This window comes from Engraulis encrasicolus, chromosome 4, assembly GCF_034702125.1.
Source record: "Engraulis encrasicolus isolate BLACKSEA-1 chromosome 4, IST_EnEncr_1.0, whole genome shotgun sequence".
Taxonomy (NCBI): Eukaryota; Metazoa; Chordata; class Actinopteri; order Clupeiformes; family Engraulidae; genus Engraulis; species Engraulis encrasicolus.
Window position 1 is genome coordinate 56,735,292 of NC_085860.1, and position 260,184 is coordinate 56,995,475.

At 40.7% G+C, this 260,184-nt stretch overlaps 11 protein-coding genes across 12 annotated transcripts; 6 read left to right on the plus strand and 5 right to left on the minus strand.

Annotated features, from left to right (window-relative positions):
- Positions 1-10,922: 10,922 nt before the first annotated feature.
- Positions 10,923-57,275, plus strand: kitlga (kit ligand a). Of its 2 annotated transcripts, none has more exons than XM_063197765.1 (11): positions 10,923-11,283; positions 38,675-38,782; positions 46,322-46,378; positions 47,889-47,927; positions 49,722-49,880; positions 49,988-50,183; positions 50,777-50,821; positions 51,606-51,703; positions 51,848-51,963; positions 54,974-55,040; positions 55,159-57,275. In XM_063197765.1, exons 1-10 carry the CDS (start codon positions 11,269-11,271, stop codon positions 55,011-55,013), a joined length of 873 nt encoding a protein of 290 aa, XP_063053835.1. In that variant the 5' UTR covers positions 10,923-11,268; the 3' UTR covers positions 55,014-55,040; positions 55,159-57,275. The 2 variants fall into 2 exon arrangements, with proteins under 2 accessions (XP_063053835.1, XP_063053834.1); XM_063197764.1 differs by having other exon boundaries at positions 10,954-11,283; positions 50,774-50,821.
- Positions 57,276-69,165: 11,890 nt separating this feature from the next.
- tmtc3 (transmembrane O-mannosyltransferase targeting cadherins 3) lies at positions 69,166-89,279 on the minus strand. Its single transcript, XM_063197766.1, has 14 exons — positions 89,154-89,279; positions 85,632-85,845; positions 84,967-85,185; positions 84,411-84,510; positions 83,139-83,254; positions 81,966-82,138; positions 79,627-79,879; positions 76,999-77,147; positions 76,749-76,869; positions 73,979-74,090; positions 73,646-73,749; positions 72,694-72,863; positions 72,128-72,354; positions 69,166-70,967 (listed from the first exon to the last, which is right to left on the minus strand). The coding sequence occupies exons 2-14, from the start codon at positions 85,818-85,820 to the stop codon at positions 70,093-70,095; spliced, it is 2,808 nt and encodes a 935-aa protein (XP_063053836.1). The 5' UTR covers positions 85,821-85,845; positions 89,154-89,279; the 3' UTR covers positions 69,166-70,092.
- A 15,156-nt stretch (positions 89,280-104,435) lies between these two features.
- LOC134448009 (caveolin-1) lies at positions 104,436-110,880 on the plus strand. Its single transcript, XM_063197768.1, has 3 exons — positions 104,436-104,574; positions 105,084-105,251; positions 109,765-110,880. Exons 1-3 carry the CDS (start codon positions 104,539-104,541, stop codon positions 110,104-110,106), a joined length of 546 nt encoding a protein of 181 aa, XP_063053838.1. The 5' UTR covers positions 104,436-104,538; the 3' UTR covers positions 110,107-110,880.
- Positions 110,881-112,791: 1,911 nt separating this feature from the next.
- On the minus strand, positions 112,792-133,226 carry snupn (snurportin 1). The gene is made up of 9 exons (XM_063197767.1): positions 133,061-133,226; positions 131,479-131,643; positions 126,884-127,058; positions 126,567-126,671; positions 126,222-126,318; positions 123,792-123,889; positions 123,031-123,108; positions 122,607-122,687; positions 112,792-113,700 (listed from the first exon to the last, which is right to left on the minus strand). The coding sequence occupies exons 2-9, from the start codon at positions 131,634-131,636 to the stop codon at positions 113,395-113,397; spliced, it is 1,098 nt and encodes a 365-aa protein (XP_063053837.1). The 5' UTR covers positions 131,637-131,643; positions 133,061-133,226; the 3' UTR covers positions 112,792-113,394.
- A 3,558-nt stretch (positions 133,227-136,784) lies between these two features.
- On the plus strand, positions 136,785-147,027 carry tes (testis derived transcript (3 LIM domains)). The gene is made up of 8 exons (XM_063197769.1): positions 136,785-136,898; positions 138,251-138,336; positions 142,211-142,796; positions 143,465-143,866; positions 144,126-144,190; positions 144,501-144,651; positions 144,989-145,147; positions 146,045-147,027. The coding sequence occupies exons 1-8, from the start codon at positions 136,872-136,874 to the stop codon at positions 146,231-146,233; spliced, it is 1,665 nt and encodes a 554-aa protein (XP_063053839.1). The 5' UTR covers positions 136,785-136,871; the 3' UTR covers positions 146,234-147,027.
- Positions 147,028-147,118: 91 nt separating this feature from the next.
- cpa5 (carboxypeptidase A5) lies at positions 147,119-155,116 on the minus strand. Its single transcript, XM_063197770.1, has 11 exons — positions 154,904-155,116; positions 152,522-152,603; positions 151,974-152,108; positions 151,212-151,313; positions 150,426-150,527; positions 150,234-150,335; positions 149,635-149,745; positions 148,998-149,088; positions 147,911-148,110; positions 147,669-147,753; positions 147,119-147,363 (listed from the first exon to the last, which is right to left on the minus strand). The coding sequence occupies exons 1-11, from the start codon at positions 154,969-154,971 to the stop codon at positions 147,176-147,178; spliced, it is 1,266 nt and encodes a 421-aa protein (XP_063053840.1). The 5' UTR covers positions 154,972-155,116; the 3' UTR covers positions 147,119-147,175.
- A 3,319-nt stretch (positions 155,117-158,435) lies between these two features.
- LOC134448013 (uncharacterized) lies at positions 158,436-177,961 on the plus strand. Its single transcript, XM_063197772.1, has 15 exons — positions 158,436-158,899; positions 165,990-167,982; positions 168,471-168,589; positions 168,725-168,791; positions 168,945-168,988; positions 169,870-170,011; positions 170,868-170,946; positions 172,977-173,052; positions 173,288-173,401; positions 173,570-173,663; positions 173,823-174,028; positions 174,933-175,076; positions 175,587-175,667; positions 175,767-175,838; positions 176,889-177,961. Exons 1-15 carry the CDS (start codon positions 158,795-158,797, stop codon positions 176,937-176,939), a joined length of 3,387 nt encoding a protein of 1,128 aa, XP_063053842.1. The 5' UTR covers positions 158,436-158,794; the 3' UTR covers positions 176,940-177,961.
- A 131-nt stretch (positions 177,962-178,092) lies between these two features.
- On the plus strand, positions 178,093-183,456 carry mphosph6 (M-phase phosphoprotein 6). The gene is made up of 5 exons (XM_063197773.1): positions 178,093-178,237; positions 180,131-180,243; positions 181,170-181,260; positions 182,117-182,217; positions 182,406-183,456. The coding sequence occupies exons 1-5, from the start codon at positions 178,187-178,189 to the stop codon at positions 182,530-182,532; spliced, it is 483 nt and encodes a 160-aa protein (XP_063053843.1). The 5' UTR covers positions 178,093-178,186; the 3' UTR covers positions 182,533-183,456.
- A 3,308-nt stretch (positions 183,457-186,764) lies between these two features.
- Positions 186,765-197,843, minus strand: zmp:0000001267 (b(0,+)-type amino acid transporter 1). Its single transcript, XM_063197913.1, has 6 exons — positions 197,142-197,843; positions 190,700-190,833; positions 189,794-189,923; positions 189,395-189,519; positions 188,401-188,488; positions 186,765-188,170 (listed from the first exon to the last, which is right to left on the minus strand). Exons 1-6 carry the CDS (start codon positions 197,841-197,843, stop codon positions 187,940-187,942), a joined length of 1,410 nt encoding a protein of 469 aa, XP_063053983.1. The 3' UTR covers positions 186,765-187,939.
- Positions 197,844-200,725: 2,882 nt separating this feature from the next.
- si:ch211-284k5.2 (uncharacterized protein CFAP97D2) lies at positions 200,726-203,343 on the minus strand. Its single transcript, XM_063196300.1, has 4 exons — positions 203,251-203,343; positions 202,967-203,047; positions 201,886-202,004; positions 200,726-201,062 (listed from the first exon to the last, which is right to left on the minus strand). Exons 1-4 carry the CDS (start codon positions 203,341-203,343, stop codon positions 200,870-200,872), a joined length of 486 nt encoding a protein of 161 aa, XP_063052370.1. The 3' UTR covers positions 200,726-200,869.
- A 1,482-nt stretch (positions 203,344-204,825) lies between these two features.
- Positions 204,826-243,271, plus strand: LOC134447015 (AP-3 complex subunit beta-2). Its single transcript, XM_063196301.1, has 28 exons — positions 204,826-204,988; positions 216,739-216,814; positions 220,538-220,612; positions 220,726-220,821; positions 221,269-221,429; positions 221,725-221,791; positions 221,973-222,155; positions 222,673-222,852; positions 222,988-223,085; positions 223,820-223,874; positions 224,212-224,283; positions 224,371-224,433; positions 224,527-224,659; positions 225,966-226,075; positions 226,532-226,708; positions 226,975-227,161; positions 228,606-228,736; positions 231,153-231,191; positions 232,244-232,358; positions 234,116-234,308; positions 235,173-235,338; positions 235,961-236,063; positions 236,157-236,278; positions 236,822-237,050; positions 237,325-237,409; positions 238,023-238,120; positions 240,789-240,927; positions 242,806-243,271. The coding sequence occupies exons 1-28, from the start codon at positions 204,876-204,878 to the stop codon at positions 242,954-242,956; spliced, it is 3,417 nt and encodes a 1,138-aa protein (XP_063052371.1). The 5' UTR covers positions 204,826-204,875; the 3' UTR covers positions 242,957-243,271.
- Positions 243,272-260,184: the final 16,913 nt, after the last annotated feature.

The window sequence follows — 260,184 nt, forward strand, 5'->3', positions numbered from 1 at the left end:
CTAAGTCCTGTTTTATTATTATTATTAAGCGGGCTTGCGGAGCAAGGACCATGCAGAGCATGGCCCTTGCAGAGCAAGGCCCGATTCTAGTAATCTCTAAGTCCTGTTTCTTATTATTATAGCTTGGTCTTGTGCAGGGCAGCAGTAAAAATAGAAAATGGATCTCCTCCTAGGCCTTTCGAGATAGAGACACCGTTCAAACACTAAAACGACCGGCTCGGCTTGGAGATCGCGTATACTAATAGGCTTTTCCGTGTCTCTTGTCGTTTTCCCGTTTTTGGCGATTTTGTGAAAGCCTGGGTCCCCATTGAAAATAGTGGTGGAACCTCCATGAACCACAGTTCCGCCACTCTAGAGATTAGAGTTTAGGAGGCTTTTTCGGTCATAAAACATCAACACTTTCACCTAGAAGTTTAGTTGACGCGTTGTTAGCGAGCTCTATGGGATGTCTCCAAATTGTCAAAGTTTCATCTCCCAACTCCCAATACTTTTTAAATGGCAGGTTTGTAAAAAAAACAGACCTGGCTCTATGGAGAATCCCAGTCTTTGGAAAAGTGCATTTTTCAAGAGATCAGCGCATGTCCCACACGGAGGTCCATTTGTGCCTGAAAAATTTAACCTATAAACTTCATTCAAAGACTGTTAGAGAGATCACAAGCATGACTCCGATCTGTGAAAAGGACACGTGCCAACTCCTTTTAGTTTTTTTACAACGATGTTGTAAAGACAAAAAACTCATTCTCATTTTCTCCCCTATTAAAGGCTCAATACTAACTGTCTTTCAGTCAATCACAACAGGTGCAGCCAGTGAAGGATTCCATTTCAACTGTCACTGTCTCAAGATTCCATTCTTAACGAGCAGGTGCGAGCAAGCATTCTAGAAGTCCATTGTTCAGCTCTGCAATGCAATGTAATATAGTCTTGCTGGACTATGCATGACAATTAGCTGCTTGGCTTAGTGGTAATGCATGCTGCTGCATTAGAGATATGGAGGTTGAGGGTTCGAAACCCACATGAAGCAATGTTGATTTTCTAAATTATATCATATGCAGCGTTCCTTGGCCGACTTAAAATGCCATACATGTATATCATTTAGTATGGATGGCAAATGTGCTGAATTACAGATATTGAGGTTGGGGGTTCGAAACCCAGTCAAAGCCATGTTGATTTTCAAAATTACATCATATGCAGTGTTCCTTGGCCAACTTAAAGTGCCATGTATGTCATTTAGTATGCATGGCAAATGTGCTGGATTACAGATATGGAGGTTGGGGTTTCGAATCCCAGTCAAAGCCATGTTGATTTTCAAAAGTATATCATATGCAGTGTTCCTTGGCCAACTTAAAATGCCATGTATGTCATTTAGTATGAATGGCAAATGTGCTGAATTAGGGATATGGGGGTTGGAGGTTCGAACCCCAGTCGAAGCCATGTTGATTTTCAAAATGATATCATATGCAGTGTTCCTTAGCCAACTTCAAATATCATGTATTGTATGTCATTTAATATCAATGGCAAAGGGGTTGGATTACAGATATGGAGGTTGTGAGTTCTAATCCCGCTCGAAGCCATGTTGATTTTCAAAATTATATCATATGCAGTGTTCCTTAGCCAACTTAAAATACCATCTATGTCATTTAGTATATCCCCAAAACGCAGAGCTACAACACTTTCAAGATGGCTGAATCCAAGATGGCTGAATTGTTTGGCCCATAACTTCTGACTGGGTGGATGGAGTTTTTTCCAAGATTTCTTTTAGCTTTGTTTTCTCAATAGTACTTTGTTTCATCTCTGCCCCAAAAGGCAAGCCCGCTTCCAGCATTTTCTGTGAGAATGCATTTCTAGTTTATTATTATCGTTCTTGTGCAGGGGCAGCAAAAATAGAAAATGGAAATCCTCCTAGGCCTTTCGAGATAGAGACACCGTTCAAACACTAAAACGACCGGCTCGGCTTGGAGATCGCGTATATTAATAGGCTTTTCCGTGTCTCTTGTCGTTTTCCCGTTTTTGGCGATTTTGTGAAAGCCTGGGTCCCCATTGAAAAACATGGTGGAACCTTCATGAACCAAGGTTCCGCCACTCTAGAGATTAGAGTGTAGGAGGCTTTTTCGGTCATAAAACATCAACACTTTCACCTAGAAGTTTAGTTGACGCGTTGTTAGCGAGCTCTATGGGATGTCTCCAAATTGTCAAAGTTTCATCTCCCAACTCCCAATACTTTTTAAATGGCAGGTTTGTAAAAAAAACAGGCCTGGCTCTATGGAGAATCCCAGTCTTTCGAAAAGGGCATTTTTCAAGAGATCAGCGCATGTCCCACACGGAGGTCCATTTGTGCCTGAACCCTTTCACCTATAAACTTCATTCAAAGACTGTTAGAGAGATCACAAGCATGACTCCGATCTGTGAAAAGGACATGTGCCAACTCCTTTTAGTTTTTTTACAACGATGTTGTAAAGACAAAAAACTCATTCTCATTTTCTCCCCTGTTAAAGGCTCAATACTAACTGTCAGTTAGTATCAGAACAGGTGCTCCCAATGAAGGATTCCATCTTAACTGCCACTGTCTCAAGATTCTATTCTTAACGAGCAGGTGCGAGCAGCCATTCTAGAAGGCTATTGTTCAGCTCTTCCATGCAATCTAATATAGTCTTGCTGGACTGTGTATGACAGTTAGCTGCTTGGCTTAGTGGTAATGCATGCCGCTGCATTAGAGATATGGAGGTTGAGGGTTCGAATCCCATCCGAAGCCATGTTGATTTTCTAAATTATATCATATGCAGCGTTCCTTGGCCGACTTAAAATGCCATGTATATCATTTAGTATGGATGGCAAATGTGCTGAATTACAGATATTGAGGTTGGGGGTTCGAAACCCAGTCAAAGCCATGTTGATTTTCAAAATTATATCATATGCAGCGTTCCTTGGCCAACTTAAAATGCCATGTATATCATTTAGTATGGATGGCAAATGTGCTGAATTACAGATATTGAGGTTGGGGGTTCGAAACCCAGTCAAAGCCATGTTGATTTTCAAAATTATATCATATGCAGTGTTCCTTGGCCAACTTAAAATGCCATGTATGTCATTTAGTATGCATGGCAAATGTGCTGGATTACAGATATGGAGGTTGGGGGTTCGAATCCCAGTCAAAGCCATGTTGATTTTCTAAATTATATCATATGCAGCGTTCCTTGGCCGACTTAAAATGCCATGTATATCATTTAGTATGCATGGCAAATGTGCTGGATTACAGATATGGAGGTTGGGGGTTCGAATCCCAGTCAAAGCCATGTTGATTTTCTAAATTATATCATATGCAGCGTTCCTTGGTCGACTTAAAATGCCATGTATATCATTTAGTATGGATGGCAAATGTGCTGAATTACAGATATTGAGGTTGGGGGTTCGAAACCCAGTCAAAGCCATGTTGATTTTCAAAATTATATCATATGCAGTGTTCCTTGGCCAACTTAAAATGCCATGTATGTCATTTAGTATGCATGGCAAATGTGCTGGATTACAGATATGGAGGTTGGGGGTTCGAATCCCAGTCAAAGCCATGTTGATTTTCAAAATGATATCATATGCAGTGTTCCTTGGCCAACTTAAAATGCCATGTATGTCATTTAGTATGAATGGCAAATGTGCTGAATTAGGGATATGGGGGTTGGAGGTTCGAACCCCAGTCGAAGCCATGTTGATTTTCAAAATGATATCATATGCAGTGTTCCTTAGCCAACTTCAAATATCATGTATTGTATGTCATTTAATATCAATGGCAAAGGGGTTGGATTACAGATATGGAGGTTGTGAGTTCGAATCCCGCTCAAAGCCATGTTGATTTTCAAAATTATATCATATGCAGTGTTCCTTAGCCAACTTAAAATACCATGTATGTCATTTAGTATATCCCCAAAACGCAGAGCTACAACACTTTCAAGATGGCTGAATCCAAGATGGCTGAATTGTTTGGCCCATGACTTCTGACTGGGTGGATGGAGTTTTTCCAAGATTTCTTTTAGCTTTGTTTTCTCAATAGTACTTTGTTTCATCTCTGCCCCCAAAGGCAAGCCCGCTTCCAGCATTTTCTGTGAGAATGCATTTCTAGTTATGGTTTGAGGGTGTTTGTCTGGCCAAGGCACAGGACAACTTCACATCGTCAACGAATGGATGGAGGGAGACATGTAATGTGCAATCCTGAGTGCAAATGTCCTTCCCTCCACCACTACACTGAATGGTGGACCATTTTTGGATCTCTCAACATGACAATATACAACATACAGTCAAAGCAACGAAGGAGTGACTGAATAAGAAGCATATTAAAGTCGTGAAGTGGCCTAGACAGTCTCCAAATATTAACCCTATAGTAATTCTATGGAGAGAAGTGAATCTCTCATTTGCCAAGCTACAGTCACAAACTATTAATGTTTTAGAGATAATCTGCAAAGAAAAATGGGCAAAAATAATTTCTACTATATGCACAAACATTCTCATCAACTAAAAGAAGCATCTGACCTCAGTGCTAGACAACTAGGGCTTTGCCACAAAGCACTTTATCTTCTTTAGCTAGAGGGGTCAAATACTTATTTGCCTAAATTAAATACAAATAAATTAAAATATATTATTTTAAGTTATTTTCTGGAATTTCTTTTTGATATTCTGTCTCTCCATGTTTGAATACATATTATCATAAATTTATAGACTTATCATGTCTTTATTAGTGGGCAAACCGGCAAAATCAGGAAGGGATCAAATACATATTGGACTCACTGTATATCCTCATTTAGTTTTAGGAAGTTAGTGCTCATCCGTTCAGTGATGGCAGACATGCAGGGGCGGATTAAGAAATTATGCCCCCCTGGGCCAGGCACTGTCTTGGCCCCCCATACCCCCCAAAAAACACACCTTGACTCTGGTAATCGGACATGTTAAGAGAAGTACACACAGTGCTCACAGCTAGCAGATAATTGGACACTGCGATACACACCAGCACCCCCCCCCCCCATGCTATAGAGTGGCGCAGAACTATATACATACGTGCAGAGGCACGGCAACACATATTTGGCAGGGGGTGCTGTTGGTGGGTGGACAATTTGTGTAGGGGGCTGTGGGGGCCATACCCCAGACATTTTTGTATTTTTCAGATGCAATTTCCTGCATTCTAATCAATTTTAGGGCAAGGAATGTCAAATCTCATCTGACTCACTCCCTCAGATTTGAGATGATGAGATGACAAAATTAATGTAACATGGCCACACATGTGATGCTATATTGAGATTACTATGCTCACTGAAAGCCCAAAAGCGTAATTTTGAATGCAGAATCCACCAAACAGTTGGTAGGCCTACACACAAGTCACACAATCAACTCATGAACTCAAATAATTGGAAAGATAATTACAACAAAGGTGGTTTCGAAGGCTGGTTTGGCTTGTGTCCATGGGGCCAAGTTGGCCTGGCCCCTTGGGGACTTGGCCCTTTGGCCCAATTGGGCCCCCCACCCTCGGACCTGGCCTGTGGGACTATACCAGTTCATTGTATATTTGCTGGCACATGAAGCACCTTGGAAAGATTATTATAGCGAAGGCGGTTTTGAAGGCCGGTTTGAGTCACGGCTGAGGGGCCATGTTGGCCTGGCGCTTTGGCCCCCTTGGGCCCCTGGACCTGGCTTGGTCTAGGGCAGGGGTGTCAAACTCAAATTGACTGAGGGCCAAAATCAAAATCTGGAACGAAGTCGAGTGCCGAACTCAACATTTATTTTTAAATATGGACTAAAATTGTGTGTACATGCACTTCATATTCATAGTTAAATTTCACACACACTCTTTCCCATCATATTTGTTAGTTCAAATGTGTCTGCACATCCCGTGACACAGCAAATGTTATGTTCAAGTCATGTTACGCTATACATTAAGGTGTATGTGGGCCAACTGTAATAGATATTTGAAATGATCTCGCGGGCCGAATAAAATGGCTTCGCGGGCCACATTTGGCCCCCGGGCTGAGTTTGACATCCCTAGTCTAGGGACTAAACCAGGACATTGTATATATAGATAGATATTGGCTGGCACATGAAGCAACTTGGAAAGATTATTATTGCAAAGGTGGTCTGGGTCGGTGTTCACGGGGCCAAGTTGGCCTGGCCCCTTGGGGCCTCTGGCCCCCTGGGCCTAGGCCCGGTAGGCCCATTCATTAATCCACCCCTGCAGATTTGCAGTTGGTTAAGGCATGAATGGCAGTGGTTTGGCTAGGCTCAATAGAGATGGATAGTTGTGTATCATCAGCATTGAAAATCAACATTGTGCTCACTGATGATGGAGCCCAGAGGCAGCATATAAAGAGAGAAGAGGAGAGGGCCCAGGCAGCTACCCTGAGCAACTCCAACAATCACATCATACTTGTTGGAGACGTGTTCCCCAATGGTAGCAAAAAAATGCCTTCCTATTTTGAACACTGATATCATCCATAATGTTGTGTACATTACAATATTTTGAGCAAAACTGTGCTCTTACCCTGCTAATTGAACCTTCACACTCTGCTCTTACTGGTGCAATGTGCAATTAATAAAGATAGGCCTCCAGGCTGATACAATTTAGCCATGGAACCTCCCACACTAAAATGACATGTGTTTCAGTTTCATTGTCCAACCCCTGTGTGTGTGTGTGTATGAAAACATTACCTGTGTGAATATGACATGAAAATAATGCAGTGGCTGTGGCCTGTATGCATGTCGTACTGTATTGAAGTAATTTCTACAGAAGTAATGTTGTATTCTCTTTGACCATCTGGTGACAGCAGCTGGCTCCCAGGTATGAACAAGTGGGGAAGTCCAAGAGGAGCTCAACTTGGCAGGCAGCATGGTTGACACGACACACGATTGTTGGCAGAGTCAGGAGGGTCGACCAGGACTGAGGGAAGGCAAGACTCTCCTCTTCTGGTCAAAGGCCTTGAAAGAACGGCAGATATCCATGCTGGCAGAAAGACAGAGGGAGCAAGATCATCTTTATGTGAAGGCTGTGTTGCAGAGAAATTAGTTGTCATGGGATATTGGGCTGTGTTTTGCATCGCCGTGATCAGCAAGTGGCGTGAAGATGCTGTTTTGTCACAAGGCAAGTTCAGCGCATTTCACCCATTACATTACATTACACTTAACTGACTTACAGTTATTTACAGGGTATTGTTTACAGTCCCTGGAGCAGCGTGGGGATAGGTGCCTTGCTCAATGGCACTTTAGCCATAGAGGGAGGAAAGCATTTGATAAGGGTGGGATTCGAACCAGCAACCCTCTGACCCTCTGACCAACTCCCTGTCCATTAGGCCATGGCTGCCCCATAGGGCCCCGGAGTGTCTTCCTCCCCCATGGATCGGGGACAACTGTCTAAGCTGTGTCTATGTCTTCACAGGGAACTGCACCTTATCTCCGAGTCTGCACAGCTACGGACAAGTAAGAATCATCTAGGCTACTTTTCTGTTAACCCTCAAGCGCCCGGGATGTTTTTGCGACTAATATGACCGAGCGTGGTCATTTATAACCCCAAGGAGTTCATATATAGACATACCACTACATAAATTATTTTTGGGGGGTCATTCAAACTTGTTTATATCTTGGACATACTTGTCCCTCATCTAAAGCAAAAAAAAAATGTAAATTTGAACATTTTATTGTTTTGCTAAAATTTATTCAAATTTACATATGCATATTGCTAAATAGAGTATGTAATTTACATAGACAAAACCACGTCTCAAACATATAAGCTAATGCACACTCAAAATTTCTCTGAAACTTTTTCTGGACATTGTAGCTGTAAAAAGGTGTCTTCCATATGTATTAGAGCAAAGAGATGATTCAAGTGATGCTTGAGCCTTTGTACAACCATAATATGGAAATGTCTAAAAATGGCATTGATTTCTACATTTCAAACTTGCTTCCTCCATTTTTGATCAACAGGATGACTTCCATTTCACTTTCTTATCTTGTGTCTAGGACCACTGTGCCAAGATATCAACAATATATGAAGCAATAATAGAGGAAATTCTACTTGGATGCCCTCACAATGTGCTTGATTGACTATCGCAGGGGTGCCCTATTTATTTATATAATTACGTTTTAATATTATAAATTTTTATATTATAAATATTGTAGGTCTGCTGACCATGACCTGCCCCAAGACACAAAATATAAAAAGTAGAGTTTGAAAATTACATCAGAAATGGAAATTATAATGTTGAGTATCTCATGGATCCTCTCGGGGTCATAAATGACCCCACAGATGTTTTGATTATAATTCCCATAGATGGGCTAATCCTCACAACATTCATTCACAACATGCAGGCACAACATATGTATTGACAAACTCCTAGCAGGACAAGTTTTCTGATGAAAATTGCAGGAATGATGTACAAAAATATGTGCCCGGTCGCTTTAGGGTTAAAGATGCGTAATTGAATTATGTAATTACATTATGTAATTAAATACGACAAAAACTCCACCAATGGTTAAGTGCAAAAGAAACCTTGTCACTTTGCAATACCATCAATGCAATCCTCATTCAGCACAACAAAATCGCCCTCTGCCTCTAAACACAATGTTGTAAATTTGCCTCTCTTCTCCATCAGGTGATTAAGAGTGTTCCAATTTGCCTTACTATCTGTAGGCCTACAAATACTGTTTATCTTTTAAAGTTAATACATTCTCTCTTCTTACTTTTGTCTATGTTTACCATACTCCATTTTTGTTCGTCACCAGATTTTACTGCTTATGCTTTGGGCTCTCCCTCACTTTCATCTGTGCTTTAAGTTTTTGATCTAACCTCTACTCTCTATATACGCATGACTGTGTGGCTATACACAACAACAACACCATCATCAAGTTTGCAGATGATACCACTGTTATCGGTTTAATCTCAAACAATGATGAAACAGCCTACAGGGAAGAAATAAACAACCTCATGGAGTGGTGTAGAGGAAACAACTTGTCTCTGAATGTGTCCAAGACAAAAGAATTAATAGTTGACTTCAGGAGGAAAGAACACCAGTTTGAAACCATTAACATCAACGGTGAGACAGTGGAGAGGGTGAGAGACTTTAAATTCCTTGGCGTTACCATCTCAGAGGACCTCACCTGGGACAGTCACACACAGCGCATTGTTAAAAAAAAGCCAGCAACGTCTGTACCACCTCAGACGATTGAGGAAGTTTGGGATGAGACCCAAGATCCTGAGGTCGTTTTACAGAGGCACCATCGAGAGCATTCTGACGGGGACCATTACTGCATGGTATGGGAACTGCTCTCAAGCCAACAGGAGAGCTCTACAGAGGGTTGTGCGTACAGCTCAGAATATATGTGGCTGTGACTTACCCTCCATACTGGAGCTATTTGAGGGAAGGAGCATCAGGAAGGCAAAGAAAATCTTGGCTGATCCTAGTCACCCCAACCATGGACTGTTTACTATGTTACCATCTGGGAAACGGTACAGAAGCCTGAAATCTCATACTACCAGACTCCAAAGTAGTTTCTTCCACCAAGCAATAAGATTACTGAATTCATGCTGAAGACAACAAGGCACTTTCTTTGCACTTTTTTCTTTCCCCCCCCCCCCCCCCTTTTTTTATTTTTATTTTTAAAATCTTTTTGAGGACACAAGAAAAACACAACAATTTTTACTCTTTATAGGCTTCAAACCTATAATAAGACGTAATAAACTAATCTTGAATCTTGAATCTTGAATCTTGAATCTTGACATCATTTTGTTGTTCCTTTCTCAACAGGAGCATAGCCTACTTATAGCCTACTGACTATTGGGAGTAGTAAACAATCAATCACACCCAAAGTACTAACCAATCAACACCTCCTATTTCATTACAATAACTATATATTCATTCAAATGTTAAAAGCTTCATTTGAAAATCATTGTCTTACCCCTTTTGTGTTTTTTTTTGTCTTTTGGCTGTACGGTTGTGATCACCACCACCCACAGGGATGGAAATTGTCGTTGACCTCAGACACATTTGTCAATATTAAATCAATAGCCTGCATGTGGAAGATTTGACTCCATCTTCATATCCTGTAGGGGCCTACCTGCCAACTACAGGTTGTCTGGCTGACATTTCCAAAAACAGTTGCAATTGCAATTGCAACTTTTTTTTGTACACAACCCCGAGGCAAAATTCTAAGGAAGCTTTGCAATTTTGCTATTTGCAGCTTTTTACATTCCGTCCACAGGGGGCGTACTGTCATCCAGATAAAAAGATAACAATGCCATTTTTCTTCTGGAAATATTGTCTGGGTCATACACATAGCATATACATGTCTATGTTCTGGATTTACATTAATCAATGCCTTTGGGGACAAGGGCAGTCGGAGAGGGGTGAAAGAGAGAGAGCTTCCCTCCCTAGTCAGTCTCATAGGCTGTAGCAGACTGCAGTCTGCGGGTGCGCGCACCAAGTCGTTACAGTACACGTTACCACTGGTGTAGAGGGTTTATATATCGAGGCTATTGCAATAGCATACTGTAAATTCCGTGTGTTTTATGTCAACATACAAGGAATGGGCCATGGTCCTATGCGGACTGCATGAACAGAACTTTCTCTTGGCATGCCAGTCATATTTCTTTTCAACTCCTCCCAAGTTATCGACCCTTTGGCCTAGCCTATCAGATATTCAGATGCTGTCACTGCAAACCCACGTTTCCAGACATGGCCTGTAGGCTACATCCAAATACTCGCATGTTCTTCTCGAGAAATAGCTTACAGAGTCAGCATACAGGTGACATTATTTCAGAATTATTGTCCTTACTGTTTAAAGTGCAATTCTTTTTTTGTAATTTTGTCGCGGCGTGTAGAGACCTATTAATACCCTCTGTGTGCGTTGGCTTTCCGCTTAGACTGCGGACCAGACAAAAACATAGCCAATCCTTCTTATTAACAAGGAAGTAGCCCAAGCGATATCGCAGGAACAGTCAGATGCCGTTGTGGGCGCAGCGTAGCGCCAAAGTGTGGGCGGGCGCTCCATGCAGCACGGATAAAAAGGATAGTGCGTTAACTTAGCTACGTAGCAAGGGTTGCAATCGGAACAGTGTTGACTATGTTATCTCTGACTGGATGCTTGCCGTCACTGCATTTGGCAATAGCATTTTCGCTTGCTTTGTGTCATTCTTTGCAGACGAGGACTTCGAATATGCGCAAACGGGATGAAGAAACGATCTTTTTCTACCCGAAGTGAAAACAGAGCAGGGATTTTCAAATATTGGAATTACTTCCCCTTTTCCCTATGAAGAAGTCAAAAGTAAGTGAACTGCTGCATAGTTCTCTCTATTCTAGTGGCTAGTTGGTGTTATTCTATTAAACTAGGCAGGCCTATTCTGCATGGAATGTGGCCTGAAGGAAGTGCGTAAAGTTTTTACTGCCGTATAGTATTTTAAAGAGAACATAGCCTGCTGGGGTTGACAGCATAAGCTGCGATGTGCAATGCAAACTATTTGAAAGGACATAGCTGTAAATGACAATGCATTGCTTGTCCTATGCTCGTCTTCTAGTAGTGTAATATCAAAAGGAAATCTAAAAGCTCTCCAAACCTGGTCACTGAAAATATAAACGCAGGCTGCCCTAGTGTTGCACAGTTTGTCTTAGACATAGGTGTTGTCTTCAGATGGTGATTAAGGAAGCAGGGTAGGTGGGGAGAGCGGCTATGTCAAGTAAGCTATTTGGCCCCCACATTGGCATATGCCAGCTTGACAGCGCGCAGTCTGTGTGGGTGTGGGAATGCCGGCCGACACGTTGTTGAGTCGGTTGTTGATTAGGCTGCTTGCCACAATTTGCTCCCTTGAAAACACTGCACGACGACGGCGACAATATGAGGACCCTCTGCCTCGCACGTCTGTGCATGCTTATGTTTGTATAAGTGGTGGGGGATTCTGCCCCAAACATTTTCATTTAATCCACGTGATGTAGTCCATCCAACTCATGACTTTGCTGAATTAATTGAGACAAATACTTAAAGCATACCTAGACCAAGTAGCCTACAATTTGTTTCAAGGGCTTGCTTGATCAAGGCAAAACGTCTGGAAATTCAACGTTGAAGATGGTTTTCACCCAGGTCGAAATGTGAAGTATGGTAACATTTATTAATAATTTATTAAGCGTTTATAATAGGCTATCTGGTAGTAATACCTGGTCACTACTGGTCAAGTTTAGGGTCCCACCAAACATTTTTGCACAATTCAGCATATTCTATTTCAACTTCAATTCTAGTGTAGTATCAATTTACTGTGTTATATTGCTCTCTGAAATTAATGCATAGAACAAATAAGCAATGCATAGAATAGCTCAAAATGTGTTTTAAACGTTTCCATGAAGGTGTAGGCACCCTGGACATTAATAAAAGCCCAGTTGTGGTTGTACACTAATTTACTCCCTGGGTGAGACTCTTTCCAGAACTTTTGAACGATGTTCTAAATGGGGTCAGCTCTATGTTCCCATAGCCCGTTGGTCCCATAGCTTTCTCCTGCTGCTCCATGTTCCCACATTTTAAATAAATTATTCAAATATAGGCAAATATGTTCCAAAACTCCATGTCCCCACATTTCCTAGTAAACCAAGAGAACACACCTTTCTCCTTGCCATGGAACATAGGCCTTAAATTTAAATAAATTCTTAGAAATATGGGAACATGGGCCAGCGGATATAAGCTGTGGGACCAATGGGCCTAAAAAAATATGTTAAAAGTCTTAGTGATGTGGGACCAATGGGCTGTGGGACCAATGGCCTGTGGGAACATAGACACGCTCCCGTGTAAATTGCCCATATTTACCTCAGCAAAACATCAAGGAAACCAAAAAAACAGGTGTTGAATGAGGAATTCCACTTAGTCACTCAGCCTTCTACAGAAAAGCATTTCCTCATGGCTTCATAGACTTGGCCAATACCTGAGTGGTGACTGGTTTCCCACACATTTTGCAAGTGTGCAAGTGTGTTCTGAGCTGTGTGTCATCTCTCAATTGGTATGAAGTTACCTGAAGTACCGGTAATAACACATTAAAAGAGTCTCAAAATGCGTAGGCTACCCAACCAGTCTCTCCAATCTCTATTCAACTAAAACGTTTATTTTGAGGTACTTTTTTTTGGCAATACTGAAGTGATTTTTACAGCTCTGTCGACATCATCAATAGTGCATTGAACACTTGTAAGCTTTTTTTGGGAACAATCCACATGCCCATGTCACTGTTTTCACGTTCCTTAGTTAGGACAAAGCAAACCACAGCAGGCTTCAACAGGCGGTTTAAAACCTATTATGTGGAGTAGGGAGAATACACCTATTTTCCCCCAAGGAGTAGGACGTTGGATGGTAATTTTAAGAGTTGCTCATCTCTAAAAGAGTTCATATTGTCCGTGTGATCAACACATGTCACGCTTCACAATCACTAATTAACGTATAATATGAAGAGTTCAGATGCAAAACCCCCTAAGTGCCTTTTCAGAAAATAATCTTAATTCATTTTTATTTAATACAAAGCTATCAAAATTTCATATTTTATCATTTTATTTATGTAATATAACTATTTATATGTATTATCAAGTACATGAATGTAAGCCAAACCAACAACGGGGTTCTCTAAAAATATAGAAGTGCAGGTCTTCAGAAATGGAGTTAGGGGGTTTTGCTTCTGAACTCTTCATATGTACCTTGCATTCCTCACAGCTCCTTTCTTAGAGCGGAGGTAGGTGTTTTCTGAGGCTGACCTTTGGAACAAGTTAACTTAACAAGTTAACGTTGTCAACTAGAATGTTTCTATTCCCCATATGAGTTTACCAACCAAATTTGATCACAATGTAAACATTAATGACAGAGTTATTAACCAAATCAATTGGGCTGACAATCATGTAGACAGACAGCTAGTCAGTCAGTCAGTCAGTCAGTCAGACAGTCAGTCAGTCAGTCAGTCAGTCAGACAGTCAGTCAGTCAGACAGACATTCCAAATATCTGGCCAAATGCCTGAGTCTTGTCCCAATCCTACCCCTCCCCCACCCATGCCCTCCATTTCCTGAGTCCATCATTACTGTGCTCTCCCAATTAAGGATGAATTACTCCAGAAGATAGATAGATAGATAGATAGATAGATAGATAGATAGATAGATAGATAGATAGATAGATAGATAGATAGATAGATAGATAGATAGATAGATAGATAGATAGATAGATAGATAGAACTTTGAACTACAGGCCCCGCCAGCCAGTGTGTCAGGAGGTTATAGCCAGGCTCATGGCTCATCAACGAGCCGACCTGGCCCAGCTGGCAGGTAATGTGCAGTTCCCTAGGTGCTGTGTGTGTGTGTGTGTGTGTGTGTGTGTGTGTGTGTGTGTGTGTGTGTGTGTGTGTGTGTGTGTGTGTGTGTGTGTGTGTGTGTGTGTGTGTGTGTGTGTGTGTGTGTGGCAACAACAAGAGTGTTTGTATGTTGTGTTGGATATTGCCCAAGCAGTTTTTGTGGAGTAATAACTACTGAAAATAACATTAATTTGTGTGATTAACTGATTAAAATAAATTACTGAGATAAAGTAATATCACCAATAAACATATAGTGCAGACATACTCAACTGGCGGACCTGGGTCCGGATCCTGATCCAAACTCATTGCCGTCTGGACCGAGACAAAATCCCTCTGTAGCCTATATAATGCATTTATTAATTATTATTATTTTTTCTTTTTGTGTCAATTGAGATTTTGCTGCCATGCTATTTCTAGGTGTAGCCTATGTCCACAAAGCCCATCTCATGACAAATTAAAAAAATCAATTAGGGCCTATGACCATTGTGATAACTCAGTGAGCGAACAGGAGGAGCACAGAGCCAACAACCGCAAATGAGCTCTCGTCCGTCGTCAGTGGAAGCATGAGCGGCATCATGAAACAAACCACGGGCACTTCAAACGTGACAAACCACAAACTGTGGTACGAGCCAGCGTTGTAAAGCAAATATCATATCGAGCATCACAAACGTAATCACACCATAAAAGCCTAACAGGACCAGAAAGAGCAGCTGGTTCATTTTGTAATACACTCAGAATATGAACAAAACCAGAACTGAGTCCGTTTGCTGTGGGTTCACTTTTTGGTCCACTTGAAGAGGACTGAGTTCGGTTCACTTAAAGGGGACTAAGTGAGAAAATACCCTAAAAGAAGTTGGTTTTAACCAACATAGTTTGAACCACAATGTCTCTCGATGTGTTTGGAGGTTCTTGTTTATTGACATATTGCCATGAATACTGTATAGAAACACGCAGACACACACACGCAAAGGAGCCAACTTCTGCTCAGCATCAGGGGGTCAGAATGTTGTGGTGACTGAAGACAGAAGACTACAATCTACTGTACATTTCCGTTATTATTGGGGGTGTTTTTGCCCCTCCACCTTTGTCTTTGCCCCCCCAAATTCGGCGCCTATGCACACAAGCACACATACACACACACATGCGTTTTTGTTGTGCTAAATTATTTCACAATGGAACAAAGGAACAAGAAGGGAGGGGTCACTTCAGCGACGATAACAAGGAGGAGTAGGATGTGTGATTATAAGGTTCCGGAAGATAAACACAGGAAGAGATGAAGGGCAGTGTAGGTAGTGTTTCCTTTAGTAGTATGTAGGCTACACATTAAGAGCATACTTTACCTTGGGGGCTGCAGTGTCCCACAACATAGATCATCCTTATTGTATACATGGGGGATCCGTTTTTGGTTCCAACCAGGGTTATTTCCCAGCCTTACACCATCTTTCTCCTCCACTACTTTCCTGTGATGTCATGGGGGCAGTCATGGCCTTATGGCTAAGGACATGGACTTACGATCAGAGCGTTGCTGGACTGTAACCAATACCGTGTAAATAACTGCAAGTCGCTTTGGATAAAAGTGTCAGCTAAGCGTAATGTAGTGTAATGTAATACGCTATAATATCTTCCCTGTCCATTTTTAGACTGTGGAAATATATAATTAATGGTCAAACCTATAGCCTACTGTTTATTTTGAAAGCTGATGATTCTATCAGTCAGACCTTCATCTGTGTGAGATATCTTCACTAAAGCCTTCTAAAGGCGTTAAAAGAAAATACAGCATACTGTACCTTTACTGCTTTTACTGACCTAACTACTTTAGTGGCTGTAGATTAGTGTCTTTATCCTCTCAGATGGTAAATAAATTAGCATAATGAACCCCAATTTGATCTCATCCACTTGATGAAGTGAAATGAAGTTCCGGTAACAACACATTTATTGGTATTATTTATTTATTATTAGCAATTATTTTTAAAGCTCCTGTATAAACAACTCACGATTCAGCATGACAGTTTTAAACTGTTATCAACTTTTGCTACCATTCTCTCCCCTCCCTCCCATTTAAATATATGAGCACACAGGCAGATCACATACGCTATTACTGTATACTCTGTTGCCTATCAGGAAAGACATTGATGATAGAAATGATTTATAGAATATAGAAATGTTATATATATATATATATATATGTTTTATATAGATATGTTTTTATTTGTTATTGTAACAAGTACAACGAAATTGAGCATTCCTTGTTCATTGTAGCAATAAATCATTAAAATAAAAAGTCAGGGAAGTACTGAAAGATCTGACGCACATCACCATGTAGTCCAATCACAAACACCCACTAACCCAAGTGCTTCACAAATATCACACACCCACCCACACATATCACAGCCATACACATCCACATTAATGCTGTAGAAAAAAACCCTATGTTTTGGTAACATAGTTTAGTGCAGTAAGGGCCGCTGGGTAAAAGTTGTTTTTCAGTCTATTTGTCCTGGTTCTTCATGGACTTGTATCCGCTGCCAGGTGGCAGCAGTTCAAAAAGGTTGTGGCCTGGCCTGGGTGTGATGTGTCTCTTGGAACTGGAGTGGAATGGAATTGGCCTTTTTTAGGCAGCGGGTGCTGTGTAGAACCTTCAGAGAGGGAAGAGGGCAGCCGATGGTGTTCTCTGCTGCCCTTATGACCCCCTGGAGCTCTCTTATACCATGAAAAGAAGTGCAATCAGAGGTAACAACTTGATCGAGGTCAACACTGCAGGTGTGTGTGTGTGTGTATTTTCCCAAGAGCTTGTATATGACTCATGTGAGTGGGTGTGTGTGTGATGTGTGGGTCTGTGTTTATGACCCTGCAGATGGCACACGCACACACACACACACACACACACACACACACACACACACACACACACACACACACACACACACACACACACACACACACACACACACACTGTGGTTGAACAGACAGACAGACAGGGCCATTGTAATACTTGGCCAAACTCCCTTCAGGGGATCAGTTAATTAGCCATTTTGAACCAAAATATTTTCGTTCACACCATCAGCAAATCCGCATAAATGTGCTGCTGAGAGCTGTCATGAATGCATTAAGCCTGTGTGCGGTAGGGAGAATGCCATTCGTTGCCCTGTTTATGTTTTCAGAGGAAAAATCTATTTGTGTGTAAACGAAAAGCACAAAAACGAAGGGAAAGGTTTTAATTTATCAAAATTCTCAGGGTATGTATAAAAGGCCCCTCAGAATCACCTGCATGTATCGCAACCAAATTTAGTCAAATTATGTGAGACCCCTTCCCAATGTGACCTGCCGAAAATGTTTTAATATGGCCACTAGGGGTGCGCTACAGTTGGTTAAAAAATGGGTTCTGTCATTTCTCCGATGTTGAGCTAGCCTGGTATGACCCTCACATAATACTTCTCCTCATTCGTATTCATGGTCTGGAGGTTCTTTGAACTGACATGATTAGAAGGGTGGGAGGATTGCACTTAGTTCTGGTTTGAAACGATTGGACAGCTCTTATCCAATAGTTCACTTATTCACCTGGTAGCCGACTAAACCCTCCCCAGAAAAGGTGTGTGTCTGTGTGTGTTGCAACTGTAAGTTTATGTGTCAGCACTACGCATGCATGAAAATGCTGGATTATGCTTGCCATTCATGCATGTGGAATGCTGACACATACACTTTCAGTTAAAACAGTCCTGCCTAGATAAAGCAGAATAAACTAGATTGCTTATTTTGCTATATCTAGGCTACTTTACTGCCTAGTTTTATGTTCTAGCACAGCAGTCCTGCCTGATGTGATAGATCTGAACGATATCTATAGAAATCATGGCTTTTTGAAGAGCAAAGGCCACCTTTGCATTTACTTTTACACGTGAGGAAGCACTTGTTGGGGCCAAAAATATAATAAACTTTAAATGCACTCAGAGAGTGCAGACCTCCGCCAAGGAAGCTGTTTGATAGAACACTTGACTTCTTTCTGACTTCTTTTTTAGTTAGAAACTGAAAATTAAAAATGTGCACTATCCCACAATTGTGAAAAAACAATCTTGGATCCAGATCGTGACCCGTATCACCACCAACATTTAAATACATGTTCCTTTTGTCATTTCCAACAACTCCACAAACAATTTCACCCAAATCAGAACAGACAAACAGACAGACAGACAGACAGACAGACAAAGGAACAGACAGACAAACCAACGCAACCGAAAATATAACCTCTTTGGCGGAGGTAATAATTGAGAGATGTACCCACGACAAGAATTTCTTAGAGAATTAATTTTAATATGCAAATGAGCTATACAACAATGGAGTATGATCTAATGCTCTATGCCCAGAATTGAGCTCATTTTCAAAATACATGTTTTATGAGAAGCCTATGACACAAAGATGTATACTTTCACTGTGATGTTTGTTTGATAGTAGTACTGTATGAGTGAAGGGAAACATTAATCCTGTGTGTTTCCAGGTGTGTGTAGGCCAACTCTATAGGCAAGACTACTTCAACTGATTATACATAATGAGTAGTAGTAGATGTACAATAACACTAAACACACTGCAATCACATAACCTCTAGCATTGAAAATGCAGAAACACTCGAATTGTGTTTTTAGATTTAGTTTTTCTTTGCTAGACTATTTGAAAATCACATGCTCCCTCCACCTCTGTGAAATGTAATGGAATGTAATGTAATGTAAATCCATTTTAGCCCAGAAACACATGAGAAGATTCTGAATTAAATGTGTATTGAAAGCTATGAATTTCACTTCGCGGTTGGGCTCTGTTCGGAGAAGTCCCCTGATTTTCATGAGTACCTTGAAAAAGCAGAGAGTCAGGGGTCAGCAACAGTCTTAGGGAATTCCCACCCCAGCAGTACAGGGAGAGATAAGTATTCCCACCTTGAACAAAAAAGCAGGTGACATGACAACAGAACAGGCCATGTCATACACGACAGGGTGAAGCAGGGGAGGAAATGATTAGCAAAAAGGAAGCAACATGTTGAGGGGAACAGGGTAGAATATGAAAGGCCTGCAGAAGGTACATGGCCAATCGCTAGCGAAGAAAGATGATAAGCTGAGGGAACACACCTAAACGAATTAGTTAATGTACTGTAGTTGAGAGGTGAGGGGAAAGTGGCCAGAACTGACGTTGACACTTGATTCATGTAAACAGTGAATGGTGTGATGGGCATTGTCAGAATTACATTTTAGTCTATGATAATTATGAATAAACCACTGCCTGAACCGCCACTGAGGTTGATGGAATTAGCTGAACTCTTAATTCTATGGCTCTGAGCTACCCAGCTAGAGAATATGAAAGTCCTCAGTCGGCCCTACTAACTCTATATAAAACCTTATTTGAACCTCACCTCAACTACTGCAATGTTATATGGGGCAACACTTTCTCTAGTCAGATCTGGAACAAACTTGATGAAGCTTTGAAGATGATGCCCTCTATCAAAAAACATGTAATCAGACATGACATTAGTCATCTAGTACAAACCTATTGCTAAAATCTCACCTTCCATGGTTCGCTGGATTGTGTGTGTGTGTGTGTGTGTGTGTGTGTGTGTGTGTGTGTGTGTGTGTGTGTGTGTGTGTGTGTGTGTGTGTGCGCGCGCGCGCGCGTGCATGCACGCGTCTGTGTGCGTGTGGCTGTGCACCCTAACGCCTGTGTCATTGTTGTGTGTGTTTATGTGTTGTATGCAAATGTATATGTCTGTGAGTGTGGAATTGATGGTTTCTGTCCGTCATAACTACAAATTGTCTTACAAAACCATGAAGTAATGCAGGTTGTTATAACTGCTTTGCATATTGTATGCCTGACTCTTTTTCCTTTATCTTTGCTGCAATACCTATTTACCTAATGTACCATTCGGCCCCGGCTTATAAGCTTATATTTCGCTTCACTTGGGGACCCTTCTCTCCATACTGTTATACCTTTTCATGACATGTAACTGAAAGTCCAAATGATGGAGTGAAGATAAATAAATAATTTATTCAAATCATTAATGTAGTGCACCAGCATGAAATAAAACACTCATACAAGGAAAATATCGCAAGTATGCTTGCACCAATATGAGTATTGCCTGCAAGGGGCCTCAGATCTGGAACAAAGTTGATGAAGCTTTGAAGATGATGCCCTCTATCTCCAACTTCAAAAAACATCTATTTAGTCATTAGCTGGATTGTGTGTGTGTGTGTGTGTGTGTGTGTGTGTGTGTGTGTGTGTGTGTGTGTGTGTGTGTGTGTGTGTGTGTGTGTGTGCGTGCGTGCGTGCGTGCGTGCGTGCGTGCGTGCGTGCGCATGCCTGTGTGTGTGCGTGCGTGTGCGTCCGTGTGCGTGCGTGTGTCTGTGTACCCTAGCGCCTGTGTGGTTGTTAGTGTGTTTATGTGTTGTATGCAAATTTGTGTGTCTGTGAATATTTGAGTGTGTGATTGGTGGTTTCTGTCCGTCATCACCACAACATTTCTTGTAATGCAGGTTGTTATAACTGCAGGTTGTTATAACTGAAAATCATTCATTCAAATCATTCATGTGTGTACTATATAGTGCACATTATATTTAAATGGTGAATGTGGTGGCTGGCACATAATGCTACCCTATTGGCATGGAGACGACTTTCTTCAAGAAAGTAAAACGTGAAAGCCCACCTAGGAAATTCCCATTATTATTGACATACTATTTCTGACCGCATGCTCAGGGTACCTCAGTCATGGAGGAGGATGGGGGAGAGCACTGATTAATTACTCCCCCCACCAACCTTGTGAGTCGGGAGTCGAACCGTCAACCTTTGAGCTACAAGTCTGACAAGCTAACAGCTTTCCCATGACTGCCATGCAGCATGCAGGAAGTGAATATCTACAGTATTAAGTGATTGTGGAGCTTCCCGCTGTATTCACAGAAAGTACTGGGGAGAAGGGCCACTTGGAGGTGTCATTTTTCCTGCTCCACTCTTTTAAAGATTGCACATTAGAAGGTAATCTGTAGCAATGATGCTTTACATTCATTATCGCAGAGAGGGTAAAGCCATTTCCTTCATGTGGTAATTCAGTTATTCAGAGCTCTCTTAGTGTGGCTGGTTGGAAACTGATAGCTTAGTGCAATTTGCAGTACCAAACTCAATTTAAGCTTGTGTAGTCAATTTTGATATAATTTCCTTTTTCCTGGCCCTTTGAACCTCCTCACTGTGAGTATTCTCATTCATCCAGGTCATACTGGTCATAACAGTCATAAGCACTCAGTTATAAGCAACATAGTTTTGGAATTCGGAGATGGTAATGAAGTATTGGGGCGAATGATTAAAGGCCTCATGTGTGTATGCTTGACTACCTGCAGAAGCACTAGTGGGTACTTCTTGTACAAACGGTCAGATATTCTAAGACTGACTTGATGTGAGAAAGTGCGGCCGTCCACACAAACTCCATAGCTGGCACATGCACAAGTCAAATACATTTAGTCAGTTGCCAACACATATTGCAGGGAGTGCAGTACAATAGCAGTAGGCATACTCCTTGACCACAAGTCTAGGCACAGTATTGCAACATGTGAGTCAAAACAGATTTCAGCATGGGGATGAGTAATTTTATGTGAAACTTCAAGCATGTTGTGTAGTGTAGATGATGTATATGATGTGACACTTGGTTAAACAAATCCCTAAAACTAAGGGACGCACTTTATTAATAAACTTAACACATTATCGGGACCATGTCATTTTACAACATGTGCACAATTTTTGACTGCAGTATTCATTACTGTAGTTGATGTTGCAGGACATCATTTCTGTCCATTGCAGTGAAACACAATACATGAAATTCTGACTGCAATGTCTTCATTATAACTTCACCAGGAGGTTATCAACGCTGCCTGTTTTTTTTATCGCACTGGTTTGTTCATCCAATAGCCTACATAACTCACCAAAGCATGAATGTGTTGTTATGAAACAGTATGTAGGCCTATGAAGTAGAGCTTGAGCTGATTCAATCGTGGTGATGATCTGAATGTCTTTGAAAAAACATTCTTTTTTTAGCTACCACTCATTGTTTTGAGCAGCGTAGGTCAGCCACTCTGATATCTGGTATGTAGGCTACTGCATGCGCATGACTGACAGAGAGTCAGTGAAGTTGCCATGACACTCTCAGACACGCAGACGTTATTGAAGACTCAGTGATGAAAAGGGTTGGTAAATGTCGGACTGGGTTTGTGGTCAATGTTAGTGGACTTGAGAGCGGACATGAGATTGTGCGACATTATCGGAATTGCTTTGAAACCCTTTTGTTCTTTGTTAGAGCTCGGTTCTATAAATATCTGTGAACAGCAGGGTGTTAACAACCGAAATGTCTGATACCAGAAAACTATTGAAACAATAAAGGAAATGCTTGGGAGATTGTGTTCATATTGCATTTGTGACTGCTACTGAAAATTAATTTTAATGTTCAGAAGAAGGTGTAGCCTGCCTTATGTTAAGTAAGTGAGTATGTTTTATTTATAAAGCACATTTGAAAACAGTGCAAAACTGACCTAAGTGCTGACCCTAGAGTTCCAGAGTTGTGGGGCTGACTGGGGAACATTGAGGAGGCCTTTGTTCATGGATCTGAAGGACCTGGGTGCTGCAGCATCTCTAAAATGGGGCCTGACCATATAAAGACGTAAGAACTAAGAGTCAAGTCAAGTCGGTTTTATTGTCAATTTTCTTTACATGCACTGGTCATACAAACAATTGAAATTATGTTTCTTACTTTCCCATGCAGACATAGACATAGACTTTAGGGGACAGGAGTGATGTGGTTATGCAAGATAACTTAGTGCCATTCACCAGTTTGCTCGCTGCCAGAATTCTCACCATTTCAGTCTGGTAACTAAAAAAATGTTAGTGGATGAAACAAGTAACTGAATAGCTACTGTGTAACCCAAGCTATTTTTCATGTGTAGTCACTGAGGAAAATAAATAGGTTACTTTATGTATTACAATTTTGTCAGTGTAACGAACAAAGGGAAGTAGATTACTGTCTGGACTGCCAAAGTTGTGCACGATGCACCAGACGATGTGTAAAATTTACCCACATGGCCCCTCCCACCTCCTCTTTGCTGAAGGTCTGTGAAAAGGATCTTATATTTGGGTAATAATAATAATAATAATATTAATGAATTTTATTATTGTTGTTACTATTATTATGAAAAAGATATTTTAATTGGGTGTATATATGCAGCAGTGGGCACCTACAGTAGTTTTGGCAAATCGCATTACAACACAATCATCACTGAAATCCTGTCACTGTGTTATGACCAGTCAAGCCGACATAAACCATGAAATAGCATGGGCTGTGTAACACTTAGCTAAATAAGATGATGTCTAAGCACACAAATGCAAACATCATGCCGGCACATACAGGCGTGCTCTCTCCCTTTCTCTGTTAATCCGTTAACGGTATTTCAGTGATTACAATTAAGAGATTGGCTTAACGCAGCGGTTCCCAAACTTTCCCCCCCACGCACCCCCTTTTACATTTCAATGTGGTTCGCGTACCTCGTAAGCAAATGTTGCACAGCCACACATTTTGGGCAATCCTCATTTCCAATAGACCTGACATTTTTTCCATCACAATTCATTACAATGGAACTTGTTGCATGACAAGTCTAGGAGTTCTAAATTACACTTCAGATGGATCCTTCCAGCATACAATTCACCAAAAAATGTAAAACTATGTAATGTTCATGAATGCTGTATAAAAACACACATATCAGCCATTGCTCTATTCAGCTCACGCACCCCCTTGTGGCAGGCTGCGCGCCGCCAGGGGTGCATGCACCACAGTTTGGGAAACCCTGGCTTAAACAAAATCTAACACAACATATCATGCCAATTAGAACATGGTTCAGAAGTTGCAGGCTGTCATTGTGGCGCACACTTGTAGTGAAATTTCCATCACATGAATGAAATGTTTACCTCTTCACAACAATTGCCAACTGACACACATTTTAAACAGAGTCAGTTGATAATTAGGTCAAATTCTCTCTCTCCCCCCCCAGATGTAACACAAGAACAATAAAGAGCCATTTAAATAAAATACAAATACCATCATTAAGTGAATCTGAAAAGGAGTGGGATGAAGTCTTGCTTATTAACTCCCACCCCAATACAATCAAAAACTCCCACCCCAATACAATTAAAAAAAACAACAACTTTATAGTAGACAGTTGTGAAATGTGGACCGGTCCGGAAAAAAGGACCCTGCTGCAGATTTTTTAAAGGGTGAAAGGAAACAGTACGTAAAAAACACTAACATACTGATACTTGTACAGTAACCACACACACACACACACACACACACACCAGCAGAAGTACAACCAGTGGTGCAGGTCAAGTGAGGCAGTGTAGATGCTGTATGGAAAGTGCCAGAGTAAAGTGCCAGTGGTGAAAGAAATGTTCATGGCATGTCCTCCCATGACCGTGTGTTTGTGTGTTTTTTTCAGTGTATTTATGAGTCTGATGGCTTGTGGAAAGAAGCTGTTATGCTTGTGGGGCACCGCATGTTGCGATAACGCTTCCCTGATGCTAGTAGGGAGAACAGTCTGTGCTGGATGAGTGGTGTCTTTGATGATGTTCATTGCCCTCTTGGAACAGTGTGAAGTGTACAGGTCCTGAATGGCTGGTAGGGGTGATGATCTGATTATCTTTTCTGCCATCCTCACCACCCCCTGTAGTACCTTCTTGTCTGCAGCAAGACAGCTGCAATCAAAGAAAGTGGATCTAAGAAGAAGCGTCATTTTGTTTCTTTTCCGGTATCCACTTTATGTCGGGTGAACGCCCCCTTAGGAGACCTTCGGTTAGGAGACCTTCGGAGTCCTGAGGTTGAGAATAAATCAAGCCCCCTTAGCGCTGTAGATGGCGGTAGCGCACGTCTTGAGCAAACACCTCAAAAATAGAAGAAGAAGGAGGGGACAACGCCCCCTTAGGAGACCCAACTTGAGCCCACGCTTTTGCATTGAGTGGGCGTGGTTTGCGTTATCTTCCTCTTATCCAGTATTTTTGGCTGCAATGCCAGACAGAGAGGCTGCTCTCTGGTCAGGATGCTCTCAATGGCACCTCTGTAGAGGGTGGTGAGTGCAGAGGGGAGGTCAGCTCTTCAAGTTTTTGCAAAGGACGCGCTCAACTTCTTGGAAAAAAACGAAAGTCTTTGGTTGCGCGATAAAAGGTATCAACTTAAGGAAGAAAAATCTGCACTCACAAACTGCGTCTCATTATTTATTTATTTTACCACCATGTCCAAAAGCAAACGCGTTTCGGCTATCAAGCCTTCATCAGTGCGTGAGAGGTCAGCTCTTCTCATCCTTCGCAGGATGTGGAGTCGTGTCTGTGCCTTTTTGACCAGGGTGGTGGTGTTGGTAGTCCATGTGAGGTCACGTGTGATGTGCACTCCCAGGAACTTCGTGCTTTTCACAGATTCCACAGCACTGCCGTTGACGAGTGGGATGTGATGTGGCTAAAATATGCAGACACTGCATAGCCTACCTTTTGAAGAGCAAGAAATGTCACAAGATGATGTATGTCCACGAGTGCTATCCTCAGTAGCTGCCTTGCCCTTTGATGTCATTGATAAAAAAAATATGGTGTAATAATTTAGTTATGGTAAAATTGCAAACTTTTCACATTCACATTTGGATTCAGCCCTTCGTGCGCATTTCGTTTCTGACCAATATCTGATCGAGCTAATTAGGCGCATGGCTTTGTTGACAGATTTTGGTTCACTTACTAAGATGCAAGGATTTTTAAAATCCGTCTTGGCATATTGCACCTTGTTGTTTTGGACAAGTTCAATCAAGAACCAATTGAGTAAAATTAAGAAAATAAAAACATTACACCTTAATCCTCATATTGAGGAACTTCATACTGAAGAACCACATACTTCAGACTTGCTTCATTTAAGATTTGAATAAAATGCTACAACAGTTTAAAGGATTACAAATAATTATACAGTCCCTGTTGCTCCGGCTCCCTAATCCCACGTTCCATTTTTAAACAAAGATGACAGCTCATGGAGCCTTTGACACACAGATCACTAGGCGATATGACGATACATATCGTGGTGACGATAGAAAAGTGTCTATCATGCCATTTCTCTTCTAACGTTTCTATCGTGATAGGCCTATGTAATTTTAAAGCAATTAAAACAATTGAAGCAATTTCACAATGTTCACACGTGTATTCAGCTTTTTTCCAACGCAAGTCTGTGCATAATTCCACTGGTCTACTCCCAAATCTAACCCTAGATTTATTTGAATTTGTGTGAATCACGTCACCAAACAATTGCCTGTACCCCGGTTGTCACAACTCTGAATTCCATGGCTCTGCACCATGCAATGTCGTCTCACCTAATGTGCCTCATCCACCGACAAGAGTAAACCACCACTCATCGCACAGCTGTCTACTTCCAATGACACCGCCTGGGCCTTCGATGGTCGATATGCTCAACTAGGGACAGAAGTCTACACCTTCACGCTTTAATTACAGCATTTTCTGCACGTTATACAGAGTTAGCCAGACTCGTTTCAATACAAACTGGAACGTAGGACAACTGTAACGTTGTATGATAGAATTAATCCACTCTACTGTACAAGGGCGGTCCTAGGGGCGGGATGGCTGGATGATTGCCACACCCCATCTCAAAACCCTGCCCCCAAATGACATCGCGAAAATCGCTATAAACATGTTTAAGTAGTTATGAACATGATCCGGGGTCGGGGCTGTCTTGGAAGGGGCGGGGAATTGAAGGGGGCGTTGCCCAGGGCACAATCCTAGGACTGCCACTACTACTATAGAACTTCTTGGTTGCATAACTGCTTCTGATGTTGAATCAAAGAGGTGATAATATTCTGGGAAGTGGGGGTGTAAGAATGGGATGTGTAAAAGGTCAGGAATGTGTGACATTTTGCGCAGACATAATTACTGCTATTTGGAAAAGGTTTCAATAACAATTCCAAAGCCAACTATTCTCCTCCGCATCAGAACACTAGTCTGAGTGTGCAACCCCAAACATGCATGGATAGAAAATCAGAACCAAGCAATATGAAGTCAAGTTGGATGTGTCAGCTGAGCTTTCATTAAGTATACTGTGCAGTCAAACATCTGTTCTTTCACTTAAGCTATTTACTTTTTAAGTCGTTGTCAATACAAGTTAGTAATTGAACATGCTATAGAGTAGCCTCATAATGTGTGCTGTGGAACAGTGGAACTCTGTAGGCTATATAATACCATAGCCTAGTAGTACACTACTATGACATTATAAATAGTCTTTTGTGTTAGTGTTTGTTCATTGCTATTCTGATTATATGTAGTATATTGAATAACAGTGGCATTTTCAAAACCTCTGTAATGAGATGGAGCATTATGGAAAGACAACATATCCAGTCAAGCAAATTATTGTTTTGAGGTAAATATGTGCTCATGTAAAATCTTACCCATGTAATCTCAAAAAAGTTGGAACAGGGCCAATAAAATGCCTTTAAAGGCAAGACGAAGGAGGACACTTAATAATAATTGTATTTGTATAGCACTGTGTCATACAAGGCATGTAACTCAAAGTGCTTAACAAATGGGAAAAAAAACATTGTTAGAGATGGATTTAAAAGGAGAGGTATAGAGGAGAGGCAGAAATAGCAGGAAGGCAGAGGAAGAAGAGATAGACAGAGATTGTTGAGTCATAAGGTCAACGTAGGTTAGGACCAGGATTCTTAGATGCGTAAGGTCCATACTGGCTGGGCCTGTCATAAGTCATAGATAGTCACACAGAGATTGGGCGCTCAGGTGCGGCCCCTGGTGGCATCAGGGGTGAGGAAAAACTCCCTTTCGCTTGAATCATAGTTTGTAGGGGGGGAAAAAAGCTCAGTGAGGTCTGAGAAAAAACCCCCTATAGTCAGGAAGAAACCTCAGGCAGAGACCAGCGGCCACCTAGGGGAGCCCCCTGCCAGGGCTGGTTGTGAGTAGTTAATAGTTCATTATAATATAATAGTTATATAATATAATATAATAGTTCATTATAATATAATATAATAGTTCATTATAAACGGATTGCCTGATTGTATACAAAAACTGTTATTTTTGGTGCCAGACATGATTTTAGCAGTGTTTTCCTTTTTGTTATGTTTAATATGTGACACATCCTGACTGCAGGCTCTGCATTTTATCATCTAGCTACTCTTATAATGGAGGCAAACTGTTCAAAGTAGAGAATGCAGTTTTTCATCACTGTATGGCAATATGGTATAAATGCCGCCTATAATGCCTTAGCTGTGTATGCTGCTCAAAACCTGTGTATTTCATACATCATTTATTTTAACTCTCCACATGAGTAAGACCAGACACTACTGCACCCCATACCATACAGTATATGCTATCTTTCAAACCAACTAAATCAAGTTGATTCATCTTTTGGGTAGCCGAAAGGGTGTAAGACTGCTGAGTGGTCTACAATGCAATTATTTCCAAAATTCATGCTACCCATTGTCCCAGTCGGCTCCTCTGGCATGCCCATAAAACTGCATTGTTTCCCTCTCCGAATGCTCCACCCATGGTCGTGCGGTGCCAATCACTGCCAGTAATTTGGCATATTGATTAGCCACTACATACAGCAGATGGAGCCAACCAGAGCCATCTAATATCAGAGTTACGCCACTCCCATAGACCTCTATGGACCAATCTTTCCACAGCAATGGCGGCTCTCATGGAGCCTCACGGAGCGTTAACATGGAAATCCCCATTGACTTTAGTTCTATTAGAAGTTACTTAGTTCCAGGAGGTGGCCGTAGAACACAGAAAATGTGGTAAAGGTAATGTAATTTGTTTGTACTTAATCTTTGTTTGGTATGTGATGGTTCTGTGTTAGTTTCCAACGAACAGAAGTTTACTGTTAAGAAACATTTTAATCTACGCGAATCACATCACCAACCGACTTCCTGGTCCCCGGTTTGCGCAACTCTGTTATTAGATGGCTCTGGAGCAAACGTGGGGGAAAACAAGCAATTTCATGGGAGGGCCTAGAGTTGCCGACCGGGTCAATTACTAGTTTCCTTTTTCACGAATACTTACTACCATCATCAGATTCTAAGAGTTCATTATGACAAAATTTCACTTTTCATAAGTGATAAGGTGGATCTTTGCCATATCCGTCATTTTGAATTTCCAAAAATAATTTTTTTTTAGCCGCAAAACATACTGTACTTTGGTCATAGTAAATATTAGTTTATTATATTTATGAAAAGATCAAATTTGGCAATAGGCACCTTGGGGCACCATTGAGGGCTGCCCCCTTGCACGGGTGAGGCATAAATGCAATTTCGTTGTGTGCAGTGTTCACTTGTGTGCTGTGGAGTGCTGTGTCACAATGACAATGGGAGAGTTGAGTTTCCCAGTTGGGCTTTCACTTCACTTCACTTAGTTTCAATGAGCAGCGTAGTTGCAATACTTACTGTGGCCCCCATCCTACACAGTGCACCTTTAAACCCAGCAATGCAGCGTAGGCAAGACCTTAAAGGGGTATGCCACTATTATAAGAGAAAGTGTTGCCCCATATAACATTGCAGTAGTTGAGGTGAGGTTCAAATAAGGTTTCATATAGAGTTAGTAGGGCCGACTGAGGACTTTCATATTCTCTAGCTGGGTAGCTCAGAGCCATAGAATTAAGAGTTCAGCTAATTCCATCACCCTCAGTGGCGTTTCAGGCAGTGGTTTATTCATAATTATCATAGACTAAAATGTAATTCTGACAATGCCCATCACACCATTCACTGTTTCCATGAATCAAGTGTCAATGTCAGTTCTGGCCACTTTCCCCTCACCTCTCAACTACAGTACATTAACTAATTCGTTCACGTGTGTTCCCTCAGCTTATCATCTTTCTTCGCTAGCGATTGGCCATGTACCTTCATTGCTACACGGATACATTGACTTTCACTAGCTTAGCGACATATTCCCTCTTTTAACTTGTCTTAAAGCAAGACAACGCTTAACATGAAAAATAAGACACTTTACCACCTTTATAAACCCCAGCCAACGATTTTAACTGTATTAAGCCCCAAAATAGTGGCATACCCCTTTAATACATATCCTTAAAAATCTAAAATACTTTCTTCCTCATTCTACCTGAGACTTTAATCTTACTTACTGTGCAAGGTATTTGGTTACATTGTCTCACCTTTCCAGATGTCTTTTTCCGTCTGTGCTATCTTAGCTGTGCATTTTTGTCTACATTTCTTCCTCTTCCTTGTGCATCATAGAAGTTCCCAGGAAGCAGACAGTAGTTCTTTGTGTACTGGACTTAAAAACACCCTCTAACGAACATACAGAACAAGAAGATAGTGTTTTTTAAACATTTGATTGCAATTGTGTTAATATCCCCAACCCTTGTATTGGTCATATTGCATAACCTTCGACAAAATACAATGTGTAATTTGGTTCTATGTGAAGACCACACTTATTCTACCAAAAATGTACTGATGTGCTTTGTTTTATCTCACATATTTTTCACAAGGAAGAGCGCGATACTGCTTCTTCACGGTTCACCACTTTTTATTTTTCTTGGTGGAAAAAATGTCAGCACCAAGAAAAATAAAAACTGGTGAACCATGAAGAATCAGTGTCACGCTCTTCCTTGTGAAAACTGATGACTGAAGTACCCTGAAAAGCTGCACCTGCTGAAAAAGAAGCCTTCGAGGTATGCGGGCTCTCACAATTTTTTTATCTCACATATAACATTCCTTTATTAATTCCTTATCAATACAGTACACAACAAAAAGAAAGGGCTTTGATTGTAAACAGATGTATTCATGTCAAATCAACGCGACCGAAAACATAACCTCGTTGGCGGAGGTAATAAACAACAAACCAGTTAGCGACTTAGTAGGTTGCCAATGGGAAATTGCATTGCAACCAAGTAAGTTGCTAACTTAGTTAGTAACAACGCTTTCAAGAAACACACTCCAGCACCAAAGACCACAACATCAGATGGCGCATTCAGGCCGACTGAGAACCGTGCCGGTGCGCGTTCCCGCACCTAATCGCGAACCGGCCATCGTGTTCACGCCACAGATATTTGCGTTCGCGAAGTGGCCGTCAGCAGGTCCATCCGGGTAACACAGTCACGTGATGAAAAAGTTCAAAGCCCGGTATGAACACGGGCGGTTCGCAGACAAACCCTTTAGTGCCGAACGTAACTGGTGTGAGCACCGACACTGGCTCCGTTCTGGTCGGCCAGAAAGCCATATCAAAGACACAGAGAAAAGGTACACACGGCTTGAGGAAGAGGCTTTAGTAAGGCAAGGCAATGCAAGGCAAGTTTATTTATATAGCGCATTTCATACACAGGTGCAACTCAATGTGCTTGACAAAGTTAACTTAATGTAAATGAAAGGAAACAGGGAAGAAAGAAGGAAATAAATTAGAGTCAAAAACATTTAAACATTAAGATAAAACATAAGGTAAAAATAATAATGAAATAATATAAAACAAATTAAATAAACATTAAAATAAAAATAATAATAATACATTTAAGCTAGGGGAAAGCATCTGAGAACAGCTTTGTCTTGAGTCTAGATTTAAAGCTATCAATAGTGGGTGCATTTTTTTACGTAATCTGGAAGCTGGTTCCAAAGCTTTGAAGCATAGAAGCTAAAGGCTGCCTCTCCACACCTTGTTTTGACTTTTGGAATCACCAGCAAATTCTTCTCCGTTGACCTTAGTGACCTGGTTGGTGCATACAGCTGAAACATATCCAGTAGATATGTGGGTTGCATTTGAATTAATGATTTAAACACAAGTAGCATTGCCTTAAAATCAATTCTGTAGCTTACTGGGAGCCAATGGAGCGATCTTAAAATTGGAGTAATGTGGTCGAACTTCCTTGCTTTTGTAAGAACCCTTTCTGCTGCATTTTTTACAAGTTGAAGATGTTTAATGGTTAGTAACTAACCACTTACCGGTAGGCAAGTCTCAGACTTCAACCTTCCCAGCTATGAGGAAGAAGCGCTGTGATGAGTCCTTGCCGGACGGATCCAAAACAGACACGGCTTATCTACAGTATCATATCTCCAGGTTGAGGAAGGCTTACTACTAAATGAGTGTATATTAGTTTTCATCTAAACCAGTGTTTCTCAACCTTTTTTTAGGCGAGGCACCTTTTCAATTCATGAAAAATTTCAAGGCACCCCAAACCAACAAGCCTTAACATGGCATCGCATCCGATACTACACAAGCTTAGAAAAGTAACACATTTTTAGACGTCACACAACCTACATTCAAAGTTGCAGCTAACTGGGGTGACCTAGGGTACCATATGTAAAAGTAAAATCTTGCCTGACATGTTTCGGCAGTGAGACTTCTGTCTTCATCAGAGGGTCTAACATATTGAAGTATGACGTGCTTTAAAAACAGCTGATGATGTGGAGGTGTGACCTTCCTGTCAATATTGACAGATTGGTCACACCTCTTGCTGTTAGAGTTGTGGCCTCAGGATGGTGTTGCAGTTGTGAGACAGCAGGTATGCTCCCTCATCCCTGTTCATGGTGGTTGGGCTGCGCTTTCTGATCTCTATTGACTCCTTAATCCAACGATGATAGGTCAAAATCAGCTGTTTTTAAGCATGCCACACTTCAACATCCATGTGACCACATCCAAGTCTCACCGTCAAAAGATGTCAGGTAAAAGATAAAACGTTTACATGTGTGAAACAAAGGAAACTTTGAGAATTGATTTAACTGTTAGACATAATGAACATCATTACGTCACTTCCTCCGGTACACAAGTACTTGCAGAAACTAAACAGAATAAGCAAGCAGGCAAGCAAGCTAATCGTCATCCCTCAGAAACAGTTGAAGGATCTGTACATCCAGGCAGTGGGATGGAAGACAAATACATGCCCTTGGATACCTCTCTCCCGACCCATCCTTGTTTTGAGCTGCTTCCTTCTAGAAGATTCAGAGTGCCTTTGGCCAAAAAAGTAATTGATAAGAATTCCTTCACCCCAACACACACACACACACACACACATACCCACAGCCCCCCCCTCGCCACACACACATACACAAACAAGACATTTTTCTAGCATCGCGACATGTTAGACAATAAAGCTTTTTTATTTGAAGACTTAAAAACCACTTCAATCATTTGGAGCTATTTGAATTTCCTGATGACGACATCTGACAAACACATGTTACAAACTTAGGATAGTCACAACTGACAGCCATTAACTTTATTGCTTGTTTAAAGGTGCACTGTGTAGGATGTGGCCAGTGTAGGTATTGCAACTACCCTGCTCATTGAAACGGTGCTGTTTACTGCCAAATATGATCTTTTCATGAATATTTACGAAGTAATAAACCAATATTTACCAGTATGGCCAAAGTACAGAAATGTTCACATTTCTTGAAATTTCACATTTCACATTTCTCAGACCATGGAGAAGATTCCCCCTTTTCATGTATAAAAAGTGCAATTTTCACAGTCATAATGAATACTTAAAATTTGATGGTGGTGGTAAGTGTTTGTGAAAAAGCAACACTTGTGAATGGGCAGCATGAATTCTGGAAATTAACTACTAAAAATATTACACAGTGCACCTTCAAAGACCTTCAAAAATTAGCATTAGCAGAAAACAAGCTTACGTCATGCAAGGTTAAGCACCTATTTTTCATTCTAGCATTGAGTTTTTCAAGTGACAAATCTCAAAGCAGCACTGCAACTTGACTGCAGTAGACTTGAAGGAAATGCACACTGCAGAGATAACTTTGAGAGCATGATATAGGCTACTGTACCTACTGTACAGGTAATGTCATGACAAACTGGACTACTTCTAATCAACTAAAAGCAGTGATGTCCGGAGCACTCAGCATACTTATAGAAGTTGTTAAGGACTTGGGGGAATATGAGACTTGTACTTGACTTGCCTTGGTTATGACTTGGATTTGGACTTGAATTGGTCAAATGTGAATTGTGACTGGACTCGGACTTGATTGGAAGGACTTGAGACTTATGGCGGGCATACACTGTGCAATATTTTCAGTAGGGGGTGTTACGCTCCTGCTTACACTGCATGAGGGAATTTCACGATTCAAAAGTTCACATCTCACGACTCATATCCTCACACTATACGAGGCGACGGTCGGATGCGAGCAGAATGCTCACACTGTGTGGCACGACAGGCTTGTTTAGGGACTACAGATGACAAAAACGAGGAGGGAACATGCGCACCTGAGGTGGAGATGAGGAATCGCTTAAGAGGGAATTGCGCTGCCCTGTCAATTTGTACATGTGTAGTGTCAAATTGGGTCATAGCACTGCTTTAACTGTGTGATTTACTCACAAGGGACGACCAGGATTTCAAACAGTTTTGATTTTCTTGCGACCCTGAGGGGAAATCGCTTGTCGTTACCTTTTGTACACTACCCGATGCGAGACTCACGATTGACCTGCGATTGAGCAAGAAATCGGCCTGACTCCCAGAGAGTCGCGCGAGTGACAAATTGCAGCAAAATTGGGCAAAAAATCATACAGTGCAAACCCAGCTTTACTTGTGACTTGCAAATTAGTGACTGGTTTAAGGCCTTAAATAGAATGGCACCCAACTACATACTGACATGTACCCAACTACATGTTTCACTTGTATACCCTAATTAGACCTCTAAGGTCAATGCAAAATATCTGCTGATCTTTCCAATAGTTAAAACAAAGTGTGATGAAGTATCTCTTCGCTGTTATGCCGCGAAGCTCTGAAATGTCTAAGAGCTACATACAGGAACAGAGCGTTACTTCTCTGAAGAGTGATAGTTACAGAGAGACATTTTGTGTTGCCTACATTGGGTATATGCATGGAGCATGACTATATCCAAATGCCTTGTAAAGAGTGCTCCCCGCCTCACAACCACGGTTAGCGTTACAGCCTTTGTTCTATAAATGCAACACCATATCCTCCTTTGTAAGATCAGATATATACTGATATCTAACTAAAGGGTTAACCACTTAACTGCAAACGCAATTTTACAATTCACATGGAATCATAAAAAAACTATACCGGAAAATTGAACAATAAAAAAATAAACCCTGGGCCAAGACAACAAAACCATCAACATAAAATGATAAACATCAGCAATGGCAAGGCAAGGCAATTTTATTTTTATAGTGCATTTCATACAACATGTGCACCTGAATGTGCTTCACAAGAAAGAGATAAATGACAGCAATAAAATGCACAGATGAAAAGCACACAATCATGGCAAAGGCCAAAAAGAAGACATACAAAGAGAATAAAAGCAGAAATAAACATCATTAAATAAATAGGTCCAGGAGATATCTAGAGAGGCAGCTATTACTTCTCATCCGAATTTACACACAGCGCAGCAGCAGGTCAGCCTTAAGCGGCAGACAGGCTTCAGACTTCCTCCAGACCCAGCGAGATAGCATACAGCTAACGGCTGTTTGCACACATAACTCACTCAATATCACAACACAGTGTCTATAACGTTAAGTGTGTTTTGGTTCTAGATGTGGCTGTCTGGTTCCGTAAAAATGCTAACCATTATCTTACCCGGCTAGCTTAAAACATGTGATCAAATGGTAATGTGGAGTGAACTATGTGTGTCAAAAAAGTTCATGGTGCATTTTACATCAATCCATGGTAGCCACAATCACATTGACTCCCAGTCCCAAGTAAAAACACATTTTTACTACCCATGCGTTAGCTCCCAAATCGTAAAAACACATTTTTACAGGTTTTTTGTTTCATAACTATGCACTGAAATGCTTATTATTTTGGGAGGTCTGCATAAGTAGAACAGACATAGATGGCTGACTTTCTCCTGTTGTTGTGAATGTTACGTATGTTATGAAGTTTGATGGCATTATGACATCACACAATACCTAAGGACAACGTAAATAAGTGATGTGTTAACAAAACTTTTCGATTAGTGCGAATTCTTTTGAAAAATCCTTTGTCTCTCAAGTAACTGTCTTGTTCTCACTTACTGTGTATAACAAGCCCAGAAAACAAACATTATTTAGTTGCAGTCATTTCCCTAGATCTCAGTATGAGTCTGAGCATTCCTAACATTCATTGCTGATTTGATAACAGCTGGGCCTTTTGTATGTTGCATGTTTATGTGTACCAAGAAAGTAATGGGTAATTCCTGCTTGAGAAGCTTGGGGCAGTCATGGGTAAGCGGTTAGGGCGTCAGACTTGTAGCCCAAAGGTTGCCGGTTCGACTCCCGACCCGCCAGGTTGGTGGGGGAAGTAGTTAACCAGTGCTCTCCTCCATCCTCCTCCATGACTGAGGTACCCTGAGCATGGTACTGTCCCACCGCACTGCTCCCTTGGGGCACCATTGAGGGCTGCCCCTTTGCATGGGCGAGGCATAAATGCAATTTCGTTCTGTGCAGTGTGCACTTGAGTGCTGTGTCACAATGACAATGGGAGTTGGAGTTTCCCAGTTGGGCTTTCACTTCACTTCACTTGTAGCGCTGCAGATTAACCCAGAAATGATGCACCTCTGTGATGGAACCATGATATTTCTAAAACAGACCATGATGCTTATTTAAGATGTGGAGGTAAGTTGGCTATGACCTCTGCTGACCTCTACTGAGAGGTCAAAGGTCATCAATGACACCGTTTGCTATTACCATTGAATATTCAAAATGAATACAGTGAGGGAAAGGCTACATATAGCAATATATTGACTTAAGGGCCATTTATTATTATCTTAAAGGAACAAGTAATGTCTACAGTTCAGAGTAAAGGATTAAAACAAATTTTATTAAGGTCAGTGAACTAAAATGGATGACATTGTTAAACTGTGTAGTATCTGCAAAGCTTTCAGTAAAGACATGTTATAAGCTTATCTGCAAATAGACCTTTAAAGGCCAACTTCCCATAAAACACAGTTTTACTCACTCCTTTTGAAGATCGGACGGTCACCCCAAGTTAAACTCACTTGCAAGGCTCTCATAGCGGTGCGTCACCTCGCCTGGCTGTGTTTCCCGGTGTTTCCCAATTGACATAAATAATGCAGAGAAACGAGCGAATCACGAAAGCCTTTCTGTGTTTCGTCACGTCGAAAGAAGGCGTTGCCCACAAAGGTTTATGTCGACCCATTTTTCTAAAAACATGTCGAGTAATTTTTTTCTGCTTGTTTTCAATACAAGCAACGTCTGGTGGCCCGAAATCTATCTTAGCTTAGCTATCAGCTGGTTGCTACTCTCAGGTACACACACAGCACAAAGCCTCATCCATACAGCAAGCCCACTCTGGTTGCTCCGTGCCTGCAGCTCGCCTAGGGGTCGCTGTCGAAAGAGCACAGCCCTGAATGGAGCATGCACGCCTCCGTTGGCGCCCCTATAGTGCAGTACCACCCGGGGAAGTGGCGACTCTGTTTTCCATTACATTCTCTCCAAGAACAGGAGGACTGAGCCAATCAGAGACTCATTTCCACGAGAGCAGGAAAAGTGAGCCAATCAGAGACGCATTTCCACGAGAAACACGGAACACCCTCTCGTTTCTCCACAAGCCACCTTGCTGGCTTGCAAAAACGGCTTGAAACAAAGCAACCAGAACGTTTTTTAAAACAGGACCAACGCGTAACACATTCAATAACAATGGGGAACACAGCAATATTAATGAAATGACGTTGAGAGGCCATCTTTAACCACCTGCTAAATATGTAAAAAAAATTGTGTTCACACTAATCAGTCAGATAGATTAATAGACAAAACAGCAGGAGTTCATTGGAATTGTTAACTTCCTGTAGGCATAAAATCTTAATACAACATGATAACAGCATGCCTTTTTCAGGGATTGTTCCTGACAGTATTACGTAGAATTTAAAAAGCTGTTTACATGTATATGAATATTTTTGAAAAAATATAGGTTTCAGCCTCTCGTGTACAAATAGAAAGGGTTTTTAGAAATCTACTTTTAAAACTGTCCTTTTCAAAAAGTTGCAAAAAATAACCCGTAGAGGCCTATTTTTCCACATACCGTGTTTATAAGCGGTTCCACATACCGTGTTTATATATAAACGGACAAAAAACACACAACGTAGAAGGTCATATCCAACTTAGCTCCACATCTTGAAATAAGCGCCATGGTATATACTAAATAGGGTGGAAATGTCATGTTTTCGTCACAAAGTGTACGATTCTTCATCTATGGCTGCGTAACAGCCATATTGGTTTGCATCTTCAGCAGTGCAGTGGCTGATCTTACTGCAACATGTCTAATTGTATACAGTTGTATTGATGTGCCTGTCAACACCCTGATTAATAAAAAAACATATCTGTTCTGTTTTTTTTTTCAGCTTTGGATAAACACCTATTTTTATTTATTGATGTTCGTTGCGATTGCTGCCCATTCAAGCGAAATTGGAAACCCAATAACAGACGATATTGAGAAAATATCTATATTGGTAAGTAATCTGATTTTTAAATAGTATTGTTTTAGGTCAAGTTTGACATGGTGATTTCACAGATATCTTTTGAAATTTGGAATGTATACCAGAACAAAACTGGACAGTACAACAAATGTTGTATGTTGACCAAAACTGCATTGTGACCATGCCGAAAAATACATGTATTTCAATTAAGCAATATAACACGAGTGGGAGGAAGGGTGTTGAACTGACATCCTCTCGGGTGTGGTTCGGCCAAAGGCACGAAGCCGAAGTCTGAGTCAGTCAGTTCAACACCCTCCTGTCCACGAGAGTCATATTGCTTTTATACAATACCTAGTTCCATTGCCAACAAAAACACAAGAGTACATTTTCGAACAAATGTTTATCGGTTACCTTCATCATTATTTGTTCAGCCTGTCACGGTTTCTCCGCAGTAGAATAGAATGTTGTCGAGTTCAAAATAAGCACCCCTGGTAACACTCTATCTATGGCGGAGTGATTACTAGGTGTGAGGAGTCTCGGGGAGGATATCGGTCTAGACATCCTCCCGCTTACCGACGCGTAGAATGCCAATAAAACTTGTCTCGTCCAATCAGATATCACAAAATATATTGAGCGCATATAACTATTGTAAATGTTATTTTTCATGTCATATGCAGCTTTTTTGACACATTTTCCTCATGTCACATTGAAAGTACATTTCAAAGCCATGAACGCATCACACATTCAGTATATTAGTTTTCCTGTACTGTGGGTTCATGTATGTGTGTGTGTGGGCAGGGGTGAGTATGTCATGGGTCTGTGAGAGAGCATGGGCTGTGTGTTGGGGTGTTGTGTGGGAAAAATGGGGGAACATTGGCTGTGTGTGTGAAATAATAGTGTTTAACAGGTTGGGAGGTCGAGGGCTGTGAGTGAGGTGAGGACTGTAAGCAAAGAGCTTTGATAGTACTGTAATAGGGCTCACTTTAGTCATACATGTATACCACTGGTGCCACGCTGGTGGTATATTTAAAGGACCAGTTCAGTCCATTTCAACATGCAGTTGTAATGCTCACACTACCCTGGACTTGTCAGTACCTGAGGTTTTTTCTTGTTCTTCTTCAGCCTTTTCCGAGATCTTGGTCATTGTAATGGGAGCAGCGCTTTTTTTTTTTTTTTAAATTATTCCCAAAAACATCCAAAAGGTTATACAACATCAGCAGACAACTAGCAAACAGCGGTAGGCCTACCTTTTGGGAAAATATTTCGAGTAGGCCTATGTTGATTTTTAAAAAAAATTCTAATGCCCCCATTAGAATAGCTCATATCTCGGAAAGGGCTTAGCCGAAAAATGTGGCATCACTAAATACTGACAAGTCAAGGGTATAGCGTGAGCAATACAACAGCATATTGAAATTGACTGAACTGGTCCTTTAAGGATGGGATTTAATGCGCCAGCTGTTATTTAGAGCAGTGTTTCTCAACTTTTTTAAGGCGAGGCACCCTTTCAATTCATGACAAATTTCAAGGCACCCCAAACCAACAAGCTGTAACATGGCATGGCATCCGATACCAAGAACGCATTTGGAAACGTCACACGAGCTACGTTTGAAGTTGCAGCTGACTGTGGCGACCTATATTTACTTTATTGTGCTTAAATGGCAGATGAAAGATCTGACTAGCATTAACTTATCAATTTAGACAAATATGTATTATATTACATCATTTATCTATCAGCCACGTTTCCGCGGCACTCCTGCGGGGGGCCTGTGGCACACCAGGGTACCCCGGCACCCCTGTTGAGAAACACTGATTTAGACCACCTAAACTTTACGCTGATTGCGTTCTTCTTTTTCTCTTGGTTTCATTGGCATTTCACAGATGGTGTCTATTACCACCATCTACCGGCCTGAGGTGTGATCTACTAGCCACAGCTATCTGTCACAATAAACCCACCAACATGGCACCTATGGAACAGTACTTACTATCAAGGCTCTTTGTGCTATAAATGAATGTGTACGTACGTACCTGTATGTGATGTGAGTGTGCATAATTTAGTTGGGGTTTATGTGTTTTTTGTTGGAAGGAGGCCGCAGACTTAATGTGAGGGGCAGCTGAGGCAGTGAGTGTGGGAGAATTTGCAATTACCACTGCACCTCTGTTATTTTGTGGCGCATTCAGACAGGATAAGATAAACTCTGTGATTTTCTCAATTTACAGACCTAATGACCGGATTTGTCAGACATCGTGACCAAACATTTTCTGTAATTTCGCAACTTCCTGTTTCATCTTGTCACATTCATTGTGTGCGTGGCCGTGATTTTATGGTTTTCTGACAAACAATTGGAATGTTTATACCCTGAAATGCCCCAGGTTGACAAGCCAAGGGTGCACTTCTTGAAACCATAGTTGCTAATTATGATAGCTTCTTTGTTGGTTACTATGAGATTTGTCATCGGCAACTACCCACGTTGCTAACTGGGTAACAACTGCGCTTCCGACAAACACAAATGAAACCTGTCAATATCACGTTGAACGCAAATAAAGTTTCTAGTGTGGGCCTATATATACGTACAGTTGTAATACTCACTGCCAGGGCTCTAAATGAACTATATTCATCACCAGCCAAAATGGCTAGTAGATGTTAATTTTACAAGCCAAACATACACTCACTAATGGGTCAAACTTAAAGTGACTAGCAAGTTGGTGTTTTCTACTAGCCAAGCTGAAAATTCACCAGCATTTGGCCGGTTGACTGGTGCTAATTTAGAGCCCTGCTCACTGCTCTACTGCAGCATTCAGAGCTGCATCAAAGCCAGCTCACTGTAGCTCCAATCCTGATCACTGATAAAACACTGGGCCTATACTCTCTTCACTTAACAACTCAATCATGATATTACAGAAATGTGGTGCATCAGGCGATTTATAGGTCTAGGTTTGTTGTTGGACCGCCGCTGCAGATATCTTGTGTTAAAGGCATAACTTCTAAGAGGGTGGACGGATTTGCACCAGACCTTGGGTGGGAACACTATATAATAATTTGTTCATGGACTGATTAGATTTGGGAGGCCAGGGCTTTTTAAGAATTGGACGACTTTCAACATGTCAAACTTTTGTTTGGCCCATAAATTATGAACAGGCTTACGGATTTGCTCCATTTTTTGTGGTAGCAGTCTATAAAAGGTACATGGACTGATTTGATACTGGAGGCCAAGAATAAACATGACAGACTTTGTTTGGCCCTCGACTTTTCAACAGGTAAATAGATCTGCAACAAATCTTGTGTGGTAACACTCTACAGTTAGGGCTGCCATGGTTGGTGGTTAAGGAGATTGGCTTTACTGTAGATCAAAGGGTTGCAGGTTCGAATCCCACGCCTCAACGCTCTATCTCTCTCCATGGCTGAGGTGCCCTTGAGCAAGGCACTGAACCCCCCACTGCTCCATGGACTGTGAAAGTGAAAGACCACCTGGGAAACTCCAACTCCCAATGGAGTCAGTGGTACCCTGAGCATGGTGTAACCATGAGGATAATACAATGTCTTGAAGCTATTTTAAATGAGCAAATGAGCTTTCAGGACTACGTATGGCCTGCCGCTTTCGATGATGTCATTAATAGTTCTTGAGCCAAATGCTGTGAAGTACGCATGTGAAGTCTGCCAGGCTTTAGACATTACTATTTTCAAAAAGTACGCAGTCGCAGGCCACTCGAAATTCAAGATGGCTGCCCATTTTCCAAGATGGCCACCATACAGATAAGAATTGGCAACTGAAACAACTATTCAAATGGCGATGCGAGCCCCAAAATTGTCATAGATACTCTTAAGCACACTTGTTTTGGAAAAAACATGAAGGCCACTTGAAATCCAAGATGACCACCCATTTTCCTAGGTGGCCACCATACATACTTGTATGTGTAAATGGTGACTAAAACATTTGTTGAAATAGTGACACAAGCATCGAACTTTGTACAAATACTCCTCAAACATGACCAAAGGATGTGGGTAAATTTGAAATACAAGATGGCTACTAATTTCCGAAATGGCCACCACAAGCATGTGTAGAAATACTGCAGGAAATACAGGCAATAATACAAGCGCCAAACTTTGTCAAATGAATTGTTGACATGAGTTCTTTGAAAAAGTATACAGTCCACTTGAAATTCAAGATGGCGACCTTTTCCCAAGATGGATACTTTACAGACCAGTAATGGATCTGGCTATAACTGAAACAATCGTTCATGTGATAAATGCATCCAACATGGCTCTTTAGACATTACACTTTTGAAAAGTACTTGGATTTCAGTATGATCAGCATGTGTACTTAATAATAGCGACATGTTCACACATCTCACCACTTTGATGAAACTGAATCATCGTACATAATCGATAGGCAGTAAAACAAAAGCCTTTCATTTTTCAAAGCCATTTACATTTTCACTTTCCATGGCATTTTGAAACCCCTGTCAACTAGATGAACCCGTCTGGCGGCAAAAGATTTTTGGTTGGTGCAAGCCTCAACCGTTGTGGTATTGCCAAAACATGCTCCAGGCTCAAACCCACCAATGAAAACACAAGGAACTGTTGGGGTGTGTGCCTTGGCATACCAATGGAGACCGCAGAATGCCAAGTGGTAGCAAATATCGTTTGGACAAGGCAATGCTAAAGCAATATGAACTACTAGCAACAATGGTTAGGTCCCAACCACAGTGTTCTGGTAACGGATATGAGCAAGCCCAGACTTAAGTTTTCACAGTTTGCCCCGCAAGGCTAATTGGCTGTTGGAAATACCTCTGCAATGGATGGAAGAGTTCAGAAGACTGTACAGTACATCTCCACTCTTTGCCAAACCCCAGTCAGCAGGACTCTGTGTCTCTGTTTGGCACTGTATTGTCTGACTCTATATGCCTGCTTTGATAGGTATTCCCTTGTGTTTCCCAAGCTTGATCAGCACCGACCAACAGTACTTGATAATGATCTTGATGTCTTCGAGAGGTTTGAGATGTCAGGTCCATTTCAGTTGCATGTGTAGCAGACAGCCTTAAGCCGGGCATACACTGAGCGTTATTTTCGCTCATGGGTATTAAGCTCCTGCTCACACTGCATGATGGAATTTCACTATTTAAAAGTTCACATCTCACAACTCATGTCCTCACACTATACGAGCCGACAGTCGATGCGAGCCAAATGCTTCCACTGCGCGACTCGACAGACATGTTTCCCCGGTCAGCAGAGGAGGGAACATGCGCACCTGAGGTGGAGATGAGGTCGCGCTCAACAGCGAATCGCACGGCCCTATTCATTTGTGCATGTGAAGTGTCAAATGGGGTCATAGGACTGCTTTAACTGTGCGATTTACGCACGAGCTACGACCAGGATTTCAAACCGTTTTGATTTTCTTGCGACCCTGCGATTGCACAATCGTGAGGCGAATTCGCTTGTCGTTACCCCATGTACACTGCACAATGCAAGACTCACGAGTGAGCAAGAAATCGGCCCAACTCCCAAAAAGTCGCGCGAGTGCCAAATCGGGGTAAAATCGGGGCAAAAGTCGCCGAGCTTTACAAAGCCATTTCTCCAAGTCTTACATTACAAAGGGGGCGTGGTTGTCAGCATCAGGTACAGTAATTGCACCCATAATTGGAACTGGTTGTGAGAAGGCGGATTGGAAGCGATACACAGGTGTGCTAAAATGACATCAACCTGTGCTTTAAATTAAGCCTAATTTTGACTGAGCAAAGGGCTATGCATAACGCCATGGATGCTTTGTCCAGTTATATACAGTCTATGGTATGAACAAAGTGGAGAAATACTGTACAGTCTTCTGTACAGGCCCTCCACCCATTGCACATTTACCATTTATGATCATTTCTCAAATACCCTCAAATCAGAGATTATGAAAATGCAGTCATCAATGGTAGCCATCTTGGATAATAGGTGGCGATCTTGTGTTTAAAGTAAGCAAATTTTCCAAAAGGTCTAAGAAGTGTATGTACCATGTTTGATGCTTGTATCACAATTTGAATATTTTTTTCAAGTATGTAACTGCTGCAGTAGTCCTACAGCTGCTATCATCGGGAATGGGCGTCTTATTGTTCTGTGTACAGTATTTCCTGTGCACTTCTGCACACTCCTGTACACTTTCTTGTTTTAAGAAAACTGTGTAATTCGTTCGATAACGAGACAACGGATATTAGATCAGGGCTTCAATAACTATCATAATATTGCAAACACAAAATACATTTCCTCTACCCATATCCCACACATATACATGCAAAATACATAGACTACTTCAGAAACCCATATTCATCAATACACACCAACATATTCTCCCTTCTCAGTCAATTGGAAAGTACTGAAGCGATGCTGGAAAACAAAGAATGGTGTAACGTTGTAGCTGGTGTTAATTTTTTGGAGTTGATAAACATACAAGCTCTTACTGGACATAAAATGTTCAACCATGAATGTGTGTGTGTGTGTGTGTGTGTGTGTGTGTGTGTGTGTGTGTGTGTGTGTGTGTGTGTGTGTGTGTGTGTGTTTGTGTGTCCTGTTGTCCTCATCACGGTGCACAGAATGTTCTTATTACAAGTGTCTATAATTAATCATACCCCCTTGCTTAGAGTATCTTAAAACTAAGGCTGCAACGATTAGTCGACTAATCGTGACTAATCGACTATAAACATTTCTCGACAAGAATTTTCATTGTCGACTTATCATTTCCTTTAATTCAATGCTTTTTTACTTACTTCACTAATGCTTTATTACTTTATCGAAGCCTAAAATTGCCTAGCATGAATGAATTGGACGTTGTATCTTGGAATAAATAAGCTACCATCCTGATTTAAAGATCATTGTAAGCTGTAAGAATTTTTTCACTTCCCTGCGCAAGAGGCCGGAGGTTGGAGCAAGTCTTTTTTTTCACGACTAATCGTGACTAGATCTATCGATTAGTCGACTATTAAAATAATTGTTAGTTGCAGCCCTACTTAAAACCATAAACCTGTGAGAAGCGGGAGACTCCAGTGGGTCTTGGATGGTGTTGTAATTTCTTTCCTGCAAGTGACATTTTTCGTAGCAGAAGTCACAACCACAGCTAATGCCACAATTGTATGGAATAAATTGATAGTATTTTGGATTATATGAACATTCACATAAATGAAACATGTTGTGCAATCAATGAATTACCAACTTACCCACACAATAGTTACATTACCTGTGGTTGCCCCACGCAGACGTCTGCCTCTAACAACGTATGTGACCCATATGTGTTAATTCTTTATAAGTGACATGTCTGTAAGTGACAAGTGACATGCAACTATAGATTTTTTTTGTCAGAAACATGTATATCTTCCATAAAATAACTCTGCTTGAAGTTGACATAGTTGAAAGGAAGAGTTGCTCAAAGGGATATAGTTTAGAGTGGTGGTAGTAGTAGATTTTGAAATGCGGTGTTCAGAACAACTGCATGCGCTTCAGAGGAAGAAGCAAAGTTGAATTTAAACAATTATGTTTTGTTAGTTTCATGTAAGATTCTAGTAAAAGTACCACTTATATGTTATGTTTCTTCATTTCAATAGAAACAAAATATTCCTAAGGATTACAAGATCACTGTAAAATTCATTCCGATGGAAGAGGTGAGTAATTGTTTATGTTTGTTTATAAGTTGTTTATAAATGTAAAACAACACATTTCCAAAAAAGTTCCTTTACATAGGTATCTGAAGTTGAGAACAAGATTGGAAATGGTTACATTTTTTGTTTTGAAAAGTAACACCGCTTTTAAAATTAAAATAAACAAATTGATGGGGAATGTTTGCGTTGATGGTGACAAAGTTATTCCTTTTTTGTGATCAAATGTTTGTTGAACAGTAAATTCAGAGCAAGATGGGAGGGATAGGGGAGATGTGACACAATAGACACACAAACAAACAAAAAAACACAACTAGAAATGCTCTCAGAGAGACCTCTGCCAATGAAGCTGTTTGATAGAACATTTGACGATGTTACGTGCCCTTTTTTTCCCCAAGTCTTTCTGCCTTGTTTTTGTGGAGTTAGAAACTGGAATTTAAAAAATGCACAACAGTATCCTGCAATAGTGAAGAAACCTTTAAAAAACAACTGAAAATTTCAGCCAAATCCGTTCATAACTTTTTGAATTATCTTGCTGACAGACAAACAAACAAACCAACACTACCGAAAAGCATAACCTCCTTGGCGGAGGTAACTGTCAAGCTGCTGACACAAAGCACGGGTCAATATGCCACTATTTTGGGGCTTAATACAGTTAAAATCGTTGGCTGGGGTTTATAAAGACAAGACAAGAGGGAATATGTTGCTAAGCTGTGTACAGATCCATTGACTTTCACTAGCTTAGCGACATGCTCCCTCTTTTAACTTGTCTTAAAGCAAGGCAACAGCTTACATGAAAAATAAGGCACTTTACCACCTTTATAAACCCCAGCCAACGATTTTAACTGTATTAAGTCCCAAAATACTGGCCTAACCCTTTAAACAAAATCACAGGTGTAGGACTCCATCATATCGCTCAGCGAGTCAGGAAGTTGCAGCCAAGAATCCAGAGCTTCGCCCCACTTATAATACAACCTTGCTGTAAATCGACATAAAAATCTTGTATGAACCTGTAGTATAAACTGCAGTACTATGCAAACTTCTCCATCATAAACCAAGTTTCTGTGACATCAGCATTTGCCAAAATAAGAACAGCATTTATTGTTCAGATAAAACATGAAACTACTAAATAGATGTAGTTAGTATGAGCTTTAGGGTAATCACACAATCTTCAATATACACTATGTATGCATGATGCATGGGAGAGGAAAGGGAGAGAGTGAGTGCTTGTAACAATTACTTAATATATCGACTAGACTAGACTAGATGAGATGCACAGTGATACTAGTAGTCAAAATATCCAATTAACAATTGTTGGTCGGATGACACTAATGAAAAGATAAATGTACAGAAATTATTAAACAGATTTTGACTAATTTATTCATTCAAAAATATGGTATGTCACAACTGAAATAAACATCATCTGCCGCCCCCAAGATATGCTGGTAGAAAGAATAACCCAAAAATGCAAGTGTATTGCATTATTATAACAAACATGTATATTTTCTGATTTAAGGTGTCAAAAGGAATTGATAGACACGGAGAACGCAATAAGGTAAGGCATACTTTATGTCAAATGCAGTGGGGTGCCTGCTTACCTGGGTGCCCGGGAGCAGTCTAGGGTTAGGTGCCTTCTCAGTGACACTTCAGCCATGCTCCACTTTGCAACACACTTTGCATCAAACCATAAGGCCTGTCAGCTCCAATAATATAAAAGTATATAGTTTACAGTATTCTAACAAAGTTGTTCCTAGTGCTCAAAGCACTTTTGCACATCTTTTTTTTTTTAAAAGTGACTTGTACAACCCGACTCCCGTCATTCAGGGAGATTTGATTATTAGACTGAGATGCCTTGAGCATGGCATCATCCCAGAGCACTGCTCCCCAGGCACCATTGTTATGGCTTCCCCCCATTTCATGTACAGAATGTGATGGGTGACATGCAGAAGGTACATTTTATTTCATGCCCTGTGAAATGCTGTGCATGATGTAAGCACAGTGACCCTCAGTTATCAAATGAGCGCAAAGGAAACGGACAGAAATTGAGAGTCATGTTCATATCTCCACAAATTACGTGTGTATTATTTACTGCACCAATTTGATTGTGAGTGCAGACTAAGATAAATAGTAGATCTGAGATTGTGCATGTGTTTTTATGACACCAGAGATTTTGACATGTGGTGACTTGGTTGTAGATCTTGGTTGTAGTTCTAAAAGAGCTGTAGTTCTTAAATAATTGGCTGGCAGCTATTTTCAAAGCAGAGCAACCCACATTGCCAGAATATATTCAGCATTTCAGTTTTTTGCTGACATATTTGCTCAATCTCCTCTCTTATCCTCTCTCCTCCTTAAGCTCACCATATTTCAGATCAGCATAAAATCTGTTTCAATAGTGGCCCTTTGCACATTTACAGTAAACTGCAGACCGAAATAAGCACACTCAATGGAGTCAAAATTGTTAAATGTAAGCATTGTTTGGTATAAAATATACAACATTATACAGTATAATGTATATACAGTATAAAGTGACACTTTGTTTAAGGCTTACATACAGTATAATAATAGTAGTGCACTCAGAGAGTGCAGACCTCTGCCAAGGAAGCTGTTTGATAGAACATTTGACTATGTTACATCTTAATTTTTATTCAAGTCTTTCTGTATTGTTTTTGTGGAGTTAGAAACTGGAATGTTAAAATTCGCCTGATTCACTTATTCCCTTTGTCATTTCCAGTAACTCCACAAAATGTAATCAAAATCCTGCTAACAGACAAACAAACCAACGCGACCGAAAACATAATCTCCTTGACGGCGGTTATAATGCAATAGCCTACAATACATTTTAACATAGTGTGTAGACGTACTGCAGTGGGGTTGTGGAGAGAAGGGACTGCCAGCATTAAACCTTCAACATACTTTCATATTATGTAACCATTCCATAAATTGTTAGGTAAACGTATTCACTTGCATGGTTAGTAAATATACATTTTTCATGTGATTTTTCACATTTTAAAATGTAGCAGCCACTGATGGTCACACTTAAACATTCTTACCCTGCCTGCCTCCCAATCACTTGATGTGCCTGTTTTCACTCGCTGAAGACATTTCAGGAGACTCGAGCACTGGGATTGTGTGATGAAACTTGAATGCACGGTACAATTAGGCCTGTTGCCCGATCATTGTCAGGTCATTCATATTCTTGAGAGCTTCAGAAAGGTTCTATTGCAGCGACTTGATGGGCCCAAATAGAACAAAATGTATGTTGTTTACACTACAAATGAAAAAAAATGTCTATATGATGATTTATTTGTGTAACTTAACTCATTATTTGTTTTTGTTTTTTTTTGCACAGAGTGGCTCGTGCTGGGTGAAGCTAAATGTATTTAACTTGGAGGAAAGTCTAAGAGCCTTGGCTCGTAAATTTGGAAACATTTCCTCAAATAGAGATCATATTAACACATTCATACAGATCCTACGAGAGATGCGGTATCACATTGGTCATGCTGTGTTGGTAAGTTCTGCAAACTACATTAAAAAAGTCCTTTCACCCTCAACCAGTGGGGGCCCTGACGTTAAGTACAAATTCATTAAAATGCTATCCATTGTATCTATCTAAAGGATGACGCAATGCTGGAGTTTCAGTGCCACTACAGGGAGGAGAAATGGCCGACCCTAGAGTATTTCGAATTTGTTGAATATTTCTTTAAAATAGCAAATTCTTCAAGAGAAGAAGAGGAAGATTGTGAATCCCCACCCTGTCCCACAGTAGAGGTTACCACATCTTCTACATCTACATCGTCTTTTATCCCAAAAGGTACCTAAATATCACAATGTATCGCTACTTTCTCCATTACTAGTGATGGCAGAAAAACTTTTTTTTTTAACATACACTATGCCACTATGGTATTATTCCCCTTCAACAACATGTATTTTACAGTATAAAGCACAATATCACAATCATACAATTGACTCAAAGTGCTTTTAAATGAACATACACACACACACACACACACACACACACACACACACACACACACACACACACACACACACACACACACACACACACACACACACACATACACATTCACACACCTACTCTGGAGGGCTGCTGTATGCCGCCAATTGTCCGGGTAGTGAGTGCTGCCCAGAAATAACTCACATGCTAATCAAAATGATTTCAAACGGTTCACCTTGCCTTTGATTTTGACTTAAGCTCACAAAATGGGTTGACAAATTGCACATCTTTTCAAAACAGGTTCATAGCACTGTTTGCATAGTGTAAGAAACTCAGCATATTGAACAATTCCTGTTTTGTGTCAGTATTTAAAGTATATGTATGGTTCATGTCCAATATCTTGTAGGAGTGAGTGATTTCAAAATACTGTTTTGATTTTGTTTTAGCAGTATCTGCTAATCTGCCTCCTTCCGGAGCAGGAAGACTAAACAAAGGTATGAAACCACAGTCTCATTTCACAGCATAAGGTATATATACCATAGTTTAAAAGTTATATTTTAACAATCAAACAGTGAAACAACTCCATAAACAATTATCAAAGTATAAATGACACACAAACAAACAAAACGAGCTGAAATCTTTGACTCAATTTAACAATAACAGTATAGAGTGCACAACAGATTCAGAACAACTTTCATAAATCTCACAAGGCTCTCATGGCTGTTACAAGACATGAGTCAACATTGAGCATTCCATAAATTTGAAAGGCCAAATGACAAAACCCTATGTCTCACTGGAGCAGATTTGTTTTCTGATTGGTTGCTAGATATGCAGTAAAATGGTTTCTGCCAGGTCCACTTGTCTGAAGAAATCTGAAATCAGCTTTTTATTTACCAAACACTGTTTTATTGGTAAACACGCATCATCTTCTCTGTTACACTGTGTAGCTATCAGTTGATTTCATGTCAATAGCCGCATTTACATGGGCACCTTTAACCCGACTTGATGTATAAACCGATTGAAGTATGCATCATGTAAAAAGTAAAAGCAAATCAAATCTTTAAATCTAAAATGTTTCAGTATATTAGGTGGTTTAGAATGTTTATAGAACAGCATAACAATGAACCTACCCATGTAAGCTGTTTGATTAAGCCAGTGGTTGTCATCCTTTTTTGAACAAACACTCACTTGTCCTCATCATAAACCTACCAACTTGACCTCATCATATGCTCAAAAGTCTGATGCAATAGCTTCTCACCATGTACCTTGTTTCTGCAGACAAAACAGAGTGGGTTTCTCCAGAACATGTAAAGATGAGCCTTTTATCACTTCTACTTATCCCAGTCATTGCCATTATGCTTCTCTTTGCATGGAAGGTAAGTTTCACAAAATGCTCTGTAGAACAACTGGGCATTTTTGTTGTTGGCCTATTGCATCAAATGTCAACGTTTTATTATTCAGTTATTAATGAAATGTTATTTCTTTGTCTGTTTTTTTTATTTTTGTTTGTTTTTTAACAGATGAAATCTAGAAGGCAGTCCACGCCGCCGAGCAAAGATGAAATAGATGAAATAGATGCTATCAAAGAAGTAGATGACAGCTCACCACATTTACAAAAGGATGTTTGTGAAGAAAAGTAATGTATTTCTATATTATAACTTTTGTGACATAAAGTTTATTTTATGTGTAGCACAGTATAATACAAGTAAATGGTAGACAAACACATTGGTCACAAGTTTGTAGTGTGCCATTTGGCAATAGTTTTAATTATTTAATAGAACCCTGGTGAATGAGATATTGAAATAGATTGACATACACTCACTAACCACTTCATTAGGTACACCTTGCTAGTACTGGGTTGGACCCCCTTTCGCCTTTTGAACTGACTTAACTGCCTGCAACAATACTCAGGCTGTGGCATTGCAATGATGCTCAATTGGTACTAAGGGGCCCAAAAGTGTGCAAAGAAAATATCCACCACACTGTTGTACCACCAGCATGAACCGCTGATACAAGACGGGATGGATTCATGTTTTCATCTTGTTGACTCCAAATTATGACCCTACCATCCAAGTGTCGCAGCAGAAATTGAGATTAATCGACCTGGCAACATTTTCCAATCTTCTATTGTTCAACTTTGGTGAGCCTGCGCGAGTTGCTTGCTCAGTTTCCTGTTCTTAGCTGATAAGAGAGGCACCCGGTGTGGTCTTCTGCTGCTGTAGACCATCTGCCTCGAGGGTTGAGATGCTGTGCATTCAGAAATAATCTTCTGCATTCCCCGGTTGTAACGAAAGGTTTTTTGAGCTACTGTTGCCTTATCAGCTCAAACAAGTCTGTCCATTCTCGTCTGACCTATGGCATCAACAAGGTATTTTCAAAAATATTCAAATATGACAGAAGTCCTTTGAAATGTAGAAATTATAACGGCTATAAGCTACCGTACAGCCCTTGCCATACGTTTTGTCGCCTATCCATGTTCTTGGATCAACAGCTAACAATCTGACTTTCCGTTAATCAATTGGCTTCAGAAGTCGCTCATATGAAAGCGAACACCCTCCCAAATTAAGTTTTATGTACAAAAATAAATCTGTTGCACTGAAGAAAGATGAATAATTTAATGATGATTTGAAAGGCAGATTTTGTTACAGGTTTTCGGCCTGTCATGTAATGTCGGAAGCTTCAGCAAACAACATCAATGTTAACTACATTACAGACTCATTATTGCATCAGGTTTTAACCGGCTGTAAAGCCACAGTTCATTTACATTGGTTAGAAGAAAGACTTAGACCAGCCATTTGGGCTAACAGGCAGAGATGGGGAGAGAGAGAGGGCTTGCATGTCAGTGGTGTAGTCTACGTAGAACGCAGGTATACGCAGTATACCCACTTCAAAATTTAAGGGGTTTCAGTATACCCACTTAAAATTGATTGATCCATTATTAAGAATAGCACAATACATACAGTATACCCACTTCAAAAAATGCTCAAATACACAGTATACCCACCACAAAAAAGTAGACTACACTACTGTTGCATGTGTTTTTGTATGCGTCTCAGAGACGCTCCTTATGCTAATCTGCACTTGCGCTTGAACTGTCATCAGCTGATGCGCGCTGTGTCAGTGTTCCAAATGTCTCCTTTCAGTTTGTTGATAGAATCAGACTTAACACACAAACAATACCCTACGTATGTTTTTATAGGCTTTTGAAAATAGTATAATTTTAATTGTGTCATCATCCTCGGTGGTCAAACGTGATCATTTTAATAGATGTTATTTGTGGACACCGTGTGGTTTTCACTGTGACACGTGAAACGCATGACTCTTTTTTCCTGGGTTTTTTTGTTGTTGCATGAATCGTGCCAAGCCTACTTGTTACACTGTTATTGGTCCTGTGTCTTGCACTTTGTTATAATGTCAGTCCTATGTATATCTATGACTTTTAGTGGGATAGAAAGGAACACAATTTCAGTTTCCTTGTATGACCTGTGCATATGAAGAAACTGACAATTTGGCTTGACTTGACTGGCTGACTGTTGTTCAAAGTCACTAAATCGTCTTTCTCTCCCATTTTGATACTCTGTTTGAACTGCAGCAGTTCGTCTTGACCCTGGCTATTTCTTAATGTGAAGGATCCTGGCCTTGTTAGGACGAGTAACGTGCATTTTCATGTCATCGCGACTCGCCAAGTACTGTTCCAAAGTGAAGCATGCTTCAAAATCTACGTAGTACCACGCACTTGATTCATAGCATTTCCAAGGCTACACTTGGTGCATTCTTGCCGTGACAAAATACCCAGAATCCTTCAAGCCTCCAAGCTCGCGCTAGACTTCTTTCTATTACAGATGTGGGAAAGCCATGTATGGTAATAAGCACCATATGGTATGTTGTTGTTTCTAAGATGTGAATAGCTTCCAATAACTCAACACAACTTGGAAATTCTTTCTGCCCATTGTGTTTGTGTTGCGTTTCACAGCTTTTGTCTACAGACAATTAATGCACTGTTATGAATTGATATCAACATTCTCGTAGTTTTGTAGTCAAGTCAAGTCAAGTCAAGTGTACTTTATTGTCAAAAATCTATGTAAGGGTAAGCACAGAAGTTTGAAATTGCGTTTGACCAGTCTCCAATGTGCAGTTAAACTAAACATATCAGACATTGACAAAAATCACCTACACACGCGCACGCACGCGCACACACACACACACACACACACACACACACACACACACACACACACACACACACACACACACACACACACACACACACACACACACACACACACGCTGCGCAGTACATGAATTTACATTCTTTCTCTGACACATTCACTCATAACACAAACGTAACCAACCACCCGAATGAATTGAGTTACTACCATGTGATTGGTTGATAATGTGCGTCAATGAGCAGTTGGACAGGTGTGTCTAATGAAGTGGCCCTTGAGTGTACATGTTGTTTGTAGATATTGGAAACTTCTTGTTGTTTTTGCTCACCCTTTTGTTTTTAGTCACAAAAATGTAGTACTGGCTTACAAAATGCAACTTATTTCTGTTGGTGTACGTATAGTACAGTACCTAGGACCTTAATGGCCATAGGCAGAGATGGTATGGTATGCGTTGAAGTAACACATTGTGTTCTTTCACAGTGAATGTTTGAATGTCGTTGAAGTGATTGAGACGGTATGATTCAGTTACAGAATCACGATCTTAATGGTAAGACCTAACAACTACATCAGAATGTGCTGCACATGTGTTGTACAGTATATAATGGTTTGTTATTTGTTTTGTTAAGTCCCCTTGAATTTATTTGGCAACTCTCACTTTATTGCAGCTTGTTTTGACAAACTTCAAAGGCAGATGGGCAGGTGAAGTTTTGAAAGGATGTCACTCTGTGCTCATGCCTGCTTCATAACCACTGCAGCTACAACTCTGTGCGAACATCTCTGGTCCAATGGAGTGTGTATTTGTTTTGTCCGCTGAAGATGCCTCAATCCATTGCACATATCTGATCGTGGCATAATCACTTAGTAACCAAGCTTTTTCTGGCGGAAGATTTTTTTTTTTTTTCTGAGGACTTTGTATTCTAAAAGACACTGACAAGTCTATGAAAAGCAGACACTTCCATGCTGCTCCAAGCATTCTTTTTTTTTTTCAAAGACCACTGAAGAAAAGACACTAGAAGGGCTACAATTCATTTTTAAAGGAGTAAGTATAATGACTACCTCCACATGCACTGGTCTTAAACTCTATTGTTGTAACACTTGCTGTTTAATTGGATAACATGTTAATAACAATGAAAACGCTAGATATTTAGATATGTATCTGTTCTGTGTCTTAAAAAAGAATTAATTGTGAATTTTATTTATTTGTTTGTGTTACCAGATAAGATATACATTTTATGGCATGAAAGGGGTATTTGAAATAATAAACTGCAAATGTGTGCCATGAACATTTTCTTATATGTCATCAACATCTCTTTTATTACAATTTTCTCAAAATGTTCACAAAGGTATGCCTGCATTCCTTAGTATGGTCTATTCAAGTGACCAGGTGTTTATCATCTCTTTTTATTTTAATGACCAAACACCACAAATGTGCAGTGTTCAAATTGTAGTAACATTAGTTGGCTACTGTTTGAATACAATGTCATGTAGACTCCTCTGGAAAAACATAGTTGTAGTTACATTGGAAACATTGCAATGTAAATAAAATAATTCACATAGTCATTAGCCATCTTACAAAACAAATTATGGTTCTGGCGAACAATTGTAATAACAATACATACTGAAAGATATCCTAGGACAGTTTGGAAATAGAGTACAAACAAAATAAATAAAATCAAGTTAAGACTGGAACTTTTTTCTATACAGTATAGGCCTATATACAGTATAGGCCAACACTTTGGACACACCTTCTCATTAAATGCATTCGTTTTAGTTTCGTGGCTATATACAGTGCATTGTACATTTTCGCGGTGGGCGTCAAAACTGTGCATGAACAGATTTTCTATCCACCTGACGTCAACACGGCACAACTGATGGCCAACAAGCTTATTTTTCGTCTATTTTCGAGTGAATCCATCATGTTAGTTGTAGTAACAGCATGAATATAAAGCTTCTTGATATGCTGATTCATATAAAATGTGGAGGCATCGCGAAAAATGCTTAATTTTCAAGATGGCCGCCAAATTCAATATGGCCAATCCATATTATTGAAACTACATGGCACTTTATGGTAAAAGCATGAAAATTGGCACACAGTTACTTCTTTACGGGTATATTCTGGTATTGACATTAAAAAATGAGGCATTGTGAAAAAGAAAAAAAATCTGAATTTTCAAGATGACGGCTCTTTTTAGGAGGAGAATGCAATCAGCACACATACATGGTGTGCAGAATTATTTGGCAAACACGTTTTTCTGACCATATCATCCATTTACATCCCATATGCATATTTTCAAACACCAAACTGTATGATCATGAAATCCTATTGGATGTAAGCATTCCAAATCATGCACATTTGTATAAAAAGGTGTGATCTAAGGAGACGTAAACACCCTATATCAGGTGTGCATATTAAGCAACTTTGTTTTCTTCTAGGAAAATGTTGATCTAACCAACTCTGAAAAGTCTATAAACAATTTTGAAGGCTTCCAGAGGGATGCGGCAGGATCCCCCGCACACTGGCACCGATGTCCGCGGACATCGGCTAGTGATTAGAGACAAGTTCTATTTTGTCGGAGCCGCCCATTGACTATCCATGCTATGTTCGTGTGAAATTGGGTTTGGCGGTCGGAATTGTGTCGAAAGCGAAAGTGCTCCGCAGTGCTGTCGGAATCAATGTGCGGAGGCCCTAACTCTTGCATTGGAACTTTACATGGCATCTACATGATCTCTATGGCCCCTGTCAAAAAAGCTAATAAGCTTAACTCATTGATTGTATCTTCCATTGGCTAAACTAAATTAAAATATTAAAAAGGGGGGGGGGGAGAGCAGATGCACTCTGAGATTTGAGTAAGATATTTAAAATATTTAAAATGTGCTCTGTGTAATATTTTATCAGTTTATTTTCAGAATGTATCATTAACATTCACAGAGTTTACCTTTTTCACAAATACTTCCACCACCATCAAATTTTAAGTATTCGTAACTGGAAAAAAATGCACTTTTCATATATGTGAAGGTGGATCTTCCTCCACCATTTTGAATGTCCAGAAATAGACATTTGCAAAATTTGTAGTACTTTGGTCATACTAGTAAATATTACTTTATTATTTAGTATATATCTATGAAAAGGACACATTTGGCAATAGGCAGCACAGTTTCAATGAGCAGCATAGCTGCTATAGTTAATCTTGCACCATCCTACACAGTGCACCATTAATATAACAAGGCAAATCTGTTTGAAAACACATGCTACGTGTAGCGGCCATATTGTCCTTCATCAGGGTATAGACAAGTAGGTCAAAGGTTAAAATGGTACCCAAAGGTGTCAAAGGGGTTGGAGTCTTCCTATCTTTTCACACCATGTAACTAGTAAACAAAAAATGTCTAATCAGTCCAAACAGTCACTTTTAGGCAACTTAAATGTTATGTTAAGTTAAGCCAACTTAAATGTTATGTTAACTGCTTCAATAAATAGGACGCTCGCACACTTTTGTGTTAATCACTCAAGAACTTTTTCCATATAAAAGTAGCCTTAGTATTTGAACAGGGTAAATGGACATAATTGTGGTTGAATGAGTAGAGTAGGTGCTCACTTGCTGCCATGGTTTAAAGATGCCTTTTTATTATTTGTTTGTGAGGATAAAAAGGTTGTGGTGAGTACATCCAAAACACAGGTGCTGGACAAAAGAGGTCTACTAACTATACAAATAAAATGTAATTTTCACAATAGCACACTCACCTTTTTTATTTCCTAATGAATGTTTCAGAGCTGTTCGCTCTTTGTCTCCCAAAATGATCAGATACAGCAGAGCAAAATATATTGAACTTGCACAAATATTTCCTAAAAGAAAACATTTAAACACACTTTTATTTCAAGGTTTCTAAGCCGATTTGTTTAAGTGTGGTCGATGTCCTGAATTGGAGAGGAGATGATGCGGCCACAGTTGGCCAGTGTCTCACTAACTGCTTTTCTTGTGAATGTGCATATGTGGACAAAAGTCTTTGTAATTTAAACTTTTTGTTAAGGGAATCAGCGTAGCACTTTGGTCCCAGCAGGTCATGTGGTTTCATGTTACTAATACCAAGTGCCTTGTGTGCACATTTTGGCCTTCACAAAGCCAGGCCTCTGCAGAAGCCAGAGAAAGCTTTCAGCTCCACCTTACCCTCCTGCATGCACCCCACCCCCTAGCTGGGGCGCGGAGGCAGTCTAGGGCCTTCCCCAGAGGCGGTAACCGGAGGCATATCAGACCCTTAGGGCTGTGCACCAATACTCCTGTGAAAGACTCTTTCAACCATCTCCCAATATCCATTTTTCGGGACTGGACAGAGAAAATGGATAATGGATGTGCCCCCCCCCCCACCTTACACCGGAACAGTCTCAGGAGTGGTCAAGTCTTTAAACACACAGACAAGAAAAAGATGTGGGAGTCATCAGCAACACCTGGGAATGATGACACTGATTATAATGTGTGAACACAACATTAAACAGGCAGTCTGGCTGGAAGGGAACACAAAGCTTCTGGGTCTCCCTGTGGATCCCTGCTGGGCATGTCACTCAGCAGGCCATACGTGGTTGGAGTACACCTGCAATTTGAATAACACCACCAGCCCTATGGGCCGTGGCAATGATTGAAAGTTCCAGCGTGTCATGTTAGTTGTTTATTTTCAAAATATATACTGGCCATTCACCAATGTGATATTTTCATCAATATTTACCATTACTTAGGAAAAATGTAAAATGTTTTAATGGGCATCATACATTCTGTAAATAACCTACTAAAAAGACATACAAGTAATGATGTAGGCTATTCCTTTTTTCCCCTTTTCCTTTTATAAAAGATATGAGCCACATTTTGAAAACATGTACAGTATCTATTACACACATGCATTCCATATATTTAATACTAGGTTCATGTAGGCTTGGCCTATGTGTTGAGTAAAAAGCTCACTGAGTCAATATTTCTTTAACATCTGTAGGGGTTTCATATACAGTGCACAGCAATAATGAGCACACCCCTCTTGAAAACTAACATCTTGAACAATATGTCAATAAACACAAAATATATCTCCACATTATGAATAGACTATGTTTAACAATATCTGTAGAACATAACATACAAGTAAGTTTTATACAACCGTAATATGGCTTGTACTACATATTTTTCAGATTAGGGCAAATTATGGTGGTGGCAGCTAAAACGAGTACAACTCAATGAAAGTCTCAGAGGAAAGCTACATTTTAGTAATTGAGCAAGCATTCAAACAGTCTCCCAAGGACTCGTTACACAGTTTTCTATTAAAAAGTTGGCTATAGAACAGTATTTCGCAGAGCAAACCCCTTCCCATTTCCTGCTGTAAGCAATGACACCCAGGGGCGCTGCAAACATTTTTTGGCCCCATGAAAGATTCAAATTTTGGGCCCCCAAAATGACAAATTATGTCATCAGCATTCTTCCAGGGCCCCTGTCGGGCCCTTAGAATCTGTAACACCTCCCCCCCCCCCCCCCTCGCAGCACCCATGATGACACCACATGGAAGAGAAAGGACAAAAGGCCTGATGTAAAAAAAAGTTATACACTAAAAAGGTTGATGAGTGTAGCTGGTTTTCATTGATTGAATCATAAATATATAAATATATATATTATAAATATAATAAACGATGTATTGCTCTACGAATATCATTATGCATTGTCCTTCATTATTGGTCATAGTGTTCTTTTACAACTTGGCAATGACTCTAAACATAGACCTACGCCCAATGCTGATTTTCTGAAGACATGAGAGTTTTTCAAGTGTTAAACCCAGAGCCATCTAATAACAGAGTTGCGCAAACCGGGGACCAGGAAGTCGGTTGGTGATGTGATTCGCGTAGATTAAAATGTTTCTTAACAGTAAACTTCTGTTCGTTGGAAACTAACACAGAACCATCACATACCAAACAAAGATTAAGTACAAACATATTACATTACCTTTACCACATTTTCTGTGTTCTACGGCCACCTCCTGGAACTAAGTAACTTCTAATAGAACTAAAGTCAATGGGGATTTCCATGTTAACGCTCCGTGAGGCTCCTTGAGAGCCGCCATTGCTGTGGAAAGATTGGTCCATAGAGGTCTATGGGAGTGGCGTAACTCTGTTATTAGATGGCTCTGGTTAAACCTGATCCGAATTCATTCAAACTGGGCATCAGTCTGGGGTGTACTCACTTTTGCGCCACCATAATGGGTGGGTGTCTACATAACATATTCTTTTCATATTACAGTTTCACAAACACTAGATGTCGACCTTGGCCTATGAACCTGACAACTGACAAGACCTTGGCCTATGAACCGCATAAATAAAAAAATGTACATACATTTGGGTAGTAAATAATGGCGTTTACTTGGGCATTAGAATACTTTGTAGTTATCAATCCACAGGTTACGCCTGTTAAGAAATTCAGAATAGCTCGCTAACTGAAAACAAGTGATGATGACGAATTGCTGTATTCATTTCACAATGTAAACTACAGTAGCTAGCAGGTATCAATCATTACCATTTTAATCACATGCATGCAACACTTGTGAACACAGTCTGAACTGTGTATTTGGAGCTTAAGATACAAAGTTTGTTGAACCAAGCAGTATTGCCAGACAAGAGTATCAACATGTATACACGTGCTATAAAATAAACATTGTCTTACCTACAAGCAATGTGTGAGCTTCATCACTTGTAGGTGCGCGCAGACTTTTGTGGTTACTACATTACTAAGTTAGCCTACTACAGATGCCTGTTTCCCATTTGGGTGGGGCAACTCTACTTTCATACAGGACTGTGGACGGAGTGTGTGGGAGAAAATGGACTGTGTGTGGGGTGGGGAGGAGGAGGGGTGCGTGTGAGTGGGTTGAGGGCTAAGTGCATGCATGTGTTTGTGTGTGTGATATTCTGCTGATGTATGATTCATTTAGGATAATCCAGGTAATAGAGAAGTATAAAATCTACAGTTTTCCTGAGCTGACTCAAAAAGACCCTAAAGGCTGAGTGCTGTAATAAAAAAAGGAGCCAAAGGAGCTGCAACAAAGTTTTAAACTGAGGATGTGCTTATGTATGCCGGTAACTACAGGTAAACAGTTAATATAACTCTATAATTGCTAGTAACAATAGCCTACTCATTTATAAGGTCGTTACGTTTTTACTGTTCCTGTGAATATGACGGACAGATAATGTTTGGCATGTGGAATGGGGGATGTGGGAATGGGGAATGTGGAATAGCTTGTTCTCACGTAGACTCATTACTGGTGTATTAAACGTTGATTATGTTAACTGGAAAGTTATCTATCACTCTGCTGTATGGATCTGCTGATGTTGAGTTACATAACCTGAATATTATTATTGAGGTAAAAATGGCAGTAGGGCACTTCAGGTCAGTTGGTGCCTCAATGTCTGTAGATTAAGACACATGAGGTTTCTAATATAAAGTTATTTATATAAATCTGTTTGATTTACCACTGGCTGACAACCAAGAACATTCACATGGAGTCACGGGCCACTCTTTGGTTAATTTATATAAATTCAATTTGGGTATTTGCACAAACACAGTCACTGTATTGATGCACAAGAAATCTGCCTGAATTGGAATGACATTTATTCATGATTTCCTCTGCTTTTGGAGGTACATTTGGAGGTGCTTTTGGAGAATGACCTTGCACACATTTTAAGGCTGATAAATTATTTAGTATTTTTAACCTTTCATCTCTTTATCAACATCAGAGTCTTGATATGCGTCATAAGCCTGCTATTTGTGTGTATGATTAATTTGATTTCAGATGTTATAAGAGAAATCAACAGCCTCCAAGTCAACAAAGCAAAATAATATCAATAGGAGAAAAAACCCACCTCACAAACCTGAAAAGGAGTGGGAAGAATTAGGGGTGTAAATCAGAGCTTTTGTGTCGATTCGATGCAATTCCGATTTCTTAGGCCAAAAAATTTATTATTTTTCGATACTTAAAGGAGAAATCTGGTGTAAAAAGTCTTAATTAGTGTTAAAACATGTTGCTCACATCCATATGTGGCCTGCATTCAGAATTCCACGGCTAGTTAGCTGATGCTAAAATTGGGCTTCTGCTGTGAGTGGGTTGGCACCAAACTAGCCATCGTAATACATCTCTACTTTCCACCCATTTACGAGGCTCAAAGTTACTCAATAGCCTACTTTATTCCGTAGAGTCGCAGGGTTGTTGACATGCAAAACCAGGCATAGAGAACTTTCTCATTGACATTGTTAAAAAAAGGAAAAATAGCATAGATCTAAAATTGTATACTATCAAACTCAGAGACCAATAGGTAGTATAGTCTAATCCAATTGTATAGCACTTTACTGTCTTGTCTTGTCTGTGAAAAACACTGTATAAATAAACTTAACTTACTTACTTAGGAGGTAAACTAATAATGTACATTTTGGTAACTGTACAGGGTATGACAGCTACATGGCATTAGCCTGGTATACCATTCCTTCCGAACTAATTTAATCTGTATAAGGGGTCTGAAACGGCCAATTTTAAATGATTAGCCAGCTGGTAGGTGAAATCTTGCCTGATTACCATGACTCTCAAATCTCTTTGAGACTTGGTTTGACCAAGAGCATAACAACTAACATTCGTAAACGGCATGGTTGACCCACCTCCGTTGGTTTGCTACTGGTCAAGGGGAGAACAGGCTGAGCCAAAGTTTTAACCAAACATTTCTTAGTCCCAATAGAACGTATCCGCTTAAACAATGACACTGCCTTGAACACGCCTCTACCCAGGATGGTTGGAAATGCTCATAGTTGATTAGTTCCCGACAAAGTGGGTGGAGTTCCCGCTGTGGAGGGAACCCGAATGTACGTGAACAGGCAGTTTGCCTGAGTGAGTGTAGCTAAGCCAAAGGTGTTGCGTCACTGTGAGGGTGGAGCCTGGGTAGGAGAAATCAACACTACTGAAGTTTTAAATGTAACATTTGATTGTGGCATCTGCTCGTTGCTCGTTCTGTACCAGAGCCATATAGAAGGAGAGTCGGGCAATCTCCACTGTGTGCTAGGGCCCACTTCCTCATTAGCAAAATTAGCTGTTTAGCGTCTCAGAACTGCTCAGCGTTGCGAATGTTAGTTCCTAGAAGTGGGCGTAGCACACAGCAAATGCAATGCAATGTAATGCAGGGAATATGACAAGACTTGCTGTTCGTAGTAATAACTTCAGATAAACATCACAGATGGTAAAACTGTTGTGATTTTTATTACCGAGACAATTGATAGTTTACATAGGTGTGGTGATTACCCTGCAGTATAGTTTGTTAGTCCTTAATTTTGGCTTTTTATGTGGTGGTTCTATGTTAAGTGTATGGAAAGACAGCCGCTATAGGCACGACCTTGATCTCGTTGAAAGGCGGGGCTGCAATTTATTTCCTGGTCCTCAATTTGCGCAACTCTCCTTCTACAAACCCCAACTCCGGTGAAGTTGGGACGTTTGGTAAACAGTGAATAAAATCAAAATGCTATCATTTTCAAAACATTCAATCTATTCATTAGATGGAGAATAGTGAAAAGACAACATATTAAGTGTTAAAACCGAGAAAAAATATTGTTTTGGGGGACATATGTATTCATTTCTAATTTGATAAATCCAACACGTCTCAAAAGAGTTGGTACGGGGATCAGTGAAATTTAGTAAACATCCAAATAAGATAAAACAACAAAGAAGAACATTTCAAAATGAATTGTACTGACGGACAATATAGGTGTCCAGGTATAAGATCATCACAGAGAGGCTGAGTCACTCAGAATTAAAGATGCAAAGGGAATAATTACCATAGTTATTACATATATTTTTGAATTCCCTTTGATTTACCACGATTGAGTGTATATAAGACATATTTTTGTTATTAAAATCATTGTATAGGTTCATGACATCATGAAATATATATTGGTTGTAGTCTCACTGTAGCACTCCAGGAATTAGAGCTATTGAAAATTGACCAAATTAAGAATGCTTAATGCGTGCAAATGATACAGGGGTGTAACATTTTTCTAAGCACTTGAGCTCACTTGAAATAGATCCAGAAGACATGGGAAACTGTCCTTTGCTTACAGAAGTCAGCAGAAGTTGTAGAAGTCCATTCTTTTTGACAATAATAGAGCATTGCACATCCTGTGCTACAGTGAAAATGGACCATCCAACTTGTGTTAGTGCTAGCTTCAAAAGTCAGCCTCAATGATGACATGCGGGTGCAGTAGCGCATTGGTTAAGATGTTCTCACTCATCTGTAGAGTTAAATACAGTGCTGAATGGTATAAATGGGTTTTAAACAGCAAGGGAGGTCTTCGATTACTGCCACATAGTTAGGTCAAATTGCATTCTCTACTATGTTTTAACAGTTTGGCTCCATCATAAGGACCAGCAGGTGATAAAATGGTGGGCTTTTGGTCAAGACCTGTAAGCACTACAAAAAGGAAAACATTGCAAAACATGACAAGGAATACACCCACCATTTAAGCTGGTGAATTCATGTCCAAGATAGGAATTAACACTGTTTTTTATATAAAATCATCTCATCGGTTAATGTATTTAACTGTTAAGTGTTGTCTTTTGTTTTGTTTTTAGTCTTCCTCGACATTTGCTGCCATTTATTGTCCCCGTCCCAACTCTTTTGAGACGTGTTGGATTTATCAAATTAGAAATGAGTACATATGTCCCCCAAAACAATATTTTTTCTCGATTTAACACTTAATATGTTGTCTTTGCACTATTCTCCATCTAATGAATAGATTGAATGTTTTGAAAATGATAGCATTTTGATTTTATTCACTGTTTACCAAACGTCCCAACTTCATCGGAGTTGGGGTTTGTATATGGCTCTGTTCTGTACTGTACAGCTCCAGGCCTTTTTATTAGAATACCATGAAAAAGTTGATTTATTTCCATAATTCCATCAATAATGCTAAACTGTCATGGATTGTAGATTCATGGCCCAGTTTTTTAACTATTCCAATCATTATTTTTTTTTTATATATACGTTGGCCCTCCAGCTCAAAAAACCCATGAATTGGGGAATTCGCATTATTAGAATATTGTTATAAAATCAAATTTTTCTTCATCAAAATTCGGGTCACATTAAATCAGTTGAAATTTGGTACTTCCTACATAACATGCAATGGTCAATACTTGGTTAGGACATTCTCTGTCTTCATAATGGCCATGATGCGTTTAACATTGAAGTCAATGGCAAAACAGTGCATGGGAGTTATGGAAGCCCAGATATCCTTGATGCTTTGCTGTCAGCTGTTCTTGTTTGTTGACCTGGTGCCCCACACTTCACACTTCAATATACCCTGTAGATTTCCATGCCACGTTTTGGTGTTAACTCACCAGTTTAATTCTAACTCAACAGAAATAAAACCCCATTCATTGTCAATGGGGTTTAATTTCTGGCTATTTAGAATTAAACTGGTGAGTTAGCGCCAAAACGTGGCATGGAAATCTACAGGGTATATTGAAGAGTGAAGTGTGGGACACCAGGTCAGCTATACAAAAACAGCTGACGGCAAAGCATCAAGGATATCTGGCCTTCCATTACTCCCATGCACTGTTTCTGCCATTGACTTCAATGTTAAACGCATCATGGCCGTTATTATTAATAATATTAAGACAGAGAGAGTCCTAACCAAGTATTGAACATTGCATGTTGTGTAGAAAGTACCAAAGTTCAACTGATTTGATGTGCACTGATGTGAAACAAATTTTGATGAAGATAATTGTGATTTTATTACAATATTCTAATGATGCGAATTCCCCAATTCATGGTTTTTTTGAGCTGGAAGACCAAAATGTGTAAACATAAACAATTTAATGATTGGAATAATTAAAAAACTGGGCCATGAATCTACAATCCATGACAGTTTAGCATTATTAATGGAATTATGGAAATAAATCAACTTTTTCATGGTATTCTAATAAAAAGGCCTGGAGCTGTATTTCAACAGTCTGGCACAACACCATTGATGAAACTGCATACAAAGTGATATATACCGGTTTCTTATTTGTTTGTTTTACTGCACACAGTAGGCCACCATGTTGTTACCATGCCTTCTCAAAGATTCACAAAGATTCAAACAGATAAAAACAGATGTGCTTTGATGGAAGGACATATTTTGTACTCTTTTGGAATTTCCCCTGTGGTGTGGCCCTAGACCACCCCTGGTCAAACTCAAGTTCTCTGAAAATTAAAATTAAAATCTGGAATGGTGTTGCGGGCCGAACTAAAGTTGTTTATGCACACACTTAATACTTTAAGTCACGAGACCCAATCATACTCCAGTGACACACCCAATTTCATGTTCAAGTCATGTTATTGGCTAGTAATGGTATATATGAGCGATCTGTAATACACATTAAAAATGATCTTTCGGGCCAAATAAAATTACCCAATGTTAAACATCTCTGTGCTAGACCAACACCCCATATTCAACACCCCAACACCTGCAAATTCAGCATTAAACGCCAATTTGACTTGGTTGGTGCTATGAAGACAGTATTTTTTGGTTTGCTTCCATGGGAACCAGAAGCTTGTTGCCTACCGTACTAGAGCTAAATAGACACAAACGGCCATGACCCCTGTGGTGTTCTGTTTGGCATGTGATGAATTTGTCATAGATTCCAGAATTCTGAACTTCTGAAGCCGCAGCAATGACAGTTTCTGACAGTCACTTCTGACAGAAAATGTACAGGGCAGTTCACATTGCATTCTAGTGGACCACGAGTGTAATGCAGTGGTCATAAACACATACCACCCAAGCGTGGTTTGGTGACCACTGCATGAAACACTTAAACAGGTCTGGGCTTGAAATGTATAACGGCTATCCTTTTATGATCTTCTGCTTTAGTTTTGGTGGCAATTGTCCTCCCTGTCAAATGGCTATTGTGGTAACCAGACCTTCCTGTTTAACATTTTAAGTTTCCTTCCTCTGCATAGTCCTCTGATATGATACAATATTGACAGACTGCATATACCTTTTATTTTTCCAACGGTTCATTAAAATGTGTGTGAGGATAGAACCCTTCACTGGGGATTTATTTAGACCAACTTGTGAAGGATTCCCATCCCTCTCTATTCTTTATATGTGTAGATTGGCCTGCGAAAAATATCCTATAGTTCAATCATACCATCTCGTCGAATTTTGAAGGACTATTATATCATGTACTATACTGACCTATACTCCTGTATATAACCCATTTCTTTGATAGAATTGGTCAATAACCGTTGAGTTATATCACCACACACTGCTTTGCAGATGGTTTCCCTGAAGACGGAGCGTAGAGTCCAGTCACTCGGGGAAGGGGAAATTCCCACAATTGTTGAAGGTCTTGCATGTTTACAGGACACAGAAATTACCATGGGGCTAAATATAACTATTCTCTTATGAAGGTCATACTACTGGGTTGACCCTCTCCCCAGTGACCACAGGAAAGAGGCATATTTAAAGATCCAAAAATACATTCTGATCTCACTGTGATTTTGTCTCCCCTGGAGCCTCCCCACAAAATAAACAAATAAATAAAAATAACATTGACTGCCAAGCAGAGGTCTCCAGTAGATGTCTACCTCCAGGTTTGAGTAAGTTACTGTAGAGTTAATACAAGAGCCATTTCAGGTGAACAATATTTGGATTGCGTGTAGGCCTATAGTGGATGACAGCTAGCAGAACGTCAGTAAATCTCATACCTCAACCTCATACTGATACAGTAGGATCCAATATGCCGCACTGAGCCAACGGCACAGCTTTCAGATCACTTGGTGCCACGGCTGCCTCCCATAGGAGAAGTAGCGACTTCGGACTTTGGGAGGCAGCCGTGGCACCAAGTGCGACAGTCTGGACTTTGCCGGATGGTCTAGGCCTAGGGCAGGTGTCACCAACATGGTGCCCGCGGGCGCCAGGTAGCCCTCCAGGAGCTTCCGAGGTGCCCTCCAAGGATATTAGTAAATAGTGACGACAATAAGATTTTAGTCACAGTTAGTGTTTTTCTTCATTTAAATATGATATTATTTCTTTATAACCTATAAGCAAATCATCATTCAATCATAGTGTGATTTGGGAATGATGTCAAGATATCAGTGGAGGATTTTGAACAAAAGTAGCCCTCGGGTAGCCCTTGGTAGCCCTCAGACCCAGAAAGGTTGGGGACCCCTGGCCTAGGGTTATGGAAGTGCTGTAAGTGTTTGGATGTGTCTCCATGAGGTCCATGAAAATGCAGCATGACAATTTTAAAGCGCCTTGTGAAGATAATTTATTTGAACTTAACAAGGGTGAAGTGCTAGCCTGGGGAGGCAAAACCAATTTGGGGCGTCTAGATTTATAGGCTAGTGAAGTGCTCCTTCATCTGCACATTTGATATCTTAAAAAACCATGACATAAAAAATGCTATTAACCCCTTTGCGCAGAGCCTGTTATAACCTTACTGTCCCCAAAATTGTAATGGCCATCTCTTAATCTGTTACCTAAGGCTCCCTGTACTGTCATACCAATGTTATTATGTAGTTGAGTATTTTCAGCAAATAGTGAATAGGCCCGCCGGCGACCCCATCTGCAGTAAGAGGCTACATTATAAGGGGATAACCATATCCATATATAAATACATTTAAAATAGACATGACGGGACATTGTTGGAGAGGCTTTATTAGTGGAAGTGCAAATATTAAGAGACATGATTTAAAATTGATGACATGAAAACTGATCAATATTCTGCTGATACTCATGACAATTTTGTTATCAACAAACATAAAGACAGATTCCTTGATAGAAATACATTTTCACAGTCGTATCTAATGTTCAAGTTAGACTTCTTGATGTTCATGTTCAGACATTCTGCTAAAATGGAAAGGAAATGCCAAAAAGTAAAAAAAAAAAAAAGAAAAAAAAAAGATAAAGCTGCAGTACCGTTTTTTGGGGGAATACTGAGGCTTGGATTGTAATGTAGTGGACAGTGACCAAATTGGTAACATAGTTATAACAGAAGAAAAACAAGAGTCAAGCAAATGCTGTAGCAGTTTAGCAAGATTAGAGTACAAGGGTCCCCCCCTCCCCCAAGAAAGCCTACACACACACACACACACACACACACACACACACACACACACACACACACACACACACACACACACACACACACACACACACACACACACACACACACACACACACACACACACACCTAAATCATCAGTACTGCATCGTACCTCCAAGAACTCCCCTATCCATTACAAGAAAGTTAATAGGCTTTGGGTCAAGATTAGACCAGTGGGTAAAAAAAAATCCAGTGATAAAACAAATTTGTACTCATAAATTAACATGAATTCAAAGCAGGACTACAGTAGGATCGTCTTAGTGAACGACGTGAGCTTTTGCAGTCAACAAATCGACTGTACCCTTGCTTCCACATTATTGACCTGTAGCTGGGAAGAAAATGTGTAAGTGTAGTTAATCAGATACACAAAGCCAAACAAGGACTTGTCTTGAAAATGGACTGGCCTTTGATCTTTAAACTGTTCTATTAAAAGTATCCTGTGACACCAGACAAAAACAAGGTTAATCGCTGCTTAATATGCGCTCAATCTCTTCCAGTCTTTTCAACGCAGCCGCCCTTTTTTTTTCAATGTCTTTAATCTCTTTTGTGGATTTGTTCCTAGTCCGCTTGTCGGGCTGGCTCCGCACCAGCTCCTCTGATTGGCTGCCCCTCTGGCCGTCGTCGGACCTTTCTACAGGGGAGGAGGATTTCTGCACATTCTTGCTGCTCCCCTCCCCCCCCTGCTGCTCAGAACCCTCCTGGCCCTCAAGCTGCTTTTCTTCCCGCGCGCTCTGGGCGCCCAGCGTCCCTGAGGAACTAGCGCCCTCTGTTGTCGCCGGTGGCGAAATAATTTTTCCCGAGGCAGCTATGGCTGCCATCTTACTGCGCACAATATTCAGGTGCCTGCGGACGTACTCCTCGTGAGGTGCCATGGCCAGAGTCTCCTCCAGGCACTGCTCTGCCTTAAACAGGTCCCGCTCCTCAAAGTAGACCACGCAGAGGTTGTGCTTGCCCTGCACATTTTTGGGGTCCATGCTCAAGATGCGCTGGAAGCAGGCCTTGGCTCCCTGCGTGTCTTTCTTGTGGTTCATGAGAATGTCCCCCTTCAAAATGAGACCTTTGATGTGCTCTGGGTAGTACTGCAACAGCTCTTCCAGCACGGGAAGGGCATCGAGTTCCCGCTGTGTCTGGGAGTAGAGCAGGGCCAGGTTAAACAGAGCGCTTCTGAAGTTGGCTTGCAGGCGTATGGCTTTGTGCATCCAGCGCTCCGCCGCTTCATTCTCGTTGGCGTCCATGGCCAGCATGCCCAGGTTGAAGTAGCCGTTGGCGTCACTGGGCTCTTCCTCTATGTACGTGAGGAAACGGCGGTTGGCCTCTGGGCGTAGTCTTGCATCACCTGTTGGTCAGATGTCATAAAGAAAAGATAAAAGAAGGAGCCTAATGCCGTGTACAGACCAAGAGCGAACGGAGCGAACGAAGCGACGGAAGTCATTATTTCTCTATGGAGGGCACGCGACCTGCGCTACCAAAGAGAATTCGCCAGGAGCGAAGCTTCTTGCGCTACCAGAGCGAATTTTGAAGATTAAACTAAATCTAATCGCAGGCGAATTCGCTCTGACGCTGTTCGGCGGCAACCAATCGGAACGTTCATATCTCCGAATGTCCCAGGCTGTCAAGCCAGAGCCGTTATGTGATTAGCTGCATCAAACATGTCAATGCTGCGTCTCGAGCGAATACAGCGTATTCGAAACTTCTTCTGCTACCCACGCTACCAGGCAGCGTAGTTCGCTCTTGGTCTGGACACGGCATAACACAATATAGATATTTTTACACAAACATATGATTTGATAGAACCATGACCCCATTCACTTAACCCATTGATGCCTAAAGCACCTGCAAAAAAACGCCTGCTGTATGCCTAAGCCCTTGTTGGGAAAGTTGCCCTCAGCCTATAAAAACCTGAATATCTTCGCCTCTTATGCACATACAAAACATGAAACATGATTGCATTTGAACCCTAAGACCCTCATCTTACTTTCGAATGTATTCATTCAACTGCAACATACCCACATTTTCATTTAAAACACTAAAATCTCAAGAGCCTTAATGCAGCGTATATGTGTCTCAAGGCACCAATGGTTAAACAACATGTACGAGTCATCAGGCTAAAATGGGTTAAAGGGACACTGTGCAGGAAATGGTCAAAAAAGGTACTGCAACTATGCTGCTCATTGAAACTGGGCTGCCTATTGCCAAATTTGATCTTTACATGAAAGTTTACTGAGTAATAAACAAATATTTTCTAGTATGGTTCAAGTACAGTAATTTTTGCAGCTAAAAATGGCTATTTTTGGAAATTCAAAATGGCGGACCATGGAGAAGATCTCCCTTTTCATGTATGAAAAGTGCAATTTTTCCAGTCATAATGAATACTTAGAATTTGATGCTGGTGGTAAGTATTCATGAAAAAGATAACATTAGTGAATGGGCAGCATGAATTCTGGAAATAAACAACTAAAAATCTCACACAGTTTCCCTTTAAGAGCCAAACCTTACCAGACTCCTGCATGAGTAGAGCTGAATTGAAGAGAGCCAGCTTGTGCTTGGGGTTGAGCTGAAGAGCCTGGTTGAAGCTCCTGAGGGCCTCCGAGTGCTGCTTCATCTCGATGTGGACGATGGCCAAGTTGTACCAGAGGTCTGCGTTGCCGTGGTCCAACTCCAGGGCCCGAAGATAGGCATCCTTTGCCTCTTCAGGTTTGTTCATCTTCAATAAAAGCTCACCCCTGAAAATGTGAAAAAAAACGCACATTCAATAACCTTATACTGTATGTTTTATACTAGTATGCAAGAGCAATGTTAATAGCGTTTTGTGCTCTTTGAAAATCTTTTGGTCATATGAATGATCTGACTTCACCAAGTAAACACACATGAACAAATGGGGAAATCCATGCGCACATCAAATGAGGAGACGCTGGAGACCTAAAATAAAATTTCATGAAAAGGCAAGAAGGCGTCACATATCATCAGATTAAAACACCTTGTTGTCAAATACTCAGAGTGTGTGGACAAATACTCAGTGTATGTAACAAACAAGGCAGTTGCATTTTTTTTTAAAAACGTACCTGCTTATATAAGCTTGCTTGAAATCTGGTCTCATACTAATGGCTTGCCGATAGAGCTGGTCAGCCTCCTCCAGCCGTGATTCGTTTGTCCGAATTAAGTTAGCAAGGTTTATATAGACATTCAGGTGGTTGGGTGCAACGCGGGTAGCATATTTCTTCCCTGGAATGATCTAAAAAGAAAATTTCCACAGTAATTTGTCAAAACAATTTGGCAAAAATGGTGTGCGGAAATAGGAAAATAATTAATATTCCTTAGAACACATCAAAATGGGAAATTCCACCCTGCCATGGGGAAACTTGCAATGTGCCAACTCACATGTTTAAGTAAGGTTAACATACTTTTTATGAGGTTGGTTAAGTTTTATAGGCATTCCTATGTCCAATAAAGCAGATATAATCATTACATTTCAATGTGAACATTTTTCACCTTTGATGCATGCAAATGAAGACCTTAAAGTGATACTGTCCCATTTTTGGAAATCAGCTTATTTTACATCTCCCCTTGAGTTAAATAGGGTTTTACCGTTCTCCTGTACTTTCAACCGTCCTCTGGATATGGCTTTGCAAATTTTACCTCCAAGCTAGCCACCACCTGGCGGCTAACTGGTCTCATAGGACTCAATGTTAACTGCTAGGTTGGAGGTGAAATTTGCACTGCCATACCCAGAGAACGGTTGAAAGTATAGGAGAATGGTAAAACCTTTTTATTTAACTGAAGGGGAGGTGTAAAATAAGCTTATTTCAAAAAATGGGACAGTATCACTTTAAGACTCCTGGACTCGCTTCTGTTTCTAAAATTGTTTTGAGAAGGACTATTCTCCCCTCTCATCCCACTAGGCCTATCGGTAACCATCGACTAGTCAACCACAAGATAATCCTTTTACTCTGGATAAGGGTAACCATGGTATTTTGCACTGTATAATAATAATAGCACTGTTCAAACCATCCATACCTGTGGCATCAGAGATTTGGCAACCATGTATGAGTCTTCAGCTTCCTTGGAGAGGTTTAGGTTTTTGTAAGTTCTCCCCACATTCATGTGGGCACCGATGTCATCTACACATGAATAATAAAAAAAAAAACATCACATGAAACTCAATGCTAAAGCATAGTAAAAAACAATGGCATTAAGAAATGTGACAATACACATACTTAATATCATGCCTATCTATAGCTTGCATAAAAGCTTTCAAAAGGTTCTGGTGCATGCCATTGAGGTGACATTTTCAGGAGTGTTGTGTGTTGATACATATCGATGCTTTACACTATTGATAGTCTGTCTTACCTGGCTGTACTCGAGTAGCCTGAAGGAAGTATCTTAGAGCTTTTTCATATCTGTTCTGATTTTCCAAAGCATGTCCCACATTGTTCCAAAGCTTGGCATTGTTCTTGTTCACCTACAGAAAAAAATAATGATATATCATCTCCACTGATAAAATACTAGTAAAACACAGGATTGTTGTGTTTGGTAGGGGTGGCCTGGTACACAAAGCCACATTTCGGGACATGCATTGGTTCACAGTCAACACCCTATGGTTTGTCACATTTTCAGTACAGTGGGTGTTGATGTTCAAAACATGATGTTCAAAAGCTCTTTTTAAGGACCAGTTCAGTCAATTTCAACATGCAGTTGTAATGCTCACACTACCCTGGACTTGTCAGTACCTGAGTTTTTCTTCTTCTTCAGCCTTTTCCGAGATCTTGGTCATTGTAATGCGGGCAGCGCTTTGTTTACATTTCAAAAAACATTTTTATTTATTCCCAAAAACATCCAAAAGGTTAGACAACATCAGCAGACAACTAGCAAACAGCGGTACCTTTTGGGAAAATATTTGGAGTAGGCCTATGTTAATTTTTAGAAAAATGTAAACAAATGCTGCCCCCATTAGAATAGCTCATATCTTGGAAAGGGCTGAGCCGAAAAATGTGGCATCACCATGTACTGACAAGTCAAGGGTAGCGTGAGCAATACAACTGCATATTGCAATTGACTGGACTGGTCAACTTAAACACTTAGTGGTTTCTTTTGCCTTAAGACATGTAAAAGTTTTTATCTTTTACCTGACATGTTTCGACGGTGTTACTTCCGTCTTCATCAGAGGGTCACTGTGATGTTGATGAGTGACGTGCTTTAAAAACAGCTGATGTTGTTGTGGAGGTGTGACCTCCCTGTCAATAATGACAGGTTGGTCACACCTCCTGCTGTTAGAGTTGTCCTCTTAGGATGGTGGTCCAGGTGTGTGAGAGCATGTATGCCCCCTCATCCCTGTTCATGGTACTTGGGCTACGCTTTCTGATCTCCATAGACTCCTTAATCCAGCGGTGGTATCTGTTGTTCTCTTGCTGTATGACTTTTGCCTTGTCCCAGTCCATGATATGATTTTCCCTCCTACAGTGGTCAGTTATGGCTGATTTGAGGTTCTCCTGTGTGGCTCGCTCCTTTATTGCTCTTGTATGTCTTTGTTCTGTTTCCTTTTCACGTTTGCCACGTTATGGCGGAGGTATGTGGACGACATTTTAGAGAAAATAAAAATTGGACGAACGCAACAACTAACTGATCACCTCAACTCCATAGACCAAACTGGCAACATACAATTCACACATGAGGAGGAGAAGGACAAATCAATAGCATTCCTGGACATTAAAATTCACCACACAGACGAGGGAGACATCAGAATAACCATCTACAGAAAACCAACACACACGGACCAATATTTACTCTGGACGTCCGAACACCCCATTGCGCACAAACTATCCGTTGTCAGAACCCTCTACGAACGCGCATCCATCATTACCGATCCCGACGAACGCGCAGCTGAAGAAAAACACATCCGACAGGCACTTGCAGCTTGCCAATACCCACCATGGGCCATTCAAAAAGGCGCCCTACAGGTAAAAACGAAGGAGGAAACACAAGGGAAGAAAAAGAAAAAGCAGTCCACACAAAAACCGGAAAACAAAGGAATGGTGATCCTGCCCTACATCAAAGGGATCACCGAACGCATACAGCGAGCCATGAAGAAACACAAAGATACAAACGCCAGTAAAGCCACACACCAAACTACGACAGCTGCTAGTACACCCCAAGGACAAAATAGACCAACATAACAAATGCAATGTCATATATGAGATTCCGTGCCGGTCATGCAACAAGTCATATATTGGGGAGACAGGGAGGACATTCAACACAAGAAAAAATGAGCATAAAAAAGAATGTGAAAAGGAAACAGAACAAAGACATACAAGAGCAATAAAGGAGCGAGCCACACAGGAGAACCTCAAATCAGCCATAACTGACCACTGTAGGAGGGAAAATCATATCATGGACTGGGACAAGGCAAAAGTCATACAGCAAGAGAACAACAGATACCACCGCTGGATTAAGGAGTCTATGGAGATCAGAAAGCGTAGCCCAAGTACCATGAACAGGGATGAGGGGGCATACATGCTCTCACACACCTGGACCACCATCCTAAGAGGACAACTCTAACAGCAGGAGGTGTGACCAACCTGTCATTATTGACAGGGAGGTCACACCTCCACAACAACATCAGCTGTTTTTAAAGCACGTCACTCATCAACATCACAGTGACCCTCTGATGAAGACGGAAGTAACACCGTCGAAACATGTCAGGTAAAAGATAAAAACTTTTACATGTCTTAAGGCAAAAGAAACCACTAAGTGTTTAAGTTAAACAGTTAGACATAATGAACTTAATTCATATGACTGGACTGGTCCTTTAATTGTTCAAATATCTACCGGATGAATTAGCTACAGCTTCCTGTGGTGAAACAACAAGTGACTACACCATTTAGAGTTTGGAGAAGCAAATGTTCAAGATCAACCCTTATATTTCATACAGAGTACGCTATGAACATGCACATGATCCATGTACAGTGACAGTCCAATACAGATACATACTTTGCCACCCCTAAGTTTAGTTCTAGTATTGTAGAAGGTGAATACTCTTCATGGCAGAAATGTGTTCAGCATTTTCCACACACGGTTAAGTGTAAAAGAAAAGTTTGGTATGTATATTTTATCCATGTCATACCTTCAATGCAGATGTAAATAACGTGTACTCTGATTCCCAGTCCCAGTTCCTGTTGAATGTCTTCATGGCATGTGTTAAAAGGAGCAGGCCCATCAAGAACCAAGATATTTTCTTGAATCCCCTATTACAAAAGAATGGAGGAAAGTATTAGTCATAGCTTTTCTGGACTGAGTGTATTTTTGCTTTCATAGATGAATTTTGCAATTGTATTGGGTTTTTTTCCCTAAATGAAAGCTTTTAATGGACTTGCCTTTGACTTGAGACCGTTTTGAATCCATGTGCAACTAAGATGCAAAATCCCATGCTGGGCACGTACAGCACCCTCTCGGCAACGACAAATCCCACAGGAAAGAAGAGGTTGGATGCTGGGATGAAAGGGAGGACGATCATGGACAAAGCCTAAAAATGAGAAATTATAATACAATAATACAATAGAATAGACTTTGTCATGCCACCATGAAATTTTGCCTCACTGTATAAAAACATATGTGGACATACCAATTCATGCCATTGCACAAAACAGTTTACCAATAGTTTATAATAATGGTTTATTGCCATTTCATGGCTTGTGCCAAGAACAATAGTTTGTGGAACGCTAATGTCTCAAAATGGTACCAAGCAACAGTTACTTTCTAAGTTGTTACAGCCTCGTTGTGTTTGAAACTGATCGAAGTCTTGGTGACTGCAGCGTTAACTTAACTGAGAGGATCAGGTTCATTTCTGCCTTATAGGTGACCGGAGTATTTTATAGGCAACCCCTGCACTGCTTTGCCCCGACCGTCATTATCGGTCCAGCTACAGGCCACAGCAGCACAAGTTGGTTGGCTGGAGTACACACGCTGAAGTGATGTTGGTCATCATATGTCTAAGGAAATTGACCCCCGAACTCCTCCCTTGAGTCAACCAGATACATTTACGATGGAGAATGTTTGGTCTCATTTCAGTATACATGAAAAATAAAAGGCTAATAAAAGATGTAATGACTGCGGTGGACAGTGACAGTTGCTTTGTTGAAACTGCAACAATAACTGGGCATCTGGGTTGCATGACTCACAAAAAATATCCTCTGTGCTGACATGGGCCTATGGTCTCTATGGAAAAACTGTAGAGATCCACGGCTAAGGTAGGGGGACTCTGTAGATGGGACAACTGTCAGTTGTGTACTGTTCAAATGTGGAAACGTCAAGAAGAAAGGCAATTACAACAGAACGCCATAAAAGATCCAGCCATATGAGGGCCATTTGTATTCTCTTGTATGTCCAAATGGTGTGGGTCAATTATAAGGGCAACCAGAAGATAAAATGGTCAGATTGCGGTTCAGATCTGTAACACTATAAGCATAACAGAAATGAAAAAAAAAGACGAAATGTACTCCTACCAGATGCTGAAATCATGTCTAGGACAAGAATGAAAACTTTGAAAAAATATACAGTACAGTGTCAAAGTTTGGACTCACCTTCTCATTTAATTAATTATCTTTATTTTTGTGGCCATTTACAGAACAGAGTTCATTTTCAGGGAGGGCATCAAAACTGTGCATGAACACATATAATTATGTGCTTAACAAAAAAATGAAAAACTAAAACAATTACTAAAAAATATATTTTTTAAAAATGGCAAACAGTGACGTCAAGCAAAACTGAGGGCCCTACACGTTTCAACAAGCTTATTTTTCAGTCTATTTTCAATTAACAAAACCTGAAGTAAAATTTCATTGTCTAAGTTTGCAGACTCACTGACAACCAAAAAGGGCAGGGGGTGGTCATAAACAAATTAACAACAAAACAGTCCCACACGTCTCATGGAAATCACAGATGTTAGGTGACACTGTGACAAATCTTAGTTTTATGACCCACGGCAAGGAACAACAACAAAGGTTCTCACTCAATTTCCCAGTGGGAGGGGAACACCTACAGAGGGAGTTCATCTCTGACATGTCAGAGTTTGTATGGTGGGAATACTGTATGTATCTTAACAACAATCTCCCCGGTACCGTTATTAGAAATCTGCAGTGCTTATCAATTGAGTTGCTTGTCGCCGTTTTTTTTGTAATGTCTTACTACACACCCTGTCAGTCAAGTCAATCTTAATTGATACAAGCAATACAAGAAAGATTTTCTAGATCTGATAATGGCACTTGGTAAAACATAGCTGGTTATCTAGGTGAAACAGTGGTACAACAAGTATAAGTAAAAGTGCAAAACCCTGCCACAGATTCTCTCCAACACAGGTTTGACCTCTTCAAGTAACTGGCTGTGACTCAATATCAGATCAAGAAAATGTCTAAAATGCTTGTATTGGCAAGTGTTTAAAACAAGGTTTTAGGTCTCAAAATTCTAGTTCTACAATTCTAGTGAGATATTGGATGATTTTAACGTTGAATTAAGATTGACATGACTGACTGGGCATTTTTACTTGAAAATAGACAAAAAAATAAGCTTATTGAAATGCGTGGGGCCATCAGTTGTGCCGTGTTGACGTCAGGGGGATAGACAGCTGACATTGCTGTTGGACAACAATGATAATGATAATTATATTTTTTGGTAAACACATAATTCTACATGTGTTCATGCACAGTTTTGATGCCCTCCATGAAAATGCACACTGAAAGTCCACGAAAATAAAAAGAATGCATAAATGAAAAGTTGAGTCCAAACTTATGGCCTGTCCTGTATAAAATCACCTAATCTGTTAAGTAACTATGAAGCGTCCTCCTTACCTTGCCTTGTCTTATTCAATTCATTTGCTGCAGTTTATTGACCGTGTCCCAACTTTGAGACATGCTGCATTCATCAAATCTTAAATGTTCCCAAATACAATAGCATTGATTTAAAAAGGTGTGGTGCTAGGACTAATGCAAAATATAGCAAAAACTTACCATTATAACAGTTTTTGTGGAGCTGTGAGAATGTCTGAGGCACTGGTAGACAAGCATAGCCAAAAGAGAGTAGAAAACTACTGTTGCCAAATTGCGAACATCAAGCGGTGTCTCAACCAGGGGAATAGTGCCCATGGTCCAATCACAGCAGAGCTCAGATGGATTAAGCAGAAGCCAGGCATTGACTGGTAGAAGATAGTTGAAGGTCAGCTGTCTGGCTGGTGTAGGGCTGACAGCAGCTGGGTTATCAAACCTGAGGATGAGCAGAATGTGAAATTTAGCAACTTTAGCATCGCATGGCTCAAGGGTTAATGGCAAAACCGATCGCAGTGTGGCGTTACATTTAGTACACGGGGAGCAAGACTGTAGTCCGAACAAGCTAATTTACTTTTAAAACATCAGAGCGTCAGTGTTTTTAATTAAAAAAAAAAAAAAAAATTCACCTTAACAACCAGAACTTCATCTAGCTAGAAAAACTAGTTCATTGAATTCTCTAAAAACCTTGAAACTCACAACATTGCAGGTTGAATAAATGTGAACACAACTTTATATCATTCTTCATCTTCATATTTTGATTGATTATAGTTTCAATGTAGAAGCAAGTGATGAAATTAATTAAAAATATAGCTGCAAACAGCAACGCGGGGCCAAGCAGTAAACTTGCCAAAGTCGCCACGGCAACAGAAGGAAATGCAGCGCCCCCTTTGGCCCAAATCTCGCCAATGTTGGTGTGCATTCCTTGGAGGGGAGTGTGATCACGTGAACCAAGCTTAGTTTGAATCCGTGCCGAGATAGAAGCTCACTTCCTGTTACCTGTTGGTGGTGCTAGAAAGTTTGAGCTGGGGATCTGGATTTTTTTTGTGAGAGGTCATGGGATTGAGAATGTGTGCAAAAAATCCACACAGAATCTGACAAACGGTTGCTGAGGTATGACCTCCTGTTTTGCCACTTTTAGGACAATTTTGATTGGCCGTCACCCTAAAACGATAAGAGGTATCAAAATTTCTTTGAATACCCTAATGCCTATCAGTCTGAAGATGATGTGTACCTTTTTGGAGGTCATTCTGACAAAAATTGTGGGACAAGTAGCATTTTATTGAATTTTACAAAATTCAAAATGGTGGAATTTCTCTTCCGAGTTGACATGACGTCATATAGTGCGTTGGATTCGGCTTGGCCCAAGGATTCTAGTGATAGTAATATATTTTACGTCGAGCATATGGTTTAAAAGCTACAGGCAAAAATGTCGCTAAACTTTTGAACTGTTGGTGGCGCTACAGAGTTTAAGCTGGGGATCTATTTTTTTTTTGTGGGAGGTCATGGGATAAACTACTATGTGTGCAAAAAATCCTTGCCGAACCCAACAAACGATTGCTGAGATATGACCTCACTTTCTATTTTGCCACTTTTACGACAATTTTGATTGGCCGTCACGGCTGAATGATAAAAGATATCCAATATTCAAATATATATACACGAGACCCCATATGTAGCTCAGTCCAGAGATGCTATATACCGAGTTTCAGAACAATTGGTCAAAAACTGTGGGAGAAGTAGCATTTTTATTGAATTTCACAAAATTCAAAATGGCGGGAAAACTATACTGCATGAAACTATAATGCATTTGATTCGTCTTGATTCAAGGATTCCAGGGATACCAAGTTTTTGAAAATTGGACCAGCGGTTCAAAAGTTACAAGCAGAAATGTACCTGTAACTTTGACCTGCTGGTGGCGCTAGAGCGTTGGAGTTGGGGACCTATAAATTGCTGTGGGTAATGCTGAGCCAGGCCCAAATGTGTGCTCCGATTTAAGGTAAGCGTACCCATTAAGCCCACCAAAATCTAAATTTCTTTATTTTTCAGTCATCTTCACATAATTTTTTTGTGAAATGATTTGTTAAATAGTAAGATTTACCTCTCTTCTCAATGTTTATCACTGAGTTGATTAATATTTTAAAGTACAACATGGAGATTTTTTTAGTAGAAAAGTGAAAAGTCTGAGTACCCTTTAAGCCCACTTGTGTTCCAAATAAGCTCATATAGTTATTTCTCTATCAAAATACCTGGTGAGGTTTGTGAGTTGAGTTTAAACAGTGTAGCCTACATGGCTAAATGGTTTCAGACCAAAATGTTCTTCCAAAATGTAAGATTTGCTAAAAAAAATAATGCCTAAAACCTAATTAAATATTACGGCATCTCTTACTTCATATACTTCATAAAATACATAATAAAAACAGAGAAATTTAATTTAATAATAGATAAGAAAAACCTAGAAACATTTAAGGGGCCTTCGCCAGCTTCGCTGCTTGGTCCCTAATAAACATACTGAATTGAATTACCTGGTGAAAACGGGCAGCTGCGACTGAATGACCTGAACCCTGACGATGACCAGCAGCAGGGTGCTGATGACCAGGACGATGAGTTTGAGCAGAGTCTGCAGCATGCCGTATGGCAACATCTGTTTGCCTCGTAGTATCTGAAGAGCTGTGTCCATCAGGGCAGGCAAGGTGTACTGTTGGTGAACGGGGAAAATGGATAGGTATATTAGGAACAAAATCATAATAACGTTTTGGAAGTTGCGGTGCGCACATCCACAAAAGCAGTGATCCAGGTGTGCCAGACAACTGTAGTAGATGCATTCATGAGAGAGTGGTCTGCAAACTGGGTACAAGCTTCACATATGTACTTTTATTGTTCAGCAACCAGCTATGTTCTGATCCACTAGTGAGATCCTCACAGTCCCTCAAACAAAATGAGAAGACACAAATAACAATACTAAATGTGAAAAAGCAAGTATTATGAAAACTCAACATTTTGGAGGAAAATTGACCATTCACCTAAACAACACAAAATGGACCACATCAAATACAAACACCAATGTGTACGGTACATCTACACTACCGGTCAAAAGTTTAAGAACCCCTGGACTGCATCTCGTCCAGGTAGGAAATCAGTGTAAAACTAGTCGTTGAGAATGATACAGCTAAGAGGGGGCGGTGCTTAGGGCCATTGGGGGGCATTAGTCCAGTTTATTTTTTAAAATATTGGCAGGCTTATGACTATGTCAAGGGAGCATTGGGAGGCTTATGAGGTTCAGGGGGCATTTATTAAAAAAAGGCTGAGAACCACTGCCTGAATCACATCTCGTACCCCTACCACAGTCTAGAAATTCATTCCCCAGTTACTTGTTCCAACATCAACACCAACATTTCTTATGTAATCATTTCAGAGAGCAACGACACAAAATTAATTTAAACTAGAACTTAAATTGAAACAGAATAAGCTGAATTCTCAGTAATATGTATGGTGTGTGGTGTTCTAAAACATTTGACTGATCTATGTATATACACCACCACACACCTATGAATCCTTGGAGCAATATCACATTTAGGATGAAACCATTACTGCATCCTACATGTTTCTGCAGGTAAGCTTATTCAGTAATGGCAGATATCAGATATGTGAACTCAGTAAAATTGACAAGTAAACTAAGATATTATTATTTGTTTTACCCCTTGTGCGACGAAGACCTCATAAACACAGCAGATCCCAACGACCGTGATCCCCTGTTCTTTGCAAAGGGTAGCAGCAGCTACCAAGACAATCGTGACCACAATAGGGAACCACACTGTAAGAAAGCAAACAAGTTTTTCACAATTTAGAACCAAAAGACAATTTCTTGGATAGCAGCCTACTGCATAGACATGTTATATTTTGAGTCAACACTAGATACTATGCACCTGAGAAGAGTATCTTAGGTAAGGGGAGATTGAGGTCTGGCCATCTGACTCATCTGACTGGAATTCAGAGTTGCGACAAACAGGGTACAGAAAGTCGGTTGGTGACATGATTCACATAGATTCAAATAATTCTAGGCGTGTTCACGCCGCAATTCTGAGCGTGCAGGAACCAGAAAGCAGGACCCAGAAAGCAGGAACCAGAAATACTTGGTTTGCAATAAGCATGAAAGACAAAGGCAACCAACAGTCTGCTAGCCAGCCCTTTTAGCTGTACCTGCTGAAGGGAGATAGAAAGAGTAGTATAACATCTCATATAAACCGCAGCTTACATGGGGTTGGGCCAATAAACAGGTTTGGTTTTCCTAAAGTTGTGTGACAGATCATGTGTACTGTATTGGTCTGAATATAAGGCAGTCAATGCCGCAGCACTGGATAATAGAGGTCTACTGATGGGCTGGTCCACATCAAATTTGTAGAGTCTACCATTGTTATGTCACTGAATGCTAATCAGGCGTCTATCAGTTGTCAATGTGAGCTGGGTGGATGGACAGCACGATGGAGAAAAACAAACAAAAACCCTGCAACTTTCAAAACACAAAGAGCCCATGTTGAGTACCAATACATGCACGTTGTCTGGAGGCCTTAACAGAGCACAGACTTACTGTGATGAAATGTTGATCAACTTTAAGGGACGTCTGTTATGAATATCTAGAGCAAACATCTGGATATCTAAACATGAAGATTTTGCTTAAGACTACAACTATTCATGTACCACCATGCCAAATGTAAGCATTTTGCATTGTACAGCTCTTACGCTTTTGCATTCAGAACTTTGCAGAAACAAAATCTACACCCCCCAGGTTTACTGGACAATGTCCCCATAGTGTATTTGTTGTCGATATTGGTCTTTTTCATTGAGAAAATCAAGACGTGATGTTGAATTACATAAGGGGGGCTAATCACTTTAATTTAATCCTCAACTGTAACTCACATGGAGGTGTAAAAAGAGCGTATTAATATGATTGTCTTCATGAAATGACTTACCAATGGAATTATCAGTGCTGTTAGATTTAGTGTAGGCTAAAAATGCTGCCAGTAGAAATATAGAAGACAACAGCTCAGCTCGACCCACCACACCAGTGACCTAAAAGACAACAACAAACCACATCACACCAGAGATTAATTACTCCAATGAAGTGCATACATGTTTGTGCAAACAAAAATAACAGTTACTGTTTATACCTCATACCCCCATACGTACAGTACAACATTCAAGCAGACCCTTAAATGAATTGAATATGGGGGGGGGGGGGGGGGGGGGTCAAATCCATTTAGACAGGACGGTGAATAGTGGGACAGGAAACAAGAGAGACAGGGGAGGATCGGGAAATGACCCAGGATGGGAATCGAACCCAGGTCGCCCGCATAGCAGTCCAGTGCCCAGCCGACTAAGACACGGCTGGGCCAACTTTGAATATTTCCTCACCCGTTTCTCAGACACCTTTCTGAAAAATCCCACTGTGCGTTGTTAAAATGTATAGCAATGAAATCTGGCAAAATGTCTAAGATGTTGTGAGCAAACGTTTGCCTTAGTACTTACAGCTTCTGTGTGGATGGGATGAACCGCAAACATCAATGCTGCACCCAGACTTGAGGTGCGATCCAGGAAGAGACTGCAGACCCGTCTGAAGAGAACACACACCACTGCATGGAGCACCACGTTCAATAGGTGATAATATGCTGCGTTTAATTCGCTGAACACGTAGTTCAGTCGAAATGTCAAAACAGTGAGTGGTCTGTAGGATTTATGACTCCTCTCCTGAAAAACACAAAGCGATACACCAAATACAATCATATTCAATCCTATGAACATTTTCATTCAGCTTATTCAGCTAGTGAACAAAGACGGCACTATATTAGGCATTTTTGTATGCAATATTGGTTCGTTGCACTACATCAGTCTAGACGTCTGAATGTGTGAATCAATTTGTTGTCCCTTTTTGATTTTTATGTTGTTTGGTTGTTATGTACGCTGTCATGGTTATATCACATTCTATTTACAGAAACAAACATGATGAAATCAAAAAAATAAAATTGGGCATGACGGAAGATAAATTAACACCATGAGAGTGTGTGCAAGCAATCCAGTAGATTGTGGGAGGAGTGACGAATACAATAGACAGAGGAGGAAAACCCCATGAAAATCATAATATGGATATCTCAAAACATCACTAATAGGTCCCTGCACCACTGGAATGGTATTACCTCTGACATGGGTGTCCCCCAGAAGTCATTTCGAAAGAGGTTCTGTAGAGGTGTTGATGGTCGCAGGTCTTTGTTATCCAAAATGGCAGAAACGTCATCAAAAACAAAACCACAAAACCAACTGTTCCAATAACAAACCATCACCAGCCCAGTAAGCAGAGAGATCTCCTTCCATGATGAGGCAGACATGGTTGACACCGGCCTTCCCCACACCCTGCAAGTATATAGGGAAAAGAGATACAGTCTCAATAATGATATTATGCCATTACATCTGGAGCGACTCAGATATGACTTGTCAAACAAACTCAAACATTGCATAGGATCTGGCAGCCCAACTTACACCCCCTTACCCAGGATGACAGTGATTGCAGTCAAGACTTAAGTGTACCGCTTAGCTCTTTTTTGTGTGTGAATATTTTGATACTTGTGATGCACACCTGTACTGTTACTTTTCATACTCACCCATCGCTGTTTTGTTTTGTTAGGTTTTTTTTGTTCTCTCGGTGTGTGTATTACTGCTTTTTTCTTTTGTACCGTTTGATCTTCAGCAAAAATCTGAATAAATATATAATTGAAAAATAATAATAATAACAACGTTATGCAACCATGCTTTTTAGAGATCACATGCTGGTGCTGTTGCACTCTAATTATAGTCATGCTTGGATGTTACCATAACAAGTAAAGATATGCTATGCAAGTTTTCCATAGTCATGAAATCGATTGGAAATCAAGGTTTTGCTTGACGCAGCTGAGTCGAACGTTCTAAGCAACACCCCCCATCCGTCCAGCTGATCCAATGTAGCATATGAAAAAGTGGCCCAATCTCAATGCCCAGTGTTCTAGCCTTGCTAGGACATGAAACACCCAAGTGATTGGATTGGATTTGGTGAACTCCGTGGAGTATCCAATCACTGAGCGTTGTAACAGGTGCATTTTAGCCCCCTAAATTGGATATTTTTAAAGCCGGATTTTTCATATGTGGATATTGGGTCATTTCACGTGAAATCAGAGACTTTGGGACCCGACCGACTCAGGTTTCAATCATACTTGGTGTGCCTTTTTAGTAGCAAGGTAGCACCCTAGAACTGCATTTGTGTGAATCTGACACGAATATTAAGGGAGAAACAGACTAGCAAAGGTTTACATATGAGGGTAGGACACCATACATTCAGCCTTGATTATATCAGTCAGTGTAAGTCACAAAAAGTTGTCTGTGGTGTTGTTTGAAAGCTCTTTTCTGGCTCAACAAATTACACAAACAGCATGGAACAGCAGTTCTTGAAAGTTCATACCCCCCTCTCTACCACATGGGTTTTCACGTATGTAAACAATCCTTGGCTGCACGACCCTGGCTGCGCACTGTTCAACCTCTGATTGCTGGAAACCGCTGTCGGTCAAAAAAATGATCTCACGTTAGGGCTGCACAATTATTCGAAAAATAATCAAAATCGTGATAAGATAGTGAAATCGAACTTGTGATTTTAATCGTGGCAATAGTGACCTACTTTTGAGAGCGTCCTTGAAGCCAGAACATACTGACAGGCTGGTGTTTCTGGCCAGAAATCTGTCCACTTAAGTTTCATGCTATTGCCTTTACATAATTATTACAATTCATTATATTTTGCTCATCCCGTATGTAATTCATTCTTGGTTATATTTCATCTTGTTATAATTTTCAAAAAAATCTGCAAAAATCAATAATCGTGATTAATGATCGTGATTATGATTTTGACCAAAATAATCGTGATTATGATTTTTTCCATAATCGTGCAGCCCTATCTCACATGGTTGGCTGCCAGTATCTTGCCCCTCCTCACAACAATGCTTGTAAACCAAAAAAACGATGTATTACAGAACACATGGCTGTTAGCCCACCTGAAATCCATTATAAGGCAGTGGTGACAAACTCAAATTCACAGCGGGCCAAAATGAAAAGCAAGGATGAAGTCGCGGGCCAAATTCAATATATATTCAAAAATGCACTGAAGATGTGCGTACAGTACACAAGCTCAATACTTGAAGCTAGGCAAATAACACATTACCATCATACTAACAGTATACTATCATATATTTCTGTTGTTACACTTTAGTCTGGACACACTCATGACTGTTGTGATATAATTTTGCCCTCAAGTCATATTTTCTTTTTTTAAGTATTTTTGGGGGGCTTTCTGACCTTTATTACTACAGGACAGTATGAGAGTAGACAGGAAATGATTGGGAGAGAGAGATGGGGCAGGGCTGGGAAATGACCCCGGCCGGACTCGAACCGGGGTCCCCGTGGGCAATGTAAGCCCAAATGTGGGGGGCTTAGCGCGCTGCGTCACAGCGTCCCCCACAAGTCATATTTTCTATATTATCAATGGTGTATGTGGGCCAATTGTAATAAACACTTGAAACGATCTTTGAAACGATCAAATTTGGCCCCTGGTCCTGAGTTTGACATCCCCGGTTTAAGATCTGACTGAGTGCCGTTCAACTTTTTGAATACATTATACAATTCCCAAATATTATGGAAAATCAGATGACATAGGCTATTTGGAAATTGCATAATGTACACTTTCCATCTGTATCTCTAGCACAAAAATACCTCTGTCACACTTTTCACACATCCAGATAGGGCAGGGTCAGACAGAGGGCACATAGCCATTGTAAGGTCTGCCCCTGTCTTCAAACTAAAGCTGTTAGACCCCTGTTCCAATCTGCTTGTGATACAATTCCTGGGCTCATGAAGTTGGCATGGGTCTACACTTTGGAGCAGGTCTTCATCTCAAACTGTACTCAAAGTAGGATGCGAAAACTTGGGATTCTTTCAGTTGCCATCGAAAGGTACCTGTTGGCTATATGAAAAATAGGGCAAATAGAAGATGATCAGCTGAGGAGATATGGAATCGTGTCGATTGACATGGACTGATTCGTATTCCTTTCAAACCGTATGTTCATCGTTATTTATTGATCTTGAAGCTATCAAAACAGTTCATTTTGTTTGGTATTGGTGAACTGGCCACTTTAAACCTATGCACACACGTCTGCTTCCAGGTCCCTGACATTTGATTTACGTCGCGGCTGCGAAGATTTTTCGTCAATGTATAACCTAGGCTGGGCCTTGCTTGGTTAAATACTCTTAACATCGGTTTATTTTCCATGCAATGTAGTTATTGTAGAGCCTACCACACGAGTGAACCATTTGTCGAAAATTACCTAGGCGGTAGCACAAAACCAGACTAAAAACAGGCAACAACAATGTGCCATTTCGGTGCGTAGCCACACACATTCCACGCTTCTGACCGCGGACATGCATGTACATGTCTGTGCTTTGTACTGCCTGTCATTCCAATGAAAATACGCTTCGTGGGGAAAAAACTGTTTTAGGAAATATATAACTACTTGCGTTGCTAAAACACCATGATAAGGATGGAACCATGAGTCTATTGTTGCTAGCAGCAAGCAGCCACAGCAACACCCATATGTCCCCTTTAACACAAACAATGCCAACAACAATAAAACCAGCACCAAACTTACCTTAATATTTAGCTAAAAATGAGAGATCATCGGGGTGGGTCATTCAAAAACATCTGCAGCTTGGCACTGTCCATTCACTAATAGCGTTTTCCCGAAGTTATCCGGTATTTTGCAAATTCAATTGAAGAAGGAATTGCTTCCTTCCTACTTCCCTACAGTCACCACATCGCGTCCATCGCTTCAAAATAAAAGAGCTGCATGCGAGCCTGCAAAAAAAAAAACATTTGATATCCTGGATAAACACAAACATGTCAGTAGGCTATGAGCTACATATGCAACCTATAATAATCCACGCCAGTCGTCATTCTGTACTTTTCACTTTTGAACAGTAACTGTAATCTGTTACATTTTAATGGTGATGGTTAAAAGTATTACACAGCTTCACCAGAAGAGGGAACTCTTCCCCGTTTTTAAGCCAATGCGTGCTGTAGAGCGTAGTCAAAGTTCCTCCTAAAAAAATCTCTGGCGCAGTGGCCTACAAGCTTTGATATTAGTGAGGAGGAGGATGGCGAGGAAGGACACTTTAATAAGACCAGCAGCAATACGCTTATTAGAAGTAAACTAAAGGCACTAGTTTACAAATTTGAGTGTCCTTTAAAGCAGCTTGGTTTTCTATTAGGCCTGTCTGCCTACATTATATTTTTAATAGGCCTGCTCTGTTGTGTGCACCTTGAAGGAAGGCCCATTTCAACATGGTCACACAACTATTTATTTGTCAGTAGGCCTACCCAAAGACACCATCATTTTTTAAGCCATTTCCGAGATCGTCAGCTTATGGGGGCATGCGTTTGTGTCATATTGTATGAAACGTCTTAATATGAGCCAGACCACATACCGTACCATTAAAAAAAAACAAAAAAAAAAACCATCATTCCAATCAATAGACACCTTACAACAGCAGTAGGCCTAATTTTGGGATGGTAAGTGGGATGTCAAACAATGGCCTCTTTTAGGGCTACATGAGACATTTAATTCAGAATTAACTCAATTTATTCGTAATTAAATGGAAGTGCAATGTAAACTCAACTGAGCTATTTAATTCTGGATTATGAAGTCGAAATTAAAAACATCATTTACTAAATGTGGCCAATGTTTAAACAAACCAATGTCCCCATTAGCTGGCCAGGATCCCGGAAAGGGCTGAATAAAAGCAATGTTGCGCCTTCAGGTAGGCCTTCTGACAAGAAAAGTAGAGCACTACAATTACATGTTGTAAGGTAGCCATGGCCTAATGGTTAAGGAGATGGGCTTTAGATCAGAGGGTTGCCGGGTTTGGAACCCACCCTGACTCACTCCATAGCTGTGCCCTTGTAGCCTGGCTCTCGCGAGACCCCTAGTGCTTCGTGCATCTTCGTTGGGCACTTAGTATTAAAACAAAACACAAAAGATTCAGCACATTTTCCGAGATCATTTTTCAAGTTTGTTGGAACACACTATCAAAGCATATTCAATACAATAAAATCAATAAAACTTTATATTAGGCTTACAACTTTTTGGTTTGTTTGTAGGTTCTTTACATATATCAACAGCATGTTCCATCACAGGTACCATTTCCAATGAATTAAAATATATATGCAGTATATAAAGGTAAACTTTATTACAGGCTCTAGGCCCAATAAGAGGATATAATAGATATACTTAAAAATAGACAGTAAAAGAAGCATAGAAAAAAATATATATACCTGATCTTCCTCTAATTTTACATTGTAATCTCTCATGGCACGCAAGGGCATAGACCTTGACACCCAGGACAGCTTTTACAAGATGTCAGATGTCAGCTAGATGTCAGATGTGAAGGAAGCTCGAACAGTTTTCATTTCAGTAGTAAATGTTGAGGGGTTTTATTTCAACCTGGATGGAAACGTACCCTCTCCGGCCACTTTATTAGGTACACCTTAGTACTGGGCTGGACCCTCTTTTGCCTTTAAAGCCGCCTGAACGGCTTACAACAACAGTGCTCATAGGCTGTGGCATTGCAATGATGCTAAATTGGTACCAAGGAGGCCAAAAGTGTGCCACACAAATATCTCCTACACCATTACACCTCCAGCCCGATCTGGCAATACAAGGCGGGATAGGTTCTTCAGGATAGGTTTTCATGTTGCTGAGGCCAAATTCTGACCCTATTGTCCAATTTTGGCGAGCCTGTGCAAATTGTAGGCCCAGTTTCCTGTTCCTGGCTGACAGTAATAGTAGCATGCGGTGTGGTCTGCTGCTGATGTAGCCCATCTGCCTCACGGTTCAAAGCACTCTGCGTGCGTCCAGAGATACTCCTCTGCATACCTCGGTTGAAATTAATGGTTATTTGACTACCTGTTGTCTTTCTATCAGCTCAAATCAGTTTGGCCATTCCTCTCTGACGACTGGGATCCAGAGGGCATTTTCGCCCACAGAACAGCTGCTCATTAGATATTTTCTCTTTTTCTGACTATACTCGGTTAACCCAAGAGATGGTCCCAATGGAATATCCCAGTAGATCAGCGCTGTCTAAAATAGTCAAAGCATTCTGTATGGCACCAACAACCATGCCACGGTCAAAATCACTTAATCACCATTCTAATGCTTGAACTGTAGCACATCGTCTTGACCATGCCTACGTACATGCCCAAATGCATTTAGTTGCCCCCCAAATTATAAGCTGATTAGAAATGTGTGCGAATGTGCAGTTGCAGTTGGACAGGCATGCCTAATAAAGTGGCTGGTGAGAGTAGTTAGTAACTCATTTGGTTTATATTATTCGAAGAGTGAGCTCCTGACATAGAGACACACCCATGATGTGGAAATTCCTGGCCCATTATACCCCTGACCTCATGTTCAAGAATTTGGAGACACTGAAAAAAGTGATGAACCATGAATGTTAAGAAAACGCAGTTTGTGGTGGTGTGTGTGTGTGTGTGTGTGTGTGTGTGTGTGTGTGTGTGTGTGTGTGTGTGTGTGTGTGTGTGTGTGTGTGTGTGTGTGTGTGTGTGTGTGTGTTTAGAATAGTATCCAAGATACTTGCACATTGTTCCTCTTTTTCAACAAGCTATTTACACAACAGATACTAGCACAGATGCCAGAGAATCCTGACCTGCTGCCAGAAACACTGTTGCAACATTGAGAAATAGAAATTGCATATTATGGCAGGAGGAGAGAGTGGTATTAATCAAACAGCTACAGCGGATTATGTCTCCATGGGCCCTTGGGTCCGACAACAAGAAAGGCACCCCTTCAATGGCTGCTGCTTGTGTACCCGCACTTTTAGGCCAGATGTGAGAGTTGGGGTTCTGAGAAAACATGAAAATATAGTTGTTAAAAGTGTGAATTTAATGCAATATGGCAATGGAAATATAGAGGCTTGGACTTCAGGGCCTCTGGGCCTCTGCAGTAATCTATCAGTTGCATTGCCTAGTGTGTAAAACGTAGGCCTAGATGACAAACGTTTAAAACATCCTGGCATTTTGAACCATGTTGAGTCTTGAATATCATTTTAATGTCCTCAATACAGAGGCAGCATGTTTTCTTCATTCCTCCTCAAAGATGCTTATCAGCAGGTTGAGTGGAGAAAGGCATTAAATCCTGTGTATCTTTCTCAGCTTAATGGTATGCCTTCAAATGCCTCTCATAATGGCCACATTGTTTCCACTTCCTGACATTGTGCAGTCTCCTCCGTACAACACTGGAAAAAGTCTGTCACCTGCATTCCAGAGCACATGCGCTCCCTTTTTTCCCCAATCAGGCGTTGAATGAGGTATTGTGTAAAATGGTGCAGTGAGTACATGGCTGCACATTGATTTTAAGTTATACTTTACTGATGCTTTTTGTCTCATAATGGTAGTCTCTTACTGCAGATGGGTCCATCGACGTGGCTATTCAGTCTTTGCTGAAAACACTCAACTACATCATAACAACATTGCTATGACAATGCAGAGAGTCTCGAGTAACCGATTAAAACTTATAACAGAGGGATTAATTATCACTCATACCATGACACATGTATGTATCATCATATTCCAGAACATAATACAAATTGAACACTTTATCAGGAAGAACAGAAAATAGCCCATTGCTAATTCGCAACTCTCTGTGATGTGCAAAAATATATTTTTGACTAAGTTTCAACAATGTTTAATAAGTTTCAAATCATTCAAAGCTTTAGAAATCCAGTCATAGTCTCTATGTTTACCTTGTGACTTGTTACCTTTTGTTTTGATTGCGGAGATAACAGATGGCTGATATGGTAGGGCCTATAGATCAGTGTTTTTCAACACTGGGGTCGGGACCCCGTTTGCGGTCGCCTGGAATTCAAATGGGGTCGCCTAAAATGTCTGAAAGTGTGTGAAAAAAAGAATTTTGATAAATATTATAAAAATATTCAATATTCTCTTTGAAACACAATTTACAACCTTATACTGCCATAAATGTCTATAGGTTTAATAAACTACAACTTATGTAGCTTAGTCATGTTTTCATTTTTGTTGTGAAAAAATGTGTATGGGTCCCCAGAAATTTGGGATGTCAAAATGGGGTCCCATGTCATAAAAGGTTGGGAACCACTGGTATAGGCCCACCAGAGACGTGAACTTGACCCTGACTAGACCCTGACCTATTTGTGAATGGATGTCATCTTGCATAGGTATGGGCTGTTTGCTCTTTAAATAAAAATACACTGTGGTCTACAAGTAAAATAGGAGTTGCATGTTGTAACAAACAGTTCCTTCAGATGTTTCGGAATTAGCATGCAGTTTTTTAATAATCATATTATTTGGAGAAAAACTGTAATAATAGGATGATTTGGCAATAAAGCAGGTGTTTTTAGATGGATATAAGAACTACACAGCCAGGGGAACTCTCCTTTGAGGTGGAGGACCTGTTTAGTCTCGTTTCATAGACCTACCTCTTTATGAAAGTTCTGTTCCTAAGGGTCAGCTATTAAAAATGCAATCCTCTTCTTTTTTGCAGATATCCATGGCATGGGAGTGTTGTAATGCAAGGTACCAACCTCTGGGAGCAGCTGGGAGCATGTGGGGGGAAGAATGTAATCTCAAACGCAGTTCCTCCCCTCTGCCTGCTGTGCATGTGTGGTACATTCCATGAGAGGAGTGGGGGATGGGGGAGGGGAGGCACATCGGAAGGCAAAGTTGATGGGATGGAAAACCGCTCTGTGAACTCCTAGAAAGGGAAAATATATACTGTATGTAGAATATATATATATATATATATATATATATATATATATATATATATATATATATATAAACATAATAGTAGACTTGTGTGGCACAAGGCAAATACAACCATACTTTTGTGTGTGTGTGTGTGTGTGTGTGTGTGTGTGTGTGTGTGTGTGTGTGTGTGTGTGTGTGTGTGTGTGTGTGTGTGTGAGAGAGAGAGAGCGTGAGAGAGTGTGTGTGTGTGAGAGAGAGAGAGAGAGAGAGAGAGAGAGAGAGAGAGAGAGAGAGAGAGAGAGAGAGAGAGAGAGAGAGAGAGTGAGTGAGAGTGAGTGAGTGTGTCTGCATGCGAGCGTGCGTGTGTGTATTCTTTTAACCACACCCAGGGAAAGATTTTCCATAGCCTAAAATGGAGTTCATACGTATGTTGTAAATCATACCACCATTTTTGGTGTTCTACTAGACTTGAATTGTTTTGTGAAAATACAGGATGTCCCAAAAAACCTTACATCCCACATTATGGTGTACGGTTTCTTTCAGAAATGGTAGCCAATGGTAGTAATTTTAATATCAAACAGGGAAAAATAAAAGTAGCAGTTACATCTTAAACGGACCTAACTGAGTTTAAGCTTTCAGCAGTTGTAGCAGCAGCAGTAGTAGTAGTAGTAGTCAGGCCCGCCGACAGTGGGGGACAAAGGGGTATGTTGTCCCGGGCCCAGGGAGATAGGGGGCCCAGAAATGGCTCCCCATTGGGCCCAGCGAAAGCTGTCATCGGCCCTGGTAGTAGTAGTAGTAGAACAGCAACCAGCAATAATATGTACAGGAGAAGTACTGATAACTACAGAGCAGGATAGAAGAATAAGCTTTTTGTGATGGATGAAGGCACTCTAGGGTGGGGTAGAACGTTATTCCATGATTTTGTGAAAGAATGATCTCTGGCCATAGGTGTTTCTAAGCAGGCAAAAGAGTTCCGTGTACGGTCCAAACTTTAAGCTACAGGAATTGATGAGGTTTATGGCAGTGGTAATGAAAGTGTTGTTAAAGCGGGTTGTTTTGATGACAATTGTCCTGTCTTTGTCACTGAAACGTACAGTGTACAGGACAGTATAGTGTACGCAGGGTGAGACGGGTCAGAAAGCATGAAATCCCATGGGAAAGGTTCTCGGAAAGGTTTGTTGAAAAAATTGTTAGGTAACACTTCCAAATAAGGGGCCATAGTTAACAGTAAAGTAGCTACAACCTAACACTTAAGTAAGTGTTAATAATCATTACTTAATGCCACATTAGACACATATTAATTGTTATTAATGCGCATGTTGAACATTAGTAAGCAGTTACTTAACTATTAGATAACTATTACCTTGTGTTACAAGTTAATGGCATATTATTATTTAACTACTAGATAAGTAAGGGCACAGTTAATAGTTAAGTAGCTGTCAGATCATATACTTAACTAAGGACCATGACTATGAACTTGTGACACATGGTAATAGTTAACTAATAGTTAAGTAACTGCTTACTAATGTTTAAAATATGCATTAATAACAATTAATATGTGTCTAATGTGGCATTAAGTAGTGATTATTAACCCTTACTAAAGTATTAAGTTATAGCTAATTTGCTGTTAAGTATGGCCCCTTATATGTATGGCCCCTTGCTATGTGTCACAAGTTCATAGCATATAATTATTTAACTACCGGTAATAGATAAGTAAGGGTACAGTTAATAGTTAAGTAGCTATTAGGTCATACTTAACTAAGGACCTAAATTAACACTTACTTAATACAAAAGCAAGGCATATCTGATGAATAAATAATACCGAAATATTGTTGTCTGTAGATTGCGTACCCATCATGCACTGCACTTCTTGGAGCTAATATTCTCAAACATTAACTTAATTATCACAAAGGAATGGTTTAGTTTCGCTTCAAAACTATTACTCTTCATAATGTTCTGCATTTATTGTAGGGTTTTTACCATTAAAACTAATAAGTGGTATATGACAAAATTACATCTCATCACCCCACCATCATTGAGAAGTGTACGTCCAATCCTTGCAATATAATGGCTCCTGTTGCCACTATTATAGTGATTTGAACGAGTGAAAACTAGATGTCACAGTAGATTAATTACTTAACTATTAGGTATGCTCAGCCAACACTATTATAAGGCTCCCAAACACCAATATCTATCGATTAATTAACCATTAGTTATCCGCAGCCAACTCTAATATAAGGGTCCCAAACACCAATATCTATCTATTAATTAACCATTAGTTATCCTCAGTCAACTCTAATATAAGGGTCCCAAACCCCAATATGTATGTATTAATTAACCATTAGTTATGCCTTACTTTTGTATTAAGTAAGTGTTACTTTTGGTCCTTAGTTAAGTATGACCTGACATACTTAACTATTAACTCTGCCCTTACTTATCTATTAGTTAAATAATAATATGCCATTCACTTGTAACACAAGGTAATAGTTATCTAATAGTTAAGTAACTGCTTACTAATGTTCAACATATACATTAATAACAATTAATATGTGTCTAATGTGGCATTAAGTAATGATTGTTAACCCTTACTTAAGTATTAGGTTGTAGCTACTTTACTGTTAATTATGGCCCCTTATTTGGAAGTGTTACCAATTGTTTAAGTCTTGGGTAAAGGATTGTAAGATGCATAAAAAGTCTTTCCAATGTATTCATCAGCAATAAGTTGTGCCTTATGGATAAGCTGAAAGCATTTTGGAGAATCATAGTAGTAAAATGAGACTGATCTTATTGAGTCATTGAGTTAAGCTGAGATTAAGTTATTTGACTGTAACAATGGGAGGTGTTCATGGAAAGAAGCACCCTAAAATCTATGACACCTGGCGTAACACACATCCTGTTATGGGTCTGCGTGGCTAGCATACGTACAAACTTTTTAAAGTTGAGGTCCTTGCTATTTTTTTTTTCAAATATCAGCTGATTTTTCAAGATTTCTCTGCCAGAAAGTGTCAGTCACAAAGTTAAAACTGAGCTGAGTTTGGCGTTTACAGCTGGACAGTGATTGCACTGCAAAATTCCTCATGGAGTTTGTGCAAAAGAACAAGTATCTTAACATCTTACTATTGTTCAATATTTATGAATGACTCATTCTGTCTATAGCCTACAAGACAGACAAGCAACCTGACTGAATTAGAGGTGTTCTAGATAGAATAATGGGCAACTATTCCGTGGTCCCAGACTGTTGGGACTTATATGTTTATAAAGTATCCACAGGCTATTAGATCAGCAAAGGTGAGCTCTACTTCACATTTGTGCACTTATTTTTGTTTAAATCCACATAGGCCTATTTCTGTGACACCTATTAAAATGCTTTCACAACTGAAATGTTTCTTTTTTCCATTTAACATATGTTGAAATGAAGTTGCTTCTTCAAAAGCTCTACAAGAGATAAACCAATGCAATGATTTTCCAAAAAGGTGCCCATGTTTTGTCATACCACTGCACGTTCTTTGGGTCAAAGCATCCTGAGGGCAAACGAGTGAATGCTGTTTTAAATGGTAGATGGTTGCACAAGGTCACTGCACTCTTAAATTGACCTGTGAAGTCTGTTTCTTAATTGTTGGTGATACATTTGTGTCAGCCACACGCTTGTACATATTCACAGATCTCTAATAAGTTTTGAGCTGCTTTTTTGTGTTTAAAAGGAGAACAGCCACAGTGAGAAGGACAGGAGGGACAGGAGGTGATGGTATGTTGTTTTTTTGGTCTTCATCCTCTCTTGCCTGTTACAGAAAGCCAGTAACAGATGTATGGGTTGATCATGTCCAGCAGTTTTGACTTTTTTTGATTTCTTGTGCTTGAAGGCAGGCCTGATATTCTAGAATGCAGGCTATGAGTGGAATGAGAAGAATATTGTCAGTATTTGGTTTATGACCGGAATATTCTGTTCATGGATCAGCATTCTGCAACAGCAATATTCCCTGAACACGGCCACATTTGGAATAAATAAAGCATGACTTCTGGGCAAACTGCATACTGCCACCACTCTGCATAAAATTGGATTGTTCCTTGCATTTAATGGTGCTCAAGGGCCATGTTTACATTATGTTTTTAATCCGATCTAATCATTTCGAATTAAATAGTTACAAATATTTTGTTTATATGAAGCACTTTCATTTAATTCTGAATTAATGCCTGGGGACCAGAAAACATTTCAATTGGACAGAGGAGGAATGCACTGAGTCTGCAGGCACTGGGTCTGGCCGCTATTGGCTCTTGCATCATTGTTTAGCAACGAGAATGCTCGGAAGGACCAGAATTGTTTCTAAAGCAGAATTAAGGTAGGCCTATTAAGACAGAGGAATAAAGTTATTCTGAATCAAAAGAGGAATAAACCACTCACTTCAACTTTAACTGGAAGTGTAACAGAAGTGTGACACCAGTGTAACAGAATAAATGGTATTAAAGGTCCAGGTTAAAAAACAGGGGGCAGAGCATTTGCAGTGACAGGTCTTGCAACAAAATCAGTGCTACGCAGGAAATGAAAACCCACCTGGAAAACTCTTATTGCCATAGCACTCAGAACTCCATAGCACGTGCAATGAACTTGTTTTCATGTCTCACCCATGCAAGGCAGCAGCCTAAATGGTGCCCCAATGGAGCACTGCGGTACCATGGGCAATGACATGGCATCTTAGTCCTGGAGGAAGACAGGGGCGAGCCCGGGTTAATTACTACTTCCACTAACCCTGCAGGTCGGGAATCAAACCCCTACAGCCCTGACACCCTAACTGGTTACCCCTGACTACCCTAGGAATGTGCTCTGTGAGCATGGTGGGGATTGGGGGAAGGCTGACACTAACAGGCTGCCCGAGACCCTGGTCTGGAAATAGCTCATAAAATCAACATGTTTAATTGACATTATAGCAAAACAAAACTGGCTAGTGTATGGTGACAATGAACATTTATTTCTATACAACTGAAATGGCTGTTAAGCATAGTGTCTCCATGTGGTAAGTGAATGAACTTCAATGTACCAGAGCTGCACTGCATTGGATACTATATGTGAAATTTGGTGTAGTTGATGTTGTGCCTATAACAATGGTTCTCAACCTTTTTTGAAGAAATGCCCCGACATCTTCATGCCAATGCATGCAAGCAAGGCAATGCTCCACTGTGTTGACCTAATCACAAGCCAGCCATCGCACAATATTAAAGGTTATGAAAACAGCTATCATGCCATTATTTCTTATTATTATAGAGCTTTCTGGAATGGTGTGAGAGCTTCCAATCACTTCGAATGGACCCCCCCATTAGTGGCTCAGTGGAACCACCCCCCCTCAGATGTCTTGGTCACAATGCCTCCCGGGGATTTGTACAGCCCTTGTTGAGAGATATTACAACAAACATACACTAACAAACATAGCCTACACTAAAGTCCAAAGTCCCATTAAGTCTGTAAGTCTGTAGAGATTCTCACAAATCCAGGTGAAATCATGTTGAGGCATAGCATTTTTCAGTGGTAGATATATGTGTGAAGTTTAAAGCAACCCTCCCTGCTGGACTATCTGTACACTTGTCTGTCGGGGCAGCTTCTCTTGCTATCTTCTTTCCACTTTGCATCACACTGAGGTGGATACATGTTCACCAGAGCCCTGTAATAATCTTCTATGAGTCATACTTACCACTTTCAGAGATGTTTTGTTCACGTCTTGTAAAACTGGTGATTCTATCCAGATGAAGACCAGACCATTCGGGAATGTGTAAACTGTGAGTGAGTGAAGAGAGAAACTGGAATGTGTAAATGTAGAACTAAACATTGTACAAAATAAGGCTATATCATTGCTGTGATGTTGGGTTAACTGGCATAATGTTATGGGCAGCAGGTATGGGGTCGGCAAAACAGGGAATCATTGAATGATTATAGCCTACTGTATTTTGGGAATAGAAAATGGGCCATTCTAAGTCAATTCAACCAAAGACCATAGTCTTGAAAGCTTTTGTAAGAAACAAGTGTAGCCTGGTGATACCTGAGATACACTCTGTAAATTCAGAGGAGAAAGGAAATTAGCAAGGCACTCTGAGTTTGTGCCAAAAAATACAAAAAAAGCCTTGAATACAAGAAGACAAAAACTTGGGCCTTGGGCTATATTGGCCTTCACCAGGGCAAAAGTAAGACAAAGATTTAAATGGCGTCCATACCAGAGATTCTAAGACTACCTTATCCAGTCTCTCTGTCCGTACGTGTTTCAGTGGGTGCATTCTGCTTGTGTCACATTCCATGTGATTTACGGTATAAACTAAGTTACAAGATTGTCATTAATCAACAAAGATTTGACTGAGAAATATAACTAGAGGCTAGGTTAGAACCTAGCGCATCTTTGATGTCACTAAAGACATTTCACCATCACTAACACAGTGGGTAGTGGGCTAGAGTTCTTCAATATCTGCGATACATTTCTGCTGATGTTCAACTAGTCCGTTATGGTCAGTGTGTTATGCTGCACAATGCTGCTGGGGGACTCTGGCCTGCTGGACAGACTGAAGAGAAGTTAAAACTTAAACAGTGCTAAGACATACACAGTGAAATTCTTGTTTTCTGCTCTCTCTGTGACAAGATGATTTGGGAACCATCTATTAATTTTCTCATAGGGGAGGTGCTATCTTTATGCTTTATGGAGAGTTGAGTTTGTATCTGGTATGGATAGTGGATCTAAATTATAATCTTTAATCTGTTTGTCTAGTAATATGTCTTGCCCTCCTTCCCTGTTCTGTGGTTGGGATCCCAAACTCAGGTGAAGATTTCTGTCTGGGTTTCCATGCTGTCCTTTAGAGTGCAGGTCACTTTGTTTGAAAAACAGGAAAGGGAAATGTTTTACTGTTAGCTAAACTAGATCACTGCATGTTTTAAAAGTTCCACGTTCACTAAGATCTCTCTCTCTCTCTCTCTCTCTCTCTCTCTCTCTCTCTCTCTCTCTCTCTCTCTCTCTCTCTCTCTCTCTCTCTCTCTGGATTGGGGGTTAAAAAGTTAAAATAATTCAAAGATTCCAGTTATATATATTTTTTATAACAGGTTAAAAGGTTTTTAAAAACAGAAAGACAGAGAGCTGTGAGAGTTGTATGAAATTCTCTGACTCAGAAGATCCAGGCTGACAGGCCTCTCTGGAAGTGTTTGCCAAGCCTCCCAAATTTTCCTGGCTGCTGTTCAGGAAAATGCTGCTTCGGGCTGAAAGGATGGAAAATCTGAGTTCCTTTTTGCCTGGATACAATTACACACGTACAAACATATGAGGTCTGGTGATTCCGTCTGTGCAATACACCTTCAGCCATTTCTCACAGTTTTGTACCACTATTGTGCCATTAGTACAGACTGAAAAGTTAACTGTCTAGGCTTCAAACAATATCAGACTCTTGGGGTTGTATTCTGTACAGCGTTTCTGTGTATTCTGCACCTCCCATCTCTGGTTATAGCCTTTTGAAACGGAGAAAGTCGTCTATCCTCTGTTCCTCTTTAACTCAGGATTCAAGTTGGTGAGTAGGCTACAGTACTCTGTGGATTTCAGCTACGTGAGTGTGTAGCCCTGGGTTGCGTCTTTCCACTCTGCTTCCCTGGCCTCCCACCACACACCCTTCCTGGCCCCACAGCTGGGCTGTTTGTCAGGAGCAGTGACTCATGCAGGGTTTCCCTCCCTCTCGGACGGAGCGGAGGTCCCCGCATTGACTTCACAGAAAGGAAGTTGTGTTTTGACCTTCATTGGCTGGGTTTGTTAACAGCCTATAGCTCTAAAAGGTTTGGACTGATTTTGTTGAATTTTTTGAGATTCTTACTCTGAAATGCTTACAATAACTTGTTTTTGGGAATAGTTTGCATCACCGTCTGGATCCTGAATAGAAATGAAGATGAGTCTGGAAAAGTGCTATAGGCTATAAAACATATTTATTACGATTATTATTATTACATTATTATCAACATTGAAACCAGGGATACATGTCCAGAGGGTGCCTTTCATTATAAGGCTAAGGTTTTGGTTTGGGGTAATTTTCAGGGGTAGCCCTTCAGTGCAGATGGGACTGCCAGCAATCTGACTCACTGTTCGCTGAAAAAAAAACTTCCACATAACAACTTTGCTATTACTGAGAGTCTCATGTGAAAATAAGGACTTGCTTGTTACCATTTTGGTCACAAACAACAAGCATAGGCTCTGCTCCTGCTCTCAGTCTTGAACCTTTTGGGACATCCTACTTTCACGTCCACCTGAGTGTTATAGGGGAAAAATCTATCCACCATAAAGGAATATTCTTATTTGCGCTTGAATTATCAGTACAGCAAAGACAAAGTACCCAAATGACAGAAGAAAATTTACTTTTTGTTGGCTATATATTAGGTCATACACTACATTTCCAAAAGTATTTGCTCACCTGCCTTGATTCATATACGTATGGACTTAGAGGCCATTAAATTTCAGTATGATATGGTCCACCTTTTGCAGCTATTACAGCTCCAACTCATCTGGGATCAAATGTACCTTTCTCATGGCAACCTCCAAACTGCAGACTAGTTCATCCGATTGCCAAGGCTTCATTGTCTCAAGTCACGTCAGCTTTTATTGTCAGTTTCTTCATATGCCCGGGTCATACAAGGAAATTGAAATTATGAAATTGAAATTATTGTCTCTCTCAATGCCTGGTGGCTCGGTCTTGGCTATAAATGCCTGGAATGTTTTTTTCAGCCCAGCTCAGCCCCAGCCCTAGCCCTAAATTAAACTACAAAAAAAATGTAAAACCTGTTTTGTGTGGATATTTTTGCTTTAGTTATACAAACTGTATGTGCAAATCAACATCCAAGCCTAAGATGAAAGATAACGTTTAAGTATAGTGTATACAACCTTGAGTATTTTTGTGTCACGGTTGTTTCAATATATCAATTCAGTTACGTAAATCATAATTAAAATAAAAGGTAGGGCTATGAAATGACACAAAAAAGGTCTGTCTTATGGCGAAATATTGGAAAACTAAGAAGGAAGCAGCCACAGTAGACACAGCCATGTCTCAACCTGTTTTGTCTCTGAGCCCATAGGCTACCTGCTCTGTCTTGTGCATTGCTTATGGCAAAGATGGATTACGGCACAGGCCTACCGGGCCCAGGCCCAGGGGCCCAAGAGCCCAAGAGGATCCTGAAGCACAAGCCTCTATATTTTCCATTATCATGTAGCACACTTTTAACAACGGCATTTTCAAATGTTCTTGGGGGACAAACCCACAAGCCCCCAAAATATAGGGTCCATATCATCTGGCCAACTAAAAATGCCCATAGAAGGGGGCCTTTCTCGTTGTCTGGCCCAGGGGCCCATGAAGTCATAATCCGTCCCTGATGGTGATGCTCTAGCCTACTTGGGGTGAAGAAAAGGTAGCTTGTCAACTTGTTTAGAGGAGGCCACTGACACTGTCACAAAAAGCCCAATGAAGTGTAGCACATTAACAGTGAGGGGAGGAGTGGTGTGTGTGTGTGTGTGTGTGTGTGTGTGTGTGTGTGTGTGTGTGTGTGTGTGTGTGTGTGTTGTGTGTGTGTGTGTGTGTGTGTGTGTGTGCGCGTGTGTGTGTGTGTGTGTGTGTGTGTGTGTGTGTGTGTGTGTGTGTGTGTGTGTGTGCATGCGTGTGTGTGCGCGTGTGCGTGTGGTGCATTAAGAATTGTTATAATATGAATTGAATATTATTGTTTATCAAAGAAAAGCTCTGAGTCGAAGACGACACTGACAAATGTCTGAAGGGATTCCCCCAAATGTAATTTATGTTGATGCGCTTTCAAAAAATGTTAAGATGTAGGCCTAGGTAGCATAGGCTATGCATAGGCTATGCATAGGCTAGCCTATATGATGTAATCTAATTGCAAAATGCAATTAGATCATTATGAATGTATGTTACAAATGTACAGCACAAAGTCAATTGTTGGTAAAGAAGTGAAGACAAAAACCCTCGAATTGCATAATAGGCCTGCGTGTAACCACTCTGTGGGGGAATGTATGTACAGGCTACCCCATAAATTCCACTCCCCTTTACCTTCCGATTTTCAACTTGATGTTAGGTTGCTAGGGGTTCCCCACACCACAGCCTGTTACACTGCACAGTGTTTGTTCTTGTAGACGGATCCGACCGTAAGCTCACGCCTCCCTCCGCATTTCTTCGGCAAATCTTTCGGTGTTGAGTCAAACTGGTCTTCTGGCTGCTCGCCGCGCGCTGAGAATATGACCGGTGGACTCAAGGACAGCATACCAGAGGAGGTAGGAAGACCGAAATGTATTGACATGACTTTGAACTTAGTCTGGTCTAGTAGGCCTATAAGAGCTTGTCAGCAATAGCATGTGATTTTTTAAATTATTATTGTTGTTGCTTATTGGAAATTCAGATTCGATTAAGATTTTAGGGAAACTTACACCGAGTCAGTTATTGCGCACCGCAGAATGGGCTGGATGAACTGGTCGAACTCCGGTGAAGAATGTATCCATTAAACATAGGCCTACCTTAACAAGTTGTCAGATGTGCATTTCAAGTCTCAGTAAAAGTTTTCACTTGGATAAATAGACAACTCGCTCCCCTAGTGGCGTCTGTACTGTATCCACAGAGGGGTGTGGTACCATCTCCGATCCAGTTTTCCCCTCTAACGCGACCAAATAGGGGAAACACAGAGAGAGGTTCTGGAGTTGCGGAACCTACTGCTAGTTATTACAGCTCAGCTGTATATTTCTTCAAATCAATTTGCCTGTTTACACTTGTTTTTTTTCTTCTTCAGGAATACATGCAAACACCTTTCATTAGAAAACAAGGCAACATATACAAACCAAATAACAAAGACATGGACAACGACAGCATCAATGAAAAAGCGGCATTGGATGTCCATACTAAGGAGATAGATTTGGTAAATCGGGATCCTAAACATGTAAACGACGAAGTTGTAAAGGTAAGTAGGCATACTAAATATATTATTCTAATCAAATAAGCAAGCAGTAAACAATCCAGTATGTCTATTTAACACTTGTAGAGTTATCTGGGACCAAACGCAATGATGTTAAAATCGACTCTCTAAGTGCTGAATTAACACTGCACATTTGACTGTCTACCACACCCAAAACTTGGCACTATTCCGAAGAGAGTCTTCACATGTGTAGCCTAGTGTTTGTCACTGGAGTGCTCTTGGCAAAAAGAAGTTTGTTAAGTGTACTATGATGATGAGTACCTTTTTGTAATACTAAAATTGAAGGAGAATTGAAGTTCACTCAACTTTCCTCTGATTTATATGCTTAACAATAGTAGCCTATGTAAAGTATACTTGACTCATTCTGAAAAGTGTAAACGAGTGGCCTGCATCATGTAAATTAGTAGGCGTACATTATGAGAATGTGTGCACTGAGAGGAGGCCTATATTTATTTTACAATAAGATTTAGGAAGTAGGCCCTATTCTTGAAGGTCATTTTTTAATGAACATGATACTATATAGGCCCACGTTTTGGTATAGGCCTACTTAATATACTTTTATATACTTTATAAGAATAGTAGGCCTACATTGAAGTATTATTGATTTAAGGAAAAGTATAAACAAAAGTGTAACTGTATGGCCTAATGCCAGCTTATTTTCTATGAGAAGCAATTTCACTCCTGCCCAGTGTTGTGGGTAGGCCTACACGACGTGATGTGAGTGGTTCTTGCGACACTGTAGTTTTGGCATGTCCCAAAGCTCTTAAATCTTCAAGCTGATGCAAACGTATTGCACGACACAACCATATCATAAAACAAGTGTGCAATGGCTGATCAAGACCCAGGGGCAGGCTGTATAGTCCAGTCACCATTGAGTTTCACATATCATTATAGCCTACTTATAAAGGCGTCTTCGAGGAAACATCTTCAAGGAACTATCTTCGAGGTATCGTTTAGTGTTGCAATGCGAGGCTCAAATACACAACTTGGCTAGCTTACAAAGACTCACTTATACTAAGAAAAAGACAAAGTTACACTTTATCCCAGGTGTGTCAAAGGTCCAAAGTGAATTGGCCCGTCGACAGGCCTATCTGCAGGAAGAGGCTGGCCCACTACATCTTTCCAACACGAATTACTAACTGAGTAAACTTTAAGAATACTTTTAGGAGTACATTTCAAGTAGGGAGTATACAAACAGCAAGGTACAATTGATAAGCTGTATAGAGCATGTAGCCCTCCACAGGCCTTGCCATAAGTTTTGTCGCCTACCCATCTTGTTGGATCAACAGTTAATAACCCGCATCTAAATCTCTTCATCAAAGCTACAATCAGGGCCGGATTAAGAAGGCCTGGGGCCCCTAGGCTAGGTTGCTGTGCCCCCCCCCCCGAAGTCAAATTTACATAGACAGTGTCATAATTATGAGCTAAGAATTATGGATAACATGTCCAACCAACCTACCAACGTCACTTAACATGACAGATTGTTTTTTTCAATATCATATCCTATCAAAATTCTTTCACTTGTGGCAAATCGAGGGCCCCTGGCAGGTGGGGGCCCCTAGGCTGCAGTCATATCTAGCCTGTGCGTTAATCTGGCCCTGGCTACAATTAACCCCTGTGTCCCCTGACTATAGCAGGGCCAATGACAGAACTAGTGCATCTTGGGGGTGCTGTGGCAACCATGCATTCCCATGGGCACCCAGGTTCGAGTCCGCCCTGGGTCATATTCCAATCCAATCCTCTCTCTCCCACTCATTTCCTGTCTCCCTGTTTGAATTCCTGTTTTATAAAGGGTAAAATGTACACAAAAAGAAATATTTTAAAAATATAGCCTACTTAAACCCGGCCCATTGAGTTAATAGACATTCCTGATTTTAATTGGCTTCTATTTCGAGGGGGGATTTGAAATTGACTCAATCACTTTCACTTCTCAGATTGGTAACAGGCTCCTTAGCAAGTCTTGGTCTGAAAACTGAACAACATTTGTGATTTTTTAAATTTCCTCATTGTTGACAATTAGGCAAACCAGAAATGGACGAGTTCCATTAGTCTAAGGGTTCCATTTGCAGTAAAGTTTTTTTTTTTTTAAATTGGGTGCTCAGGTCAAAAGTTGTGCACACAATGCCCACCCAACATTTACCTGTTGGTGGCACAAGACGCTCCATTCACAAGAAACTACAGCATTATCAGTGTACCAAATTTCAGAACTTTTTTCTTTAACCACTTAGTTGTCTGGGCAGCCAAAGCTTGAAATTATACATTGTAGACACCTCCTCTCTGACTGGTCAGGATGAGGGTGTACCTCAAACCTGCAACATTCTGAACCAAGACCTTATCTTAATTGTGAATAAAAGCAAAACACTACCATTTCCACACACTCTATTCACACGTAAGATGGAAAATAGTGCAGGCAACTGCAGTTAAAGCCACACAGTTTCTCGTAGTGCCAGCCAAGATTCACTACTGCTCCCACATAGCGTCATAGATGCTGACTTTTGAATTGGTTACTAAAATACGTTGGAATGATTTGTCTTTTCTGTTGCATGGAGTGTGCAATACTCTTCTGGATTCATCTTAAATGTTCTTTGGCATATGACTCTTAAATCTTTGCATAATTTGTGTATGATGAGTTCTTCGAATTGTCACGTTTTCACCAGCTTTCATTACTGGAGCGAGAGTGTTAAGTACAATGGACATTTCATAATCTCACCAATTCATGAATCCAAAAGAAGATTTTTCAGGAAAGAGAATCTGGTGATTACACTCTTAGACTATTTGCTCTGTTCATGTAGCCTATACAGATCTATTTGAACTTGGATGTCCGAATTCTTTGATATTGCACAAGTTATTGAAAATGGCCCAAGAGAGAAGGGCATGCACTGGGCATGAACTGTAAGGAAGGAACCATTGCACAGGGTTGAACAAGTTTACCAGCATTCTCCATCCGTTACGAGTATTAGTGTGTGTACGCCCCATTGTTTGGAACTCTTCATTAGACCTTGTACATTACTCTGTTTTCGATTTTGCTGCTGTGCTTATAGGGGTACAAACACATCTACGGCATTGATACTGTGTCAGATAATAATAACTTGTAAGTGATAACAGTACTGGACATTGTTCATTTTCTGTTATTGGATAGCATGATGATAATGAACTACTACTCTATGACAATGTTGGCAATCAATCGGAATGCACCTGTCTGACGTCAACATGTTTCATATCCTATTTTGACCCGTTGTTTTTGTCCTGTGTGTCCATGTTTCCTTCTCAATGTGACATGATACATTCCTAGACAGTTTTAAGGGACGACAGAGCACACACTGGACATTTAACCTGATACAGTACATCTCAATGTACAACAATACTTTTTTTGAGAATTGATCTAAAAATGCCCAACAACTTTGGAGTCACTTAAAGCCGTGAACAATGTTACATCCTGTTATTGTGCACATACTAGATTGCATTCTGATGTATTATTGACACCACCTGGGCTTTATCCAATGGGCCTCTCCACTCTTTATCCAATGTTCCTCTGCAGTCCACTCTGTAGGCCAGTGTTTCCCAACCTTTTTTGTCTCGCGTACCCCCTAAGCCTTTTTGTTGTACAATGAGTACCCACTCAATTGTCCCCCATTCAAAGTTACATTTTTCCACGTACCCCCTGAGGTGTGCTCGCGTACCCCTAGTGGTACACGTACCCCTGGTTGGGAACCACTGCTGTAGGCTATGTATTGTATACTTGCATACTACCATACTTGTATATTGCATACTACCTTACCAACTTCTCATGCACTTTTTTGTAGGGTATTTTTCTTGTACACTTTTTTATGACTCAGTCCTCTCAAAACCACCCTACCCAAGGGGTGCATCATGACTGTGATCATGTCACCACAAGTAGTTGGTCTATGAAATAGCTTGAACTTCATTTAGGTCTACTTGCTTTTATGCTCTTCATGCAAAGAACATGCTAGAGCGCATTGCTTTTAAACCGGAAACAAAACATAAATCATGACCGTTTTTGTCCATCTTTCTGTCCGATTTTATTATCAGAAAGATCTTTCACCCACATTACTCAACATTTAGCAGATGGTTTTATCCAAGAGAACTGACAAAGTGGACATACATTGCAAAATACAGAGTTTGGGGGAATACAGAGTATAGCAGTATACAGTAGTGCACAGAGCAAAACAAAGTGCAGTAATCAAGGGTGTCGGAACAAGTTTTAAGTGGTGGTGCAATTTTCTTAATTCTTTATTTATTAACTGCTGCTTTCCACTCTTATTTGTCAGCAGTAAAAGTGAAAGCCTCATTTAGGGAGCCCAAAAGTGGGGATGCAAATGCAGCACTGCATCCCCCTTTCTGGCACCTATGGCAGCAATATACAAATTGTGGGTGTCCTACATACAGAGTATAGCATAACAAGATTAGTACACAGGGTTACACTAGACACTTTATGTGTTTGGTGTGCTGCCTGACAGTGGTCTCTTGTTTCCCACAGGTAGAGTTTGAAGACGTCATCGCAGAGCCAGCAGGGACCTACAGCTTTGACGGTGTGTGGAAAGCCAGCTTCACCACATTTACCGTCACCAAGTATTGGTGCTACCGACTGTTGACAGCCCTGGTTGGCATTCCTCTGGCACTGGTGTGGGGCATCTTCTTTGCCATCCTGTCTTTCGTGCACATCTGGGCAGTGGTGCCTTGCGTCAAGAGCTACCTAATTGAAATCCAGTGTGTGAGCCGTGTCTATTCTATTTGTGTGCATACGTTCTTTGACCCATTGTTTGAGTCCATGGGCAAGTGCTTCAGCAGCATTCGAGTATCTACCACCAAGGAAGTGTGAAAACCATGGCCGGGATCCGAGAAACAAGTGGATTATCCATGTTGGTCAAACACTAGCTATGCAATTGCTCAATAGCATTTTAAAAGAGCGCTTTTTTATTCTTTTAATTCGTTTGCTTTTAATTAACTGTCTGAACATTAAAAATGTTTTTTTATTATTAAGGAGCTACTATTAAGCAGGCTAAAGCATCACATCGTAAGGTAACCACACTGGCCCATGCCTCTTCCTGCTGATGTACTGTATAAATATATACATGCCTTCTTAGACTGCAGCGGTGACCACACACCTCACATTCTCACTCTAAACGGACTATGATTAATTATTGACCATTAAGACTCTCCCTTAATCTCAACGTGAAGGAGTAATGATGCCAATAAAACAAGATAATGTGATTCTGAATGATGCCAATATTTTTCAATTTTTTGGCCATGGGGTTGTATGATTTTAATGTTTTTTTTTTAAAGGTGCGTGTGACTATGCCACAGTAAATTGACACTCAGCACTGGACTTCATTACTGAAGTCTAAATGTGTAATGTAGAGTATGACTGAAAGTGACATTGAGGATGTTGTGAGGATGAAGTTGGGTTTATGTCTCACAGGCATGCTGTGCTGATTTTTATATCTGTAGTTGACTTCTCTTGTATATGTATCTTAAACTGCTGTCTTCAAGATATATGATATACTATATCATATTATGACAAAATGACACAAATTCCTTAATGTTTATTGCACACATGTTAAGCAATGCACATTAAAATCTTTTGAAGATCTTGTTTATAGTGTTGTGGTGCTTCTTGAATGCTTTCATGTAGGACTTAGTGGTGACGTAAGTGCTGTACACTACAAAAAATAAATCTTAGCTATCTTATCTTTTCTAGTCTTAATGTAAGTGAAATGAAGTCTTTGTGCATCATTGCATGCTCTTTGAGTCAATCATACCAATAATTTTACTTCACAGCACAGTATATTTAATCAAAGCAAAAACAAGGTAAACAATAGATTACATCACTCTAAATACGTACAGTTAACTGTTTGTAAGTAGGCTTATGGACCCTGACATTTGTTGGTGTATTTGTGGTGTTTTTTTTGTCATGCAATACAGAACATTTCAACAGATACAAATATGCAGTTGACATAGCCTGCACATGATGTCATCAAAGCTATGAGTCATACTCTCCCTATAACTCAAGACGGGACATGGGCCATTTTATCACCCTTTTCAGCTAGGAGAGGAAAATAAATGGGGAAAGCCTTCACAGCACCCAAAAGCAACATCATTCCCCAAAGCTAACTATTAGGACATGGCTACCCCTCCATGTCAGACAATGCCATAGGCTACTCCATGCTTCTGAGCCAATGTGTTTATTTTATTTGAGTGTAGGATATCAGCATTTTTGTAGACATGTATTTCTTTCATCCAAGCAATGAAAATAAAAAAGAAAATAAAACTGCTATTTTCTATTTTTCAACTGACAGAATATTTTGAAATCATGTGTTTTATGGTGTGTGCTGAAGTTTCTACATACAGTACATCCAATGTGTTTTGTGTTTTGAAAAGATGACAGCTGGAGTAGGTGCATTATATAAAAGAGCAAGTGTTTAAAACAAAATTGGTACAAAATAGTAACGTTTGTTTAAGGTATACAATAACAATGTGCTTCAGGTACAGCACCAAAAACACATTACATTGGCATCCATAGTGTTAGAGCAATAGGTGAAAAACTGTCAAGTGTACGGGAGCACTGAAACAACACTGAGCAGCGTTAGTCCAGTTTACCTACTGTTGTACACACTCAAACGTGAAGAGGAAAGAATTATAAGGACTGATAACCAGGACACCACATGCATGGCAAATAATTATGCAGGTGGTATCACTGTCCACAAACCATTCTTTTCTTTTCAACATGTCTGGCTGATGTGTTTTTTGGGGGGCTTTTTAGTGCCTTTATTATGACAGGATAGAGAATATGCGACAGTAAAGTGGTGGGAGAGAGAGAGATGGGGTAGGGTTGGGAAATGACCCAGGCCACTGCCAAATGGGTGCTCTATCTACGCGGTGCAGCACAGCACCCCCCTCTGGTTGATGTTTGGGTCACGTTTGCATTTTGTAAGTCTCATCCTGGGAGGTACCATGATCCAGGGAAGACCGTCACCCCACACTCAACACTGCCTTTCTACATTGATTCGGGGCCACCTGGCGGTGTTGTCCAGCAGCTGCAATGGTGTGCCTCTGTTTATTACATGAATGCTAGACGTGGAGCAGTGCCCCTACTTTTCTGAAGGCCTTAATGAAGACACAGTGATCCTCAGAAATGAATTGTATTGTTAGGCCTTGCTCTATCCTCAGAATCTAAACTGCTCTCACTTTGCAGTCACACCAAGGGAATATTCTACCAGTTTCAACAGATTTAGGCAACCTTTAGCTTCACAAGCTTGTGAAGACAATTTTCTGTGAGTGCTGTCCATCACAATATAACTTAACTCAACAAACCAACACCAATTCTATTTGCCTTCTTCTGCAAATGTCTATGAAGAGGTGGCGTATGTCTGAAGGGTTCCTGGTCCAAGAAACTTGAAACCAAAAGGTAAAGCTTTGTTGTTGTTGTTGTTGTTGTTGTGAAATGATTATTCCAGGGGGCAAACATGGACAGCAGGGCTGAGAGCACAACAAATGGTTCAGCAGATATTGTAGAAAAAAAAACAATTTTTATTGACTTTATTTTGACATAAATTCAGAAACTACGTACATCATAAAAACACTTATACAAGCAGATTAAAGACACACATACGCATGCATGCGCACACACACATGCGCACACGCGCGCGCCAACACACACACACACACACACACACACACACACACACACACACACACACACACACACACACACACACACACACACACACACACACACACACACACGAGAACAGTGAGGAATAAGTGGATGACTTAATCTGAAGTACTGATATGGTGTGGTTTTGAACACTACACCAAATGTGTTCATAAACATGCTCATTAACATTTTTTGCCTACATGGCCTCCTTGCAGGCATTGTGCAAATACCCTTTACTTGAAATAATGAGATCTTTCTGCGGTGTTCATATTGAACTTAAAATAATTTCAAAAATACCAATGTGCAGCATGTATTTCTGAAATCCAGACTATTAAAATATTGGGCACTGGAATTAAAGTACCCTGGGAAAAAATCGTTAACCATATTACGTTTTTTTTTTAAACTAAAAAAAAAAATCCAATTTCTGTAATAGCTCTTTTTCGGGAGCTCCCTTCAGAGTTCCATGCGGGTGTCTTTCTTCTTTTGTTGGGAGCGTGTTTCTTTCTGATCAGGTGAGGACAAGTGCTCCAGTTCATACTCGCCGCTCCGGCCGGCTGGCTGGACGTCGCTGTGAATCTTCTTCTGATCTCGTATCTGCTGGAGCTGGTGCTGGGCGTACTCCGGTTTCTGCGTCAGGGGACACTCGGGCACCTCCATCTCCACAATGTCTCCCACCATGTAGGGCTTCAGCCAGGTCACGAGAGGGGTGGTTCCCGGAGTATAGTGCGTCTCCTTATGATAAAACAGGAAGCCATCCACCTGGGAAGAGATCAGGCACCAGAACGAAAAGATTGATTGAATGAAAGATGGTCAAGGATACTGTAAGTACACGATTATTTTCTGCACTATCCTATCTGCACATGCGCACCACGCAAGGCTGCACGATTTGTGGAGCATTGTCACCCTTGAGTTCGCTAGAAGCTGATCTGTAAGTGTTTTTTGGCTAAAACCTGTCTGTAACATTTGTTTTATTCGAGTAGCCGAGGTTATATGGCATTTTTCGTGGTTTATTGACACACCACGTAATGGGTAACGCTTTAGAATAAGGTTCTTCTAATAAGCATTTATAGTCACTAGTAAGCGGCAGGGCTCTAAATTAACACACGCCAACACGCCAAACACGGGTGAAAATTCATTTTGGCTAGTAGAAAAAAATACCTACCCGCCAATTTGGCTAGTAGCGCCCGAGTACAGTAACTTATGAACGGTAAACCGCTGCTCTGATGAACGTTATACGGCGAGATTTCCTACATTACCCATGGACACTAGCGTCACGAGGTAGCCTCCCACCGTGGGCTTTCCAGTGCATCGAGCGTCAACTCCATGCTGTTGCGCGCGCCAGGATTGAAAACATTTCAGACGACCAGCCTTCTGTCAGCTAAGCTGCGCTCACACTATTCTGACAGGCAGCTCTCCTCCTATGCTCTCGTCGCTTTCGCTACAACCTTTTTAACGTCACTACTGCTATTATTACTATATGAACCTTGCTGTAACAGGCTGCATTTTTTAAGCAGCGAGACCCTGACCGTTTCAATAACAGGACTTACGCAGATTATGCATAGCGCTACTTCTGTTGTGTAGACATTTTGTGCGAGTGATGAGAATGTGGCGGGGGTTAGAGCAAGGTTCTGTGTGTTGGTGAATGCTAGTAGTAATTGTAAATAGTGACGTTAAAAATGAGTGGTTGTGGAACGAAATAGCGACCAGGGCAGAGGAGGAGAGCCGACTGTCAGAGTAGTGTGACCGTAGCTGTCAGTTCAGTTGTCTTCTGAAATGTTCAGAGTCCTGGCGCAACTAAGTTGGAAAGCCCACGCCATCGAAAAGAAAAAAAAAGCAACCAACGACGAAGCTGTGGAAGTAACAAAGGAAGCGAAGATTCCCGAGATATTATTTACTTTTAATTAAACTAGGCTTCTTGTCATTTTGTTGCGCATGGTAGAGAAGAGCTCCTCCTCTCTCCTCTCCTTTTCCTCTCATCTCTTCTCCTTCCTTGGGGTGTGCGTATGTGAGGTTTTGTAGTGTTTGGCTGTGTGCTTGGTTACTGTAGGCCTATGTTAAAGATCTGTTATGTGAGTGGCTTGTGTGATGTGATTCAGCTGCTTTCAGAGGAATTGAACAAAAACTAATCAAATTAATTAGGCCTAAGTAACGAAAGTAAAAAATAAAGCAGAAGTTAAAAAATAATGAAAAAATATATAGCCTATAATATGCTTATTATGTAGGCATATAGTAGCCTATGCAGGCCTATAGTGTATCTGTGTTGTAGAAACAGTTGGACAAAATGACCATTTAATTAGAAAAAAAAACCTAGCCTAATGCATAGTTTAATTTGGCGAGATAAAAAAAAATGGCTAGTTGAACTTCTGTTTGGCTGGTAAGAAAAAATGTCCACTAGCCAAATTGGCTGGTGGTGGAAAAAGTTAATTTAGAGCCCTGGTAAGCAGGTAGTAATACCCTTACAAGTGCCCAATAACATGCTTATTAACTTTGTTAACATCTTATAAGGTGCTTATTATGTGTTTCTAGTGGTTTATTTTTTAAGTCTTATTATTTAAATCGGTACACATATCCATCTTGATATGCTGACTAATACTAGATATGGAGGCGTCGCGAAAAAAAAACTACATTTTCAAGATGGCTGCCATGTGTACCGATTTTCATGCTTTTACTCAAATAAAGTTACTCATCAGATGTTAACAACGTTAATAAGCATGTTATTGGGCACTTGTAAGGGTATTACTACCTGCTTACTAGTGACTATAAACGCTTATTAGAAGAACCTTATTCTAAAGCGTTACCACGTAATGTTATAAATGTAGTAAGGGGAAAATACTCGTAATATTATAATGGTGTTGTAAGGAATCATTTCTTGGGTTTATTAAAGTTAAAGATTAACGGGAGACTTTGGCCGTCTGTCAAAGATAGCCGAGGCCTATTGATCACAAATGAAGAGTGTTTTGTCAGCGTCTTGACACGCTACAATTCACAATAAAGATGGAATTAATCAGAGACTTTGTAGGTCCTGTTGTGTCGTAATAAACACACGGATGTAAATAAACGGTACTTTAATAAACAGAAATAAACGGATGCATGAGAGCATACACGGAACGTGCGTACATCTTCCGTAACTGTACTTCTGCTCTCTCTACTGTATGCTACACATGCATAAGTAGGCGCAAGCTCCACCTAGTGGATTGGTTGCATAACACATTGCATATACCACATATCCCCCTTAATAGGAAAACACTATACTGAAGGAAGCAGCGTTTAAACGGTAACCAAAAATCTGAACAGAATCATGTATCATTTAAAACATATTCATCATTTGCATTTAGCAGACAGGTAAGTATTAGTTTTGTAACAGAATAACATTTTATATTAAAGCATGTTAACCAGAAATTCCTTTTGCCTTTCAAGTAAGTATTAGTTGCACCTGAATCACCTTTGATTTGAAAACATTAGTGTATAACCTTTTAAACTAAATTCAGACCATGCATTCAATGACTTGAACCTTTCAATCTTCAGCGTGTATCACATTACCTAGAAAATCAATTCATATTTACATTTATTAATTCACCATATACTGCATTACTCATCAGTTCATTTCAACAAAAAGTCCCGAGTCCATTCTGGGACCCTGTGACACCTGGTCGGTCTGCCAGGCAGTGGTACACTCTCGGGCTGTGGTGTCACAGCTGGTGGTACACCATCCGGTTGTGGTGTCGCTGGTTCAGTGTCCTGCGGTACTGATTCTCCATCACCATCAGTCCCACGATCGGAAACTGGAGCAAGGTAGGACGCATTCCAGCAACGTCCATCAGACAGCCGGTAAGTGTACTGTCCTCTTTTTTCCATGACACGTAGTGGCTTGGTGAATTTGCACTGAGTCTTAGGAAGGATGCCAGGCTTTTTCACCCGGACATATGAGCCACATTTGAAGGACACGTGTTTGGCCTCTCTTTTGTGATCAGTGTAGGCTTTGCTTTTTGCTTGTTTTTGTCCCACTCTGGAGATGACCTCCTGTTTGGACAGTGTTTGCTGTTGCTGCAGTGGACGTCCAGCCACATGCAGCTTAGTGCGCATAGGCCGGCCATGCAGCAGTTCTGCAGGCGAGCACTGTGTTGTGGAGTGGGGTGTAGCACGATAAACAAGCAGAAACTCACGTGTAAACTCCTTCCAGGGCCGTCCCTCGAGCAGTGCAGTCTGCAGGCTGTCTTTCAAGCTGCGGTTGAAGCGCTCGATCTCACCGTTCGCCCTGGGGTAGTAGACAGACGACTTTGTGTGCACTATCCCTCTGTTCTGAAGGAAAGCCTCGAACTCGCGTGACACAAATTGCGAGCCGTTGTCAGATACCAGTTCCTTTGGATTTCCCTCTCTGCTGAAAACAGAACACAAAAACTCGACAATTGCATGTGAAGTAATGTTAGAAAGAAAAGCTACCTCAGGCCACTTGCTGTGGTAATCTACCAGTGTGACAGCAAAGTGACAGTCCATGGGCGCTCTTTCGAAAGGCCCCACCAGGTCTATTGCAACCTTGTCCCAGGCCTCTTTTGGGTAAGGCACGGGCTATAGAGGTGGTGTGTGTGTGACCGCTGATTTGTCGTGTTCTTTGCAGGTGGTGCAGTCTCTGATTGCAGTTTCGACCTGGGCGTCCATGCCAGGCCACCAGTATTCGTCTCTCAGTCTCCGCTTTGTTCTCACAATGCCTAGGTGTGTGTCGTGGGCGAGGGCGATGAACTTTGCCTGTAGACTGTCTGGCACCAGCAGTCTGTGTGAGCCCCGTACGACACAGTCACCTTGCAGAGAAAGTTCATGTCGGAGCTTGAAGAAGGGTTGCAGATTTGGGCTGAGCCGTTTGGCGGATGCAGGCCATCTGGAGGTAAGTGGGCGTCTCAGCTCACTTTGCACAGGACAGGCCACGCACGCAGCCTGGAACTCAGCATCAGTGACAGCAGGTAATGTAGAGGTAAGGGCAACTTCCACGTCGTCCTCCAAGCTGGGCTCAGAGTTCGGTATTGGGAGTCTGGATAAGCAGTCTGCTGTGACGTTCTCTCGTCCTGGCTTGTACTGGATGTCATAGGAGAATGCCAGCAGTCTGGATGACCACCGAGCAATCCGCATGCCTGCTCTGCCTTGGCCCTTTGATGTCAGCAGTGTAGTGAGGGGGTTGTGATCAGTGCGCAGTGTGAACCGTCTCCCCCATAGGTAAGTCCTCCATTTTTCTGTGGCCCACACACACCCCAACGCTTCTTTTTCGATGGTGGAGTATTTCCTTTCGGCCGGTGTGAGTGTGCGTGAAGCAAAGGCCACGGTTCTCTCTGTGCCATCTGGATGCATCTGCCTGAGCACTGCACCCAGACCGTAGTCACAAGCATCTGTAGTGACAACTGTGGGAAGCTCACGATTGAACATTGCAAGTGCAGGGCTGTTGACTATCAGTTCTTTGACAGTCTCGAAACTGCTCTGTGCCTCTGGTGTCCATGTGAATGACTCTGCCCCACGGAGAAGTGCTCGGAGTGGCTCCACAACAGCAGCGTAACCTGGTATGAACTTGGAGTACCAGGATGTGAGCCCCAGGAATGAGCGGAGTGTAGGTAGGTCTGTGGGTGCAGGTGCATGGACCACGGCAGTCACGTGTGTGGTGTCAGGCTGAATGCCTTTATCTGAGACTGTGTGTCCCAGGAAGCACAGTTCTTTCTGCCTGATGTTGCACTTTGACAAGTTCAGTTTCAGTCCCGCTTTGTCAATCTGCTGAAGCACGGCAGTCAGGGTTTTGTTGTGTTGCTCTAATGTCGCGCCCGACACAATCACATCATCCAGGTAGCACTGTACTCCTTTCATGTCTTTCAGGATTATGGACATCATCCTCTGGAAGCAACTGGGCGCAGATGCCAGTCCGTACGGCACCCTTTTGTACCGGAACAGTCCATCATGCGTGATGAATGTGGTCAGGTGGCGGCTATCCTTATGCAGTGGCAGTTGGTGGTAAGCACTCTGTAGATCTAGTGTGGAGAATGTTGTGGCACCCCTGAGCTCTGTAAACATTTCCTCCATGTGCGGCAGTGGAAAACCATTCACTACAACCGCCTTGTTGACCTCTCGCAAGTCTGCACAGAGTCTCAGTCCTTGCCCACCTTTCTTTGTAGTGACCACGATGGGCGAAACCCACTCTGAAGACTCAACTGGTTCGATGACGTCCTGTTGCAGTAGCTTTTTCAACTCAGCTGACACAGCGTCCCTGATGGCAAAGGGCAGCCTGCGCATTTTCTGTCGAACTAGTGGAACGTCTGGGCGCACTTACACCAGGTGTGTAAAGGCTTTGGCGCACCCCAGTGTGTTCACGTCTGCATTGACATTCTCGACTATGGCTTTGGAAGGAACAGCGGAGCGTGCCACAACTTGACCGTCGATGACTTGCATTTGTAGTGCAGCGAACAGGTCTCTGCATAACACTGCAGACCCCTGCTTTGCAATGTAGAGATCTGTGACAGTGTTACAGTCACCAAAAGTCACTGTTGCATGTAAGCACCCCAGCACAGGTATTACATTCCCCCCATAGTCTTTCAGTCGGTAGCTTGGTTTCACGAGTGCAGTGGTAGCAGGGAAGCACTTTGCATAAACAGTTTCTGGAATAATTGACACTGCCGAGCCTGTGTCCAGCATTAATTCGACCTCCTGGCTCTGTTTCCCCTCTGCACACACGTTAACTGTACACATGATGTTACCGACATGCCCTGTATTAACATTCAAGATGGTTACCTCTGGTACGTCGATCTCGTGCACTTCTCTGCTGCCCCTGCAGACTTTAGCAAAGTGTCCTTTCTTCTTGCAGGAATTGCATTGAGCATCTTTTGCAGGACAGTCCTTGGAATCCGCCTTGTGTGAAAAAGATCCACACCTGTAGCAAGATTTCCCTGGCGCCGCCGAAGTTTGAGGCGATTTCTTCCCCATCTGAAATGTGTGATGTTGCTGCGATCCTTTGACGTGCACCGCTTGCACTGCTGCACCCTCGGCGGTCGTGATCATGGCTTTAGCCTCCGAAATGGCTGTTTCCACTTGGCGCGCAATCGTCAACGTTTTGGCTAGCGTTAATCCCTCCTCCAGTAGCAACTTTTCCCTGATTCGTGAGGAGTTGGTCTTCTCGACGATCTGGTCGCGTAGCATCTCGTCTTTCAATCAAAGTTGCTTGTTGTAACCAGCTCCTTTAACGCAGCATGGAACTGGTCTGTCGATTCTCCCGCCCACTGACCACGCTGTCTGAAGCGGTAGCGTTCGGCCACGACATTTACTTTAGGCGTGAAAAAGTCCTCCAGCGCTTTCAAAGCATTCGCGTACGTATTGCCGTTAACTTTCAGCGTATAGAAAAGTCTCTGACCTTCAGCACCTAAGCAATGAATCAGTAAAGCCCGTTTCCTTGCATCGGTTAGCTCACCTTCCGACATTGCTAGCAAGAAGTTGTCGAAGGAGCGGATCCACGCTTTGAAGGGCATCGGCGGATCGCCCACATTTTGTAGGAAAGGCGTCGGCTGGCACAGCTGTAGAGTCGTCATCCTCGTCGCCAATATGTTGTGTCGTAATAAACACACGGATGTAAATAAACGGTACTTTAATAAACAGAAATAAACGGATGCATGAGAGCATACACGGAACGTGCGTACATCTTCTGTAACTGTACTTCTACTCTGCTCTACTGTATGCTACACATGCATAAGTAGGCGCAGGCTCCACCTAGTGGATTGGTTGCATAACACATTGCATATACCACAGGTCCTTACAGATCAGCGAAACTAAGGGCGACAATGCTCCACGAGTCATGCCACGCATTCGCAGAGCGGATAGTGCAGCCTGTGCAGATAGGATCGTGTAGAAAAAACAAGATGCCTTAAAGAACTCCGTTACTCCTTTAGGTACAAGAGATGGGATACAACCAAGACCAATCAGTCCCTCCAGTTTTTCGCGATTCAGCGATCGCGTGGATTCATGCAAATTCAATGATATTCCGCATAATTTCGCGATGCCACGTAATTCCTGTAAAGCCGCATTTTTCCCGCAAAATTTCAACATTCTGTGGAGTTTATTGATTATTTTCGTCAAAAAAAATAAAAATGTGACTACAATACCACCGGAGACGAAAACCAATAGGAAGCATTTTTGTTAATATGTCACTGAAACATTGAAAAAGAATTGCCTGCTATTTCGGAAGTCGCGACCCTCATCTCAGCTGCTCCGCGTCTCTCCTCCCCTCCCTCACACATACACGCAGGCGTCGGTGCTGCTCACCCGTGACCTTTTTTAACAGCAGTAGCCTACTTTTCAGTGCAATCCTGGCTGGAGAAAGTATTGTAGCCCATTTATCCATGACGAAGAAGTGTATGCAGTCATGAAATAGTGGCGGTGCTGTCGCACAGTAGCAAACATCTTACGTTACAACTTCTCCACTCTCCCCTGTCGCTTTCATGAGCATGCTACCCGACGGTCGTTGTCTGATCTTTTTTCAATGTTCGCTAATGTTTGTATTTTAAGGGTCTATGTCTATGCGTAGGCACAAGCCTTCTGATAACAAGCACTGTAGTGCCTATCGCAAAGGATTCGGAAGTGTGGAGTTTTGCAACTTGTTTCAGTCAAGGACACCGAGATAGGAAGTGAACGGCCCTTCCACGCTTTCACTGTGTTATTGCAATAAAGTCTTGCGAATCCATGCAACCATGCACACAACCATGTCAACGAGAGCGTGTATGCCATCACAACTTTGCATCAAGCAAATAATATGCAACAGCTTGCAATACGAGCACGAGAGAGAGAGAGAGAGAGAGAGACGCGTCTTCCAACAGGTGACATTGTAACGCTTGCATACAGCCTGGCTACTGTACCCCGCGACGCTCTTCATTAGCCTACTGGTAGGCTATACCCACAAGTATTTTTTCATAACGCGCAGTCCCGTTTTCCCCCGAAGTCGTTCTAAAATATCGACAGAGATTTATGAGTGTCGCGGCCTTGATTTTTTTTTACACATTGGACGCACTGGCTTATAAGACGCTCTGGCAATTTTTGACAATAGGCCTATTTTATTATTCTATTATATAGGAAGTGTGTTTCTGAATCTCTCTCTCTTTTGTCTTCAGCCTGCTTCTTAGACTGATTGTGGTTTTCAGTTACCAAAAAAACCCAGAAATGGGTGCAAAATCTTTGCAAAAAATGAGAAAATGCCTCAAAATCTTTGCAAAAAATGAGAAAATGCCGCCACAAAATCAGACATTTTGACCGCAAAAATCACAAAATCCCAGTGCAAAATCCTGGAGGGACTGACCAATATATTGTCCTTGTTTAGTGTGTCGATGGATAATTGCCATTTTGTAAGACATTTTGACAGAAAAATGAAGTGATTACACAATGACAACATTTCAAATGTAAAGCTAAATATTTACTTAGATCATGTGACTATATGACAATATTCATTTATATCAACAGAATAACATTTAAAAATCAGTTCACATCAGTTAGGTACAAATTTAGCCTGACATTTCATTTTTGTTTTGTTTACTGACTCAATTAATATTTACACAGTATTAAATATTAAGCTATTGACAGCCTCTATGAGCCCAACACATCCACCAAAAAACACACCCACCACATGAAACTAGCGAGATAATAGTAAAGGTTCTCACGCTGAATGTGTACTCCTTGAGAAGTGCTTGACAGATGGATTCCTTTGTGCTCCACATACTCTCTAGACGCAGAAACCTAAACTGTAGAAAAAGCAGGCATCTTGATCATTTAAGACAGAAAAATGCCACATACTGTCTTTGAATACCAATCTACTGTTAATGCACATACAAAACAAATAAGCCCAAGAAATACTAACATCTAGGCCTATGCAGTCGCCTCTGACTGGTATAGCCCGCTACCAATGGCCCTTGCATTACCTTTTCATTCTCATTCAATATAATCAGTTCCCTAATAGTGTTAATATAACAATTTTAATAATACTGTATTGGTTATCTTATAACTAATCGGAATATGCTATGTCCATCTGAAACAGGCCTGTTATACAAGTTACACTGAATTGAAGCACATTAAAGTGGCACTCACAGAGTTGTATTTGGTAATTTCAGACAGGCCGCTTTCCTCCTCCATCTTCGACTGGAGCCAAAAAAACCTGAATTCAGTCTAAAGAAATAAATAACAAAAAATAAACCTGTAAAACAGCTTCTAAATACAGTACAATTTAAGGCTAGGAAATGTTGTGGAATCTAAAAGGTCCAATGTATTATGCTTTTTTTAGTTGTTAATTTTCAGGATGCTTGAAACCCATTCACTAGTATACTTACAACCACCATCAATTTAACCCTATCATGCAGAGCCTCTGTAATAACCTTATTGACACCAAAATGACCATGTGTAAATATGTTACTAAGACTCTTGAGAAATGTCATTGCAATGATGAAAGCTTTTTCAGTAAATAGTCAATAGGATCACTGGCAATCCCATCCGCATGAAAGGGCTACAGTATTCATTATGGCTTGGAAATTAACACTCTCCATACAGCACATGAATACAGTAGGTGAAACCTTTCCAGGTAAATCCACCGTTTTTAATAATCAGTCATATGTCCGATTCCAACGGGATTAATATTACAGAGTCTGGAACAGTGGTAATTCGCAATTATCCCCGTACTTCTATTTCGTAAATGAAATAGTTTAAGGCACATCGTCCATATTATGAATACATTGCTTCTATTGAATATGTTGCCTCTATTATGATTATGTTGATACAACTCCTTTAATAGTCATTGAACACCTGAAAGATCCCCCGCACACACACACAATGGAAAAATAGAAAAAGAAAATTACCGAACAGTCATAGACTGGATGGCCTCTCCAGCACATCACATCCAGGATATAGTACGTTCTATCAACTTCGCTGTAGATGCAGTCAAGGATTGTGTAGTCTACAAGGACAACAAGCATAATCACTTATTACATAAGGTATTGCACACAAATGAGGGAAAATGTAATGGGGTCATTCCATGTCAATTGAACAAATTTTCACGCACTTGCTTCTCAACATATTCTGAAAATATTACTGAGTGTTCCCTAGAAATCCAAGAGAAAGGACTCACATCTCCTTTTAAAGAAGTAGTATTAGTATTAGTATAGTTTTAAATTCTCAGACCATTTTATAGGGGGAGGGGGGTATCGATTTTGTCCAGCGAATTTAGAAGGCTTACATTGGCATGATGGTACATAAAAAGGTCTGGTCTGCAGCAAAACCATCATGTTTCCGCTAGTAGATCGGTGGTTCTCAACCGTTTTTGAACAAGCGCCCCCTTGATCTTATCATGAGCCTCCCAACACCCCCTCCTCATGAGCCTCCCAACACCCCCTCCTCATAAGCCCAGAGACGCCCCCTTAGTATTAAAAACGAAAAAAAAAAAAAAATGCCCCCCAATGGCAACTGAGCAACCCCCCCCCTCTCAGCTGTATCCTTCTATCCTGTTGAAAAACACTACTCTAGGTATTTCCATATCTTCACAGACAGACAAGCAGACAAACTACGACTGGCAACTCCCTCCGTTGGTTAAAACCAAACCTGGTTCCAGTGACATCGATTTCAAGGGTGTGAAATAAAATACTAACAGGTGTATAAAACAACTAAAATGTATATCTTCAAAAATAGAGATTGTAGAGCTTTCAGGGGAAAAAAGTGAAATATATTCTGTGTTTCCCATACGTTGAGGAAACTATGGCGGCCCGCCATAGTTTAAATTTGGCCGCCATAGTTTCCGAAAATGTAAAAAAAATTATATATATTTTTTCATTTTTTTTTAACGATTTCCGTTTTTGTTAAAAACGATTTGAATTACGATTTCCTTCACATTTTCCTCCTGGAGTAAATACATCCTATAGAGAAAACCACAAGTGCTTGAAAGACAGAGGGATCAAAAGCATAGTTAAGTTGTTGTAGTTAACTTGGGTTTGGGAGCAATAATAAAAAAAAGGGACAGTTGGGATGAGTTTACTAACACTCCCCAGGCTTTGTTTTACAGTTGTAATGAGTTAGGTGACAGGCATTCATTGACATGGCAGAGGAGACATCGGGCTGCATATAGAAATGAATGTGTAATGAATGTGAATATAGACATAAATGTGTAATATGTTGTTCAGCCCATTTAATGGGAGGAATTTTGAAAAACTGGCCCTGTGACCAGCACCCCTCATGTAGAATGTGTACGCCTATATGTGTGTGGGGAAAAGGCATAGCCTACCGTCTTAGACCCTTTTTGTCTATGCGTTAACAATTTCACAGTACTCTTAAATTCTTATCTCTGCTCCTATTTTGTTTTATCATTTTTTTCATTACATAGACCCCTGCATGAGGGACGAATGAAACTATGTTGTAAACAGAAATGATTCATTCATTTTTTTAAAAATATATAAATGACAATGTACTACTAATATCATGGGTAAAATGTTATGTAGCATTATTTCTCAAAATATAAATGGCTGAAATGTAGGCCTAGGCCTATACTTTCTCCATGCGCCAATGTCATACTGTACTCATTGTTTTGCCATTTTGCATTTACACTGTGTGAATACACCCCCCCCCCCCCAAAAAAAAAGGCCCGCGTGAAAAGATCTCTGTGGGAAACACTGATATTTGTATATTCCCATAAGGTTCTTGAGTGCTATGAAAATAAGATTGAAAAAGGGCAGTCATGGGTAAGCAGTTAGGGCGTCAGACTATAGCCCAAAGGTTGCCGGTTCGACTCCCGACCTCCAGGTTGGTGGGGGGAGTAATCAACCAGTGCTCTCCCCCATCCTCCTCCATGACTGAGGTTCCCTGAGCATGGTATCGTCCCGCCGCACTGCTCCCTATAGGGGCGCCATTGAGGGCGACCACTTTGCACAGATGAGGCATAAATGCAATTTCGTTGTGTGCAGTGTTCACTTGTGTGCTGTGGAGTGCTGCGTCACAATGACAATGGGAGTTGGAGTTTCCCAATGGGCTTTCACTTCACTTTCCTTTCACAAAAAGACTGCCCAGATTTGGGACAAACAGCCAAAAGAGAGTATAGCAAAATACTGCAATGAAATGTTGATAAACTCTGAGAGACTTGTGGGATCATCTAGTCTAGTGCAAACATGAATATTTTGCTGCGGACTAGACCTATTCATGTACCAGCATGCCAAATGTAAGCACTCTATATTACACAGCTGTTACACTACAGTATGTTACTATTTTTCCTTCAATTTTGTTTCCGGCAAGTAAAATGCTCAAACCTTTTCCTATAGCGTTGTTATGCCTGTTTCCTCCAGGAAGTCCAGAGGGAAAGCGGTTGACACAGTAGCCACTCTTGGTGTAAGCCGCTGTTGACCCCTAAAATAATAAATAAAAAAATTAGTATATGTGATGAATAATGGCTTCACATTTTAGGATTTTGTGAACACAGTTAAAACATGTTATTTACAAACCATGTTCAACGTGCTTTAGGACAGTGCCGCGTGCATGTAGCAAATATAATAAGCATGTATTTCTTGGAGCAAAAATGCTACACTACACTACACTGCCTTAGCTAGAGAATACATAGACACAATAGTGCTTTTTGGCTGGAAATGTGTGCTTACCTTGGAGGCGATAACTAGAGATCGCTTTCCAACTGGACAGACCGCCAACAGCCAATCTGTCTCCAATTCTGCAGGCACTTCTACCAACCACTCCGATAACATCAGCTACAAAAATGGGCAATAAAATGTACAGTTTGTCAAAACAGTGTGCACCAAACCAATAACAGAAAATTGACATCCATGCTTACTATACATATACAGTATACAGTATACAGTATAGTACAGTACATACAGTACAGTATGTGAACAACCAATAAATAATGTCAGCTGAACATACAATAAAAGAAAATCAGGTCTGGAAACCTGGTCATAGAAACCTGATTGGCGTAATGCTTTGGCAACTTTGTTCTTTGCTGAATTTCCATGTCCTCTTCTGGTGCATCTTCTTGAGGCTTTGCGTCTGACTCAATAGTCTGTTCATTTTCACTGTCTTCCTCAGTCCAGTCCCCGACTGCCAAACGGCGGGCATGGTTGACATAGTTCAGCCTCTTCCTATGACATAGAAAATGTGAACATGTGACGTGATGCACTCATTTTTGGGGCTGACCGGCAAACGTAACTATCAACATAGTGCCGAAGAGTCACGAGCATGTGGCTAAAATTGTAGCTTTCCTTGGTAACCAGTCATTTCTAGAGTCCAGAATCAATAGCCACTAATGAGGAAATTAAGGGGGAGGGACATTGTGGAGCAATATTTAAGCAATATGACCAGAGTGGGAGGGATGATGTGCACTGACATCCTCCCTGGTGTGGTTCGGCCATAGGCACGAAGCTGAAGCCTGAGTGCCGTCGGCAATCACACCAGGGAGGATGTCAGTGCACATCATCCCGACCGCGAGGGTCATATTGCTTTTATACAATAGTTCAATTGCCAACAAAATACCAGAATAAATGTTCGAATTCATGTTTATTAGTTACCTTCATCATACTTTGTTTACCTGCTCCGCTAAGCAAAGTAGTTCCGAATTGATTGTATGGTTGCTATGCAATGACGAGCTGACAGCGCCAGCGCGTAAAGTTCCATGAAACGCTGTGAAGTGCATTTTTGTGTGGACTGCGACTGGGCTTCGCTTAGCCTACTAAAATGATGCATGATGAATGAAAACACTGTGCAACTTCACCATTAGATGCCTACTTTTATAAGCCTTTTGGCCGGCATTGATTTTCACGTTTTTGTGGACCACAAAACTTGCTGATAGCTGCGTAAAGACACACCTCGTCTTTCCCTCTCCAGTGCCGCATGAGATCCGAGCGCTGTTCTCACACGCACAACCACACAAATCAATCCCTTGTAGGCCTATGATGCCCCGATGTCTGCTTTAGGCTACTGCAGGCTACAACTTTGCTGCTGAAACACTTTCATAGGCAAACGTCTGATGTGGGTGCGAACCCGAGATGGGTTTGCGTTTTCCCTCCCAATAAACTAAAAGGCAACTCATTCCAGTTCCAAGCGGTGATCATTTTAAATTGCATGGCACACGCATCTTGCTTCCAGATGCCCACTTTGTAGGCTACTATTAATTGATTTGCACGTGGTGGATGGCAAGCTTTGCTGATAGCCTAGGCTATATTTTTAAGGGCAGAGGTGTGCCAACTGCCCAGACAACTGCACTAGAATCAGATAACTTCTTTCCTCTCTGCCAGAATCCAGCTACCAACTGGGATACGCGTCTCTGTCATGCGGGCGTGCGTGCGCCCAACTTAGTCCAGCATAGAACAATGGAATAGAATGATGGTGAGTTCAAACTACGCGGCCCTGGTTACATTCACTTTCTCCGCAGTACACTATGAGATAGAATGATGGCGAGTTCAAAATGTGCAGCCCTGGTTACATTCTATCCACGGCGGAGTGATTATTAGGTGTGATGAGTCTCTGGGGATGATGTCCACCTAGACATCATCCTCCATACCGACGCGTAGAATGCCAGTAGAACGCGTCTCATCCAATCAGATATCGCAAAATAAATTGACCGGATCTAACTATTGTATAATAGTCAATATAATGTGCTTATAATGTATAGTGCTTATAAAGTGGTTGTGATGTTGCGCATTCCAAGTATAATCTATGCAAAAATGTGAGCATCCCTTCTGAAAATAATTGCATTGGTTTATATTTTATTAAAAATACATATTTTTATATTTTCCAGCAACTAAACTTTGTGTCATGCTATAGGCAAAGAGAAACATTTTAGTTGTGAAACAATTTTATCAGGTCCAACACAGTAAACAAACTTAACATAATTTTGCCCATTTTCTGGTGTGAGAAACGTAGGCTACAGTTAAAATGTTTGTTTAGCTGTGTTTTAGGGGCAAGTTGTCCCTTATCACACCAAATGAAATCTGATAAACAAAATAACAACAAAGAAGAGTGCTCGCATGTGATTTTCTATGGACACAGGTAGCAACATTGGCAGTTATAAGTGGTCCATAACTGGTGGTATTTCACCTTTCTCATAAAGTGGATACTAGTGCTATTTATATGGCAACTGTTTTATCCTAAATTATAAGCGTATTCTAATATAGATTACTGCCAACGAGCTAGCAGATGCCTTCATAGCCTACTAACTAGCCTACCCAACATTTCTAATGTGTGTAAATTACTTCATCAAATTATGGACTTCGGTTATCCCGTGTGCAAATGTGACACACAGCAACACAGAGGTAAAGCGGTAATATGCAATGACCAGAGGTCCACAGGTAACAGTTATCTTGTGTGAATAGGGATGTCCTGTGCGAATACGGCATGTACAGTGCCTTCAAAAAGTCTACACACCCCTCTTCAAATGTCAGGTTTTTGTGATGTAAAAAATGACAGAAAGACAAATAAATTCACAGCTTTTTCCACCTTCTATCTAAACTATTAACCTGTACAATGCAATTGAGAAACAAGCATAAAGCTTTAAATGGAAACAATAGAAAATAAAAAACTTCAATTAACATGGTTGCATAAATATACACACCCTTAAATTAATACTTAGTTGCAGCACCTTTGGCTTGTCTGGGTCATTCCAAAACCTCAATATTATTCTGGTGAAGCCATTCTTTTGTAGATTTAGGTGTGTGCTTGGAGAAATTGTCGTTCTGAAAGATTGGTTCCTCTGCATCTTCACCTTTAAACCAGGGGGCCAAAGATTTTGTGCCACTACCACGGCCCCTGTGGAAATTTTCATAATTCCCTCCTCCCTAATGAAGGCCCCAGTTACAGCTGAAGAAAAAAAGCACAAAAGAACAATGCTGCCACCACCGTACTTCATGTTAGGTATGGTGTTACTTCGGTGATGTTTTGTGCCAAAAATACCTTTTGGAATTATGTCCAAAATGTTCAACCTCAGTTTCACCTGACCATAACACATCTTCACACATGCATTTGGGAGATTACAGAAGTATTTTTTGCAAAATTTACCTCACCAAGATTGAAATTTTTGGTCATAATTCAAAATGGTATTTTTGGCGCAAAACATCACCGCAATAACACCATACCTAACATGAAGTATGGTGGTGGCAGCATTGTTCTTTTGTGCTGTTTTTCTTCAGCTGTAACTAGGGCCTTCATTAGGGAGGAGGGAATTATGAAAATTTCGACAGGTGCCGTGGTAGTGGCACAAAACCGTCGCCCCCCTGGTAGAAAGGTGAAGATGCAGAGGAACTAATCTTTCAGAACGACAATTTCTCCAAGCACACGCCTAAGTCTACAAAAGCATGGCTTCACTAGAATAAGATTGAGGTTTTGGAATAGCCCAGACAAGCCCAAAGGTGCTGCAACTAAGTATTAATTTAAGGGTGTGTATATTTATGCAACCATGTTAATTGAAGTTTTTTATTTTCTATTGTTTCCCTTTAAAGCTTTATGCTTGTTTCTCAATTGCATTGTACAGGTTAATAGTTTAGATTGAAGGTGGAAAAAGCTGTGAATTAATTTGTCTTTCTGTCATTCATTTTTTACATCACAAAAACTTGGCATTTGAGGAGGGGTGTGTAGACTTTTTGAAGGCACTGTATGTACTTTGTAATGTACAATGTAACTCCGCAGACATCCAGACATCCGGTGATATTACTAGTCGCATGCGAATGCACATGTCCGTGATCATTCTTGTAATTGCTCACCGCTTATAATTTTGTGGCATGAGTAATGGGGGCTAGGGCTGAAATTTTAATGAGCAGTGTTTTAGGGGCAAGTTTGTCCCTTTTCAGCTGCAATCGATCAGCCGTTGATCCTGATCGACCGCTAATGCTAACACCTAAAAATAGCTTGATCGGCAACCCAAATAAAGCGATCAAAATGTTGATCACGAAATATTTAATTTCTCATGCAACTTTCTTGTTTCGCATTTACATATGGCATTGCCCATCGCAGGGGCACAATTATGCTGAGCATAGTTGAAAATCAGTGGCAAAATAAAGCATATATTCACCATTCGTCTTTGCAGCCAGCAACATGATCGGATTTTGCCGAGCCACACAACGTTTACCCGACATTTGTGATTTGCAAATGACTTGTCAGTTAGCTAATTTGAGTATGGTAGTAAGCACGCGACAACCTCACTTCGTCAGCACAAACATCTCAACGTTTATGTTTTTCAAAACCTTTGATAGTTTTATCAACAGCCAGTCGATTCGTTTTTTGTCACTGAAACAACTTAAAGGTGCACTGTGTAGGAATGGTGGTCAGATTAGGTAATCCCACCATGCTGCTCATTGAAACTTTGCTGCCTATTGCCAAATTTGATCTTTTAATGAACATTTACTAAATAATAAACTAATATTTACTAGCATGACCAGAGTACAGTAAGTTTTGTGAACATTCAAAATGGCAGACATGGAGAAGATCATGAAGTGTCTGATTTCACATGGAAAAATGAGTCTGTTTTGGGTGCTTGTTTGCAATAGTGGTGCAGACATGTTGTTCACTTACGTCTTCTGAAAATCCAAGAATCTCCGCCGCCGCTCCCCCTGCTCCAGCACACTGAATTTGCTTTTGTACTGAGCCAGCCGGGGGTGAGCCTTTGATGTGCTATTGTAGTCCTGGGACACCGAGAAACTGGCAGACAATGCATTGGTCAGGTCCTCCATGCTACACCTGAGGAAAAATCAAATGAAACTACATGTAAGGTGCCGTTTCCACGTAGCTGGATATTTTTATATGTGGATATTTTTTTCTCCTGGTTGCATTGGTTTTGCATTGGTTTTGGCCTTCCGTTTCCACGTAGCAGATATTTCAAATCCAGGTATAAAAAGCAGGAGAAAAAAATATCCTGCTAAGGGGGCTGAAACCCATTTGTTACAATGGAGGATTTATTTTTATCCACATGTTGCGTTTACACCTAACCAGGAGAAAAAATACCCTGCTAAAAAAATATGCTGCTACGTGGAAACAGCACCTAAATGTAAATGAAAGTATTAACTTAACACATCTACAGGACACTTTGGGGCCCAACTGACCGGGATTCTAATACATCTTGGTGTGCCTTTTCAGTCGCCAGGTAGAACCCCAGAACTGCATGCATGAATCTGGCACTAATATTAAAGGAGAAACGGACCAAGAACGTTTTAACTCAGAGGGGACCATTTAAGTCACAAATAGATGGTTTTGATGTTGCTCTACAAATTACACAAAAAAGGAACACAACAGCTATCCAATTATCTGATATTAAAATATTACACATATATATAAAACATATTTTTAAATGGCCAACATCTTCTCTATACCTATCCTGCTATGTCATGAATAACACCTGAAAAGATGGTGTTTCATTTCAGAGATAATGGGCTGAAATGAGTTGAAGTTCAGTGGTAATGGAGTAGAGCTCTAATAGGAGACATTAACCCATCTGTCACGTGTTACTCCACCTGACACTCTGCCCAAATTAGCATTTGCATTGGTGTCAGGTGGGGTACACATGTCAAGTGGGGTTCTCATCTCTAACACTACTCTATTACTACTTTATTACAACTCATTTTACATTATCTCTGAAATGACTCCATACCATAATTTCAAGTGTTATTGATGACATAGCAGGCTAGGTTTGGTCAAGATAGGCTGTTGTGTACCATGTTTGTGTGATCAGAAAATAGCAACAAAGACCTTTCTTAGTCGTTTTCTCCTTTAATATTAATGAAGTTTCATGCAATTGTATGTAATCTGGTCGCACTGCCAGTCATAAACATTTAGATATCTAAATAATTGTCATAGGCCTAGGTTGCAAATTGCCTTACTAAAACTTGGTTGAGTAGGCTACTACTACTTTCATTTGATGCCACTGTGAAGGAGGCCTAAATGATCACGACTGCAACACGAATGTCCACTGTTCCTCCAGTAAAGGGGAATACATTCAACATAGTCCAACGTTGTGGCGAAAAAAAGAGAGCACAGCAAAAGAAAGTTAGTCGGGCTTCCTGTAGGCTACCTTGCAGTGGGATTTCCAAAAGTCACAGATTTTGACAGCGGGCCAGTTGGTGTTGCTAGAAGAATAACCAAAATCAGATAGCTTACTCACCATACACCGGGCTGTGACGATTTACAGGGATGGGGCAACGTTGTTAGGTTTTGACCAGCATGAATGACTACAGAGAATCTCTTATTTCTCTGATGCCTGTGCGTGGATGATGTAGTTTAGACTAGCACGTGAAGCTAGAACCAACTACAGTATCAGTACTTCCGGGTAGCGGAGCCATTCCAACAAATTGTGCCAAAATTGAAGTTCATGTTCCCGCTGCCTTGTGGTGGGTGCGTCTGCTATCCGATGAAACGTAGTGATAATTATTTGAACACATTTAATAATAATGATTATTATACGTAAAAATACATAAAAACTACCAGGCTAACTCAAATCGCGAGTAGTGTGAGGGTAATGGGAATGGCACGGACGGACATAGGCTAGGTGGCACTACCAGACGTTTATTCCGATGATAAAACAAACGGGCAAATGTCTCAAAACTCAAGGGCAATGGATAGCTAGGATGTAATTTTGGATGAGAAAAGCTACGGCAGACTGCCTGGTGATTCTCCAAGGAAATCAAGGAAAGGAAAGCTAATGACCGCCTTAGCACCAATAGAGGGCGCTCATACAAAAGATGTTTATAAAGACGGATACAATCTGTGATACAAGTAGGCCTACACATTCTACCTCACAGAGCTCATAGCATTATGAACACTAGTGCAGGGATTCTTGACCTTTTTGACATTGAGGCCCATATTTTTCAGGGCAGAATGGCAATCAATAAGGGAATCTAATCTTAAATATATTGCCCACATAAAAATGAATAAACGTAAAAATATACTGCCGTCCTGGTTGTATTGCATTGCTTTCCTCCACTGTATGCATTAAGCCTAACTGTGAACAAAAACTCATTGCAGACATACTGTAGGCTACACAATATTTTTGACAGGAAAACACAGGAAACTACTGCAGTCCTTTAGATATGCAATCCCACAGCCACCATGGATGGACCACTGATAAAATTGAACGTTTTATGCGGCCCTCAATGTTTTTTTATTTTTATTTTGGCCCAAAATTGGGCCACTGCCCTATTAGAATTCCTGAACTAGAGATTCAATTATAGGCTACTAATTGAGCAGTCCAGTACTCACTCAAATATACAGTAGGCCTATACAGTAGGCTTAAGGAGCACATTACAGTTCTCAGGACTGCATCACCCCATTTATGTTCAAATGAGATCAAATCAGGTGTCATACTTAAAAACACATTTCATCATACCATAGATGTGTTTAGAGTCAATGTCATGTTGGAAAAGAACACAATGATGTGGAGTGATGTATGACCTATTCACTGTTTGTGGAGCAATACATGTATTGATGGTTCCATTCATGAAAACGGCAAACACCAGCAGTACTCATACAACCCCACATACCGGTACATTTTTTCTTTGTATTCTTCATCTCCAACACCATACAGTTTTGATGGCATCAATTCTAAAAGAATTGATCTTAGGTTCATGCAGGGGTGTAAAGGGGTGTTAAGGGGGGTAAAGTCAAAGTGTGACTGAGACACCAGGGCCCCATGTATATAGGGGGCTCATACACAGTTGCATTTATGTAGATATATCGGGGGGGGGGGTGGCTGATTCAGGGCCCACAATTTGCTGCCACGCCCTTGGGCACATGATAGAGTTTGCTCTACGAAACACTGTTTAGCCAATTGTAAAACCATGCCCAGGCATTTTTGTAGCTTTTCCCTGTGCCCAGCGAAAATTCTTCTGCAGCATGGAGGTAAAACGTCTTTAGATGACCATGCCAAGTCGTAAAAAACATCTAAAACAAATCCAGAGCCTCACATCAACCAAGCAATTCTGTCCTTCACGGTCGAATTAAATGAAATCCAAGTAGTCTTATCAGCCTTCTCCTCAGTTACATATCATATGTGGCCTATTTGTTTAGGCAAGTGCTGCAAGGAAGAGAATTAGGCAAGCACAAGCAAAGCACACACCACACTCAAAGCAATCAGCAAAACTGAGCTATTTGACACTACACCTTAGATTGTTATATTCAAGTATTCTTAGAGACAGTGAAAAAAGATAATCTGTTTTTATTCCACATAAGCAAACAAAAAGAACTTAATTATCTATCTGAATGAGAGTAGGTAGAGCTCTGCTAGTTGCTAAAACAACTGCAATGTTCAACAAAAAGGGAGCGAAAATAATCTTGGTCCAGGCACTTCAGTTAAAAAGTCCAAAACAATCTTTATTCAGTGAGCTAGTACATTAAACATCATCAAAGCTAGTTGGCCCTACGGCCTTCACACACACACCCTGATGAAGGCTGTAGGGACGATACACATTTTTTAACCCACTTAATTCTTGTCTTGGGTTAGATGTGCGAAGGGCACCGTTGCTTTCAAGAAAAAAGGTTGATTCAATGGTCAAAATGTCCAGGATTTTTGTCAGACACAGGTGGCAACCCTATGCACAACCTGCCAGTAGATGAGACTCTGAAGACCTACATTTTAGGATGATATTGCTCTAGGGGCCAGATCAGTGGTTCTCAACCTTTTTTGAACAAACGCCCCCTTGACCTCATCATAAGCCTCCCAACGCCCCCTTGATATCATCATAACCTGCCAACGCCCCCCTTAGAATTGAAAAACAAAATACACGTATGCCTCCCCAATGGGAGCTAATCCCGCCCCCACTCAGCTGCATCCTTCTCAACACCCCCCTAGGGTTCCCCAATGACCCCTGGGGGGCTGTACCGCCCCCATTGAGAAACACTAGGCTAGAGGCTCTTGGCAACCAGCTACATTGATTGCATGATATTAAAAAGCATATCCGCAATGTTTAGGTCAGGAGTGTCTAAATCAAACTGACTAGGGGCAGAAATCGAAAACTGGAACAAAGTTGCGGGACGAACTCAATTTTTACTGTGTTTTTTATTTTAAAATGGACTAAAATTGTGGGTGCATGCACTTAATAAGGTAGAGAATGCGCGCACATCAGTGGCACAGGTGCTGGACAAAATAAAGTAAGTGAAGTAAATTACTAGGAGCATTAACAGTGTTGCGGACTTCTATCATTTACTTGCATGCACTTAATACTCATATATTTCACGCACACTCTTTCCCATCATACTGTACATGGTAGCTCAAATCCTGCACATATTATATTGCATATGAGTGTGAGCTGTTTCATTGGCCTGGGCCCACTATGTTCCGCTGTTAAAATCTTGTTTTACATTAAAATCTTAATGGTATACTGTTATACATTAACCGTAGGGGCCAACTGTAATACACATTTGATATGATCTTATGGAGGGCTGAAAAAAATGACTATGTGGCCCGTATTTGGCCCCCAGGCCTGAGTTTGACATCCCTGGTTTAGGTGAATAGCCTGGGCTGGGCCTACCTGTGACCTATCCATAGTTCTAACATGCACTGACAATATTTGGCCATAAGTAATAACATAATCAAAAGAGTTTTATACTCAATTCTAAATCTCACTGTTGGAGCCAGTGTAATGACCTATTGTAGCCTAAGAGGCTATGACTGCAGGCATCTAGTCCCTTCTTTGTTCTGGTTAGCTGCTAACTATAGGTTCTAGAATTCAAGCAATTTTGGTTGCACCTGTTTTCAGCCCAAACGCTCTCGGAACGTGACGGTGGGACTCGCTCACTCTGTGTACATGATGACACACCTGCATGTTCCTGCTTGCTATCTGCATTTTCTCAATAGCGGAAGTGAATAGGACTACGTCAGTTCTGCACACGCTGTTGGCGAGATCAGACCGTCCGAACACAGTTTCTTCAACTACTAGGCAGCCGGTTACTGCTTTGAGACCCAAACTACTATCAAGAACATGGAAATAGCCACGGAAGTAAAAAAGGTAACAGTGTCTGTCAAGGGGATTGGCTACTTTAGAATTAGACACATCGTAGGAATGAAGCGTTGTACAGAAACGATGCATGATTTTTAATTGGAGGATGTTTGAGACCCTTTGTATACAAATTTAATCTCAAACTGCAGCGACCTGTATTCACACGGGGCGTGGCAGTCCAAAGTTAATGGCACAAAACAAAAGCTTTTAAAGCATCATGGAAGGAAGTCGCTTTAAGAGGAACACTGTGCTATTGGGCAAGCATAAAATGAATGAGTGGATAGAATGTCTTTCTAAACTTCATAAAACATTCCGTTCAGACGGTGAAACTATGAAAGAATTGGGACGTGTCGGAGAGATCCGTCCGGTAGGCTACAAGACTCCGTCGGACCGTCGACAGCAGCTGCCGCGAAAGTGATCCTCATCCTAGTTATTTAGCCTATCGAGTGTATACGTGACGATTTCATTACGAATGATGCACACACACAGCCCTGAAACCACAGTTGAACTGGGCGACAGGGCCGCTGACAGCTGTGGCTGGGCCCAGGGCAATGTTATGGGAAACGCCCCCCTACCTAATAAGTACAATGTAATGGGGACCCAATTCTGGGCCCCTTCTCTTCCTGGGCCCGGGACAACTGACCCATTTCTCCCCACCTGTCGGCTTCCCTGTGGGTGGTACCTCGAGGTCTGCGGTAACTGAACCAGCTTCCCTTTCCCGTCCCGTTTTAATATCTATTTTAGTTGTTCATTTTTTTTTTTTTTGTAACAGGGTCAAAGACGTCCAAAAAGGAACTGTCATTCAGTGTAATGCATACCTTCTACTGACTGTAACTGTAAAAAACACGATTTTTAAATTGTTTCAAGTGAATGGATGACAGCCGAGGCTTTCATGAATTCACTGGAAAAAAATAAAATAAAAAGAGTCATGTTCCTTACAGTTACAGTCAGCAGAAGGTATCCGTTACACTGAATGACAATTCTTTTTTGGACATCTTTGACCCAACAGCAACTCTATTGGTTTCATAGCCATGGTTTTGTCTTTCCAAAGTTTACCACATAGCAATCAAAAGTGATGAAGCCAATTGGAGCCAATTTTGATTGGAGCAAATTTTGGTCCCCTAGGTAGGGGAAATTCTTTCTCTCCATTTATCCCATTTGGATTAGTGAATCACATTGAAGTACACACACTAGTCCGTAGCAGTGGGCTGCCTGCTGAGCAGCGCCCGGGGAGCTATAAAGTTGCTGAGTTGAACTTGTCAAAAACAAACTCATTCAGACCATGCTTTTCAAATGTGAATGGAGAAATGGGAAAATAAATTGTATGCGTTATTATCTCTCTTGTGTAATTTTGTGTATAGATGACCCTGGCGCATGAAATAGGAGCTGGGGCCAGCTGTTTGAAGTGCAAGGACAAATGTGAGGGATTTGAGCTGCACTTCTGGAGGTAATATTATATGGTTATTTATTGTGTATATTAAAGATATGTTTGCCTTCTATGCCTTTCTTCCAACAGGACATTAAGAGTGTGACAAGAAATGAACAGAGGAAAGTGAGGAAGGATAGGGAAATGACCACGGGCTGGAATGGAACCCAGGTCCTTATAAGGGGCAGTCATGGGTAAGCGGTGAGGGTGTCAGACTTGTAACCCAAAGGTTGTCAGTTCGACTCCTGACCCGCTAGGTTGATGGGGGGAGTAATTAACTAGTGCTCTCCCCCATCCTCCTCCATGACTGAGGTACCCTGAGCATGGTAGGCCTACCATTCCGCCGCACTGCTCCCTTGGGGCACCATTGAGGGCTGCCCCCTTACACGGGTGAGGCATGAATGCAGTTTTGTTGTGTGCAGTGTTCACTTGTGTGCTGTGGAGTGCTGTGTCACAATGACAATGTGAGTTTTAGTTTCCAATTGGGCTTTCTTTCTTTCAATAAGGGCACATGCTTGTTGCAGGATACGCACACGTGCACTTTCCATGTACTTTTCATGCACGGACGCGTTGCCATGCGAATATTATTTCAGTGTTGCACGCGGTAGAGCATCAGACACAATATATTGCAATGATGGACAATATATTAATGAGTGCCCCATTGGCCATCTGCCCCCTGCAGGGTCAGATTAAGATGGCCTGGGGGCCCTCGGAAAGCAACTTGTAAAGCAAACAGTGTAATAATTACAAGACATTAAGGATAAGATGTCTACCAACTCTACTCAACACTACAGACATTTTTTTCAATATTGCATCTTATCATAATTCTGCAATTTTTCACTTTTGACCCACTTTAACTGGCGACTTGGGGCCCGTAGGCTGCAGCCATATGTAGCCTGTGCAATAATACGACCTTGGCCCCCTGCCTCTGGTATCGTGTGTTGTGCTCTGATCGCTCTGAAGCAAATGTGCTCGGTCACACATGGTTGTGTGTGTAATGTAAGGCTCACAGCAAGCATGTCCCTGCCTGGCCTATGCAACGGCTCCTGAGCCGACCAATCCACTGCACCCTCTATTCTATTGTTTTACCTTGCATGGGGGAATTCCATATTCCAATTCACACGATTCCCTAGAATCTCCCCAGGTGGCCCTCTTTTATTTTCTTGATTTCCTACCTGTAACAGTTTCGGAGATGAGGCCCTCCAAACTTTGGGTGTCACGCCCACTTTTTAAGCCCAGGAATTGTCTTCTTCCAGTTATAGTCTGAAGACCGATACAGGTAGTGAAATTGTCATGCCCCCTCAGTCTGACCTTGTCTATCATATAATGTTCTTAGTAATAGCATAGCTTGACTAGCTTTTGATATATTAAGCCATGTTATAGCCAGTATCTGTCTTCAAATGAAAGGTAGAGGTGTCCAAACCTTGTCTGCAAATTTTGTAAGCAATTCCTAGGCTCGAAAAGTGGGCATGGCATCCAAACTCCGTAGAATGATAAAACATGGAATGACTCATGTATACGGTCAAAGTCCTTTTTGTCCATGATGCAAGTTACGCAGTGCTTGAAAAATGCTCACAGGACACTATTTTCTGTATATTTAATACATGGGAGGTATAACGACCCAATTATAGAACAATGTAAGCGTGCCAATATGCTACATGTACAGTTGAGGACGATATTATTAGCCTCCCTCCTGAAATTAGACATTTCTCTTGATTTCTTAGTGAGAATGACCATTATGAACCGTTTCTGTTATTCTTGAAACAATTACACTGATGGAGATAATGTCCAATGAGTTGAATTTGCATTTTTCTATCGTTACAATGAGTTTAAACAAAAAAGGGCAAAAATGACAAGGACAAAATTATTAGCCCCGTGATCATTAATAGTCAATATGACGCCATTTATGAACCAAAACTGACAACAGGCACTTTGATCAGTTGTTACCTAAGTTGGCACATGCCCCACTAGGGATTTTGGCCCATTTCTTCACTGCAAAGTGTTCTAGCTGGTCCAAATTGCTTGGATGCTGAGCATAGACATTTGCCACAGACTCTCAGTGGGATTGAGGACTGGACTTTGAGCGGGTCATTCCAGTATCATGGTTTTAGTGTCCTTGAAGAACCTCTGAACTAATTTAAATGTTTACTTTGGGTTACAATGTTGTTGGAGGACCCAGCAATCCAGATGCAGAGTCCCTGTGTCTGAGACTGAATAACAGTCGAAAAACTTGATGCCCCCACCACTATGTGTAACTGTGGAAACTGCTTAGTCTCATTAGACCAAAGAAGCATTGGACACCTGCCTAGATGATTGTTATTGACCTGGCCTCACCTGGAGTTTTTATTTCAAGAAAGACAGCTGTTAGGGCTTGTCATCATATTGGGCTTTGGGGCCATCATCACAGAAGAACCCTTTTACTAAAGGCAGTGCATATCAGAGTGTCATTGAGCTTTGCCTATGAACATTTGAAAGTCAAAAATGAGTTTTGAAAGTCTCTGCTTTCATCTGATGAGATTCAATTGCACCTGCTTTGATGCATGAATTCTGCTTCTGTCAGGTGAAGAAAGGGATAGTCCTTAAAACTTTATAACACGGTTTCCACAATTAAACATGTTGGTGGAAGCATCATTCTGTGGCAGCCTCAGCCACAGGAAACCTTGTTTGGGTGTACGGCACCATAAAAACAGAAGTCTATGATAGAATGTGGAAGGTGACCATGCACAAACATAATCATACAGGAAGCTAAGATCTTCACTGGATCTTTCAATAAGATAATAACCCAAAACTTCCATCCAAATTGTTCAAATGTTCTTCAAAGTTACTAAAACCATGATCATGTTGTGGTTCAGATCTCAATCCTTTAGATAGTCTTTGAGGATTGCTGAAAATGAATGTCCATCCTCAACATCCATGCAATTTGGATCAGGTTAACTATTTGTAATGAAAAAAATGGGCCAAAATCCCTGGTAGGGCATGTGCCAACATAGTTAACAACTAATCAAAGTGCCTGATGTCAGTTTTGGTTCATAAATGGCACTCTATTGACTATTAATGATAAGGGGGCTAATAATGTTGTCCTTGCCATTTTTACCCTTTTTTGTTTAAACTCATTGTGAAAATGGAAAAAATCCAAATTCAAGTCATTGGACATTATCTCCATAAGTGTATTTGTTTCCAGAATAACAGAAACGGTTCATAATGGTCCTTCTCACTGAGAAATAAAGAGAGATGTCTAATTTCAGGAGGGGGGCTTATAATATCATCCTCAACTGTATATCTGACTCCTCTATCGTAAAAAAAGCTGCATCACAAGATAATCAAGAAGCATTTCTCAATTGATGCCATTTAAGAAGCAGCAGAAAGATAGTGAATTGAAGTTTCATTGAGGTATCAGTGGAGTAGGACACCCTGACTTTCCCGCGCCAGAGACGCTTTGACTACTAGACTGCCATATTGTGTGTCTAATTGGCCGTTTCAGCAATATGCCTCCTTTTATGAAAATGTGAAAGACTTGATGCATATCCAACCATTTACCAAGGTTGAACCTTATACTTTGAAAAGAGAGGTCACAGAACATTGTATGTTGGCATGGCTACAGTCATTCACACAGAAATGAACTAGACAAGACAAGACACGTATGTTGGGGGCTGGGTAGCTGTTAATGTTAGTCCTGTGCTGTTGAGTAAGGCTAAGGATGAAGGATTTCCTGTATCTATTTGCAATCTTGAAAGTATAATTTCAGAAAAGCCCAACATTAAGGTATACAAGTAACAATGCTGCAAAATGGTAATGCAATTCTCGACTAGGACTTTTAACCCTGAACATTTTGGATATGACCTACTCTGGTAAATAAACACTATGTTCACATGCTGACTAAAATACTTTTTTGTAGGAAAATTTGTCGCAATTGCAAATGTGGCCTTGCGGATCATGACGTGCAGATGGAATCAGCTGAGAATAAGAAGGTGGGTAGGCTGTTTGCAGACACCAAGTACACCGGTCTCATTGACAAACTGAAGACTGGTGGACCCTATGCTGCCGAGAAAAGCCATCAAGTCCGTCCTCCAAGCACATTCGCCAAGACATGGCAAAACACGGCACGGGCAGACATAGCACAGGCATTCACTGCACACCTAGACCCCGCCCGGCCAGACCCCTCTCGCCAAGACCCTTCTCGCCAAGACCCTTCTCGCCAAGACCCCTCTCGTCAAGACCCCTCTCGCCAAGACCCCTCTCGTCAAGACCCCTCTCGTCAAGACCCTGCAGGGCCAGGTGTGGCACGGCAACACACAGCAAGCCAAGATGCGGCACGCCCAGGCTCCACACGCCAAGACCCTGCACGGCCAGACCCCTCACGCCCAGATGCCGCACCCCAAGACGCGGCACGGCCAATCGCCGCACGCCAAGATGTGGTACGGCCAGACACTGCAAAAATGGCCACTTTAGAGTGGACACCACCCGTGACAAATAAGCATCTGGTAAGATTTGACCCTGGATTACAATGTTTTTAGATGGAACACGCACACACGCAAACGCACACACACACACACACACACACACACACACACACACACACACACACGAATTGTGTAAAAACACAAGATACTGCTGGTACGCATAACAGACTGTATTTACCAGCAAGAAAAGACAGTCGAAAAGAACTGAGAACCCCGGGTTTGGTGTTAAACACTTAAAGCCCTGTTTTCAGATCATTTGTAATGGAAAAAAAGACACCTGCTGCTATTCTTCATTACTGTGGTAGCACGTCTCTAGCCTGGCTGACCTCGCCAGACGTAGCTTCATTTAAAAATAAATGATCCCCAAATCGTTTTTTTGAATGTCATGACCAAAAGCTCACAATTGGGTAAAATAGGATAAGCATTTCAAATTCCAACAGAGTTCACCCTTCCCTCCACTAAGTTTTTTGAATCTGGCTGTCTGAGACCCTCTGCATGAGTGAAATTACAGTATAGTAAGGATATGCTAAGACTAGGCAGGTTAGCGCAACAACCCACTGCCAAAACACCTTCCTCTGCAACGGAAGCCCCGAAACAGTCATTCTTTTAAAACCTATTAAACTAAAACAGTTAAGTGTAACGCAATGCCACGTAATGTTTTCCTTTTTTTTTTAAAATGACCGCCACAGGTGACGGCCTATATACAGCTGCTACCTCCTGAGAGGCGGCCCATTGCGGGCACCGCTGGCGCTGAGTATCGCAAGCAGCAGATGGCCAGGCAGCTTCCTGAGCATGACCAGGAGCCGTCCTGCTGCCACGACCTTTCTCCGGGAGAGGTGAAGGTCATGCAGCAGTATGTGAAGAAGTGCAAAACTGAGGCTCTCGGTATGGGGGACCTCAAACTACCAGAGGAAATGGCTGCCGTGGCTGCACAGGCGGAAGGAGGAGGGGAGGCAACAAGCGGTCCTGGAACCGACACCAAAAATGCAAAGGGGCCTGACGGTGGACCAGAACAAGGTTCTAGAGGGACCATCTCTAAAATTGGATCAGCTGGTGGGCCAAAGAATATAGGCTCTGTACCCAGGAATTATGTGAGTACAATTTGATACATTTTGAAAATCCACTCTGAGACCCACTATTTGAACATCTTTTATGGATTATGGATTATTATATATATACTGGAGTTTCTGAGGAGTTTGCTATTAGTAAGAAGGCGTGAGCCAAAATCCAGGTCTTACGGGGGTTTCCGAATTGTTCCTTTCAAATTATAATTTTGGTATGTGAAAAACAAAAGCCATTTTTTAGAAATAATTTGCAATAACAGCATTGATCTTTTCCTCCATATGACAGTTGTGCAACCAGTGCCAGCAGCCAATGAAAGAGGGGGAGCCAGCCGTGTATGCTGACCGCGCAGGGTATGAAAAGCTGTGCTGCCTCACAAAGGCAAACAAAACATCAATACAAATCATCAATTTTTGGTCAAAAATGAGTGAATGTCATTTTGGGATATTTCAGACCTCCTTTATCATGTAAAGAAAGAAATGTAGTGTTTTTAATGACAAAGTAAAGCAAATAGGAAGTTAAGGCCTTTTGCCTTTGCACTGCTCCTTATTTTTGGGACAAGATTCAAAGGTAGAGTGCCTTAATTTCATAAATATAACTTTTTTATTCAATTTTGATGATACTCTCTTTAACTTAGACCTTGCTTATGCTTTCTTATAAAAGGTATGAAAAGCTGTGGCATCCCGCGTGCTTCGTGTGTTGCACCTGCACCGAGTTGTTGGTGGACATGATTTACTTCTGGAAGAAGGACAAGCTTTACTGTGGTCGCCATTATGGGGAGAGTGAAAAGCCCCGGTGCGGAGGATGTGATGAAGTCAGTGGCCTTTTATTCATTTATGTATTTCATTATGCATTATCAAAGTGGGCCATTATATACTTTGTATATTTGATCACATTTTCAGTTTAAATGTTTAGGGCAATTTACTAGACGATTTCACGTTAATGTACTTATGTACATTTAATGTACATAGGACTGTTACTGGGTCCTGTCTTGTACTTTAATGTCAGTCTTGTCAGGCCTGTGCATGTCTATATTTTTGTCTTTGCATGGGATGGAGAGAAACGTAATTTCAATCTCCTTTTATGACCTGTGTGCATTTGAAGAGGCTGACTCAACTTGACTTGACTTGTGATGCATTTGTGTATTACAGTTGATCTTCAGTAACGAGTATACTCAAGCAGAGAACCAAAACTGGCACTTAAAGCATTTCTGCTGTTATGACTGCGACTGTGTCCTGGCTGGGCAGACCTATGTCATGGAGGACATCCATCCTGTCTGTGAGACCTGCTACATGAAGAATCATGCTGTGGTGAGGAACTGAACTACCTCTCGTCAAAGTCCCTAGTACAGGCCAGGTGGGGGGGTGTTAATTTCGAGCCCGGCTGCAAATTATTATAGCATTTGCATTGGCTACTTTTGGATGGACAAAAAGATGACAAAAAGTCGAATACAGTATCTGTGTTGTCCTTTATGTAGAAGCATCAGCAGATTGTAAAGAAAAAAAGAGTGCTTTTGCAAAGAGGAGTGAACAAATATTGGCACATCAACATGTGCCACGCAGATAGACTCTTACCCAAAAAAAGACTGATACTGTTTTCAGGCTGACCAGAAAGGTGCTGGTGCCCACAGTAATGTTGGACCGTAAGTGCTTAATTGCGAACTATCCGCATTCATACCAGCTCTGAACTTTTCTGCACGTGACTGTGTGTTACCCCGATAAACCTGCTGATGTCCACGATGTCATCACGGTTTGCAGAGGAAAGCCAAATCTTTTTTGGTTCGCATTGCAAAGCAACTTTCTGGTTTGTGAACGCTAAGATCGGCAGCGTGAACAGCTGGCCGGTTCGCTACTAGGTGCGAAAATGGGCACCGGCACGGTTTTCAGTCAGCCTGAATGCGCCATGTGTGCTGTAATTAAAGCTAGAGGTGCTGCAACAAAGTATTAGTTGAAGGGTGTGCATATTATGCAACCATGTTAATGTAAGATTTTTATTTTCTATTTTTGTGAAGCACAGGTGAGTTTGTTTCTCAATTGCATTGCACATGTTAATGCCTTAGATTGAAGGTGAAAAATAGTAATGAAACAATTTATCTTCCTGTCATTGTTTACACCACAAAAACCTTCCATTTGAACAGAGGTGTGTAGACTTTTATAGGCACTGTATTTATGTACTTACTTACTTATTTACTTATCTTTTCTTTTCAGAAATGTGTGGCATGTGACCTCCCCATTGAACCTGAAGCGCAGCGTGTGTCCTTTGGAGACAGCCACTGGCATGCGGAGCCACAGTGTTTTCAATGTGGTGGTTGTTCCAAGTGCCTCATTGGCCAACGCTTCATGGTTGTCAAAAACAAGCTCTGTTGCTCTGTTGAGTGCAAGAAAGCCTGTCTGTAGGCCACTCTCACTGTAAGGTTTCCCCAAGTCATTTACAGCCTTAAAAAGTGCTTTTCCTACTGAATTGTAAGATTATACCAGTATATACCCAGTACTTTTTTTGGTACAGTATCTGCTGGTTTCTCAGTAACTAACTGCAATATAATATAACAGTTAGTGGTGTCTGATTTCATGTGTACATTCCAAGGGGTATGAACTACTCCAACCCTGATGGGTTCAGTTTCAGTTAATGTCAGCCCTAAGTCATTAAATAGTGGCACCACGTATCATACATTACGCACCTTTTTGCTTTAAGTATTTTTTTTTACTTTGAAATTGTTAATTAAAATGAGTATGCATTAAAAACGGTGATATAATGGTTATTTTTATCAAGTACTTGTGCCACCACTTATGAAATACCGCCCTTGTCAGTCTACTCCAGTGGTTGTTAACCTGGGGTGCGGGCACCCCCTGGGGGTGCACAAGAGATTTCAGGGGGTGCACGGCATTTTGTTTGTTTTAAGGTTGTGACCAAAATTCTGATAGCAAACACTATGATTAGCCCAAATCAAAACCAAATTAAAAGATGTTTGGTCCCCATGTAAAGCCATTAGGGTTTTGATCAATGTCTCAAGCAATTAACATTGTAATTAATCACTTAAATAATTTTTAGTGCGTATATACGTGTAGAAGTTTGGATGGGGGGTGCGTGGCTTGTCTTGGGCACAGGTAAGGGGATGCTTTAAGAAAAAAAAAGGGCAAGAACCACTGGTCTACTAGACGCTGTTTGCGGGGTTAATGCTGTTACAGAACAATCCTACCATCAGGGGCACAGTTTGACTTTCCCCCCTACTTTGTAGCATGCACACACAAAAAAAGTAAACACACAAAAAAGAGTATTTCACATTTGTTGCACATTTTCTTTAATTTAGCTAATTCAATTTTCCAGTGTTTGTTTCTTCTTTAAATGGCATTTGCTTTGGTATGCTCCATGATGGCCATCAGAGCAAGCCATGTCTCCTGTGCGGTTGGAAGGATCTGATTGGCTGGCAAGATGAAACCATAGCGACCTGTATCCCTCAGCTCGAATGTGTAGGAATACTTGATGCCCTGGTTATAGGTCCAGTCAACGGTACTTCCACTGGCTTGATCTTTAAAATAATAACTTAGTTAATATAGCACAGTTCAGAAATGCATGCAGCTCAATGTGTTTTAAATGACAGTTATAAGGTTGGATAAAAACTAGGGGTGGGACTTGTTTTTTGTTTTTTTTTTACTTTGTAATTAATTAGTCAAATAATATTAGTCAAATTAGCCCCCCCCCCACTGAGGTGTTTCTGTATACAAAGTCACACATAAATTGAGTTTGAATTTTTGTATTAATTAATTTCCTTATAATTAATTAATTGATTATTCACCAAATGACTGTAATGGTGATACTACTCAGGTTACTCACAGATGGTGTTGATGATGCTGCCATATCTGTAGCGTGTGCCATACAGAGAGGCCAGGTCAGTAATGGCTTTTTGTGCCAGGGAATGCTGCAAATACAAAAAAAATGTTTGTTAATGCAATTAATTAATAATTCAACGTCATCGTTTGTAGATGTTGCTGATCAGAATACTGATACCATTCAGAAAAGAAACAATATTAAATTCATATAATCCTGTAAATTCTGCAAATTCCATTCAGACCTACCAGTTCAGCTTGGTCTTTAGCAGGGGTCCTGGTGTAGCCGTAGGGGTACAGAAGCATTTGGGAGTAAGCGTGAATGGATACAAAAGCCTTCACGTTTCCGTGGGCCTTCACAAAGTCCACAATTGATTTCACCTCAGACTCCGAATGAGCGCTTGGGCCTCGGAAGGTCTCGGAACAAGGATTTCCACTGGCACCAGAACCTGTTCAAAATATTGTTATCCAACCAGTGATAATTAAAAATGTAAGGATTATTAGATTTGTTCATATACGTTTGCAAGTTAAAGATGAGGAAAATACAGTAGTGACCGTGTGTTTAAATGCCCTCTTCCTCCTCCATTGGCTACAGAACTGCTTGACCAAAAATGTAAAAGAAATATCTAATATCCCTTTCTAATCAGATGAAGGAACCCTTTGTGCTATTCAGAGTAAGAATGAATTGTGTTACAAATTCAGCTCACCACTGTCATTGTTTTCAACATCAGTTATTCAATAATCTTCATAAATGAGGAACACGTGTCATGAACATTGGGTCTGGTGCTTTTTTTTATGACTGGTCTGGTTGGTAAATGCAGTGCTGCTGTCTGCAAAATTCAGGTTTTAATGTTATTCTTAATTATCTGCTGTCATTTGCTGGCAGCTGTTGGTAGTGTTGTATGAGTTAATAAGGATTCTCTTGCAGTCTTCTGTCCTATGTGCTGGGACATTTTCTTCATATCAATATGAAAAGCATGAATTATTTGGCATATCATCAATTTCTTTTCTTAATTTTTTGAGACTTTTTCTGTGTTTATAAGTAATACTTGTAAAATGAACAGCAAATGCGTGGGAGAGAGAGACTGGGGAGGATTGGGAATTTACCTCAGGCGGGAATCGAACCCGGGTTCCTGGCATACAGTGACTTAGCCATTTGAGCCAAGGCTGGCATATCATTAATTTCTTGCTAAAACTGACTGATTTAGTTAAGTCTTTGGACTGTGGTTATTTTCCTCATATTTTTGCACTCAAGAACACGTCTTCCATTTGGCATGTAGGGCATACAGCCTAGAAAAATAACATGTCAGACAAGTGTCCTCATGGTTATACAGACCTCCAAAGCCGGCATCCCAGTTTCTGTTTGGGTCCACTCCAACACAAGAGGAGCCAGGGTTAGGCTTTCTTGTCTTGCGCCACATGCGATTCTTTAAAACATACGAGAACTTTTAAGTTGGTTGAAATGTTACCACTTAGTGTCTGTCTGATAAAAGACAGAAACCCAGTGCTTACCCAGAATTCAAAATATAATAGTCTTGTGTCAAAGACTTTGTAGGCAAGCTAAATGGGATCTAGAGAAACCTATGCCTATATTCCTTGTAGAATAAAAAGGCAATGATCTACTTATATGCCTTAGCCATAAGTCAGAAGTGCAACTAATGCAAAAATGCTACAGCTAAAATTCTAACCAACAAAGACCAGAGATCATTTGAGATCACAGAGGTCATTGCACTGGCTCCCATTTAAGTTTAGAATTGAGATTAAAACTCAAGTATTCAATGGCCTAGGCCCTAAAGATATTGCAGATATGATAGAGCAATATCATCCTGAAAGATCCCTTAGGACTTCAGAGGCTCCTCTGCTGGTTGTGCTCTGAGTAAAATCAAGAATTATGTACAAATATATTTGTAATTCTCATAGCTGAATGTCCCACGTGTCCATGGTTGGAATGACAGTAAAACATACACACTTACAGAGACGTGTGTGTAATGATAGCCATCAGGATTAGTGACGATCTCCAGAAAGATGTCCATGTTGTCAAGGATTGCAGTGACAGCCTGGTCATGCCCATAATCTTGCACAATCTAGGAAAAATAAAGCATGTTAATAACCAAAAAATTGCAACACGTCATTATTCCTAATGAAAGACAAAGACAAGTTTTGTTGATAAATATGTGAAACAAGCAACATCTTATAATATATTAACAATTGTATGGGCTTAAAATAATGGTAAATAATGGTAGGGAATATTTTTCAAAATATTGACTGTGAAGTGTCCCCTATCTTTATATACAAACCATGGCTCACGTGCCCTTGCATCTGTAACATGCTATTTTTGTTAAATGTCCTCAACCCTTTTTACTTCATGTTGTACCAGATGTGAATCAAGTGGCTTAAATAGTGGAAATACATTTTCCAAATGTCATCTCCTGCCAATGAAATATACTGAATAAAAGAACATCCAAATAGAAAATGTCCTAAAGATATATTTCTTTTTGGATATCCAAAATATATCCAAAAAGAACCCCCCCCCCCCAAAAAAAAAAAAAAAAGAAACCTAAACAAACTGTACCTTCTTTGCAAACCAAGTCCCACTGGCCTGAGTGACCCACTCACGGGAATGAATTCCGGTATCGATCCAGATGGCAGGACGATTGGATCCGCCTGTGCTGAACTAGGAGATAGATATAGGTATTTGTGTGTGAGATTCCTATTTAACTATGAAACAAACCATGACATTGGGTTGCAGTTAGTAGAGATTTACCTTCAGCACATTAAGAGGACGGCCCTCGTAGCTCTGACCAATTACAATTTTGCTCACGAGGGAAGGGTTTTCAGCCACCAGCATGTCCATGAAACTGTATATCTGAAATTTCAAAGCTCAGAGTTACTACATTTCGTAACATGACATTTAGCTGACATTTTTATCCAAAGTGTCTCAGTTATTATTACAGGGTATTGGTTCAAAGCTGGAGCATTGTGGGGTTAGGTGCATTGCTCAGGAGCATTTGTGTGTAGGGATATAGCCTACCTTCTTCCTAATGGTAAGGGTGGGATTTAAACCTGTAACCTTGTGATCTAAAGATCAATTCCCGATAACCACTAGGTCAAGGGGAGCATTCTTTGTCAGGTACTGCAAAATTACAATGTAACCATTATGCATTGTGATGGCAAAGTGTGCATGCACCCTGCACAGACTGCTGCTGCATTTGCCATCTTGAACGCGCCCATGAAGGGTCCCTCTGTTTTGGTACAGTGGTGCACCATCAGGCGTGGGCCGACTGGCGGCCCCTGAGAGGGGCGGCACCATTGCGAAACCCCGCCCCCAACGACACGAAAATCGCTGATCACTGCTATTTCATCATACTATTCCCACGCTATTACCGCACTATTGTAATAAAAACACGTGTCATTTTCCATCAGGAGTTATTAGCGTTTTTTCGCCGGCCGGCGGGGGCTGGGTGCCACAGGGGGCGTCACCTGGGGCACCAGTCATTGTAGTATCGCCACTGGACACCATTGCATGAGAGGATCTTGGTAGCAGACTGACCTCATCGATTGTGTGGTAGTTGGTATAATCATAGTCGTCTGTGCTCCTAAGCTGGTGCTGACGAGCGCCAAACATCCCTTGTTGCTCTTCATCCAGGACATCCTTAAAAGTATGCAACACACTTTTGGTCAACCAATCACGCAAAGGACAATCGGAACACAATAATATTTCCTTTAATGTCAAGGGGTGTAGTGTAACTAAACTAAAGTCCTGTAGATTTAGTATTGCAAGTGTAACCCAAGTTCAACCCAAGTTTAAATAGTAGCAATTGTAAGACCCTAATTGGCAAACTTTCATGAAAGAAATCCTTCACCATAATGCTGTATGATAGCCAATTGTAAATTTCAAATTGACCTGATATACTACCTGACATGTTAAGTAACTAAATGATTTATGCTAAATGGAACATTTTCACAGATGTGCATTCAGCATTTCAAATAGAAATTCAGTCAAAATTCACTTTTTCACAAAAGCACTGGCCAACACAGCAACACAACTCAGACTAGATCTTTGGGGAAGTGTAGATACTAAATACTGTAAACCTATTTGAAACACTGCTGTGGAAGGAGGTCAGCTTTACCACAAATGTGTTGTAAATCCATGGTATGAACATAAAGCATGTCCCATATTTTCAGCCTATGTCTGTGTCTGTTTGTATAGGCCTGTCCGGGGCACTTCCTTGCATTTCTACAACCAATAAACTAAGCTGTGTGCTTTCCCCAAAAGCATTCACTTTTCCTTAGCATTTGTTCATGTCCTGACCTGAACATTCTCCATCATTACTGAGTAATGAATACTATGGGAGTCCAGATACATCTTGACCATCTCAAGACTCTGGGAAGGAACACGGACATCCACAGGAAGAGTTGAATGAACTGGCTCTGTCCAGAAGTCCAGCTGAAAAAAAGAAGAAATATCTTTTTAGTCGTGCGACAACTAAAGGTCTCCTTAATAAAGTAGTGAGATTAAATGTCATTCAGATAGTAGTATTATTAACACATTTTAGCACATTTACCGTCACAAAATGGGATGAATTTAAGAAAAACGTTCTTAAGCTCTTGAAAAATTGTCAACAGATATTGATTTTTTAAAAGTCTCATAAACCCTGAGATTAAGTGTGAAAAAAATGGGAAAGAGTGCTTTTGAAGGAGAGGAATCTGCTACTACGTATTGTCATTTACATGTTCAATCAAAGAGACAATTGAAGTTGATATTTGACAGAAAGTCAAAAGTCAAAGAGTGCAATGTGCTTTGTAGGGCTTATACAAGTACTACTCTTAGAGACTCTGAGTAAGTTGGTGTGGCATTACCTCAAGTTCTTCGATTTGAGAAAGTTCCTCCAAAAGATTTATTTCACCTTCATCTCTTGCAGTTATGCGAAGAACTTGATGCCTGGAGAGATGGGATATGCATGTAAGTGCAATGCATAATATTTCAGTTCTCAATTCGAGACAGTGGAGTGGAGTGTTTGTGTGTGTTTAGTATAGTGAAATCAATGCTTAGAAATACAGTAGATCAAACAATAGTAATCTCTAAGAATCTGTACTATCGGCTACATGTAGCCTAATGGGTTGCTTTGTATAGAGGGGTAGCCGATGCCTAATGATCAGGCTTGGTCTTGGAATCAGAAGGTTGCTGGTTTGAATGCCATATCATCCATGGCTGTAGTGCCCTTGAGCAAGGTATCTGACCTCACATTGCTCCAGGTACCGTGACTAATACCATTTATGTTTAAATAACTAAGTTGTGAAGTGAAGTGTAATTTTATGTAGTGTTATACCATTTTACTGACGCCAGACTATCAAGTCTTTACCGACCACGAGTCCACCATCTCATTATCTAATCTCCCATCCTTGTCTTGCTCTTGTGGCCTTGTGTGCTTCACTGACGCCCCCCACCTCCTTCTAGAAAAAAGTAAAGTTTCCCTGCTTTAAACCAGGGCACAACCATTTTTGAGGGACTTTTGCCCATTTAAAGGGACACTGTGTGAGATTTTTAGTTGTTTATTTCCAGAATTCATGCTGCCCATTCACTAATGTTACCTTTTTCATGAATACTTACCACCACCATCAAATTCTAAGTATTCATTATGACTGGAAAAATTGCACTTTTCATACATGAAAAGGGGGATCTTCTCCATGGTCCGCCATTTTGAATTTCCAAAAATAGCCATTTTTAGCTGCAAAAATGACTGTACTTGGACCATGCTAGAAAATCTTGTTGATTACTTAGTAAACTTTCATGTAAATATCAAATTTGGCAATAGGCAGCCCAGTTTCAATGAGCAGCATAGTTGCAGTACCTTTTTTGACCATTTCCTGCACAGTGTCCCTTTAATATTCCGATTGCAAATGAGAAAATAATGAATAACACTTCTATCGTGAATGACATCTTGCCTTGCATTGCGAGGCCAGAGGCACAGACACAAGGAGAGGATGGGAGGTTAGATATTGAAATGGACATCTACTTGACGACAATCCCGACCCCCTTGCAGATGGGCACTACTGGGTCCTAAGGTTCTGGGTGGGTTTTTTTTGCCCCTTAGACCCCAACAAACATTTTTCCTCACCCTTATTGCTCCTGAAGAAACACTGTTTATTTAGAGACTGCACCAACAGCCCTTGAGCACCAACACCTATGAAGCTACTCATAGAACTACCCCATGCTCAAAGTTACTGCACCACCATATATCATCATTCTATGCTGACCACTGAATAAAAGATGATTCACTTCTATGCAACATTGACCACATTTCCCAGATGCAAGGGAGGGTAAGGCAAGCAAAAACAAACATGTACGGTAATGCCAACTTGAAACAATGTAATGCCAACTTGAAACAATGTAGGCCTAATTATTCACGAAACATTACTATAACAGAGTGCAAGTGCAAATGTCATAACAACAATACAACAATAGTAATATTAAGAAATCGATTTAAACCATGCTTTATTATGATTATTATTATAGCCAATAAAATAAAATTAAGTAAAATAAAAGTTGAATGGTTGTACTAAGAGTGGGTAGTGAAAAGCATCAGCATTTTAATGTCCAAAGCAAGGCAGTTTCTAAGTCGAACCAAATACAGTAGCAGATAAATGATGTCTCTCCCTGGTTTGTGTGGATAGTAGCTTGAGTAGTTCTCCAGATCAATCTGCAAGGAGTGTACTTTTGTAGTTCTGCCATTAAGTCATTTAAAACAAGAAGTAAGGCCTTTTGCACCATTTCTGTAGGACACTGATATCCAGAATAGGGACCTTAAAACCGGTCAAGTATTCCATACTTTTGGTTCAAAACGGGTTCCCTGCTGCTGTATTTAAAAGAGCTTAATCTTGGAGAGGTAGAGCATATGGAAGAACAAGAAGGAAAATATGTTTTCAAAAACATTTTTTATCCAAACTCGAAGACATTAAACACTGCATTTAATGTTATGAAATCCACTTACATGTAGTTTAGAGAATATAATAGCCTATAATTTTAGGCCTATAAAAATAGACAATCAGGCATGTCATACAATACCATGTTGTGTGAAAAACTGTGACCACTTAAATCTTCTTAAGACTGTTGCCATCAAAAGCCAGAGTTTGTCAGCTACTTATTCTTAATTTCATCATATCAGAAAAATATCTGCTATACAGATACAGATACCTACTACCTACTTTGTCACAGAATAAAATGCGTTTTCCATAACTCACCCATCAAAACGTTCTTGTGCACAGAGCACAGCCACAATTAAAGTGGCAAAAACCAAAGGGCCCTTCATTCCTTTGTGGATTGGTAGTCACTGGTTTTTGACACTGTGCGGATGTCTATTTATTTCACAAAGATGTGGTCACATGACTGTAAGGAAAATTATCAAGTTGAATTGGTATACATTTGGACAAGTAGGCCTAAGTCCTGCTGCTGTTTTCCCCACATATCTTCTATTTATAGTATGGGAACTGATAGGGGGGCAACACCTGCATTTGAAAACAGTTTCCATGTCAAGAAAAATATACAAAACACATTGAAGTTTGTAATCATAAACATTGTCTCTCACGGAACAATTGGTAGTAGGGACAGGCAGGACTCCACACCTCAATATTGGCCTGTTGTCGTGTGATTTTTTAGAGCTAATTTTTACTTGATTGTAGTGAAGGGCCATTTGTTTTCAGGGCTTGTCGGGCACACGCAGACACCGTTCTTAGGTTGCTGTTCGTGCTGTCCTTAAGATCAGAATGAGTGGCATCATGGTAAAATCTGCAGCAACAGGACAAAACAAATCACATAATGATTAATGGGAAATACTTATTTCCAGGTGAAAAATTGCAGATCTTTTTATCCTCCCAAGGATACAATGCATTGGAATCTGCTACACAAAGAACGTAGTATTTTTTTTCCCACAATATAAACCAATTGTTTTTTTAAAATGTTTTTCAGATATTCCTGGAAATCACAAAAAACATGATGAAATGTGATGAAGTGTGTTTTGTCAGTTTATGAGTTTGTGAGTTTATAGATAAGTTAAGTAGGCCTACGTGTATTGATTTTTTGGCAGGGGGAGGCGGGGGGCGTTAAGTCTTTTATCAGGACAGGACAGTGCGAGCGTGTGGTAAATGAGTGGGAGAGAGAGAGGGAAAGGATCAGCAGAGGACCTCTGGCCGGAATCAAATCCGTTATCACCACTGTAATGGTACGGTGTCTTAGCTCATTGAGCCACTGTGCCACCAAGCACAACCATTTCCCAGTGTCCCCATTCTACTACATTCCAGCTGCTCACAGGGCCATTTGCATGGGTCATTTTAACTGGGGATGCTCGCATGACAACACCTTGGAGTGCTGATGCCTGCTTTTGTGCTGGTTGGATCAAATTTGGCATTTTTTTTAAATAGAATTTTTTGTTTTTTCAGTAATAACACTAGCTAACTACCTCATTAGGTACAATGGAATAACTGGTGTAACCACTATGTAATATCATGTGCTAGTGTTATACTTACACTATAAATTTGGCCACCTCTGCCATTTTCTGACTGTCGATGTTTCACCTAATGTCTGTGCTGACCAGGCACATTATAGCTGACCAGTGTAACATGGGTGCAATATACTGAGTCCCAGAGGAATTAATCCCAGAGGAAATTAAGGTGTTAGTATACATAGGCCTACATGATACACAAGCCATTACACATAGTATTGTTTATATGGTTAAACATATGATTTTGGGTAGATATTTAGCCTGACATTTTAAACATGATCCTTGATTAATGTTTCACCTCATATTCGCACAGTTTTAGGACGTTTTTTGGCAGAGTTGGTGTGTGTTCTTTATAGATTTGCATGGACTGAAGAACACAGGTCTACCTACACAAGATGGAGGCTGTGCTTGCCATTTCCCAGTGCTGTCGCAAATTGCTGTGACACCGGCAGTCTTGTGTTCTACCTCTATGGCCCACAATCTTGTCACGAGGTCATGCAAGGCCAAGGGTTAGGCTATGAGTCACATGATGACGGCAGGTGAGCTGCATCCAATGGGTTGGTTGCACCATGTAGAATGCTTAACTTTGATTACATTACAGAAGTGATATCATTGCGACATTTGAATGCACCTTGTGAACTCAGACAATTGTTTGAGAGAACGCTGGCAAAAGGCTATGCTTAAAGTGTGTCACTTTAGTGGGCTACTACTAGCCTACTTACTACTGTGGGTGCATATTAAAAGCTGAAAATATGAGACTTCTGGAACCGTGTGTGTGTGTGTGTTTGTGTTTAGGAGGGAGACCTACCTCCTACCTTGGCAGTCTGCTCTCCTCCAAAGCTGACATAGACTCTGAGGTCAACCACCGTCTGAGCTGTGCCTGTGGAGCTTATGCCAAACTCAGAAAAAGAGTCTTTGATGACAGAGACCTGAGACCCCAAACTAAGATCCTGGTTTACAAGGCTGTAGTTCTTCCCTCCCTGTTGTATGGAGCAGAAACCTGGACCACATACAGCAGACACCTAAAATCACTAGAACAATTCCATCAACGGTCCCTGCGTAAAATCCTGAAGATCAACTGGCAGGACAAACGCACCAACATCAGTATCCTGGAGGAGGCTAATGTACCCAGCATTACAACTATCATAATGAAGCACCAACTCCGCTGGACAGGCCACGTCATCCGCATGCCAGACACCCGTCTCCCAAAGCAGATCTTGTACTCCCAACTGAAAGAGGGTCAGCGTGTCCCTGGTGGTCCAAAGAAACGCTACAAAGACAACATCAAAACCAACTTAAAGAAATTCCATATACCATCTAATAACTGGGAGGACCTTGCCAGGGACAGACATAGCTGGAGGAAAGCATTGCATGAGGGTGCAGCACAACATGAAAACGAACTCCACCATGCCACACAAGCAAAGCGACAACGCCGTAAGGATCACATGGAAAAGGCTGCATCAATACCCACCACCTCTACTTTCCCCTGCCCAAACTGCACCAAGATATGTGGATCAAGGATTGGTCTCCACAGTCACCTGAAGACCCACAAATAGAAAACCCTACTGAGAGGACAGTCATACTCGTTTCGAGTGACCGCTGATGATGATGATGATGTTTGTGTGTGCATGCATGTGTGCGTGCGTGCATGCGTGTGATAGTAGTAGCCTAGTAAAAGTAGTTATGGTATATAGTACAGTGGTTCCCAACCTTTTCCTCCAGGGACCCATGTTTTTACCATTGTGAGCTTTGGTGACCCAACCGCGCGAGTGCTTGCACGAGAGGGAGTCACATGATACCCTCTGTTTCCTGCGTCTTAAGTCAAATATGGAATATATGTTTACAATTACGTTGTTGCATATATATATTATTTAAATAAATGCTTTGTCATTTACATTTATTCAACATCGGCTATTTAAGGTATTTAAAATGAAACCCCTTAAAATCAAGAAGGCTTGGCGACCCTCTGTGGATCTTTGGTGACCCATAGGTTGGGTCCCGACCCATAGGTTTGGAACCACTGGTATAGTAGGCCTACAGTAGGCCTAATATAGTAGCAGAGTTGTATATAGTAGCGCTAGAGTACTCTTACAGATGTAATTACAACAGGCTATGTGGTAACTGTGTAATGTCATATTAGGCCTACTGGTGTTATTGTTATAATTATCTGTTAGTAGCCTAGTAGGCCTAGTAGTAGCCTAGTAATTCTGTGCAGAGCGTTGGCTTTTATTTTGAAATGCATGCTGACTTTTTTTGTCTTTTTTGTTGCCAGCACCTTTCCATGCAGATTCAATGTTGTGTTTCCCCAGCTCACAGTGGGTTGGGCAAGCTGCGCGCACTCACGCATCTGAGAACTATACAACTCTTCACGAGGTCCCAAACTAATGAGGAAAAAACATATGGCTTGAATATTTATAGAGCGTATAGCGTCTGACTTCCTTGTGCGCAGATCAACTCGGTCGAAGGAAGCAGTCTGCAAGTTAGTTCATCACGAGTTGTCTATCTGTCTCCTCCCAGTGGTTCAACCGGAATAAAATAACTTGTTGCTTGCAGCCAGCTGACTAGAACTCCGTGTCCTTCTTTGGTGCAATTCTTCTTGTTTTGCACTGTAGTCTTAGCAATCACTTTTACATAAATGGCGACAAGTTCTGATCGAACACCTCCTCCTTTCCCTGATATTGAAGACATGGATACTGAAACAAGAGAGGATAGCAATGAACATGACTCTGATTTAGCGACTGTGAGTAACCATTTTACACTAATGTCGTGCAGACTGTTCTTTTGCTTGATGATATTAACCTTCACTTCCTGCAACCTGTCTACACTTAAGTGCCTGGAATGGTTTACGCATTTGTTTCGCTACTTTTCGCAAAGTTTGGAAACTTCGATAAAGTTATGTAACATTATGCAGGAACTGGCATCACATGCACTGATTGGTGAATTTGCTGACATCCACAATAACGTAGGTGTAAACAGTGCACATTTGAGTTAACTTCGAGACAATCGCGCCTGACTAGACATGTGAGTGAGCCTGGGCTGAGCATTTTGTTACAGTTCTCTGACCTTTACGTTGGACTTTTAAATGTAAACTCTGACATTCGTGCAAAAAATGACATAGCCCCTGGCCTATGATTATAGGCTAATAGGTCAGTGTTTTTTTGTGACGGAATGAAAGAGCAAAAAAACCCCAAGAAATTAAGTAATTAATTATTCAGCAATAATAACAAAACCATAAATATTGAGCATGAGTAAAATGACACTCCGAAATGCATGTTATCCATCCATCCATCCATCCATCCATCCATTCATCCATTCATTCATTCATTCATTCATTCATTCATTCATTCATTCATTCATTCATCCATCCATCCATCCATCCATCCATCCATTCATTCATTCATTCGCTCCTGCAGATAGCCCAAGTTTTACACGCCATGGAACTCAAGCATGCCGTGACCATTTAATTATTTGTCGACTTGTGTGAAATTAATACAGTGGTTTATAGCTGATGAGATCGCATTTGGTGGACCAGAGAGGGGAGGGTACACCAGAGCAATGGAATTCAGAGTTGTGACAAGCGGGCCAGGCCTACAGGAAGTTGGTTGGTGACAGTCACATTCGATAGATTCAAATAGTTCTAGGCAGCGGCTTTCTGTTCGCTAGAGGCTAACATAGTAACGACTACATAATAAACAAATATAAGGTAGAAATGAATTACATTTACCATTAAGCCAACGCCTACCTCACTTTTGTTTTACGCCAGAAATATTCTAGTAAGGGGAGATAGGACAGGTACATAGAAATTAACGGTGAAGATTCGTAACGCAAATATGGCGTCTACCCGCACATCTCCCGCCTTTCTGGTAACAAGAGCCAATGTGCCTGCTGAGCTGCGTTGCCAGTGATCCAATCATCTGGCTGCATCGGCGCACGCGAAATTATGCACATGCTCAGTTGTGAAAAGCCGTTGCTCTCGTGCCATTATGGAACTACTGCGCCTGCGCTCTGTCAAAAAAACCGTGAGAAAAGTGGCTCAAAAAGCTTTATTTTGACTCGTATGACACAACCAAGTAGTCTAGATTGATCAGTTTTTCACGGTCGTTTCAACCATATGGTTTTCACAACCGCTGGGTTCCCCTCCGTCCTATACTCAGTTTCCCCATTCATTTTTCCCATTGACTCTCAGATCTGGTCTACTTAATCGCGAAATAGCACCCCGGAGGCGTCACCAAGATGGCCGCCATATGTCCCCTCTCATTCTAAAATCTCTCTGTTATTACGCCCACTTCCTGAAACTAGTGGAACTATGTCAATGGCGATATGTGTGTCAAAGGCTCCATTAGCCACCGTTGTTGTGTAAAAAATGGAATATTAAGGTCAATGGGGTTGGCTATACTCTTACTTCAATGGCTTTGGTAGGCCTAAACACACTAGCTCAGGGGTTCCCAACTTTTTTCCAACTTGGGGCCCACTTGAAATTTTCACAAATGTTCGGGGCCCACCTCTGGCCCAATACACAATAAAATTGCAATATATAGTCAACAGCAACACACTCACAAATATTATTTTCATTTTTAGAAAATTATTTCAAGGCCCACTTGGAATACCCTCAGGGCCCACAGTTTGAAAATCACTGCACTAGCTAATGCATGTGCTCATGTGGTTAGTGGGCTCTCAGGGGCAATAGGCAGTGCTTCAGACGGAGCACACAATATACAATTTGGCCCAGGAATATTTAGACATTGGCACTATTTTCACATTTATGGCCCTACACACAACTATAATGGAATAAAACTGAAACAAGCACTATGTACTATAACTGCAGACTTTCAGCTTTAATTTGAGAGTATTAATTACCAATTCAGGTGAACTACTGAATGAATTACAATTACAACTTACAATATGTAACGGATGCCAACTAGCAGAGTGTGGCAGTAAAATGTTAGTAAAACCTCCCTCCCTAAGCCTTATATATTCTAGTATCAGTAGCACTGAACTATATCTGGCCTGTTGACTGGTCTGAGTGGTGGAACTAGTGCAGATCACCTCAGTTACATACAGTGCTGCCTATAAAAGTCTACACACCCTTGTTCAGATGTTTTTGTGATATAAAAAGTGACATAATTCATATAAATATTTATTTTGTTTTTGCTATGCTTTTCCTGCTAACCTGCTGTGCCCCCCTAGCTGATATGCGATCAGCACTTTATCAGAGGAAAACGCATAGAACAATATCAGACATGATCACATAGCAATAGAAACATGCTGACAGTAGCCTGTTCTGCCAACAAAGTTCAGCAGTGTGGCCGATCCCTCTGCCCCCCTTCACACTGCTGAGTGGGTTGAATTGTGATTTCGCAAGCTAACTATATGGAGTGTGCATCCGCAGACCGCGTGTGCTATGAATCACGATTGCTTTCCTTTTCATGCGCCACACCCTCTCAATGTCATCACCAAAATAATCAGTTCCTATTTTCTACGTCCTGTCTTCTAATTCAGTACATGGTTACTAGTAGTAGAGTACAGTACAGTAGAGTACTTTTTATTAATCTTGAGGGAAATTAAAGTGTCTTACAGCTTACCTAGATAGATAGATAGATAGATAGATAGATAGATAGATAGATAGATAGATAGATAGATAGATAGATAGATAGATAGATAGGCTACAGATACAAGACATACACAAAGACCTAATACACATTATTGCACACTTCAGTAAACATATAGCAAAAGATTGAGTATAGCAAAATGCCTTACATTAGTTAACAAACACACACCCACGAGAAGTTGAAACGTCATTGCCATTGAATGAATTAATAAAAAGAAGAAAAAATAACTTAAAGAAGAAAAAAATCCAAAGGAGTGTGCGAACCTTTTTTTAAAAACATACGTAATCTTTTTGTTCAGCACCAGGGATTGTGCACAAGTAACTCTCTACAATTGAACTCTGTCTGGGCCATTCCAAAACATCAGTCCCATTCTGGTGATGCAATCCTTTTGTTGACTTAGACGTGGGCTTAGGGTAATTGTCGTTGTGAAAGATTAAATTCCTCTGCATCTTCACCTTTCTAACAGGCTTAGTGCCATTACCACTGCCCCGGTGGAACTGTTCATAATTCTCTCCTCCCTGACTAAGGCCCCAGTTCCAGTAGACTGTCATCATGCAAAGGCGTAGTTATTTCGCGCAACTACTGCATTCTGCGGTGAGGTGCGATGCCTTCAAGTTAAGTCGTGATCCTCAACGCAGCGGGAAAACACTTTTGTGCAGTGACGATGTTTGCATAGTTTTCCCGGCGTGTCTGTGATTTTCGGTTGCTAAGCGCGAAAATGCTCTGCTCTGCCCTGACCAGAACCATGCCTAACCTTCGCCCGTCAGTAAAGCAACATTTCTGCTGCCTAACTTTTGCCAAGAGCAGCGAAACAAGCAAGGGAAATGGTGAAATTGTGGTGAAATTGTGCCCTGACCAAAATCATGCCTACACTTAACCTGTCACAGGTGTTGTGGAGCACGAGTTAACATGCAAAGGCGTGATGCACAAACAAGATAGATGGTTCCAGTTATCTTGACGCTCTGGCATGATGACATGTTGCGGAGAAAAACAGTCACAAAGTATGATGCTGCCTCCACCATGCTTCACTTAAGGCAGGAATGTTGAACTCAAGGCTGAGGGCCAAATCTGGCCCGCGGAGTCATTTTATTTGGCCTGCGAGATCATTTCAACTTTAGCGCTCAACTTTAGCGCTCAATTTCATTGAAGATTTAGAGTTTTGGGCCCTTGTTCAATTTGAGTTTGACAACCCTGACTTAAAGGGGCATTCCACCGGTGGAGAGATGAATATGTATTGAAAGTGGGTCATATATATACACCGCGTTCCACATTATTACGCAAATGACATTTTTGCCGGTTTCCCAAATAATCAATAGAAATGACAGTCGTCATATTTTTCAAGTCATCAGCCATTAGAGTACAATTTTAAACGTTTTTGAATGAACCTTCCAATGACATCGGTATTTTTTAAAATAATAAAAAACGTAAAATGCCCAAAATGCTCTGTTCCAATTAATTACGCAAAACAGTTTTGTAGTGTTGTAATCCAAATTTCTTTCTTTTTTTCCCATTTACATCAAAACAGTTGGCATTTGGTACCTTCAATACATTTCAATGTTCAAAACTTTGCTATAAGCTGTAACTGGAATGCTGCATTTAATATTGAAGTGATGGAATTGCATGGTAGTTATGGAAGCCCAGATATCCTTGCTGCTTTGATCTCAGCTGTTTTTGTTTGTTTGGTCGGGTGACCCACACTTCACTCTTCAATATACCCGTAGATTTCCATGCCACGTTTAGGTGCTTTGGAGATGATGACATTCTAACTCACCAGACATAACATCCCATTCATTTTCAATGGGGTTTTATGTCTGGTGAGTTAAAATGTCGATACCACCAAAGCACCTAAACGTGGCATGGAAATCTATGGGTATATTGAAGAGTGAAGTGTGGGTCACCAGACCAAACAAACAAAAACAGTTGAGAGCAAAGCATCAAGGATATCTGGGCTTCCATAACTCCCATGCAATGCCCTGCCATTGACTTCAATGTTAAAGGCAGCATTCCAGTTACTAAGACAAAGAGGTTATCATCAAGTATTGAACATTGAAATGTAATTTAGAAGGTACAAAAATCCAACTGTGTTGATGTAAATGGGAAACAAAGAAAGAAATTTGGATTACAACACTATAAAACTACTTTGCGTAATAATGTGGAACAGAGCATTTTAAGTTTTTTATTACTTAAAAAATACCGTTATCATTGGAAGGTTCATTCAAAAACGTTTTAATTGTACTCTAATGGCGGATGACTTGAAAATTATGACGACTGTCATTTGCATTGATTATTTGGGGAAACAGCGAAAAATGTCAGTTGCATAATAATGTGGATCGTGGTGTAGTAGAATAGTAGCATAAATTTCTAATTTGGTGCCTTCTTGGCCGAGAAAAGGCAGAAAATGACTTTTTAGTGCTTGTGGATTTGTGACAACAATCTCGCTCACGTGCATTCCGTCAACGTTGGTCCACATGCCACACCCAGGCAGCTCTGCCAGTGACTTACTGGAGCCTCAATGCCAGTGATTTCAAAAGCACTGGCACACTGATCTGCGATAGGTCTGTTAGCGCATTAGGTCCAACCCTCTATGGGAGGCTTGTTGTCTCAACAGAAATCCACCTATCTTACACTTCCTCCTACAATGATGCAAAATGACGATTTTTACATCATTCTGGGAGGAAATGTTAAGAGCTGAATACAGATTTCTCCTGTCTCAGGGGGAATTGAGAGAGTGTTGCATGACCATTCAAAAGTATGACTGGGTGTCTAGCAATGGAAAGCCCAATGCAAATGGTTGGAGTGTCCTTTAAGGCATGGTGTTATTTAGGTGATGTGCAGAGTTGTTTTTGTGCCCATCATACATTTTGGAATTATGTCCAAAATGTTCAACTTCAGTTTCATCAAATCATAACACATTTCCCCACATGCATTTTGGAGATTACAGATGTAGTTTTTGAAAAATGTACTCCACCAAGGTTGAACGTTTTGGACATAATTGCAAAATGTTTGTTTGGCGTAAAACATCATTCAAATAACAATATCCCTTAAGTGAAGTGTGGCAGAGGCAGCATCATGTTTTTTGCTGTGTTTTTTCAGCTGGAACTGGAGCCTTAGTCAGGGAGAACGGAATTATGAACAGCTCAAAATTCCAGTCAGTGTTGCCACAAAACCATAACCCCCTGCTAGAGAGTTGAATATGAAGGGTAACTTAATCTTTCAGTGTGACATTTAACACATGTATATGCCTAAATCAACAAAAGAAAATTCACACCTGAATCCCTTCAAACATCTGAGGGGTGATCTGAAGGGCACAGGAGATGCCCTTACAATCTGTCAGATTTGCAGAGAGGAGTAGACACATATTGCCACATCAACATGTGCCACGCTCATGCTTAATGTTGCTTTACATGTTGTGGTGAACCCTTTGTGTTTACTATGATGAAGTGTGCTTTTGATTGTTGACATGGGCGCACGTACACCTCCCTACTGGGCAGTGTTCTACATCTGGTCAACAGTTGGGAAATCTTAACCAGACGTCTTATTTACTTCAAAACCATATATAACGCACTGATGTTACATTTCTACAAGGAAATATACGTTACACACTATTCCCTAGCTCAGTGGTTTCCAAACTGGGGGTCGGGATCCATATACTGTCGCCGAGGTACTATAGGGGGGTGGTGGGACTTTGCACAAAAATTATTACTGGAAAATCTAGCAATATTAATGGAAAAAACAAACAACCGAAAGTTGGAGGGGTACATCTTCACGCACCGGTGTGATGGTCTTGTCGTCACGTGTGTATCATCTCCACAATATATTTTTGTATTTTTGAGCATATTATTACGAATATACGGAGGATTTGATATAGTTGAAAATGTTAAATTATTGCCTGTTGGTTTACTAACCAATCAAAATCCTTTCTAATGTGTCTGGATGCTTGTTGATGCATCTGAAGAGTGTGTTTCACCTTGTTTCCTGAAGAAAAAGACTCAATAATGCAAAATCAAACATAGTCAAAAGATGATATATGTGATATGTAATAGTAGAAGAACTGGTCTGATTTCCATTTATTTCAATTGTGACATAGGCCAATAGAGGCAGAACTAATGGCCATATCAGTGTCGAATCAAATCCAAATGAAGTGACCAGTTTCTAAGATTGTTGATTTTAAGATTATGTTCAAGATTTTTTGACACTTAAGTGGTTTTTTTTCTTTTGCAGGCTGACATTGATGTGGGCAACGCTAATCAAATGCTTTCAACAGTTCATGATGTCAGCAAACCGAAAAGTGCCTCCTCAGATAATGTTTCTGACAAGGAACCAAAGAATGAATCAAATAAAGCAACTGAAGACATTTTTGGAATGTCCGCAAGCAGTCCTGAAGATGCAAATATCCCTACTGATGATTTTGAAACTGAACCGCCCTCTGGCTCATTTGATAACCCATCAGGTGAAATAGAACTCATGGCAGACCTTGACATGACTGGGAAATTGATCCAAGATGATGACAGTATAATTGATACAATTGTTAGTGACTCTCCAGACATTCCAAGCAATTCCAAAGAAAATCCTACTGGTGAAAACATTTCAGAATTGTTGAGTAATCCTGCTGGCCTCAGTGCTCCTTCAAAGAATGACACAGAAACGGCAACCATTCCTGTCACAAAACCTCTTGCTGATGTGGACAATTTCTTTGAAGACATTCCTGAAGATCCTGTGATGAGGCCAAATACAAATCCTCTTGATGACCTCTTCGGTGATATCCCTGCTGCACTGTGTGTACAGAAACCACTTTCAGATGCCTCTGAACAATCTACTGGTGACAACCATTCTGATTTGCTGAATAAACCTGTAAGGACAGAAGAGAAAGACCTCTTTGCTGACCCACCTGAGGACATTTTCAGTGGCATCCTGAAAGAAGAACACGAGCAACAAAGCTTATCAACAATTGTTGACCAACCTGTTGACATTTTCAGTGACATCCTGAAAGAAGAACATGAGCAACTAAGCTTAGCAACAAAGCAACACCCCAGTGCCATTTGCGATGCCTCACAGGACATCTGTGTAGAAGGCGATAGCACCCTCAATGCTGACTCTGGCGAATCCCTCGATGACTTTGAAAACATTGAAGTACAGTCCGTTACACATGAACCAGAAATCACAGTTGATGACCCTTTGGTATGTGACACCACAGAACACTCTACTGGGGAAGACCTTTCAGAGTTATTGATGGAACCAACTGGTACAGAACCAAAATCTATAGTTGAATCACCTGAGAACACTTTGAGTGAAGGCAAAGATGACACAGACGACACAGATGCCACAGAAATCGCTGCCTCAGAAGTTGTAGGTCTAGGAACCAATGATGACCCTTGTACCGAAGATCTGGACAATGTTACAGAGGAATCTCAGATGGCTCATCCAGATGAAAAACAACCAGATGATCTTATCAGTCAGGTGGTCCAAGACAAAGATGCGCAACAAAACACCTCTGTCAACATTTCTGACTCCACTGGTAAGCCTCCAGTTGAAATTGAACATGTGACAGACCCTGACATAACGGATGACGTACTTCAACATGACAACAGTGTAACCGATGACGTTGCTAGTGAATCTCAAGACAGTAAAGTTCAGGAATCTTTGGGTGTCCTGGAGCCAATTGTGTGTGCCAATGAAAATGCTGCAGATGTCACTAACCAGTCTCTTGACCAGGCACAGTCATTGAGTGAAGCTCTCATACCAGAACAACACGACCTCTTTGGTGACCCACTAGAGGACATCCTCAGTGACAAAAATGAGCAAGAAAACAATGATGCTTCAAAGGATGCTGGCTTAGAAGGCAAAAATGTCTTTGATGATCCTTTGTCATGTGTCGACGAACCCCTTTCAGCCACCCCTGCACAGTCTACTGGTGATGATCTTTCAGACTTATTGATTGATCCAACTGGTAAAGAACAAAAATCAGTCATCACTGAACCACATCACAACATTTTTGAAGACAGACCAGAACAGAAAGACCTCTTTGGTGACCCACAAGAGGACATTTTCAGTGCCATCCTCGGTGAGAAGAATGAGCAACGAACCGCCACTAAGAGTGTTGTATCAAAGGATGTTTCCTCAGAGGCCAAACTATCTGATGATCTTCTTGAGGAGCCCACGACTGTCAGTTCTGACAGTCATACCAGAGATGGAGAAGAGGAAGACATATTTGCAGGTAATACACTGTAGCGTATTAACCCATTTAAACCTGAAATCTCCTGCTAAAAAAGGCCTGTGAAATTCCTATGCAGACTCTTAAAATCTGAGCATTGTTTTTCCAGAAATAATGAACAGAATTGTCAAAACTTACTTAAACCTTTATTTTTATTTTGTACCTTTGTTTAACCAGGGAAACAAATCAGATTGAGGTATTACCTTCAATGATGTACTTCTAAATGTACAAAAATTGTACAGTTTCTCTGGTTGTGTCATCGCACACTGTACGCGTGTGTGAGTGTGTGTGCGTCTGTCTCAGATTTTTTTGGTTTGTGCGACAAGTTTTAAACAGGCGCTAAACTTCATGATCCACCAGCTGACAATGATGTGCATGGCAGGGACTTGTTTGCTAGGGGGTTTGAGTTTATCTATGCTGTTGTGTGCTATATTCCTAATGTATGCGACCTGTTTAACATGAGTTTTGTGAATGTTTTTTCCCCCTGACAGAAGCTACTGTTGAATTATCATTGGAAAGTCCAACAATTCATGCTGAGCGTGATGAACATTCAAGGGCTTCACCCCTGGCTTCTTCCAGCATCTCAAAACTAGAGCCTGCAATATCGGAGGTACAGTATGCTGTTCAAATTCAGAGTTATCAAAATTCAAAAGTACTGTATCTTGAAAGTATCTTAAAGTATCCAAACTTTCCTTCTATGGGAACAATTCTGAAAAGTGTGCTTGAATTTGTTTTCATTGAACAGCTTGAGGAAGAGGAAACCGCAGACAAATTTGACATTGACGTTGTTGTCACTCACCCGGAGAAAGTCGGTAAGTGCGGTGCTACTAAAAAGTAAGCCACACGTGACTGTATTCGAGTGAGAGTAGGTTGCCCTGTGCACGGGTGAGGCATAAATGCAATTTCGTTGTGTGCAATGGGCATTGTGTGCTGTGGAGACTTATAATATTCATTTTATTTTTTAGGTGATGGTATGAATGCTTATATGGCCTACAGAGTGTCCACAAAGGTATGCTATGTCTTTAATTAATCTGAAAATGTTTCAACAAAACTTTTATTGTAGAGAGAACCTTTTCAGCACATATTAAAATTTATATTGTATGAATGTAGCAATAACAATGTTATTTTTTATAGGAAATTGTCATGTCATTGAATGTGTTTGAGAGGAAAGAAAGAAGAGAGAAAAGAAAATATTAATGAAAAAAGTAATACTGTAGATAACTAACCTTAACCAAAAGATGAAAATGAAGCTTTTTTTCTTTTTAGAAGATGACATTGTTGAGACAGGTCTAATTTCCAGAAGCTGGTTCTAGCATTTGGCAGCATAATATCTGAATGCGATTTCACCCTGTGTGGATTCATAAAATGTCATTTCCTTTCTCACATAACTTGTCTTACCCAGCTGATCTGTCTAAAACTGTCTATTAATGTTGTCTTGTTGTGAACATGTCGATCGTCTGACATGACCTACACTACCGGTGAAAAGTTTTAGAACGCTACTTTAACCATTTTTTTGTGAAATTCCATTTCATTCAGTTTCCAGCTTTAGTTTAAAAATCGGTGTGATTTGTCATGTCATGGAGATTGAAGCATACACCAAATAAGCAATTTGAGTAGGAAAAACAGACGATGGAGAGTAACAGCCAGTTGGGGTTCTACATTCATCTGGTTTACTCCCCTGGTGAGACACTCGGGTTCCCCCCAAAACCCCAATGATGTACGGCACATCATCTGAAAGAGGACAGTCTACTAAGGAGAGCTTTCCTGTTCCCCTCATTGCTGAGGCAGTCAAAAATGCATTGCTCTAAACCTTTTCATCGGTAGTGTTAATATAAGTTAGCCTTTTTGAATATTAATGAAGAATTATTAACCATTGAGCTTTTCCTTCAGACTTCGATTCCAATTTTCAAGAGCAGGAACCTTGAGGTTCGAAGGCGCTTCAGTGACTTTCTTGGGCTGTACGACAAACTCTCAGAAAAACTATCTCAAAATGGTTACATTATACCTCCACCACCAGAGAAAAGCATCTTGGGTAAATATGTTTTGTTTTCAGTATTTAAGCGACACCACACCATGTCCGTAAATAAGCTCATTTTACATCTCCCATTGAGTGTAAGGGGTGTCAAACTCATTTTGATCCAGGGGCCACATACAGCCAATTTGATCGTAAGTGGGCCAGCCCAGTGACGTAATTGCACAATATTGCAAATTTCTGATTCATATCGGAATCGCATTGCTATCAATAATTTCAAGATGGACAATAGATATCAGGAGCATTGACTGTAATTTGCGAGCAGTATCATTGTGTTTCATACTATTCACAAGTATGAAACCCTGAAATCTCGAACACCTGCAGTAACTTTGCGATGGGCTAGAGACTTTCTTCTATTTTGATATTCTGAGTTTTCTAAGACAAAAGTAACAACTCCAAACTGCAGTAAAAGACAGCCAGATGGTGCCATCACCACAGCAATGATGATTATTAACGAATGATAATTGCTACCTGGGAACTAGAAGCCAGACTAAGGGCCTCTGCACATTGGCTCCGACAGCACTGCGAAGCACTTTCGCTTCCGACACAATTCTGATCCTCAAACCCAATTTCACACGAACATAGCATGGATAGTCAATGGGCGGCTCCGACAAAATAGAACTCGCCTCTAATCGCTTGCCGACATCGGCGCCGGTGTGCGGGACTGTATTGACAACAATGGGATCGAACTTTGTCAGAGCAGTGCTCAACACTTTGTCGAAGCCGATGTGCGGAGACCCTAAGGCTGGAGGAACAGAAGAAAGGCAGAACTCAGTTATCTCTAGGGGACGTGTATTGAGCGTATCTATTCAGTATATCCTGTTAATATTTGGTTGTTGTTGTTTTTTTGTAATAGGTATGACAAAAGTTAAAGTTGGAAAAGAAGACGCATCATCAGCTGAGTTTGTGGAGAAGAGGAGAGCCGCTCTGGAGAGGTTAATTTTTGTATTTCTGTGTTTATTTATGTTTTTGTATTATTTTGGGGGCATTTTAGCAAGCATTGACAGATGTGTGAGTGAGAGAGACAGAAAAATAAAGAGGGAGAGAGATAGGGTATGGTATGGTAATGGGGCAGAGATACCCCATTTATGGCATGGCTGCCCAGCCTACTGAGACACGGCACCCATGTTTGTTCTACTTCTGATTTAGAATTGAAGTGAGATGACATGACGATAAGGTCCCTATAGCAACCCAGACCCAACCCTTTTGTCACATGCATATACAAGAGTTCCCACTGAGCAGCATTCTAAAATACATACGTACCAGTGCTTGATATTAGGGCTGCACGATTATGGAAAAAAATCATAATCACGATTATTTTGGTCAAAATCGTAATCACGATTATTAAAGCGATGGTTCGGAGTAGAATCACCCTAATGCCATTTGAACCGTGACACCCATCCACCTTTACACCCGACGTGTTTTCTGCCGCAGGCTTACATCAACAGAGTTGCCGTGTTATTCGATGTTTATTCCGGATAGCTTGACTCAAGCGCATATGGATCCTGGGCACCGTCTCCAAACTTCCCCCACAAAAATAACATGTCATGACACCAAACTTCTACAGTATAACAAATGTGGTTTGTACTCACAAAAAGATGAATTTGAAACTTTGTACATAGTCCAGGAGTTTATTAGTAACAACACACGAGACGATTAGCTTTTCTGCTGCTAAACATCCGTCAACGTCACTTCCTCCAGCTGGGACTTTGTTGATGGAAACAAATACACGTAAGTCCGGAAGGCGGAAAACTCCAAAAGACAGCTTGCGCTACAACTAGAAATTAACCACTTCGGATTTAAATTTTACCACGTTTAATAAATAGAAGACGATGCCACACTCGTGCATATATCCTGGCTGTGGACTAAAACACAAACCTTACAATATTTGTTTTCATCAACAAAGTCCCAGCTGGAGGAAGTGACGTCGACGGATGTTTAGCAGCAGAAAAGCTAATCGTCTCGTGTGTTGTTACTAATAAACTCCTGGACTATGTACAAAGTTTCAAATTCATCTTTTTGTGAGTACAAACCACATTTGTTATACTGTAGAAGTTTGGTGTCATGACATGTTATTTTTGTGGGGAAAGTTTGGAGACGGTGCCCAGGATCCATATGCGCTTGAGTCAAGCTATCCGGGAATAAACATCGAATAACACGGCAACTCTGTTGATGTAAGCCTGCGGCAGAAAACACTTCGGGTGTAAAGGTGGATGGGTGTCACGGTTCAAATTGCATTAGGGTGATTCTACTCCGAACCATCGCTTTAATCACGATTATTGAATTTCGCAGATTTGTTTGAAAATTATAACAAGATGAAATATTACCAAGAATGATTTATATATGGGATGAGCAAAATAAAATGAATTGTAATATTTATGTAAAGGCAATAGCATGAAACCTAGGTGGACAGATTTCTGGCCAGAAACACCAGCCTGTCAGTATGTTCTGGCTTCAAGGACACTCTCAAAGGTAGGTAACTATTGCCACGATTAAATCACGATTGAAATCACAACTTCGATTACACAATTTTATCACGATTTTTGATTATTTTCGATTAATTGTGCAGCCCTACTTGACATTATTTTTTTGAACATTTGGACCCGCACCCACAGTCTAAGTATTTAAGACTGACGCCTGCTCCAAACTGAACAATTGACTTTTTTGCTTACTGGACAATTCGGGTAATTACTCCCCCCACCAACATGGTGGGTCTGGAGTCAAGACTGCAACCTTTGGGCTACAAGACTGGTGCCCTAAACTGCTTACCCATGACTGCCCTAGACATACTGTAGATACACACACATGTTCACACACATACTTAAAAAAACACAGAGCTGGCCTCTGTGCTGCAATATTCACAGTATTTTAACACCTATGGCCAAATACTAAAGGGTGTGCCTGCCACACTATATATGCTGAAAGTGCTACTACACTAAGATAATGTGTGTGTGTTTTCTTCCAGGTTCCTACAAAGAATTTTGTCTTATCCCACACTGTTGCAAGACCCAGATGTAAGGGAGTTTCTGGAAAGTGAAGAGGTAAGGTTAGATTTTATTCTCTTTCGCTATTGTTGGTGGGTCAGTGACAAATACAGGCTTGCAAAATAAGAAATTATAAAATATTTCACTATTCTAAACGCTTCCATCAGGAGTGGTTGTCTCATTTTTCAATTTAATTTTAAAACCATTCATTGCGGTCGAGTGTACGTAGACAGAATAATGATGACAATTGTATGACTCTCCTATCACCAACCCCACGCCCCGCTCTCCACAGTTACCTAAGGCAGTGAGCACCCAGCTATTCAGTGGTGCTGGCTTCTTGAAGATGATACACAAGTACACAGAGGCGGTCAGCAAAATGACCATCAAGATGGATGAGACAGATGTAGTAAGGAACATTGAGTCATATTTTCATTTATATTCTTAAAGGTGAACTGTGTAACATTTTAGCAGTTTTTTTTCCCCAGCTTGTCCAATTTGTCTTTCCAATTTGTCCATTTGTGACTGTCCTCTGAGGTGCCATTGAATACTGTATTTCCTATGTGTGGTACAACAGTGGTTTGGGGAGAAACTTGCAGACATTGAAGCTGAGGAGCAGCAGTTAAGACGGCTCCATGCTTTGGTGGACTCAATGGTGACTCACAGAAAGGGTAAAGAAAACCGTTTTCCATGCACACAATCATATTTTCCTGCAATCCTGTATGTAGAATACATCATTTATGGAAATAAATAAATGCTTATTATCATTTCTTATTGATATTGATGAAAATATATGCACTGCAACCAAAACCTTTTGCTTTATGTACCAGACCTGTCGTCAAATACAGCAATGTTTGCTAAGAGCATTGGGATGTTGGGTGGCTCTGAAGACAACACTGCTTTGTCCTGTGCACTCGGTCGGCTAGCAGACGTGGAGGACAAGATTGAACAGTTGCACCAGCAGCAAGCTGGAAACGACTTTTTCATTCTTGCAGAGTTGTTGGCTGATTACATCCGTCTGCTGGAAGCAGTCAGGGTATGATCAAACTATTTTTCACTGCAAATGTGTTTTCACTCAGAAGTTGTTTAATGAGAGGTAGATGATGCACGCAGCTGTGAAAATCATGAATACTGAAAGTGAAAATGATTAAAACTGATACATATAGATATGGTTCTATACTTAAAGGAAGTATACTTGCATTTACCCTTCAACAGACCACTATTTTCACCATAATGTACTCTTAGAATCCAATTTGTTATAAGTAATTGATTACCGTTAATTATCAGGTATGTGTTGTGGTGTAGGTTATTAGATTACATTTTAAAATAAGTTGTTTTCCATTTCAATGTTCACTATTTGAACTTAAAAGCCAAAAGCTGGCCCTGCCATGGCCTAACGGTAGGTCACTGCGTTACTATGTTGGCCACCCGGGTTCGATTCCAGCCCGGGTCATTTGCCAATCCTTCCCTATCTCCCTCTCCCCACTCATTTCCTGTCTCTCCTCCACTGTCCTGTGAAAAATAAAGGCAAAAATGCCCTTAAAGATATTTTTTAAAAGCCACAAGCCATTGACAAATTGCAAGAATTTGCATCTTACACTTTTGGATTTTTACAAGGTTTTAGGTATAGTTTCAAAACGCAAAAATAAGAAATGGACGCTGAATTAGGTTGAAACGCTGAATTAGGTTGTTAATCAGTTAATTTTACTCAAGCACATACCTATAAGTAGCAAATTAAGAAAACGGATTGCAAGTGGTCTCCTATTTATTTCCAGAGCTGTACAGTATATTGGTGAGCATAACAGAACATTATTGTGCTTTGTGATTATTTTTGGGGTTTATTGTGGGGGAAATCGCATTTTTTTCTACAAAGTTGAAAGTTGACAGGTATGGCTGTATGTCGGGGAGCCTAACTCTTAATTCTTGTGTTTTGTGAGCAGGGGTGTTTTGACCAGCGCATGAAGATGTGGCAGCGATGGCAGGATGCCCAGAATATGCTTCAAAGGAAACGTGAACTGGAGGCCAAACTGCTGTGGGCTAACAAGCCAGAGAAGCTACAGCAAGCCAAGGATGAAATCGTAGAGGTGATTACTTCAATTGGCATACTATCATTTGCACTGTAAAAGTGATGCTCATGAGGATGGCCACTGGTTAACATAGGCGTTGTTAGAGTAGATTTTCTTTTAACCAAGAATATATATATATATATATAATATAAATTATACACAGTACACATGGACTTTTTTTGTTTATAAACACGGTGTTGTGAGGAGGAACAAGACACTGGCAGCCAACCACGTGAGCTAATTTTTTGACTGACAGCGGTTCTCCAACAATCAGAGGTTGAGTTGTGCGCAGCCAGGGTCACGCAGCCAGGGGGAAACAAAAAATGAGAACCCATGTATACGATGCAATGTAATAATTCTAATTCTAATTCTAATTATATATATATATATATGATTTTAATTAAATGAAAACTAATCTTGTTGATGGAGATGGCAATTATTTCTGAGATGGATTTCTAAAAAGGCACTTTGAGGGTTTTGCATCTGAACCCTAAACATTTGTTGATTGACTGTGACTAATTCCAACAGTGGGAAGAAAAGGTGACCCAGTTTGAGAGAGACTTCGAAAGGATTTCAGTGACTGTTAAAAAAGAAGTACTTCAATTTGAGGTTTGACTGGTTATTTTTATGAGTGGTTATGAAGTAAATAATTAAATAGCCAATGTGATAAATATTTTTTGCTCATGTAACCTGTCATTTTATTAACAGAAGGAAAAGGCGAAGGATTTCAAGAGTCAGATACTCAAATACCTGCATGCCTTGCTACACTCACAGCAGCAGGTAAGTTGGAGTGGAAGCAGATAAGTGTAAGAGTAGACAGAAACTATGTAAAAGTATACACATTTCAGAAGATTACCTACATCTGATACAGTAGTCAGTAGTGGTCCTTCAAGAAGATGCCAATTCGCAGAATGCGGCTGTAGAACGCTGGAGGCCTGACCATTTATCTCCCTGGTTAGTAGTTAAGGGAATAATGGCCGTTAATAATGCTGATACTTTTTCCAGAAACGGGTAATAATTTAATACGTTGTTCAATCATCACAACACCGTTACTGACCTGCCGTTACTGAGCATGCTACTACTCATAGGCCTATAAAGCAGGCGGCTGATAGAAGCGACAGAGTATGCTTGTTAAAAGCAGAATGCAAGCATTCCGACATTCCAATTGGCTGTGGCGACTGTCACTGAACTAGCCTGGGAACTCCCATACTGCCTTTAGTTCTACACAATCGTTTCGATCTGAAAGACAGTATGGCGAGGATGACTCATAACGTACAAGATCATGGGATCTGTGTCATAATGGCCAAGCATTCCGACCTTAACAGTTTCTCTGCCCAATCAGAGAGCAGGGCAGTGTGTCATAATAGCCAAGTATTCCGGCCCCATACGGAATTTACAATAGGCAACTCCCCAGACCTAATCTCACTTGTGATTAGGTCTGGTGTTAACCAGGCAATCACTGAACCGCATCATAGCGCATTTGCATAATATTGCTGAACTTCAACTACAAACTGTCGCTCAAATCGCCTCAAGTCACACAAATCACCTTTGTCTCTTCTGTCGTCAGCGACTTAATACAAAGTCAATTACTTGTGTCGCTGGAGTCACTCAAATCGCGTCTGATCTATTCATGCCATTAGTGCCATGGTTCACTATCTAGCAAAAGTAAAGCGAGGGTTAAGTAAGATCAGTAGTTCTCAGCCTTTTTGAACTAATATCCCTTTGGTCTGATCATGAGCCTCTAAACGTCCCCCTTTTATGTACTCCTTTTTTGTGATACACTGTAATACAGCAGTGATTTATTTATTTTTTATTTATTTTCTGTTCCAGCTGATGAAATATTGGGAGGCGTTCTTACCAGAAGCAAAGGCAATTGCTTGATGAAGATGGGAAATCAGGAGAAGCCATGTCACAGCTTGTTTACTTATTCTTAAGGGAACACAAATAATCAGACATATTTCACACAAAGGGTTTACACACGTAGATTCAGAAAAGTATATGTGTAAGTAAATATTTTTTTATTTTCAATTTTATAATCACATAATGTTGCCTTAAAGCAGATGTTACAACCAAAGTAAAAGCAAGTACGTAACTGCGACCAGGAGATGTAATTAAGGCAATAATTAACTACTACATGCCGGTCTTATTGTTGCTTGCTGGTCCATGTACTGCGTATGATATGGAACAGCTCTCTCCATAATATTGACACACAACACAATTTAGTAACATACACGTAAAAATTACTGACAACATTATTAACATAACTTTCCAAAACACTGTTTTTAATCTCGCAATGGAAACATAGGGAATACAGAAACTGAAAAGGGAAAAAAGTTTTTTTCTGAGGGAAAACAGTGTAATGTATCGATTAATGTTAGTTACTATTTTTTTCCCCTCTAGTACAATTATTAACCCTTTATGAAGTTCATTTAATAACAACGCAACAGTTGCCAAGTTCTGCTACTCAGACAATTTGTCAAAAAGTGTCACAGCATATTTACCTCCACTTGGTGTAACAGTTGAAATTCTTATATTCTCTTAAATACTTGTTGGTATATATAGTTTTATATGTGGGTTTGGGGCCATCAGGTTGTGTGGTTTTGCAGCAGTTTTGTGTGCATGCAGATTTGTGTTTTGTTTTACTTACCAGCTCCAGCTGCAAATAAAGAGATTGAAGCAAGGATTAAGTCCGGATTCAGTGCTTGCGTGCTGTTTCTTAAAGATTGTCACATTTTTCACCCTTATATTTGTCTTTGAAAGGGCAAATGCATATCAGCTCAATTGTAAAGTCATTTTCTCATTTGCAAACTGGATGGTGAATGAAAAACAGTCCCCCAAAAGTCGCTGTGGCTAGGTTGACTTGACAGCTGGGAAACTTTGTTTTCTCCACGGAGGAGGGGCCAGGAGGCGGGGTGAGGCCACAAGCACAAGTGGAGGACGCAAGGTCGCTTATTGGAATAGAAACACAGTGTGGGTAACTTTTGTTTTGAAATTTGTAGCTGCTTGTGCAACCATATCCGGGTTGAAATGTCTAATTCCGGTATTTTATTTTTCACGCTGTTGTTGTGACTCACGTGGAAGGCGAGCGTTTATTTCATGCCAGAATACAATAGAAAACTGCCCTCAACATGGACTTGGAGGGGACCTCAAAACTCTCCAAAAATGTCTTACGAATGAAGGTAAGTTAAGTTATGCTCAGTGCATTTGTGTGCACTCATATTTGGAAAACAAACCCCCCCCCCCCGTCACCGTTTCCTTCAGTCCCCTTCAACACTCTGGTTATGCTGTTTTGGACAAGAGCAGTGCAAATACAAATGCAGTACGTTCATGGTTTCAGGCAAATAGAGAACCCAGAAAACCAGTGAACTGGTCTGTGCACAGGTTGTCCTGTCCGAGTCAGTCTCTTAAGAAACACTGCTCTACCTCTACAAGATCTAAACTTGGGCACACAAGATGTGAGAGCCAGACGCAGGCATAAGGTTCATTGGTAGCAAGTTTACCGCTGTTGTGTTGCCGTTGGCATTATTGAAAAGTCTTTGACTCGCAGGAGTAGAGCTAAACCGAAGGACACGTGTTAACCACTCTGCAGTAACAGAGCTGTAAGTTGCAGAAAAAGAAGAAGCAGCTTAAAAAATACGTTCCGCACAACGTCAGATCCATGGTCCAAATGTCGCATACAGGGCTCTAAATTATCACCAGCCAAATGCTGGTGAAATTTCACTTTGGTTGGTAGAAAACAGCAAAAACGTACCAGCCGCTTTGATCATTAGCAGAGATTTTTTTAGGAAGGGATCTAAACTGTCTCTGTCAAGTGAGGGTGTGTTTGGCTAGTACAGCAGGGCTGTAACCAACCGGCCAAATGCTGGTAAAACATTGCTGTGGCTGGTAACAATTTCAGTGTCACTAGCCATTTTTGCAGGTGGCATATTCTATGGTATGACATATCAGAATAGCCTGCAATATACTGTACTTTGCCCCCTGTATATCAATTTTGTATCAATTGTAGAAGTTTGAGAAAACGCTAAGTTACTCAGTTTCTATTTGTATGGTTTATTTCCATGTCGAAAGCTGTGCACTCATCTTCTTGCTTTAGCACCTCATCTTCTGAAGTTAGAAAGCATCATGATGAATAAAAAAAAGAAACAATATCAAATTTGTATCTAGTTGAATAACTGAATGGCTAGTGACTTGGGAAAACCACTAGCCACAATGGCCAGCAAGCGAAAAACTTAATGTCAAGGCCTGTAGTACAGGGGTGGGTAACCTTTTTCATTCGAGGGGCCATTTCAAATTCCTCCAAGGGCTGTAAAAGTCCTCCGAGGGCTGTACTATGAACACAAACCAGGATTTCCCCCAGCACTTTAGGCATATTGAAGGTAGCCACCTTTAAATCAGACCCCACCTTCTCTAGGTGCCCTGAACATAATTTAAGTGTATTGCAAATGTAATTTCAAAGATTCCTGTACGAGATATGCAGTGGTCAGGTTGTGAAATCAAAGCAGGGGGGATGGTCAGAGATTGAGTGATTATTGGAGGTTTGGGGGTTTCTCCCCCAAGAAAAATTTGAAAATGTAGTTGTTAAAAGCACAATTTTAGCACAATATATGAAGAAGGGAGGCCTGTGTTAGAGGGGGATGATTTTTGACCATTTTTATTGTTGGGGGGGATGGCATCCCCCCTCCTCCCCCTACGACACGAGCCCTGGAGATATGTTATATTTCATGTGGAGCTGCATAACATTAAAATTATGTCGGGGGTCGGATAAAATAGCATCAAGGGCCGTAAATGGCCCTCGAGACATAGGTTCCCCACCTGTGGGCTAGTAGGATCACCATCTAGCCATCTATTGGCTGGTGCTGAAAAAAGTTAATGTAGAGCCCTGCGTACGGGGTCATTTCACGTGAAATCAGACACTTTGGGACGCCACCAATATGGCCTTCTGAAAACAAAACAAATGTCAGATCCAGTGGAGTTAGCAAAGCTGGTTGGAACTACAGCTCTGGCATGAGTTGGGCTATTGCAAGAGCCCCTGACATAAGCGATGTGAATGATGAAATTTCTGTATTTTACAGTTCATGCAGAGAGGTCTTGACCCAGAAGCAAGGAAACAACTGGAAGAAGATGAAAAGAAAGTCATCACAGAAGAGCACTGGCTATTGGATCTTCCAGAGCTTACAGCACATGAGTAAGACTAATGCCACAATAGATTTTCATGTACATACATTTGTGTTCATACATTCATGTTCAGGGGAATAAAATCTATTCAGAAACATTGTAGTCTACAAATGGAAAAAATGTTGAAAACAAATGTTGAAAATACCCTCTCACTAGGTACTAGAGCATGATTTCCATCCTGCTGCTAGAAAAAAATCCTGGGCCTAGAGTAATACAATTACAATTAATCCCATCCTGTCCCACTCCTGTGAAAATGACTCCCAATCCCACCCCCGCCCCCACTCAAAATCAGCCCCATTCCTATTCCACTCCTGTTTTTGCAGCACTGACATTGCCCGATTCTCAAAGTGAAGTGTGCTGCCCTCCGAAGTGCCACAGGCTTGAAGTCGGTACACTCGCAAGACGAGGCTCAAAGCCTCAAAAGCGTCTCAAACGATTATGAATGGAACATGCGTTACATGGATACCAGTTCCGGTTTAGCCACTACACTTTCAACTGATTTTAAACTGTAAACACGGTTGTTTGGCTGTATTTCTGTATTGATGATATTTGGAAAGTACAGCAAAACCAGGAGAAAGCTTATCAATTCTTAAATTGTCCAAAAGCTGTGAAGTGCAACACATGTAATGAACACAAACAATGACCAATTTACAACTGACCTTTATTTGTCAAAATAGCCTTTTGCACCTGGTCTTTAAGGGGTATATGGTATTTTACTGTATACATTTTGGGAAATTTACTTTTTATTGGTCATTTTATTGCATTCAGTCATAGATGAAAGGATGTCCGAACAGTCATTTCCAATAATGAAATGCAAAAGCCAAAAATGGCATTTAAGTCATTTTTCAACAAAACTCTTTTTTTGTGAGGATATGCAATCTACTTGAATCTTTGCTTTTCCATATTTCCATAATTTACTTTTACTTTCCCCCCCAGAAATATCATGGTCATGGAGAGAAGTTTTGCATCCTGTGAGGACTTAATATATGGAAGAATTTCATTCAAGGGTTTCAATCCCGAGGTTGAGGTAATGTTTGTTTTTCAGCATTTTCATTTGTCCATGTTAACACACAGCTATAAAACACCTATTCATGCTTTAGTCACCTCAAGCCTGGACTACTCCAATGCCCTACTACTCTATGGCATCCTCATCAAGATAGTAAATGGGCTGCATTATCTCTAAAACTCATCTGCAAGGATAGTCAACATATTTTGCAGAATATATGGTTTTGCTTCTACTACGGTTTAAACTTGGGTGCAAAAGAAGATATGACCATTGATGCTGCATGTTTTTCTTCTTCGCCTGTTTTGTTTACTTTTTATGTAGCTGTGTGTGTGTGTGTGTGTGTGTGTGTGTGTGTATATTTTCATGCTAGTCTTTGATCATATCAATCACTGCTCCAATGGAACAAAAAGAAAATTGGAATGTAATGGAACATGAAAGAAAATTCAGGGGGAGCTGACATTACAGGCGGTAGACAGTAGTAAGAAGAGAGGGTTCATAATGGCTAAAAATCCACATTTAAAAGTAGTAACTAGCTGTTAAATCCTAAACGCATCTAGCCACAAGGTACAGTGTCATTTGAGACGAGCATCTGATGAAGACTAGTGTGAAGTCGACCTGAAATATGCAGCGATATTGATGTGCCACACACACTACACAAGTCTGCTACACACACTACTTTGGGAATTTTCTGCAGTGGATTGCAATAGGGATGTGCGATCTGATGATAATAAATTGTGAAGAATGAGTAGAGGATCATAGACGATCTGCCAAAGTGGAGAAATCGTATAGATCGCCTTGTTCGCTTTGTTCTCGTTATGTTATTATTTGTTTATTTTCGCTGAAAATGAATGGGTTGTGTTGTCTTGTTGCATTTCAGAAACTCATGGCGGCCAGAGGCACAAGTGAGGATAAGGAGGATGATGATGAACAACTGCGTAAAATGGACACTGATGTAACAGATGAGGAAATGGCGATGCGGTGAGTGAGAAGTTTAAGAGCCAAAAGAGTGTCATATTGGGAATAGGGGTGGGCGATATGGCAAAACTGTCATATCACGATTTTTTAACGTAAAATCTTTCGTTTTTCAATGTCCTTTTTTTGCTATTACTATTTTATTGATCTTTGTTGCTACACTGCTACAATTTTGTTCAATTATGTGTTTTCAGGTATGCCTCTTTAGTTGAGAGTATAAAAAAGAAGTTTGTGAAGAAACGAGAGCATGCAACATCTGAAGATGACGTCCCAAGTTTAACAAAACAAGCCAGAAGAGAATTTCGTAAGCCAAGTGATTGATATACATACCCTGAAGTATTGAATATACAGTGTGTAATTGTAGTAGTTTACTTAAGCCTGATTCGCACTGAATAAATATTACCTGGGGCCCTTTGGTAATATGAAATTAAGCCAGAGGATGTCTGAGTTCTTCACTGGAACAAACCGAGTTCAAGATGGGAAAGATCACCACAGCATCTCAGATGTGCAAGGTCTTCATCAGAGTCCAAGGCATGGCAACGTCGAAGCATGAGTTTGGCACTGCTCTAAATAAAGGCAGAGAATTTGTTTTCCACATTTGAGATGCCCTGATGTCCATTCCTTCCTTGAACTTTGCCTACATGCTTGTTCTGTGTTGTTGGCAGATGTATTTATTGTTACTAACTAGACTACGCAGCATTCTTAATGTCTAAATTCAGTAAATTACAGACTTTGCTTATGCGCCATTCAGAGAAACGAAGGTTCTGTGGTAATTTGCAATCCCAGGGGTCCACTGGTAGTGCTTATCCTGTGCGAATCAGGCTTTAATATACTGTATATCCTTGAAAAAGATCAAATGTAAATTGTAAATGGGCAGCATACATTGAAATGGAATAGAATAGAATAGAAATCAGTTGTTGTCATTAGTACAATGAAATTTAAATGTGCACTGTACAAATGCATTTAAATATTTTTAGTTGTCCATTTTCAGAATTCATGCTGCCCATTCGCAAATGTTACCTTTTTTAACAAATACTTATCACCACCATCAAATTCTAAGTATTCATTATGACTGGGAAATGTGCACTTTTCGTACATGAAAAAGGGGATCTTGATCGTGGGTGATCATGATCCACAATTTTGAATGTCCAGAAATTGACATTTTTAGCTATAAAATGTACTGTACTTTTGTTATACTAGTGAAAATTAGCGTATTATTTAATAAATATTCATGAAATACCTTAAGAGAGCAGAATTCATGCTTCCTTTAATCATATCCAGTTGTCCATGTCCTGAAGCAGCAAAACATCCCCAAACCATGAAACTCCCACCACCGTGTTTCTCTTGACATGGCATTCTTTTTTTTATTAAATGCAGTGTTCATTTTCTGAGGAAATTAACACCTGTAGTTGATCGAGTTCTGTGTTCCTTTCTGACCTCTTGGATCCACAGTCACTGTGTTCTTTGGGTAGTTGTACAGTAGTACGACATCCACTAGAAATGACAGTTACCTTTTATAGACTGACATGTCCATGATCTTTATTGTTATTTGTACTATAATCTACTCCTGAATGTTGATGGATCGCGACAAGATGTCATGGGTTCAATAGGGCCACTGCACACTATCAAATTGACACATTGTTCTATTTAAATTATCTAGCAATTATCTGTAACTCAGTTGCCCACAAAATATGATTAATCACAGTCACCTCATAATTTAACAAGGGGATCCTTGTTAATTGTTTAAAATTGTTTGATGATCTGAAAAGCGTAGGTTTGACAAAGGTGCAAAAAATAAAAAATCAGTAAAGGGTCAAATACTCTTGCACTCCAGCACTGTATATAAGAAATGTTTTTTTTTATATATGTTGTACTTCTGTGAATTTTGTCATTTTATTAAATAATCTTGGCAAGAATGTTGTAACATCTTTTTCTGTTATTTTATTTATTTGAGCTTTGAGACTCTCTTTCTCAAGATATGTGAGAAATGTGCTGCAGGATGTTACTGACCTGTAACTTAACTCTCGTCAAATGAAATCCTTGTGTATTTCTGCTCAGCTTCGGGAGCTTACTCCAGGATCTGGTAGCATTCAGATTCTCCTGAACCACCATGCAGCTGAACCAATCAGGATCACAGGATTTTCAGAGATGTAACAGTCAAAGTTTAAAGCATATGTGCACTATTTTGAACATAAAGCCCCTCTTCTGGGCTTTGTATGATGTAATGGAGTTGCCTTCACTGATTTTCATGATATTTTGCTGTTGTCTCTGTTCTTTTCTGTTCTGAGGTTCCATGTATGGGGCAGATGGCCAACGAGGCCCTCATTTTTATTTGACTCTTGACTATTATTTGATCCTGCCACAAGCTCAACATGGAAGCTAGGCAGATCGCTGCTGCTGTTGTTTCAATATATTGCACAGTATGCACTTGTCTGTGTACCTTGAGTCAGGTGTGGTACCATGCACAAAATTGACATAAAATGCATTTACAGTTTTTGCCTACTGCTTGCACAGAATTTGCAAAATTTCGCTCATAGAGTCAAAACTCTACACACAAGCCAATTACTCTCAACACTTGGAGATAAACCCTTCACATATATGCCAGCATGAAACTCTGCTATCAAAACCTAAACATTGCCATAAAAACTTAACAATCTTTTGTCAAAACCTCACTTTCATGTCAAAAGACACAGATTAGCAGCAAATGAGAAAACAAATTAGATCAACATGAAAACAGTTGTCTACTTTATACAAAACACAGCAGTCTTTCTTTTTGTAACAGTCTATTCAGACTCACAGAATGTGCATCTTCATAAGACCCCAAAATTCAATACTGTACATTACACAACTGCACCTTACAGTACAGGACATTAAACTGAAGCAAAATATATCTTAAACAGTAGCCTACATCACTCTCAACACAACAGTGTGTATGTGAGCTTATGGACCATTTGTTTGCGTATTGGGTATAGTCACAAATTTTCAAACATCTAAATGATATAAATATGTGGTTGACGTCAACATGCTGTAATGAAAAACATAGTCAATATACTTTTTTTGTTTGGGTATGAGGTATGAGGTTTGCTTACAGTAAAGTAACGAGTTACAATACATTTCCAGACACAATATGCAGCTGATATCTACTATTATGTGTATTTCTACAAACTATCATGTTCATACCTAATATGTGATGATGAAGACAAAAGGCTACTCCTGCCATCAGGGTAGGTTTTACAGAACGTGAGTCAGTCAATGCCACTCCATATTCTACTCTTTAGTACCGTTGTGGTATTTGTTGTTTTGTTTGAGTGTAGGAAGGTGTGAATTTAGCAAAGAAGCCATCAAAGTAAAACAAATAAATGCAAAATAAAATAAGTGCTATGTAATATAAAGAATGCAACTTTGTAACTGGCAGAATAGTGGTTAATTTTGAAAGCATGTGTTTTATTGTCGGTGCCTAAATCTTGTCATACATCCATCCGGATGTGTTTTCCCAATGATATGATGAGTGTTCATTTTTTAATGGAGTGTCTTATGAAGGAAAAAGTGTGCAGTGACCATGAGCAAGTGTGTAGCATAAAGCAAAATGTGTGTTGCTGAATTGCTGGACCAGTGTTAAGCAGAACTTTTGTTTAAGGTACGGCACACTGTGTTTAAGCTATGTTACCAACAACTTAACAATATGCCATTTTGGTCTAAGCATCAACCTATAGTGTTCAAGCAGTAGGCAAATACTGTAAATGACGACACATTTACTGTATGCACAAAATGTGCACATGTGCTCACATCTTATTTCGTGCAGCAAGCATCACAGGCCTTAATCGAAGATGGTGTAATCATGTTGACCTTACACAATAGGATGGTGTGGGACGTGTGCATCTGCACAAGAGAACACCACCTACCCCAGCCAACTGTCCTACCCTGGTGGAAGACTTGCATGTCCCTTATACCTGCTTCGACAGGGAGAACAGCGACCCTGCCCCACCCAGTGTGTGAGTTTAGATGCAAATTGCATTTTGCCATCCACACAAAGATGGCATGAAGAATGAATTAGAACAGTGGTTCTTAACCTTTTTTACTCAATGCACCCCCTTTCCTGTGCTAAAAGGAAGCCGTGCACCCCCAACACAAACTTCTGCACATTAATTTATATGCACTATTTTTTTTAAAAAAGTGATTGATTTCAATGATTCTTGCTTGAGACATTAATCAATACCTTAATGACTTAAATGGGGACCATACCATGTTATAATTTGGTCTTAATTTGAACTAACTATAATGTTTGTAACCATAATTTTGGGCACAACCTCAACACAAACAAAATTCTGCGCACCCCCTAGAATCTCCGGTGCACCCCCAGGGGGTGCCCGCATCCCAGGTTAAGAACCACTGAATTAGAATACATGATAAATCAAACCAGGTGTAAATTCAGGTTTTCATACACACTACTCATCATAATAAGTCATGGACACTATAATGCATATACATTAGAGGTCTTCCAATTTGGTCTTCATTTTGATGAGAAGAATGACAAGAAACTCAATTCTCCATTATATACATTTATTAGGGTGCGTTCAGGTAAATTGGGCCGCATAAGCATTGGGTGTCTCATTTATTTTAATTCTACAGACCAACCACCACAAATGTACTGAAATTGTTGCAACATTACCACTCTATCTGTTTAAAGTCATTTTAATTGCATAACACCTTTTTGATGGGCAGGGAGAACCCTCATATGGAGTCTGACAGAAGAAAGTGTATTTTCAGTCTTGCCAAAATAAGAAATAGTCTAGATAAAATAAGGATGATACTGTTTTCAGATGTGATAAAAACTACGGATATGTTTTTAGCTTTGAATGTGTGCCTTTAATCTGGAAAAACATAGTTGTGGCAACATTGTGAACTTTAAATACCTAAAAATGTAAAAAAAAAAAAAAAAAAACACATTTTGGCTGAACATGTTAAGGTAAAGTGGGCCGCCCCTTTCAGGTAATTTGGGCCGCTTTTTTCTATGGGAATTACCATTCATGTTTTCTACAAAAATAATGTAACTATTATATTATTGAAGATGGAGGTGTCAGGGGAGCTCTTTTAATGGAGTTGTGATATCTTTTTGGGAACAGATGCGTTGAAAACAAAAACAAATGGAGGAATATTAAAATCATCACTAATTTTGTTTTTCTTTTGTGCAATTCTTAGTTTTACCTTTGGAATGAATAGGTGGCCCATTTCACCTGAATGCATTTTTTTTCCATCCAGGATGACACACCTGTCAGTAAAACTTGTAAAAATGTATAATTTTTACATTAATCTTGTTTTTTGTCATGAAATGGAAGATTATGAGTCACTTTACACAATCAAACTTAAGTTTGGGTAATGTATTGATGTTCTTCCTCAGATTTCATCAGTGTTCCTGAATTTGCTGAAAAGTGGCCCAATTTACCTGAATGCACCCTACTCGAATGTAGGCAAGAACAAGTATTTTGGTCATCTCTGCATCCTTTTGGAGCATCATCCGAAAATTTGGTTTTAGAAAGCTGGCATCAGTAACCTACATTGTTCGTTGAGAAAGCCAGCTCGGTAAACAAAGGTACTGTATAGTGGGTGTCCAGTACATGTGAGGAGAGGCACAGAGGTCAGCACAAATCAAGAAACCAAAGACCGAAGGCCATAATTCTCACAATCTCATGGCATAACTACTAGCTTGAATGGCTTTGGTTTTCTTCCTTCACAGGTTTTTGTCAGCTGGGGCCACCTCAAGAAATATTTGTGTGAAAACTGTCACCCTGTCCAGAATTCCAGGACAGAGCTTGAAGTGGATGAAGGGTATATAGATAATGATACCACTTAGGATAAAGAGTGTGACATACAAGTACTCAATTTGTGGATCGTCAACAATGGGTGCAATGACTAGAAAAACGGCTGCCATGAGGACAAAGATGGGGATGATGATTGGAACCTGAAGTTAAAAATTGAGAGAAAAAAAAAAATCAAAGTTAGTCGGTAATAGAGCAATAACCATTCCAATCACTGTACTCTTCTTCTATTTCTTATACAGTAGGTGGAAGGACTTTTACTTTACGATAGGCCTACTTTAAGTTTCTCATTAATCATCAAACTGAGGACTACAAGGCAATGCACTAATACACTCCAATGAGAGCTTCAGAAATCACAATATTTGTTACATACTTTATATGCGCGTGGCAGTTCCGGCCTGCGGATCTTTAGATAAAGAAGGCCACTCAGGGTGAGGGCATAAAAGAACCATGCTGTAAAACTGAACAAAAATGAAGAAACATTAAAGTCGAATTTCATTTTCAAAAATTTTGGAAAAAACTGAAGGCAGGAAGTGATGCAAATGGGGACATATCCGAATGAACGGAAGAAACAGAGGAAGAAAAAGAACCAAGGTGGACACAGCAATGGCTAAAAACACTGGAAAATGGCCTGTAGTACCATCATCTTGTGTAGATAGACCTGTGCTCTTCAGTCAATACAAATCAAAGGATACATAATAAATATCTACTTAAATCATATGAATTGATAAAATAACATTGAAAAATCAGTCCATATTAGTTAAGGCAATATTTAGTGATACCTTTCAAATATTTTCCTTGGATATTGTGTTGATAGATAATTTCACTGAAATAAGCCATTTTTGTCAGCCTTTTTTGCTCCTTCTCCATAAACTCTCCAAGCCTAACCATCCAAAAACGGTCGCCAGGAGTGTCATGACAATTTGGGCCGTAGCCACTCTGCTGGGGAGCCTATGTATGTACCGGATCTGATTTTGGGGTCTGGAGGACTTGAAGTAGTTTCAAATATTGTTATTCAAGAGAGTATGCAAACTGCATTATTTTCCAGCTGTGTATTCAAGAGAGCAGATACTGATACAGAGGCCTGTCACACATTGATCAACATGACGTCTTGTCTAAAGTGGCAATGATCATTTTTACCATATACAGACACAAACAAGATTCAATATACAGTACCCTGCAATAATGAGCACACCCCCTTTGAAAAGTAACTTTTTGAACAATATTTTGATACGCACAGAAGTTATTTCCAAAATGTGCATAGAGTAAGTTCAGCACAATACTGTATCCTTCAGCACAGTGTAACTGCATAAAGTATGTCTCACAATATTCATGAAAAAGAAGTGCAGGGTTGCAAGCTACTGTACCTGAAAAAGTTGACAATGGTCTGAAAATCTCCTGGAATTAGTACGATGAGAGACATTGCAGATGTGAATATAAGTGCAGGGGAAGGTGTGAAACGATGCACATGGGCCATGGCCAGGATGTCCGGCTGTAAATAAATCAAAACACAAATTAAACAAGGATAACTTAAAAATCATGTTAATTCAAGCATGCAGTATTTTAGTTACTGGCACATTCGCATTAGTCATATATTTTGTGTTGTTTGCAATGGCACATGGCTCCGTTTATGGAAACATATGGAACATGAGCAATGTCATTATTTAGGGAGACATTTGTGAACATTTTAATTATGATAGTGATAATCACACAACATGCAGCCTTTTGAAAGTGAATTATAAATGACCGCAAACATGGCCACTCACCAGATGCCCTTCTCTTGCAGCCACAAAGCACACACGGCCACCGCTGAAGAATGTGCCATTCAGTGATCCAAAGGCAGAGAGAGCTGCTGCCAGAGACATTAGCCACCCCCAACCTCCAAGCATCTTATTCCTGGCCATGGAGACAATCAGGGATATAAATTAACCAATTTGGCTACTACATAGCCTAGATGTTGCATCTCACTAGCTAAACACACACACGATCAGTCAACTTGGCATATAAGTTTTCTTTTCTACCAGTCAAACTGAATGATCACCATCATGTTGTTAATTTAGATCCCTGGGGCCAATGTACAGTAGCATCTGCCAGTGCCACCACTTGCTGTTCACTTAAGTCACTTCATTCTCAGCCTGTGCACATGTTTATTCTCAACCTATCTGGGTACCTCCAGATTGCACAAGTCTTATGCATAGTTTAATTTGGTGTTATACCTGCCAAAGAACGTTGTAGTAAGTACTAAGGATGTACTGTATGTAGGGCCTAAGGGGTTCAATAATTTGGATAATGTAAACACAGAAAATGACATTTGTTTGTACATCACCAGACATATTGGTTGTAGTTGTCTTTGATCTGATTACAAACCAGATACAAATAAAAATCAAACTTGATGAAATGGGGATTGAACGAATTCAAACACAACTGTAAATGTGCTTTAGCCCTGTCTAATGGAACAGGCGTACTTCAGAGAACTGCATTTACCTGTGCGAATGTGACATGTTTTAAATGTGTCCATTGAGAGTTGGAAATGTTCCATTTATTTAGTGCAGTATTATTATTTTTTTTACCAGGCATGTATGTTCCATGAGAGGGTTGGTTCTAGTTAGACATTATAGCAAGAAATTGATGAGTGATATATAACAAAAATAATACAAGTGAAATTTGCTCACCCCCATGTCACCGCAACAGCGCTTGAGGTTATCATTTCATTTGGTGTCAGTAATGTAAAGTAGCTCACGTTGACCAGCAAATACAGCAGGGTAACCAATGGAATGGCAATCATCACAGCTCTGGGTAAATTCACCTTAAAAATGTTCAGAAATTGAATTTTTTTTGTTAACATCACTAAACTCACTGTGATTGGATTTGTTAATGAATAATAATCAGGTTAACGCAGTTCCAATTTCCTGAATGCCATTGTAACATCAAGATACTCTTTTTGTTAAAGTCGTTTGGACAGCTGTGAGTGGGGATACTGAATTGATGTCATTTAATGGTTCCTCAATCTTGGTGTATGGAAACATGTGACTATAGTCTTTTGATTTGCACAGATTATTGTGTAAAGGATGCATGCAATCATTCTTGTGCAAAGTGTGGGATTTATGAACTTGTACATCAGCAGAGAAATGTTCTTAAGTATAGGCAGGCACACATCTGACCATGCTTACACCATACCTACTAAAACAATTAAACTGTAGATAAGATAACAACTTTGTCTGTTACACGTGAAATTGGCTTTTTAAGTGACTCCAATCATTCACAGACATGAAGGTATGACAAGGCATAATAAGGTGCAGTGGCTATGAAAAGTCTACTAAAATGTCAGAAAGACAAATAATTTCACGACCTTTTCCCCACCTTAACATTGTGAAAGACAAATTGCTTGTTCTGGATCAGACTGGCTACTGCAGTGGTTTCCAAACCTTTCTGTTGAATCCCCTTCTAACCCCCCAAATATTCCAAACTCCTAACATTATTTAACTCCTAACATTATTTGTCCACTTAAGTCTAATGTGATGTTGACAGGAAAAGTGAAAAATATGCCTTATAAGTGAGTACTGTTACTAACTAATTTATGGAATTATATAAACTATTAACCTTTTTACCTATTAACTACTGACAATGAGAGAGAGAGAGAGAGAGAGAGAGAGAGAGAGAGAGAGAGAGAGAGAGAGAGAGGCGGTAAACTGATGGTAAAAATGGACATGGAGTGTGTGTGTGACAATACCTGTGGATTCTTTATCTCTTCTGTCACATAATTTAAATTGTTCCAGCCGTCAAAGGACCAAAGACACTGGAAAAAAGCCAAACCTATAGAACTGACACTCAAATATGTCCCTTCGAAGGAGTTCTCAAGGTTGACTGTGTTGCCATTAGCAAGTTGCCAAACACCACCAATCACAATGATGACCAGGCCTACCACCTTAGTTGCCATGAAGAATACCATAATGTTCATGGAGGAACGCACGTTCAGACAATTTACAACAGTCAGCAGTATGATGCCTGCAGCAGCCACACATTTCACCACATTGTCTGGTGGAGGACAATCCTGGTAGAAGGGGGCAATCGCATTGATAGCAAAGCTTAGCGAGACCCCGGCCAGACCGGCAGGACGTACAAATGCGACCGAAGTGAAAATGCAAAGAAAAGCAACGGGTTGACCTGCCGTGCGTAGTAGGTAGATGTACTCCCCGCCCGACTCTCGTATTGTAGTCCCCAGTTCTGCATAACATAGTGACGCCAGCATAGCAAGCATTCCACAGCTCGCCCAGATGACGAGACTGGCACCAGGGCTCCCGATGTTTAGAAGCACCAACTGGGGAGACATGAATATTCCAGAGCCAATCATCGTACCGGCAATCAAAGAGACGCCACCCAGTAGCCCAACTTCGCGTCGGAGCTTAACCTTCTCAGCTTTTCCATTACTCATGTCTGCCAGAGGAAGCAGATCTTGTCCTTTTTAGTTTCAAAGTGGTAAATGGTGATGTGGTCGCCTGAGCAGACAGGGCAGAGTGTTGCTGTTTCGAAAAGGACCAAAGTCACAGCTGCTTTAATGACACTGGTTAATAATTACATGTAACATAGGGGCTTTACCAATCCCACTCAGGGGTCAAGTGAATGACCACAAGGCTCATATCTCAATAGTAGTTCGACAATTCTTCCATTTACACCCCCAAGTGAATTGCATATCAATGATTACTGAGTAGAGGCTCATCACACCATTAGGTGGAGGCGGTGCCTAGGAGACGCCATAAAAAAAACAACACAGTTTTTTTCCCGGCACTTCCCTGCTCATTACACCCCCAGTTTCAAATTACACCGTCCCAGTGACAGTCTGAACAGCCTTAGTTGTTTTTTCCCCCAAGACAGTGATGCAGTCAGATATTGACCTGATGTAGTCTCTTGCACCCTACTACACCCTATGGGCCATGGTTGACTGTGGTAAGTGAAAGAGATTGTGGTGCTTCCCCGCTGTGGCAAAAGGCCCCCTTCTCTTTGTCTCGCTCATCCATTGACACTTGGTTATGAGGTGCTTGCGAAATCCAGTGTACTAAACCACTTTGCCTCTGCCAGTGCATCCCACGATTCCTCGATTCGTGGCAGTGGGTATGCATTCTTGTGCGTCTTTCCGAGCTGCAGATCGTCTACACACATACCAATACCATACCTCCTCCATCTTTCTTTTGTACTACTACAATCGGAGCTGAGTATGATCCACGGCTGGGCTGAATAATGTTTTGCTCCAAAAGTCCCTGGATGTGTGCTTTTAGCTGTTCATACTGGGAGGGCAGCAGCCTACGGTAGAGTTAGCGTATGGGGGCATCGTCTAGCAGGGGAATTGTATGCTGCAGTAATGGGGTACAACCAAGATCCGAGTCATCTTGACTGAACGTGTCTTGATATTTTTCCAAAAAGGCACGGACCTCACATGCTTCTCCAGGGGACAAGGTCTCCCATGAAAGGTGTGGAATATCTGGTGGGCATGTGATACTCCCCTCCACAGACTGAATAATGGCCACTTGTTCCTCATCTTGATCTTGGATGTGAAACTGTATGGGGCATCCTGAGGGCAGGGACGGATCATGACTCCATGGGCCCCTGGGCCAGACAACAAGAAAGGGCCCCCTCCAGATGTTAGAGACCCTATATTGTTGGGCATTCAGGTGTTTTTCCCCTGAAAACATGTGAAAATAGAGTTGTTAAAACTGTGATTTTACACAACATGAGAATGGAAATTTAGAGGATTGGGCTTCAGGGCCCTCTGGACTCTTGGGCCCCTGGGCCTGGGCCCGGTAGGCCCTTGCAGTAATCCATCCTTGCCTGAGGGCTGAGGTTCGCCTGAGTGGAGGTCTCCTAGTAGTGGCATCTAGGCCGGTGTGGCAGCTTTTGTGATATGCACCGGAATTCTCATCCCCCCTGTATCTGCTTGTAGACCGAGTAAAGTTAAGTACAGGGTACAGTTGGGGTAAATCAAATATACTCGTGTAACAACAAGACTCTGATCTAATTCCAAAGTGTAGGCATAACATAAATGACAGCCCCAAAACAATTGCTGACCATATCGAAGATTGTGTAGGCCTAATCTCTGTTTATGTTGACATTCGGTTCCTGCCATACATTTGTCCCACATCGCTTGCCATAGCCTCGTACAAGCAGATGTACATGCGGATGAGAATTCCGGTGCATATCACAAAAGCTGCCACACCGGCAGCCACCTATCCTGACTGCCCACGTTAACAACAGCCACACTCACCAAGGCTTCATTAGTGACGGAGGTGAAAGGCTGATGGAATGAGCAGGTCTGCTGGTAGCCGGTTACCCCCTGGTGCTAATGGTTCCAGCAATACAGAGGAAAGAATTGTACTCGCTGTTTGCAGTCAGCTGGGACGAAACGTAGGGTCCCAGCTGGAATCAGAACTGCTGGACCCTGCCGCACTCAGAGTGACCCCACCCTTCCAGTTCTCTGCCATTGGTCAAAGTGTTGGCTTTCAGCCAGCGCACGGGCCTAGCCCTTACCTGCTGACGTAACATCTGGAGATTGAAAGAGAGATGCCCCATGTTGAAGGAAGAGCTCCTGATAGCAACTACTGATAACATTCACTCCGCGCAAAGCTGAGAACTGTTGTTTCTGGGCTTGCGTAGAGGAATCCTGGGTGGTGGTCACCATGGCTGTAGCCACATACGAGGTAAACGAGGTCCGGACCTCCCTCATTTTTAGAGAAAATAATGTATTTTTTAATCTCAATTTTTTTTGCATACATGTTTCAATTGACGTTTTTATTTACATAGCTTTTGTGTATGGGTCAGTGTGTGGTACCATTGGATAGGTCTCTTTCTGCCCTTCTGCCCTTCTGCCTTTCTGCCTATCATCAGTAGACAATTTCTTCGGCCATCCTGCAGCATACAGGCATATACTGACAGAATATTTATGCCAATTGATCAATATCAATATTACTTAAAGGTAGAGTTTGTTTTAGTAGTTTATATCCAGAATTTATGCTGGCCATTCACAAGTGTTATCATTTCTATTTATCATCGCCATCTATTTCTGAGTATACCTGTTCGAATTGTCGGAAATCTATATTTTCCATACTTCCATACTTTTCTCTACTTTGTAAATTACAAAAATGGCAAATTCCTCTAAAGGTGCACTGTGTAATATTTTAGTAGTTTATTTTTTCAGAATTGATGTTGTCCATTCACAGATGTTAGCTTTTTCATGAATACTTACCACCGCCATCAAATTCGAAGTATTCATTATGACTGGGAAAATTACACTTTTCATACTGGAAAAAGGGGATCCTACACAGTGCACCTTTAAAAAAATGTTGGCGCGCTGCGTGTGCATTATGGACCTCCCTTATTTCAAACTCCTGGCTACGGCCATGGTGATCACCACCAAAATAGCCATCTTTGGGAGAACCTTCCCCAAAATTTAGGCTTCCACTTCGGCATACCATCGAAAAGGGACTTTTAAGCCGTTAAGACTCTTCAATGTAATCCCAGGCATAGACTATGCGACTTTTGGCCATGATTTGCCTGTCGCACTACTTTTTTGGAATTGTGCTGATTTGAAATCCTGGGAGGAGGGGAGGGAGAGGCCAGGAGCTTGAAGTAAATCAGAAACAACACTGCACTCACAGTAGCCTCACACACAGAGAGCCCTTCAATGGGCACCAGTACACATAGTTGAATCTGTGAGAGCCCTCGTTGTAAATGCACTTGGCGGACAAACTTACTTGTACTACAAGTGTAGATGGGTTGTCAGTGCAAGAAAAAAAATAGGAGACAGACTGTAGTAGACAATAATATAGCTACCTTATTTAACTTTCATATAGTCAGTTAATGTGCTTCACGTATATTAGGCTATGGACCATAAATAATACAAATTGCATGCAGATTTCCCCGACATTAGTCTACAGCAATACAGTTTGCTGTTCGAAGTCTGGAGTAACACGACCGACTATCAGTCTAGTTTGAGTCAATAATGTTGCCTTGCATCTCGAGGCCAGAAGGACAAGGTGAGGACGGGAGGAAAGACAAACAGGGACACACTGACATCGTAAACATGTCGTAAAAATGTCGTAAAAATGGGCTGATGGCTACCCTGACCCTAATAGCTGCACTAGTCGAACTCAGAAATGCGGGCACACTGCAGGTCCTTCTCAATTCTTGCACAACTGTGCGCTGATAATAGGTGTATCACAGGGTTTGCAGTTAATCACGTCTATCTCTGGAAATTCTGAGGCAATTAGGCTGTGTAGAAAGTCAAAGAATGTGCGCACATCAGTGGCACAGGTGCTGGACCAAACGTAAGATAACTGAAAAGAAAATAAAGGTCCGCAACACTGCTAAATGCTCCCAAATATTTAATAGCACGATGTTTCGGACTAACCGTCCTTCATCACAGAGCAATTAGGCTGTGTGCCACCGATGCACAGATTCGTTTCATCAACACAACAGGACAGGCACAGGTCTTGGCACAGAACTTGGCGTCGCTTGAACAAACGCCAACAGCAACATATTATTCCTTTCCTTTGACACCCACCAGGTGCATATCAATGATTACACCACGCAGCTTGAGTGGAGACTCATTGCACCGTACGCACCACAGGTAGAGGCGGTGCCTAGGAGACTAGTTTTTCCAGGACCCAAGATGATTTTTATGCAGACTAGGTAGTGTCACTTTAGCCCAGTCAATTCAGTTCAGAAGAAGCCAAGCATGAATCAAATTGCACTAGTAATGGTTTCTACTGTTTTTGTAGCATGCTTGTGGACTGGCAGAAGAAAAACGCAGAAGGACATTTCCAAAGGTCAAAAGTAGCACATTTTACCCACCCAAAGGAACTGTACAAGTGAGTATTTTTCAGATCAAAACTCAATTAAAATAGATACAATATTAGGCACCATTTGTTGGTAGAATGCACTGCTAAAATGTGTTGCTAAAATTTGTTGTTAAAATTTGTCTTCAAAAACCCAACAAGATAACTACCACAAAGGTGTGCGTGTGTGTGTGTGTGTGTGTGTGTGTGTGTGTGTGTGTGTGTGTGTGTGTGTGTGTGTGTGTGTGTGTGTGTGTGTGTGTGTGTGTGTGTGTGTGTGTGACAATACCTGTGGCTTTTTTATCTCTTCTGTCACATAATTTAAATTGTTCCAGCCGTCATAGGACCACAGACACTGGTAAAAAGCCAAACCTATGGAATTGACACTCCAATATGTCCCTTCGAAGGAGTTCTCAAGGTTGACTGTGTTGCCACCAGCAAGTTGCCAAACACCACCAATCACAATGATGGCCAGGCCTACCACCTTAGCAGCCATGAAGAACACTATAATGTTCATGGAGGAACGCACGTTCAGACAATTTACAACAGTCAGCAGTATGATGCCTGCAGCAGCCACACATTTCACCACATTGTCTGGTGGAGGACAATCCTGGTAGAAGGGGGCAATCGCATTGATAGCAAAGCTTAGCGAGACCCCGGCCAGACTGGCAGGACGTATGACTGCAACAGATGTGAAAATCCAAAGAAAAGCAATGGGTTGACCTGCTGTGCGTAGTAGGTAGATGTACTCCCCGCCCGACTCTCGTATTGTAGTCCCCAGTTCTGCATAACATAGTGACGCCAGCATAGCAAGCATTCCACAGCTCGCCCAGATGACGAGACTGGCACCAGGACTCCCGATGTTAAGAAGCACCAACTGGGGAGACATGAATATTCCAGAGCCAATCATCGTACCGGCAATCAAAGAGACGCCACCCAGTAGCCCAACTTCGCGTTGGAGCTTAACCTTCTCAGCTTTTCCATTACTCATGTCTGACAAAGAAAGCAGATCTTGTCCTTTTTAGTTTCAAAGTGGTAAACGGTGAGGCGGTTGCCTGGGTAAAGAGGGCAGAGTGTTACTGTTTTGAAAAGGGCCAAAGTCACAGCTGCTTTAATGACACTAGTTAATAATTACAGGCCAGATCTCTCTCCAGTCTCCACATATCCCTTAAGATTTAACCATTTTGTGCTTCTTGTTCTTGTACGAAAGACCAGAGGTGATTTCTAGACTAGTGCACATTTTACCACATGATATATCATTTGCATATTTAAGCACCACATTTTAGAAAAAATAGTTTTTTTTTAAGTCTTTGCTGTCATGAGAGGAAAAGAAAGTGTGAAGGTTTCAATTCGGTATCTCTTAGTGTAAAATTTTACTCTACTCAACTACTCAACTCAAATATAATATTATATAATTTTACTACAAAGTGTCCGTTAGATTCATTAACATGGGTTAGCCATATTTAATTTGGCGGTCACCTTGAAAATCAAGCATTTTTCGCGATGCCTTCATTTCTATTCTATTTTATTAGCACATAAAGAGGTAGCCTAGCTGTATACTGTTTTTCACGCTTTTGCTATAAAGTGCAAGGAAGTTGGCCATATTGGATTTGGTGGCCATCTTGAGAATTCAGCATTTCTTGCGATTTGACCCTTTTGTGTGTCACATCTGTTGTACTAAATGTCTTTTAGGAAAATCACGTACTGCCGTGGTCAATAAAAACTATAATAATAATAAAAAAAGATAGACCTGAGGGGGTGAAAATGGGCATGGGCCCACCAGGATTTGCCCGGTATGCCAGACGCCCAGCCTAGCCTGTCTGAACAGCCCTTGGCTCCTGTTTATGTAGTAAATATCCACTTACCATTGTTGCTTGACCATATTGTGTGGAGTGAAAAACACCAAAAAGGTTGTTGATTTATCATTGAGGTTTGGGTGCAACACTTAGCATTTTTCCTCTGGGGTATCGCAGCCACAGCCGACCTATTGAGTTTCTTGCCTCTTGCTTACCTAACCTTTTTGGTTGTTTTCATCCCCCCTGTTATTATCAATAAATACATGGGCTCACTATCCTTCCTTAGTGAGACAACTAAAGCCCAACTAAAGCACACAAGCCTCCCTTTATTCATTGATATTATTGAATACCTCAATGTGCACAATACTCCTATGGCTCATGCTCGTTCAGGCCGAGTAAGAAGTGAATGTGACTGTGCCCGTTCCCGCACCTAATCGTGAACTGGCAGATTTTAACATTCGCGAACCGTAAAGTTCGCAATGTGAACCAAAAAATACTTTTTATATCAAATGAATCATTCAATTACAATGATAAGTCAGTAATGTTAATGTCATGACTGGTGGGTCTGTTTTCTATCGTTTATCTGAATATCATTTCTTGAAAACATGATATTAGACCCATGAGGTTATTTTTTCAGCCCCCATTTAATGTAGCGCCGAGCGGTAGCCACTTCAGAAGCAGGACGGGAGGCAGATCCCTTATCAATCACCCCGCCCCTTATCAAAACAAAACCGAAGTCATCATCATCGCCACTCCATCATTACTTAAAAAGATAAACCTTTCTCAGTTCTCTATCCCTGACTATTTTACCTCCACTTCCTCTGAAGTAAGAAATCTGGGCGTCATCATCGACTCTTCGCTCTCCTTTGAATCCCATATCAAACACCTCACCAAAACTGCATTTTTCCACCTTAAAACCATCTCCAGACTCCGCCCTTCTCTTACCCCTACCTCTGCTGAGACCCTCATCCACGCTTTCGTAACCTCCAGATTAGATTGTTGCAATGCCCTACTCACTGGTCTCCCTACTCAATTGATTAACCGTCTACAATACATTCAGAACTCAGCAGCTAGATTACTCACACACACCAGACCCTGGCATCACATTACCCCTATCCTCTATCAATTACACTGGCTTCCTATCCATTCACGTATCCATTTCAAAATTCTCCTCCTTGTATACAAGGCCCAGCACAACCTTGCACCCTCCTACATCACAAGTCTCCTCACCCCATACAATCCCACCCGCACACTACGCTCCACTGACTCACTCCTCCTTACAGTTCCCTCCACACACCTGCGCACCATGGGTGACAGGGCATTTAGTGTTGTTGGCCCCAAACTTTGGAATTCACTCCCACTGTCTCTTCGTCAGTGTTCCACACTATCTACTTTTAAATCCAAGCTAAAGACACACCTTTTCATTTCTGCTTTTCCTCTTCATTGACAGGCACTTCCACTTTATTTTAATCATCAGTTTATTTTTAATTTTACATATTATTATTTTTTTTCCCCTCATTTTATTTTATTTTCAAATGCATTCTACTTCTTTTCTTACTTGAAAACATTAACTTTATTGTACTTTTATTTCTATTTTATTTTTGCATTTTAATTACTCTCCTATTGTTAATTCACTGAAGCTTTGTTTTACTTTCCCTACTGTTATGTATTTGTTTTGATTGTAAAGTGTCCTTGGGTATCTTGAAAGGCGCTCAAAAATAAAATTTATTATTATTATTATTATTAATATCTCTCCCACAATTTTCCTGTCCAACTCCCCATTTAAAGGCCCATGAAGTCTAAAATATTATATTTCAAATACTGTATATTAATATAAATATAATGCTACATGAACCCACACAATCACATTATTTTACATAAAACATGCTGTGGCACAGCAAGCTAAGCCTCCCACATATGGGCTTGCATGTCCATAGCGACCCGGGTTCGAGTCTAGTCTGGGTCCTTTGCCAGCCCTGACCCATCTCTCCCTCCCACTCTCTTCCTGTCATACTCTCGACTGTCACACAAAAGAAACAAAAGCCCTAAAAAATAAATTACACAAAGGCACCACAATTTTCTCTATGCGGCATGCCACATTTCAATTATGTTGATCAATAAATAATGACTACAAACACATGACAATTACGAAAGATAAACAAAAGACAAGGGTAAAACGTGTTGAATTCATGTGCTTTAATGGTTGCCACAATGCTGTAACTTAAGTACTTTTCTTGGTCAGTCCACGTGGATACTTGGCGATGTCGTCCCTCTGTTGTTCAATTCTTTTCCAGTTGTCCTCCCACTGTTGCCGCCGATAGTCAGATTCACAGGCTGATAATCTCTGGAGCATAGCCTGGTTCTCACCACTGACTTCCAACAGCTTTTTTCGTCTCTTCTCATTGTTCAGACTGCTGCAGATGACAATTGTTAAATCTCTATATATTATCCCTTTTTAGTGTTTTGTTAGTACTAGTTACATAATAGCTCCACGTCATATCTTCATAATTTATATTTAAGTTATAAATACACACACACACACACACACACACACACACACACACACACACACACACACACACACACACACACACACACACACACACACACACACACACGGCTGCACTTTTACCTGCACTACCTCACAAGAACTGCCTGGGCCCTGCAACATACAACATACCATACACTGCTTCTTGACCAACTGGATTATGCAGTACTGCATTGTGTCTTGTACACTAGCCTTGTCGTAGCCTAGATTTTTGATCACTATTATTGCATTACCTTATTATTGCATGTTCCTTTGTTGTAGGCCTATATTCCCTCTGCTGTTCAGCTGCTAAACTCTACTAGGAAAAGATAGTCATACGTTGCAAGCATATATTTATTTATTTATTTATCCACCTTACTTTTATCTTTTTTAAAATCTTTTATGTGTTTCTTGTGTGTTTTTTATGTGTGAAGTGTGAATGTGTGTGTGAAAGGTGTACTACTACTGCACAAAAATTGCCCATACTGGGACAAATAAAAGCTGCTGAACTGAACTGAACTGAACTGAACTGAACTTTGTTGTATATTAGAGTCTCTAGAGCCTACACACAAAGCTGAAATCGGAGCAAAGAGGAATACTTGGTGGTGCTGCTGGTAAATATGAATGGAAATTAGGTTTTTGAACTTAATCATGATGGACACCCATCATGTTACACACCGGGCCCTGGGGATCTGTCCAGAAATACCAACCTATGTTCAAACGAAGGGTTCCTGTGATCAATCAGGCCTTTTGACAGCATAATAGTTGCCAATCTGGATGACAGGAGATGGTTGTCCCTCTCAATAATGGCCAGCTTTTCTTCCTGTATCTATGTACAAAAATCATCACACATGGATAAGTAACAAAGGCATGGGAAAATGAAAGCATAAACACACCAGAGTTGTATAAATTAGAAGTACAATCACAGATTTACAACACCAGTAGTATGATATTACATAGTTGAAGCCATCTAATGCCATACTAGTGTTGTAATTACACTCGTAACAGTACTTCTACTTCTACTTTACAAAATACAAGTAGAAAATTTCATTTTCAAAGCACAAAACCATCAGAGGAAAACGCCTGGGAATAGCTTTATTTTATTGGAGGTTAATGTAGGCCTATATATTAGTTTTTCTAGATCTTGTTTTGACATGAGACCCTAGGATTAGAAATGCTTTTGGGTGATCACATACAAATGTTATGATTGCTTTCATGTGACTTTAAGTTTACTTTTAGGCCTGTCAGGTTGTTTTTCTGGGTTGGGGATCGCAAGGTGTGACATGCTCGACATGTTCAGCACATGCAGGAAGCATATCTCAGGGAGTCATCTGACTAGCGAGTCATCAGCATAGCAGTGAAATGAGCAGTGTGAATGGAAGATATGGTCATGAGCCAGGACAGGCTGTACTCTCTTTTTGGGGTTAGTAAAAGCCCTGCCTATGTAATACAAATAATACAATACAGAACATTTAATTCAGAGTGGGGTGAAGGAAGTAGCCTACACTACAACCTCTCTAAAAGTGAGACCATCTTAGGACATATTTTGAGAATTATAGCCTACTTTCTATGCAAGGGTACTTACAATATGATTCATCTTTAAAGTTTACATTCTAACTTATATTAAATTAAATATGTAATACTGAACATAATGCAATATCAAAATAATGTTTTAAAATGCTTTGTATGACTGCATACTAAATGACTAAGGAAGGCATTACATATGCAACAAGACTGTAGGGTTGTAACTTACAGTATGCTACCCACAAAAATGTAACTCTTAGATCCTACCTGTAGCTTTTTCAATTTCAGTTGAACATGGGACGGTGTCTCAAAACCTTTGGTGTCAACAACTGGTTTTGCATTTTCCACCTGGATTTAAAAAATATTTTAAATTAATGTATTATTATTTTCCCATAAAGACACGCCCGCACACATGCCATACACCCACTTATACACACACACACACACACACACACACACACACACACACACACACACACACACACACACACACACACACACACACACACACACACACACACACGCACAAGTTCAGGCACATTAAAAGTTACCTTCTTGCGGTGCTCCTTGTAATGTGCATGGTCCCATTTTTTCTGAAGGTACCTATTGGTAGCAGGTTTAAATGGTTGGTAAGCTTTGTGCATGTTTCTTCCACCTGTGCAAAACTTGCAAATTGGTTGCTACAACATTTGGTATCGAACAAGCTGCCAGGTTCAGTTCTCAAATGGCTGGCTGCCTAGGTTGCTGTAGTGATAATGACAACCGGTGAATTATTTATGGGTATTACTCTCTTACCTGAACTGGGGAAATGTGGCTGTAGGTTAGACCTGACCAGGGGAAGAGGCTTTGCCTTATATAATACAAGTAGATGTGCTCTGTGAATGAGGAGATGAGAATAAAGCACACAGTATTTTATTACAGTGAAGCAGTAGGGAAACTACAGCGAGTCTTGGATATTGTACTTTTTCTCATAATGTTTACCACCCTACTGTATGTGTCCAGTGTGGCCACTCCCACAGGCAAGGCCACTTCAATGTGAATATTATGTTTAGTGAATCATATTAGTGTATATGATGTTTAGTGAATGATGTGTAAGGATGAATGATTGTACTGGATGAGTGAATAGGCTGTTTTTGTTTTATTGTTGTTGCTATTAGTGTATTGTTTTAAAAGTCCTTCTAGGGAAGGGCATTGGAAATAAGCTTTTGGCTATAAATGCTATGCTGCATGCTGTTTGGCTGCTCTACAACCTACATACTATTTATCTGTCCCTACCAAATAAGCTAAACTAAAAAATGTTGATACCTTTTTGATAAGGACATTCCCAAGTTGCTTTTAAGTGGAGCTGTCCACGTGCCTGGTGCTGAATATTGAAAAATTACTTCAAATGACCTTAGCCACATGCCACTGGAGTGGTGTTGCACATTCACCATAGATGTGCTGAATGTCACCACTCAGTGGCTGAATGTGGTTACACCACCCACATCATGGTCAGATTTCAGATCATAGATAAAACGCTCTATTGTTGGACCAAAAAAAAAAAAAATCATGCCCCAATCACCCCCCACCCCCAATATCGATTCTTAACATGCCCTGACAACTCATTTTCATATGCATTCGTTGCACTTCACAAAGTTCAACATAACATTCATAAAATTGATGATGTAGGCTATGGGGCCTAATTGTAGGCTATAAGAATATAGACAAAAACCATTCATGGCTCAAATTAATTATTTTTATTGCTACTTTGTAGTGACATAGCCTATAATATCTAGTTACAAAAATACACATTTTAGCAATGTTATTTTGAGGATCTTTATGGGAAACCATTCATTCTTCACTTGCCCTCGATCTAATTGCTATACCACTAGGACGAGTTCCTCAGATCTGAGCTGCACGGGCTCTTAGCTTCCGGAACCTTACGCACGGGGAGTGGCCACTTCCTACGGGGACAGCTATTCTGTACAGAAACGTCACTTAGGCTACGCTAATAAGTATATTCGGCCTGTGATGGGCAGACATATTACACATAGGATAAAATCCTGCCTCATCACCAGGAAATAACGAACTTCAACGGGGTAGGATTGCATAAGACTGCAATCATTTACACAGCACAGAAGGCCATTAAGGCAACAGTCTAAACGGAAATCTCTGCGACTCAAAAGAGGCTGCCGAGATGTCCGCCAGCTCTGCATTTGGTGATGACAAAGGTGGTTCATCTAACGTTGGCGAGCCGGAGTATGGACATGATCCAGCAAGCGGTGGGATCTTCTCGTCAGATTACAAGAGGTAATAGCTTTTACGCTAACGCTTTTGCGCGCTATGTTGTTCGACCAGCAAGGATGCTATATCAGACCAGAAGGAAAACCAGTGTCGGGGTCAGCCCCAGCCCCCTGTCTTGGTGTTGAAACAAGTGCATTGCTTGAGCGAAATATTTACGTTTTGTGACTTTGTTCGCGCTTTCGGCAAAAGACCCCAGCTTCGAAGCCACGGCCTTTTGATTTGCACCCATTCAAAACAGATGGCTTTTGGCATCTTGAGGCTTGTTAAATCATGGCTCTCCTCCATTAGGCTAAAGGCTGGTGTTTCTCACGGGCATTCTCGAAGTAATGCAGATTAAGTATAAAGTAGAAAACATCGAGACACGCGCCAGGGTCACAATATCAATGTTGTTGGTGGTGATCCTGTGACCATCGCTGATGCACTTGCACATGCAAGCACGGGATTTTCAGTACTATGGCCTGGACAGCGCATTTTGCGACCTTATTAATGTATTCTCGCTTAAAAAAGAAACGATGTAATTGGGTCATAAGCTATTATTTGCTGGTCTGTCCAAAGTGTAGTTGTGACCCGTAGATGTTATTAAAACAGTAGGAGTAGGTTCAATTTTAGTTTTTTATTTTGTCATCATTATTGATATCGCTCAGTGGATTACCGTTTTCGTCAGAGCTGTAGTAAGTTGTTTCACCACTAGAGGGTGCGATTTAACCCCCCTCTTCTAAAACAGCATTAACCCAGTAGGCCTATTTCAGTATTTCAGGCCTACTGCTTACATATCTTTTAAACAGGTGAAATTGACAGGTGAATGAACATTGTTTGAGGTCACCTCCATTTAGAGAAGAGTAGTCTAGAGTAGATAGGCCTAATGCTTATTTGTCTGCAGTGAAATAACAGTCTGATAAACTCCATAACATCTGCAGAATTAAATAATGCCAACACAAAACACATAGCCAAGGAGGCTATACTGCCAAGGAGATAATGTTTTCAGGAGAGTTTTGTGTTTACATCTGTGCAACAGAATTTGCCAGCGTGTAAATATATCTTTTTCAAAATGTAATGATATGTTGGTATGGACCATGACTTGGGCTCATTCTTTTTTGCCGAGGACAAATGGTTTATGATGTGGAAATAGTTTGAGTGACTGTGTTCAAACTAAAACCATTAGTAGGCCTACCGTGTTAGGTTAGACAGAGAGATTGTATAGGCCTACAACTTGATATGCTGATTAATATCAGAAATGTTTTTTTTTTCAAAATGATGTACCTGTATTTGCGTCAGTAACACAAATGGCACCATGGCAATAAAAAAAGTATATATACAGTTTAAAAAGACATTTACTTAAAGTGTGCTCATCAAAAAAGTTACTTCATCATTCCATCACTTGAAAACAGATTATGAGGTGTGTGCCAGCCACATAAACGGACTGAAAAGTGTTTTGCAGGTGACCTAGCCATTGTCTGAGTCCATCAGCACTGACCCTAGCTTGGTGTAGTAGCGCACTCTTGGGTCGCCATCGAAAGACTTCGGTCAAAGTGTCTTTCTTTGTCTTGCCTTTGATTTGCACTGTCATAGTTGGTGTGAATGTACAGGACACAGAAAGTAATAAAAACAGTCTTGCACCTCTTCTTCACTCCAATGAAAACTATTAACTATTAACAATATGGATGCCATCCACGGGTATGTGAAACTGCCGCACTGCAGACCTACGTAAATATGCAAGGGGCTCTGCAATTTCAATCTGGTTCGTCATCAAGCCCAACTTTTTATTTCACATCTTAAAGCTCATCACATGACATGCAGTTAGTACCGTATATTCGCGTAATTCTGCTAAAATAGAATAACTACAAATACTTCATAGGTAGAAGATGATAAAACAGGCTACTATTAATAGAAGCTTGGAAGCAATACTTTATTAAGCGGGCTTGCGGAGCAAGGACCATGCAGAGCATGGCCCTTGCAGAGCAAGGCCCGTTTATAGTAATCTCTAAGTCCTGCGAGCTCTATGGGATGTCTCCTAATTGTCAAAGTTTCATCTCCCAACTCCCAGTACTTTTTAAATGGCAGGTTTGTAAAAAAAACAGGCCTGGCTCTATGGAGAATCCCAGTCTTTCGAAAAGTGCATTTTTCAAGAGATCAGCGCATGTCCCACACGGAGGTCCATTTGTGCCTGAAAAATTTAACCTATAAACTTCATTCAAAGACTGTTAGAGAGATCACAAGCATGACTCCGATCTGTGAAAAGGACACGTGCCAACTCCTTTTAATTTTTTACAACGATGTTGTAAAGACAAAAAACTCATTCTCATTTTCTCCCCAGTTTAGAGCTCAATACTAACTGTCTTTCAGTCAATCACAACAGGTGCAGCCAGTGAAGGGTTCCATTTCAACTGTCACTGTCTCAAGATTCTATTCTTAACGAGCAGGTGCGAGCAACCATTCTAGAAGTCTATTGTTCAGCTCTGCAATGCAATGTAATATAGTCTTGCTGGACTATGCATGACAATTAGCTGCTTGGCTTAGTGGTAATGCATGCCGCTGCATTAGAGATATGGAGGTTGAGGGTTCGAATCCCATCTGAAGCCATGTTGATTTTCTAAATTATATCATATGCAGCGTTCCTTGGCCGACTTAAAATGCCATGTATATCATTTAGTATGGATGGCAAATGTGCTGAATTACAGATATTGAGGTTGGGGGTTCGAAACCCAGTCAAAGCCATGTTGATTTTCAAAATTATATCATATGCAGTGTTCCTTGGCCAACTTAAAATGCCATGTATGTCATTTAGTATGCATGGCAAATGTGCTGGATTACAGATATGGAGGTTGGGGGTTCGAATCCCAGTCAAAGCCATGTTGATTTTCAAAATGATATCATATGCAGTGTTCCTTGGCCAACTTAAAATGCCATGTATGTCATTTAGTATGAATGGCAAATGTGCTGAATTAGGGATATGGGGGTTGGAGGTTCGAACCCCAGTCGAAGACATGTTGATTTTCAAAATTATATCATATGCAGTGCTCCTTGGCCAACTTAAAATGCCATGTGTGTCATTTAGTATGAATGGCAAATGTGCTGAATTAGGGATATGGGGGTTGGAGGTTCGAACCCCAGTCGAAGCCATGTTGATTTTCAAAATGATATCATATGCAGTGTTCCTTAGCCAAGTTAAAATATCATGTATTGTATGTCATTTAATATCAATCGCAAAGGGGGTGGATTACAGATATGGAGGTTGTGAGTTCGAATCCCGCTCGAAGCCATGTTGATTTTCAAAATTATATCATATGCAGTGTTCCTTAGCCAACTTAAAATACCATGTATGTCATTTAGTATATCCCCAAAACGCAGAGCTACAACACTTTCAAGATGGCTGAATCCAAGATGGCTGAATTGTTTGGCCCATAACTTCTGACTGGGTGCATGGAGTTTTTCCAAGATTTCTTTTAGCTTTGTTTTCTCAATAGTACTTTGTTTCATCTCTGCCCCAAAAGGCAAGCCCGCTTCCAGCATTTTCTGTGAGAATGCATTTCTAGTTTCATTTGGTTGTTTTCTGGACAGACAGGTAACCGAACTTTGAAAGGGCGTGTTGCCATTCTGCCTTTATGCACCGTGAAACATATTTGTAACTGTGCGTGTTGCGTGGTTTGATATAATATCGTTACAGCTAGCAGTGTTTCGCAGGTATAGACAATTCTCTGGCGCAGCACCACAGAATGAAAATCCCACACCACAAACTGATCAACAGCCACATGAGGGTATACACATACGCCCAATTTCTGCCTGTACTACCACACTATGCTACTAGGTCTGTGGGAAGCACAGCTCTAATTATTACGTCTGGTTATATTCATATTCCAGCTTGATGTTCTCGGCATGCCCTCGGTCTTGCCCTGCCCCACTCTAGGGCGAGTCTGAGGCCGACTGAGCCCCAATCCTGCTCATGCCCTGATCATGGAAAGAGATCAGGCATCAATGGCCCAATGGTTTTGGAGATGGGCTTTAGTTCAGTGGATTGCAGGTTCAAATCCCACCCTTCTCCTCCTTACTTCACTCCATGGCTGAAGTGAACTTGAGCAAGACACCTAAACCCACATTTCTCCAGGGACTGTAACCAATACCCTGCAATTATTTAAAACAACTAATTTGCTTTGGATAAAAGCATCAGTTAAGTGTAATGTAATGTAATGTAAAAGATCAAACCTGAGGCTATACCTCAAACATAAGTGTTTTGTACCACAGGGGACATTTGCCACAAAAGTAAAATATGCAGTTAGCCAATTCCAATTAGTAATACATTATTCCAATTTATGTAGACATCTATTAGCCTACATCTGCCTCACTCCATTATGTTTTCCCCTCACACTTTGAATCCATTACTTCTTTTTGGCCAGATAATTAGAGATAGATACAGTGGTGTTGGAAATGAAAAGAAAACAAAAAAACCCCTCCTTTGTTATTAAGTGTTATTAAGTGTTATAATGATTTTCTGAACCAATGAGAACCTTGAAAAACACTCTACTTACAGAGTGAATCTTGTCACATTTTGTGCTGGTGTGTGATCTCACCACTTCAGGCACTGAGGTGTGAAGTCAACTTTCGCTAAAGGGTAGGCGGGTGGGGGGCGGGTCTTTCAGGATAGCTGAAAAAATTCTGAGCAGTTGGTGTAACCTTTTTTTAACCTCTTTTACCACATTAATCACAAGTATGCTGTGTGGATTTTAGTTATTTGTGATTTGCGTGACTAATCAATGACTCATGTTGTCAAGTTAAAGGCACAACTCTCAGTATCATTCATGCTATCAGAACCATCTCTGTAAGTCTGCTGAGAGATAGTTCTTCCTAAAATTTCAAGAATACTACGGTACTTTGCATTGATCAGTCAGTATACTGCACGTCTGTTGATGGAACCTTCTCTAAAAAAAGGAATCTGTAATCTGTATGCAAAACAGCTAAAGCAGGGCCAAGGACGCACACACACACACACACACACACACACACACACACACACACACACACACACACACACACACACACACACACACACACACACACACACACACACACACACACACACACACACACACACACACACGCGGATGGATTTCAAGACACATGATTGTGGATTTGTCACCATAGGGAGCAGGCTACAGTTGAAGCCCAGTTGAAGCAACATAGATGGCAAAGTGGGAAGTCGAAAGGGAGCAGGGAGGGGAGGGGAGGGGAGGGGAGGGGTATACACTGCTAACGTGGCAGAAGGAGTGCACCAAGCCATGTCACGTCATTGAAGACAAGCAGGCAGACAAAAGCAGCATACACAGACCACAAGCCTGCAGCAGGAGTCTCCCGTTATTTTCCGCTGCTCTCACTGAGCTCAGCAGATCTGGCTAGACATTACCGGTATCACAGCTGTGCTGTGCATGTTATCGTATTTCGTCAACTCAAGATAACATTTTTGGATACACAACATCTGCATCTGGATGCTCTGGAGATCTCTAGTAGTTGTGATAAAAGCCCGCAGACCAAAAAAGTTTTAGGGTAATTGTATAGGATGAATCCGATGCACAAACTGTTGCAGCTACCTGCGGGTGCAGTCAACATGGTGAAGAGTGTCCAGAACCAAGTGCAGGGCATGCAAGCTCAGGAGGAGGCGAAGAGCCAGCTCACACCAGAGGGTGGGCAGCAGCAGACATGGTACAGTGCCGTGCAGCCAGACGAGCTGAGGCACCTGCGGGCCGAGAGGGACGCGTCAGACGAGAAGGGGGCCCTGGAGGAGGGAGGAGTCAGCATTATCCTGACACAGCCCCTGCGGTAGGACCATAGATTCTAATCTAGAGTGCTAATATTGGGGTGCTGATTACATATATGTAGATATTTTTTAAATGCGTATATGTTTATTATACATATATGTGTAAGCACCACATGTTGATAAAAAGGAAAAAACTCCATTCAGACAGGTGTGCTTTAGCCCCCTAAATGCAATATTTTTAAAACTAACACAATTTGCATTGTAAAAAGCCATTTAGGTGTAAACGCGTCGCCGAAACTGATGCATTTTGTAAAATATCCTTATTTGTGTAAACAGCTTCTGATTAGAGCACAGGAAATCATTGATTATGATTTCAGTATGGATATAATCCACTATATTCCTTATTTTTAGTAGCCTACAATAAGCTCTAGAATGATTGGCTTTGAACATGATGCAGAACGAGAAAAGAGCAATGGAAAAGAATGTGCTCTGTATTAAGTTCCATCTACAGCATATACATCCTTGATTTTAAAAACGTGAAATTTTATGCAATGTTGAAACCTAAACTCATTATACTGATCAGTGCTGTAGATGCGTTTAAACACATTTATCAAATCGCATTCATTCAAAACTTCACGCAACATGGCACAATATAGTTAGTAACCTGACTAATTCAGACAGCTCTTTTATGTTTAATTATTCATTTCCTGAATTATATATTGCACAAGGTCTCAGCTTGCTGAAAGACCTTTTGTAAAGGAGGATATGTGTACACAATCTAATACCGTGTGTTGGTGTTGGCTTACCATTGGGAATTTAGCAGCCGCACACACTGATCAGCTAGCTCACTCCTTACTTTACTTCAGCAGTGCTGTCCAAAGAAATGAACAGTGTAGTCAAAAACACCTGAAAGGCAGACTCAATATGTATTCATTATTCTGTACTACACCTAAAATTTAAATAAAATATATTAAGGCTTTAAAATACATATCCCATATTTTGTGTACCTCGTCTGTGTTTTATAGGTGTTTTATACCTCCATAAGGTGATGTTTCTCAGGAAATTTGATGCCTTGTCTCACCAAAATCAATGACCATTGTTCGCTTCATACAACATAGAAAGTTCATTGTAGTTTGTATACCTTCCCCTTTGAAAGCCACAGGACCGAAAGCTTGCAAGTCAAGTAAAGTTTCTTTGCACAAAAATAGACCTGAAGTGTGCGGATTGCCTTCTTTTTATACGGAAACTTCAACTGAGTCCTGCACCTTCTAAACCGATTAGCGGTGGCCTATCACAACTAAAGCCACATTCTTAAAAAATGCCACAATGTTTACAGAATAGTGTTTATCAGGCCTTATCTAAGGATCTTTTGTGTTGACACTAATGCCTGGTTTAGAACCAACAACATGTTACAATATGCGTATAGCCATACATTCTTTCTGTGGGAGGTTTTGCATGTCTGGCCAATGTGGCCAATCCATCAGACTGGACTTGCTTTAGAGACCCAAGTTAATTTAAATGGAATTACCGATTTAAAGATGTGTGCTGAGGAAAAGTGTGTCTTGAACATGATAGTCCTCTGTTAGTTGTAATGGCTTTTCTTGTAAGCAACATGGAAGCAAACATGAAACATAGAATGGCTTTTTTTCTAATCAGCAAGTGTTTTTGTTTCTCTCATTGACTGGTGAGGGGGTAACAATGTTTTTCAAAATCATTGAAAAATCTAAAATGTGTATTAAGTAAAAGTAAGTAAGTTAGTAAGTAAAACACGGCGTTATATACAGTATATATATATTTTTTAAAGTATTTTTTGGGGGCTTTTCAGCCTTTATTGGTCTTTACGAGACAGGACAGTGAAGGAGAGACAGGAAGTGAGCTGGGAGAGAGAGACAGGGAAGGACCGGCAAAGTACCCGGACCGGGAATCGAACCCGGGTCGCCCAAGAGGCAAACGTGTGCCCTACCATATCAGCCACGGTAGGGCCGGCGTTATAATTTTGACAATGGCAATGACCGAGTCATTGTGCAATACTGAAGGCCCTCTGTACTGTACTGTATGTCATAGTAGACTAGTAATACTATGGTAATTTACCATTCAATGACTATTACAGCGGGCCACAGGTGGTACAGTGTGCATCATGTGTTTCTTGTGAGTTGTGACAGGACACCTCAATCAATGAACCACAAGATAAGATGGATGCAGTCAATCATTTCCCACATCACACACCAAGTATCAGATCTAGAGAAATTTAAAAACAGCAATTTTCTAATCCCTTTCAATGGAAGTTAGAATGATGAAAAGAGACTCAGGCAGGAAACTGAACAGCTGTAAACTCATTGCATAGGCTATTAAAATCAGCCAAATGCAGAGGTGTCTAAAGTAGAAATAAAAATAAAAATAAAAAAGAAACACAGTTTCCTTCCAACACAAGTAACTTACCTGAGTAACCAGTAGACCTGTATACTTGTCTTATGATCAGCTAACTCTGCACTGGTTGGATCAAGTTTTGGTGGGTCCTTGTTAGGTTTTCAGTGTTTTTTCAGTAACAACAGTCTATTTTCTCATTTCAATGGACAATGGAGTAAATTGTGTAGCTATGTAATGCCATGTGCTAGTGTTGTAATTACACCCCAAATGTACTTTTACTCTTATTTTTGACACCTCTGGCCTAATGGGAGGGATGATGTTTACAAACTTAGTGTTATTTTCTGAAGGAATGACTACAACGGGAAACCATCCAAAGTATTTGGTGACAAAAAAGTGGCGATGACTATGGCTGTGCAGTTTGTATTGGTTCATTTTGACAGTTCCATTGTGTGTATGTCAGGTGAGTGGGCAAATGACTGGGGCATTGGCAGTGTAGAGCATTGAGAAGTACTCTCTAGAGAAGACGTCGTCCTATACACATTCCGTTCATTTAGCATTAGTGGAGACTGGCGGCTCCACAAAATAGAATGCTCCTATTATGCCCGTAGGCAAGAGGAGAAAAATGTTCCGTTGTGACTCATCAATTTAGTCCCTTTCACACAAGCAATTCAACAAGAATCTTGGAATTCACCAAGAATCTTCATAAATGGACTAATGAATGATGTTTCTTTCAGCACATGACAGGTAGAAGACTTTAAAATGACAAGTAATTCACTGCAGTGCATTTATTGTTTGTGTATGTGTGTGTGTGTACTGGATAGCTTGTGGAACACTAGTAAACCTCCTTCCTGACGCCCCAGACATGCTACTGACTATATTACAAGTGGAAGATAGTCAGGGAACATTTTTATTCATTTTCTCATGAGGTGCGTTCAGGCGGACTGAGATCTGTTCCGGTGTGCCGTCGGTCACCTAATCTTGATGATCAGAATTCAAGATTCAAGATTCTTTTTAATGGTCCCGAAGGAAATTTGTCTTGGACATACTGTGGGAATTTAGATAAATCACTTCTGTGGACCCATCACGGAAAGCACTTTCATGACTATATGATGGAAGTTTGGCAAAATCTTTGACATTGACACAGATTTTGTGTACCAACCGTATGTGTCCACTTATTTCATGGAATTCAGTGAGATACTGGCCAATTTGTACCGCTGTACCATAGAAATTATTATAACTAGTAATATTACAGCCTGGTATGGTAACACCACTGCTCAGGACAGGAGAGCCCTCTAGCGGATAGTCAAGTCTGCTCAATGTGTCATAAAAACTGAGCTACCCAGCATCCATAGCCTTTATAACCAATCATGTGTAAGGAAGGCCAAATGCATTATATCTGATCCACCACACCCCAGTTGCACATACTTCACCTAGTACTACCAACTGGCCGCAGATAAAGGAGTATGCATGCCTACACCAGCAGGCTAAGGGATGGCTTCTTCCCACAGGTGATTAGCAATGCGTAGCCCCTTAATGCGCACCGTACCTCCAGTGGCACGCTGTAATAGTCATTGAAATGTAACTACCATAGCACTACAATACTATGACACAACACAGGCCCTTTAGTAATGCACCACGACTTGGTCATTACCATACTGGTAACAACAAATTCATAAAGCCGCGTCTTAAGGGGTTAACTGCCATGAAGAGCCATGGACAAAATCCACTCCTCCTTCACTCGTCATCTTTTTTTTAACCCGTCTTCTTTTTTACTGGGAAGACTTTTTGTACATTCCTTCATTTTTGTTTGTGGGACTTTTTTTTAGCTCAAAACTTTTCATTGGTCATGAATTAAATTCATGAATATATGACAAAACATCTTGTCATACTATCTAGAGCTTTATATAAAGCTGATTTCGCGTCTTGTGTCACAGATGGTGGATTACACAACTGCAAGCTTCCTTCTTATGTCTTGCCCTCCCCCTCTCTGTTCTGTGATTGGGCTCCCAACCTCAGGTTCAGACAGGGTTTCCACGTTGGTCCTTCAGATCAGAAAGAGTGCTCAAAGGTGGTCTTCATGGAAGCCCAGATGGTTTCCTTGATGCTTCTTGTGAGCTTGTCTTTGGTTTTTGGGTCTGGTATCCCTCATTTTCCTCTTGATGATACCAATAGATTACCAAACCAGGTAGGCCTATTGGTGCTTCTGGGCGTGCGTGCAATCCAATATCACTGTACCATGATGTTTTGGAGGACTTCCTGTTTGATTCTACTGCGGATCTGGGGTGAATTTCTCGAAACCAAAGTTGCTTACATTAGCTACTTCGTTGCTTTCAATGCATTTTCCCATTGGCAACTACCGAAGTTGCTACAAGGCTAACAACTTCCCCTTTGAGAAACTCACCCCTGTATTGAGCTGCTGATTTCATCTTTCAGAAGGACCTGTCCCGTGCCCATACTGTCAGAAGTCCTAACTCCTGGTTTAATGCCCATGCTATCACAGTGCTTGACACAGTGCTTGCCAACTCACCAGACTTACATTAAACTAAAGGATCTGTGGGGTACATTGAGAGTAAATAGAATGGAGGCCAAAATTCTATTTCATTGTTGAAGCCAAGTTGGAGCCAAGGTTGGACCCAAAAAGACCAAAAAATGGCCAAATCCCATTCATTCCTATGAGAGACATAAAACCCTGTATCTCCCTTAAATGCCACTCCAGGGGGATCATTTTTCGCTCAACTAGTAGGTCCCCTTGCTCTCCAACTTACCAGGGTGGTGATTTTTTTGTGGTGATGTTTTATTTTAGAGAGATATTAAAAGTTAAATTGACCAATGAGCATCAGAACATGGTTTGATTGACCGTTAGAAGTCTTGTTGTTGTCCAATCAGCACCTGCGTTTGGCGTTGCTAAGGTGGAATGTAAGTTGGAATGTTCCCAAATCTGGCTTCAAAGCGTTGAATGGCAAATAGCGTTGATTTGGCGTCCATTCTATTTACTGTCAATGGTGGGGTATTATCAAGAGGGAAATGATATGCATGTAGTGGGTCAGTGACACAAGTTTTAGCAATTCTAAAATGTTTAAAATAAATTACTTTAAAAGCTTTAATCAGGTTTGCAAATGTGTATATTTTTTGTTTTTATTTCTTTCATTTAATTTCAAATACCTGTCAACCTGGTTTCCTCTGAAACTGTGCAGTGGTCAACTAAAGGTGAAAAATCATGTAATTACTTTAACCTGCACAGTGTGCACAGGAAATTACATTACTTGAAACTTGGATTTATTTGAGTGTGTTGTGTGGCAATGTAGTTAATTCATATTCATATTGTCATATGTGTAGACTTCACTCGAGCATAATTTGACAGGAAATTTGCATGGTAACATGTTTGTGTTCAAAATGTGCCCAGGCACTCCTATCCTGCAGCAAGCAGGTCCCTGACCAAAAGCCTTACCATATGCCATGCTTCTTGTACATCAGACACCTGCTGGAGCAAATATTGAATAATCCATCTCTTTTGGGTAGCAGCAACCTGTACCAGGCTGTACAACCTGTACAAAGGCTCTTTGTGTTAGTTTCTTATTTTGTGTTAGTAAAGTAGGATTTTAACATGTGCATTTTTAATTTGAGCTTTTCCTGTTTTCCCTAGACATGATGACCTGAAAGAAATGCTGGATAGCAACAAGGACTCGTTGAAACTCGAAGCGATGAAGAGGATTGTTGCGGTGAGTGTTACCATATGTTTCTTACATCAGCACTACATGCCAAATAGTCAGAACTAAGTTGTCATTGCTGGGGTCACTCCAGAATCCAAGGGAATAATCTTCTTAGAACAGATGAAATGTAGTCCTTCCTAGTCCCTTTAACCCTACCCTTGGTAACAGCATCAGTCAACATCAGAACAACATGGGTAATCATTGGTAAGCGGTTAGGGGGTCAGACTTGCAGCCCAAAGGTTGCTGGTTCGACTCCCGACCCGCCAGGTTGGTGGGGGAGTAATTTACCAGTGCTGTCCCCATCGTCTTCCATGGCTGAGGTACCCTGAGCATGGTACCTTCCCGCCACACTGCATCCTTTGGGATATCCACTTTCACTCCAACTTTTGAAAGTTAATGGCAGCAAAATTCCCAAGTCCTTCCGTATGTCCATGAGATGCAAAATTTTGTCAAGATGGGTTTTTTGATTAGGCTGCCCCACGAAACTTGATGTGACGCGATCAGGAAGAGCTTGATTTGATACTTCACTTTAATAACAGTCGAATACTGTGTTGTTATAAAATGCCTGATGAAATATCCAAATCGTGACTTTGTAGGAGTTTTGACTTTGTAGGAGTCAGTTCTGTTTATCACAAAGTTACCAAAATCAAAAGGTGCATTAGAGTGTCTAGTTTCAAAATTTAGAGAAAAAAAAAACGTGTTATTAAGGGTCGGCACTCGCATGGGAACAAAATCGTACTAATACTGTATGTGCCTGGCATTCAATGTGTTAAGCAGAACTCATGCATGCTGAATGAACGTATGCATTTCCATGGCCTTCATGCCCCACTAGTCGCCCCGAACGGTGGCCCTTTCTGCGGCCCTCAAGGTTGGGCCAAGGCCCTATGGTTAAAAATCCCTGCTCTACGTAGGGCCTTTCGTAGGACTTTCTCCATTGTTATCATTGTACTTGTATCTGTGTCTTTACTGCCATCTCTATTGGTCAACCAAAGCGCACATTGGTCAACAACAACGGGATACTTTAGTTTGAATCAGTGTTTCTCAAAGTGGGGCGCAAGCCCCCCTGGGGGGGGGGCGTGGAGGCATGACAGGGGGGGCGTGTGACATCTGTTTTTTGCCCCCCCCCCCAGCATTATATACACAATTATAAACATTTTATTATTAATTGTCATACAGGAAATGAACACACATCTGCATTCCACTTCCCTCTTTGTTTTTATATCACCAGTCACCTTTCCTTTGATTCTGCACCGCGCAGCGATCATAAAATCAGTCTGCGCGAGTACTGCTGTTGCTTGGGGGGCAGAGGGGGCTCGGAAGCATCCAGACCCTGCGAAGGGGGGAATGATGGGAAAAGTTTGAGAACCACTGGTTTAAATGATACATTCATTGACCCATAAATTGATACTTTGATTGACTAGTAGATAGCAGTTAGATATATAATGCCAACATGTGGACATATAGAACCATATTTAGAAGGTCTAGATTATTATGAAGTAGGCCTACTAAATGCTCCATATTATGAAGTAGTAAATGTTCTGTCAGGTGTGTTTGTAGCTCATGTAGCTCATGTCATGTAGCTCCTTTGAGTCATCAAGTGTCACTTGGTTTATTGGTTAATCTTATGTAGGGGTACCATAGGATCATTTTGTCCCAATGCCCAAGACTTTTCAATGTACATTTCCCAGATATGATGGGAAATCAGATGTAACTCCAATTGTATGTACACTTTCCAAGATCTATAGCCCCAAAATGTCAAAATCACGTTTTTCACAAGTCCAGTTTTAAAGGCTTAATCTATCAAAAATAATTAAGCTATGCTATTTCCAAGTACAGGATCTAATACATTGGGTTGGACTGAGTGGACATGGTCATGTTAAGGCTTGTGTCTGTCTAAAGCTAAAGCTAACTAAAGCTTTACGAACCTGCTTGTAAATTTTGTATGTATTTCTTGGGCTTGGAAAGTGGGCGTGGCCCCGAAATTTTGGAAGGTCTCTAGAGGTGGGGTGTTAAAATTCAGGCAAAGGAGGTCACCTGAGGAAGGCATGTGAATTGACATGATATGACCCTTGTGGGTACAGACAGAGACGAGAAGGCAGAGAGGCACTCTCTTACTGATCCTAAATAGCCTGCACAGTGCAGTACACTTCTCAGTGCAGACGTTAAAGTCAAGGGCTACGGATTGTGGTTAATGTTGACAATGAAGTTAACTATACCAATAAACTAAACTAACTATATTTATGATATTTATCACTAGTACTCATGAAATAAAAATAAATAAAAATAAAATAATAATAAAGTACCTGATAATTAAGTCGACCACATGTGATATCTTCTTTTCTCGCAAGTTTATTCACAGAAACCTTGGTTACCAGTTTCCGCTGTTTGAAATTATTGTAATTAAATGATGCCCTTTCTATCAAGAGATATACTATCTCTGCTCCTGTAACAAAGCCTAAATCATATGTGTTAGTAAAGAAATGCCAGCTGCTCTATTTCTTCCAGTGAAAACAAAGTGACCTGGAAAGAAATGGCAACATTGTTTCAACGATCTGGTGAATTATCCGCTAATGAAAATATTGCCTTTTCAACTTTGATGAGCGGAGACTTCCCATTGACTGTACATTGTGTGACATCATCCCCAGGGTCTTTTTGTTTTCTTTATTTTTTAATTATCAAAGAGCACATTTTGAGGGTGACAACAGAAAATTGCTTTGCATACTAATACTAACAATATTTCCTTTGAAACTACAGTCACTAATTCTCTCTCTCTCTCTCTCTCTCTCTCTCTCTCTCTCTCTCTCTCTCTCTCTCTCTCTCTCTCTCTCTCTCTCTCTCTCTCACACTCACTCACTTACTCACTCACTCACTCACTCACACAAACTCACACACACACACACACACACACACATACACACACACACACACACACACGATAGTCCAAGGCTTCCTGAACCGTTGAAACAAATATTACACACAGGTACAGGTGTAGCAGACTTTGTTTTTCTAGTGCTTGGTTTATGCCGTTAGCAATAGCGACTTCGACAACATCCTTCGAGATGGATGAGTCTTTGGTTTTTTTGTGTCTTATATTGTACCCTTGATGCCTAAGGATTACAGAGGCTCTCGCCCTACACTACTGTTTATTGCCTTGTAATATCCACTAGCGTCATGATGTTATCACGGAGGAGTGGAAGAGGATTCGTTTGGGAACCTGTGAGGCTTGGGTGAACTCAATTCCTAGGGGAGTTAGGGCAGTGCTGGAAAACAATGCTGGCAACATAAAATACCAGCACTTTTGGCATTTTCACACAGGGGTGCACTCATTTTTGTTGCCAGTGGTTTAAACAATACTGGCTCCATATTTTGAGTGAACCTCAAGATTACGCTGTCGCATAAGCTGTACATTCTTATATTATGTTATTATATTATTTCGTGAAAAATATAGTTAAAAATTTGTCAGTTTACACACAGACACACACACACACACACACACACACACACACACACACACACACACACACACACACACACACACACACACACACACACACACACACACACACACACACACACACACACACACACACACACACACACACACACACACTTTAAGCCATAGGTATCATGGGTACTGTATCAAGAAAATAAGTAATACAATGTGTAAAACCTGAATTCAAGAATTTTTTTTAGATTGTTTTTCATCCTGCTGCAATTTTTCTCTCAAAACAGATGATTGCCAGAGGAAAGAATGCCTCGGAGTTGTTCCCAGCTGTCGTGAAAAATGTGGCTTGTAAAAATATCGAGGTATGTATCAACTTTGACTTTTCACTTCCATTTTGAAACTCATGCTATACAATAAACCCATTATCAATCATGGTTAACATTTTCAAATGTCACCCCTGCCTTTATTCTCACAGGTAAAGAAGCTTGTTTATGTATACCTTGTGCGGTATGCCGAGGAACAACAAGATCTTGCTTTGCTGTCAATCTCCACATTTCAGCGGGGGTTAAAGGTAAGTTATCAAAATGGGATGAAATGGCAGTCTGTCTAATTATGCTGGATGTCAGGAACACTTCTATTAGATAGGTTTATCTACCCTATATTTGTTTTTGTTTTTTTTTTCACAATAGGAAGCTATGTCTTACAGCAACCACACTTGAAAAACTTTGATAAAACTGACATTTCTTTACTTGGTTACGTGTATGTAACAGAAGTGGGAATAGATTATTTTTAAATTAATCTCACTGTAAAAAAATACATACAGAGCATACCAACCCATGATAGGTTAATGCACATGAATCTTCATCTGACATGAAGCAATAATATTCATACTGACAACGATATTCATTCTGATACTTCATCTGACATGAAGCAATGATATTCTGACCAGAGTAGACATAAGGCTATCCTGGATGTATGCTGGAGTAGCAATTTAATGTTTTTTTTTCTTTTTTTTTAGGATCCCAACCAGCTTATTCGAGCAAGTGCACTACGGGTTTTGTCCAGCATCCGAGTCACCATCATTGTACCCATAATGATGCTCGCCATCAAAGAAGCTGCATCCGACATGTCTCCATATGTCCGTAAAACTGCTGCTCATGCCATCCCAAAACTCTACAGGTAATCATGGGGGTTTAAACACTGGGCTCTTCTCAAAACCAAGGACAGTGCACTTCCAAGTGTATCAGCCTAATTAGTCCGCCCAGTGATTGGATACTCTTTGGTGAACTCTACGGAATATCCAATCACTGGGTGTGACTAATGAAGATTATCCAATCACTGGGTGTGACTAATTAGGCTGATACACTTGGAAGTGCACTGTCCTAGGTTTTGAGAAGGGCCCACTGTGTAATGGATGAAGTTTTTCCATTTTTCTTCAATGTTCAGTATCTAATTATTTCGTATCTATTGTTAGTTTGGACCCCGACCAGAAGGACCAGTTAATTGAAGTCATAGAAAAACTGCTTGCTGATAAAACTACGGTAAGAGTGATTCACTGGCGGCATTTAAAATATGTTTACCATCTTTTTACCCTTTCAAATAAAAATAGTGTTAAAACTAACACGGCTAAAGGATAAAAAGAAGCAAGGAACAGGTAACAGGTAAGGTAAGGTAACAGATCAATATTGCCTTTTTGGCTTTGACTTTGATCTCGTTTTGCAGCTGGTCGCTGGCAGTGTTGTCATGGCCTTTGAGGAAGTCTGCCCAGAGCGCATTGACTTGATCCACAAAAATTACCGTAAGCTGTGTAACCTGCTAATCGATGTGGAGGAATGGGGCCAGGTGGTGATCATCAACATGCTGACCAGATACGCTAGAACACAGTTCCTCAACCCCAACATCAATGTGAGTATCCAAGACAGAAAGATGAATGTTTTTGTGTGGGATTTGGGATTTGCGGGTAATAGTGATGGTAAGATTGATAATTGCGGTAATGATTGTCCCTTTTGTCTGTGTTAGTGGGTCAAATTCTTGCAATATACCTCAAAAGTTACATATCATGAACAAGATAACTATATTTCCCATAGGCCTATAGGAACAAGTGTTATACCGATTGAAGTTGCCTTTCACCAAACACCAAATGTAAAATTTCAACTAAAATAATATTTAAATTAAAAACACTTCATCTTTCAAGCCCAAAGACAAAGTCCAGTTGCTTCCAAGTGAACTATTTGGATGAGAAAAATACGTGAATCACTGCTAATTTTCACGACCACGTCCTCTGGTTGAGTATTGATCATATCTGGTCTGACGAGGTCAAACATTTTGTCTTGCGTGATTTCATACTGCTGTATAACAATCAAATGTGTGATAAAATGTCTATATGAAAATACAATTGTTGCCCCTGTATATGTTTCTACAGGAGACTCTTCTGGAGGAGGAAAAGGCTTTTTATGGTTCTGATGAAGATGAGGACTCAAAGGAGGAGACCCCTGATGCTGAGGTGTCCACTGCAGCCAAAAGGAAGCCCTACGTCATGGATCCTGACCACAGACTTCTACTGAGAAACACAAAACCTCTCCTACAGAGTCGGAATGCAGCTGTAGGTTATTTAAATCATACTGTCTACATATTAACTAAATTGAACACCTATGTAACAAACGTATGTTGTATGGAAAAGGGTAATGGTTTTATTTTCAACAACCTGTATTTTCCATTGTTTTTTTTTGTTACACAGGTTGTAATGGCAGTTGCTCAGCTCTACTTTCATCTTGCCCCCAAAGCCGAGGTTGGTGTTATTGCAAAAGCTCTTGTTCGGCTCATGAGAAGCCACAGGTTAGTTATACATTACACTTAATAACCAACTGTATAGCACGCTATATCGTCACGTGGCCACGAATTGCCGATCTATAATCTATAACGTTTGTCGTGCCGTCATGATGAAGCCCCGTTTTTTGTGGTTGGGCCACACTTCCGCGGACAATGCATTTGAATGGGCTGTCCGATTCGTGGTTGATTTACGATTGATGGCCCACTTCCTACAGAGAACTGATTAGGGAAATATTATTAGTGAAGGGATACATTAGCATGTAGGCTATGCCCCATCACACTGTGAAGTAAAACAAATTAAGATGAACAGTGTGTTTTCTAATGCAATTTTCGCTTCTCTACACCGTACCTACACTCCGCTTCTCCCTCATCACTGGAAGTGTGGCCCAACCACGAAAAACGGGGCTTTATCGTGACGGCACCACTACCGTTATAGATTAATTTGATTTCATGGAAACAGGACGCATCTCGTGCGATAGGGCTCTAATAACATAAACCCTGCTCATTACATTGTGCCTTTGCACAGCTGAATTTAGTTTTAAACAGTATTAACTGGTACGGTATGTACTATGACAGGCAAAAATATGACAAACCTTTGCACTGTTGTGTTGCTGCTGCTTCAGAAATCCAAATAATTTTATCCCAAAAAATCCCCCAAAATATGAAATATTAAACTAGCCCTTAACATGTGCCATTAACCTGTATGTGTTACTCTTTTCTTTTCTTTTTTTTTACCACAGTGAGGTCCAGTATGTGGTTTTACAGAATGTGGCCACCATGACAATCAAGCGAAGGGTAAGAATTTACAATAAAAGACTTGACAATTAGGACATTTTGTCACATTTTCTGTGAAGATTTCTTGCATAGCAGAATGGACAGTGCAAGACTTTCTGGTTGATGAGGTCATAGACTCAACTAGAGTAAAAGAAAGACAATTTAAAACCAGATTAAAGCCAATTTAAAATTAAGAAATTGTAAGCCGTTCTAAAGGGTGTACACACTTATTTCTTCAACGGTAAGAGCATACAATCTCCATAGCTCTTGCCTCACTCACAGCTAAGCAAATGTGGTCAACACATACTGCCGAGCTGACAATTTGATAAAAAAATTCAACCTCAATGTTCTCTTTTAGGGAATGTTTGAACCATACCTCAAGAGCTTCTACATACGCTCGACGGATCCCACTCAGATTAAGATTCTAAAGGTAAAAGGCTTTTGTCTTTTGTAGTTTAATAATGGCAATGCCTTTGCACTTGTGCATCCACTTAACTGTATTTCCCTCCCTTGGTAGCTTGAAGTCCTAACTAATCTGGCAAATGAGACCAATATTTCAACAATCCTAAGAGAATTTCAGGTGAGTATACTGCATGTACATTAAAATAATTCAAAGTGAATGCACGTTATACACCCAGTATACTTAATCTTTTGCATTTTGTTTACAATTTAGACTTACATCAAAAGTAATGACAAAGACTTTGTGGCCGCCACAATCCAGGCCATTGGCCGCTGTGCCACAAACATCGGCGAGGTCCGGGACACATGCTTGAATGGATTAGTTCAGTTGCTCTCCAACCGTGATGGTGAGTGTACTTGAGCACCAGTACTTTAATTCCATGTCACATGTTGGAGAAATCACACGATGAATCACACAAAATTTGTGAAATCTTCAAACCAACATTTAAACTCACTACTCTCATTCTACCAAAACATACCATTTCCATTCGGCAATGCTGATTTTCAAAACTCTGTTTTTGAAGTTTTAAAATGGTTGTTGTTATTTAACTTTACATTATGGCTTTATTGTGAGGAACGTACAATGTCACGTTTTTATAGCCTACTAAACTAAACAAACCTGCCAAGAGGCAGAAAATACAGTTGTTTTTAAAAATGTTTGGGCACCCCTTTGGAAAATCACTTGAACATATACTAACTAAACCATAGGGAAAGAGAAACATTTGTTTTGTGAAAACGCTTGATAGGTCTTGAAATCATTTTATGCGGATTTAAACAAAGATAGGCATGTACATAAATTTGGGCACCCCAAATATATTCTAATAATGTGAGATAGAGCTCACCTTTGCTGATGTCTGCTTCAACTGTATAGCAAGTATCTACTGTAAAGACCATTACAAGTCCCAACAGTATGGAACTTTGAATTGTTGCCAATTAGTCTATCCAAAACACCTCCGATTCAATCAGGTTACTTGTCTGCCTTGTGCAGACAGCCTGAATCAATGATGTTTTCAATGATATTAGATATAAAGATTGGTTTGGTCATTTCAAAGCACGTCTACTAATGTTTTTGCATGAACTCCTTGGTGAATGTTGATCAGTGCAGTGAAGTGATTGTCCCCTGGAAACTTGCTGCTGATATTTGAAAACATTAGCAAGGCCCTCAACTGTAATAAGGTTTATAGTAACTTTGCTAGCAGACCCACAACAGGATGCACCTGCCAGTGGGCATTTTTTGCCATGCACATCTCCCATTGTTATGGTCAAATAACTCATCTGACCACAGTTTGATGTCCCAAAATGTTTTAGCATGTCTGGAAGGGCTTTTTCCTGCAACTGATTTTTGATGAATAGGTTGCACAGGAATGCCCTTTTAAGCATAATTCATTCAATGAGCTTCATCCTTGTGTTGCTTGTACACTGGAGGAACCATATAGAATGCTGTACTATCCGGAACTAGATGTTATTGTAGTTCTATGTACCTGTAGGTGCTCTATATCTTGCCTATGGAGACCCAGCCCATGTCCCCATCATTTTTGCTGCCACACTGTTCGCCAGCTTTGCATTTTCGGCCGGACCGTATTGAAATATTCCCTTTAACAACCCTAAAGCTTGAAGTATCCACCTCATTTTTTTAATTTATTTCTTTTTTAGAACTGGTGGTAGCGGAATCTGTGGTGGTGATAAAGAAGTTGTTACAGATGCAGCCGGAGCAGCACAGTGAAATCATTAAGCACATGGCCAAACTCACTGACAACATCCAGGTAAGGTTATTAACCCTATACTAACCAAGTGAAATCATTAAGCACATGGACAAACTCACTGACAACATCCAGGTAAGGTTATTAACCCTATACTAACCAAGTGAAATCATTAAGCCATTGGCCAAACTCACTGACAACATCCAGGTAAGGTTATTAACCCTATACTAACCAAGTGAAATCATTAAGCACATGGACAAACTCACTGACAACATCCAGGTAAGGTTATTAACCCTATACTAACCAAGTGAAATCATTAAGCCATTGGCCAAACTCACTAACAACATCCAGGTAATGTTATTAGCCCTACAGGTATATGAACCCAGTGATTGTCGAATGATATCCCATTAACTAATTGATTGTTGTGAATGATCACCTGGTTCAATTGGACTGATAAAGCCACGTCATCTGGAGTATGTGGCTCACCACCGTTGAAACCTGTTTCTCTCTTATTTGTAGGTCCCAATGGCGCGAGCTAGTATCCTGTGGCTAATTGGGGAATACTGTGAGCATGTACCCAAGATTGCCCCTGATGTCCTGAGGAAGATGGCAAAGACATTTACCAATGAAGAAGACATCGTCAAGCTACAGATTATGAATCTGGCAGCCAAGCTATATCTTACAAATTCGAAACAGGTATTTAACTCCCTCTGAAAATATGAACAAAGTGAAAGGTTTTCAGAAATGTGCTTGACTGGGTGAGCCAGTTATTTCCATGTTGTGAGGTGTCTGTTGATGTTGCACAACTTTTGATGTGATGCGTAAACTATGTTAAGGAGGGTTTTAAAAAAAAAATGTAAACAAAACTTACCCCCATCAGAATGGTCAGGATCTTGAAAAAATAGTAATATTAATTGTAATTTTAATTGTATTGACAGTATGTTTTTCTTTGCTGTCTTTAGACTAAACTTCTCACTCAATATGTGCTGAACCTGGCAAAATATGACCAAAACTATGACATCCGAGACCGAGCTCGATTTATCCGCCAGCTTATCGTGCCCATGGAAAAGGGCGGGGCCCTTAGCAAGTATGCTAAGAAGTTGTTCCTAGCCTTGAAACCTGCACCTGTTCTGGAGTCTCCATTTAAAGGTAAAGAGATTGATGAGACACTGCTACTTTATACATTTTTTTTAAAGCTAAGGAACAATTTCATTGTAAAAGAGCTAATTTGCCCATGACAAATGTCTTGAAAAGTGAACAACCAAAATAAGCAATTGATGACAGTACCTCAAAGCTACAGTGAGAGGAAAAAGTAGCCCTTTGAAATGTCTTCTCTCTTTCTGCCCAAATTGCTCATTAAATATGGTCTGATCTTCACTAAAATCAGAAGAAAGAACTAACATGAATATGTATATTTACAAAAGAATAAGCTAATATTTACTAGTATGACCAAAGTTCAGTAAGTTTTGCAGCTGAAAGTGTCTATTCTGGAAATTGTAAATGGCGGACAATGTAGAAGATCCCCCTTTTCATGAATGAAAAGTGCAATTTTCCCAGTCATATTGAATACTTGGAATTTGATGGTGGTGGTTTTCATGAAAAAGGTAATATTGGTGAATGGGCAGCATGGATTCTGGAAATAAACTAGTAGAAATATTACACGGTGCACCTTTAAATTCTGTATTATAGGATAGCCCCTTGAGATGAATGAGTGCGTATACATGCAGTTCAGTATCCCGAATATGATCGGGATATTAAGTATCCCGAATTTGCGTTTGCGCATATAAACACTTCAGTATCCCGAATAAGCCCTTATTCGGGATACTGAGAAATCGGGATATGCTAGGTGGAGTTCTCCGAAAGAAGCCGGGATACTGACGCATGTATACACCTTATCCCGAATACAGGGGCTTCCCATAGAACGCTATTGCTGGTATCTAGGCAACACGCATTTGAAGAGAATTCTATAGCAGGCAAGAATGTAGACTGGGATATAACGTTCTGTGCGCATATAAACATAACCGGGATATGCCTCATATTCGGGGTACTGAACTGCATGTATACGCACTCAATATTGTTTATTATTTCTTAGGCCATTTGTTGGCATATTTATAGTATCTAAGCCTAGTTGCCTTGGGAAATAGACAAAATGTCTTCAAGCCCAAAAAAGGAGTCCAGTTGCCTGAGCTAAACTGTTTTGCATACTACAAAGCTAAGTATGGCATTAGCTTACATGACTGTTGTTACTAATATGGATATGGAGTCATTATTGATGACTAATGTGGTACAAATCACTTCATACATATTTCATGTCCCAATTAACCACACATTAACTATGACTAACAACATTATTCCACTATAAATCATGCACCATTATTATATTTGCATTAGCTGCAAAAATGACTGTACTTGGGTCATACTAGAAAATATTAGTTTATTACTTAGTAAACTTTCATGAAAAGATCAAATTTGATAATAGGCAACCCAGTTTCAATGAGCAGCATAGTTGCAGTACCTTTTTTGACCATTTCCTGCAAAGTGTACCTTTAAATGTAATATAATCGTAAATTCCTGTTATTGTTTTTTTCTGTAGATAGGGACCATTTCCAGCTGGGATCTCTGTCACATCTGCTGAATGCCAAAGCCGGCGGCTACCAGGAGTTACCCGACTGGCCCGACGTGGTGCCGGACCCATCTGTGCGCAACGTGGAGGTGAAGGATTCTGTGCGTGAATTGGGAACAGTAAACAGTAAAGCTTATAGGTGTAGGGCAGAGGGTGCTGCTCTACTTACTGTAGGTGCTAATCACACGTATATGGATATTTATTTAAAGCTGATATTTTTGTATATGTTTACGTGTAAACACGACATGTAGATAAAAAAAAAACTCCCTCCATTTTGACAGGTGTGTTTTAGGTCCCTAAATGAGTTTTAAAACTGGAGTTTTGAAATGCACATTCTAAAGCACTGTTTACATGTAACCGAAACGCCAAAAGTAATGTGTTTTCAAAAATATCCACATACGTGTTAACAGCTTCATAGGGATAGTTACTGTATCTCAGAGGGAACATGAGAAACTCTTTTTTTGCTCTGAAACATATTTAAACAAACTCCCAGACATTTGCACATTGTCATACCTCTCTCTGCTGTTTGTCTTTGGTGATGTCACCATATTAGGACACAATTAATAGAATGGCAAGGTTGAAAGGCTTTTTTTCCCATCACATCATTTTCTCATGTGCATGCCAAGCACCTGCATCAAATCAAGACTTTGATTTGAGCATTTTTTTTTTTCCAAATAATGCTTCATCATGTTTCCTCTCTGGTTAATGTTGTGTGTCATTGTTATAGTCGTTGTTCGTTGTTCCATTGTTATTATTCTTAGGAGTAAATATTGTACAGCTGTGAGTTGATTAGTTGTATATGTGCTCCTCCACTCCCTTGTGTTCAGTCTATGCCTCACCGCCTTCTCTCTGTGCCTCGGTCCACAGCTGGACGAGGTGATTGACAGCAGTGAAGGGCGAATCGGGTTGCTAGGAGACTGGAGAGAGGTGCCGCTGTGCTCTGGAGTGCAGTGTGTTGTGTCTTCTTTGCTTTGCCAGCTATCTGATCTCTTCCAACTACCATATTAGCAATTGCACAATTAGACTGAATTGTGTAAATTGTTTGGCACATTCTTAAAAATAATAGTGATATGTTTATCTTATATATAGTGTGTATATACAGCATAACACAACACGAACAGAGATAGATAAATACATTACATAGACAGAAAGGCAGATGATAGATACATATATGGATTGATTTAACTACTGTATGTCATAGCACAGTGTTAAAAGTTTTGTTGGAGTGCACTGTCATTTAAATGAATATTATTTTCCATAACAAGACTCGAACTGATATTTATAGCTAAAAGCCAACAAGACAGTGCGCGATGACGATTGGTCAGACTTCATTTACAGAAGATTCTGTTATAAATGATGTGGATGGCAGTATGTCATGTATTGCTGCAGTGTTGCCATTCAATGCCAACTTTACTGCGTGCCACCACATTCGAGTTGTAGATATTCTTTCAGAACATTTTATCAGTCTTCTGCAAAAGCACATAGAATATATTATCAAAACAGCATAGTTATGAACATATTTTGGTGAAGAGAATATGGTTATATCCTGCCTTATGTGCTGACGTTTTCCTTTAAGCTTATTCTTGGAGTGGAACATATCTTGTTTGGTTTTGGCAAATTGTGCCAATACTTTTCTGTATAGCAGGAGGAATTATGTGAAAAATCCTCACGCGGTGGATATAATCAAACAATGTGGTACAGTTGTTGAGTGATCTGAAGACATCCTTGAAGTACTATTTCTGTGTGTGTGTGTGTGTGTGTGTGTGTGTGTGTGTGTGTGTGTGTGTGTGTGTGTGTGTGTGTGTGTGTGTGAGTGAGTGAGTGAGTGAGTGAGTGAGTGAGTGAGTGAGTGAGTGAGTGAGTGAGTGAGTGAGTGAGTGAGTGAGTGAGTGAGTGAGTGAGTGAGTGAGACTCCAGACAAATGGCTCCTTGACCTCCAGAGCGTGTGAGAATGTGTATGTGTGTGTATTTGAAAGCACTTTGAGTCAACGCTATAGTTATGATATTGGGCTACTGTATATGAATACATTTTGATTGATTCAGTCATTTTGACTGAAATGGCCAATAAAGCCATAATGTCCAGGCAATGCAACATTTTACTTCTACCGTTTTGGGCAGCCATCTTGTATTTTCCCCATAAAAAGATACATCCTAAAGATCATGAATAACAATTCTGGTCCGTCTATCCACCGCGTTAGGATTTTGACCTTTTATGATGGTAATTCCTTCTACTATTAACCAAGTGTTACAAAACAGAGTGTCGAGCTGGTGTTGTGTGAAATCTGTCCTCTTCATCATTAATAAATTACAGCTTTCCCCCATGGAGGACCCGTACTGGAAGTGAGCTGTAGCATTTGACTAGTATAGTAACATGAATCATAGTGTTTCAATTGACATAAAGATTGATGAATACTGTACTTAGAAACAGACGAACCGTTTCTACTGCATGCTGTCTTTTTTCTTAATTTTACCATTCATCTCACTCTTCATTCTGATCTTTTCTGTCTTGTCTGCCAGGTTATTAAGCTGCTTGAAAGAGTCACAACCTTAACCAGTGTGAGTCAGTTTAGTGACCAACAGCCCCATCATGTTCAAATTCCAGTATTTCAAGTTCCATGTTCCAGTCTTTTTGTTTTAGTGTCTGTCCAAAGATCCCTCTATACCCTTCTATGTTAGTATTCCCAGAGGAAAACATGGCGCCTTAGAGGTGTGTTGATTTTGTGACTCCGAAGCAAATATTAATAAAAAAATCTTGTCTCAAGCTGTAAATACAAGGGCTTGAGAATATTTCTCTATATTCCGGGAGCCATTTCTAGCTATACCTTATGGATTAGTGTCTGCTAATCAGTACTGCAGATTTTATCACTGATTTCAGTCGATATGACCTCATTTGCAGAAGACTTGCAATGCAAAAAATAATGTGGGTTACCAATGGTGAAAGGTTAAAATTGATCTCACAGTTCAATTTTTTTTTGCCCTATTCACCTAGTATCTGAATACAGTGTCTCGCTATGTACTCAAGCCTGTCTCGTCTGCCTGTGGGATCAAAGTTAAACACATAAAACAATGATCCGTGAATTGCGAACCAATTTAAATTTGAAATGGTCTTAATCTGGTCTTTTCCTGAGCCAATTTTGGGAACCAGAAGACACCAGAAGACAGATCTTCACCAAAACATCTATTTCTTTGAGACACAAAAACAACACAAACTTCTGAAAACACATTTTTTCCTTTGGGATTTACCATACATCTTCGACCTTCAACCTTTCCTCTTGGCCTAGTTTTCCACTCACCTCAGATGGTTCCTAGATGGTTAGAAATACAAACCCCATATAATAACATACTCCATTAATTAACAATTGGACGTTGTGCATACTTTGTACACTGCACTTCCAATCTGTACAAGAATGATTGTGGAAAACATAGTTTCTCCTTCATGTTACTGTAGGAGGTCACTGTATCAATTACTTACTGCAGTCGAATTATCTTTCTAAATTCATGGGTGAAAGCTTATTCTAAATGGCCTGTTTTGGTCAAAATTCCTTAAATGTGTCATACCAGCCCATCTCTGAAAGTGCACTCATGCTGTTTTCCGTGCATTCCTGTAGGTTCCAGAATGGACCAAGTGCAGCGGGCGTGACAAAAGAAAGGACAAAAAAGCAGACAAGCCGTTCTATTCCGATTCGGAGGGAGAATCTGGCCCTACGGAGTCTGCCGACAGTGGTAATGAGTGTTGGAAGTTTTTTTGGGGGAAAAAACACTTCCCTTTCTCACAATTCAAATTACACTTTCAGCTACATATATCCCTTTACAGCTCATCACTGCTGTTAGATGAGATGCAAACTGTCTTGGAAAAATAGGCATTTGTTAGTCTCAATAAGGCAGGAAGTCATCAAATTTCGGCTTAGGCATAAAAGTTAGCAGCACAGAACAGTATGTACTCATCCAGGGTCTCTCAGAAAAACTCATCAAAGACAAAGGACAAAACATGGTCATTAAATAGGCCATATAATCAACATAGATTGTCCAATCATAGAAGCGAGCCCATTAACAAAGGAAAGAAAATCAAGCAAACAAAAATTCACAGTGGCAGAATGGCGACATCTTGTGGGCAAGCTAACATGTGGCAAGCAGCAAAAGTCTGTAGGATTTCACAATGAAGTCAATGGAGGTTATGTTTTCGGTCACGTTGGTTTGTCTGTCTGGCTTTCTGTTTGGCTATCTGTTTGTCTGTCAGCAGGATAACTCAGGATAACTTTGTGGAGTGGTTGGAAAGGAACAAGTGATTACATTTTGGTGGTGATCCGGATCAAGTTGCGGATCCAGGGGCCTCATTTATCATCAGTTCGTAGAATGCCTTCTAAATTCTGTCGTACGAGTGAAATATAGAATGGACTTAAGTAAAGAAAAATCAGGATTCATCAAACGTGCATTGGCTGCTCCTACGCACACCTCTGCATGATAAATCCCACACCTTCCAAATCACTGTGCACGTGCGCATTCGGGGTAATTTGCATCCCGAAACACCTCCAAGTAACCATATATGGCATAAAATATATTCAAATGCCTCGTTAATTTGAAGCCGCCAAGCTGTTTGGACACACATGAACACATGCGCCACTCGAAGCGCTGGCAGGAAGTGCGGAGATAGAAATATTTCCGCGGCAGAAGTGGAGGTGCTTTCGACAGGAGGAGACACACATGGACGAAAACACTGTCAAATAGCACACTGTCATACTCCATTGCAATTTAAAGCAAACTGTATACGTTGCAGTCAATATTATTTGCTATTTCCCGTTTCTTCCACTGACACTCATGGTCTGAGGGGTGCATAGATTTAGGCACATTTCTACATTCAAGTACATGTTCATAAATCCCACACTTTGCTCAGGAATGATGGCACGCACGCTTTACGCACAGATCTGTGCCTAAGAACGTTTGATAAATGAGGCCCCTGGAATTTAAAAAAAGATTCTTCACCATTGCGGGATTGGGAAAATTTTGACATTTTAGTTTCTAACTCCACAAGGCAGAAAGACTTGAACAAAATGAGGGTGTAACATAGTCAAATGTTCTATCAAACAGCTTCCTTGGCGGAGGTCTGCACTCTCAGAGTGCATTTCTAGTTTGTAATGCTTTTCTGTATTTCAACTGTTCATATTTAAGAATATTGACAAAACATGAAGCAATGGGCACCCTTATGAGATCTCAACATTATTTGCTGTAGTTTCTTTAGACAATTTCACAGTACATATGTCTGATATTTTAATAATAATAATAGTAATAATAATAATAATAATAATAGTAATAATAATAATAATTATTATTATGCATTTTTTCAAATGCTTTTCTTTGGTGCATTTTCCCAAATGGGTTTATTTTGTGATCACAGAAAAAATTTAATGTGAAATCCCCATTGGGTCTATTGCTCCCAGTATGTTGTTGCTGTGTCTCTTCACCTTACACCCTACTACATACAGGATCCGACTCTGAAAGTGATTCAGAGAGTGGCAGTGAGACTGGCAGCAGCGAAGAGAGCGGTTCAAGATCTGATACGGAGGACAGTTACGAGGAGGAGGAGGAGTCAGACTCTGAAGGAATGGAGAAAGTGCCAAAGGGAAGGAATATTCTGCGACGCAAAAATAAGACGTCTGCCTCAGACAGCGCAGCCAGGTTAGATTTTACATTTCTAATATACCACATACATAGAATGTTACTACTCAGTTACATTTTTACAGCACACTTAACCCTTAGAATATAAGAGATTTTGAATGAAAATACTTCAATTAGATTTTGCAGGCATGCGAGAGGGGAGAGACTGTGTTTTAGTTTAAACTGTGGGCGACGCGTCTGTTCAATGTGAGTGCTCTGTTAAGGGCGACTGCTTGACAGAGGCCACGCTGATCGGTTTAGTCCGTAAAATTAGGATAAACATCTCCCTGACATTAGTTTCTGGAAGGTGGGATGTCTGTAACGTCCAGGAAGAGAATATCCATGTGTAAATGCCAAACGCCTGCAAAACACTGTTCAGTCGAAAACAGAAAGTGTCCACCTGTCGCCTGTTCCTGTCTACTTCCCACAGCATTATTTAAACGTCCGCCATGAAATCCCAAACCAACTTCACTTCATATAGGTGACAGTATGCACCCATGAAATAACACTTCAGTGAGATAAAAAAAGAAAAACAATTAGCTCTGAACTCATATAAAAGGCATGTGAAAAAGCAACTATATTCCTTGAAATGTGTTCAGAACAAAATCCATTAAACACTATATATACCCGCCTATAGTAGTGCATATGAAATGTTTTCAACTGTACATTCAACTTGGGATGACACCTGAACTCTCACAAAATTTAATTTCCTAAATGCCATGTAACATGTAAGAGACTGATATAATCTTGGACTGGCATAATATAACTTTAAAAATCATTAGGGTATGGACTTCCTGTCTGCTATATAGTGATGAAAGCGGCAATGTTGGATTGACATAAATAGAGTACTTTAACTGTAAAATCATTTGGGTGTGTCTACTATAGTGATGAAAGTGGTGGAGAAGAGGACAGGCTACCGAAGCCAGGATATGGCAAGAGATCGGAGTCAGAGGAGGAGAAGAGTGAATCGGAAAGCAGCGAATCAGATTCTGAATCAGAGCCGGAGTCTGAATCTGATGCTGACACGAAGAAGAAGAAGAAGAAAAAGAAGGTAAGAGTTTAATTTCTCATGCGCAGGGAGGGGACTCAGCATCCCGTCCCGTCTCAGCCTTCCCAGCCCATACATTCTAATGGGAGCCCGTTCATACCATGCGCACGCCCACGCAAAAAATAGACTTGAAGTCTATTGTCAAGTTGTAACGCACACTTCTCTGCGCTCCTGTTTGTGGCCCGTCCATGCGCCACAATGACACTGGGCTTTGATGTGAAAGGACATGTTTTCATGTTTTCTAACCATTTTGGATTGAGCATGGATACATTCGGACATGTTTCGCCTATGCCCCGTACTTGCAGTGTGAATGAGCCATAACTCACCATTGTCACTTGATGAGTTTGTGGTACCACGCACTGACGAAGGCTTGATACCCGAAACGCATTTGCTTTTTGGACATGGTGGTAATATGAATAAATAAGTCCTTAAGTTGATACATTTTATCGCGCACCCAAAGACTTTCATTTTTCCAAGAAGTTGAGCGCGTCCTTTGCCAAAACTAAAATTTGTGTATAAAAATCCAAGTTCTAAACAAACTGTTTGACAGTTTGACGTCAATGGCAGTTAACAGTTTTACTGTTGGGCTTCACAATTTTCACCATTCTCTCACTGCTCTCACCAGGTGCCTGTTTCCGCTCCTGCTTCCAAACCAACAAAAAAGGCTAACGTGGAAAAGAAGGAAGCCGTTGAAAAGAAGGAAATGTCTCTTCTTGATCTGGACGATTGTGAGTAAAAACATTTGGAGACATTGAAACCATTAATAAACATTACTTAGTACAATCCATATGAAATGGTAACTTGATTTATGAATGTTCCAGTCCTGTCGACCCCAACTGAATCCACGACATATCAAGTATCTCCAGTCAGCAATGTTGTTTCAAACAGCTTGGTCACAGACTTGGAAGGGTTATCTTTGACAGATACCACAATGTCAGCAGTGGTGAGTATAATCTACCTTTATATGAAGAGCTCTTTTCCAAGCTATTAGAAGCCATTTAGATTTAAAGTAACATTGGGGCAATTACAGTGAGCCAAGAAACACATAATTTTAAAAATATTTTTGAAAGCGTATACTGTATGCTGTATACTACTTTGTGTAGGGTTTGAGAAAGGAGCTCTTCATGGTTTGGGACTGCTTTGCTGCCTTGGGAAATGGATGACCAGCTATGATTGAAATAAGCTTGAATTCTGCTCTTAAGAAACAAATCCTAAAGGATAGTGGTGTGTTCATGCGTGGGAACCCTCCACTGTAGCTGATTTTGAAACAACTATGAAAAGATGACTTGGCAAAAAAATCATCCACAGAGATGTGATGAGCTATGTGTCAGTCTTTAAATTATATTTAAATGATAGTTATAGAGCTGACACAAAAGGCCAATCACACTGTAAATATCTAACTAGCCAGGGATCCTTCTCAGAAGCCATCAAGAGAAGCTTTCTCTTTAAAATCTTAACCATTACGTCGCTGTTGTTTATTCCTTAGACAATCACTTCATCCAGCTCTATGAAGATGTATGAGCTTTTGCACCGCATCAAAGGAGAGGGTCTGGCAGTGGAGTACTGCTTCAGCCGACAGCCTTTTAGTTCAGATATTCATATGGTAGCTGTTCAAATCCAATTCACCAACAACACCTCGTCAGAGGTCAAGAACCTGCATGTGGAGGAACCAAAGCTGCAGTCTGGGATGAGGATGAAAGAATTTCAAGAAATTGGTTTGTGGCCATTGTTTTTTTTTGGGTTATTTCACAGTATTATATGAACATTTGGCGTTTAATGTACAGTACTGTCTGTATGTTGTACTTTAATGTAGATATTTATGAGCCAGTTGTGGAAAGTTATTGTTTTCAGCCTTTCAGTTGGTATTAATGGAAATGCACTTATTTTCTGTCCCAAGTTTTATTTTAGTGCTGCTTTAAAAAAAAACCTCTACTCTGATTTGGCATTGTTGTTCTACATTTGTCATCATATTATTTTCTTATATTTCAGATGTATTGCCCCCATCTGGGACTGCTACTGCTGTGATTGGCATCGATTTCTGTGATTCCACACAAGCTGCCAATTTCCAGCTATGGTAAATGTTGTAATCTTACACGGTGTTCCAAATTGCTATGCAAATTACATTTTAAACTAATATTCTTAAAGGTGCACTGTGTAGTATTTTAGTAGTTTATTTCTAGAATTCATGCTGTCCCATTCACAAATGTTACATTTTTCATGCTTACCACCACCATCGAATTCTAAGTATTCCTTATGGTATGGAAAATGGCTCTTTACATGAAAAGGCGGATCTTGTCCGCCATTTTGAATCTCCAGAAATTGACATATTTATCTGCAAAACTTACCGTACTCTGGTCATAATAGTAAAAAGTAGTTTAATACTTAGTAAATATTTATGAGAAGATCAAATTGGGCAATTTGGCAGCTCAGTTTCAATGAGGAGCATAGTTTGCCTCTACACCCAACACACTCTGGCCACAATCCTACACAGTGCATCTTTAAATAGTCAATATACACCAACCATTTTATTAGGTACACCTTGCTTTGCATGATTTTGAATTGTTCTTCTTATATTTTGTGTGATACAGTATATACTGTACTGTTGGCTATGAACACAAATTTTGGTGGTTTTGATGTGCCGTCGTTGTAAACCCTCCTTTCTGTATTTTTCCTCTTTATCTCAACAGTACAAATACACGGAAATTTTTTGTGACTATTCAGCCTCCAGTGGGAGAATTGATGACGCCGGTCTTCATGACAGAAAACGAGTTTAAAAAAGAGCAAGGTAAAAGTTCCCTCCCACACACACTGTCTCAAACACACTAGTGTTGTAGGGATTTTGTGAATCCAGAAATGTTGAAAACCCTTCAGTTTTATTGCAGAAATATAATCCATAGGCCTAATGGCTGGAAGTATGTCATTAGAGCAAGACTACCACAGGTAAATAGACTAGAAGTTCAGAAAGCTTGCATGCCTGCCACATATTAGCATGAGGGTAGCGGTTTTCACGGTAAACTTGAGAGAATCCCTTCTCCTACTGCTAAATATCTGCACTGTCTTGGCACTTTGGCATGTTAAAATATCATAGCAAATTCCCCTATAAAAATCCAGCCAGTTTTTCCAGATTTTCCGAGTTACGACAATAAACGAGACGCATTTGAAACCATCGTGGTGTTGGTTCAGATCAACATGGTTCATACGAAGTTGGTACTACAGCTTTTGGAAATACTGTTGTCATTTTTTGGATGTTGGTTAGTTCAAACTTGAATTGTACCATATTTGGTAAATCAGTTTATTGTGTCAATGCACTCGGAAGTTTTTTTTTAACTTTCATTTCATTTTAAATTAACATAAATATCACAATATTATATTAACACATATAACAAGTGGTCTGCTTTAGTGGCACACACACACACACACACACACACACACACACACACACACACACACACACACACACACACACACTAGTGTGTGAGTGTGTGTGTGTGTGAGAGAGAGAGAGAGAGAGAGAGAGAGAGAGAGAGAGAGAGAGAGAGAGAGAGAGAGAGAGAGAGAGAGAGAGAGAGAGCATGGGTGTGTTTATGTGAACTGATGCTGTACGCAAATGATTGCTATATGTTTACTGCAATGTGCAATAATGTGTATTAGGTCTTTGTGTATGTTTTGTATTGTGAATTTATTAAGGCTGTAACGATACACCCAACCCACGATTCGGTTTGTATCACGATATATGACCTACGGTTCGATACGCCCCACGATTTTTTTTTTTTTTTAAGGAAAAAAAGAAAAAGAAAATACATTTTATATATATGAAGAGTTCAGATGCAAAACCCCCTAACTCCATTTCTGAAGACCTGCAGTTCTGTATTTTTACAGAACCCCGTTGTTGGTTTGGTTTACATTCATGTACCTGATAATACATATAAATAGTTATATTACATAAATAAAATTAAAAAAATATGCAATTTTGATAGCTTTGTATTAAATAAAAATGAATTAAGATTATTTTCTGAAATGGCACTTAGGGGGTTTTGCATCTGAACTCTTCATATATATATATATATATATATATATATATATATATATATATATATATATATATATATATATATATATAGGCCTATATATGCTTTCTTTTTGCATTTAGGCTACCTGCCTACATTCATTTTGTAGGTGTACTAAATGATTTTGCAGATATAGTCCTACCACTGCAACCTGTTCCCCAGGTGTTGAAATCAAAGCACAACACAGAGAAATAAGGGATATTAGTTCACCAACGAAAAATAGGCTTATTATTATTAGGCTTAGATCATATCATGCTGAGATGCTGACCGTGTGTGAGAGAGACAGAGACGGAGAGAGAAGGGTCAGGGTTCCAGTAGGTAGCCTATAAGAACTGTCTCACATTATCAAACATTATCCAATTAATATCCAAACATTAACATATTTCGTCAGGAAACATGTTGTATTATGTTACTTACAGAAATGCAACACTTGATTTTGATGTTTAATATTTTTGTAACTTTTTTGATGGTGCAGCAGCGCGCCACGCTTAGCCTATACAAACAAAACTCGAAATGTACCTCAGTTATGTTCTCATCTCACTTTGCAACACGCACGTTGTCCTTTGTTTGGTTTTGTGATTTGACATTTTGTCAAGAGAGGGAATGGATGCAGAGGCTGAAATAGAGTAGGCCTATGTTTTCGCTAGGCAGGCGGTCAATGCGGCAATGCTGCCTAATATCCACATCGACCTTAACGTTCGCCCGACTTCAGACACTTCCCTTATTAGAGCGTAGCGTGGTTTGAGAATTTGGGCAGGCGGAGCATCTCGCTCTCTCGCTCTCTTTCTCTCTCTCCGCTCAACGTCAGTCCCCACTCAACATGCATCGGCGCATGCATGAATCAAAAAATATTCACACGTTTGATAAAGCCTTCATGGTCAGTTGTTCATTTCATGCTTTACCTTCCGACGTTTGCCCAAGTTTTTCGTCTATCGGAGGTTTCTCAGGCAATTGATAACAACAAATGCACGTGCTGGTTGGACGTAACATTTTATAACAGAGGGGTGAATGGAAGTGTTAGGCCTACTCGCACATGTCAGTGCGCCCCTTTTCTACTCGTCTTTTTTAAGCGCATATGCAAACATTTGTATCCTGCTGTTTTCTAGACTGAGGTGTAGCCTACATTTTAATGGTTCTCGCGCCAAAGTGCGCACGTTAAGTATGCAGAGCCCTTAACAACTTTGAAAGGGCGCATCGCGATTCTGCGAGGGAGGTTCGCGATAGGGGTTCGTGGGTCTGCGTACCGCGATCCCTCGGTTCGATGCAATATCGTTACAGCCTTAGAGTTTATGTAAGATGCCAGACACTGTAATCTCCCTCAGGATTAATAAAAGTACTTTACTCTACTACTCTTCTCTACTCTGCTCTAATTCTGATTCTCAACAGGCAACCTGATGGGCATGAATGAGATTTCAGAAAAGCTGGCATTGGGAGAGATGTGTCAGAACGACATTACTATCGTGCAGAGAGTCACTAGTGCTGCAAACATCAGCAGAGTGCCATGCGGTTCTGACAAGGAATGCAGGTGAGTTACAACTATCACATTTATCACAGCATTATTACACTGTTATCACAATTATCACAGCATTATTACAGTGTTATCACAATCATCACAGCATTAAAAACAGTACTTCAAACACACAGAACTCAAACAATATGTAAGGTGATATTGTGTATTGTGACATGTAAATACAGAATGGACCAACATATGTAGCGCACTTTAAGTGTTAGATTATATTGCACTACACACAAACACTTTTTTAAAAATCTAAAGCAACTAGTAAAGTTTTTTTTTTTTTTTTAACTGTCGCTGGTTCAATGTTCTATTAAACGTCTTCCTCAAGGGCCATTCAGCCATGGATAAAGGTTGAGGGATACAACTTTTTCCATTCATTTCCACGGCACAGGTCTACCTCCAAATTATGGCTGCCAGGATTGCTCTGACAATTAGGAGCTTGACACCTCTAGTCTTATGTTCTACCTCTATGTCTTACTGTCTTAGTGTATCTCAGAAGTGAGTATACCCTGCACATTTCAGCATTCAGAAGCAAGGGGGGGGGGGGGGTTGAATCAGGGCCCAGGTCCATTGTCCGCCACAGCTAACCGGGTCTTCTTCAGTATTGCTAGATGCATGGACGGATTATGACTTCATGGGCCCCTGAGCCAGACAACAAGAAAGGCCCCCTTCTATGAGCATTGTTATGTTACACAAAATGTAGGGTTTCGGCCAGATATTATAGACCCTACATTGTTTGTGGTTCTCCCAAGAAAGTTTGAAAATACAGTTGGCAAAAGTGTGATTTTTATACACTATAAGAATGGAAATATAGAGGCTTGGGCTTCAGGACCCCCTTGACTCTTGGGCCCCTGTGCCTGGGCCCAGCACGCCTGTGCAGTAATCCACCATTGGCTAGATGTACAGTAAATTGTAATTTCCAGCTCAATAAATGGTCAAACATAACCTGGAGACAGTAGTTCCCACCCAATGTCAACTCACTCTTATTGATTTCTATGGCCTTGTATGTACAGAAAAACCCGCTCAAAACATTTTTTTTTTTAAGCCGCAGATGGTCAACCTTATAAGTGGGGAAATCCGTGATTGTCTTCAATCTTTGTGTAGTGGAAGGAATCAATGGCAGCAGAGTAAAGCTCTGGCCTATCACATTTTTGGCCCTCGGTACGCTTGCTGCAAGCCGTAAATCACGCACGTCACCGCGAGCAACCGACTGCACATACTTGCTTTTAGACCAACACGCAAAATACTGGCGGTATCATCCAGGGGGCAGAGAGAACAGCATTGCGATCCGGAAATTGGAAACACAGACTGTAAGGAAAACAAAACAAAAAGAAGGACTTTCCGGGCAAGGAGACGATACAGCTACTGCCCCTACATTTGCACGCTCCGTTTTCAAAGTGCAATAGTGAAGTACGATTGCAAATGTTTGTAATTTCGGACAAGCTCATTGAGACGCTCTTGAAAAGTTGCCGCCATCGCTGTTTTCACCAGAAGCACTCGCATGGAACTGTGCAGTCTTTCTTACGACCGCCCCCAGCGAATTTGAAGACATCGCACCTAGCACACGCCTTTGAAATGAAATACGCAAATACGCGTGCACGAATCATGCCCACGCACGCGTATCCTGCAGCAAGCTTATCAAGGGCCTTTAATTCAATTATAGACTGGTATTCACAAAAAATAACCTATGCATAACAAAACCCAAAGTCTGTATTTATTTGACCCACTTTGTGTACTGCATACAGAGATGCTATCACAGCGGACAAAGTTATGTGAATAGAAATGAATTCTCAATACAACTTGTCCTCTTTCTCCATATTTCCAAACTTTTCTAACTATCTGTCAACTCAGTTTCTGTTTCCCCTCTGCTTCAACTAAATCCTACAGGTTTGCTGGAAAAACTGTGACCAGTGGCAGTCTAGTGCTTGTGACTGTGCTGACCAAGGAGGGAGGCGCGGCTCAGCTTACGGTTAATTGTGAAAAGATGGTGATCGGAACAATGTTGGTGAAGGATATCTTACAGGCCCTGTCTCCGTAACGCAACTGCTTCAGAGACAAAATGCCCTTTAACATATACTCTTAAAAACAGACAAGGTGTGTTTTGGTGTTAGAGAAATAATGGCTTAGTAGAATACGATTGCAGTCAATGATACCTCTTTTTTAATTAATATAACCTCACCTAAACAAATTACATTTCCCAGATTTTGGTAGTTGTGTCTGTAATGTTCCATCTATATTATTGAAGATATATTCAACTAGATGTAGCTTTCAAGACCGATTAAGAGAAAATTGAATTATTGTTTTTTTTTGCTCTCCATGCTGTGCTGATGTATTTATACCTGTAATAAAAGCAGTCTGGTTGAGCTATCTACGTGTGACTGTCTTTGTCGTTCCTTTTTTATTTTCAAAAATAAGAATGTTAATACCTCCTTTTTCCTTCCCAGGACAAGTGGGCTTACTCTCCTTTAGCAATGAAACTTTTGCCCCGAAGAGCATGTCTTGCATTCAGAAGCCATAGAAGAACCCTTAAACATACAGACTAGCAGAACAATATAACAAAGACAAGTCTAAAAACATACAGTACTCTGTATAGATTGAAAAAATAAAATACCGGCATTGAAATTAAAAAGTAGGCAACATACAGTGCTCTATATAAATATACTGTACACAATGTTGGGCCTGTGGGCCAAAGTTGGACCTCAAAGCTTTTTTTTCCCCCTACACCTTTGTTCATCTGTCTCGTTTTTGCTGCTAGTTGGGGTATTTCTACCTATCCACTATTATCAGTTAATACTTTTCGCGTTATTCGAGGAAATATGGCTGATCTGAAACATCTCATTTTCCTCAGACTTAAGGTGTGTTCCATGTCACGCGAGTGTTTTTGGCCTGCGGCCCACCCACTATATTCACGTTTGTCCGACTGTGGGGAAGAAATTGGCACAAGCTCAACCTATTGGAATTAAACTTATTTAACGGTTGAATTTGTATAATAATAATAATAATAATAATAATAATAATAATATGAAAAAAAATTAAACTAAAATGAAAAATGAAATAAATAGAGCATGGTTGACTTAATTTTTGGAAATAAGCTTATTTTACACCTCTCCTTGAGTTAAATGATTGAGCTTTGCTTTTCTCCTGTACTCAGAGAACGGTTGAAACTACAAGAGAAAGGTAAAACTCAATCATTTAACTCAAGGAGAGGTGTAAAATAAGCTTATTTTAAAAAAAATGGGACAGAATGACTTTGAAAAAGAATACAAGCAAAGTCAAAAACTACAGGGTCAAAATGAGCTGAGCGATAATAAAATACTAAAATGGCATAAAACTTACAGGAATCACAAAGTTCAAATAGCAAAAACGAGTGGCATAGGCCTATATAGCCACAAAGGATCAGGGCATGCAGATGGTCAGGTGTGAAGAAAAACTCCCACTACTTACCAATAGAGGGCGGCATTGCACCATGTAAATCAGAGCCGTATATTAAGAGAGTCTGTCCAACTATGGGTTCGAATATTCGAGCTATCCCGCTATTTTGATTGGTTCTGGGCTGGTCACATGTTTTATGGACGCCATGTTTGCTCCCCACGCTCCCATAGAGCTCGAAAGTCCCGCCCCTTAGTTCCGCGTTTCACGGGACCTAAGCTGACCATCTAACAACATGGTAGAGAGTAAATATCTTCTGATCTCAGTCATGATATGCGCTGGGCTACAAATATGCTGTTTAAGAGGCTAGATAAAGATTATTCATGCAGAAGTATCAATGTTTTGTTCCGAGGCCGTCGGCATGAAAAATGTGAAGAAACACAGCTTTCTAAAAAGTTTGGGGGTTCGTACGAAAAATTAAGCAAAAATATCAGAAACAACATATATGGAGCTCGTGGCACAACTCGAAGGGGATCGAAATATCATTTTAATACCGCCATTGGATTACATGCTACGATTTTCGGCTAAAAACGCCGTTGAGGTCCCATGAAATCGGGGGAAGTGACGTCACTTTCGAGCTCTATAAATGAGCATCATCAGATGTAAGAATTAACGCTTCACTATAATATTATTACATTATTATTATGCCAAACTGTTGTGCATATGGCTGTAGTGCAGGACCGGGTCAGGAGAAAAAAAAAAAACATTGTTTAACTCGTGACAGAGATGGAGGATTTGGACACAGATCTAAAGGTCAGAAGGAATAACAAGAACGCAACAGATTTCTCCGTGTTGTGTGAGGTAAATGTATTTTCCCCCTTCGACTTTTGTTAACAATTAGGCCTACTTTTGAAAGAAATAGTCATGATGGCATTGACCATGCTCTCAAAAACTCCTGACCGCACTTTGAAAATGAATGAAGTTTAGGTTTCTGTCATAACTTGATATCAGCTTGTCAAATCTTAATTGCCACCTATGCTATTGTGAAAACATGACTTTGCGCTTGGTACTAGTTATTCTATTTCTTTTCTTTCTTTTTTTTAATAAATAAGGGCCTTTTCCTCTGCGATTTAAATCCATGTCCAGTTTCAGCCTATGAGCATCCAGACTCATCCTATGATTTCTACTGTCTGCACTGCTGAGCACATCCTGGTTATTTTTAAACTACTAAATCTCGACACAACGTTTGCTGCAAGTATCACCAGGGTCCCTGTACATGAACCTGACCATTGTTGTGAATATTATTTCTGTATATTACTTAAATAGCGACTTTGACGTTGGCCCTACCTAGGCAACAACAACACGGAAGTAACACTTGAATGCATTGCTGAGCACATCAAAACTATGCTGACTATATAGCCTGGTGAACCAGCGCCACCCACTGGATGGCAAAATGACACCCACATTTAGTCTGGTTTATCAGGCTACTGACTATACCCTCTTTTAAGCAAACCCCTCCTATACGAACAAACTTGTTAACGTTTTTTTCATATGTTGGGATCTTGATAATCCTACAACCCAAGTTTGATGGTCTATGAAGACTTATTTGTATTTTAAATCCAACGATTTTGACGGCATGCTGCCCATAGGGTTACACTGTAGAATCCTCGCCGTGGGGAACATGGCGTCCATGATTCGAGTTGGCCAGACTCTCTTAATATACGGCTCTGATGTAAATTATTATTATTGCCAGAGTCAGCTACCACTAGGGGATGCTGGTAGTCAGCTCTCTTCAGACTGTGGGGCAGCATCACCTGGGAGTGTGTGGCAGAGAGAGAGAGAGAGAGAGAGAGAGAGACTGGTGTCCTCAATAGGAATCACAGACATCATCTTTCTTTTGGCTGTGAAGTAATCATCTGGGAATGAGTGGATGGTCAAGTCAAGTGTATGTTATTGTCAAAAATCTATGTAACAGGGTTAACACAGAAGTTTGAAATTGCCTTTGAACAATCTCCAACTAAACATACAAATAACTTATAAGACAATATAAGACATTGACAAAATCAGCCACCCACCCACCCGCATGCACGCACGCACACACACGCACACACAGTGCAGTAAGAACACACATGAGTTTATATACTTCCTCTGACACATTCACTCATAACACAAACATAACCACACACACACACACACACACACACACACACACACACACACACACACACACACACACACACACACACACACACACACAGTAGAAAAATGAATGGAGGAATAAGGAGGAATGAATGGGGGAATGAGGGAGAGAGAGAGAAACTTTCCACCTATTTTGTCAATTGAAGTTGGAGTAGGAATTTTGAGAAATTACCAAATAATAGTAAAACAATGGCGAAATGGAAGCTACTGTGGAACTTCTACCAAGAAAACTCAATTTTTGTCCCAGCCAACTTCTCTCGTTCATCTAGCCAACCGCTCTCCCTTTCCACAATAGCCTTGCAAAATCAGCTCATTGTCCTTGCAAAATCAGCTCAATGTCCTTGCAAAATCAGCTAAATGCTCATTGTCCAATCACAACATGTGGAGCAGGGGATTCCCTATACCCTGTACGTCACTAATGCATTCATTTCTCCCTCAGCCAATGGAATGTCTGGATATTTCTGACAAATTCTCCAGTCTGCGTTCTGTTACTTACACCACCTTCACCCCTCCAGCCACCATCAGTGCGGTCTCATCTGTAAAGGGGGGCTATACGCTATATTACATTATATTGCACTTACATTGCACTTACTATATAAACTCCTTCCACAGACTTCATCGTGAGGACGGTAGTCTGTGCCAAAAACACAATTTCGTGCCATGTTAACTAACTGAATGTATAACGTCAATGTCAATGTAAGTTTCAAAACAGTGCCAGTGTAATTGAGGCCAACTAGCAGAGTATGGCGTGGAACGTTAGTAAAACCTCCCTCCCGAAGCATTATACAGTAACGGTAGCATTGGACTATTGGACTGGTCCTTTAGTCCAGCGGTATCATGTTGTGACTCCCACTGACGTGGTGGCGAGTTTGCGGCTCCGAGGGGGACGAACTGCGCAGTAGTAAGTTGGGTTACACCTGAAAACAGCTCAAGCAAAGTCTTCAGTCTCTGACCCAAGGGCCCTAAAGCAATGCTTGCACTCTTTACAGATTTTATATTCTGCAGAAAGTATGTGCTTTGTTGGTGAGGTGACAGACAGTGACTCAGTGACTTCTGTGATGGCGGATCGGCTTAGGACGCCCCTGATCTCATCTCATCTGCTATCCATTCTGAACAGTAGCTGCAGCTTCTGAAAGCCAGCACGGAGTCTGACTGGAATATTCTAGACCAGAATCTTGCCTCAGGATGTTATACTGCCACAGGGTGTACTCTTCTTTGAGAGCTCTTGGAGAGATTGCTCCCGAGTTCACAAACATAGCTCAGAACAAATGTGAACAAATATGTGCAGCTGTGCAGATCCTGAAGCAATTTGATACATTTAAAAACATTTAAAATACAGTACATATGTATCAAGGGCCCTATTCTGTCCTGGCAACACGTCTGGGGTGTTGTTTTGACAGATAGCGAACAAAGTAAGACTCAAGGCGTGACTCCAGTTTGAATGCTTTAGTGAAGACATGTTGAATCATACAAATTTGTAAAACTGAAACAGAATGAGATACAGAGGATACATTAGGGAATAAAATGGATACAAATGCACAAGTGGATACAATATGTGTTCCCTTCACAGGTACTAACTAAGGTAAGTATTTTCTCGGAAGGTTTTAGCTTTAGGTCAGGTAAGTAGGCAGCACTGTACTTAGTAAGTTTAAGCAGACAGGCGAATTTTACCATTTAACATATTTCTTATCAAGGACAAAACACAGGCAAGTTAACAGTAAAGTATATCAAAATATAGTGACTAGGAAAGTTTACATGAGAAATACAAGGCACAACTGAACATAAACGAAGCAATACAAAGATTGAATGACTAGAGAATTTAGCTAAGAGGCATGCTAACGATCCTAATTAGCATATTTCACACTTTTAATAGCGATCTCAGTAGAAGATGAAGTTAGCGTTTTTATCACTACGGTTCACATAACAGTGACTTTAAACAACTTTTAGATAGATTTGGTAACTTACTGTTAGTTCCATTCCTAGGATTTAAATGATTGAACTATTAGGTGAAGGACATGGCAACGGCTTTCGTTAGGTTGGTCAGAAAGGAAGTGTATCGCGTAGCAACAGGAAATCTGATCCTTTAGATGCAGTACCCGATATTAACACCAGGGGGAACACTACACCCAACTATTGACAAGACAGCACACTCCCCGCTTGGTATACAGTACTTGTATACCACTATTTACTCTTTCTGACGTGGCATTCGTAGGCTAAACCACAAGGGTAATGGTAAATGGTTTAAAGGTACTCCTTAACTACCTTTTGGCTAAGACATTTACTAAGTTGCTTGACTGTCCCGTATCAAACCATGCCACCTTACTGAAGGCTGGGCTTCTCTGAAGTCTACCTCCCACGCAGTGGAAGTGCGGCCAGGTACCCCGAGAAGCAGCAGTAGGAGCCGGCTGGTGACAGTGCGCTGCAAGAGCAGGCGGAGTTCGCTGATGACACCGCGGCACAGGAGTGGGAGTCGGCCGGCGAGACCAAGGAGCAGGAGCAGGGGCAGGAGCTGGCTGGTGACCCCGTAGAGCAGCAGCAGGCTGAAGACACCACAGCGCAGGAGCAGAAGATGGCTGGTGACCCCGTGGAGCTGGAACTGGCTGGAGACTGCGTGAAGCAGGGGGCAGAGGATGGCTGGTGACCCCGTGGAGCTGGAACTGGTTGGGGACAGCGTGGAGCAGGGGCAGGAGCTGGCAGGTCACACCATGTCGAAGAAGCAGGAGCTGGCAGGCAACACTGTGGCGCAGGAGCTGGCTGGAGGCCGGAACTGGAGGTGACACTGTGGAGCTGGAGCAGGTAGCTGACTGCACCGAGCTGGCCGGTGACCCTGTGGAGCAGTAGGTAACGGCGTGGAGCAGGAGCAGGCAGGTGACACCGTGGCGTAGGAGCAGGAGCTGGCTGGTGACACCGTCGAGCAGGAACTGGCTGGTGGCGTGTAACAGGAGCAGGAAGTTGACTGCGTGGAGCAGGAGCTGGCCGATGGCGCTGTGGAGCAGTGAGTAACGGCGTGGAGCGGGAGCTGGTGGCAATGATATCTTGGCGAGGGAGGAGGAGCTGGTTGATGACACCGTGGTGCAGGAGCTGACTGGTGACATCATAGCACTGGAGCGGGAGAAGCTGGCTGGTGACACTGTGGAGCCGGAGCTGGCTAGTGACGCCGTGGCGCAGGAGAAGATGCTGGCTGGTGACACAGTGACGCAGGAGGAGGGGCTGGCCAGTGACACCGTGACGCAGGAGGAGGGGCTGGCTGATGACACCGTAGCACAGGAGCTGGCAGGTGACACCGTGACGCAGGAGGAGGGGCTGGCTGATGACACCGTAGCACAGGAGCTGGCAGGTGACACCGTCATGCAGGAGGAGGGGCTGGCTGATGACACCGTAGCACAGGAGCTGGCAGGTGACACCGTCGTGCAGGAGGAGGGGCTGGCTGATGACACCGTAGCCCAGGAGCTGGCAGGTGACAACGTCGTGCAGGAGGAGGGGCTGGCTGACGACACCGTAGCACAGGAGCTGGCAGGTGACACCGTCATGCAGGAGGAGGGGCTGGCTGACGACACCGTAGCACAGGAGCTGGCAGGTGACACCGTCATGCAGGAGGAGGGGCTGGCTGATGACACCGTAGCACAGGAGCTGGCAGGTGACACCGTCATGCAGGAGGAGGGGCTGGCTGATGACACCGTAGCACAGGAGCTGGCAGGTGACACCGTCGTGCAGGAGGAGGGGCTGGCTGATGACACCGTAGCACAGGAGCTGGCAGGTGACACCGTCATGCAGGAGGAGGGGCTGGCTGATGACACCGTAGCACAGGAGCTGGCAGGTGACACCGTCATGCAGGAGGGGCTGGCTGATGACACCGTAGCACAGGAGCTGGCAGGTGACACCGTCATGCAGGAGGAGGGGCTGGCTGATGGCACCGTGGCGCAGAAGCTGGCTGATGACACCGTGGCGTAGGAGGAGGAGCTGGCTGATGACACCGTGGCGTAGGAGGAGCTGGCAGGTGACACCGTGACGAAGGAGGAGGGGCTGGCTGCTGACACCGTGGCGTAGGAGGAGCTGGCAGGTGACACCGTGGCGTAGGAGGAGGGGCTGACTGATGACACTCTGGCGCGGGAGCTGGCAGATGACACCGTGACTAAGGAGGAGGAGCCAGGGCTGTTGCAGGAATCGCAGCTGCTGCTCCAAGAAGACGCGCTGCATCGCTTGTGTGCCCTTTCGCTGTCGCCACCTATCTCTGTAGACTTGGAAGTGACAACAGGCAGTGCTTCAACACCAATCTCCCCGCTTTGCTCTCTTCCCTGCTCCCCGCTCTGGTCTTTCCCAGGTGAGTGTCCAGTGTGCCTAAAGGATGACCACGCCACTGGACTTGGATGCATTGCTGAGATATGCTTGCTGCTGCCACACACTCTGTAGATGGCTGCCTCAGTTGATGCTGCAGCTGCTGCTTTCTCTTGCTGTAACACATGAAGACGAGCATCTATTTCAGCAATTCCTCTCATTATTGCTGCCTCTTTCTCTGCAAAGGATAGCTTGGCTTTTGCTGCTTCAGCCTTAGCTCTGGCTCTCGTTGCAGCGATGCTGGCAGATGTCCAGGTTGACGATCTGGAGGACTTGTGTGACGCCGAAGTTCGGGATGTTGTCCTGAACTGAGACTGGCGCTCCTCTGTACCGGCCTGGCCCATCTTGGATGCTTCTGCGTGCTGTTCACCGTCATTCTTATCCCAGCTGAGTGGTTAACATTTTACTATTCTGTCCTGGCAACACGTCTGGGGTGTTGTTTTGACAGATAGCGAACAAAGTAAGACTCAAGGCGTGACTCCAGTTTGAATGCTTTAGTGAAGACATGTTGAATCATACAAATTTGTAAAACTGAAACAGAATGAGATACAGAGGATACATTAGGGAATAAAATGGATACAAATGCTCAAGTGGATACAATATGTGTTCCCTTCACAGGTACTAACTAAGGTAAGTATTTTCTAGGAAGGTTTTAGCTTTAGGTCAGGTAAGTAGGCAGCACTGTACTTAGTAAGTTAAAGCAGACAGGCGAATTTTACCATCTAACATATTTCTTATCAAGGAGAAAACACAGGCAAGTTAACAGTAAAGTGTATCAAAATATAGTGACTAGGAAAGTTTACATGAGAAATACAAGGCACAACTGAACATAAACGAAGCAATACAAAGATTGAATGACTAGAGAATTTAGCTAAGAGGCATGCTAACGATCCTAATTAGCATATTTCACACTTTTAATAGCGATCTCAGTAGAAGATGAAGTTAGCGTTTTTATCACTACGGTTCACATAACAGTGACTTTAAACAACTTTTAGATAGATTTGGTAACTTACTGTTAGTTCCATTCCTAGGATTTAAATGATTGAACTATTAGGTGAAGGACATGGCAACGGCTTTCGTTAGGTTGGTCAGAAAGGAAGTGTATCGCGTAGCAACAGGAAATCTGATCCTTTAGATGCAGTACCCGATATTAACACCAGGGGGAACACTACACCCAACTATTGACAAGACAGCACAGGCCCCCTAACTCACTGTTGAAGCGTGAGGCTTTCACAAACTTAAAGACATTTGATAAACTATAATAAAGTTGTGTAAAATGATAGAGGTGTGCATTAGCATGGCTCTCACTGCTCATTTCGATTAAGATTCGGTTTAACGATTCTATTTCATTCAATACGATTCTACCATGCATTGTGATACATTAAAATTCTACTGAAAGCAGACAGTTTTTATCAGTCATCGTGAAGCAATACAAACAGTGAAATACTGAATAGCATTCGTTGCGTGTTAGGGGCCTATTTATTTTAAATGTATTATAGTTTATCATATTGGTTCAGGATCTGCACAACTGCACATATTTGTATATACATATATATGATTTTTTGCAAATGTTATGCATATTTTTTCCCTTTTTAGGTGGGTAACTGTACAGATCACAGTGCGTGCGCACACAACAAGTTCAAACTAAAGCCCATTTGTGGGCAAGCAGGAAAGCCAGCAGGCACTTGAGACTCTTCTGCTACTCTTGCCCAGACCAGTCTGTTGTAATCTTTGCCTATTCAGTCAGACTTTTACAGGCTGTGGAAGAGGAACACTTTACAGCCTCACTGTACAGTCTAACAGGGTGCGGAGGAGAAGTCCACAGGCTGTGGAAGAGGAACACTTTGAGTCTAACACTACAGCCTAAAAGGCTTTAGAAGAGGAACACTTTTTAGAGTCTTTTTAGAGTTTTAGAGTGCAAATAACACTGTGCTGTATTTTCTGTTTAGGGACAGAGTGCAGATGGTCCTGTAAAAATGAGCTCGGTCAAGTGATGCTTACTGGCCGCGCTGAGGTCTAGGAGTCTCTGAACTCCCCATTATGCATCCCTTCCCCTCACGCACAAGAACAAATGTATACATTTTTGTTGGAGTTGAATGGCCCAGCTCTTCTGTAGTCACCAGCTGTTGTAGTGAGCCTTTTGATACTGATATTCTGTATTTGTTCACAACACAACAGTGAACAGAAAGAGCGTGTTCTGATTTGGCTGAGAGGTTGTCCGTTATACCCCGAGAATGGGACACATGAAGTCATTAACTTATACACGTATACATATAGAATCTTCTTTTGGAATGCTGACAGTATCTAAGAGAAAGCCCTGTAGCACCATGACGCTTTGTCATGAAGACCATCTTCAGTCTAATCTCAAGTTTGACAAAATATGTACAGTAGTCACTGCACTTTGCCTTTGTACGACAGTATAGACTCAGCACAGGACCCAAGCCAGATTCAGCTTAGGGTGATAGTCTCTTGGACAGATGCATGTTAGGCTTCCACTGGATTCCATTGTGGTCACTTGTCTGTGACATGGTACACTGTAAAAAAACAACCTACAGGATCTTCTCAATAAAATTGTCTGTGACATAGCATGATGTCATTAGAGCTGTATGATGTGTCCATGGGGATGATTCTAAATTCTCACCTGAGTATACAGATACTCTCCTTTAGCAGCAGGACACTGAAGAGGTCAGTTGGATTCTTGTTTGCTCCTGGATATTCACACATGGCTCACATAGTGTGGAACTCAGATGGACAGCAAAACTAGCCAAGGTGCCAGATAATCTTCATGCTGTAAACATGAAAATCAACTCAGCATTTTCAATAAGTAAGTGTAGGGTCTCCTCAATAGATTAGAGGCTCAGCACAAGACCAAAGCCAGATTCAGCTTAGGGTGATAGTCTCTTGGACAGATGCATGTTAGGATTCCACTGGATTCCATTGTGGTCACTTGTCTGTGACATATATGGTGTCATTAGAACGGTATGATGTGTCCATGGAGATGATTCTAAATCCTCACCTGAGTATACAGATACTCATTTAGCAGCAGGACACTGAGGAGGTCAGTTGGATTCTTGTTTGCTCCTGGATATTCACACACGGCTCACATAGTCTGGAACTCAGATGGACAGCAAAACTGATCAAGGTGCTGGATAATCATCATGCTGTACATGAAAATCAACAAATCATTTTCATCTAAGTAAGCGGTTTTTAGCTCCACTTCAGGACACAAGATTGGGCTCTTCTCAAAACATAGGACAGTGCACTTCCAAGTGTATCAGCCTAATTAGTCACACCCAGTGATTGGATACTCTTTATTAGTCACACCCAGTGATTAGATATTCCGTAGAGTTCACCAAAGAGTATCCTATCACTGGGCGTGACAAATTAGGTTGATATACTGTCCTATGTTTTGAGAAGGGCCCACTGAATCACTTTACCATGGCTGTCACAAAACAGTAGGACTTGCCTGCACAGCTTAAATGATGGACTCGTGCATTTCTGATGGAGTGCCATAAGAATCATCCTAACATGACGGCAAAAACAAGTCTTTTTTTCTGCCTTTTACACCTTTAGTTGCTGCACTTTGCCTTAGTACAGTAGGACAGTGTAATTACTGCACTTTGCCTTAGTAGGGCAGTGCAGTTACTGCACTTTGTCTTTGTACAAGTTCCTGATAGCTGTAACAAGGGGTAATAGACCAATAACTTACAACAACTGACTTCAGCTCTACTGGCTGACACCATCACCTGGACCAATTAGTTACAAATGACACGAGGCAGAATGTACAGATACACAGTCATAAGGCACACACACACTTTAACTACTTTATGGCCAGACGATCTGAAAGTCCTTCTAAGACACTGAATGAATACACGCGTAAGGACAAGGCGCAGTTCTAAGCTTACAACGGGGACTCGACGTTTTTTGTTTTCTGTTTTCTGTTTTTTTTTTTTACCTTTGGGATAATGAAGATCGCCCAAGACAAAGAAATGAACTGAACAAAGGTATGCAGTATCAAATGACTTTGTGGGTGAAGGACTGGGGGCCTGAAGATCATTTGCCTTCTCTTGATAAGTGTGTGTGTGTGTGTGTGTGTGTGTGTGTGTGTGTGTGTGTGTGTGTGTGTGTGTGTGTGTGTTGTGATAATTAGACCAAGGAAGATCAGAAATTGTTATAAAAAACAAAACAAAAAAATAAGCTAAATAAGAGATATGCCCTGAAGGAGAAGCCTTTTTTTTCTTATTCCCTCCTATTTTTACAGTAGGCCTGTTTTGTGTTAGTGTGGGTGTGTTGTGGGAGTGTGTGTGTGTTTTTGTTTTGTCTGTTTTTTTAGGGGTTATTTTTTTGTTTTTTGGGGGGGAGGGTGTACTCGGGTGCAGTGTGTGAGTGTGTATACCCCAGATATGGGTGTAAGGCCATTTAAATAAGCTAGATCAAAAGGGGCAAATTGAAGATCATTTGCTCTCCTTCAATAATTGTGTGTGTGTGTGTGTGTGTGTGTGTGTGTGTGTGTGTGTGTGTGTGTGTGTGTGTGTGTGTGGGTGTGTGTGTGTGTCTGTGTGTGTGTCTGTGTGTGTGTGTGTGTGTGTGTGTGTGTGTGTGTGTGTGTGTGATGCCCTGATCAAGAGAGATGGGAATTCATGGTTACACAATTTGGGCTTGTATGTATTAGAGTAGGTGTGTGTGTGCATGCATGGATGGGCGTGCAAGGGTGGGGGTGTGAATGTGTGTGTGTTTGGGGGGGTTGTTCAGGTGCAGTAAGTGTGTGAGTATATACCCCACAAATGGGAAAATTTAGCCAACTAGAGCCCTAATGTTACTGATGATTGCCCACGACAAAGACATAATAATAAGTTAATGTTGGACCAAATGACCTTTGAGGAAATGACTTTAAATAAGCCATATCAAGAGGGGAAACTTGAACAGTAGTTGCTTTCCTCCAATAATTGTGCCTATACCTGTATGTGTGTGTGTGATGCTTGGACTAAGAGAGATTGGAATTTAGTCTTAAACAATTTGGCCGTGTATGTGTGTGTGTGTGTGTGTGTGTGTGTGTGTGTGTGTGAGAGAGGGGGGGTGTACATGTGTATAGAGGGTGTGAGTTTGCATGTCCATGTGTGGCCTTATAGGCAGGTGGGTGGGGAGCGGGGATACAAATAGGCACTAAAATACTCACAATGTAAGAAAAGACAACAGGGGAGAAACTCCAAGACATCATGCTGTTCACCACATTTGTAAGGGCATGCCTTAGTCCAATGTACATCATAACCAAACGTTGGTATGGACGAAACAGTAAGACCCTTTCATTCCACGATATACAGTGGAAGCCACTTAGTAACCACATAGAAGAGGTTACACTCTTTGGAAGTTCAAGATGGGAGTTTTGGGTTAGGGGGAAGGTTTCACTTATGCACTTTTTTCTTTTTGTTTTTCTGTTTATTTTTCTTAGAAATAAATACAAAGGGGAAGTGAAATATCTCTCATGGTGAAAGTTAGATGCATATCTCTAAATGTAAATGGGCTAAATAATGCCATAAAAAGGAAACGCATACTCCAGTACCTTAAGAAAGAAGGGGGAGAAGTAATCTTCCTCCAAGAAACTCATTTAAGTACAATTGAGCATGCTAAAATGGAAAAAATAGGTACTACACAGGTGTTTCATTCCTCCCATTCAACATCTAAAAGAGGAGTCTCAGTTTTGATCAAGAACCATTTTATGTTTAAGAAAATAAAATGTATTAGGGACAAGGAGGGAAGGTATGTAGTAGTTATAGGCATGCTGGAAGAGCAATGCTTAACACTAATTAATGTATATAACCCTCCAGGAAAAGGGGATGGGCTTGTGGAAAAAGTACTACAATTGTTAATGATGGAGGCACAAGGAACTGTAATTATGGCTGGAGATCTTAACCTGGTCATGAATCCAAAATTAGATACCCAGAGTAGGAAGAAACATAAATCAGAAAAAGCTGCAGACTTACTCCGGAAAGCTGAAACAGACATAGGCTTAACAGATGTTTGGCGTTGTCTACACCCCTGTGATAAAGCTTTTACTTATTACTCTGATGCACATAAGGTTTTCTCCAGACTAGATTATTTTTTTATGTACAAAAACGATATTGGAAGAGTTAGCAAGTGCGAAATTCTACCCATAACAATAACTGATCATGCTCCGGTCGTAATGGAAATGAATATGAATGTGGACAAAGGAGAAACACTTTGGAGATTGAATAACTCACTACTGGGAAATCCTCATTTAAAAGATAAAATTGCGAGGAAAATCAAGTCTTTCTTCGAGTTAAATGATAATGGTGAAGTATCGGACATAGTGCTATGGGAAGCTGCAAAGGCAACAATAAGAGGAGAAATAATTGCACTTTCCTCCTGGGAAAAGAAACAAAAAGAAAAAACAAAGACCCTCTTAGAAAAGAAAGTAGGTGACCTGCAAAAGGAATATGAGATTTGTATGAAAGCAGAGGTATATACACAATTGTGTGCCACTAAAAAACTACTGAAATCATTAGAATTAATGGAGATCGAAAAAAAATTAGTACTCTGTAAGCAAACTCATTTTGAGAATAGTACAACATCCTTGAAAAAATTGGCATTTAAGTTAAAAAAAACAACAGGAAAGATCTATAGTAGCCACGGTTAAGGATAAAAGAGGTGTTTACAGAAGGGGAAAATCAAATATCGCATCTGGTTTCAGGGAATTTTACCAAGATCTGTATACACCTGAATTGGAGGTTGACAATAAAGAAATTAAAACATTTTTGGATACGTTGCAGCTCCCAGCTGTAACTGACGGTCAGAATGAAGAGTTAACACGGCCAATAACTGAAATAGAAATAGCAAAGACCATAAAGAATGGGAAGGCCGGGAGAAGCCCGGGTGACGATGGGTACACCTATGAATTCTATAAGGAATTTTCAAGGTTATTAATACCCATTTTGTGCAGGGTTTTTAATAGGATATTGGAAACAGGAGTTTGGCCCAATACCTGGAACTCAGCAATAATCTCAGTGTTGTATAAAGAAGGAAAAGACCCTGAATGTTGCTCTTCATATAGGCCTATATCCCTGCTAAATGTAGACCAAAAAGTATTTACAGCTATAATAGCCAAGAGAATGTCAAATATAATGCCTAAAATAATCAACTTGGACCAAACAGGCTTTGTAAAAGATAGATTATTGAGATAATATCCACCGCACCATTAATGTTATAGACTATGCCTCCAAAAATAAGCTATCTATGTTAACCATAACATTGGATGCAGAGAAAGCTTTCGATAGATTATTCTGGCCCTTCTTAATAGAAGTGTGCAAGAAGTTTAAGTTTAATCAGACATTTGTTAACTTAATCAGAGGAATGTATGCAACTCCACAAGCCAGAGTGAAAGTTAACGGAACTTTGTCAGATTCATTCACAATAAAGAGAGGAACCAAACAGGGTGATCCGTTATCTCCACAACTATTTGCTCTATGTATAGAGCCATTAGCTGAAAGAATTAGACAGAATACAGAGGTAAGAGGGGTTTATGTTGGAAAGGAGGAACATAAAATAGCATTGTTTGCCGATGATATCATTTTATACTTAACAAGTGTTTACAAATCCTTGCCGACCCTAATGTGTGAAATAACATCTTACAGTAATGTGTCAGGGTATAAGTTGAATTTAAATAAAACAGAAGTGATGCAAATTGGCTGCCAATTAGATAACCAATTCAAAACTGCATATAATTTCAAATGGGACCAAAATAGCATAAAATACCTGGGGGTGATAGTACCAAATAACCTTGAACAGCTTTACCAAAGCAACTTTGGAACATTGGAAAAATCTGTTAAACAAGACCTAAATAGGTGGAGAAGTTTGCCTTTTACGTTAATGGAGAAGATCAGTGCCATAAAAATGAATATTTTACCAAGATTTTTATTTCTGTTTCAAAATATCCCACTTTATATACCTCACATAAGTTTCAAATACTGGGAGAGTTTACTTAGAAAATTCTTATGGGATGGGAAAAAACCAAGAGTTAAACTTAAAATTTTGCAACAGAGGAGAAGGGAAGGGGGGTTAGCGTTACCAAATTTAATTAACTACTATTATGCAGCACAAGTGAAATTAATTTTGATTATGTTGAACAAAGGCTTGGGCCCAAAATGGAAAAATATGGAGACAATACTGGTTGGTAACCTAAATAAACTCTTCACCACAAAGCAGATGAAAACAAATAATTTCGTACTAAATAATACGGTCAAAACTTGGAGAAAAATATGTAAGAATATAAAAATAAAAGAAGGACATCTGACATGTCTAAGAGAAATACAGAGTGATCCAGACTTTACACCAAATACACTTGATAACACTTTTAAAAGCTGGGGAAATAAAGGCCTGGTTATGCACAGCCAAATGTTCAGTGACATTGGTGTAGAACCTTTTGAAAATATAGCAAGAGCATACCAGCTCCAAAACAATCAATTTTATCGATACTTGCAACTAAGGAATTATCTGAATGAAAAAGCACATCTCAAAAGTCTTACTGATCTACATATACTTATACAATACATGGCGAAAAAATGTCAGAGTGAGAATACTAAACATTTAACTGGACAAATATATAATATTCTACAGGAATGTGGGGCTGAAAAATTAGATCACATAAAGGAGAAGTGGGAGCTGGATTTGAATAAAACCATTAGTGAAGAGGAGTGGAATCAGTGCCTGGAACATATTAATGTTTACACTAGATCCCCCTACTGGCAGGAAATATGCCTGGAAGATGACTATTAGATACTTCCTAACACCATCAATAATGGCCAAATATGCGCAAACCAACACAGCTGCTGGAGGGAATGCGGTGTAAACAACGCTGATTATACACATATTTTCTTTTCCTTGTAATAACTTAATAAATATTGGCAGGCAGTCCAACATCTTATGCGAGGAAAAGTTAAGTAAAGATGTGTCAATACAAAATCACAATGCTATTTTGGGCATAAGACCCAGAGGGCTGGAAAAGGAACACCTCTCCACCTCTTTTGGGGGGTATCTTTAGAATAACAGCCTTAAAAACAATTACAAGGAATTGGAAAAAAGTAAGGACACCCACTACTACTGATGTTGGTTTGGAGTTTATAGTTTATTGGGAAATGAGGAAGTATGGAAAAAAATAACTTATAGGTGTTCATAAATAAAGGAAGCGTGTGTATGACAAAAAATGGTCCTTTACCATAAAGTTAAGATGAAGATGATAATCTAAAACTATGGCACCCCATCGAGATAAATACTAGCATGAGAACTACATCTGTTAATAAATATGTTGAACCTTCGTATGGTTTTCTTTCGTTTTTTAATTTTTTTAAT

Coding starts and splice junctions, on each gene's coding strand:
- kitlga (XM_063197764.1), top strand. Junction 38,783..46,321: donor TTGAGAAAATATCTATATTG/GTAAGTAATCTG, acceptor TCATTTCAATAG/AAACAAAATATTCCTAAGGA. Junction 51,964..54,973: donor AAGGATGTTTGTGAAGAAAA/GTAATGTATTTC, acceptor GTTCTTTCACAG/TGAATGTTTGAATGTCGTTG.
- tmtc3 (XM_063197766.1), bottom strand. CDS start 85,820: ATGTCTGCCTCATCATGGAAGGAGATCTCTCTGCTTACTGGGCTGGTG. Junction 83,255..84,410: donor CAGCACTGATAATTCCATTG/GTAAGTCATTTC, acceptor GCTTTCTTACAG/TGTGGTTCCCTATTGTGGTC. Junction 76,870..76,998: donor AAAACGGTCTCAAGTCAAAG/GCAAGTCCATTA, acceptor CTTTTGTAATAG/GGGATTCAAGAAAATATCTT.
- LOC134448009 (XM_063197768.1), top strand. CDS start 104,539: ATGACCGGTGGACTCAAGGACAGCATACCAGAGGAG. Junction 104,575..105,083: donor AGGACAGCATACCAGAGGAG/GTAGGAAGACCG, acceptor TTTCTTCTTCAG/GAATACATGCAAACACCTTT. Junction 105,252..109,764: donor TAAACGACGAAGTTGTAAAG/GTAAGTAGGCAT, acceptor TGTTTCCCACAG/GTAGAGTTTGAAGACGTCAT.
- snupn (XM_063197767.1), bottom strand. CDS start 131,636: ATGGAGGACCTGACCAATGCATTGTCTGCCAGTTTCTCGGTGTCCCAG. Junction 126,319..126,566: donor CTCTAGTTATCGCCTCCAAG/GTAAGCACACAT, acceptor TTATTATTTTAG/GGGTCAACAGCGGCTTACAC. Junction 122,688..123,030: donor AAATTACCAAATACAACTCT/GTGAGTGCCACT, acceptor CTTTTTCTACAG/TTTAGGTTTCTGCGTCTAGA.
- tes (XM_063197769.1), top strand. CDS start 136,872: ATGGAAATAGCCACGGAAGTAAAAAAG. Junction 142,797..143,464: donor CCGTGACAAATAAGCATCTG/GTAAGATTTGAC, acceptor TGACCGCCACAG/GTGACGGCCTATATACAGCT. Junction 144,191..144,500: donor GTGTATGCTGACCGCGCAGG/GTATGAAAAGCT, acceptor TTCTTATAAAAG/GTATGAAAAGCTGTGGCATC.
- cpa5 (XM_063197770.1), bottom strand. CDS start 154,971: ATGAAGGGCCCTTTGGTTTTTGCCACTTTAATTGTGGCTGTGCTCTGT. Junction 148,111..148,997: donor CTGGGATGCCGGCTTTGGAG/GTCTGTATAACC, acceptor TATTTTGAACAG/GTTCTGGTGCCAGTGGAAAT. Junction 147,364..147,668: donor CAGCATCATCAACACCATCT/GTGAGTAACCTG, acceptor ATTATTTTAAAG/ATCAAGCCAGTGGAAGTACC.
- LOC134448013 (XM_063197772.1), top strand. CDS start 158,795: ATGGCGACAAGTTCTGATCGAACACCTCCTCCTTTCCCTGATATTGAA. Junction 167,983..168,470: donor AGAGGAAGACATATTTGCAG/GTAATACACTGT, acceptor TCCCCCTGACAG/AAGCTACTGTTGAATTATCA. Junction 170,947..172,976: donor AGGAGAGCCGCTCTGGAGAG/GTTAATTTTTGT, acceptor GTTTTCTTCCAG/GTTCCTACAAAGAATTTTGT.
- mphosph6 (XM_063197773.1), top strand. CDS start 178,187: ATGGACTTGGAGGGGACCTCAAAACTCTCCAAAAATGTCTTACGAATG. Junction 181,261..182,116: donor GTTTCAATCCCGAGGTTGAG/GTAATGTTTGTT, acceptor GTTGCATTTCAG/AAACTCATGGCGGCCAGAGG. Junction 182,218..182,405: donor GATGAGGAAATGGCGATGCG/GTGAGTGAGAAG, acceptor ATGTGTTTTCAG/GTATGCCTCTTTAGTTGAGA.
- zmp:0000001267 (XM_063197913.1), bottom strand. CDS start 197,843: ATGAGTAATGGAAAAGCTGAGAAGGTTAAGCTCCAACGCGAAGTTGGG. Junction 190,834..197,141: donor AAGAGATAAAAAAGCCACAG/GTATTGTCACAC, acceptor AACATTTTTAAG/GTGAATTTACCCAGAGCTGT. Junction 188,171..188,400: donor AACTGCCACGCGCATATAAA/GTATGTAACAAA, acceptor TTTTAACTTCAG/GTTCCAATCATCATCCCCAT.
- si:ch211-284k5.2 (XM_063196300.1), bottom strand. CDS start 203,343: ATGCACAAAGCTTACCAACCATTTAAACCTGCTACCAATAGGTACCTT. Junction 203,048..203,250: donor ACAAGGAGCACCGCAAGAAG/GTAACTTTTAAT, acceptor TTTTAAATCCAG/GTGGAAAATGCAAAACCAGT. Junction 201,063..201,885: donor AACCCTTCGTTTGAACATAG/GTTGGTATTTCT, acceptor TGTCATCTGCAG/CAGTCTGAACAATGAGAAGA.
- LOC134447015 (XM_063196301.1), top strand. CDS start 204,876: ATGTCCGCCAGCTCTGCATTTGGTGATGACAAAGGTGGTTCATCTAAC. Junction 221,792..221,972: donor TGCTTGCTGATAAAACTACG/GTAAGAGTGATT, acceptor CTCGTTTTGCAG/CTGGTCGCTGGCAGTGTTGT. Junction 237,051..237,324: donor GAAAGAATTTCAAGAAATTG/GTTTGTGGCCAT, acceptor CTTATATTTCAG/ATGTATTGCCCCCATCTGGG.